At 39.8% G+C, this 288,358-nt stretch overlaps 2 protein-coding genes across 5 annotated transcripts; one reads left to right on the forward strand and one right to left on the reverse strand.

The window, feature by feature from the left end:
• Positions 1-4,712: 4,712 nt before the first annotated feature.
• Positions 4,713-193,472, reverse strand: TAOK3 (TAO kinase 3). 4 transcript variants are annotated; one of them, XM_065889939.1, is made up of 21 exons: positions 193,202-193,472; positions 100,330-100,433; positions 89,162-89,381; positions 80,206-80,277; positions 79,714-79,815; positions 75,889-75,934; positions 74,883-74,979; positions 72,363-72,476; positions 71,081-71,172; positions 59,929-60,022; positions 58,824-58,905; positions 51,920-52,087; positions 49,197-49,403; positions 38,264-38,398; positions 28,974-29,210; positions 27,143-27,271; positions 23,318-23,521; positions 15,192-15,431; positions 13,219-13,431; positions 6,859-7,041; positions 5,673-5,858 (listed from the first exon to the last, which is right to left on the reverse strand). In XM_065889939.1, exons 3-21 carry the CDS (start codon positions 89,279-89,281, stop codon positions 5,697-5,699), a joined length of 2,697 nt encoding a protein of 898 aa, XP_065746011.1. In that variant the 5' UTR covers positions 89,282-89,381; positions 100,330-100,433; positions 193,202-193,472; the 3' UTR covers positions 5,673-5,696. The 4 variants fall into 4 exon arrangements, with proteins under 4 accessions (XP_065746012.1, XP_065746011.1, XP_065746010.1 ...); XM_065889938.1 differs by lacking the exons at positions 100,330-100,433; positions 193,202-193,472 and having other exon boundaries at positions 38,264-38,400; positions 49,172-49,403; positions 89,162-89,281; XM_065889940.1 differs by lacking the exons at positions 74,883-74,979; positions 75,889-75,934; positions 79,714-79,815; ... (2 more) ...; positions 100,330-100,433; positions 193,202-193,472 and adding an exon at positions 4,713-4,758 and having other exon boundaries at positions 5,794-5,858; positions 72,363-72,403.
• A 4,069-nt stretch (positions 193,473-197,541) lies between these two features.
• SUDS3 (SDS3 homolog, SIN3A corepressor complex component) lies at positions 197,542-236,605 on the forward strand. The gene is made up of 12 exons (XM_065889868.1): positions 197,542-197,683; positions 200,156-200,225; positions 202,776-202,831; positions 204,656-204,727; positions 206,810-206,829; positions 208,071-208,227; positions 216,639-216,734; positions 217,676-217,737; positions 217,899-217,920; positions 219,098-219,203; positions 233,079-233,163; positions 236,413-236,605. Exons 1-12 carry the CDS (start codon positions 197,542-197,544, stop codon positions 236,509-236,511), a joined length of 987 nt encoding a protein of 328 aa, XP_065745940.1. The 3' UTR covers positions 236,512-236,605.
• The last annotated feature ends 51,753 nt before the right edge of the window (positions 236,606-288,358 follow it).

Genomic DNA, 288,358 nt, shown 5'->3' on the forward strand with positions numbered 1-288,358 from the left:
TATGCTCAACATTTTCTAGTTTCTTAAAGTGGAACTTTAGTTCGTTGATTTCTAATATAAGCATTTAAAGCTTAAGTTTCCAAGGACTGCTTTATCTGCATCTCACAATTTGATGTATTTGTCATTCAGTTCAAAATATTTTCTATTTTCATATGTGATTTCATTTTGGCCTATGGCTTATTTTGAAGTGTGTTAATTTCTAGATATTTTATTCTTAGATATTTTATTGTAATTAATTTTTTAAAAATTCTTTTCGGTCAGAGAGTATTTTATATGGCCCAGCATATGGTCTAACTTGGTGAACATAATGTATATTTGAAAAGAATGTGTATTCTGGCTTGTGGATGTTTTATAAATGCCAGTTAAATCAAGGTGGTTGATAGTGTTGTTCAGATCTGTGTCTTTTCTTATTTTTGTGTCTGTAGTATCAATTGCTGAGAGAGGGGAGTTAACATTCTCCTACTATAATTTTGTTGTCTATTTCTCTATTTAGTATTATGTTTTCTTGATAAATGATTCCTTTTCTCATTATTAGTGTCTTTTATCTTAGATAATACTCTTTGTCTTGAAGTCCATTTTAGTTGATATTCAAATAGCACTTCACTGACTTCCCTGGTGGTCCAGTGGTAAAGAATTCACCTTCCAATGCAGGGGACCTGGGTTCAATCCCTGGTTGGGGAACTAAGATCCCACATGCCGATGGGCAACAAAGCCTGCATGCCACAACTACTTGCGCGCCTCAGTGAGAGAGCCCATGTGCCACAAAACAGAGCCCATGTGCTCTGGAGCCTGCGCACCACAACTACAGAGCCCATGTGCCCTGGAGCCCATGCGCCACAACTAGAGAGAAGCCCGCACGCAATGAAGACCTGACATAGCCAAATAAATAAATAAAATAGCACTCCAGCGTTCTTATGCTTTACTATTTGCATGGTACTCTTTCCATCCATTTACAGTCAGCCCTCCATTTCTGTGGGTTCTGCATATGCAGATTCAACCAACTGCAGGTTGAAAATACTTTAAAGAAAATTCCATAAAGTTCCAAGAAGCAAAACTCGAATTTGCCATGTGCTGATAACTTGAATTTGCCATGTGCTGATATCAGCATTTACATTGTATTAGGTATTAGAAGTGATCTAGAAATGATTCAAAGTATATGGATAGGGACAAAGTGAGAGAGCAGCACTGACATGTATACACTACCAAATGTAAAACATAACTAGTGGGAAGCAGCCGCATAGCACAGGGAGATCAGCTCGGTGCTTTGTGACCACCTAGAGGGGTGGGATGGGAGGGTGGGAGGGAGATGCAAGAGGGAGGGGATATGGGGATATATGTATATGTGGCTGATTCACTTTGTTGTGCAGCGGAGACTGGCACGGCATTGTGGGGCAATTATACTCCAATAAAGATGTTAAAAAGTATATGGGTAGATGTGTGGTTGTATGCCAATACTACACTATTTTATGTAAGGGACTTGAGCATTCATGGGTTTCGGTATCTACAGGGGTCCTGGAACCAATGCCTTGTAGATACTGAGGGATGACTGTACTTTCAACTTATGTGTCTTTATATTTAGTCTGTCTCTCATAGGCAGTGTATGGTCCTTTTTTTATCCACTCTGTAAATATTTAATGTAATTATTGATATGGTGGGATTTAGGTCTACCATTTTGTTTTCTGCTTGTCCCTCTTTTTCTTTGTATCTCTGTTCTCCCTTCTTTTGGATTATTTGAATATTTTAATTCATGACCTAGATTTTTGGCTATTACTTCTTTGCATTTTCTTTTTGGCAAGTTGTTCTAGGAGTTAAAAATATACATAACTAATTTTTCATGGTCTGCTTAAAATAAGAATTATATCATTTCATGTAAAATGCAGAAGCATGGCAACCATATGGGTCCTTTAATCCCCAACCTTTAAGTTATAATTGTCATATGGATTGTATTTACATACAGTGAAACCTTCCCCAGACAATATTTATTGCTTTCAACAAAGTGTATATATATGTATATGTATATATTTCAATGTATTTTAAAGACTATAAGAGGGAAAACTTTTTTATATTTATCTAGATATTTACCATTTGTTGCTCTTCCTTCATTCCCAGAGATCCAAGTTTCCTTCATGTATCATTTCCCTTCAGTATGAGGAACTTCCTTTAGCATTTCTTGTACATTAGGTCTGGTGGCAATGAATTCTCTTAATTTTTCTTCATCTGAGAATGGTTTTATTTTGCCTTCATTCCTCTGTCTAGGTTGCTTCTCCACAATCCACCTGCTTTTATTTCTCAGTATCCTCAGATAGTTGCTTTTGCATTTTTGTCTACTTTTTAGTTGTAATCAGCAGGAAAAGCACACAGCTATGCCAAACTAGAACAACAAAACATTTTTTTTATGTTTTATCATTTCTATGGCAAAATTTATTGCTAAATTAAAATCAGAGAGGTATACCGAATTCTTACATGGGCACGTTTCCAGTTGCCCAGGAATACTTTTTTCAATATTTAATCAAATATTTACAGTCAGTGGTAAATTCAGTAAGTAAATTTTTGCTGTTAATTAGACATCACTGGTAAGTATTCTCTGATATTCCCTATGACTGTAATTGTTTCAGTTCCTTTAAACTCCTGGTGGCACCCAGCATTTGCATTGTAATGGCTTGTCTTTGCCCGCTGTTGATTAAATTAGTCCACTGCTTATTTACTTCTTTCAGTGGAGATTTGAACCATGAGTTTCAGCAGAGTAGTGACCCTATCCATCTTACTTACTACTACATCCCCAGACACAGTAGATGCTCAATAAATATTTCCTGAATGAATTAGCTGAATGTATGCCGCTCCTCGCACTTCTGACCCCCCTTACTCTTTCCTTTTTCCTTTATCTATAGCACTTATTACCATGTAAGATCATTTAAAATTATAATTATTATGTGTTACCATTTTCCTCCTACCTCTAATGTAAGCTCCATTAGGGTGAGGATCTTTACCTGTTTGAGATACACTGACAGAGCTTAAGCATCTGGCATTGTACCTGACATATAAAGTACGCAGTAAATATTCATTGAATGAATAGTTGCAAATCAAAGGTAAGCAGCCATTATGATATTTATGACAAACCTATAACAATTCTTTTAACTCAGGGGAGTTTTGTATATGCTGGAATAATACCAGACAATGGCTCTCTGCTCCCGTCCCAGTACTTCTTTTATACCTGTTCTCTTGCTACTATTCTGGTTCCTGTCTATTCTCACTGCCTCAGGTACTAGAAGGAGTTGGAAGACTTAGTCTGTACCAGGTGTCAGGAGCACAAACCCACATTCCTTCTGATAACTCTACCTTGGACACATCACTGACAAACTTGTGGAGAGGGAACTTTTATAAAGATCAGCACCTATAATCTCACAAACATAAGGCCTTTACACAAGCTAGCTAGACAGTTTTCACTACAGACAGAAGTGGATGAAATAAACTACAAGAAGTTTTTCTTACTGATTATTTAATGTCCTTTTGAGTGGCAGTGCGACTATTCTTAGGTGTGTGGGTTCAGAAATTGGACAGGTCTCGATTCAGACTCCACTCCATTTACCCTGGTCTGAGCTTATTTCCTCATCTACAAAATGCTTAGTGTAGAGTTCTATCACATCGTAAGCATAATGCAATAAAGGTTATCTATTTTTCATGGATAATTATGAGTCCTTTCCAATATTACTTTCTGATGTACCTAATATGGAAACTTTAACGACCTAAGCTGCTCAGAAAACTGGGTGTTAACTATTAAAGCCTTTACGGTTGGGGTTAGCCCATGTTAATAATCATTTTGTGAGTTCTGGAGTACACCTCTCTGGGTTAGTCTATCACAGTGAACATGACTCCTCACATTTGTCTGTGATGACTGAATATCCTGTAGAATTCAACTGTGATCTTCAAGTCATCATGCTAGAGATCAATTTTCAATGACTAGGACTCAGAACCCTAAGAGAATGAGATCTGAGATTGTCTCGACCCCAAAACCGTTTCCTAGAAGTTACAGATTTTACTACCTCATTGTCATGTACATAAAGCTATTCTAATAAAACCTGACTATGAGGGGTGGGGGAATCTACTATTACAGTAGGATCATTTCAAAAATTTGGTTATAATGTCTTCTTCATAGCCTGCTTTTCTTTAAGGTGCCTCACTTCTCTCAGCAATACATGCTCCTAGGATTGGTGCATTGTGGGTGCACGTGTGTGTGTGCACGCGCACACATGTGCCACCTTCTATTCTTAAGGGTAAAAAGGTGCAGTTGACCACTTCAGACAGTGCAACCCCATCTTCAGCCCTGCAGAAGAACTTGGAAGATGCGGCTTTACCTGAAAATCTTGAATGGTTCTTCTTGAGGGGCCATGGAGAACAGCTTCTGGAGGGCAGCTCTCCCTCTGCATTAGGAGTTGATGAACCTAGAAGGGAAACTTCCTGCTACAATAACACAGCAAGGCAATGTGATGAACACTTTTATTTACAAATATAATTAAAAGCTCTGACAGTTATCATGCTCTTCCTTGGAACCTGAAAAATGTTTTGTTTTTTAAAGTGCATGCAAAAGAAGTAAAGCCTTTTTTTTTTCATCATTTTTTATTGTAAGAAAATACACAGTTTGAAAGTGTGAATAATGCAATATTTATGACCAAGATATGGGACTTAGGGAGGGGCAGGGAAATAAAGAAAAAAGATCAAGATGATCTGATTGAGAGACAGTGTTGAACTCCAAATACTGAATTGGAAAAGGAGGGAGGTGGGGAGGACTGGGAGGAGGGAGTAAAAAAATTTGATCAGAGAAACAGTTAAAATACAATATGAAAATAAGTAATACCTCTCCTTAAATTCCTTCTATACACAAAATACACGATTTGCCAAAGCCCAATTTGTGCTACTGGGATTCTGTGAGCTCCTTAAGTGTATTCACATCCTCTGCAACAGCAGAAAATGATTATGATACAATCAGAATATGCTCAAGACAAGTTAAACTCTTGCCAGCAGGTTCTTAAAAATCACAAGATCTCTTCACCCCACCCACCCCCCATTCCCCAAAAAAGTATTAATATGTCACCACTGATATGTACATCACAATTAGTTTCTGTAAAATGTATCAAATTTTCAATCTTTAATAAAACTTTGTTTTTTTTTTAATTCCTGATGAATAAATACCAAAAAAATAAAATAAAATAAAATAATGCAGCAGCTAGTTAAGGTGTAAGGCTGCGGATATTGTGTCTCTCTCCCCCTTGGCATTTATTATTATTATTTTTTTTTTTTTTTTGCTTTACTTTCACAGATTGGTGGTAATGAGTGATTGCTTAAAGCAATATACATCCACTTTTTTGTTGTTGTTGGTTTATTGGTTTTGTTAAAACTGTCTCCAAAGTTTTCACTGAAACATTTTGAATCACATCGATACTGTGACGTGTACTATGAATAGAAGAGATGGCCAGGTTTCAGCCAGCACTGAAAATTGACACGGGAGGGGGGAGGAAGGGGGCCCCTGATGGAGTAAGAATAAACAGGCACTAGTCCGACACGATGTCAGTAAGAGTAAGAGAGAGAGAGAGAGTGAGAGCAACGCCCGTTAAAATGGGGAATGTGGTTTTGCAGGGTCTGAATTTTTTGTTTTCTTTCTTTCTTATTTTTTTTTCTGTAAATGGCAAAAAAATTTAATCTCATCTATAGTCCTCCTTAGGAAAATCTAATGTAACCAAATTCCCAAATCCCATTCTGAGGCTCTCCATGTCAAAAGTTTCAATCTCTCGCTCTTGCCTTTCCAATAGGTACTTTATTCTCTCGCTGCGTTCCTTCTGAAGGGCAGCCAGCTCTTCTTCAATCTGAAATAAGCACAATGAACAGTTCTTAATGGAAAGGAGTTCCCAACAGGCATATATATATACACATAACATGCACACAGATGACACACGCAGGAACTAAGAGTAAACTAGTCTGGGGCAGGCTGGGAGAGTCCTGTGATAAATGTTGTGTGTCTAATCCATCACATTTAAAACTTTCTCACAAGAATAAAAATGTTTGGGGCCACCTGGGGCCAGCACTGCCATTCTAGCAAGCCAAGCAGCTGGGCCGATCTAGGTCACTGTCCTGTCTCAGCAGGAGATGGCTCGGGAGAAGCTAAAAGACACTCAAGCACAATTAAGCTGTGCTGCTTTCCCAGAGAGAGCCCAAAGCCCCCTGGGTCATTAGCAATTTAGTTCTAGAGCAGGAAAATAGTCTCTCACGTTGATCTCTGGGAACTACCAGAAGAAAGCACGAATAACTGGTTAAGCAAATACATGCTTAACAGCTCTGAGATGCTTTATGACATCTTTTCTACTTCATATTCCTCAGCAATATCTAAGGCAATGAATATTTCAATTCTGATAACATTTATTATGTATGGCAATATCAGCCTCTCTTCATTTTAATTTTTTTTAAAGAGCCCTGCTGGTGATTTCTTTTGGTTTAGAAATAGCTGAGAATAAAAACCAAATCTGTATTTGGCCTCACGACATTTAGGGGCCACGCTATCAACTCACAGTACCTTTCATACGTCAGATCAACTACCCAGTAACCCGTGAAGGTGGAAGGTTCCCGAGCAGAGTAATATAATAGAGAGAACTTAGGCTGTGGGATCAGATTTATGCAAGTAACTTAATTAAGCCATTTGAGCCTCAGTGTCCTGTCTGTGGAATGGGGACTATGCCTACCTCTCAGGGCACTAGGAGTATCAAAGCAGGTATGAGTGGAACAGCGCCTTTGTTAAATCGCCCGGTACACAGGCAGAGCCACGCCCGTCCTCTACCCAGTGGTACAGGACCCTTGACAACACGCTCATACCTTCTGCTCAAGATGTGCTCTGCGCAGAGACACCCTCTGCTCTAGCTTCTGGAGCTCACGTTCATGCTGTGCCTCTGTCTGCATCTTGATTTTGCTCTGGTAGGCATTGAGCAGCTCCATTTCTTGCTGGAGCTGTAGCCTCAAGGCCTGGCATTCTGCTTCTTGAGCCTCATCTAGCCGTAACTGCGGGTACAGAAGACATACACTGTGATTCGCTCCTACCTTACAGAACTTGGTGACTACTGGAAGATGCTTCCTTGTTTGGGCTGAAACAGGTCTCTCAGAAAAACAGATGCCCGGTGGGGGGTACTTTCAGAGTTAGGAATCAAAAATAGTACATTCTGCCCAATGGGCTACAAAGTTCTAAAAACACTTCCTTTTCTTAAAACATTCTTAAGAAAACAAAAACATTCTTAAGGAAAACTGGTTTTCTTAAAACCACACTAGCAGGAGTCAGGAAGGCTCCACACTCCAGTAATTAAGCCTGTGGGCTTTGGAGGCAAACTCCTGAGCTGGAATTCCAGCCCCACCATTCACTTAGGTGTGTTACCTCGGCAAGTTAATTAACATCTCCAAGTCTCATTTTCTTCATCTCAAGAAAATAACAATAATAGTTCCTATTGTCTAAGACTGGTATGAGAATTAAATGAAAGAATTCATATAAAATCCCAGGCATAGTTCTTGATGTATACCAAAGGGTCAGTAAATAGCCGGTGTTATCACTATTTTGACTAACCATTTCCATATTTACGTATCTTTAACCCCCAAACCATTAAACATTTAGATATCCTTAGCGCTAAAAAAAATGAGTCCAATCTCCATAACATTTGAGGAATACCACAGTACCATTACGCTCCTAGCAAGTAAAGTTGGTCCCTATAACATTGGCTTTACTTTATCCTTATGGCCAGCCATCTAAAACTCAAGTGGTTCAAAATTTCTTCCCCACAGAAGGTAGCCTTGATAATCTTACGGGGTGTATTCTGGTTTGAAACAGTGAAATCCAGATAAAGTTTTTCCCTTGCTCCCTGTAGCACCTGTACTTTGTATTACACACCAGGATACTGATCCTGTGTGGGGAATGGACCAAGCCAGCCAGCAGAAATGCCAGCCTTTCAATGAGCACAGCTGAAGATTTAGGGCCATTAGCAGGACTGTGTTCAGGGATGAAGACCCTCCTGTCCCACCAGACTTGGTTTGGTCTAGATTTAGCAGGCCCTCAGTTCAGCTGGGAACTATGAGATTAGAACCCTTGAATTAGTCTGTCTACCCTGAGTATATCCGCATGTTTCCATTGAGACCACTTTGCCAAGATACCTATTCTCCACCTTAGGCTGCCTTCCCTCTTCTGTACAATTTGTGACAATAACATTTCTTAATATCTCGATAGTTATGACTTTTTGAAATGTTATTAGAATAGTTTTAGAAAGTTATTTGCATAGTGTCTTCTTTAGTGCTTTGGAGAAATATACTATGTCAAATGAACACAAAATAAATAATGGAATCGTATTTCCAAGGTACTTTCTAATAATTAGCCCTAACCAGCTTTCACTAAAATCCACTAGAGAGGATGCTGCTCTTCTCATTTCCCAATGAGAGGTGAAGGGAGAAGAGACACTAGACACAACGAACAGCCAGTCTGCAGCTGCAACAGCTTCACAGATAAATGCCAAAGGGATTACTGGCTCCCAAGGAGATTGCTATCGATTCCCTCTTGATATGGGAGGTTTCTTACCAATAAAGGGAATGAAAGTCTATTCTTTTCTACTTGGCTTGGTTAATTGTTATGAGCCCTGGCCAAGTAGGTGAGAGGCTCATTCTACAGGCAATTTAGACCACTGAAAACACCCCCATCTTCTCTTATTTCTGGCATTCTATTATTAATGTCAGTAACTGTGTTATTCTGTACCAGCTCTGACTCTAAAGAAGTGCCAGTCTAGAAATCAGGGGATATTCCAGTATTTGGTATTCATCACCCCCCAAAGTTGCACATACCAAATCCATTAAAAAGTTTTATAAAAGTATAGGTAAATATCGTGTCTGTTCCCTCTATTGGATTAAACTCAAGAAAAGGATGTGACAGAAGCAGCATAATGTAGTAGTGGCCAGGCATATAGGCTTACAGGGTCTCCCCAAACAGGGTTCAAATTGTAGGTCCACCACTAGCTACGTACCACTAAGTGACCCTCTAAGTCAAGAGTTGGTACACCATGGACCAAGAGTCAAATCTGGCTTGCTGCCTATTTTTGTAAATGAAGTTTTCCTGGAACACAGACATGCTCATTCATTTATATATTATCTATGACTGCTTTTGTACTACAATAGCTGAGTTGAGTAGTTGTGACAGAGACTCTGTTGGTCCACAAAGCCTAAAATATTTACCACCTGCCCCTTTACAGAAAAAGTTTGCCAACCCTTGCCCTAAGCAAGTGACTTGACTTCAATAAACCTCAGTTTCCTCACAGGTAAATTAGGGTTAAAAAAGTAACTACTTCAGGGCTTCCCTGGTGGCGCAGTGGTTGAGAGTCCGCCTGCCGATGCAGGGGACACGGGTTCGTGCCCCGGTCCGGGAAGATCCCACATGCCGCGGAGTGGCTGGGCCTGTGAGCCATGGCCGCTGAGCCTGTGCGTCCGGAGCCTGTGCTCCGCAACGGGAGAGTCCACAACAGTGAGAGGCCCGCATACCGCAAAAAAAAAAAAAAAAAAAAAAAAAAGTAACTACTTCAAAGGTCAAAGGGATTTCACAAAAATGAAATAACACATAAAATTCAACAGTGCCTGGCACGTGGTAAGCGGGCAGTAAAGGACTGCCGTAATTATCATCTGTACTTTTATCTCCTCCCTGCCTCAGAAGGAAGGGTTATTTCTTTCCTTTCATTCAAGAGCAATCATGAACCTATACTCCTGATCCTGTTCTCTCGCATCTTATATAACATTCATTGAGCACCTGTTGTATGCCGGGCATTGTAGCAGATGCTGAGAATACAAACATGAACAAAACCAAAATCCCATCAACCTTTATGTCCCTACCAACTCTCTCCCCTTCTCCTTACCTTTAAGCCCTGTCTGCACTCCTCATTCTGTTCCTACACCTCCCCTTCTATTGCTCACAGGAGGGTCACTGATAACCACCCTGGAGGGGTCCTTATCTTGCCTGTCCTCCCAGCGACATCTGATATTGTGGACTGCCCCTTCCTTCCAGAACTCTCTAGTTTTCTGAGACACCACACCCTTTCGGTTTTTCCCTCCCTCTCCTCCTTTCCAGCTACTCCCTACCTTATTGGGCCATTACATGTGGGTGTTCCTCAGGACTTTGTCATGGGCGCTCTTCTCCCTCTAACTGCCCTTCCTAAGGAATCTCATCTATTCCAAAGGCTTCAATTACCATGTTTATGCAAATGACTCCCGCATCTACACCTCTATTTCAGCCTTCTCTTCTGAGGTCCAGGCTAGCTTATCCACTCTACACGAGGTATCTGCATCTGGATATTTCCCAGCCTCAAGCTCAACATGGTTAATATTAACTAACCATATTTCCCTTCCCACTTTCCCAATCTCCAATTCCTTTTTTACCATATAGATAAATGGCACCATCTACCATTTTGCTCAAACTAGAGACTGGGAGTCATCCTCACCATCTCATTCTCCCGTTCAGTCTGTTACTAAATGCTCCTAGTTCCACCTCCTGCCTAGCTCTCAAACTGAGTCACTTTCTGCTTCATCCTGACTGTCCCCTCTCGAGTCTGGCCACCACTCCCTCACACCCAGGTAAAGGCAGCAACCTTATAAATGATGGCCTTACACCCACGCTTGTCATCTCCCAGGCCATTCTCCACGTGTCTCCAGAGTGATCATTCATAAATGCAAATTTGATGTCAGTCTCCTCCTTAATACTCTTCAATGGCTTCTCACTGCCTTTAGGATAAAGATCAAAATTCTTAAGAAGGCTTACAAGCCCCTGTATGATCTTGTCCCCGTTTACCCCTCTCATCTTATTCTCATGTTAGTTTCCTCCTCATTCTCTATATTCCAAACACAATGGACTTGAGTTCTTTAAAAGTGCAATGGTCTTTCCCATCTTTACAAATGTAGTTCCTTTTGCCTAGAATGTGCTCCCTACACTGCAGCTTAAATAATCATTGTATCTGAGAGGCCTTTCCTGACTCTCCAGACCAGCCTAGCTCTCTTGGTTTACACTCAGTGGGCACACTGCCCTTGCTCTGCTGTTACACATAGACTTCTCCAACGTCTGTTTCCTCCACTCTTCTATAGATTCCATGAAGACATGATCGATGACTGTCTTATTCACCACAGTATTCCTGGGTGCCTGGGACACAGTAGAGGCACTCAATAAATACTTATTGGATAAATGAATGAATGAATGAAATACACTGGCTCCGATCCTCAGCTAAGGGCATGTTTAAGCCTTTCCCAATTAATCGAAGACCTCTTTTAACTGTCTCTTCCTCTAGCTATAGCTCTCTTTCTCCTTTTTTTCACTGACAAGAATCTGGGGAAAGCAGTCTCACTTACAGTTTCTATCTCACTTTATAATCACGTTTTCAATCTACTTAGAATGTCTTCCATTTCCACCACTCCACGGTCTGTGACAAACAATGGACAAAGCCACTGCTGGGCCCAAATGGTTTCTCTGCAACATGTGAAATCATCAACTAGAAACTTTTGTTCTGGCTTCTGTGACATACTCTCTTTTGAGGCTCTGACCCCTGGCTATTCATCTTCTTTGGTCCACCTTCTACTCAGCCCTCAAATGTTGATGCCCACAACTCTGTCCTGAGTCCTCTTCCTCTTTAATACTATCTCCTATCCGTAGGAGATCTCAGATATTCCGAATAGCTACAACTGCCCCCATGTAACAATGACTAACTTTTTGATGTTAATCCTGACACCTTGTTGAACTACAGATTTCCATCTCTGTACCTCTCTACCTAGATACCCACAGAGCTCAGATAATGAGTCAAGTATCTTCTAGACATCCATCCAAACTCACCCCTCCTTCCATTTTTCTGTCTTGGTAAAATCATGACCTGTTCCACTGTTATCAAACCTACCTCTCAAATTGGTCCCTAAGTTCTATCTATTCTACTCGTAAATATTTATCAAATCCTTCTCTCCCTTCTCACCACTTCCATTAGCATGTTCTCTCTTAGTTCATGCCTTCATTTTTTTTTTTTTCCTGGACTATTATAATAGCTTCCTAACAGGTCTCCTTACCTATATTTGCCACATTACTGCCAGTATCTTTCTATAGCACACATCTGATCCTGTCACTTTCCTTCTTAAAACAGGCTTTAGCAGCTCTCTATTGCTGATAGAATAATGTCCACACTCCCAGCTTTGAGGCTCTGACCCCTGACTATCCACCAGCTGCCTGTTATACTCCTGCCATATCAACTACTCATTGTTTCTCAAACGTGCCATCCTCTTTTAGGCCTTTGAGTCTTCATATATACTGTATCGTCTGCCAGGAATAACTTTTCCATTTCTGCTTGTCTGATCAACTATTACCCTTTAAGATTCATCTCCTTGTGAAATCTTCACTGAATTACCAGGCAAGCTCCCATCCCTGGCTGCCAAGACCTTTATGACGTCTCCATTTTGGGCTCCCACAATCCTCCTCCTTGAACTTTGGGCTCATATCAAAGTTCTTTCAGTCCCCAAATGTACACTATCCATCTTTTGGAAAAGTGTGTAGGCCCTTTTCCATGGAACCTGTTTGCTTCAATAAATTCCTTCATGCTTCTTGGCTCTTGCAGGGAAGCATTCCCTAGACCAGACTAGTTGTTCCTACTCCTCCTCCCATAGCCTCTGTCACCTACTACTTCAAAGCACTTTTATGTTTTATTTTTATTGCTTAATTATCTGACCTCCTTACTTGACTGACAGAAGTGTGAGGAAAGGGACCATTGCCATCTCTCTAGCTCATCACTCCATCTCTGAGCCCAGCAGAGGGCTGAGCACAGATGTTTAGTAAAAGTTTACCTAATGAATGTGTCTGTGTGTCTATTCATTTGCGCCTGACATTAGTTGTGCGATCTTTGATGAATGAGAGTATGATATTACATGCAATATCTATCACATCTTGCCCTCAAAGTCCCTATGTGCCACAGGTCTGATTTAGCATGTTATTCCTCAAGTTCCATCTTATAAGACACACTCCAGCAAGTATCCGCTCTGGCTTGGCTTTATTCAGCGTCGTCATTTCCTTCAGTTCTCTGGGCAGAAAAACACCAATATCCTAAATGTGCGCAAGAATCATCTTGGGACCAAAAGGCTGGATCTTGAATTTTCTTGATTCCCAAAGCTCTTGAAGCCGTGGCACCGAACCTAACCACTTACCGCTTGAGAGGCCATCATTTCATTTATACTCTGTTCATACTGCTCTGCCAAAATGGCAAGTTTTCTCGTCTGCTCATCTTTCAGTGTCTTTAAGATTGTTTTGTGCTCATTCTTTGGAGTAACTTCCAACTGGTGATTCTTGAGTGCTTTATACTGTTTGGTCTGTACTTTGCAAGTGTCCTGAAACTGTTTTTTAATTTGCATTTCCATGGCCTGTATAGAAAAAGTGACAAAAGGAAAATAAAGACACATTAGTAAATACAGAAAGCCTTCCATTCTCACGATACAATATAGGTGCTGAGACCAACTGTCTTTTGGTGCAGTGACCCATGTTACTAGTCAGTAATAACGAAAATAATACATGTGTCACAGACAGGTGTTAACTCTACCAATACTTTGGGTTTTGTTTGTTTGTTTATTTTAACATCTTTATTGGAGTATAATTGCTTTACAATGGTGTGTTACTTTCTGCTTTATAACAAAGTGAATCATTTATACGTATACATGTGTTCCCATATTTCTTCCCTCTTGCGTCTCCCTCCCTCCCACCCTCCCTAAAATACTTTGGTTTTATATCAAATGAACAGAAGTAGTTTTGAATTTACAAATAGATTTTTAAAAATGAATTGTTATAAGATCACAACTCTAAGAAGACTCTGGAATACTATGAAGATTAGTTTGTTAAAAGATTGCTCATTATTTCAGTGGTTTCCTGGTCAAAATCTTCAGTGTCTTCTACTGTTTGTTGCCCCTCCCCCTCCCCCTTTAACTGTTTTCCTCCACTTCCAAGTAAGAAAGGGGATGGCAATGTATGAGCCATCTCTCACTGCTCTGTGTTTCCTTGAAAAATCAATAAAGGGCAACACTGGATTATACTTTATATCATAACCCATTTCCACTACTTGCATGTAGCAATATCAAATATGCATTTTTTTTCTTTTTCTTTTTTTTGCGTCACACGGGCCTCTCACTGTTTTAGCCTCTCCCGTTGCGGAGCACAGGCTCCGGACGCGCAGGCTCAGCGGCCATGGCTCACGGGCCCAGCCGCTCCGCGGCACGTGGGATCTTCCCGGACCGGGACACAAACCCGTGTCCCCTGCATCGGCAGGCGGACTCTCAACCACTGCGCCACCAGGGAAGCCCTCAAATATGCATTTTGGCAAGGATGAGGTGGGGTTTACTATTATAAGCCCAGAAGGCATTCCATCAGGTTGCCTGATAGTCACATGTACATTTCATGAACACATGGAGGGGTTTTGATGACAAGGATCACTAATTAGGTTAGAATCTGGCTAGAGAGGAAGAAGGCCAGTGCGGTTGAAGTTGGCCTTATATCTTTGTCAACATTGACAGTGACTCCCTTGACAAATAGCAATGGCTTATTCCATATAGCTTGTTAACTAGCAGTCAGCTAAAATTCTCTGGAGGAGTGCAGGCCAAAGGAGTTCCGTATTTCTAGTGCAGGGATAATAAATGTCTGGCATATCACTCCCAATTCCCATGCCCAGGACAGATGTCACTAATAAATCATACTTTCCCTTACTAAGTGTGGATGTGGCTTTAGAGTCTTTCTCAATAGAATAGCACTCAAGGTAGCTACAGCCAATTCTGACTGGCATGACTGATACAATTTATCTGCTACATTCCTGTCAGGTAACTTCCTCATTTCCTGGGATTAGAACCATGGACTGCTATTAGTCCATGTCTTATAATTTTAGAGAGGGAAGGTCATGAAGGGGTCAGAGAAATTGCATAGATACAAAGAAGAAATGGAGAGATCATATTGCCCTGCAACATCTCTTTAGGAGTCTGTTATACCCAGACTCTGGAGATTCTGATTCAGTAGCTGTGGGGTCCTGAAATTTGTAATTTTACGAAGTTTCCCAGGTGACTCTTGACAGTCATCCAGGTGTAGGAACCACTGATCCAACCTGGCTGTGTCCTGGAGCATAAATTGGGAAATTTCCTCTCACCTTTAAGTTTTTTGGCTGTTGCCGAAGTTCCATGACATGCTTTCTGTGCAGTTCCCTTTCTCGCCTCTTATTGTACTCCAGCTGGTTTTCCAGTTCAGTCTGGTGCTGTAGCCGGATCAGATCCATGCGGAGTTTCTGTAATGTGTGCAGCTGCCTGTACTCGAGCTCTCGGGTGGACTCGTCGTGCCGGATCAGCATGGCATGCTCCATCTCCTTCTGTGTCCTCTTTTTATTTAGTTCCTGCATTCAGGAAGAAAAGATACACGGAGAGAGATGAATGGAGACAAACTGGAGGGAAGGCACCACTCGGTGAGGGAAGGCAAGGAATGGCACTATTAACTGTCTCTTAATTAAGCCCGTTAGTGTTTGGCAGCATGACTTAATGAGACTAGATGAACAATCCCTGGAGACAGAGGTTCTGTATGTGGATCCATCACTTTCAAGTGGGGAACTTCACAGCCACCACAACTACTTTACCCGTAAAATGGGATTACTGTTATTCTACCTGACCCCTTCTTACCTCACAGGGCTGTTGTGAATCTTAATTGGGTGATGTGTTATGCATGGGTCTAAATAAGAATTTCTTTAGTTAGGCCAGCGGTTCTCAATCCTGGCTGGTTGCCCATTAAAATCATGTGAGGAAGCTTTTAAAACGTAAGATGCCTAAGTCCTATAACCTGAAATTCTGATAACTGTCTGGAATGGGACCCTGATGTCAATAGTTTTAAGAGTTCTCTAGCTGGATCTAAATATGCAGTCAGAGTTGAGAATCGCTGGATTAAACTGATAATGTCTGCAGTGTTCCTAGTTTTCTGGGAAACACCCTGTTTTTGCATGTATCAGAAGTAGGCCAACTATCTATTTTTCAGAATCTCAGAGGTCAGGGCTCACTGGGAAAAAGCAGATGAGATCTCTCCCCTTTCATCTTTTCCATTACCATCTGTTTGGTCATTTCTAGATCTAATCATTCTGTTCCTCCCAGTTTTACTCATGTCTTTCTCTCTCTTTTGTCGAAGGGGGAAAGAAAGGAAACCAGAAAAAAAAAAAGAGGGAGGAAGTTGGGTGAAGTTTTTTCATTCCCCAGTTCAAGAATATTTCCTAAATGGCACTATATCAAAGATCTGAACCATGCGTGCTCTGGGTACATAAAAATATTTACTAAGCCATCACTCGGTGCTCAACTTGCTAACATTCTGTTTAACAGGGAACTGTAATAGACATTTATTGAAGTATATCCTCAGCTCACAGCAAACTGAATCAATCTATCTTCTCTCCTGGGAATTTGGATTCAGGGACAGTTAATCTCCATGTGGCTAGAATTGAGGGGCACAAAAAAACGACATATGTGGTAGCCACCCGTTGCTATGAGGGCTGAGGATTAGAGAAAGCTGGGCTTCAGAGCAAGAAGAACGAAAAAGAAAGAAGTGCAGGGAATATACTGATGCCCAAGTTCCTGACTGGTTCTAAGCTCTCCTTGTAGGTCCAGCTGTATGACTGCTACTGGGTTTTATGAAACATTCCTATATCTCTGTAGCAAACCCCCTGGTTTTGGTTTAAGCCAGCTCAAATAAATTTTAGTAACACGCAAACAAAAGAAGCTTGATTAATACAGGGAAATAAGTTTTATGTGTAAAATTTTTTTTAAAAAGTGCAAGGTTGGAAGTGATAAGTGATATTAAAAGAGGTGAAGATTTTATGCTGTAAGATTTCCGAAAAGGGTGTTATTACTACTAGTTAAGAAGGGCAAGGAAAGCAGAAAGCCCTTGAGCTGAACTTTAAATCAGAACAATAGGGTGCCTCTCTTTTCCAATGGCATCTGCTATGGGAGAAAATGCAAGATCATTTTCATAGAGATATCAATAACATTTGTGTACTGGCATGGTTGAGAATATCTTGCGTATTTGAGCCTTCCAGCCATTTGAAGAGAAGTCCTTTAAACAGCACAGCATCTGTTACTGGAGCAAAGTTGTTAATCATTCATTTATTTATTCATTCAACAAACATTTGTTGAATACTTCCTATGTGTCAGGCACTGTTTTAAGCACTAAGAATGGGGCAGTGAACAAGTACATCCCCACCAAGGGCTTATTTTCTTTTTTTTTTATAAATTTATTTATTTATTTTTGGCTGTGTTGGGTCTTCGTTTCTGTGCGAGGGCTTTCTCCAATTGCGGCGAGTGGGGGCCACTCTTCATCGCGGTGCGCGGGCCTCTCACTGTCGCGGCCTCTCTTGTTGAGGAGCACAGGCTCCAGATGCGCAGGCTCAGTAGTTGTGGCTCACGGGCCTAGTTGCTCCGCGGCATGTGGGATCTTCCCAGACCAGGGCTCGAACCCGTGTCCCCTGCATCAGCAGGCAGATTCTCAACCACTGCGCCACCAGGGAAGCCCCAAGGGCTTATTTTCTAGTGGGGAAATATCTGAAGTATAAATGCCATTTCATTTGTTATAAGGAGTAAAAGATAACCTCCAGAGGATCTCCCCCAATCCTCTCTCACGTTTTTCTTTTCCTTCCTTACCTGGACCATCAAATGTCTTCTTTTAAAAATCACTAACCGGCCCCTAGGTGGCACCAAAGGATGGTGAGCTCTTCTCAGAGACTAAAACCAAGGAAAGCCCTTTCAATGGCTGAAGATTCTGTTCCTAGATCACTCTATCATTTTCAATCTCTGAGGACCAGGAGTCCCAATATTGGGCATTTATACATTCCACACATTTTCCTAAATGGAGAATTTCACACTGAGTCTGAGCTGTCCAAAGCCCAGAAACTCACGGCGGGTTAAAAACATATAAAGCAAACAACACTTTCAGAAGAAAATGAATGCTTCTCTTTGTGTTTAATGGAATGCTTCAGGATGTTGACCAAAGAATACCTGCATCAGAATTACCTGGAAGAAACCAGAGTTCATAACATGCCATCCAGGTAATTATGATATATACTAAAGTTTGAGAATCAATGGAAAAATAATTCAGGGTGTGAGTCAGTTTCAGCTTTTCCGCTGACTCATTATGTATGGCATTGGGCAAGACTTTAAATCTACATTTTAGTTTCCTCAGGTGTAAAGTGAAGATAATATCAGTAGTACCCATTGTGAACTACCATTCTTGTGAAGATGAAAGAAAAGACCATAAGAAAATGCTTCGGGATATATAAATGTCATTATTATTTTTCTGTATTCAGAAGTGAATATCTGGCATATAATAACAAATCTAGATTTTATAAACTATTTAAAAAGTGACAGAAACATGATACTGAAATGGTTTTTCTATTACAACTGCAATAGAAATTACCTTTAATTAATTACCTTTAATTCATACATCTGAGCTGCTGAGATGTAAGTTGGTAAGCTGCCTATAATATTTTACACCATGGGATAAAAACATTATTCAGCTTATTAAGAGCCCATTGCTGGGGCTTCCCTGGTGGCGCAGTGGTTGAGAATCTGCCTGCCAATGCAGGGGACACGGGTTCGAGCCCTGGTCTGGGAAGATCCCACATGCCGCAGAGCAACTAGGCCCGTGAGCCACGACTACTGAGCCTGCGCGTCTGGAGCCTGTGCTCCGCAACAAGAGAGGCTGCGATAGTGAGAGGCCCGCCGCACCAAGAGGAAGAGTGGCCCCCACTTGCCGCAACTAGAGTAAGCCCTCGCATAGAAACGAAGACCCAACACAGCCAAAAATAAATAAATAATTAATTAAGACCACATATTAAAAAAATAAATAAATAAAATCTTTAAAAAAAAAAAAAGAGCCCATTGCTGTACCTACATAATAATGTGTAATGTGCTTTCAATTTTTAAGGTGATTTCATATATCTTGTTCAATCCTAGTTGCAACGCTATGCAGTGGTTAAGAATTGTTAGGATTTACCCCTTTTATATATGATAGTAAGGCATTTGAGAGGCTAACAAAAGATCATATAATTTCTATAAAGTAGAACTGAGGCTAAAACTCAGGTTTTTGGATTTTCAATGTTTTCCACTAAAAATGTTCAAATGAATGGCTTATGTTTTCCTGTTTTATGCTTTTTCAGTCTGGAATACTATATTCTGAAGAAAATTCTTCTGCTCTATCTGGACACCATGCAATGGTTGCTTCATCTGTCAAAATGACACAATATACAGTAGAGCCACATCATATGTACTTCTAGCTTATACACATTCAATAAAATGAGTTGAGCAAAAACACAAAAACAAATTTCATGGTACAGGTGATTCTGCCCACCAGTGCATTCCATGTACATACGCCTTGGAGGGAGCGTGAGATGAGAGGCACGTGGCTCACGTTCCCCTGCCCACATCACATACAGTGAGCATCTCGCCAGGCTGGGTGTGAGCTTAGGGTTGAAACATACATACAACATACGGCCATGGTCATACACCATGGCCAAGAAACACATTTCCATACACATCATTTGAACCTACCTCCTGCATAAGATGTGGAACCAGGGTGTATTCCCTAATAAACCCTTCCCAACCACGATCCAAGCATTCTATTTAAGTTTCAATGGAAGCACTATTGACTTCTTTAAAAGCAAGTGATCTGACTCAAATCAAAATGTTTGTGTTCATGCCCACCAACACTGAGTAAGAACTAGAATTCAAAATTTAAGTGGAGATGTTGTTAGCATATGACATTTAATACTTTCTTAGCTTCAGGTCTTAGTTGTGTAACTGGTTAGAAAATAGTGAGCATCTGTGTATAGTGATGATGGAAGAAGAGGCTCAACTCAGCCTATGGTGATCCTTTTAAATGTTTTCATTAACAAAAAGGACTGGTAATACTCAGTTTTGGCAAAGGCAGAGGAAAATAGGTAGTCTTTGCTGGTGGGAGTTATAAACCCTTAGAGGGCAATTTGGCAATATCTATTAAAAATTTAGGTATATACACTCTGACCCAGAAATTCTACTCCTGAGAATACTATATCCTACAAAGTACTTGCATACATGTAAAAAGATGTATACAAAGATGTTCTCTGTAGCATTGTTAGTAATACTGCATAACTTCAACAAAATATCCAACAAGAAGTACCTCATTAAATAAATTATTCTATAGCCATACCCCCCCCACCCAAATACTATTGATGGTTAAAAAGAATGAGGCAGAGTTATATGTCCTAGATAGTAAATGAAAAAAATACAAAAGAAGGGAGTTATGAAACAGTATAGTGGACATTTTTGTAGGTTCAGTATCCATTTCCCCTTCTGTTGTTAACACGCTCCTCTTTTTGCTTGAGAAGCTACTCCACCCTATCTGGAATCAGAGACACTATTGAGTAAGGGAATAAGCACATTACCTAATCACGTTCTATCTCTCCTAGGAATTTGAGTCTTAAGCAGAAATGATACAAAGATGAAACACGGCTGGAGGAGGTACATCCAAATGGCAAGGTCTTGAGGAATGTCCATTAGCTCTTGCCCTCTAGGTCACGGAAGTTGCTTTCCCAGCTTGATTCTTCATCTTTTCCAGCTATGGGTCTTCAGCCCATATCCTTCCAATAAATTCCTTTGCATGCTACGTCAGCCAGAGTTTGTTTCTATTGCTTGCAAATCAAATAAACCCACTGGTACTAATGTAATCTTATTTTTGTAAAGTTAAAGTTATATATAATATATAAGCTGTATGTGTGTATACATGCATACCTGAAAAAAATCTGGAAATATATCTGCCAAATTAATGGTGACTGTCTCAGGGTAGAAAGTGGGTGGGATGGGATTATCAAGCACTTTTCACTACTCAGTATTTTTCTATATTTGTCTTTTTTCAATGTTCTTTTATTACTTTTGTAAATAGAAGAAAAATACCTTTGAACATTTTCACTGAGGCAGCTCTGGAATAAGACTAAACAAAGAAAAAAATCCAGACTCTTAAGAAATAAACCTTGGTATAGTTAGTTATTCTTCACTCCATTGGTTAGAACCTGATACTTACGAAGTTATGAATGTGGTTTCTATCATTTTTGGGAATAATTATCTTCTATAGCTTTTATTGGCACTAATTGCCCCCTTAGCTTCGGACTTCTTCCAAATACATGACACTAGAATAAAAATAATAATTGCCAGACGAAAAAGAATCCCAAATACCTTGTTTCCAACTTGCTATTGGACTTTCTGATTTGGACTTTTTAGCCTTCTAACAAACTCAACTTGTGTCGTACTGAATTAATCAGTTTCTTATCAATACCTCTCTCTAAGCTTCTCTGTTTCTGCTCAAATCTACATTTCCCCAAGTCTTAAACCCTAGAAATAACTTTAATTCTACCCTCATCTTTTCTCTCATATCCTATTGTATGCCAAGTCCTGTTTATTTTATACTTCAAATGTTTAAAACCCATCTCTCTTTTGCCAGCTACCACCATTATCTTTGTCTATACCCTATTCCTACCACCTGATCTCTTTGTTTCTAGTTTCTTCCCTCTAACTGATGTTTCTCAACCTGTTTTTCCCCTATTACTGTCCCCATCAGGAGCCTTTTTAGACTTCCCCCTTTCCAGATCATCCTCACCTCTGAAATGTTAACACCACAGATACACTGTATAGCTTTTCATGTACTACGGCCCTTCAGAGGGGCACAAGACATTGTAATACCTAAGACTCCCTCCCCCACAAGAACCCATTTTTAACGGACCCCCTGGGGGGGCAATATTGCCCCCATTGACAATGCACGCTCTAAAAATCAATCTGTGCATCACCACCAAACTGCGCTAATCTCTGTAAAGTAGAATTTTAGCCATATCACTCGCTGCCTGGCTTGAAAATGTTTAGTTTCTTTCTCTTCCAATAAGATGAGATAACACAGATAGAGCCTGAGCCTGGCCCATGATTACATGTGTTCAATAAATTTTAGTTTGCTCCACCCTTTTTTCCTCCTATTTGAATACTGCTCTCCAAAAAGCTTACACCAATTCACATTCCCATTAAATGTGCCTGAAGGGCTTGTTTCCCTCATGCAGGCTAACACTTGATATTTATCCAACTTTGATGTTTCTACCAATGTGCTAGCTCATTTGAGGGCTTCTCGGATTACTCCAGGTCACAATGATTTCCTACTGAACTTTGCATCTGCAACCGATTCACATTCTGTATTCCTCATCTCAGTGAATAACATCATATTCGTCCAATTTCCCAAATTAGAAACTCTGAATTCATTTTTGACTCCTCCTTCTTCTGAAATTCTCACAGCATTTGGTTTGAATTACTGTCAGTTCTGCTTCAGAAATGTCAGTCAGATCTAATCTCTATCCTCACTGCTTCTTCCAGGTGGAACTAGAGAAAGGGCATCCCTAACTGACCTCAGTGTACTTTACTTCTCACCACTCTAGGCTACCCTCACACTGAGGCAACAATTCTTCAAAATAAAGAACTCTCATTGTCATTCCTCTGCTTAAAACCCTCTCACACCCATGCAACTGCCTTCAGGCAGAAATCTAAAAGTCTTGCCTTAAGAATCAAGGCTCTCTATCCTGCTTCCCACTACTCCTGTTCTGACACTCCACTCCACACTCCCAGAACACTCAACTCCCCATCAATCACGGAATCCTCCAAGCCCTTTCATGACTATATGCCTGTGAGAGTTTATTTATATCTATTACTAAACCTAATACATTACATTGTAATTAGTCTGTTACATGTCTGTTTCCCCTCTTAGACTTTGGGCTACTTGAAGGCAGGGAGGATGGCTTCTCAATAGCCCTGGCATCTCTAGCACAGTGCCTGGCACAAAGAAGGCACTCGTAAGTGCTGGATGACGGAATGAATTAACATAACTGTAGAGCACCATTATGTTATTTAAGTGTTTCATGGAGAGTCACAAAAACGCAAGTCTTTGACAAATAGGCTAAAAGCAAAAATTCTCTATTCTACTTCTTTTGATTCTCCACCGCATGTTCGAGAAAATTCTATTACATTTACTTGGAAAAGGTTGATTCCTTGTTCTATAAATGGGCTTTCTCTTATCAGTGGTAAATTCATTCCCTGGCACTTTTGTGTACCCACTTTGTGTCTGGCACAGACTGCACTGATGCCTGTACAGGTTAAGGATATAGGAACGGACAAGACAGACACGGTCATGGTCCTCACAAAGCTTACTGCTTTTTAAGTCAGTGACAGTGGTTACGAACAAAATAAATACCTCCCGAATGTTCTGCTGCTCCACCTCATGCCGCTTGATCATTATTTTCCTCTTGAAGAAACGACAGTTTTTATCGTAGTACAGTCTCTGCTGAGTGAGAAGGTGGGCTTCCTCTTCAGCCTGTGTGTGCTGCAAGTTCTCTTTATGCTTGGATATCCGCTCCTGCTTTTCTTTCTTGGGTGTGCTATGGTCCTCATTCATCTCCTTTACAAAAGCAGACAAAAACAAAACCCCCCAAAACATGCCAGTCTCATCAGGCAAAAAGAAATATAATAGCTCATTGCAATGCAGATTAAATTATTTTGAAAGCAATTGAGAATGTAAGGTCAGAAAGGCTTGGTGTTGCACACACACTCCCCCCCACCTCCCTTTTTTCTTATCAATTGAGAAGGAGACTTGTTAGTTTTCATGTCTTCGGCTTCTCATGCTCAGAAATTATGAGTTCACTCATTAAATCAACACACACTTATTGAGTTCCTATCGTGCAACAGGCACTGTGCAAGGCACAAGGATACAATGGTGAGCAAAAGAATATGGTATCTGCCACCATGGGGCTTTACAGTCTAGAATCAAAAATCAATCAAAGAAGCACAGAAATGAACTGAAGATTACCGTGATAACTACCGTGCAGCTGAAGTACTTGGTTCAAAGGATGCTGAATAAAAAATATTTGATCTTGGTAAAAGCTAAGCTGAAATTTGAAAAATCTGTAGGAATTAACCAGCGAGAAAGGAGAGGGAAGAATACCCCAGGCAGAGGAAACAGCCTGAGCAAAACCCTTCGGGTGGGTTAATGGAAACATGGTACGATCAAGGAACCGACAGGAGGCCAGGGTGGGTGGTGCAGCGTGACATGAGATGAGGCTGGACAGGCAGGCAGGACCGTTACCGGACCTTACAGGCCAGGTCAAGGGCGCTGAGTTTTGGCACAGGGGAAACGCATTTTATATACGTGTGGGGGTGTCATAACGAGGCGTATTCGAAAAAGACGATTCTGGCTGCCACATGGAGAACAGGATGAAGGAGGCAAGAGCACGTCCACGGAGACAGCTAGGAAGCTATTGCAAAGGTCCAGGCGAGAGACGATCGGGGCTTAGACAGAGGAGGTGGTGACAAGATGGAGAGAAGTAGGCAGATGTCACAGACAGGAGGTAATGCTGCAAATGTCACTAGTTTGAATTTCAGGAATGAGCATTCTTTATTTGATATTAGAGGGTAAATACACCACCTGTATTTTCAAAAGGAGAAAGTTCATAATTGTTTCAGACCATATGGGTAAAGGGAAGAACGCAATAAATCAGAACAGTTAAGAAGATGTTAGTCTATGGGGAAAGTAAGAAGACCACTTTTAGAGAAAGTACAGGGCACCCTTCTTTGTTCATACTGTTCACACTCACAAGCTAGACCTATAATACTTGGTTAACTACTCAGTTGAAATCTCCTTTAATTACTAATAGCTATTTTACTTGATGTTTTGTGATATGGCCATCACACACTACTTAGATTGTTTTTGCACTTAGCCAAGAAGTCTTTGTAAATCAGCATTCAACTTTCCTGTTCCAGTGAAATCTCAAGTGAAATATTAGAATCAATGAGAGCAAGAGCTGTCTGCAGCACGGAGTAAGCTGGGATCAGCACAGGAAGGCTGGCGGACTCATCTCTCGATGCTGTGACTTCAATCCTAGGTCTGGCATTAACCACTGTGTTGCACACCCAAATTCAAATACGATCATAAAAATTCACTCCAAAATCAAGGATAAATTATTTCTGGACCATTCATCATTCTGTATTGCCCAAGCCCCTGTCATCTATCAACAGTAGGGGTAACGGATATTGTTTTGCATCCCAAGGACGATATCTTTTATATCAATATCTAAACATACATGCCATTTTCAATAGCCTGAACTAAGCTTTACTTCATAAGGAGTAATACTAGCTTTGCATAGAAAGGCTTATAAAGGCGATCTTAAATTGGCTGTAGGCTTGTTTTTCTCCATGAGCATGTTGAAGGTCTTATACATTTAGGCCTGTGGTCTCTAAAACTCATAAAACTGAGTATGGTGAACCAAAAATAGCCCTATTCCTGAGGACAGAGTGGGGACTTTTGAATGCTGTTCTGTGGGAAAACCTTCTAAAGATGGAGTTCATGCAAATCTCCAAATACCTTAGTGGTACAAATGCTCAAAATAGTGGCTGCAGCCATAAAGTATGGCCTCCAGAGCATGAGTGAACACATGGAGTTAGAAATTAGAAAATCTTCAGTTGAGAAAATTCCAAAATTTCTTATTGAAAAATCAAGGTTATCTCTGTGATCCAGCAACATCTTTCTATTATGATATAATAATCAAGGTCAAACAATAACTAAAAGAAAATGGAGAGCATGTGAACCTTCTTGGTTTGGCTATTTTTCTCTACAACCTGGTTTTCTAGACCTTACAGTGTCAGAGATTCTTTCCATTCTGGCAGTGTGGAGCAGATACAAATTTCTGTTGGTTCCAACAATTACCAGTGATTCATCTGGGCAGGGCAAAAGATCCTGAGGCTCACCCCAACCCGCTTGCTTTCACTTCCTAATTAAAAAAGAATTGGAGAGGAATCTTGCTAAGTCCCATATTGTTAACTTAGAATATGAGCTCAAATGAATGATTTCATACATTAAATCAATGTCCCATCTGAATGCTATTAAACCTTAAAACACTACTAGTCCACAAATAAGAAGTCCTAAGTTTCATGAGGAGGAAAGTCTATGGAACTGCAGGCAATTCACCTGTAAGTACTGGTAAAAGGAGAAGTAAAGAAATTTGAGCTTTAAGATCAAACTGCAATTCTTCAAGGGGACTCTCTAAGTCCACTAGAGGTCGTCAACCAAACATTCAAGAATTAGTCACTCATTTATCAAATATTCACATGTACCAGACACAGGGATACAGTCATGAGCCAAGAAAAAAAAAAAAGACATGGTCTTTTCTCTGACTGCTTACTGTCTAGTAGGGTAAAATAGCTCAAATAATCACTAAAAAAAAAATATATATATATATATTTTCCAATCATATATATATGATTGAAAATTAGTGTTGTAAAACCAGAAGCACCTGTCTTGGTCAAGGCAGTCAAGCAAAGGCTTCCCTGGGGAAGTGAAATTTAAGTTATGGTACTAATAAGCAATCCTTAGTCTTACAAGGAGGTTGAGAAGGGACTGGAAGTGGGGGTGGGGAGAGCACCCTGGTGGAGGGAAGAGTGAGAGCAAAGACGGTGGAGAAGGTCAGAGCTTGATGAGTTTGAGGAGCCAAAAGCGACCACAGTGGCAGAAGCAGCACTAAGTCAGGGGCGGGGTAAGCAGGTGGGGGGAACGTTGGCGTGAGACGAGAGTGGAGGGGAGGCAGGTAACTGACCACATATGGACTTCTAGTATTTTGATCTATCCTAAGAGCAATGGGAAGCCAATGAATATTAAAATCATGAAGTGATATGATGAGACTCATGGTTTGAAAAGACCACTGGCTGAAGTGTGGAGAACAAACCAGAAGTAGGCAAGAATACATTAGAGTTAGGCCAATGGTTTCTGAAGTGTGGTGCGTGGACCAGCGCCATCAGCATCACGTGGGAACTTGTTAGAAATGCACATTTCAAACTTCACCCCAGATCCACTGAATCAGAAAATTTAGTGGTAGGTTAGCAATCTGTTTTAATAACCACTTCAGGTGATTCTACTGGAAAGTTTGAGAATCAATGGGTTACACTATTGATCACAATGTAAGACGAAGCAATTTCAAGTTCCAGCCGTTCTAATGGCAACTTGATGACTACAAACTATCGGTATTCTTACCTCTTTTATTTTTTCCTTACAAATCTTATATTGCTTCTTCTGACTTTCTAAGAAAGTTGTCAAGTCTTTCTTCTGCTGGGCCAAGATCTGTTGCTGGAACTTCTTCTCATCTGCTGCAGCTACCTTTGCCTGATAAAATAACAAATGTAATATAGGATGAATTGTTCTTCATACAGAATTCAGCTGTCTATATTCTCGAATGCATTAAAAGAGTGCAAAAGTATTTTTGAACAAACAATGAAAACACAGATAAGTAAATGCCTGTTTTGAATCTCCTGTATCTTAAACAGACAAGAAAAAAAAATTGAAATTTTTACCAGTGAAAAATATATTCCCAATTATGGGAAAAACATGAAGGTAAACCATAAACATGTTTTATTGAACACATACAAAATACACGGTATGAAAGGTGAACTAAGGATTATAATAAAAGATTTTTATAATATTGTTGGTGGCCTAAGGGTTAAATTATAAAAATGGATAAATAACGATGACTGGCCAGTTTTTTTCCAAGGACTTAACTCTCTAATTGGTTATTTCAACTATCAGATTTTTGAATGGGGTCATCTTTAGTATAATAGGCAAAGTTAATGACATTTTGCTTCCTGAGGCATCTGCTATAATCCACAATAGTCGGATATCAGGACATTTTGGGGGCTCCTAAATGGATAGAAAACAGACCAAACAAAAGATGACCCAATCAAAAGAAAGCAACCAAATCTAAGTTTCAGGGAACCATCTAGACGAAGCACATATGTACGATGAGATACTTAGGGAACAGAGAGAGAAGTATGCTTTATGGTTCTTTCTATGGATCTTTTCACCTTTAGCTTCTATTATCAACAACTTTTCCATTATGAACAATTCTTTCCACATATTTACCAAATCAAATTCCCAGGAAAGACTCTGACTGGTTTATTTAATCAACATCGCCCCTGTTTGGGCAGAGGTTTACATGCCAGACTGCCTCATAGGTTGATGGCTGTTTGGGGGAATGCTTCTACAATTCTGATGTTTCCTTCCACGTAGAGAGAGAGAGAGAGTAATTACTGAAACACTCCTGGCACCCTGTCCCCAGCCACTCCATCCCCAGGGAGCACAAATTCACCCCTGCTTTTCCATACTATGTAAGTCTCATCGGGGGTGGGGATGGGGAAGGCGACTGGTTTAGCACTGCCAGTGCCTAGGTGGGCAAGTCTGTTTAATTTTGTTCGGTATTATTAGGCCTGTTTCCATTCAGATATAAATCACTTCTCCTATCTAATATTTATCAGTAATAAAGTGATATTTTGACTCAATCTCCATTACCTTCTTGTCTGTTTTTAAAATTAGTAGAACCTGGATGGGAAAGAGAGATGGTCCCTAGAAGACCCAAGCAGTAGCCAGATCAATTACTTGCTGCCATTGGTCAGGTGCCCATCCCTAGCCCAATCAGCTGTAGGCAGGGATTATCGCCACTAAAATGGACTATTTGTAGAGCAGTTTTCTTTTGAAGAGGACTGTGGGTGAGGCAGGCACAGTAACAGACCTGAGGGGTGCAAGTTTCCATAGGATAGAAGCATGTTGGTTCTTTTTATGTGTATCACACCCCCATCAGGGGACTGATGCTCAGAATATATCTGAATGGACAAGAATGCAATATATACTTTCAGTTACTTTCTTAACTTTTAATGACAATTTTAAGTAGCCCCATAAAACCTGGACCCCCTTCCCCAAAGCAGTACTGTCTCTCCATCCCCAAAAAGCACACCACTCCCGCCTCCAGCTCGCAGGATGCTGCGGACTGGAACAGGCTTGGCTGTGGCAGGAGGGCATGTGTGCGCATACTGACCTCCTTTTCTATGATAGCCACTTGCTTCTTGGCCAGCTTCTCCAGCTCGATGGACGAGTTGTTGGCATGTGTCTCCACCTCCTTCTGTAGCTTGAGGCGGTGCTCGTCCATCTCAGCCTTCAGCTTATTCTCCAGGGCGATCAGCTGCTTCTGGTGCTGGCGCCGCATCCGCTTATAACCTGACATCTGTTCCCGCAACTCGTTCTCCTGCTCATGCTCATGGATCTGTCGTGTAACCTGATTTGGGTTGGGGAACAGAACTCAGGTAACCAGATTCGTGGAAGAGAAACTTTCAGGCAAAGCAGAAGGACCCTCTGGCATAATTTTATTTCTCACTGTCACCATCAATTTAATTACCATTTCCTGAACACTCACATGTACCAGGCACTGAGTTGGGTACTCTTTATATTATCTCTAATCTTACAAACCATCTCATTCACTTATTCAGTCTATTCACTCATAAGGTAGGTGTTAATGCCACCGTTTTATAGATGAAGAAATTGAGACTTAAGGGGATTAATATATTCATTCAGCCAAAATATATTTACACTTTTTTTTTTTTTGGTGGTACGCAGGCCTCTCACTGTTGCGGCCTCTCCCGTTGTGGAGCACAGGCTCCAGACGCGCAGGCTCAGCGGCCATGGCTCACGGGCCCAGTCGCTCCGCGGCATGTGGGATCTTCCCGGACCGGGGCACGAACCCGTGTCCCCTGCATCGGCAGGCAGACTCTCAACCACTGTGCCACCAGGAAAGCCCCTTTACACATTTTTGATATATCATAATGTATATCCTGAAGGTCACATAGCTAATAAGGATTAGAGCTAGATGCAGACCCATGCTATTTCTACTACACCAGGATTTGTCAACCCTGGCACTACTGACAATAGCCAGGTAATTCTTGGTTTTGAGAGGCTATCTTGTGCATTGTACGATGTTTAGCAGCATCCCTGGCCTACCCACCAGATGCCAGTAGCACGTCCCAAGTCAAGACAATATTTAAAATGTTGGGCTTCCCTGGTGGTGCAGTGGTTGAGAATCTGCCTGCCAATGCAGGGGACACGGGTTCGAGCCCTGGTCTGGGAAGATCCCACATGCCGCGGAGCAACTAGGCCCGTGAGCCACGACTACTGAGCCTGTGCGTCTGGAGCTTGTGCTCCGCAACAAGAGGTCGCGACAGTGAGAGGCCTGCGCACCGCGATGAAGAGTGGCCCCCACTCACTGCAACTAGAGAAAGCCCTCGCATAGAAACGAAGACCCAACACAGCCAAAAATAAATAAATAAATAAATAAAAATTCTAAAAAAAAAAAATGTCTGTAGACATTGCCAAATGTCCCCTGACGGGCAAAATCCCTCTGGTTGGGAAGTGCTGCACTATAGCATATTGCTTATTTGTTTCTTTTTAAAGATCATGTCTCTAACAGTCATAGGAATCTTGAATATCCTTTAAAATAGTTTGAACAAGATTTATTTCCGATTCTTAACACGAACGGAGCGAGAGTGAGAGCGAGCTCTCTCCTTTTAAATCATCTGTCTCCTTCCTCCCCTTCCCCACAAAAGTGATATTAACAAATTATATACACTCCCATGGTCTCCTAAAGAGGAGAAAAGATTTCTATCAATTTTGGATGGTTACTTTTTTTTTGCGGTACGCGGGCCTCTCACTGTTGTGGCCTCTCCCGTTGCAGAGCACAGGCTCCGGACACGCAGGCTCAGCGGCCATGGCTCACAGGCCCAGGTGCTCTGCGGCATGTGGGATCTTCCCGGACCGGGGCACGAACCCGTACCCGTGTCCCCTGCATCGGCAGGCGGACTCTCAACCACTTCGCCACCAGGGAAGCCCCAGATGGTTACTTTTCCTAGTAATTTTTCCTTAATCCATTCTCAAGTGAATATCCAACAAACTGAAGATTGCAAATGTAAATTTCGGCATCTCCTGTTTCTTTCTATTAAACCTTTTCCCATTTTCCAGTCCTTCCTTTAATTTACAACCCCTCATTATTGTCCTGTTCACTTCCTTCTAATCATCCCTATTTTAGTAGAAAACCTTAATTACACAATTATCACTTTAGTTTTATTTTACACTAAGTAATTCAGTCACTCTGATCTACTACTATAAGACACTTCTCCCCAACCTAACCCTCAAACAAGTTTTACTGGAAATTTTCATGCTGCTATTAATTCTTTCTACTATTTTCAGTTTGTGGGTCAAAGTGCATTTTGTACAAAGAACAGTTTGTTTCTTTGCTCTTTTTAGAAGGTATCCCTGCATACTAGACTGAGTCCTTACTATCAAGAGAGTACTATTCCGTAACTGGATAGTATTATCAAAGTATACCATTAAACATAAGCCGAACTTTGAAACCTTTCCAGCTGAACCTAACACTAGGTTTCTTATATTCATTTCTCTTTTCTAAAGGACAATCTTCTTTAAGGATGAGAAGTAAGAACAGAAGATACTTCAAGACAAAGAAAAAAAAAAAAAGGGATAGTATCACCAAAGAGGCACCTAAAACTCTACAGAAAATAATAATGTTTTGTCATCATTATAACGTTTTTTTTAAAGTACTTATTTCATGATTTAAGGAGGAAGTAGTTTGAAACAATGCATGTGTTTCACTTTCTTATACTTGTGCCTTTCTGAAGTTTAATTACAGGGAAAAAACATTCCAATCACAGAAAGGATACCGTTTAGTCCTTTTTGCATTCACTTCTTTTTCAGACAAATATGGCAGTAAAGTGTCTGTTCTTGGGTAATGGGTTTGAGACGTGTTTTACCCATAAATTTATTTTTTCTTATTTGAGCATCCCTTCTTTAATCAGATTCCCAAAGCTGAGGCATGGCACACTCTACAGCCATCATGACACATTTAAAACTTGCCGGCAGAATGTTTGACTGGCTTGTGGTCCATAAAATATCCTCAGGATGGCCATTTCCTTAAACCAGGCAGCCCCAAGATAAAATGGAAATGACTTGTGTCAAGAACATTTTCTATCCTAATTGGTGGGTGAGTCCCTGTGAAGAGGGTGGTCCTACCGCATACCAGATCATACAAGCATGTGGCAGAGACAAAATACAAGCTCACCATGCTATCATTGTACAGCACTGAATGCCAGGAGAGACATTTTGCTTGTAAATGAGAATGCTTCCCATAATTTGGATAATCACTTTCTTAAACTTGTAATATATCACCTCTCATTTGTTACAACTATAATTTCTAAGTTTCAAAGTAATTGTCTTTTTAGGTACATTTAGAGATACTGAGTTTTAGAATTCCACGCTCAAGCTAGATAGATGAATTTAAATAAAAGTATAACAACAGTTTGTTCATGAAGTCTAACATGAAATATATAAAAATATATTATTATACAGTTATGTATACCATGTGTGTTGTTTTTTTTCCATGTGTGTTTTAAGTTTATACTTCATGGCTTATGAATATGCTATTTGGTCAACAGAATTAAAAATAGCTCATGATTTTAATCATGCTTTATGGTTTATACAATGTGCTTTCACATGTAATTTACCTTTTTAATTTTTATAAAGCCTGAGATTTGAACTAAGGTCCTAGGCTCTTGAATTGCCTGAGGAAATTCACATCACCAAGGCAGAAAAGAAATGAAGCTTTCTGTTAAAAAGTAATAGAGGAAATCAAACACCCAAAAAAGTGAGTGCTGGAGAGAGTTAAGTCTAAATTACAAACTGAATAACTCTAAAAATTTGAGGAACTTATAGAAATGTAGTGACTGGCTTTTACAATGGTAGTCTCAAAAATGTGATCAATGAAAAATGGGCAGCATCATCTTGCCACACTTAGTAGGTTGCTAGGAGACAAATCTCATTCCATCCCTCACTATATAACTGATCTTGGGCAAATTACATATAACTTCTTGAAGTCTCTCAAAATCTTGAAGAGGAGCTATTGCTATGATGAGATAACACTTGTGCCTAGCAAGGTGTCTGACACACAGGAGATGTTCTATTTGGGTTGGTTTCCTTCTTCTGCCAAGCTAAGAGTAATAGGTTCCTGTTCCCCCTCAACTAAGCATTTCTGGTGATGGGGACATAGACCAGAAGTGGATCCAAGAGAAAGGCCAGTTTAACAATAAAACTGTACTTATATCCAGGTTGTGGATTACAAGTATATATAATTTCAAACTCTGAATTAACTATTTCATATACCTGGAATAATATATAAAAATAAAGAACCATAAAGGAAGGCTGAACTTTTTTCAGGAAGTTTCTACATCCATTGCATTCTACACCCTACTTAAATTCCAGCAAAATTTGGCCCTAAAACAAACCACTTCATCCAAAGTGTACTGTATGCCTACCAAGTACAGAATACTGCACTAGAAGGCTAATAAGCAACTTACTGAAGATAAAAGAGGAGGAGGGTGGCTGATAATGTTACCCTCTTAAGAGATCAAAGTCAACTTATAAGATTAGTTATGTGTAAGAAACAAAATAATGCATATGATAAAACTGGCTACCTCAGCACTTAGAACAAATAAAATTTATAGCAAGTTCTTAAAAAGAATACAATGAGTCACATTTTGGCATCAGAAATCTGACATTCCACTCTTTAGAACACCTAGGGAAAAAAATGTTTTAAATTCATAATGAAAGTAATGACTGATCCAGGCAATTCTGCCTTACACAGAAAAACTGACATGAGCAACTTTGAAATGCACACTTATAAATCCAAATTCTCCTGTGATAACAGGACTGGAAGAGACTTCATTTACTCATTCATTCATTTATTCATTCAACACGTTTATTGAGAGACTTTGGTCATGTGGGTTGGGCAGTAGCACAAGTGAAAAACAATATCAGCAATGATCTTAGTGAGATGAAAAAGCCAAGAATAAGGAAAGAGGAGATATGCAATATTCTGATAAGCAGCCTCTGGTACACTATTCAGGGAGAGAACACATTTTCAAGCATTTAGAAACAGAACAGCAGGGCACATGAGAGGTGAAACAGTAGCATTTACTGCTGAGGCTCTAATATTTTTATGCTCGTCTATCAGACTCATTTAGGTATACAATTTCACAATTAGCTCAATGATTATGTTACATTTTTACAAAGCAAGTGAAGATTCCATTTTTACATGAGCTTTTCTATTGAATCTGGTAAAGCCAAAGATCCTATATTTGAATGGATAGAACAATAATAATTTTCTCTTACATGCTTTATCGGTATTAGAAATTAAGAGTTTCATGCTCCTCTCCCAATGTGCATTCTAACATAAATTCACATGTGTAGTAAGACCACTGCATTCTAGTGATAATTCCTTTAAAAGAAGGCCAGAAGCTGAACTGTATTATAGATATGGCCTTGGTGCTCTCTATAGTAACATCTACTATGGGAAGTGCTGGTGACCCAGGACACAATGAAATTTTAGGAAATGACATCAGATATAACAATAGCTGAAAACACTCCCATGGGTCACTAATCTAATTAAAATGTTAGGATCTCCATTCACCAACAACAAAAACTCAAGGAAGGCACATCTCAAAAGCCGAAGAAGTCAGATGAGTAGTAATTCCAAAGAACTATATAAACAACTCCTTTCCTCATATAACATATCAGCGCAATGTGAACTTTCAAACAGAAGAAGAAAAAGGATAAAGTAAGAGATTCCATGAAATGCCCTTCCTTTCCCTAATTTTTCAAAATAAGGTCAATAATCTTTACACTTAAATTATCATAATATACATGAATATATATACACACACACACTCTATATATATATATATATATATATATATATATATATATATATATATATATATAATTCTAAAGTTTCCTCAGGGTTTCCTCTGGTATGAAGGTCCTTTGTTACAAATGTAATTGTGCAACAGTGCATAATAACATAAAAAATCTCAGTTTTAAGGTGCCAAACTAATAAAAACACCAGCAGTAAACGCCTGTAGCCCATTGGCTTAATATATTTGTCAACAGCTCCATTCAAAAAGCACAATGTAGGGCTTCTCTGGTGGCGCAGTGGTTGAGAGTCTGCCTGCAGATGCAGGGGACACGGGTTCGTGGCCTGGTCCGGGAAGATCCCACATGCCGTGGAGTGGCTAGGCCTGTGAGCCATGGCCGCTGAGCCTGTGCTCCGCAACGGGAGACGTCATGACAGTGAGAGGCCCGCGTACCGCAAAAAAAAAAGCACAATGTAGAAAGAAATGATAAGTGGAAAAACCACAGAGCTAGGCTTCTTTTAGGTTTATGTAGAAGAGGTAGGCTGATATAAAAAATTTGAGGAATTGCAATTTTTTTGTCAGTATGCAAGTCTCTTTAAAATACACACGTATCACTTATTATCTAGTAATTGAAAAACTAATTTCTAAATTCTTTTTCTTTTTGCTGTTCACTTTTGTTTTTTTTTTTTTTTTTTTTTTTTTTCTCTGCGTTATGCGGGCCTCTCACTGCTGTGGCCTCTCCCGTTGCGGAGCACAGGCTCCAGATGCGCAGGCTCAGCGACCATGGCTCACGGGCACAGCTGCTCCGCGGCATGTGGGATCCTCCCAGACCGGGGCACGAACCCGCGTCCCCTGCATTGGCAGGTGGACTCTCAACCACTGCGCCACCAGGGAAGCCCTGCTGTTCACTTTTGGATCACTCTATGGTTTGTTAGCACTTCTGCTAGTAGGTTATAAAGAAAGAGTAAAACCAAAATAAATAAATCAATATTGTATTGCTACTAACTGTAAGAAGTGAGGTTTCAACAATGACTTGATTATTCAGTGCCCTGGACTTTCATTTTTCCATGATCTTGTTCTTACTTTTATGTCATTTTAAGTAATTTTAGACTTTATCATTTGAGCAGGGGTCCACGAAAAACAATAAGGGTTGAGATAAGTTTTTAAAAATTAGATACTTCTTTTTGATGTTCCAGTGTCCTGATTTATATATTCCTATTGGAATAAGCCTTTAAAACAAATAATATGATGGTAGTAGAACTCTAGTACTCAGTAATATATATTAAAATATCCACAACTGTTAATCTTAACCAACAGTTAGACTGTCCAAAATGGGACATGGAACCACTCAAAACCATACCACTTTTCCCTTTCATTAATTTTTTTCTCCCTAAAAACTGTTAAATACAAATACCAATGAATGCTGATAAACTTGCATCAATCCCACTGTGACTCCCAAAGCATCACATTTGGAGAAGATTTTACATATAAAACACCTTATTTTGTGGCTACAGCAACAGCCTATCAGCCACTCTGTTTTTAACTCAATATAGGTGCAGGGGCCTTTTAGCAAATCAGAAGTCCCTCAGAGAGACTGATCCCAGCTGTTCTGTGGGTGGGCATTACGAAGCCTGTAGGATTCAGAGGGGTACCTGAGGACTTTGCCCGTGGCCCTGAGATAGCCTAGTAGGGAAGCAGCTTTCATCATTCACAGAGAGGGAGACTGTGATGGCTGATATACACACAGAGGAGCCTGGGTGAGTTCACAAATGTGAGAGTGAGACCATTCTGGCGTGGCAGTAGTGATCTTCCTGGGCGGCAGGAGAGGTCATGAATATATGATGTGGGAATGAGGGTGTGGCAAGTGAGAAAGGAAGAGAACCTGTCCCACAGGGGGAAACCCACATACAATGTCTGCTTCACATTCAAAACCTGCTTATGGTGCTCTGAATCTCAGTGGCTGTTCATTTCTCCTCTCATTTCAACATGCACAGGTCTGGATAAAGGTACAAGTTTCACAAGAGTCAGTGGTAAGTAGTCATATTCTAAACACACCATATGTCTTATTTTGTCAGATATCATGGTATGAAGGTATTTATTATTCAATAATTTCATGATGTTTTATTTAGACTCAAAAGCATGCTTTGTAGGTGCTTAACAATCATTAGCAAATACATAGTGGACATTTTAAGATCTCCATTACACAGTATGGCATGCATTTAAAATGAAAAATTGTCCATTGAAGAGAATACAGGAAACTTCTGTACAAAGGAACTTAAAGCCAGGCTTATTTGTAAGCAGTCTAAATTAAATTGCTTGCTTTTAGACAGCAGCAGGCAGAGCAATATGTAGGTGCTTTAACTTCCATTTTCCTTATATTTGGGTTTTTTAAAATTATAAACCATTATCAATCCCAAAGATAAATGAAGCCTTTAAAACACTTGAGAAATAAAAGTGGAAATCAGATTTTAAAAATAGGACAAGAAAAATAATCATTTCTGGGTCGGCCTTGGATGATGTCATCATAGGTTCTAAATGTAATAGCCAGGCAGTGTACACTAACTCTTCCTGCCCATGTGACCTCTAACATCAATTTGAGCAAAACAACTAATATTTCAATAATTTTTTGGCTGAGAAGTGATATTCAGAAGCAAATGATTAAAGAGAGTTTAGAGTGCCAAGGATGAAACAATGTGTGTGTGTGTGTGTGTGTGTGTGTGTGTGTGTGTGTGTGAGTGCGCACGCGCACGCGTGGGGGGCCAAGGGGCGGAGGCATGAAAACTAACTCTTCCAGCACACACCCCTTTTGCTACTACAAGGGCATCCAGCAATCACATTTGCAATAGTAAAAATGCTGAAGGATCCTACAGTATCTTTTCTTCCACAACCATCCCTACCATCTCCTACAAAGCCCTTCTTGCTTTATCGGTGCCAGGAAATTCTTCAGGGGTTAAACGGGGAAGTGCAGCCACTACCATTGTTGCAATAAATAAATGAATGAACCAGACGAAACAGCAATCCATCCCTGGGAAGCAAGTACCTTATTTCCTACAATTATATACATTAGCCAGCAACCATATATTTTTAAAAAATTGTGTTTTATCTTTTGATGTGTGTGTACACATTACACACAGGTATCTATACAAAAAAAATCATAGTGCTCTGCACACACACACACACACACACACACACACACACCAAATACCTTTAAAATATTTTTTAGCATTATTATTTCAATGAAAAGACAAATAGCTTCTACAAAATTGGACAGATTAGCAACTTCATCTCAAAGGCCTTTTATTTTGCACATACAGCATATATAAACACACACACACACACACACACACACACACACAAAGGGTTTTTTTTCCCATGCCGTAGACAATGCTAAAATATCTGAGATCAGGTTGCTATGCCAACAGATTTTTTTCTAAAATGAATAAAATTATTAGGAGGGAGAAAACATTCTTGACTCCTTTCCTCCCATCCATGAAGCCCAGAGAGGCTCAGGGAGGGCGAGAGGCTGCCAGATGGGGAGGAGGGGAAGGAAGGGAAGGTGGGTAGAGGGGTGTTTGCTTACCAAAGATGCTGATTTGATCGTGGCAAAGCGCTCTCTGTTCCGGTAGTGGAGGGCCTGGCTCTGAACTGACTGGGTAGGCCGCGGCTCAGGCCTGGGATCGCCGTGGCCCGCCTCATCCCTTATGAATACATGATCCTGCAGAAATGGATAAAAACAAGGAGAAAGTCCAGCTGTGCTCTTTCCTCGCCGGCTGCCTCTCTCTCACCCCTCTTTCTGCACAAGCACTGCTGTTTGAAATGCATAGTTTAGCTCTCTGCTAGTCCCCGCAGCTCCCACGGTACAAAATGAATAAGCAACACATTGCAGCCTTCAGTTAGGAATGTCAGCTGATCGCTAGTGGGATGCCTTCTGAATCCCTGGCAGGCTTTTTCTTTACCTCCAGAATTACATATATGCAAAAGAAAAAAAGAATAGAAAAAACAAGGCAATGTACAGACTCCTTAGAACAGTTTGCTTAAAACGCTGTAACCAAATAATTCCTTTAAAAATGTCATGTCCATGTCTAGCAAGGAGGATGCTGGTGGCTTTTAACATAAAAGCGAGCCTCCGCCTCATTCCCTTGAAAGATCTGCTTTCTCAATTTAATTTTATTTGAAATCTGTTCGGTAGGATCATCGTTCTGCCTAGAACCAGTGTAGGCTTGTGCTGGACTGCCTCTCTATCTTGTGCTGGGAAGATTCGGCAGTCACTGAGGGATCCTGCTTTCCAGTCATGATCGTACACAGTTCTAGCACCTTCTCTCTACAGCTTCTGAAAGGATTTTTTTTTTTAGATTTAAAGAGACAGGCATACAATTTTAACAAAATGATACTTTCACAAATTCTTCCTCAACTCAGTGTCGGTATGGTCACCAGAGTGAGTAAAGCTGGAATTTAATGTCCTTGACTGATTTAATCAGGTCTGGGCTTCTTGACAGGCAAAGATGATTAATCGTATTGTAACGCCCAGTGAAAAATAACATTCCTTGGAAAGATAATAATGGATGTTTCTTAAATACAATTGAAATGACTTTTAAAGGGGTAAATGCTTTCAAAGCGCAATGCTTTGCTCGATAAAAGATGGAGAGGCCAGTCAGTAAGTAGTACTAACCTTTCAGAAAAAAAGATACTGTAGTAATTAATAGCTCAGAAACATGTACAACCATGGGGGATTTTCAAATAGTACATGTTCAGCATGGGGAAGGAGAAATTAATTCTCTTACTGCCCTAGGTTTTTAGGAGAAACCATGGTGAGAAGTCAATTTTGCGTTTTGTCCATGACTATTTGAAATTTTTTATAATTGCTCTTTTCTTCATCAGTAAACAAAATTAAAGAGTTTTAAAAAATACAAAATTTTATTATACAGTGTAAAATGCTAAAAAGTCAAAACACATAAACTCCTTGAGGAAAATTAAATTTTACATCCAGGTTTCTATGTAAAAGAGAAGACCCATGACTAAATTCATCATTGGGTTGATTGTCTTTTCCCTTTTATAAAATTAGAATGCTTCAGAATGCTGGGAAGGTATTTACCATTACGTCTGTATTTAGAGATTTTTTTTTTTTAATTTACTGTATTGTGGTCTATTTTGCTTTCAAATAATGAAGGGACCTTTAACACCACTGAAGGCATATATATCAAATTCAAGGGATATTCTACCGCTGTGCTGTCCAATAAGATACCCTTTAGCCACATGGATATTTTATTTAGTAAAATGTAAAATTCAGTTTCTAAGTCACACCAGCTGTGCTTCAAGCTAGCCAATAACTATGGGTACCACAGTGAAACAGTGCAGATACAGATAATTTCTATCACTGCAGAAAGTTCTATTAGATAGTGCTATAGATTAAAAATGCATCTCAACCCATATTTTTGAAATTTATAAAAAAATACTTGATAGGTCAATTAAAAATTTTCTATGTTATTTCCTGGGAAATCTAAATTCTTATTTCAGCAGGCAAAGAGAGATTAGGTGTGGGATTTATGCATCTAGGTTTAAGGTTCTAGAGAGGAAGGCACTGGGATCTACTATCATTCCTATTGCTGGATATTTATTAATAAATTACATTAACTCCAAAATTGCTCTTACTTAATATTATAATCCCAGAAAAGCAAGATGCTTCTAAATGCTAGCAATCAGAAAAGATAGGCTAGGTAGAGGCCTGTGGTTTTACAGGTCAGAGTTTTGGTGAGTATTAGTTAGCTAACGTTAAGTGCACTTACTGAGAGGGAGCTCTTCAATGCTGTGGCAGCAGCTAAATTTCAAATTTGGTAACTTGATTTACAAAGCTAACCTGTGGAATCCACACTATTCACATAACAGAAAAACAAAACACATTCATATGCAAATATGTATAACTTTAATATTAGTTGTTTTCTCTCAGATTAAAATTAACACTTGTAGGTTAGGACCCTGCTTATCAAATTAAAAGTCACATCATATTTGCTAAGTTTTTAAACTCAAGGGTATTGGAATACACTGGAAAAATTAAAACTTGAGACCATAGTGGTTTTAGTTGACATGTAGCTTAATTAAATAACCCACTAAGGTATATTTAAAAAATAATGCTATTTTAGAAGTTAGTCTGAGAGAAGAGGTCAAAAAATTTTAATCTACTTTAAATATAATAAATAATGCTAAAAGTATAATCCCTTGCATCTCCTTAAAATTAAAAAAATTTTTATAAAAAATTTCTTAGTTTTTGTACTAGCTTCATAACAGAGATCACCAACACTAAGTCTCCAAATATTATACAAGAGACCACAGGATGAGGCAATATTTTAGTCTAACAGTGGATATCCAAGTGCATAGGGAAATAAATTTGAAAATATTCAACACCATTGCTTAAAACAAGTTCAAAACTCTGCAGACGACTTAAAAAATGAAGCAATTTTAAAATGAGGGCAATGTGACTTGAAAAGCAAGTAAGAACAAATTAAACTCAGCTTTACTGGGTATGTGGTCTGTTGGTTACATCGCCCCTTCGAGTAGCAGCCCCTTTGAAAATGACTATACTTGCCTCCCAGAGTTTCCGACCTGAACACATTTTAAGATCAATACTGGAAAGGGTGAATTTGCTATTTTACGCAGTTAAGCACCGCTGCATATGATTTACAAATGTTGATGAGAAGACCAACATCTTCTTTGATGTTGAAGAATGATTTCAGAAGTTTAAGAACAAATATCATGTTCTACCTTACCAAGACAAAATATATGACTTGTTTACAATTCATCCTTAAAACATTCTCATCCAGGAACGAACAAAATAGCTCTTTGAAATACCAATATGAAATGGGGACCAGTTTTAAGTAAGTCTGTGTTAACCTGGTAAATTTATAATGTCCTTTCTTTGTAAAAAGTAAAACTTCTTCAGATTAAAAACTTTACTATTATTCCCTGGACAAAGGGCTTTACTTTTATTTAGAAGTTTTTCCCTAAATGTCTGACTATTTATGCTTCCGAAATGAGGATTCATATTGTGGTCACTTGTTCAGAGTTTCTAGGTTAACTTGAAATTAACCTTGGAAACCACTCTACTGGACTCTGTTATGCTTTTCGTATACCTTTATCACACTCCTCATCATAGTTATACTTGCCTTTGTATGAGACTATGAGCTTTTTTTTTTTTTTTTTCGGTACGCGGGTGGCCTCTCCGGTTGTGGAGCACAGCCTCCGGACGCGCAGGCTCAGCGGCCATGGCTCACGGGCCCAGTCGCTCCGCGGCATGTGGGATCTTCCTGGACCAGGGCACAAACCCGTGTCCCCTGCATCGGCAGGCGGGCTCTCAACCACTGCGCCACTGGGGAAGCCCCTGAGACTGTGAGCCTTTTGAAGGCAGAGTGAATGTGGTTTGAAAAATCTGTCTTCCCAGCACCTAGCATAGTGCTTGATACTTTGTGGGCATTCAAAAAAAATGTTTGCTGAATAAATAAGGTCAAGAATATAGGTCTGAGGAGATTCTGGAAAAATGACATTTTCTTTGTTATTAACAGAATTCAAATTTGTATTTCATAAAAACCTGCCACTCTGTACTCTAAGGAAGTTGCAAAACAGTGACACACACACACAAGCACACCTTTACATGGCGGGGCAGGGCCGGTGGGGGGGAAGCGGGTCTAAAAATGGCTTTTTTTCTGGTGATGAGACGTCTTTTTATAGATCCCATACTTTTCACGCTGTGGAGAAGGGATCAGCAAACCATCTCTTTCATTTTGTTCAAAATGATTAAATGATTGCCTAAGCAGGTACAGCTATCAAAAGCTGGGGCCAGAGGAAGGCGAGAAGATGGAAAAGGATATCTTCACCTGGAAGGACAGCTATTGGGGAGAGAAAATGACTAGCAGAACGCTGAGGATAAAGATGTTACTATAGAGAGGTGTTTTGTATGACTGCTCTGTTTAAGAAACATTGCCTTCATATGTTAATTTACTTTTACTCTGCCAAATGTGAGTTGAGTCAAAGAACCCGCCCCTCTCTTCAGCAAAAATAACAGGAAAGGCCACTGAAGCAAGTGAAAATTAAACTAGAACATCCTATCCCCTCAAGGACATTTCTCTTTTTTTCCTCCCACGAAAATGGTGAAAGCTGTTCTATTTTTAAAGAAGGGGGAAAAGAAAACCCCACTAACATTGACTAATAGGAAGGGTCAAGTAAAGCTTTAGGAGTTAGAAGAGAATGATTTTTTAAAAATAATCTCTAAAAGAGGGCCATGATGACTAGAGTTCATTAGGCATACTAGAAACAACAAATTGATTAATAAACAAAAAGTTTTAATATATTAAAGTCTTGTGATCTATAGTAATAGAAGGCAGCAGCAAGTAACAGTAATTGATTTTAGACTTAAACAAAATAAAAGTATAACTTTTAATTGACAAATTAAAAAAATAGACTTTGTTGCTTAGGACAATATTAAAATCTGTTTGCTACTGCTGTACACCCAATGGTTTTCAGGTGTATGGTGGAGGCTCAGAGGCAGCCTAGGCTACAGCAAAAAAAACTAATCTGGATTAAGAGTTTGCCCTGGACTCATTTGTGAATAATCAAGAACTGAGGTGTAGAGTTGTGTCTTATAAAAGTTCATCTTCATTTTAGTTCACAAAACATCTTATTGAGTGCTTACTATGTGACAGACACCCATCTAGGTGGTACGTGAAGAGAGATGTCCTCGAGGAGCTAACAGTCTAGAGATGAGGTGATATTCTTGCTATTGGAAAAAGCAGTGTGGCAACACTAGCAAGAGGAAAAGAAATAAGTGCTTAAAGTTTATTTTGTCAGAATATACCTTTAGACTTATCAAATCATTCTTGCTCAAAGGGAAGATTAGATTAGGATCCCTTCAGGGCCTGGGAAAGACCAGAGTAGAGGCAAAGATTGTAGAGAAGCAGCCTGAAATCCTGATGTTAAAGGAAAAATTTCAGTGTCCCACTTTATATTTTTTGGACTTGATCTGTGATAGAACTGTCCTCTTAAAATCAGGGCATCTTTATTCTGGATGCAGAACAGTTAATTGCAAACCATGCCCTTACCAGTTACACATGGCCTTTAAAAGTAAGTTTACTTCCTACATAAAATGGTCATCTGGTCATATATATGATTTAACTAATTTAGGGTATGTCTGCAGTCTTTATTGTAACAGTCAAGGGTGGGGAAAAAAATTCTCCACTCTTATTCTTATATTTTGATATTTATTAAGCATGTTCTTATTGTCTAGAGTACTATTATTGGAGAAAATCTATTTAATCTTTCAAACCATAAAGATATTTAATATTATTTAACCATTTTAATCCATTATGTTCAGTGAACCAAAACAGGATGGTGTTTAGTATCTGGTATTTAGTTCATTCACTGTGTACTTTTTGTCTGTTCCTCATTCATTCCATAGTTATTTACTTATTCATTTTATAGCCTATACTGTGCCAGGCAGGCACTGTTCTAGGTGTTGAGATACAGTGCAGGACAAGGTAAGTATAGTTTTAGCCATGATGAAATTTACACTCTACTCATGAAATAATAGATAAATTAGTACATAATATAATTTTAGATAGTGACCAGTAAAAGAAAATAAAATAGGATAATGAGATAATGCGTAGAACATTGTTTATAAAATGATAATTTAGTGATGTATAGGCTTTTCTAAGATTCTAGAAACACAAAACTGGAAAATGTTTCATAAAACAGTACTGATTGCTTTTTTTTTTTTCTTTGTGGTCACAAATTACAACAGACCCAGAAATGCACCGCCCAGATCCCCCTTTAAAGGAAGGAGTTGTTGTCGGCAATCGTCTTTGGCTGTCAGTTCTCCTACAGGCTGCAGAGAGAGCAGCCTTGTCCAAGTCTGCACCCTTCCCAGGTTCCGCATATGCAATGACTGATCTAGCCCTGGCCACTCTGGCCCAGTTTAGCTCCAGAGTTCCCTGGAGGGGTTGGCTGAGGCTGCCATTGGAACGCATCTTGGTTCAACTCTGCTCTCTGCCCAGTGCTGCTTCTTTCTCTTCCCTCCCACAGGTGTTGACCCCAAAGGGACTTCCTAATTAAAACAAAACAAAACAAAACAAGATCCTGCTGTGCTAAACCATCTCCGCTCTGCTTCCTGGAGAATCCCACAGGCAACACGTTACCCATACCTACACATAATACAGTGTAGCTACCATCGCATCTACATGGAGAAGGGACTGATCCGGGCACTGGCTTTTAGGGAAAAAAAGCCTTTTCAAGTGAAATCTTAAGTGGAATCCAAATACATAATGTAGGAGATAAAAGTACACCTTGTCCTGAGTGAGGCATGGATGAAGCCTGCTCCTGAGCACAAAATTTCAGAGCTGGAAGCGACCTTGGAAATCATACAGAACAACTCCTCATTACACAGATGGAGAAAATTAGGCCCAGAGAGGTTTGTGACTTGTCCAAAGTAAAATAAAACTAACAGTGGCAGACAGAACTTTAAACTAGTTTCCTCATTCCTATAGTCTACTATATAAAACTTTCTATCGAGAGTTTAAGATCCTACTTTATTTATGTTCCCAAGTGGAAAACTTTTAGGAATTCAAGTAAACCAACAAATAATGAAACTTCTGAATAACTGACTTCTGTTGTGTTTAAAGATAATATTTTTTTCATTAAAAATTTCTTTGTGTGTGTGTGTGTTAGTTTCTGCTTTATAACAAAGTGAATGAGTTATACATATACATATATCCCTATGTCTCTTCCCTCTTGTGTCTCCCTCCTTCCCACCCTCCCTATCCTACCCCTCTAGGTGGTCACAAAGCACCGAGCTGATCTCCCTGTGCTATGCGGCTGCTTCCCACTAGCTATCTATTTTACGTTTGCTAGTGTATATAGGTCCATGCCTCTCTCTCGCTTTGTCACAGCTTACCCTTCCCCCTCTCCATATCCTCAAGTCCATTCTCTAGTAGGTCTGTGTCTTTATTCCTGTCTTACCCCTAGGTTCTTCATGACATTTTTTCCCCTTAAATTCCATATATATGTGTTAGCATATGGTATTTGTCTTTCTCTTTCTGACTTACTTCACTCTGTATGACAGACTCCAGGTCTATCCACCTCATTACAAATAGCTCAATTTCGTTTCTTTTTATGGCTGAGTAATATTCCATTGTATATATGTGCCACATCTTCTTTATCCATTCATCCAATGATGGACACTTAGGTTGTTTCCATCTCTGGGCTATTGTAAATAGAGCTGCAGTGAACATTGTGGTACATGACTCTTTTTGAATTATGGTTTTCTCAGGGTATATGCCCAGTAGTGGGATTCCTGGGTCATATGGTAGTTCTATTTATAGTTTTTTAAGGAACCTCCATACTGTTCTCCATAGTGGCTGTACCAATTCACATTCCCACCAGCTGTGCAAGAGTGTTCCCTTTTCTCCACACCCTCTCCAGCATTTATTGTTTCTAGATTTTCTGATGATGGCCATTCTGACTGGTGTGAGAAATAAAGATAATATAATTTTAAGCTCAGGTATAGGACTAAAATGGGTTTCATGAAGAGATACCATTATTTAATATTGTTTTTATATATAATATATTCTATTCTTCTAGCCTGCTTATAGTTTTTTCCTTTTTTCATTGTGGTAAAATACACATAGTTACCATCTTAATTATTTTTAAGTGTACAGTTCAGTGCTAATACACTTATAATGGTGTATAACTGCCCCCATCATCCATTCCCATAACTCTTTTCTCCTTGTAAAACTGAAGCTCTGTACCCATTAAATAACAATTCCCCATTTATCCCCTCCCCCAATCCCTAGCAACCATCATTATACTTTCTGTCTATGATTCTGACCACCAATGGTAGTCATATACTTTCTGTCTATGATTCTGTACCCTAAGAGCCATAGAGTATTTGTCTCTTTGTGACTGGCACATTTATTTCACTTAGCATAATGTCTTCTCAGTTCATCCATATTGTAGCATATGGCAGAATTTCCTGCCTTTTAAAGGTTGAATAATACTCCATTGTACATATATACCACATCTTGTTTATTCATTCATCTGTCAATGGACATTTACGTTGCTTCCACCTCTTTGCTGTTGTGAATAATGTTGCTGTGAACATGAGTGTACAAAAATCTCTTTGAGACCCTGCTTTCAATGCTTTAGGATATATACTGAGAAATGGAATTGCTGGATCATATGGTAATTCTATTTTTAATTTTTTGAGGAACCACCATACCATTTTCCACAGTGGCTGCACCCTTTTCCATTCTCACCAATAGTGCACCAGGGTTCCAATCTCTCCACATCCTCACCAACGCTTGTTATATGATGTTTTTTTTCAATAGTAGCCATCCCCTAATGTGTGTGAGGTGGTATCTCACTGTAGTTTTGATTACAATTCCTTAATAATTAATGATGTTGAGCATCTTTTCATGTGCTTACTGTCCATTTTTATATCTTTTTTGGAGAAATGTTGATTCAAGTCCTTTGCTCATTTTTTTTTTTTTTTTTTTTGCGGTAAGCGGGCCTCTCACTGTCGTGGCCTCTCCCGTTGAGGAGCACAGGCTCTGGACGCGCAGGCTCAGCGGCCATGGCTCACAGGCCAGCCGCTCCGTGGCATGTGGGATCTTCCCGGACCGGGGCACGAACCTGTGTCCCCTGCATCTGCAGGCAGACTCTTAACCACTGCGCCACCAGGGAAGCCCCTTTGCTCATTTTTGATTCAGGTTGTTTTTTCGCTGTTGTTGAGTTTTAGGAGTTCTCTATATATGCTGGACATTAATCCTTTATAAGATAGATGATTTGCAAATATTTTCTCCCCTTCTGTGGGTTGCCCTTTTACTCAGCTGATATTTCAGACTATAAATTAACATCTGGTTTTCTTAGCTGATTACACCAAGGAGAAAAAAGTATTGAAAGGCCCATATTATTACAAGAAAGCTCTATACTGGCATGTAAAAATTAAAATTAAAACCCCCAATGAGTTCAAGACCAGCGTCTTTTTTCTTGTTGATTATGCCAGTAGAGTCTCTCTTCTAATTTTGGGTGCTCATTTGAGAGGTCCTGGAGTAAAAAGATCCCACAGAATTCCTCTTCTTTTGCTCTCTATCCCCACGGAGCCCCAGAGGTAACGGAAAGGAAAAAGTCGATCTCTATCAGCATCCATGATAGCTCCTTCCAAAAAGAGAGCCCAGCAAAACCTTCTTTTCAACCTTTCAAATACATGACCACTTGCCCAAGTTCAAAGGACAGCTGACAATGCTGAACTCTTAGCAGATTTCCGCATCTGCATGCTATCATTCCTTTCCTCAAAATGCTTTTATGGTTTTCTAATAATCTGGGTCCTTGCTGTCTCTCTGGTCTCAATTCACTTTCTACGTAGTTCACCAAACTCTAATCTCTCAGATCCTTCCCTTCTTCCTTGAACATACAAAGTTCCTTTTGTCACAGGGCCTTTGTACATGCTGCTTCCTGACTCACCCCAATCTTTCACCCCAAGATAGCTAACTTCTATTTGTTTCTGAAGTTTCAGCTTAAAAGTCACTTTACTGGGGAGACGTTCCCCTACTCCCTGCTAGATTAAGTCCTCCTTTTACCCAGAACAAGTTTTATAATTACATGATAAAGTTACTTGTGTTATTATTTGCTTACTCTCCCCCACAGATAATAAGCTCCATGAAGGCATCATGTCTGTTCTGTCTGTATCCACAGGGCCTACCATAGTTCCTAGCAGATAATTAAGGTCCCCACCAATGTTTGTTGAATAAATGAATAAGTTAATCAGTTCAGAAAATAAATGTAATCCCTCCACTATTCATGACTAGGCACCAATATGTTTTCTCATGCCTTTCATCTTTACCTGTTCAATTTCCTTTTTCTCCCAAGAAAAATGCACACTTAAGAGTGAAAAAAATGCTTAAACTTGCTCACCTACTGGAATTAGACTGTGATCACTGATACTTATTAAAATAAGTACATAGGGACTTCCCTTGTGGCGCAGTGGTTAAAACTCCACCTGCCAGTGCAGGGGACAAGGGTTCGAGCCCTGGTTGGGGAAGATCCCACATGCCATGGAGCAACTAAGCCCATGTGCCACAACTACTGAGCCTGTGCTCTAGAGCTCGTTGGCCACAACTACTGAGCCCGTGTGAGTAGAGCCCATGCTGTGCAACAAAGAGAAGCTACCACAATGAGGAGCCCTTGCACTGCAACAAAGAGTAGCCCCACTCACCACAACTAGAGAAAGCCCATGCACAGCAATGAAGACCCAACGCAGCCAATAAATAAATAAATAATAATAAAAGAAATAGGTACAGATACAACTTGCCTAGTCCTACATTATCTTTTTACCATAAAAGAACTATCGTGTGCTAGGTTGAGTCCCACATTTCAGTTGTGAAAGGGGAACTAAAATATCTGGATGCTAAGTGACCTGAGCTGGCTTCATTATGATTGGCAAAGCCTAGTGCTGTGAAGGGGACCATGAAACTTACCTTCCTGTGCACAACAGAGGAACTGGAATTTACTGGGCTTTCATCATCATGCATCATGACAAGCTCCGAGCTGCTATCATCCATGACCTCCTGCATGCTGTTCACACTGCTGCTCTGGCTGCCTGTGCTCACAGACATGCTTGGGATGGAATGGTTGCTGCCCAGGCTGTCCAATTCCCTGCTCAGGCTGGTTCCATGTTCGCTGTCCTATAAAAATGGGGCACTTGGGTTAAAAAAAAATGACTGGAGATAAAGTATCAATCCATTGACTAAGCTATTAAGTACACTCAATTTTGCAGTGCCAAGTTGCTTTTCTGCCAAATCTGCAAGGATAAACTTTTAATGTAGTGGCTCCACTACTCCCCTACCATTTTCTGACACCTTCAATTCACTTCTATGCCTTCCACAGGGGCTATTCTGGGCACGGGTCATAAGGCTCCAAATGCTGCTATGCCAGGGCTTTCCTCTGTCATATGCGACTTTTCCTCTGATATGCGACTATCATATTATTGTATTGCTATTCGGTAATCAGAACCAGGCCAGGTTTCTGAGAGACCTTCAGGAACATCAGGGTGCTAGGGAAAGACCACAGGCTACTGAACAGGGGACCTCTAGGATATCTACAAACACGGCAGTCATCACTTGAAACTCAAAGCGAGTGAAGAGAGCTTTCAGAGATTTGACAAACAATATGGTCCTTTGCAAGTCATTACTGAGTAACTTCATATCTAAGCAGGGATATTAATTCTACTGTCCTGGACAGGTAATTAAATTCTGCCTCCCTCAGGCAATTCTATCATGCTTACCTCTGTAATCTTATTAAATATATCTGTCAAGTAATACTGGTATTCATCACTACTCGTCCAAAGACTACTATGTGAGAAGTGATAAAATAATCAGAACATATAATTTATCCATCACAGTGGGATATCTTTCGATACAAGATTAAATAATATAATTAAAGAAACTCAGCTCCAAAAATCCCCTATTTTCAAAGAACCATGCTGTACATACATAACTTTAATGAACTGTTACTTAGCCATGGTAATATAAGGAATCACTGACAAAGGTAATTTGGGTAATTTAAAATGATAGATAATACATTATATTTTTAATAGATTTATTTTCCCAATTAAAAGGGTTCATTTGTATATATGCAATCAAGAGAATTTATATTCCAATTCAGCTTTCTTAATTTCATTTTTATAATTATTGATAAAATAATTTTATTTTCTTTTATATTAAAAAGCTAAACTAAAATTCATTCTTCATTCTTTTCCTATTTTTTCATCTATTTTTAGAGGAAGAAGAGTTCTTTCTTTTGTTCAAGGCTAATCCCTGCACTAATGCTCTTACTGTTATGCACTTCCTGAGATCCTACTTCTTTAACTGCATCTCTTTCCTCTATCTCCAATGCCTCTGTCCTGGCTCCTTTCCTTCTGCATATAAATATGAAGAGGGCTGCCCTATATGTATATACCTTTCTACCTACTGCCCTTTGTCACTTTTCCTTCTTGGCCAAATTTACGAATCTTAAAATAACCAACTTTCGTTATCTCTGCCTTCTCACTTCCCATTTATTCTACAACCCATGGTAATCTACTATTTATCCTAACTATTCCTGTAAAACTACTTTTACTAAGGTCATCAAGAAGGCCCTACTTGTAAAACCCAGTTAACACTGTTTTTGGTCCTTATGTAACTTGACTGCTCTGTGGCATCTGATGGTATTGGCTGCTCCCTCCTTGAAGCTGTGTACGCTCAGTAACATCTGTGATGCCTTTATCAACCAGGTCTCCCTCTTCTTATGTGGCATGGACCCTCGTCTCATTGTACATTCAGCTCCTTGATTCATCATCATTTTAATGTCCTTGACCCCCATCCAACTATCCTTTACCCAGACCTCTTCCTTATGTTCTGGATCTGTATTTCCCAACCAAATGCTAGATATCTCCGTTCAGGTGTCCCAATTGTCATTACCCTTCCCTTCGACCAATCCTTCTTAAGTTATTTGAATGAGAAACCAGAAAGTCATCTTTCTTTAAAACCATCTGTACACTGTGTCAGTAGCATATGATGCCAGGAACTTAAGACTCAGTAGGCATCAAACTGAAATCATGCTTAACCTCCTCCTTCTCCTCGGTTCTTTTTCTCTGGTCTTGGTATTGACATACTCTAGTCACCTAGGCTCAAATGCTCGGAGTCACCGTAAATCCTCCTCATCTGTCACTGTCAATGAGAAGCGCTGTACTATCAAGTCTACCTCTACAGTGTTTCTTAAGTGTTCCTTTTCCCCCGATTCCCAGAGACACTACCTTTACTGCCTCTTGCACGGATTATTATCCAGAATGTTACCTATTCAAATCCATCTTACACTCTGATGCCAGGATAATCTTCCTAAAGCGCCGCACTTCCCTGAGTCTAAAATGCCCTAGGCCTGCCTGTCAGAAACGGCCCACCTCTTCACTAATCCCCACCAGCTGATGACTTTTTCTCTCCCCACTATGGCCCCTGCCGTGTGCTCTCCCTCTACAGCATTTTTCATATTTCGCCTTATATAAGAGTTATTTTATGAATGTCTCTTCTGCAACTCTGCATGTCTCTTAAGGCAGAGAACATCAATTACATTGTTATTCCCCAAAGTGTTTTTCATAGCGCGCTGGTCCATAACATTTTCACATAGTAGGCATTCTATAATGCCTGCTAAAATAAACTCAACCTACTTCTTCATCTTCCTGTGACTCATTCAAGGGTCCATTTCGTGTCTCTTGGAAAAGGATTTTTTTCATTTTCCTGTACTGTAGGTTATCTAGCTCACGAACAGCATCTTTTGTCCTCTGTATGAGGTCAATTAGGACACGTAGTGGCCGGTCTCGTCGAACAAAGTCATGCTAATTGAGGGACGAGAAAAAACAGAAACTGATAATGAGGAGACATATTTTTAGGTGCTAGATTTAGATACAAAAGTAAATAGACATAAAACAGCTCTGTGGATTTTGAAGAAATAACAAGATATGATTTTAATTTCATGTAGCCTGTCATCTTTATAAATCTCATAGAGCAATAACTATGCTTTTCTCTTCTTCCTCAAGCCCCATTTTGTGGACTTGTCCTAGAATTTACTCGAGAATTCTTGAGGTTTACTTTACCATACAAGTAGTAACAATGACTAGAACTTTAAATAGCAGCTGAGAGCTTGTGACTTTCAAATCTGAAACTACATAATAAGCAAAAGAATGCAGAGTATAGAATATTCTTCTTATAATCTGCCTCAATCCTCTTCCCCACCCTATGCTACCCTTTTAAAAACAGACTTGTGGGGCTTCCCTGGTGGCGCAGTGGTTGAGAGTTCGCCTTTCGATGCAGGGGACACGGGTTCGTGCCCCGGTCTGGGAAGATCCCACATGCCACGGAGCGGCTGGGCCCGTGAGCCATGGCCGCTGAGCCTGCACGTCCAGAGCCTGTGCTCTGCAACGGGAGAAGCCACAACAGTGAGAGGCCCGCGTACCGCAAAAAAAAAAAAAAAAAAAAAAAAAAACAGACTTGTGTATATTTTGTTTTCTATTTCTGTGGTCATATATAGTGTATGCTTGAAAATATGGCAGCTATTCCATATATCCAGAAGTCAGAATTCTGGCAACTTTATCTTCTCTTTACAGAGATGTATAACCCGAAATAAGGGAAAAGGGTCTCCGAGAAGTAAAAATATCTGTCCCAAAGTCCTTCAGTTTTTCTTGGTATAAACGGGCTTCACTTTCAATATTATCAACGAACTCTAAGATATATTCTGGTTTCCTGGTTTCTCAGTCTACAGCATTCAGAAAGAGGGAACAAAAGTGGGAGAATAAAGGACTGAGAACTGTTAGAGGGTTACTTGTTGCCGAAAGAAGAGTCCTTTGAAAGTTCTCTGACTGCCTGACAGTAGAGAGAGGGAAAGTCCATGATTAACACACCAACCAACCAACCAAATAAGAATGAACCAAGGTTTGTGGGCTAGTTTGCAAAGGGGCAAATGCTCTTCATACAGTCCTTTTATACTACAAGACGTTGTGAAATGCTATTGTTTCTGAGCCATCAAGAAGAGAAATTATACTCATTATGCTTTCTTCAAGAAGGCAGACAAGCACATCATATATTTTGACAAGATTACCACAGAAAATGATCAAAAGTAGGAGGGAATTTTGTTTTTTAAAGGAAAAGTTTCAGTTATGTGGAAAATTCACTTATGTGAAATTATAATTTGAAGATATTGGGAAAATGAGATGTAATGTGGTAGCCTTAGATGATGGAATAGATTTAATATCTTTATAAGTTAAACAGATATAAAAGAGGAGCAGGACCACTGTGAGAAAAAAATCTGTATGTCTTGTGGTTCTTCACCCTGACTTTGCTGTCCGGGGAATTGTGGCTTTTGCTCCCGTTTTTATAAAATATCTCTTCCTATACAGAGTACTTTCTGAAAATGAAACACCATTCCCAGAAGGAAGCATAGCCTGCATATTTCAAGAGGAGAACGAAAGGGAGAAAGTAAATTATTTTGCTACTCCAGTGCCTGCAATTAGATAAGAGTAAATCAGTTTTTAGTAAACTTCAAGCTATAACCTAGGATACTGAATTTTAGAGCAGGAATAACTCTTAGAAATTCTTTTATTTCCAAGGCGAGGAAATTTAGGCCCAGAGAGGTTAAGTGATTTACACAGCTAAACAGTGGAAGAGCTAGAGCTGCAACCCAGGTTTCTTTATCTGGAGGTTTGTTTTCTGGTGTTCTACCACTTATTTGACCATATCATTTGTTGTGACAGACACTGTGGCCCATTTATCCTCCATTCCAACCTCTTTTCCTCACCTTCCTTTCTTGTAAGCAGTAAAAAGTAAAAGAGTTGGACTCTACCCTTCTTTGCAGTTAATAGCGTGACCAATAGTTCTGGCCAATGAGATATAGGCAGAAGCCCCAGAGGAAGGCTTTGTTTTCCAGAATAAAAAGCAAGACACAAGAAAAGAAGGTGCTTGTTTTGCTCTGTGCCCTGCCTTTCTCTTGCCAGGAATAAAACTGAGTCCTGGAGATGGGGAGCCATTTTGTGACCAAGAAGACAAAAGCCACATACTATGGATGGTAAAGTAGGGAGATAGGAGGAGCTGTTGAGCTGCTTACATCACTGGACTGTTTTCCCAATGTCCTGGACTTCTTATTGCGTGAGGTAATTAAACCCTTACTTGTTTAAGTATTTTAAAACTGATATACTCAACATCTTAAAAACATCTCACTGCCTCCATCGTAAAGTCTGACCCTTTACAGGGGGTTCCTGCTTGAATGTCTAGGTTCCAACCTAGTCACTCATTCTCCTCCTTCCCACGCAATGCATCCTACGTCTAAATCATTCTTGCCTCGTGCCGTGCATTTCACACCTGCATGTCTTCGTTCTCGTTCTCTCTGCCTGCAATCCCATCCCCTCACTGTTCTCTAAACCCATACAGTTAAAAGGTTCTCAGATCATTTTCAAAGAATGCTTTCTTTGTTCTTGGAAATATGTTTACTTTGAACATTTAAGTAATAGAGAAATGCATAAAAGAAAGCCAATCACTCAAAATTCCACCATCCAAAAATAAATATTAAGTCATGAAATAACATTTTAGACACTCTCCCTCCCTGTCTCTCTCTCACTCTCTCAGAATGATGGATACCCAGAAATAATTTTACATGAGAAACTTATTACACATGGTAATTTAAAGAATAATCTATTAAATCAAGGTGTATTTGAGTTTAATAGAATTAAAAGCGTCTGAAGTAAAATAATTGCTGAACATTAGTTATAATTTCTTCACCAAGAGTTACCAGCTCCTAAAGGTCCTCTAAAGTCAAGGGAAGAAAAAAAAAATTATGAAAAGCTTTAAGACAGAAGAGTTACTTAAAAAGGGCTTTCAATTTAAGAATTTATTGACCATCTACCCTGAAAAGCAGGAAAATTAGTACATTTACATTTCTTTCTTACCCCTACTTTTTTCTAGTTACGTTATTATTTTTATATTTTCAATTTTTACACTGTCAATGTTTATAAGTTTTACATTCTGCTTTTTGACCACAGCAATGATTTTACTGTAGGTCTCTATTTAAATTAATCCTATGTGAAGGTGACATTTTAAAATCACGAAGAAAATGTGACGAAAAGATGGGTTATTTAAAAGTATTTGGGAACAGCAAGATAGCCAAATGGAGAAAAAAAAAAAAAGTTGAATTCCTTATAACAAATTTCTGCATGACCTCTCCAAAAAAGCCCAGAATAAAGAATATCAGAAGAGAAATAAGAAGAAAATATTTGCAAGATCTACTACAAATTAATAAGGGAGAAAACCCAACAACCCAACAGACAAATGGGCAAAGATTGCAGAGCGTTCATAGAAAAGGAAATAGAAATGTCTTGTCAACATATGAAAGATAGTCTAATTCACAATGAGAAACACAAACTAAAATGACAGTGAGAAAAGGTTTTCACTGATCTGACTAGAAGCTCAAAAAGTTTTGGTACTCATACTTTGTTAATGGACCATAAATTGGGGCATCCTCTTTGGTGGAAAATCGGCAATATTTATTTAAATTTAAAATCCACATTCCCTTTGATTAGCAATTCCACTTCTAAGAACTTATTCTTTGGGTATCTGTATATACAGGTACAAAATGACACCTGCGTAAGGATATTCATTCCAGCACAGTTTGTCATAGCAAAAGACTGCAAACACCATAAATGAGTTGGTTATAAAAACTACAGTCCATTTGAGTATATAATGGAGCCATTAGAGAGGATGAGATAGTTCTTCATGTAGTAATATGGAACAATACTCAAAACACACTATAAAGTTAAAAAAAAACCCAGCGTTTACAGTTTGCTACCACTGGTGCAAAAATAAAAAAGAATATTTACTTCCATATACGTAGAATATCTCTAGAAGGACATGTACAAAATTAGTGACACCGGTTGCTAACTCTAGAGAAAGGCCTGGAAGGGGAAGATTTACTTTTCATTCTCTCCTTTCCACTATTTTTTTTATCTTCTAAAATGTGTACTGTCTATCCAAAATGAAGAATGTAGTCTCTTTACGATGCTAAATAAATAAATAGTAAATAAATAATAAATATCAGAGAGCAAACTTAAATTTAATGTTCACCACCAATCCTTTTACAAGTTTCCCCAGTTCCTAATTCACTCTTTCTTCCTTCTTCCCTCCGTCCCTTTCTCTTTCGCTCTTGCTCTTTGTTTCATCAATAGATTGGCTGGATTTTGCTACTGAGTAATTAAGAAGAAGCTTTTAAGAGAAGAAAAGGCTTGAAAACGTCAGCTGCCTTTATAAATTGAAGAGCACCTTAGCTGGGTCACAAATCCTTGGTTTACATTTTCTTTTCCTTAGAACTTTGTAAAGTTCTACTCTTTATCCCAGTCCTTGCTTTATTTTTCTGACATTATATCAAATCATTTGTTTGTTTTCTTACTCCTTCATTAGAATATAAGTTCCAGGAGGGCAGGAACTATCTTTTTCTTTGTATCACTGTATGATTTTCAGTGCTTAGAACAGTGCTTGGCACACAGTAGACAATCAGTAAACACTGTTGACTAAATGGTAGGCTCACTTGATTTGGCCCACCAAATAAAGAGTAAATCAAATCAAATAATGATCCAAACATTTATTTCCAAAAAAGTTTTCTTCAGGTATATCTTTAAATATCTTCTGTTCCATGTGTTTTGCTTTCTTCTTTAGGAATAATAGGTTGGAATATATATCTCCTCTGTCTTCCACATGTGTCATGTTCTCTATAATCATCTTTTGAAAATTTTCTTTTGCATTTAATTTTATTTCCCTAAGACTATCTACCATTGGAAACACCGTAAATGGGTTGGTTTATTATATTAGTTTGTTGCTTATGGTATGATTTTAATCTATATTTATTTATTTAAAAATATACTTATTTGGCAGCACTGGGTCTTTGTGGTGGCATGCGAGATCTCACGTGGGATCTTCCTTGCCGTGTGCGGGATCTTTTAGTGTGGCATGCAGGCTCTTAGTTGCGGCATGCAAGATCTAGTTCCCTGACCAGGGATCAAACCTGGACACCCTGCATTGGGAATGCAAAGTCTTAACCACTGGACCACCAGGGAAGTCCCTTAATCTGTATTTAAATTTTTCTGTTTCGTTTCTTTCTTTACCTCTGCCCATTTGTTTTTTATATCCTTTTGTTGTCTGTTGCCCTACAATATCATCTTTGAATGCTTGTAGTATCTCTTCTTTGAGGATTTTTTTTTCTCCTTAATTTATAGCCCAAATTTATAATTTTTTTCTCTTTATGGCAGTGCTGTTTGTGTCCTGCTTTTTAATCTTTGTCTACTTCAAAATAATAAACATATTATCTGTGTTTCTGGTGTTCTGCTGTCTGTAGTCCATGTCTAGAACATGTGATAGCTCTACACCAAAAGAGAATAAGGTAGAGTCCATTGCCTTGTTGCTTCTGTCACCATATTGTTGTGGCCTGTTACTCACAAGAAGAAAAAACTTACTTCTGGGTAGAAAAACTAGTCAGCTTCAGACCTTCTTCTTCAGGAACACTCAAAGCCAGAAAATAACAGAATAAGAGTTCTGAGAAAAAGAAAATGTAAACCAAGAATCTGTGACTTAGCCAAGATGCAATTATAAAGGCAGCTGACATTTTTAACCTTCACAAATTTAGGCAATACAATCCTGAGTTTTTCTTAAAACAAACAAACAAACAAACAAAAAAGTGCTGAAAAACACATACGCAGAAAAGATTAAAGTAACCTGGACTATTCTGTGGCCAATAAAAGATACTTAGATTGTAAAAGGCTCCCACATACTTCACTGATATTAATGGAACACATTGCCTATGTATATAAAGCCTATAATAAAATGTTACATGAAAAGAGATGCTCAAAAATGCTATGTGTTTTTTTTCTTTTTGTGGTACGCGGGCCTCTCACTGTTGTGGCCTCTTTCGTTGCGGAGCACAGGCTCCGGACACGCAGACTCAGCGGCCATGGCTCACGGGCCCAGCAGCTCCGTGGCATGTGGGATCTTCCCGGACCGGGACACGAACCCGTGTCCCCTGCATCGGCAGGCGGACTCTCAACCACCGTGCCACTAGGGAAGCCCAAAAATGCTATGTTTAAGTCAGATGAATGCAGTTAACATGTGTGATGCAATGCTATGAAAATGTCTGTTTTATATGTTTATCACATATCTTCATTGCCTGATGACTGAAATCCCAGAGTTGGTATTCGAACCACTGGCAGTCTCTGTCCTGAAAACACTGCATTAAAGTTCATGCAGGTATCAGTCACAGGAACATCACAATGATGACCAAAGCAAGGAGAAATATTCTTTGTCACAAGGCAAAAAGAAGGGGGAGAAAAAAGAAAAGGGGAAAAGATGGGGGAAAAACTTTCTGTGGGGAACATATAGCACATACCTTGCTACTTCTATGCCTAGCTACTATCTCTGGATAAATGACAAGGCAGTATATTCTAATCCAGTTTGTCATGATGAGCTGCCATGCGAATGATTTACTATATTCTACTACAACATGACTTTAAATCCCCCTCCTCAAATATAAACTTGAAAAATTACCCGTAATAGTTCCACTGATGTTGGCCTTTCCTGAGGCATTTTCTGCAAGCAGTAATCAACAAATCTCCTAAAGGAGTCTGTCCTGTGTGTGCAAATACATTGAAAGAAAATAAAATCAGGGTCTGTAGAACATACTGATCACTTTAAATAATTTTCATCCAAGGGAAATTTTTATATTTTAGGAGATTTTTATTAAAATACTTTGGAATGTCAGGAGAACTGAACCATTTTCAAGTTTAAGGTATCTAAAATTAATTCTTTTGGATAATGAATGTGGACAGTTTCAAGTTAGTCAACATATAAGCAAGGTCAAATCGTTACATCATAGAATGAAAAATACTGTATTTATATACAACGGTTTTATATACATTTTTCTCTTCAAAGATAACAACTCTCATAAGTCTTAAGCCTATATTCTTCATGACCAATTGGTAACTCTTCCATTACCCACAACCTATAACCAGGTAGTAAAACTTGAAGCATAAGGAACCTAGGAATATGCTTTCTGGATGAAAACACTTTCTCTCTTGAAAATTCCATTTTGTCTACTCTTCTTTGACATCGCCCTTTTTCTATAACTCTGTGGCCCCAATAGTTAGCAAAATGTCATAATTTTCAGCAAGGAACAATATATCTTCTGAATAGATAGTATATGTTCTGTCTCAACACATTTAAATACACATATAGTAAAGAAAAAAAATGACAACTAGAAAAATAATGACATCAGAGTGGATACTTTATCCTTGCTAGGAAGTGATAAGACTGAGGTGATCAATACAAAACCATCATGACTTAAGAGACTAGACTGGTTAGGAAGGTAGCAGGGCATGTATCTAGTAGAATTTCAATTCCTACACCCATTAAGAACACAGTAGAAGCCATAGTGAGGGTAGAAATATAGTGTGTGTGTGTGTGTGTGTGTGTGTGTGTGTGTGTGTGTGTGTGTAGAAAGTTCAGGCTTATAAAGCATCAGTGTCAGTTATCACAACATACAATGAAGGAATGAAATGCTTTCTAGGTCAGATATTTAAAGTGTAACTTAATGAAAGTGCCAAATACATATGGTGATTTCTCTTAGAAATTTAAAGCAACAGCTCAGTCTTACCATTCCTTAGACTGTAATGTGGGGGAGTCGTTCTGGGCAATGTGATATAAGGCACTCATTGCATTCATGTTGAAAAGAGGGGGCTTCCGTTCCGCTGAAAGAAAAGAAACACGATAAAGCAGTTCTTGCAAGGCATCAGGCAGATGGAGAAATAAGGAACTATGAGCAAAGCTGTGCCACTAAATCAATAGCTCGTTATTATCCTCACGCCACATAATCCACTTATTTTAATCTCTAAGGTCGCTCAGGATAGCCATTCAGAAGAAGCTGCTGGTCATCTTAAAGTACACTGGAAAAGCTCCTAACAGAACCCACTTCAAGAGATTAAAAAAAATTTTTCTTATTTTTCACATGTATCTTCAAAAGGCTGGACTTTGTTTTCCCACAATAGGTATGAACATCTTCGTGTGTGTGTGTTTTAGTTAAAATAAAAAATATGTATTTATTGAAAAAATTCAGAAAGCAGAGAAGTAGAATGAAAAAAAGGGATAATGATGGAATGGAACATCTTAAACATCACTAACACAGTATGGGAGGTAAAGTAATTCAATTCAATAAACACCATTTGAAGGCACACCCAGGCCAATGAACTGGTACAGGTCAGGGTAGAGGGTAAAAAGGAGGTAGGAAAAGGAGGATAAATGTAAGCAAGGTCTTGTCCACCCCCTTCTAAGAAGAAACTCAGTGAATCAGATACTTCTTAGTAGATTTACTCCATCCCAGCCCACCATGATCTCATGTTTGGAATTTCTATTGCTGTCTTTTAGTAGACTGCTCACTTGGCATGTGCTCTCCTATTGCATTTATATAAACATACAAATCTTTTCTCTCAAAAGAAATCATAAGCTCTAAGAGCAAGATCTTATAACCCTAATACTCTTATTCTTTTATTTATTCTCTGGCATATGTAATAAGGTATTATTCAAATATTAGGTGCTCCATTTGTTGACCAAAGAAACAAGGTTCTAGTTCTGAGTACAGTTAATTTTATGCTATTTATTAGTTATTATGTCACAGAAGATAAATCACTATCTCATTCTACCGTGTTTATCCTAATGGACTCTTTATATAGTACCACTTTAAAATTCATAATGTGATCTCAGGTTTCATCAGAGCACCTTGGTTTTTAAGTAAAGATTCTCCTCTTAACCACTTTTAAAAAGGTGAATTCAGGGCTTCCCTGGTGGCACAGTGGTTGGGAGTCCGCTTGCCAACGCAGGGGACACGGGTTCGTGCCCCCGTCTGGGAGGATCCCCTGGGCCTTCGCGTCCGGAGCCTGCGCTCTGCGATGGGAGGGGCCACAGCGGTGGGGGGGCCCGCATACCGCAAAAAAAAAAGAGGTGAATTCAGCTTATTCTATGCAATTCTAAGAAACATAACAAGAACTAAGGGCAGGGAACAAAAAGTAACAGGGAAAACATTTTTACTCATAGAAGGAAGAACTTGTGAAAAGCCAGAGTGCTAAAGCAAAGAAAAACCAACCCCCCCCCCGCCAAAACCCACAATGAATAATGTTGATAGCAGTGAACTTTAAGCTATTAGCAGAGTTCCAGCAGAAGGCAACTATACTTATTTAACAGTGATACTCTGGAGGGGCCCCTCATAGTCTTGACTAAATGATCTCTGATACTTTTGAAATGTGACAGTCTCTGATTCCACAAATATTGTTTATTAACTTCTCAACAGGATACTTCACACTCACCAAATGGATACCACTATTATAGGGACATGAACTGTTAACAAGTGGAAATTTGAAAGCTGCAGTGTGGACAAAGGGATTTTATACCTGTTTCGAATGTATAAGATGAAAAAAAAAAGGCTCAGGTTTATTTTATTTATCAGGAGGCAGATTCTAGAAAATTTCTAGAGCATGGCCTTCTGACAACTTCAAATATTGGAACCATGTGGAAGTAGGAACTCATCATGTTACCATCAATGGATTCCCATGATTTTTAGGACAAAGTCTAGAGCTTTAAACATAGTCTCCTGGTCTTTCCTAACATGACCCTGGCTACCTCCAGCACTTCATTCTGAGAATCAATGTTTCCCCCCTCTTCTCATGCATCTGTTGCTTCACTGAAAGAACCAAGCTCAGAGCCTTTCACACATGTTGCTTTCTCTGTCTGGACTCCCCTCTCACTTTTTTTTTTTTTTTGCGTACATGGGCCTCTCACTGTTGTGGAGCACAGGCTCCGGACGCACAGGCTCAGCAGCCATGGCTCACGGGCCCAGCCGCTCCGCGGCATGTGGGATCTTCCCGGACCAAGGTCCGAACCCGTGTCCCCTGCATCGACAGGCGGACTCTCAACCACTGCACCACCAGGGAAGCCCCCCTCTCACTTTTGTTGCCTAAACTTTACCTGGTTAATTCTTCCCAATCCTTCAGGTTTCACCTTAAATATAGTTGCATTTCTGCATTAATTTAATAAATATTTATTCAAGGCTTATTATATGCTTACAATCATTTCCTCAGGGAAGCCTTCTCTGATCTCTCAAGACTAGGTGTCCCATTAGATTCTGTCATTGCAAATTATATTTTAACTTTCTACCACCTATCACAACCATAACTAATTATTTACGTAATTCTTTACTTAATATATGTTCTGTTTACTAAACTTCATGAGGAACAATGTCTATTATGCTCATCTTTGCATTCCCACTGCTGAGCACAGCACCTGGTATATATTTTGGGTGGCCCCAAAATACCTATTAGATAAGTAAATGAAGGTAAGGCAAATTAAGGCAATGAAGAAAATCTGTCAACAAACAAAGAATCTTTGTGCAGCAAGAAGTCACAAAAATGACTGAGGAGTGACTAAGTCTTGGGGCTTACATCAAGATACTATGTGATGGCTTCACTATTAGAAGGATAGGCCCTCCCACTCATTGGCCAATTCGAGCTGCTTAGAAGAACACGAAATTGCACAGGAGAAAGCGCAGGGAAGGGGAGCTAAAGAAAGAAGAAAACAGAAATTTAGAAAGGGGAGGATGAAGGAACAAAAACAACAAAACCCAATTCAACAGTAATAAGAAAGGCAGTAGAGGATTTGGAGCAGGAATGTGAGGTCTGTGAGTGGCAGATACTCTGTTGTGAACAAGACAGGAAGACAGCCAGCCACACTATGGGTGGAACAGCTCTAGTAGAGAATCACATGAAAAAAGGCATTCCAAATATAGTACACAGCTCTACGGTCTGAGAAGCATTCGCTAAATATCAGTTTCAGGTGGCCTCACCTATGTTCAAGTCCTTTGCTAGATGTACTACATAAATCTTCTGAGCCATAGTGACAGGGTTCATTGCTAAGTCAGCATACTATGGAGCAAGGGTTGGGAAACTATGGCCTGTGGGCCAGATTCACCTAGAAGCCTGTTTTTGTAAAGTTTTATTGGAACACAGCCATGTCCATTCATTAATGTGTTGTCTATGGCTGCTTTCATGCTACAACAGCAGGGTTGAGTAGTCATGACAGATTACATGACTTAAAAGGACTAAAGCACTTATTATCTGGTCCTTAGCTGAAAGCTTGTCAGCCTTTACTATAGAATATAATAGTCTGCATAGAAGCTTCTAGATAAGCAACAGAACAGGAAACAGAAGTGCTTTGAAGCTACCTTGTGATATCTAAGCCATTTTACCTCCAAAGAAAGGAAAAAGGTGAAAGCATAAAAAAGCTGAATTAAATTAAAAGAAAAAAAACAGTGATTTATTTAATTTAAAGATAATGATCAAGTTTTTTCTGAATGCTCCATGTATGTTTTATGAGATCAAGGTTCAGAGAAGCCTTTGGACACTGCTCTGCTTGGCAAAGCTCATGCTAAATTAGAGCACCTAGACTGAGCTTTATTTTAATAAAGAAGATCAGAGAGTACCCCATCTTTGGATAAACACTTCATGAAAAGGCAGATTTCTTATGAACAAATATGGTTGACAACCGTAATAATTAATGATAATAATAATTGCTACCACTTATTGAGTTCCTATTACATGTCAGGCATTCACTTTAGGTATGTTACATATGGTATGTTATTCGTAATTCTCAAAACAGCTTGTCAAGATAAGCACTATTACTTCAATTTCCCAACAGAAGGAACTGGGGTAAGCTAGTCTAAATAATGAAACCAAGCCACACAGTAAGTGGCTAAATTGGGATTTCAACCCAGTCCTGTAAGACTCCAAGACTTGTCTTTTCACTAGACCTCAGTGCCTCTTCAATTATTCTGTGCATTTTATAATAGATAGTACTGGTATTTCAATATGAAAAAAAAAAAGGAAGAAGAAGCTTTATAAGACTAAATATACCCCTGTCCCCTCAACAGCCATCACTACATTCATTTATTAACACAAACAGTGAGTGGCAATAATAATGTGGAAGAAGAAAATTCCAGGCAGAGGAACTATGAAACAACATTTATGTTTTTTTCTTTTTTTCCCTTGGAGAATGCATTTCTGAACACAGTCAATTCCCTGTTGATGCTGATGAACCATTTGCCAGCATCTACCATGGTCTGTGCTGGTGAACTAAGGGTCTATAGCTCAAACAGAAGAGTGTCAGATTAACTTCTCTTGAAATAATCTCAAAAAATAAAATATCTGGTGACTGGACAATTTCAATGTCCAAGAAGCTTCCAAGGATGCATGAATTTACCTAGGTTTTTCAGCGGAAATCAATTTATCAAAAGATAATTTGTAAAGCAGGTTTAACTGCTTAGGGACCTTGGAGTTTGATCCAGGAAAGAGAGAGAGTGCCAGCAGCACTATCATCTTCCTGCTTTCTAATGACACCTCAGTGATTCAATGTACAGATTAGGGGCTTTTAAAAAACATACACTGTTATAACATATATATGGAATCTAAAAAAAAAAAGTTCTGAAGAACCTAGGGGCAGGACTGGAATAGAGATGCAGACGTAGAGAATGGACTTGAGGACACGGGGAGGGGGAAGGGTAAGCTGGGATGAAATGAGAGAGTGGCATGGACATATATACACTACCAAATGTAAAATAGATAGCTAGTGGGAAGCAGCCGCAGAGCACAGGGAGATCAGCTCGGTGCTTTGTGACACCTAGAGGGGTGGGATAGGGAGGGTGGGAGGGAGGGAGACGCAAGAGGGAAGAGATATGGGAACATATGTATATGTATAACTGAGTCACTTTGTTATAAAGCAGAAACTAACACACCATTGTAAAGCAATTATACTCCAATAAAGATGTTTAAAATATATATATATACACTGTTATAGAAGAGATATCATAAGGAAAGGGGACAACACATTATTCAGGCACTATCCACAACTTTCACTGTAATTTAAACATTAAAAGTAAAATTTAAAGTATACTGTCTGTACCTGGAATTTCATTAAACCTGAAACATACAGAAAATTTAGAAAAATCATTGCTTAGGTTTATATATGCAGCAGTTTAATCATCTTTCATGTAAAAAAAATACCCTTCTTTTATGTGTCCATTAACAAGATTAATGCCAAGGAAATAGAGATGTATAGTAAAGCTGTCAAAGAGGTACTTGTATGGTTTATTACATTACCAGTATAATAAAGTTTGAATAATTGCCGAGAATTTAAATGTCCTTGGTAACAATTTTATTTTATGAATATTAACTGAGCATGTACTACCATCTTTCTCTGAATCTAAGATGTCATTGACAATAAGATGCATCGCAATTTAAGATGTACCACTATTTTATGTATAACTTAGAACAAAATGCTGCCAATTATAATCATAAAATGCTGTTGCCTGTAAAATACCTCGCAGTTTAAAGAGATGTTAAAATGTAAATTAAAAATTTCATAAGATATGATATATACTAGGACTGTGCTGATGATGCCTAACATTTACTGAACACATACTGTACATCAGATGTAATAATAAGCACTTTATGTCCACATTTTCATTTAATCCAGACAATCCCCATAAGGTAGGGGATCTTATTATGCAAATTTCACAGATAGCTAAAATAACTTGACCAAAGTCATACAACTAAAAAATTGCAGAGCTGGAATTAGTACTCAAGGTTATCTGACTATACAGTCTGTGCTCTTAGGCATAATTTAATACTATCATCTATCAATTTGAAGGACTAGCTGTTGTGGAGGATAAGACAATTTGGGAGAAGGCTACTCTGTTCTTTGATTCAGTAAATCATTTTATAAAAGGCAATCAAAGTTAGGCTGATATAGAGAGCATGTTGTTATATATATTTCAATTCCTTTTTATAAAATGATAAGATCAGAAATTAAGCACATTTCCTCTCCTGTCTCAAGAGAGGAAATACTAAGGTACCTCCTGGGATCTGCACCTATTTTGCCAATGTCGACTGCTGTTTGAAACTCCAGTCATTACTACATCTACATAGTACAAAAACTGATGTGATGACAATCCTGAATCATCATAAAAGGGCGTGTGTTGTTTGCTCTATTTAATTAGGTTGGGAAGGGCAGAATCATGTTATATTTTAGAAAAATTTCGGTAAGAAATAATCTTGCTGAGACAATGGGTGGGCACTAATTAGTTGTAAGGTTCAACTCCAGGGACATCCCTTTAAAGTGTTGTAACTGAGGAGTTGCTATTACAGTTGCAGTGTTACAAGTAAAATTTTGGTTCACTTTAGAATATAAATGACAAAAATAGGAATAATCCTACATATGAATGCAGTCAGCTGTTTTGAGCATTGATATATGCCAAACACTATGTTAAACACTTTACATATGTTATCTCATTGAAGTCTGACAATACCTATGCTATATGTATTGTTATTTTCATTTAGATGAGAAAACTGAGGCTTAGGGAAGTTTAGAAAATTGTCCAAGGTCTCATCGTCAGAATCAACACGTTACACAACCCCAGAAGGTGTCATTCACATCCTAGACTATGAGAATGCCTGCTGGTGTTATATGCAGCCACACATAACTGTCCTGCCAGCTAAGTGCTGGTAAAGCCAAGATTCAAATCCAGGGTGTCTAATTGCTAACTCCATGCTACACAGAGAATAGTTTTTTTTTTTTTTTAAACCAAAGAAATGTACATTTATCTCTAATTTAAAAAAAGTTAATTTGATATTTGAAATACATAAAAATTTGCATAGTATTATAACAGACACCTACTGCTTAGATTTAACATTATTTTGTCATATTTGTTTCAGATATTTTCTTCTAAAAAAAAGTGAGATATAACTATTCCTCTTCTGCCCTCCAGAGTTTACTATTCTGAGATGGTATCTCTTACATCTATGTTATGTTTTATTAGTATATATATGCTCATAAATAATACATAAAATTGTTGATAAAGCTTTCATAATTGGCATTGTACTGTACCTAAACTTCAGTGACTTTGTTCATTAACTATTCAATGTTATGATTTGAGATTTACCCATGATGATACATGTAGATCCAGCTCATCATAAGAATTTGGTTGTTTCCACCATTTCTTGCTTCTATAAACAAGGTTGCAGCCTCACGCATGTTCCAGTGTACGTGCATAAAATTTCTAAAGTGTATACTTAGAAGTGAAATGTTGAGTCACGGACACTCCTCATCATCATCCTTACCAGATGCTGCCAACTTGCCCTTCAAAGTGGTTATACCAATTGACATCCCTATTACCAGATGCTGCCAACTTGCCCTCCAAAATGTTTATACCAATTTACATTCTTATCAATAGTGTATGAGAGTTCCTGTTTCTTTAGCAGCTTCTCCAAATTTATTAACCTTCGACTTAAAGAAAAATTTACCAGTCTGATGTGAAATAGTTTTAACTTGCATTTCCCTGATTACTAATGATGCAGAGTATCTTCTGATGCTTGTTGTCCATTTAGGTCTTCTTTTCAATGTTAATCGCTTGATCATATTCATGCCCATTTTTCTACTGGTTATTTATCTTTTTCTTTTTGGTAAAGAAATTGTGAGAGTTCTTTATAAATTCTGGGCCAATACTCTGTTGGGTAGATATGTTTCAACTACTTTCTACCAGTCTATGCTTACCTTTTAATTTTTGTGTTTTATATAGCTTTATATTTTAAAGTACTAATAGTTATCATATTTGTCATTATTTTTAAAATATTGTTTAGAAAAATTCTTCCCTATACCCATAAAGGTATACTCCTAGAATAATATAATATTAATTATACTTACATAGTGCTTATTACATGCCAGGCCAGGTTTTAAGTACTTTATATTCATTAATTCTTTAATCTTCATTATAATAGCACCTACTTCATGGGATTGTTATCTCTATATTATAGGTAAGGAAACTGAGGCATAAAGGATCTTTTCCTAAAAGTTTAAAATTTTTACTTTTGAGTATTTAACTAAAATCTGGAATTTATTTTTGTGTATGGCATTTGCTAGAAATTTAATTTTGGCTTTTATCATATAATTAACAAATTGTCTCATATTATTAATCAAAGAGGCCATCCTTTCACCACTGATCTTTAATGTCTTTTTTGTCTTATACCAAAATCTGACTTATAGATGAGTCTGTTTCTAGGCATTCTAGTCTGTTCTATTGACTATATTGATTTAATTATTATGGTTTGGACTGTGGTATAGTGACTCTTCTGTCCAAATTCTGTTTCTTCAGAATTGTCTTGACAGGTTTTGGCTCTATGAATTTTAGGGCTACCTTGTCAAATTCTACAAAATATTTCTGGAAGTTTGTCATGAATCCTTTTAAAAGTATGCGAATATTTCTGCGGAGTGCCCCCCGAAATCAGTGTTAATAAGATGAATTTGTTCCGTATGAAACAGAGAATAACACAATATCAGAAACTAAAAAAGAAATCTACCACCTCAATATCCATTAATAGAGGACCAGTCAAATAAACCATTGTATACCCATATAATGGAATAACATAATGCCAGTAAAAAATGAAAAAGTGTCTAAGTTACTAATATAAAACAGTGCTCCAAGATGGTATTAAGTGAAAAATCAAAGTATAGAACCAATTGTATATGTTAATTTAGGAGTAACAGGGAATATACTAAGCATATATACATATTTCTAGAGTCGTCCCTCAGTAACTGTTGGGGACTGGTTCCAGGACTGCCCCAGCCTGCCCCAGAATACAATATTTGTGGATGCTTAAGTCCCTTATATAAAATGCCATAGTTTTTGCATATAACCTAATCATATCCTCCCATATAATCACCTCTAGATTACTTATAATACCTGATACAATGTAAATGTCATGTAAATAGTTGTAAATACAATGTAAATAGCTGCCCAAAGAATGGCAAATGCAAGTTTTGCTTTGCGGAACTTTCCATAATTTTTTTTTCCCAAATATTTTTGATGTGCAGTTGGTTGAATCCATGGATATGGAAGGCACGGATATGGAAGGTTATATATTATAAATACATAAACACACACACACACACAATAAATAAATACATATATACATACATACACATATATAATATATATAAAAATATACATATTTGTAAAGAAACTCTGGAAGGATATACAAGAAATTAATAACAGAGGTTCCCTGTGTGTGTTCACAGGGGTGGGGAAGGAATTGTACGAATAGGGCCAGGGGTAGAAGAAGTCCTTTCACTGCCTATCTTTTTATATTTTTTGATTTACAAAACACATGAATGTTACTTATTTTAAAAAATTAAGTAAATATTCTGTTTCCTCCTTGAATTGTTTTTTTCCTTCACTAACATCTCTTTAGTATTAAAAATAAAAGACAAATTGTGTATCTTTATCATATGTTTCTTTGTTGGAAGAGGTCAATGAAGCAACTGGAAATGCAATACAAACATATCCCAAGTCATCTCTGTAGGCCAAACATTTTAGGGAAAACTATACTCTGAGAATCAAACTGAACTTAGAAATCCTTAGGACAAATTTGGATAACAATATAGAAGAAATTAAACAAAAAAACCCTATATTAAACAATACAGAAGAAATTAAACAAATTTTAAAGCTCGACAAAGAAATTTTTAAAACGGATTTTTAAAAAACGACATATTTATATAAATTTTAAATTAAAAATCTAAATAAAGGCACTGTTGTGCTGGAGCCAGCTCACACTGGCTTTGGAAGGTTAGCTGTGCATACCTTTCTCCAACTCCACACTTAGTGATTCAAACTGATAACGTGAAATTGGCTATGGTGGGGATACTTACACCACAGAATTTGGCAAATGCTACAAAATGCTTCCCCTCGCCCCCCAGGGGGGTCATTGGTTAAAATTACCAGTATACCAATGGATAATGGTAACTTTAAGTTATACTAAAGTTCAAAATATGCAACCAGAGGATTGAGATTCTGTGGTATGTTAGACAATTTTAGATAACTGCAACAATATTTGGAGAACGACTTTAAAGCTGGGGGTATCCCCTAATATGATGTTTTCTCTGGGGTTGCTCTCTATATAGGTCAGTTTTTATTCATTTTATTTTTGGCTCCGTTGGGTCTTCGTTGCTGCACGAGCTTAGAGCCGCGAGCAGGGCTACTCTTCGTTGCAGTGCTGCGTGGGCTTCTCACTGCGGTGGCGTGTCTTTGTTGCGGAGCACGGGCTTCAGTAGTTGTGGCTCGTGGGCTCTAACACCGCAGGCTCAGTAGTTGTGGTGCATGGGCTTAGTTGCTCCGTGGCATGTGGGATCTTCCCAGACCAGGGCTCGAACCCGTGTCCCCTGAATTGACAGGTGGATTCTTAACCACTGAGCCACCAGGGAAGTCCCATGTCAGTTTTTAGAGTCCAATCTTTAATAAGCCTACTATTACTTTTGCTATTACTTTTTAGAGTCCAATCTTTGATAAGCCTGCTATTACTTTTCCAGATTTCCCTTATACAAATAGGAATGTAAATTAAGTAATGAATATTACTATGAAGGACATATATCATCACTCATGGTATGGAGAATGGATATTTTTCAAATATTAATTTAACTATTGTATATTCTTACATTTGTTAGCTGCCATATCTGCTCAAAACTCTTTTTCTTAACTTAATATAGCAGAGAAAAGCAATCTTATGATGTTATACCAAAGCATAGAAAAAAATATAGTAAATTCACATTGCCTAGCACATATATAGCAGTAACTCATTAAATAATCACTGGATAAATGAATTAACAATTATAATACGGAGTGATTCTCAAAAGTACAATGAAAACAACTCTTTACTCACCCATTTCAATACAAGTGATCCCAAGTGACCAAATATCAACTTTCCCATCATACTGTCCTTCATCCATAGCTAAGATCACCTCTGGAGCCATCCTGCCAAACATAATGTACAAAACTCAAGTTGCAAATTAAAAACAAAATTCACCTGATAAAGTGATTCAATAAAATAGCTGTTTGGGGCATATTCTAAGTTTTATCTGATAAAGTTATAATTTTCTTACACAAATAATTTGAAAAAACACTATTCAAAATATAAACAATACACTCAGTGATTTACATGAAACAATATATTTCACCAGATCATGGTTCCACCATTTACTATCCTTTGGTCTTGGCTAAGTTACTTAACCTTTCTGTATATCAGTTTCCTCATCCATAATATGGAGAGAATTTTATTAGCTACCTCAGAGAGATTGGTAAAGGATTAATATGTATGAAACATTTAAATAAACTACTTTAAACAACATGAAGAATACTTTATGCAATTACATAAAGCAATACAATCAGATATTTCAAAGATGTTACAAGTTAAAAAACAAATAAACTGGCTATAATAATGGATATTATTTTGTTTGTCCGTAATGGATTTTCATTAGGAGGGTAAGGGCCATATAGTTTAATATGCTTTGTTCTCTATTAGTGTATGTAAGTAGTTGCTTAATAGATACTATTTGATGATAGTGGAAAAATATTCAAATAGTAGCTGATTTTTTTTAGTAGGCAAGTAATTTTCCAGAGGTATAATTCATTCTCCAAGGTACAGTGAAATTCCAATGTATCTATGAAAGGAAGGAAAGGAGTCTTGAATAGAATGGGGTGAAACTTTAAGTCAGAATGACAAGTGAGGTAAAGTATCAGAGAATTCAACAAAACAAGAATCTGGATTTCTTTCACTGAAAGGTAAAATTTATGCTCATTGGCTACAGAAGGTTAAAGAAACTACCTTGTTCTCGCCTAGAAACTCTGCCTGAAGAGAAAAGTTCAAAAGAAACTTCAAATGAAGTCTAAAACCTGAGCTTGGTCAGTGAGTTGATAATCCTACTCAGTTTACACACAGTGACATCAACCTTATTTGAACAATTTAAAGTCACTGGAAATTTTATACTAAGTCTGAGGGTTTCTTTTTTGCTAGTGAGTTTTCTATCCTTCCTAATGAAATCCCATTTGAGACACACGGTGAGACACTGTCAAAAACAAACAAACAAACAAAACCAGTGCTATGAGTCCATCTTGTTTATATACACATATTTTTAAACTATCTCATGTTTTCTAATTCCACATACCAGTAAGGTGTGCCCACGAAGGAGTTGGCAGGAGAAGCCATTGAGGCAGATCCAAAATCAGCTAGTTTCACTTGACCTGGCTCTGTTAGAAGAATATTTCCTGCTTTAATATCCCTATAGGAAAAAATAAGAGGGTTAGAAAATTACTTTTCAATTTTGATTATGGAATAGGTCAGAGCATGCAATTAGTAAGACAAAAAGTTTATTTAAAAAAAACCTTGCTCAGATAGCCAGAAGGGGATTTAGTGATTACTGCATGTTGTAAGGGGGCCCAGATTCCTTGGTGTACTTACTGGTAGGTCATAGTAATTACTAAAAGGTAGAGCTTTCGTTAGAGGGAGGGAATGCAATGAGAAAAAAGGCAGACATGGCCGACAAGGAAACCTACTCAGTTGCTACACTTACAAAATCATACTAGTTACTGAATCCAGTCACCAACAGTATTGCTTGTGCTGGGGAAAATTGGCACCATCTGTAACTGCCTTTTTTTTTTCTCTTCCAAATTTCATGATATTTTTGGAGTCTAAACAAATCTTCAGTGACTCTGTATCAACTACCTACCAATAAACCTCAACTACACACATACCTTTTCTTTCTTGCCTGTGACCCTTTCTCTCTGCCTTTAATTGTAACTGCAACTCTAAGGCATTTGAGAGTACATGTTATAGAGAAGGTGTTATTTTAAAAATAACACTGTACAGTAAAAAGAAGACCCTGAAAGATCAAAACAAACAAGGATTAGGGGTTAGGAAATTGCATTTCTATTGTATTATTACAAAGAATCTCAAGTGGTTACTACTAAAACTACTAGATATTTTATGCAGCAAAAAGTTTAAAAAACATGATTAAAAAAATTTTAATCTTCAGTATGAAAATTTGGAATGAGAAGATGTGGACGTACTCCTTATTCTCTTTAAAAAAGTCATGAGGTGTCATGAGTACTAGGAACTAAGAATTGTACGTTGATGGGCAATGGAAAGATAAAGCAGAGAGAATGAGGAAAACATGTTAAGTTGAAAATGAAAGGTTCAAATGCTCCCAAAATAACTTTTCCAAAAATCTTCCCTTGAAAATTCAGTTTCTTTCCTCATGAAGACATTAGGCATTGGAAGAGAGAACTAAAAAAAGCATTATTTATTTCTCGTACAACAGAAAATATCTTTTCTCTAACCCTGGCTTGCCTTTTAAATCAAAACAATAAGAATCTGAATTTATTTTTAAATAAAGAGCATTCTTTAAAAGCTTTTTGGCTTTTCAACTCTTTTTACCTATTAAAAAAGATAAAGTGTAGTATAGAATAAAACATTAAATTAATGTGAAAATTGAGGTGATAAAGGCACAGAAACCTGAACTGACCTTTAAAACAGGAGCAGGCAAAACTGTCACAAACAAGTTGGCATTCAGTAATGACATCTTAATACCAAAGATAGATAGATATACACTTTAAAGTTTATACATATATATACTTTAAAATTGTCAAATCTGTAAATTACAGTTAAATTAATTTTATCAATATTTATTAGACATGGTTACGTTCATTCTTCATCCTTATGAATAAGCCAAATTCATGGCAGGAATTTTGGTCTGCCTATCTTGAGGGAGTTCTGCTTTGTGGTATGTACCAGTAACTGTGATGGCTACTCTAGGACGATTAAAACAGAAGCAAAAGGGGAACCTATGACTTAATAGTTTCATTTCTTCCTAGTAAATGTAAAAAATTTTTTCTTCTGTTTTTGAGCCATCTCAGGTCCTTTATGCCTACCTCATATTCCACTACTTGGCCGCCATTCATTAAAGTAACAGTACTAGAAGTTCTTTACTGAGAGAAGGAAAAATTGGTAACAACATCTTTGTTAAAAAGTTAGTGGTGGGAAGTAGGTTGGAAAGAGGAGAATGGGGCTGTGATAAAGAAAATGTAATTTAGAGGGAAGCCTTGGATTAGGAGTTAGAAAATCTGAGTTTCAATCTTTATTACATAAATGCTAGGAAACTATGGGCAAGTTATTTAAATCTTTTTAAGTCTCAGTTTCTTCATCTACCAAAATGAAGACAATAATACCTTCCTAAATATCTATATGGACTAAAGAAATGCAAAAAATGTAAAATTGATAAAACAGCATATATTTACATGAGACTGATTTGTTATTTGCAACAGGAAAGGGAGAAGAACTCAGCTAGGAAATAAATATATGCAAGGAAGGCTAATTTTCTTTCCTTTTTTTCTTGACAGTATCAAAAGGTTGCTGGGCTCTTCTTCAAATTTCCCTGCAACACTATGCCTGGAGAATAGTTACCTACAGAACAGAGATGATATAAGTCTTTGTGGTTACATGCGAGAGACCAAGAGATAGGAACTAAATTCGGGCAACTTTACTCTTTACATCCAGAAGCAGCGGCAATCTATTTGCTTCCCATAAATTCTTAGGCACCCTAAAAATTGGAGCATGCACTAATTTTCAAGGTTCCTTGAACAGACTGTCCTGTAACTGAAATGAAAATGTAACTGGCCTCTAATCTTACCTATGAATCAATGCATGAGAATGTAGGTAGGCTAGCCCCTGCAAGGCACCGTGAGTAATGGCAGCGATCTCCACTTCCTGAAGTGGTTTTTTATGAACTGAGGGAAAAAAAAAAAAAAGCCAGGAATAGATGATCAGTTTCATTCCTATTTTTATTATATTATACAGCTATAGCAGGCTGAATTATATACTTTTTCTTAAATGACAATTTGGGAACACATTCACCTAAATACATAGGATACATATTTTCTATAGAATAACAATAAACAACCAGATAACAGGAAACTGAAGCATAAAAACAAACAAACCCCTTCAAAATAAAATAAAACAAAGCCTGATAATCACTGCAACAATTGTTAATTTACTTGTCAGTTGCAAGTCAAAGCCACACTGATTCCAGCTGGTCAGGCCCAAATTTACAAGTCCCTCTGACATTTTAAGTGTCTAGAGTGTTTTAGGTTGCATTATTCTCCTCTGCCGCAAGCCAGGTATAAGTACCCCTTCTAACTACAGGTTTTCATTATTTGTGAAAGCAGCTAATAAGCAATTTCTATTCAGAGATCATGGATAATATAAGAAAGTTTTTTTTTTTAATGTAAATTTTAACTCAGTCTCTGATTATAACAGCGTCTGCAGAGGAGAACTGGGTCAGTCAAGAGATGTGAAAGGGTTAAATATCAATATAATTTGGATACCGATACCATCTACCTCTGTTTCATACATACACATGAATTTGAAGTTTTGGGCTACACATACTACATCACACAACCCAAACATTTTAATAGTACCTGCCCTGGATGGGCCATGAATTAAAACAGCGGGAGGGCTGCTAATCATTACTCAGATATTTTCAGCGACATGGCAGAGACAGAGTCTGCATGGCTTATCCACATAACCCTTAAGTCTAAGTCATTAACTATTTAGTTTGCCCAAGGTGTGCTTTAATACAGGAGTAGACAACATTCTGGTCAAGGTAAAAAAGAAGGGGATAGTGCTTTTATCCTTACCTTCTAACAAATCAGAGGCTGAGCCTAAGCAATATTCCATCACCAACTGTAACAGATTGAAATAATAACCAGAATAATGTAGGTTAATAAGAAACTGCTAAAACCAACCAACTAACCAAGGAACTAAGAATACTAGGAGAATAAATATTCTGATTCATCTGAACCTGTTATTGTTATTTCCTATTTGAAATCGGAATTTCTGTTTTTGTTATTTCCTATTTGAAACTGGAATTGGTCTAAGACAATATGGGGATTATATTTAAGGATTTAAGGTGGCTAGGTTGGAGTATAAATTAAATTTTGTAACTTGGAAAGTGGCAACCAAATAAATGAGCCAGTAAAATCTATACTGGGAATTATTAGTTAAATAATACAAACAAGTAAGCAGTAGATTCCCTACTTTCACATTTTAAAAAGTTCTGGGACTTCCCTGGTGGTCCAGTGGTGAAGAATCCACCTACCAATGCAGGGAACATGGGTTTGATCCCTGGTCGGGGAACTAAGATCCCACATGCTGCAGGGCAACTAAGCTCTTGCACACCTCAACTAGAGCCCTTGAGCCCTGGAGCCCACGTGCCACAACTACAGAGAGAAAACCCGCACGCCACAACTAGAGAGAAGCCCACGCGCTGCAATGAAAGATCCTGCATGCCTCAGTGAAGATCCCGTGTGCCACAACTAAGACCCAATGCAGCCAAAATATAAAATAAAAATAAAATAAAATTGAAAAGTTCTAAACAAGAAAACATTGGTTAGAACTCAATCTAAAGATGTATCCTGGGGCTTCCCTGGTGGTGCAGTGGTTGAGAGTCCGCCTGCCCATGCAGGGGACACGGGTTTGTGCCCCGGTCCGGGAAGATCCCACATGCCGCAGAGCGGCTGGGCCCGTGAGTCATGGCCACTGAGCCTGCGCGTCCAGAGCCTGTGCTCCGCAGTGGGAGAGGCCGCAACGGTGAGAGGCCTGCGTACCGCGCAAAAAAAAAAAAAAAATATCCTGCTATGTATTATTACATTAGCTTGAATTCCTGAGAGATGGAATATTTCAATTCATATCTTAAAATATTTCTAGAACAATACTATTACATTAATATTGATATTTATTGGCTTTGCAATGTTGGGAGGCTTGTGAAAAGCAAAAATGAGAAAACTCTTTCTTTACTCTCATCTTAGATATTTTAGGCATTCCAGATTACTACTGATTTATAGCCAAGGTCAGAACTGGAGTGCTCAGTGACCAATCTCCACACGTATACACACAAGCACACACACACCTACAAATTATTATTTTGTTATTCTAAAAAAACACAACATGCTTATTATGAAACACAAATTTCCTATAATCACATAGACACAACTACTATTAACATATTTGTTCCTTCATTAAAAAAAATTAATGTGAAAACATTTATGTATTATGTACCCTGCATTACTGGAATATTTTAGAAGGATATGAGATATAATATTATATATTATTATATGTCATATATTATTATAATATATAATTGTATATAACATAACATACACATCTTATATTCTTCTGAATTTATTCCAGTAGCAAGGTACACAATACATAATATATCATATATCATACATATATATTATTATATATAATAAAGACATACACCTACTTTATTAAATTTATTATATATTTATAGATGTAATATACATAATATATAAAAATTATTCCATTTCTGGAATAATCTAAAACAATATGAGAAACTTTAAAGTTTAGAAACTTTATTATAGTTTTCTGCTTTACATTAAAAGTAAGCAGATTCAGGGATTCCCTGGTGGCGCAGTGGTTAAGATTCCGCCTGCCAATGCAGGAGACCTGGTCTGGGAAGATCCCACATGCCACACAGCAACTAAGCCTGTGCGCCACAACTACTGAGCCTGCTCTCTAGAGCCCGCATGCCACAACTACTGAAGCCCGCGCGCCTGGAGTCCGTGCTCTGCAACAAGAGAAGCCACGGCAATGAGAAGCCCGTGCACCGCAACAAAGAGTAGCCCCTGCTCGCCGCAACTAGAGAACAGCCCATGCACAGCAACGAAGACCCAATGCAGCCAAAAATAAATAAATAAATAAATTTATTATTAAAAAAAAAAGTAAGCAGATTCAGAAACATTAATTTTACTTCTTATTGTGAAATGAAAGCATCCACATAAGTGAATATTATAATGAACATTAGCCTTTTAGGTGCACTATTTTTCTTTTTTCTTAAGCTTTATTAAGGTATAATTGACAAACAATATTTTTAATCAGTTTTGATGGAAACATTTCTCAACTGTATTACTCAGTTTTCTAATTTCTTTTATTTTAATTTTTATAATTAAATTTTCTTTAATTTGTTTATTTATTCTTTCGACCGCGCTGTACGGCTTGCAAGATCTTAGTTCCCTGACCAGGGATGGAACCTGGGCCCTCAGCAGTGAAAGCACGGAGTACTAACCACTGGACCAGCAGGGAATTCCCTCTAATTTCTTAAATTATGTCAATTAATACAAACATATAATTTCCTTAAACTGAGTATAAGGAAAATGAACATAGAACTTTAGAACCGACTAGAGTATGTTTATAGTTATGGGTCTATTTTAAAAATTACATGTTAACTCTGTATTTCTGTCCCAAACATTCTTTTCCCAATTATTCCATAACACAAGGGCACCTGAGCTGTGGCTGGCCGTTTGCCCTTGACAATTATCAGCTCTAGTTGCTCTGCTTTTAAATTGTTAGGTCTGCTTTCTAACTTCCCCAACTTCTTCCTTCAGGTCAAATTAGTTATGGCTATTTGTATGCATGTCTCCAGCAGCTTTAGTTCTATAAGTTCCTTCTAATTAGCCTATCAAATCGTTATAGACAAACACTAGGTAACCAAACTTATTAGCATTCTATTTAATCTAAGAGTAAACAGGCTTCAAATAAGAGCTCGGAGGATTTTCTGAAGTTTTGAAACACATGATATCTAGCACTTGATTTTGTAACATTTATTCTGCCTGCTCAAAATCCCTTTCTTGACTCCTTCAAGACAGCTGAGATTGCCAGAGAACTGATTTCCATAGAATGAGATACTCCTCTTATTAATTTCTTCTGCTCAGTACAGAAGCAATGGCTCTAGATATCTTAAGAATTCCTTGAGCAGAAAGGTTTATGTTTAACCTTTGATATTCTATCTGGGAACAAAAATTCCATTCCCTAATTGGAGATCATGTACAGGAAAGGACTTGTACATTGGTAAGTATTCAATAAATGATAGTGATATTGAATACTTTAAATTGGAATGTGCAATCCCATAAAGTACAAGGTATAGCATTTACTTGTTCTAGACAATGTCTAATGTGCTAACCTAAAATCAGAAACAAAATCATGTAAAATAAAAATATAGTAAGAAGATAGATTAATCATAATCCAGGCTCTGTTTGGTAAAAAAACTTAGACAGTGATGGTAATATCAAGCATAATTCCAAATTTGGGGGGAATTGGAGTAGGGGATGAGAAATGACAAAGATAAAAATTCTAGGATGAGAATAAAAGGCACTGTTTTTACTTTTGCAAATAAATCATTATAAAATGATGTTAACTTTTCACTCTCTCTTTGTTCAGTGTTTAAGAATAAAATTTCCTATAGACTAGATGTCATGTTTAAACTTACAGAATGTATACCATAATGGCACACTCTGAAGTAACAAATGTTAAATACTGACAAACAAAAATCACATGGGACAGAAATGGGCTGATAATTTTACAGACCAAAGAGATAATAGAAAAAAAGGAAAAGAAAAAAATTTTAATAGGAAAAAATAAAAAGACAATAGAGGTCCTCTTACCCAAGCGGTGTGCTCTTTCAAGTAACAACCTTTGTATTCAATAGTATTAGGATGCTTCAATTGTCGTAAAAATTTGACCTCCTTAAGAATATCTTGCCATTTCTATTTAAGTCAGAAAGAAAATATCATAATTTTTGAACAGAAAACATTATTTTATTTTCAAGTATACATATAAAATAGTCTTTTCATTATTTTAAATGGACAAAGAGAATGTTTAATACATAAAGAAGCAATTTAAACGCGTTATTTCTTGTTTTAGTACCTATAAATTAAATCAATCACCAAATATATTATAATAAATCCATTACACTAATCCATGTTCTATTCCACAAAATAGCTGACTGAGGTAGAATATTAGGAACGTTTATTATATGCTCCACAAGAAGGGAAAAAAAGAACTGTGATAAAGAAATGCTTAAAGAACTTTGTTTCTACTGTGAATTTCATATTAACCTGCTATGTCAGTTTAGGTACACAATGTCTTTAACATACCTCATGTGCCTGCTTTCCACTGTAGGACATTTTCTTAACTGCCACAACCTCATTGGTGTGAGCATTTGTGGCCTGTGTTAAGAGAGTAGGGAAAAAAGGTTAAAAAGAATGAACAATGTTTCAGCCAGTTTAACTTAAATATTTGACTTGACTTTTATAACATTTCACCCTTCATTCTCACAGTCTAAAGATGCTGCAACTTTTGATAGGCTAGACAGACATTTCCACCCCACTTCAAGGTACAACTTGTCTTTATCCCTTTCCATATACATTCAAAGGCTATAATGTAAAAATGGATTAAGGTTTAACAAAACATATCCAATCAAAGAAGTCATATTTCCAAAATATCCATACTGGCTTCACCATGTAGAATGTCTACCAATGGAGAACCAGTTAAATAAATATGACACAGTCATGCAATGAAATAAACATTAAGAGAATGAGGTAATCAATATGTATATATGGTAATAGTAAAAAATATCATGACAAAAAAAACCTGTACAATATGATCTTCTTTTTGCAAAATAGTAATAATGATTATATGTGTAGAAAAAATTATGAAAGAATTTATACCAGAAAATATATCAGTGGTAATCCCTGGATTATCAGATATATTATTATGTCTGAAAGAACTTTCCATGATGATGGAAATGTTCTATATCTACATCGTATATAGTAGCACGTCAAATGTGGCTAGTGTGACGAAGGAAGTGGATTTTAAATTTAATTTTAATTAACTTAAAATTTAAATAGTGGCTACTGTATTAAACAGTGCAGCAAAGGATAACATTAATCTTAAGAGGGACTTCCACTTTCAAAGGTACTTATATTTTACGGTAGGAATGTATCACATAAATACATACACACATTTATGTGTATGTATTCATCTATAAAGGTTGCCTTGTCTCATAATTATCTCTATATATCTTCTCCATACTCAAAATATAACAGTTCATTGAAAGCATGCCTGAAAATCATAAATACCTCAGATGTAATAATCTTTTCCTCCAAATTTACTTAAGAAATTTAAAAATATTTCTAAAAATTTTCAGAAAAATAAATATAAGACATTAAACATTATCTAATCTTAGCCTTCTTTAATAACAGGGCTCTGCACCAGTGTCATACTCCTGATGTAAGTAAGCTACTTCAGTTCTATGATATTACTATTGTGGAATAATAAAGCAATAGCAGTGTTTCTGAAGTAAAACTGGAATTCACTCTCTGGTAAAATAAGGTCACCAATTTTAATAGAAAAATGTCTAATCAGTTTCTAAAATCAATTAAAGAAGCTCCTCAGATAGAGCAATGTCTTCTTTCTAATTAAAAAAAAATTTAATTCCAACAATAAACAATAATGTTGATGTAAAAAGAATTCAACCCCAGAGTCTTAATTAATGCCAAAATGCAGAGAAAATGGACACATACTAAAAACATTTTTTGTACAAGCACTAAGGTAAAACTACATACTACAAAAGCAAGGTATCCACTAAGTTACAGTTTTCAAGTCGGCAGGACTCTGTAAAGGCATTTTTTAGGTATTTTATTCATTTAGAAGGTACAGACTGACTTTTTTTAAAAACAAAGATCTCTCACATTTTGCTGGCTTTTAAAATGTAACACTAAGGGACTTCCCTGGTGGTGCAGTGGTTAAGAATCCGCCTGCCAATGTAGGGGACAAAGGTTCGGTCCCTGGTCCAGGAAGATCTCACATGCCTCAGAGCAACTAAGCCCGTGAGCCACAACTACTGAGCTCACATGGCACAACTATGGAAGACCGCGTGCCCAGAGCCCATGCTCCGCAACTAGAGAAGCCACTGCAATGAGGAGTGTGCATACTGCCACGAAGAGTAGCCCCTGCTCGCCACAACTAGAGAAAGCCTGAGCACAACAAACAAAGACCCAATGAGCCAAAAAATAAATAAATAAAATAAAAATGTAACACTAAGACTGTGCTTAGATGACAACAAGAAAGAAAAGTCGATGTAAATTCAGTAATACAATGAAGGTTAGAGTGACTGTGTCTGTAAAGAGGATATTTTGGGTATGAATCTATGTACTGTATAGCTTAAGGAGCCTGGGAAAGGTTTAGAAAATGCTCAAACAATGATGAATTTTAACTTTTAATGGGGTTTTTAAAAAACAAATCTGTACCCTTTATAGAAAGAAAAAAAAAAGGCCCACACAAATGGAATCTGATAGTATTATCTAATTGCTTATTAAGGTTATTTATAATCAAGGCTTATTTGGAACAAGAGACATGAAAAAAGAATCACCCTAAAATAAAAATGTATTTCTTTACATTTATAGAGTTATCACTTAGAACTTGATAAGTATACTTGCTAATAGAACCTATATACTGGGCAGAGACTTGAAATTTGAAAACATTTCCATTTATATATAGATGTGAAATTTTTAATCCATTTTATACTAGTTAAAATTCAGAACTGCAACAGAAACTTAAAAACAAATCAATATTTTAGTATAAAGGAAACTATCAATGGGGTTTCAGCTTTCCAATGCATCATACTGTATTATGAATGATTACAACTTCTAAAACATTTCAAGTTTTATTCTTGAAACTTACATTCATACTTAACACTTCCAATAGTCTCAGAGGTCTCAGTAACCTTAAGCAAGATCACTGATTCACCATGTTCTTGGATTGGAAGAATCAACATTGTGAAAATGACTATACTACCCAAAGCATTCTGTGGATTCAATGCAATCCCTATCAAACTACCAATGGCATTTTTCACAGAACTAGAACAAAAAATTTCATAATTTGTATGGAAACACAAAAGAGCCCCAATAGCCAAAGCAATCTTGAGAAAGAAAAACGGAACTGGAGGAATCAGGCTCCCTGACTTCAGACTATACTACAAAGCTACAGTCATCAAGACAGTATGGTACTGGCACAAAAACAGAAATATAGATCAATGGAACAGGATAGAAAGCCCAGAGATAAACCCACACACATATGGTCACCTTATTTTTTATTTTTTTTGTGGTACACAGGCCTCTCATTGTTGTGGCCTCTCTCATTGCGGAGCACAGGCTCCGGATGCGCAGGCTCAGCAGCCATGGCTCACGGGCCTAGCCGCTCTGCGGCATGTGGGATCTTCCCAGTCCGGGGCACGAACCCGTGTCCCCTGCATCGGCAGGCAGACTCAACCACTGCGCCAAGGGAAGCCCTGGTCACCTTGTTATTGATAAAGGAGGCAAGAATATACAATGGAGAGAAGACAGCCTCTTCAATAAGTGGTGCTGGGAAAACTGGACAGCTACATGTAAAAGAATGAAATTAGAACACTCTCTAACACCATACACAAAAATAAACTCAAAATGGATTAAAGACCTTAATGTGGCCAGACACTATCAAACTCTTAGAGGAAAACATAGGCAGAAAACTCCATGACATAAATCACAGCAGGATACTTTTTGACCCACCTCCTAGAGAAATGGAAATAAAAACAAAAATAAACAAATGGGACCTAATGAAACTCAAAAGCTTTTGCACAGCAAAGGAAACCATAAACAAGATGAAAAGATGGGAGAAAATATTTGCAAATGAAGCAACTGACAAAGGATTAATCTCCAAAATTTACAAGCAGCTCATGCAGCTCAATATCAAAAAAGCAAACAACCCAATCCAAAAATGGGCAGAAGACCTAAATAGACATTTCTCCAAAGAAGATATACAGATTGCCAACAAACACATGAAAGAATGCTCAACATCTTTGATCATTAGAGAAATGCAAATCAAAAGTACAATGAGATATCATTTCACACTGGTCAGAATGGCCATCATCAAAAAATCTACAAACAATAAATGCTGGAGAGGGTGTGGAGAAAAGGGAACACTCTTGCACTGTTGGTGGGAATGTAAATTGATACAGCCACTATGGAGAACAGTATGCAGGCTCCTTAAAAAACTAAAAATAGAACTACCATATGACCCAGCAATCCCACTACTGGGCATATACCTTGAGAAAACCATAATTCGAAAAGAGTCATGTACCACAATGTTCATTGCAGCTCTATTTATAGTAGCCAGGACGTGGAAGCAACCTAAGTGTCCACCGAAAGGTCAAACGATAAAGAAGATGTGGCACATATACACAATGGAATATCACTCAGCCATAAAAAGAAACGAAATTGAGTTATTTGTAGTGAGGTGGATGGACCTAGAGTCTGTCATACAGAATGAAGTAAGTCAGAAAGAGAAAAACAAATACCGTATGTTAACACATATATATGGAATAAAAAAAAAAAAGGTCATGAAGAACCTAGGGGCAGGACAGCAATAAAGACGCAGACCTACTAGAGAATGGACTTGAGGACATGGGGAGGGGGAAGGGTAAGCTGGGACGAAGTGAGAGAGTGGCATGGACATATATACACTACCAAATGTAAAAAAACTAATACCTAGTGGGAAGCAGCCGCATAGCACAGGGAGATCAGCTCGGTGCTTTGTGACCACCTAGAGGGGTGGGATAGAGAGGGTGGGAGGGAGGGAGATGCAAGAGGGAAGAGATATGGGGATATATGTATATGTATAGCTGATTCACTTTGTTATAAAGCAGAAACTAACACACCATTGTAAAGCAATTACACTCCAATAAAGACGTTAAAAAATACATAAATAAATGGGAAAAAAAAGTAAAATAAAGCACAGGGAGCCCAGCTCTGTGCTCTGTGACGACCTAGATGGGTGGGATGGGGGGGGGTGGAGGTGGGAGGGAGGTCCAAGAGGGAGGGCATATAGGTATACATACAGCTGATTCACTTCATTGTATAGCAGAAACTAACACAACATTGTGAAGCAATTATACTCCAATAAAAAAAAAATCACTGATTCAAAATATATTTATTGAGAACTTACTACATATGTGTTTCTGATATTTTTATAACCATTTCCAGCTACATTTAGATTATTGTCAACTCTTTACTAGTTTATGGAGAAATACAAAAATTAAACATAAGCTTTTCCTTTTGCCCTATTTATTAAGCCTCAACTAAAACTAAAAGGTATTTATACCCAGAAGAACAAAACTAAATTATTTGCTTTAGGCGGATTATGGATGACATGCTGAGTTCAACAAGGCAACACTAGAACCCTAGAAACTTTATAGTTGTCTTTTAAGTGAATACAAAAATGAACACGCTCAGTCCTTTTTATCTTCCTTTAATAGAGTTTCTTACTATTTCAGTTTTACTCATGTTATTTATTTATTTATTTATTTATTTTTGCGGTACGCGGGCCTCTCACTGTCGTGGCCTCTCCCATTGCGGAGCACAGGCTCCGGACGCGCAGGCTCAGCGGCCATGGCTCACGGGCCCAGCCGCTCCGTGGCATGTGGGATCTTCCCGGACCGGGACACGAACCCGTGTCCCCTGCATCGGCAGGCGGACTCTCAACCACTGCACCACCAGGGAAGCCCATACTCATGCTAATTTCTGAATTACTTATGTAAATCCATATACACAAAGATATTTCATCAATAGTTTCAATTTTCTCTGAATATAATATATATTCTCAACTGATTGATTCTACAAGAGTCGTGCCAGCGTACAATTCACTTTTAATATATTTCCTGGCATCGTTCTGTGTAAAAGCTGTAAACTACAAAAAGTCTAACCGAATTATAGTGTTGAGGTATAAAAATGTTGGTTGCTAGACTCTGGTCTTTACAGCTTGCTAATATGATTCTGACTCATGAAAAGTACTGATTAGCAGTTCCAAATTCTCGGAGTTCTTCATAATTCAAATACTTACCAGGTGCTCAAAATCTGTCAGGTACTGGGCTAAATGCTAGGGATAGAATTGTAAGTATGTCTAGCGCCTATCTCTCTTCTAGTAGTATAGACAGCAAAAATGAAATCATAATTAATATAAAATTGCAACTGTGATATGTGTTACAAAGAAGGGTATGTGTTACTTTGGGAACCAAAATATGGGGGATGTGATTAGGCAGGTCAGGCAAGGCTCCACTGAATAAATGAGCCCTCAGCTGAGAGATAAAGGATAAAGTGGAGTTAAGAAGATGAAGATGGCAGGGGAAAACATTCCAAAGAGAACAGTTTATGCAAAGATCCTATGATGGATGATTAAAAGACAACTTTTATAGAATAACTAGAGCAATGAGAATAAGGGGGAATACAGTTCAGGTATAGAGGGATCACCTCATGAAGGACCTTATAGGCTGCCTACAGTAGGGAAGTTGAACTTAGCCTAAGAACAGAGGAGAAGACCCCCTGAAGGCTTTACAGAGAAAAGGTGATGTGATCATATTTACGTGTTTCCGCTCTCCACCAACCCTCAAGCTCACTGTGGTGTGGACAAAAGACTGGAGACAGACCAGAATGGATGCACAGAGATCAGTTTGGAGGTTATTGCAGTTGTCCAAGTAAGAGATGGTAGTCTTCTTGGTTATAATGGTATGAGTGAGAAGAGGAAGAATCTGTCAACAGGGAGGAGCAACATGGGTCATATTACTGTGGCCCGTGAGAAAATCCATTTTTAAGGTGCTACCTATGTGACCACTGTAGATAAAAGGTTAAGGCTTTTTAAAGTTTTATAGTAAAGTATCAGTTAATTCCCCTTTAAGCTGCTTTTAAAGTGCCTTACGGGTTTATAAGGGCCTGTACTCTACACTTTTGTATACAGGCAATATATAGTTAATGATTACATTTCAGTATCAAAGCCACCCAGGTATCTTTGTGATTTCCCTAGTCTATCATTATCAACAAATAACACATATTCACATGATGCTAGTCAGAATAGCTCGCAATTTAAAACTTAAGAGTTGTTTATTTCTGGATTTTTCCATTTAATATTTTTGGACTGAGGTTGACCGCAGATAACTAAAACCATGGAAAGCGAAACTGTGGATAAGGGAGAACTACCATACTCTAGCTAACCAGACAGGACTTAGTCCCAAAAGCACTGGGTCTTCTACAGCAATGTAGGTCTCACTTTATCCCTAGCACAAAAGGCATGTTAGTAAGTTTCGAAGCATATTTGGTTTATTGTATTTATTCTAAAAGAGAACTGTGAGAGTGGTCTGGCTGATTTTTAAAATAGAAGAGTCAAACAGAGATTGCAACTACTCTCTGACTCTGGCCAAGAGAGATTCTGAGATGATGAATTAGTTACACAGTAATAGAATGAAAGTAATAAAAGATGATTGACTGAAGAAAATATCTCTAAGCAAAACAAACAGGTCACAACCAAATATATACAGAATATTTCTATTGTTAAAAAGTTCAAAACCGGCAAAACCAAATTATATTATTAGGGGTAGAGAAGTAAGTGGGTACATATAAAGAAATATAAGAAAGTCATCATCATAAAATTCAGCATAGTGGATTCTTCTAACAAAAAAGGGGCTTCTGGGGTGCTGGCAATATTCTATTTCTTGGCCTGGCTGGTGGTTATAAAGGGATTTATGTTTTAATTGTTCTTTAAATTATATATTAAAATATATGTGTGAATGTATTATACACACTTCTGTATATATGATATATTTGTAATTTAAAAAATCCTTTTAAAAAAATGTGTCTCAGTGAATGAGAAAGATAGGACTTTGGGCCGTAAATGCTACTCTAAGCCCAAAGACTAATATGAGGATATTAACTAGAAAATTAGCATCCACTTCAGCAATGGAAGGTCACTTAATGATAAAATGTACTTGAGTGGGAGCCAAGTATTAGATGGGGGTGAGGGAGGAGAAGTGGTGGTAGTGCTGAGTATAGACATGAAGGGACGAAAGAGCATTCTGAGAAAACTCAGGCTGAAGATTTGGCTAGAAACAAAAGGATGAGTTCAAGATGCAATTAATAAAATCACATTTGGAAGGACAACTAAAGATAAGCCCTATCCAGATGGAAGGACATAAAGGACCACTTAAAAAGAAAAGTCAAATACTGTTTGATTAAGAAAGAAATTATTTACTAACAGGTTTGGAGGAGAAATAGGTAATATTACTTAAATATTACTTGCTTTAATGAACTAGTACTCTTAAGGAAGTATGTGTTAATTTGAGGTTGCAAACTTCTAAGTTATTGAAATAAAGAACTATATTTTATGCAATGAATTTCAGGTGAATGATTTATGTTAACATTTCAGTCATTTCTCACTTTTGTCATCAGAAGATAATCACAGTCTTGGAATTCAAACTGACTCAATGGGGTTAAGCCTTATATCCCTTAACCTGAGATACTGACTTAACACGATTGTTACTAAAAATCTGTCAGTCTATCTGTCTGCGTAGATGTCCACTTGTCCATCCACCCATCCATCCATCATTTACTGAGTTCCTACTATTCAGACATTATACTAGCTATTGGGGATATAGCAATGAACAAGTAGATATAATTCCTGTCCTTATGGAGCTTATTATTTAGTGAGAGAGACATACATGAATCAAAAAATCTCACACATAATTATTCAATTATAACTGTGACAAATGCAACAAAGTACAAGCATAGGGTGTTATGAGACCATAAAGAAAGTCTTAATTTAGTGCTGGAGGGTTGAACTGGAATGGCTATCACATGGATTTAACACTTAAACTGATACCTGTAGGGTAAACAAGAGTTAGACAGGAATGGGGAAAACATGTACAGTTTTCTAGGCAGGAGGAATAGCATATATAAAGGCCCTGAGGCAGAAAAGAGTTTGGCATGTAAGGGAAATGAACAGGGTTCAAACTCAAGCTTATAACTTTTTTGCACTACTTTGACAGCAGAGTCATTTGATATGGATACCATTGACTTGAATGATGCCTAGAATTCTAAGACTGGCTCTTCAGCAATGACTATTTGCCTCTACTGTAGACATCATTTAATTTGTAGAATAAACATTAAAACCAAGTACATTTTACAAGTAATAGTTAGAATGTACAGAATTTAAACTTTCATAATTTGATCTAAACAATTTTTAATTACTTACAAAATAAACTGCTCCAAAACTTCCATGTCCAATTTCATGTAAACCAATAAAAAGTTCTTCAGGATCATCTTTGTAGAACAGATCAGCAATCTCTGGGTCCCTTGGCACCCCTTTCCGCATGATGACCAGTATGTGCAAGCACTTTGCTTTTGATATCCCAGTCAGCTTTCTCTCTCATTGACAAATATTTGGGGTGTGTGTGTGTGTAAAATTTCAGTACCTGTAGAAAAATAAGGTTTAACATTAACTTATTATACATTTTGTTTGGTAGCAATTACAGATTCATATTATCCATAAAAAGCATCTTGGTCTTAGAAATTCAAAATAAAAAGACAAGTAATCCAAAAGAAAAATGGGCAAAGGATCTGAATAGATATTACTCCAAAGATATAGAAATGTCCACTAACACATGAAAAGATGCTCCACACCATTAGTCTTTAGACAAATAAAATTAAAAACACATGAGATACCATTTTCATACCCACTAGGATGGCTATTATCAAAAAGTCAAATAATAAGTATGGGTAAGGATGTGGGGAAATTCAGACCCTCCAACACTGCTGGTGGAAATGTAAAATGGTACAGCCATTTTGGGAAACAGATTGGGAGTTCATCAAAAACTTAAACAGAGTTACAAGTTGACCCAGAAATTCCCACTCGTCGGTATATACCCAAGAGAAATAAAAGCACACGTCCACACAAAAACTTGGATGTTGGTAGCTGCATTATTCAGCAACAACCCAAATGTCCATTTGGTGAATGAATAAACAAAATATGGTATATCCATACCATGGAATATTATTCAGGGTTTAAAAGGAATGAACTACTGATACACACCACAACACAGGTGAAATATTAAGCTAAGTGAAGGAAGCCAGTCACAAAAGACTACATACTGTATGATTCCATTTATATAATACATCCAGCATAAGTAAATTTATAGAGACTAGCGGGTGAAGGAGAGTTGGGGGTGATAGCTAAAGGGTATGGGCTTTCGTTTTAGTGTGGTGAAATGTCCTAGAATTCACTGTGGTGATGGTTGTACAATTGTTCATCTACTAAAAACTCCTTAGTTGTACTCTTTAAATGGGTGAATTGTATGGTACGAAAATTATATCTGAAACACAAATCAAAACTACAATGAGATATCACCTCAAGCCAGTCAAAATGGCTATCATCAAAAAATCCACAAACAATAAATGCTGGAGAAGGTGTGGAGAGAAGGGAACCCTCCTACACCATTGGTGGGAATGTAAATTGGTACAGCCACTACAGAGAACAGTATGGAGGTTCCTTAAAAAACTAAAAATAGAACCATATGATCCTGTAATCCCACTCCTGGGCATATATCCAGAGAAAAACATGGTCCAAAAGGATACATGCACCCCAATGTTCACTGTAGCACTGTTTACAACAGCCAAGGCATGGAAGCAACTTAAATGTCCATTGACAGAGGAATGGATAAAGAAGATGTGGCACATATATACAATGGAATATTACTCAGCCATTAAAAAGAATGAAATAATGCCATTTGCAGCAACATGGACAGACCTAGAGATTGTCATACTGAGTGAAGTAAGTCAGAGAAAGAGCAAGTAGAATCTAAAAATAAATGATACAAATAAACTTACATACAAAACACAAACAGACTCACGAGAGACTTAGAGAATGAACTTATGGTTACCAGGGGGGAATGGTTGGGGGAAGGGACAGTTAGGGAGTTTAGGATTGACATGTACACACTGCTATACTTAAAACGGATAACCAGTAAGGATCTACTGTACAGCACAGGGAACTCTGCTCAATATTATGTAACAACCTAAAAGGGAAAAGAATTTGAAAAAGAATAGAAACAAGTATATGTATAACTGAATCACTCTGCTGTACATCTGAAACTATCACAGCATCGTTAATCAACTATACTCCAATATAAAATTAAAAGTTAAAAAAAAATAAAACGGAGAGGGGTAATAACCATGACTTTTGTCCTAGCTAATTGAAAACAAATGGGAATTAAAGATAAGAAAATTAAAATATCAACAACAGATTTCTGAGGAGAAGAAAAGAAAAAGAACAGGTAAATTATCAGTTACACAGGGGGAAAAAGCCTCAAAAGACGAAATTTCCAAAAGGGGACTAAAGAAACATAAAGGTGATTATTCTGACTTGATCCACCCATTAATGGGTTAATCAAATAGTCTACAAGACTGCAAGATGAAGTATATATTCTTCCTGACCAATAGTTACATAGACACTTTCTCTAGTTAATGACAACTGCAACAGGCAACTGGAAAATGTCACTTAGCCAGCATGCTGGATCTTCCTTTACTTTCACGGTGAAAGCTTTGTCTATATAGAAGACTACATATTTTATCCCAGATACCTGACTGACAATAGAGGTAAGACATGCAATGTGCTTTGGAGTATATAGCTTCCTAACTAATTTTTCTTTTTCTTTTTTTTTTTTTTTTTGGTTGGTACTATGTAGATTTGGAGAGGACAGTTTGGTGAGAAAAACATTGGTGTTAAAATATATTACGATTCAGCTGCTACCTTTTTTATGAAAAAATAATTCTGCTTTTGAAGTATTTTCCTTTAGGTGTGATCTGTTGTACCTATAGCATCATTAGTGGTATTTAAAAGTTTCTATACCTGACAGTTTACTTAGACAAATGCAAAGAACAATGAACAATGATTTCTAAGGAGCTAATAAATAGTCATTTAAATCACAAATTAGCTTAATTTTAGTTTACAGTAATCTAAATTTTGGAAAAATTTATTTATTTGTATATTACAATGACATTTCTTAGCATAAATATACTTATTTTCAGAAGCTTATAAGGATGCAATAGACATAATTCTGTTTAATATACATAACTGTGGATAGACTTAACATTGATTAAGTGCTACCTTTTAAAATTTGGATTTTTGTTTTCACTCTCCCTCTCAAGATAACTTTGAGATAGATATGTGTGAGAAATACACAGTAGATGGCAAAACAGAATGCTAGGATGTGAAGGGAAAGTTGACAAAAGTATAATTGATTCAGATATTTTTGTTGAACAAGTAAAACCAAAGATTTTTCCCCCCAACATCACAAATTAATTGTATTTCTTTTTGATTTCCTTGGAGACACATGTAGAATAAAATGTAATTTAAAATAAACAAGAAAATTATATCTCAATAAATCTGTTTCAAAAGCAGTTTGGTCTGATTAATACTGAAATAGTAACAGCTAACATTTATTAAGCACTACTATGTGTCAGGCAAGACTAAATTCCTTTATAAGCCAAGGAAAATCACAATAATTCTTTTATACCATACTAAGAAATTTGGAGTTTATCTTGAGGGTAATGGGTAGCCATTGAAGGTTTTAAACAGGAAAAAGGATTCCCCCACAACACTGCATCTGTAATCATGAGTAGTCATCCTGCCAAGCCATGAATGCCAATAATCAAGCATAAAGTCAGTATACCAATACTATTGAAAAAATAACTTAAATTTAGTTACTTGTTAGGCAACTAAGTACATAAAGCTCAAAAGTACTATTGCCTTCACTGCTTAGAGAATAGAAAAGAGAAAACGGATTAAATCAAAGACATGCCTTTTCAGACCATGCCAAAAAAAAAAAAAAAAAAAGCAAATTACAAAATTTCCGTTAGGAAAAACAAAAAGATCTATGAACCAAATTTATGAGAACTAAAATCTTTTCAATCACCAAGATGTATTTTAAACTTGAATATTTTGGCTTCAATGTGATTAAAGCTAAGTACTATGGATAACCATTTGGGAACACACACAGACTACTAAGTCATACTATAGACTAAAGTGATTTTTCGAAAGAAATAAATATTAAAATTATATTTAAAATAAAATAATATTAAAATAATTTTAAAAATGAGATCATAAAAACTTCTAAAATAATTTGCAGATAAGTATTTAGTTATTGAGCAAGATATCTGAGGCAAAAACCATAAACTAAAATCAGTAAGCTTGATAATACACAACATATTTATCTTAAAAAATATAATGAATGGATTTCTGCTTCCAGCCAAGATGGAGTAACAGGACTGGATTTGTTATCCACCAGAAACAAATAAAACACTGGAAAAACATGAAATTATGGTATTTTAACACAATGGATATCAGGCAGAGAAGGACAGTGATCCCAGAGGAACAGCAAACAAGGAGGGCTAAAACTGTCCCAATTTAATGGCCTGGAAAGCACAGAAAGTAGGGGGTGGGGAAACCCAATTAGAGCCTGGGGCACTCCAGAGATGAGGGTCCAGGGTGACCAAAATGGCTAGAGTTCTCAGGGCACAGTACTAAATAGAAGAGAACAGCACAGAAAGAAGATATGGAGATAAGCGGAGAGTTCCCATCAAGTCTTCAGCTGACTACTGATCTATGCATGCAAGTGAGAAAACTACGCCAGACCAGGCAGGGTGGAAGAAAACCCTATATGAAAGAATTAAAGAAAACAGTACCTAGGGCTCATGAAGAGCTGTAAATAGTGCCTGTTACCATTAGCCTGAATAGGAAATCTCATAATTCATGGGGAATTGTTTAGAGTACTTACAAGAGTCTAATCTTAGTAGCAGGAAATTACCATAGACTAAGTGCTGTTCTGGATGCCTAACAAAATTTAAAAGCAGGATCTTTATGGATTAAATTATTCCATGTAACTTAACTGTGTCCCAGAACAAAGCTCACAAATATTTAAAGGAATTAAAAAAAAATCTAATATCCAAAAAGGTAAAATTCACAATGTCTAAAAAAAAAAAAAATCACCAAGCATCCCAAGAAACAGGAAAATATGACACATAATGATGAGAAAAATCAATTGAAACCAATTCAGGACTGATATAGATGATAGTTGCTAGATTAGCAGACAAGAGTATTAAAACATTTATTACAACTGTATTCCATATATTTAAAAAGTTAGGAAATATCAAACACATAGAGATAGTCAAGATATAAAGAGACACAAACTGAACCTCTAGAGGTGAAAGCTACAATGTCCGAGATGAAAAATACACTGCATGGGATGAATAGCAGATGAGATTTCTGAAAAAAAGGTTTATGAACTTGAAGATATGACAGTAGAAACTATCCAAAATGAAACATACAGAGAAAAAAAATAACAAAATAATAAACAACCAAAAAAAAGAGCATCAGTGAGTTGTGGAACAATTTCAAATGGACTAGTATATATCTAATTGGAGTCCCTGAAGAGAAGAGAGAGATGTTGAGGCAGAGAAAATATTTGGAGAAATAATAGTGGAAAAAACTTACAATTCTGATTAAAATTGTAAACCACAGATCCAAGAAGGTCAATGGGGCTCAAGAACAAGAATGAGGATAAGAAAAATGGGGAAAATTACACCAAACATATCATAATAAATTGTTCAAAACGTGATAAAGCAAAAATCATGAAAGCAGCCAGAGACAGAAAACACATTATGTATAGACATTATGTAAGGACAACAATGACAGCAGATTCTTCACTGGAGATAACACCAGTGAGAAGACAATCAAGCAACATTTTTAAAGTGCTAAGTTCAAACTAAAATTCTGTGTCCTGTAAAAAGGTCTTTGAAAAATGAAGGCAGAATAGAGGGTTTTAGACATAAAAAGCTGAAAGAATTCATGACCTGACCACCAGCACTGTAGGAAATGCTAAAGGAAATCCTTTAGACATAAGCAAAAATCATACCAGATGGAAACAGAGCTTTACAAAACATTGAAAAAGCACTGAAAATGGTTAACTATTTGGTTAAATATTTAAGATTTCCCCCCATTATTTAAACTTCTTTAAAGTATAATTCACTGTTTAAACAAAAATAACAATATAGTGTGAGTTTATAACATGTAGAAGTAAAACGCATGAGAACACGAAGTTGGGAATGATAGAAATTGAAGCACAGTGCTGTAAAGTTATCATACTATACACAAAAAGGTATACTATCACTTGAGTATGGACAGCGGATTAATACATAAATGTGTATCCAAATATAAATACATATATGCATGCATGTGTACACATGTGTCTATATACACACTTTAAATAAAAAGACACAAGTAGGCTAAAAGCATGGAAAAAGACACAATACTAATCAAAAGAAAGCTGGGCTAGCTATATTAATATCAGATAACGTGGATTTCAATGCAAAGATATTACAAAGATTATTTCATAATGATAAAAAGATTGGATCAATTTATCAAGATAATATAACAATCCTAAATGTTTATACACCTAATAAAAAACGTTTCAAAATACATGATTAAAAACTGATTTACCTGCAAGGAGAAATAGACAAATCCACAATTGTAGTTGGAGATTTCAATATCCTTTCCTCAATAACTGATAGAAAAAATAGACAGAAAATCAGTAAGGATATAGAAGACCTGAACAACACTATCAACCAATTTGATTACTGACATTGAAATATGATTATTAACATTGATGTTTCAACCCAGAAACATCATAATACATATTCTTTTCAAGTGCACACAGAACATTTACCAAGACAGGCCATATTCTGGGCCATACAACAAGACTCAATAAATTAAAAGGACTTAAGTTATCCTAGGTATATTCTCTGAACACAATGGAGTTAAATTAGAAAATCAACAGCAGACAGATAATATGAAAAAAATCCCCAAATACTGGAAACTAAATAACACAATAAAAAGTAATCCATGGGTCAAAAAATAAACCAAAAGAGAAACTAGAAAATACTTTTATCTTAATTAAAATGAAAGCAGAAGGCGTCAAAATTCGTGGGATACCACTAAAGCAGTACTCATGTGGAAATCTATAGCAATAAACTCCTGTTTTGGAAAAGAAGGTCTCAAATCAATGACCTCAGCTTCCACTATTTTTTTAAAAACCAGGAAAAAAAAGAGCAAATTAAACCCAAAGTAAGGAGAGAAAGGAAATAATAAAGATTAAAGCAGAAATCAATGAAATAGAAAAACAAAAACAAAAATCAATGAAAGCAAAGCTGGTTCTTTGATAAAAGTAATCAAATTTGGGCTTCCCTGGTGGCGCAGTGGTTGAGAGTCCGCCTGCCGATGCAGGGGACACGGGTTCGTGCCCCGGTCTGGGAAGATCCCACATGCCGCGGAGCGGCTGGGCCCGTGAGCCATGGCCGCTGAGCCTGCGCGTCTGGAGCCTGTCCTCCGCAACGGGAGAGGCCACAACAGTGAGAGGCCCGCGTAACGCATAAAAAAAAAAAAAAAAAAAAAACAAACAAACAAAAAAAGTAATCAAATTTATAAACCTTGCCAGACTGATCAGGAAAAAAAATCAGAAGACATAATTACCAGTATCACAAATGAGAGGGATAACATCACTACAGATTCTATAGATATCAGAAGGATAATCAGGGAGTATTATATTATGCAAATTGTACAACATTGTGTAATTATTATTCAACAACTTAGATGAAGTGGATAAATTCTCTGCAAGACACAAATCAACAAAGTTTACACCAGAAGAAACAGATAACCTCAATACCTCTGCATCTATTAAAGTAATTGAATTTGTAATTTAAAATCTTCCCACAAAGAAAACTCCAGAATCAAATGGTTTAATTGGTGAATTCAACCAAACATCTAAGAAAGATACAATATTAATTTTACACATCTCTTTCAGAAAATGGAAAAGGAGACATACTTTCTAGGATTAATTCTATGAGGCTTGTATTACCCTGACACCAAAGCCAGACAAAAACATTACAAGAAAGAAAGCAACAGAGTAAAATTCTTGAAGACTATAGATATAAATATTCACAACAAAATTATAGCAAATATAGTTCAGTAATATATAAAATAGATAATACATCACGACTAGGTGGAATTTATTACAGGAATGCAAGGTTGGTTTAACACTCAAAAATCAGTTAAAAAAAAAAAGAATCAATGTAATTCACCATATCAACAAACTGATAAAAAGTCAAATGATCATCTCTAAAGATGCAGAAAAAGCATATGACAAAATCCGAAATTCATTCCTGATAAAAACTCTTGAGCCAACTAGGAATATCAGGTAACATCCCCAACCTAATACAGGAAATCTATGAAACATTTACAGCCAATGTCAAATATAATGGTGAAAGACCAACTGCTTTCCTCCTATGATCAGGAACAAGGCAAGGATGTCTGGTCTCAACACTTCTATTCAGCATTGTGCTGGATGTTCTATAAGTGCAACAAGGGAAGAAAAAAGAAGTAAAAAGTAGCAAGACTGGAAAGAAAGAAGTTGGACTTTTACTGACAACCAACATAATCACCTGTGTAGAAAATTCAATGGAACTAATACGTGAGTTTATCAAAGTTGCAGAATACAAGATCAATATATAAAGCTCAATTATATTTCTATATATGAACAAATGGATATCTAAAGTTTTAAATATCACTTATAATAGCATCAAAAAATGAAATACTTAGGGATAAATCTGACAAAGGATCTGTAAGACTTGTACACTGAAAACTACAAAATAATAATGAAAGGAAGTAAAGACATAATGAAAAGTTATAGTGTGGTTATAGGTCAGAAGACTCAATATTGAGTATTTTTTAGAAAGAGAAATTGAGAAGCTGATTCTCAAATTCATATGAAAATGCAATGGACCTAAAACAACTAAAACGACTTTGAAAAAGGAAGACAAAATTGGAGGGCTAACATAACCTGATTGCAAGATTTATCATTAAGATTACAGTTATCAAGACACTGTGATACTGGTGTGTATGTGTGTGTATGTGTATATATATATTTGTGTGTATATATATACACACAAATAAATCTATGCAACAAAACAGGAAGTACAGAAACAGACCCACACATTTATGGACAACTGAATTTCGTCCATAGAAGGTAGACCCACACATTTATGGACAACTGAATTTCGTCCATAGAAGATGGAGAATATCTTCCACTAATGGTGCCATAACAATTGCATATGTCTATCTTTGATTCATATTGACACCATATACAAAAATTAACTCCAAATGGATTATAGAACTAAATGTAAAACATACAACTAAAAAAATTGTGAAGAAAACACAAGAGAAAATCTTTGTGACCTTGGGTTAGGCAAGAATTTCTTAGATATAAAAACAAAAGCACACTCCACAAAGGAAAAAAAGGTTAAATTAGAATAAAAACATACTCTTTTTGAAAGACCCTGTTAAGAAAATGAAAAGATAAGCCACAGTAGAAGATCTCTGCAAAACATATATCTCATAATGGATTTGCATTCATAAAATATAAAGAATCCTCAAAACTCAATTAAAAGAACATGAACAACCAAATTTTAAAAATGAGAAAAACATTAGAACACACACTTCACCAAGAAAGATAAATGGATGGCAACTAAGCCAAAAAAAAAAGATGCTTAACATCACTATTCATTAGGGAGATACAAATTAAAATCCCAGTGAGATACTACGACAAACTTATTAGAATGGCTGACATTAAAAAGACAGACCATACCAGGTGTTGGCAAGGATTTGAAATAACTGGATCTCTCAGACACTGCTGGCTGGATGTAAAAATGGTACAAACACTTTGGAAAACTATTTGTCAGTTTCCTAAAAAGTGAAACATACATCTACCATATGACATAGCCATTCCACTCCTAGGTATTCACCCAAGAAAAATGAAAGCAAATGTCCATACAAAGCACTGTACAAGAAAGTTAATGGCAGCTTTATTTTTAATAGTCAAAACTGGAAATAATCCAAACATCCATCAACAGATGAATGGATAAACAGTCTGTAGTACTTGCAGACAATGGAATGCAACTCAGAAATAAAATGAACTATTGATACATGCTACAACATGGATGAATCTCAAAATAATTATGCTGAGTGAAATAAGCCAGAACAAAAATAGAGAACACATCAATACTTTATGATTTCATTTATATAAAGTTCTGGAAAATGCAAAGTAACCTAGAGTTATGGCATATCAGTGGTTGCCTAGGGAAAGGGCTGGGGTGAGAAGAGGTTAGGGAGGTATTGAAAAAGGATACAAAGAAGCTTTTGGGAGTGACGGATATGTTTACTAACTTCATCATGTGACGGATACACACACACACACACACACACACACACACACATCTTAAAATGTTATGTTACTTAATATGTTCAGATTACTGTATGTCAATTAATAATTATTACTTTAAAAAGTTGCAATAAACAAAACTGAAAGGCAAGTAAGTTGGGGATGGTTCTTGCAAAATATGTGCCAGTGAAGTTATTCTTAATATCAGATAGGTGAACATACACATATACATACACCAACACACACACTCAAAGGACACAAATAGGAAATTAAAAAAGAAAAAAGCAGTGTCTATTAATGATATGAAACATATATAATTTCACTAATAATCAGAGAAATAAAAAGTAAAATAGCAAGACACCTCATTTCACCCACCAAATTGATAAAGTAATAGAGAAAAGATACATTTTTTTGGTGAGGGCATAAGGAAACAGTCATCTTTATACACTCCTGGAAGAATAGAATGGGAACATTCTCTGACCAAGTATTATCCTTCTACAGGGAGTTTCTACATGGCAGTTTCTACTTGTTTTGTTTTATTTTAGTAAAAGAGGCAGGGTGTAAGGTAGAGCATAGGAGGGATGCAACAGTGAAGATGGGAAACAACGTTTCTTTCACCTACAAATTTGGATTTCTTTGCAGACTTGTGTTTTATCTGAAGTAGGTGTTGGGATTTCAGGTTATCTTTTATTTCCTTCTTTTTGTTTATTTCTATTTTCTAAATGTGCTGCAAAGCCTATTACTTCTGTGATTAGAGAAAAAGTGATCTGAAAAAATTTTATCTCAAAGTCTAATTATAAATCACTACAACAGAAAATGGTAATATATATTTCCAGAAAATAATTTGATAATAGGGATAAAATAACTTTAGCCAGGTAATTCTCCGTATTTTAAGCTATAACTGAAAATGAAGAAAATCTATAAGGAAATAATTTGAAACTAAAAAATTTTTATAAAAGAATATGTTATCTTAATTTTATTAATTCCTTTTAATTTTTCTCACAAATATAATAAAAATTCCTCATAGAAAAACCAGAAAACACAATTTGTTCCCATTTTACGGGAGAAAGCTAAGTCATGGATTTATGGACAATACCTTTTCGTGTATGGCACAAAATATACTGTATTGCTCAGACTCATTTTAGCAGCAATCTTTTTTTTTCTCTTTTATAACTTCAGTCTTTTGTATTTATGGTGAACCTATGAAAAAAGAAGAATAAAATATGTAATTATAGGGGCAAAATTCAAGAAGCAATAATCGATAACATGATAGTTTTAAATATTTACAAATGTAACATTACAAAGTTAAAATGTTATCTTCATCAGTTTGTGGATGACAAATGTAAAAGGTAGGATTTTCACAACAAAGACACAAGCTACTGTCTCACAAACAATATCAGGTAAACCAATGTGTCGTTAGATTTCAGAATCTATACTGAGGCTTCCACCGGTCTGTTTGAGTCCAAGGAAACTCAATAGAGGCTACGAGTAGACAGGACTAATCTGACAGCATGTGGTGATGCTACTGATTCTCTGTCAGTACAGCTTTTATTTTAAATTGCTTTTCCAATAGGCATGATGATTTATATTGACTCATCTATCTTCCCTTTCCTGGTCTCTCTATAACCAAAATCTTTCAGATTTGGGGGTAGTGATAATTCTTTATTATCTATCAAAGAAGTACATGCTCAATGTAGAAAATATAAGAAATATACACCATTATGAAAAAAAATCCTTAATCCTACCTAGGACAAACTTCATTAGCAATTGGGATAATTTTCTCCATGAACATATTTACTTCTTCAAGCACATATTTATTTTGTTATACAGCTGAAATCACATTGTACATATAATTCCACAGTCAACCTGTTTATCTAACTCTAGATTATACATATTTTGCCATGTTATCAAACATTATTCACAAAGATAATTTAAGGGCTGCTCAATGTGTATCGTATGGAAGAGCCACAACTCACTCACAACAGTTTCTCCACAGTTTGAAACCAAGGCTGTTATTCAACCCTCTGTTTGTTGAACTACTAAAAATTATTGTTTTGAAGACCTTGTGCTTATTATCTATGCACTTAACATTTAGGGCTTTTTTGGAATGGATTTCTAGAAGTAGAACTACTGGGTCAAAGAATATAACAATTTAAAACACGTATATTGAAATAATCTTTGGATGCTTGACTAGCTTTGGAGATGAAATCCTTACAGGAGGAAAAAACTATACATAAAAAAAAGGCACTGACCTCCATTTTCACATTTTTCCTGTAGAGGATATCCCAATCTCTTCTCACGTCTATACTTACAAACTAATCTTTTTCATTATTTTGTTATTCCCTCTGATTCTATGGCTGTGGAATGCTTTAGATTAACTGGTAGCTAAAACTTGCCTGAATTCAGCATCACACTTTACCTAACCATCAACCAATCAATAACTACAATGTCTGCATGTATGTCCTGCTAATCTAGTCTGACTATAGCTTCAAGGAACTAAAACATTCCTTATTATATGAACACTAGTTGCGAAATTTCTGAGAAAGTAGTTTTAAATAAGGCATTTACTAACATCCTCATGTCCTGAATAGCTCGAAATGCAGGAGGTGCTCACTCCTAGAAAATATTTTTCTAATGCTATGGACACACATGCCTAGTATTTTTCTTCTCTCTAAATACTTATTCATTTTTACATAATTTTTCTTAAAATGGGTACTCTCTCCATCTGCAGTTGCATGGCTCTATAAATGTTTTAAAATAAACTCTCTAAGACACCTAGGAATTAAACTTTCTTGATTTTATCATTTTTCCCCCCTGCTAGAATACTGCACATGGTATTGAAGCTGAAAACCATATTCCTAAAGTTTATCTATTACATCTAAAAGATGCTCACAGTTTTGTCCCATTTAACCACCTTCCTTCTTTCTTTATAAATGTCTCTTGGATTCCATGAAACTGTCTTCCCCTGTTTTTCCACATTATTCCTCCTATAGCTCCTCTCCTCTCTGAGCTCTAAATCAGTGTGTTCCTCCAGGTATTTCCCAAAGCCCTCTGTGTGATGCAAGCTGCTATCCTAATTTCTGTTCACTTGAATGGTTTCAAGTAACACTTTGTCACTAGACAGTTCTGGCCTCCAGGCTAAAACCCAGTCCCATTCTTTCAACTATCTGTTTGGCTTCTCCCCTAAATGTCTCACGTGTACCTCACAATAACTTTCACTCTCCCCTTCTCCTTGTCCTTAACATTCAACTAAATCACAAGTGTGCTTTAAATATTTCTTTTTATCTGTTCTTCACTTTTCCGTTCTGTTAGCATTTGTTATCTCTTTCCTCTGTTTCTGCTCTTTCAGCCTCTCGTCTAAATTTTCTGGAATTCATCTTTAAAACACTATTATCACAATCACCTTCCTGAAGCACAGTTGAGATAATATCACAGCTCTGCTCAAAATCCTTCCATGTTCCCACACTACCTACAGGATTAAGGATAACTTTACCTAACTAACATTCAAAGCTGGCCTCAAACCACTACCCCAACCTAAATTCTTAGACTCTATAATCAGGAAAAAATGAATTACTACAGTTGCATTTTCATACCTTTGTCTTTGCTTATGCTACTGCCTCTACCCAGAATATCCATATCCCAATTACTCTCACAGTCCAGCTAAATGTCACCTCCCTTATAAGACCAACCATTTTCTCCCTTTGCATCAGTTTTAAATACTCATATATATTAGTACTCTAACTGGATGACAAGTGCTTCTTCAAAGGAGGATACATGTCAGATCTAAGTTTTGATTAATCATTATATTTCCATGGCATCTTTAAAAAATTATTTTTGAGATACAATTCACGTACGATTCACCCATTTAAAGTGTACAATGGTTTTTAGTATATTCACAAGTATGTGCAAGCATCACCACAGTCAATTTTAGAACATTTTCGTCACCACAAAAAGAAGTCCCATTTCCTTTAGCTATCAAGTCCTCCCACCCCAATCACTCCATTCCTTAGCAACCACTAGTCTGTCTCTATAGATTTCCCTGTTCTGAACATTTCATTTGAATGGAATCATATGATATGAGGTTTTCTGTGACTGGCTTCTTTCCCTAGCATAATGTTTTTAAGGTTCACCCATGTTGTAGCATGAATCAATATTTCTTTCTATTGACAAATAGAAATCCACTGTATAGATATACCACACTTTGCTTATCCACTTATAAGCTGATGTATATTTGGGTTGTTTCCACTTTTTGGCTATTATGAATAATGCTGTTATAATCACTTGTGTACACATACATTTAGTTTCTCTTTTTTTTTTTCTTTTTTTGTGCGGTACGCGGGCCTCTCACTGTTGTGGCCCCTCCCATTTTAGAGCACAGGCTCCGGACGCGCAGGCTCAACGGCCATGGCTCACGGGCCCAGCCGCTCCGTGGCACGTGGGATCCTCCCGGACCGGGGCACAAACCCGCATCCCCTGCATCGGCAGGCGGACTCTCAACCACTGCGCCACCAGGGAAGCCCCTGTGGCATCTTTATATAACAGATAGTCCATAAAAATCTGCTGAAATCTCCTTCCCTTTTCCACCCAAATCTTAACACTAAAAATGTTCTTTAAATTCATCCTTCCCTCAAAAGCTGAACAAGGACGTTTTTCCTTCCAAGAGGACAGCATTTTAAGAATTAACTGAAGATAGTGATATGCATGAAATTATTTTTTTCCTCTTCCTTGACCTCCTGCAACCTCAGGTATTACCATTTATAGTGAGAACTCAGAACTGTGCCAAGAATGTAGAATTTCAGGTCTTAGGCTCTTGGGCCAACTGAACAATCCAGCTAGCTTAGAGGCAAAGATTGCATCAGAGATGTGAAACTGAAATAATTTTCTTCATGCTTTATTCTAAGGAATGGAAATCCTCCAAGAATGATAGTCAAGTAAATTATTTTTCACAGACATTCTAACTTAATATACACTTGATAGAGAGTAGAAATATAAATATTTTTTCATATTTTTCCTTTTCTCAGAAACTTTCAAGAAAGATGATTCAGTGAAGATCTTAGTTGCCTTTCAATGTTGTAGTCACACTTCTGCAACAATAAACTTGGAGCCAACTAGATTGAAAATCCACAATATTTTAGCATTAAGAAAGGGAGTAAGATTAAGAATGTTTCATATAGGTTATCACTTATATGTGGAATCTAAAATATGACACAAATGAACTTATCTACGAAACAGAAACAGATTCACAAACATAGAGAACAGACTTGTCATTGCCAAGTGGGATGGGGAGTGGGGAAGGGATGGATTGGGAGTTTGGGATTAGCAGATGCAGCCTATTATATTTAGAATGGATAAACAACAACATCCTACTGTATAGCACAGGGAACTACATTCAATAACCTGTGATAAGCCATAATGGAAAAGAATATGAAAAAGAATGTATATATATATGTATAACTGAATCACTTTTCTGTACAGCAGAAATTAACACAACATTGTAAATTAACTATACTTCAATTAAAAAAAATAAAAAAATAAAAAAAATAAAAAAATTAAAAAAAATAAAAAAAGAATTATAAAGATCAGACATATCAATTGTTTTTTTTTAAATTCAATCTCAGAAAAGTTAAGTGTCAAATCATACTTATGCAGTACTGTTATCCCAAATTAAAATTCCTTCTAATTTCTCACTTCAGAAAACTTTTCTGAATCAAGCTGCTTAAGTCAGGCTTCAGAACACCAAACAGTTTCCTATTTTGCTATATTTTGGAGGTTAATAAGAAAAGTGTAATTTAATAAGATTGAACTTCTCTGTCTTTATTTCTCCAAATAATACTTGAATACATAGTGGTGGGTTCAGTTCTTATGGAGACTGAAGCATCGACAAATTTGGGGATCTCTTTAAGAAAAAAAATTTATAAAATTTCCACACAAGAATAGGTATAGGGCCTTAGAAGGGGCTGGTGTAAATAAGGGGCTCTGAAATGTAAGATTCACAGTAAATTTGCCTGTGTAAATTCCTATTATTGCATTCATTATCTTGCCCCAAGAATGTATACAGAGGCAGGCAAAATCTTCATTTTACAGCAGTGAAAAATAGAGTAGAAATAGGTGATTGGACTTTTTCAAAGTCAGGACCAGTCTGGTGTTTTCCCTCCTCTGTTCATATAATACAACCTCCCAATACAGACTTAAAGAAAACTATCTTTAAAGAAATAAACAGAAAACTTATTTTGGACAGTTGTTACCACTGTCTGCCACTAATACCTAACTATTATTCTGAGGTAAGAAACCATTTTTATGGTACTTTCACTGTGAAAGTAAAACTAGATGACAGGTGTTTTTTATGCCAAATGATCACATAGCCCATCATGACAGAATCTGAGAACTGGAAAGGGACCTTTGTGATCATCTAATTTCTACTTAAGCAAATAATGCATAAGTATCTGGGGCATTGATTATCATAATAATGATAACTTGTAGACGACTTTGGGGTCACCATTTAAGACTATGTGTGCTTAAAAAGTAAAAATATCAATTCTTTTGGTTTCTTAAAGAGTATTAGTTTCTCCCTCCCTTAAAAAAAGATGTTTAGGTTAGAGAGATAAATGGGAAAGGAAGAGATCCTTTGGATTTCTTAAATTTAACACTGAAAGTTTTTGTTCTCTCTGATAGTTTTGTATGTGTGGTTAGCAACTTGAAATCAATTATGCATTCATTTTGGGGAAAACGGTACTTTATATGGGTCTTAAAATCAAGACCAGTACAAAAATGGTGTCTATGTCTACATAAATTCTGAACTACTCTAATAGATTTAACCGGTCTTTTGAAGTTTTCATTTTGCACAACTTAATCATATGTGTGGTATGAAAATTGTAATATTTGTAATATACAATAATAATTCACTCTTTAATACAGGGTTCCTCAAACTTGATTAATATTCAGATCCCTTAGAGAAAAATTCTCACAGATCCCTAACATTTTCTGAAATTAGTTTTAGTCATTCATTTATTCATGTGTTCATTCATTCAGCAAATACTTATTAAGTGCTTAATGTGTCCAGTACTGAACAAGGCTTTTAGTTCTTTCCTACTCTCATAGAACTTACATTCTAGTGGAGAGAGACACATAAATATTGATATATCAGGTACTAATAAATATCATAAAGAAAAATAAGATAAAGTAGAGTCAGTGGTCGGGATAAGCCACAGAACTCTTTGGTCATAAGGCAGTCATCCAGATGATCCACTATAGCTTATTATTTAGGAGACAATCATCAAAATGAAAATATAACATTTAAAAATCTCATGGAGAATTTCTGACCTATTTTCATGTCTTCAAATTCCTAGGAGTCTGTGAATTTACTTGAAAACACTCTAGAATGGAATCATATCTTACCTAAGGTGGTTGGGCACAAAGGTGGACACTTAAGGCCAAAACTGCATACAGTTCAAATTATCCTTGAAAATCCCAGTATGCACGGTTTTGTTTATGTAAGCCTTTAAAGTAATTCTCACGCACCACTGCGTTAGTCTAAAGGAAGAAAGTCTACCTACAAAAGGAATTCTTAACCTTTTTTGTGACATTGATCACAGGCAGTCCACAGCCTATGACACCTTCTCAGAATAATGTTTTATTTATTTGTTTATTTTTGGCTGCACCACGTGGCATGCGGGATCTTAGTTCCCTGACCACGGATCGAACCCCTGCCCTCTGCAGTGGAAGTGTGGAGTCTTAACTACTGGACCACCAGGGAAGTCCCTCAGAATAATGATTTAAATGAAAAATATAAACCACTTAGAATTACAAAGGAAAGGAAACCAATCATACTGAAATAGTTACCAAAATATTAAAAAACAGATTTGTGATATATATGTGCCTTTTTTTCTTTGCCGTGCTGCGTGTCTTGCAGGATCCTAGTTCCCTGACGAGGGATCCAACCCGGACACTGGGCAGTGAAAGCGCTAAGCCCTAACCACTGGGCATCCAGGGAATTCCCTATGGCTTCTTTATTAATTCATTTAGTAATGAGAGTTAGTAGGAAGTATAATAACCACAATAATTTCAAAGAATGGTGAACTTAATATTTTGAGATTTCTGTTAACTGTAATGTGTTATAAACTATCTGGGATTTCTTTTGGTGATTGGTGACAAAAATCTCAGATATTGCTAATACTTGTGTGGTTTGTTGCCAACATTTGTAAATTACAAGAAATGCTAAATTTCAGTTAGAGGTTAGTAAAAACAAAAACTTCATGTTTTCTGATAGATTCCTTGATCTGCAGAAATCTGGATGTTCAAATCATTCTCTCTTCAAGATACCAATATAAATGAGGAATTCTGAAGAATTCTAAAGAAAGCCTTCTTATCTGCAGAGTTTACTCCATTCTGTTTTCTATCAAGTCTCTATAATTTCTCTTAATAGAAAGTAATAGAATGCTGTGAGCATTAAATGAGATAACATATACCAGGTATGTAGTAGGTACGGAAAAAAGGTTTGCTAGATATGAATGTAATTCTTACTTGAAAAAAAATCCATATAACATGCAGTTATTTGAAAAGTTGCAGAGATTAACTTGGCATTTCCCACAGTGATTCCACTGAACAGCTCTCACTTCTTTGCCTTTTGGGAGTTAGTTGAAATGCATGTATGCTGCTGTTCTACTGTAAGTACTAAAGATAACAGCCTCTGTCAGGGTTTTTTTTGTTTTGTTTTTTGCTTTTTTTTTTTGCGGTATGCGGGCCTCTCACTGTTGTGGCCTCTCCTGCCGCGGAGCACAGGCTCCGGACGCTCAGGCTCAGCAGCCATGGCCCACGGGCCCAGCTGCTCCGCGGCATATGGGATCCCCCTGGACCGGGGCACGAACCCACGTCCCCTGCATCGGCAGGCGGACTCTCAACCACTGCGCCACCAGGGAAGCCCTCTGTCGGGGTTTTTGGTTGCAAATAACAGAAACCAACTCTGGCTAACTTAGAAATTTAATTATAGGTGTGATACTGTGACTTATATATTATATATTTGGTCTTCATCTGGTACAGACTCCTAAACCCCTTAGAATTTTCTAAGAGCAATAAAGGTGAAAGGAGTGTCTTTTGTTATTCATGACAACTCCCTACCAACCACACCTGAGTTTATGCTAATATGGTGACTTTTAGAAAGCCCCTGAGGATAGATAGGTGTTGGTAACCAGAGGAACCAAACCTGATTAAAGAGTTGGAATTTTCAGCCCCAACCCCTGACCTCAGGATGTAGAGTTCAATCACCAGGGACCAAAGATTTAATCAGTCATGCCTACATAATGAAGCTTCCATAAAACCCTAAAAGGATGGTGTCTGGAGAGCTTGTGGGTTGGTGAGCCATCCACATGCCCTGAGGGTGGCACACCCTAGTTCTGTCTTCATGGGGACAGAAGCTCCTGTGCTTGGGACCCTTCCAGACCTCACCCTATGTACCTCTTCATCTGGTTGTTTATCTGTATCCTTTATAATATCCTTTATAATAAACAGGTAAATGTAAGTAAATGTGTCTCTGAGCTCTGTGAGCCACTCTAGCAAAACCCCCTCCACAAATTCGAGGAAGGCTTGTAGGAACCTCTGATCTACAGCTGGTTGGTCAGAAGCACAGGTAACAACTCGGACTTGCAACAAGCATCTGAAGTTTGGGGTGGGGGAGTGGCTGCGGGCAGCCTTGTGAGACTGTGCCCTTGCCCTGTGGGATCTGATGCTATCTCCAGGCAGACAGGGTCAGAATTGAGTTAAAACCTTGATGCTGTTAGAAAACACCAATCAGAATAGGCTGTCTCACAGAACAAACCAGAAAGCTCAGAAAATAGACAGGATCCTAGAAGGGCAAAGCCATAATCAAAATCATGCCACAGTAATTGTCTGCTGATGCCACTGCCACTTGTTTCTGTTCTCCTAGACTGCCACAAATTGCCTCTGTTGTGCCCTAAGCTCTCAAGATTCAAAGTCCTGGGTGGGAGCAACTGATTGACCAAAATCACATGTCCATAGACCAGCTGCCAGGCAACCAAGAAATGAATATCTACTTGTGCTTCTTCCATATCCATAGAAGGAGGACCATTGCCTCCCTCCTGTATCCAAAACAGGATAATGTTCAAGTGATGGGCAACCCATACTATATAGTATATATATTTACTCATTAATGATTAAGAGCCATATCATAGCTCAGAGGATAAGAGACAAACTGCAGCATTCCAGTTTCTAATTCTGTCTCCTTACTCAATTCCCTCTAACCTGAGTAAGTTCTATTTGTTTAAGCTTTTTCTACATCTACAAAATCTTACTCTTCTCATGTGTTTAATAAAAGGTATAATGACCCTGAAGCAGTGTTCAACTATTCATTCACTCATTTATTCATTCAACACTTACTGGATACCCGCTGTGCTTAAGACATCATGCTAGGTGTTGAAAAATATATAATACTGATATGTGTTCACCAGAAACTAATTATCTAGAACCGGTGCATGTTTCAAGTACTACAGAAGTTCAAAAGAGGGAGAGAGAACTTCTAACTCTCTAAGGAGCTGGGGGGTGGGAATGGGCAGGTGACTGATGACTTCATGGTAGAAACAGCATTTGGATTGCTCTGTAAAGAACAGGGAGAGATTTTATAGGAAACAGTGTGAGCAAATGATTGGAGTTCGCAGCATGTAATGGCAAGTAACTTAAGTGGTTGTTCTGCAGATCTGGGATGGGATCCTTTGGAAACAAAGCTGGAAGAGTCTAATGGGTCTAGATTATCCAGGAGTTTGAATACCATGCAAAGGATTTTAAGCTTTTAAACTGTAAATGATGAAATCATTTAATATTAGAATCAGGCTTCAAATAATACTCTAGTTGTTTGGCAGTAATATACAGGTTAGAATGGAAACATTTTATTTAAAAACATTATGCACACATCATAGAAAAAAAGAATTGGAAGAATATAGACCAAAATGTTAATAGTGATTATCTTTGGGTACTGGGAATATAGGCATTTTGTTCTCTTTTTACCTTTCTGTATTTTATATATTTTCTCCATTGAATACATATTACTTTGTAACAGAAAAAGAAAGCTAAAAACATTTTTAAAAGAATGAATTGGAATGGGAGACTAGAGCAGGAAGGTCAAGTTAGGGCTACCAAACAAGAAAGCATGATAATCTTATTCTAGAATGTTGGCAATAAAATTGAAAGCAGAAGGCAGGTACCATGCCTCTGGATGCAAGAATAACACAGTAATAACATGGCGCAGAACCAGCAATTGATGGGCTATATAGCCTGAAAAAGACATGGGAGTCAAAGTTAGCTCTGAGGCTCTAAGATCAAGTGACAGAGACGATAACTGTTCTATAAACAAAAATAGGGAATTCAGCAGAAGGAACAAGTTTAATAGTAAAAAGATGGTGACTGTATTCCAGCCAAAATGACTTTTAAGTGCTAGATGGGCATCTAGGTACGAATACACGGCATGTAGAAAGAAATAGAGGTTGAAGCTCAGGGGCAACAACGGAGCCAAAGATTCAGATCTGGAATTATTTGTATAAGGTAGATAAGAACTCAAGAAGGAATTATGGTAACTTAGGCAAAATATGCACAGGGAAAAGGCTGAGAATAAAATTTTGGGGAAATATTTTAAAGTTGAATTCTTAGTAAATGCTAGATAAGTACTAAGTACAGTATTATATTTCTATAATTAGGATGTTCACTCCATTTTATATATAATCAAAAGGTTAAAATGACTTCCCAGAGTCTAACAAATTGAGATGAATAGTGAAAAGAATACTATCAGAGATAAAATTCAGGGAATTCCCTGGCGGTCCAGTGGGCAGGACTCTGTGCTTTCACTGCTGAGGGCCTGGGTTCAATCCTTGGTCAGGGAACTAAGATACCACAAGACGTGCAGTGTAGTAAAAACAAAAAAAAAAACCAAATTTTTATATAAACTGGCTTTTACTTCATGTCAATTATATATATATATATATATATTCCCTTGTCTTTCTGTCCTTGGAAATGTATTTTGAGAAAAGAAAATATGTGTACTACAACAATAAAATGAACCAACTGACTTTTAATTGCTAAGTTAATCTATATATTTTATATATTTTTTACGTTCTCTTTATAATCAGAATTTTAGATTTGGAATGGATCTAAGATGGGCTCAAATAGTTTCTAAGTAGTTTAGTAGTAATGACTTGGTATCATTACAGTCTAGATTGAATTCCTGATCAAAGAAACTTGCCAGTTGGGTAGCAAGCATCATGATACATACAGTGGAAAGAACTCTAAATGGAAGGCAGAAGTCTTAGGTCCTAATTCCATATTGGTCCCTAAATAGCTTTTCAGCTTTAATCAAGATATATATATATATATATATATATATATATATATATATATATATATATATACATACACACACACACATATGTATATTCCGGCTGTGCCACAGGGCACGGGTTCGATCCTGACCAGGGAAGGAACTCGTGCCCCCTGCAGTGGAAGCACAGAATCTTAACCACTGGACTGCCAGGGAAGTCCCTAATCAAGTTATTTAATTTCCCAAAGCCTCAGTTTCCTGGTCTTTGGGCTAGTTGAGACAATCTCTAAGTTCCATTCAACTCTGAAAGTCTATGATTATGTATGATATCACTTATATGTGGAATCTAAAATATGACACAAATGAACTCATCTACGAAACAGAAACAGAACACACACACACACACTGCTCTGAGTTCAATATAACCGAAATTCCCAGTAATCTTCACTTTAATTGTTCCAAATTCAAATAAAATAAAAACCCAAGATATAAACACCTCTAGTCTCTGCAAATTTTACCTGCCACTTATGAAGGCATTGTGAGAGCCCTGTATTTATAACTTTTGACTCCCTACTACAGGATTACAATGCCAGGCACTGGAGATAAAAGAACATGCAGAAACAAGAGCTTTGAAAATAAACCTTCTTACAGCTAATGAAGGATTATCTGGCATGCAATTTTTCTAAAATGCCAGAGCTATAAGCAAGTCCTTTGTTTGGGACTATTTCTCTCCTGTCTCCACTTTGTTGCCCTGAAAATAAAAGTTTTCCTTAAGCTTTAGGGACCCTAAAACCCCAGATTTAGGGACCCTAAAACGTCAAAATTAAATTGTGTATTCTTTTTTTTTTTTTTGCGGTACGCGGGCCTCTCACTATTGTGGCCTCTCCCATTGCGGAGCACAGGCTCCGGAGGCGCAAGCGGCCATGGCTCACGGGCCCAGCCACTCCACGGCATGTGGGGTCTTCCCAGACCGGGGCACGAACCCGTGTCTCCTGCATCGGCAGGTGGGCTCTCAACCACTGTGCCACCAGGGGAGCCCTTAAATTGTGTATTCATAAATTTATATTTACTTCTTCGGAAAAAGGCCTACTTGGCCTCTTCTATAAACTGAATTGTGTCCCCCCCAAAATTCATATTTTGAAACTCTAATGTCTCCTGTGACTATATTTGAAGATAGGGCCTTTGGGAGGTAATTAAGGCTAAATGAAGTCATAAGGATGGGGAACATTATCTAGGACTGATGGTCTTATAAGAAGAGGAGGAGAAAAAGATCTCTCTCCCCAACATACACCTCACACCACGTAAGGAGGAAAGGCCACGTGAGCACAACTCCAGAAGGTGAACAGGAAGAGAGACCTCACCAGAAAACTTAAGTGGTTGGCACCTTGATCTTGGACTTCTCAGACTCTAGAACTGTGAGAAAATAAATTTCTATTGTTTAGGCACCCAGTCTGCAGTACTTTGTTATAGCAGCCTGAGCAGACTAAGATAACCCCCTTACTTAATTTTTGGACTAAGATTTGGACAATTTTCAAATGGTTTTCAGGTAGCTAGAGAAACTAATCCTTTGATAATCCTTTTCCTTTCAAAAATATATCTTGATAAGTCAAAGAATTGGGTAGAAATATTATTTTCTGAACTACAATAAAAAGTTTACAATTACTTCATTAGTTTCTACCCAATAACTTAAAAAACATAAATAAATATGGTAGAGTACATATACTCAAGTGTAAAATCTTGACTTAAAATCTGTTTCCAAAAGCTCTCTGCATTTATTTGATCTTTCAACAATACTGCTCTGAATATGAACCTCAAATGTATAAATTCCACAAGATATAAGTGATTACAAGTACTTTCTTGTTCAGGTATTTAAAGCAATTTCTTCATACTTGAGTGATGTACTTGAAATTTAGAAACTGAATGAACCCTATCAGTTCTCTATATACCACCAGATTTAAAAAATTCTTTAAAGCTGTTTATGAATGGAATCCATTCCCGACCCTACTGCCTGCATCATCAACCTGAAAGTAAAATCTGACCATGCCACTCTCCAGCTTAAAACCCTTTAATCCCATCACGTATAGGATATAAAATCCAAGCTCCTTGTAGATAAAGGGCAAATAAAATCCTCTGTGATCTGTTCCCTGTCTGCTCTTTTTTTTTTTTTAAATTAATTAATTAATTTTTGGCTGCGTTGGGTCTTCACTGCTGTGCACGGGCTTTCTCTAGTTATGGCGAGCAGGGGCTACTCTTCTGTGCAGTGCATGGGCTTCTCATTGTGGTGGCTTCTCTTGTTGCGGATCACGGGCTCTAGGCGCGTGGGCTTCAGTAGTTGTGGCACACAGGTTCAGTAGTTGTGGTGCACGGGCTTAGTTGCTCTGCAGCATGTAGGATCTTCCTGGACCAGGGCTTGAGCCCGTGTCCCCTGAGTTCGCAGGCGGATTCTTAACCACTGTGCCACCAGGAAGTCCTCCTTGTCTGCTCTTGAACCCTGTCCTTAGTAAATCCAGGACCTCACAGCATCTGTTGGCAACCTCTTTCTTCTCCTTCTTCCTAGATAACTAAAATTTGTTCAAGAATCTGCTTAGACAGTACCTCTTCAGGGAAACTTTCCTGACTCTCCCCCAAGCTGGGGTGGGTTTTTTCCTTTATGTTCCCACAGAAGGGCGCTGTAAACATTTTTCATATACTGGGTATAAACACGGATTTAGGTTGTCTTAGGTAAATGTTTCTCCATTAGGACCATACAATGCTAGGGGAACAGGATCATATTTCTACCACCAGGGCCTAACAAACTGGTTGGTACACTGCATATGGCTGGTATATGCTGCTGAATTATACTAATTCACATACCAAATACACTAAGGCATTTATGATTTTAAGGAATATTATGGCAAATATTTTTGTTAAACAAATGGTAACCATCACTCCTTCATGTTTTTTGAATTACTATTTCTACAGGTTGCTTTACTTAAAAATGAACTTGACCTTTATTTTGAAACTTTACTATGTATTTTTTAAAAGTGATATCATTTTTTTTAAAGTCTTTACTGAATTTGTTACAATATTGCTTCTGTTTTATGTCTTGGTTTTTTGGCTGCAAGGCATGTGGGATCTTAGCTCCCTGACCAGGGATCAAACTGGTACCCTGGCATTGGAAGGTGAAGTCTTCAACCCTCGACAGCCAGGGAAGTCCCTGAAAATTAGTATGTATTTTATTGAACTACCTGGTACCCAAATGTCAATAATTTCAGAATTATCAGCACTCTCAACTTATTTGTCCAAGAACCTATTTTTAATGGGTGTCTTAAAGAACTGGCATTTGATATCATACTATTTAAACATCAAGAAACCCCCTGGGAGCTGGTCTACATGTATTATTTTTTTTTAAGTGAAATAAAATCTGTATTACATATCACACAACAATTTAATCCTGTTATACAATATTTCTTCCACATGGACAATCATAATACATGGCATCTTTGCATTAAGTAGTTTAGAACCAGTTACTTAGGCCTGCCTTCAGTCAACAGACTAAAATTTCACTTATATTGGTTTATAGGACTTCATTCAGTCTTTGAGTTTTTTTAGAATATTCATTCATTATTGCTTTTCATAAATGAACTAATCTTAGCACAAATATAATAGAAAAGAGAAAATCAACAAGAATTTATTTTATATTATTATAAGACAGAAAGAAGTAAGAGTTACTTTCATTAGCAGGGCCTAGTTTAATGTAATCAACATTGTCCTGACCATACAACATTTATTCAATGCTCACTATGTGCCGGGCACTGTACATCACCTCATTTAAACCTTAACACACTACTATGACAGACTTACTACAATAAATCTCATTTTACAGATTAAAAATCTGAGACCCAACTTCACAGAGCTAGTGCATGGTAGAGCTGGGATTCAAATCTAGACTGTCCAACCTCAAGCCCATTCTCTTAACCACTATGGTACACTTTTCAGTTAAATCACTGTATGAAAAGATTTCAGAAATTAATGACCTGATAAATTATAAAGGATTCCATCTAGCCTACAATATTCCTGAATACTAACTGCTTAATCATTTTGATTTGCTCCACCCAAGGCCAAACCAGAAGATTAAGTCCTTCTGTCTAAAACTCTTTTTACTTTGTGCCTTAAAAAAAAAAAAAGGCGGGTTTCCTTGGTGGCGCAGTGGTCGAGAGTCCGCCTGCCGATGCAGGGGACACGGGTTTGTGCCCCGGTCCGGGAAGATCCCATATGCCGCGGAGCGGCTGGGCCCGTGAGCCATGGCCGCTGAGCCTGCGCGTCCGGAGCCTATGCTCCGCAATGCGAGAGACCACAGCAGTGACAGGCCCGCGTACCGCAAAAAAACAAAAACAAACAAACAAAAATGTCATTATTGAAAGTTTCTGTTCACTGAAAAGGAGCGTGCCAATTCCACACAAGGGAAGCCTAAGTATTCCAAAATCTTCTGTGCAGGAGGTAATCCTGTCCTGGGACTTTCAGAGATGCCTTAATAACCTAGAAAATTAGTATTTAAACCTTGAAACTTTTGCCTAATTTCTAATGTTGAAAGAATAACTCAGCATTCTTAGTCACTTTTAATTTTGCTTTGCCACTGGCAGAAGGGCAAGCATGCATAAATGCTGACAGAATACATGTTAGAGCAGTTTACTCCTGCGGAAAGTTGCCTTACACTGTTTCAGGAATTCTCTCTCACAGGAACTGCTGTTTTCAAAAGTATATGAATCTACATCTATTCTAGATAATATGTAAGTAAACACAGAATATCAATATTAAAATGCTTTTAAAAAGTAAACAGTCTTAATAACAACTGACCTGGGATATCTCCAAGTTCTTAAATTAACTTTGAGGGGTAGAAAAAGAATAAAAGGAACTGAACTTAATATCCATAAGAAAGTCAGCAATACATAGCAAAGTTTTATCCTTTAGGTGTTCAAAATGTAGAGGGAGAGAAGAGCCACGTAGGCAAATAATTATACCTATAGTAAATTCAATCACCTCCTAAATAAATCTTCTTGCTTCTAACCTCTCCCATACATGGCCCGAAATGTCATTTTCCTAACATAGAGAGCTATAATAGAATCACTTTACTATTCAAATATCTTTGATAGAGTCATCCAAACTCCACAGAAAGGTACTCAAGGCTGCTAAGATATGGGCCCAATCCAGGTTTACTAGATTCCTAGTTATTCTTTAAATGTTCAGGATACTTTCACAGTCTCAACACTGCTTGAGTCTTTTACTTAGCTGGGAAAATCTTTTCACTTCTTTAGAAGTCAAAATCCTACTGCTCCTTTAAGACCCAGTTGAATTTCACCTCTTTTCTTTACTCTGACAATTAAAGTTCAAAGTACTATGGCACTTTACTTGTAGTCTTAGTATAACATATATCATCTATATCTGATATTATATTAACAGTTTATTGTGAGCATATTTGTTTCTTTGAGTGGAAAGTAAGTTGTTCCTTGATCTTTTCATCCACACAGAAGTGATCTTTCTCTTCTTCTGCTCTTTAGCAGCATGGTGTGATTTTTAAATATGTGAATTTAGACAGGGTGACTTGAGTTGCAGTTTCAACTTAATTCCTAATTCATTTAACAAATATTCATTTAGTGCCTACTATGTGTCGGTCTAAGCACCTGGGGAAATACAACAAAGCTTCCTATTCCGTGGAGCTTAAATTTTAGTGGCGAGAAACAGACATTTAACAATAAACATGATTAAGTAAATTAGTAAATTAAAAGAATGATGAGAACTTTGGAACAAGAAAATAGAGCAGGATGGGGATCAAGAATGCCAGGGGTATGGGGTCAAAGCCACAGTTTTAAACAGGGTGATGAGGATATACCTCATTGAGAAGGTGAAGATAGCTGACCCTTCTCAAATTTGGAAGGAGGTAAGGGAGGTGCCAATACCTGGGGAAAGAGTTTTCTAGTCAGAGGGAACAGCTAGTGCAAAGGCCCTAAGGGAGAAGTGTGAGGGAGGACTATGTGGCTGGAACAGAGTGAGCAAAGGGTGAGTTATAATCCAGGTAAGATATGCTGGTGGCTTGAACCAGAGAGACAACAATGGAGGTGGCGAGAATTGATTTTATGTGTGTGTGTGCGCGCGTGCACGTTTCGTTGAGGTATAATTTACATAATAAACTGCAGCCACAGAAAATGTACAATCTGATAAGTTTTGTCAGATGTATATGCTTGTGAAACTATCACCGCAATCAAGGAAACATTTCCAATCTTCAAGAATTTCCTTTTGCTCCTCTGCAGTAAGGTCTCTCCCTCCAACTCTAGCCACCCAAGCAAACAATGGATCTGCTCTCCGGCACTATAGATTAGTTTACATTTTCTAGAATTTCATATAAATTTAATTATACAGTGTATACTGTATATATTCTCTTGTATCTGGCTTTTTGTCACTCAGTCGTATTATGACTTGGAGATCCATGTTGTTGTATGACAGATAAAGGATTTGCTGATGGATTGGATTGAGAGTGTAAGAAAAAAAGAGAAATTTAGGATAAATCCAAGGTTTTTGGTCAGAGCAAACTGGAAAAATGGAGCTGCTATCAACTGAGAAGAATGGTCAGGAGAAAAAGGCTAGGGGAAGATGATCAGGAATTAGACTTTTGATATCTTGATCATGCAAATGGAGATACTGAGTCATATGCTTAGGCTGGATATAAATCTGGAGCTCAGAAGTGAGGTATGGACTAGAGATTTAAATTTGGGAATTGTCAGCATATTGTAAGTGGTATTAAACCCATGGTACTGGATGAGATCCCCAAAGACATAAGATGGATACAGAAAAGAAACTGACCAAGGTCCAAGTTCTGGGACACTCCAACTTTAGGAGACTGGGGAGAAGAGGACACCAACAAAGGAGACTGAGAAGGAACATCCAGTGAGATAAAAGGAAGAGTGTGGTATCCTGAAAGTCAAGTGTAAAGTTTCAAAAAGGCAGGAGTCAAAACTGTGTCAAGGGACTTCCTGGTGGCGCAGTGGTTAAGAATTTGCCTGCCAATGCAGGAGACACAGGTTCGAGCACTGGTCCAGGAAGATCCTACATGCCACGGAGGAACTAAGCCCGTGCACCACAACTACTGAGCCTGCATTCTAGAGCCTGTGAGTCACAACTACTGAGCCCTCGTGCCACAACCAATGAAGCCCACGTGCCTAGAGCCCGTGCTCCGCAACGAGAAGCCACAGCAATGAGAAGTCCGCGCACCACAACAAAGAGTAGCCCCTGCTCGCTGCAACTAGAGAAAGCCCACGTGCAGCAATGAAGACCCAATGCAGCGAAAAATAAATACAATGGACCTTTACCTATAGCAAAATGGAGCTCACTGGTGACCCTGACAAGAGCAAATGTGGTGGACTGGTAGGGACACAAGATTTACCGTATAGGTTTAGGAGCAACTGGGAGGAAAGGAATTGTATGCAGGAAGTACAGACAACTCTTGACAAATGTACACAAGAAGGAGAGTAAAGAAATGAAGAGGTAGCTGGGAAGGAGAGTGGGGTTAAAAGAAGTTTTTTTTGTTTTGTTTTTTTTTAAAGATGGAAGAGATAAGAATAGATACACAGGCTCATGGGAATGATCCAGGAGGAGGAATAATTGGTGTTGTAGGAGAGAAGGGAGAGTTGCTGAAGTGATGTCCCTGGGTAGACCAGAGAAGAAGGGATCTAGTGAACCAGTAAAGAAAGTAGCTTTAGATTAGGAGCAAGGAGAGTAATCTATTGTAATATGCTTGCTTTGTAACTTTCAACAAGTTGCTTAATCCTTTTAAACCTGTTTCCTTATCTGACAATAAAGATTAAAAAATCTGCTTTAGAGAGCTGTCCTGAAGATTAAACCAGAAAACCCATGTGTCTGACCATTGGTAGATACACTCATTATATGTTAGTCTTCCTTTTTCCTCTCATTTACAACTTTAAAAATAAAACTAACCACATTTTCTCTGTGTAAATTTTAAAAATACGTGTTTTCTTCCTTTCTCAATTATAAACTTCTTGAAGGCAGGAATGGTCTTTTGGCTTTCTTCCCCCTAGCACAAGGGTCTTGACTGAAATAGGTTCTCAATAAATATTCTTTGAATTTATTTCAACAATGTAGGAAGAAAACTCTTTCTAGGATATAAACGAATTGCCGACAATGTGGATAGATCTGTCCAGTCTTCTAGTTTTTAGTCTGGTTTGTCAATTGTTGAGAAAATCTTTGCCAACTTTTGACAAACATAAAAATTTCATGTCCTCTTTTTTTTTTTTTTTTTTGCGTTATGTGGCCTCTCACTGTTGTGGCCGCTCCCGTTGTGGAGCACAGACTCAGCGGCCATGGCTCACAGGCCCAGCCACTCCGCGGTATGTGGGATCTTCCCGGACCAGGGCACGAACCCATGTCCCCTGCATCGGCAGGTGGACTCTCAACAACTGCGCCATCAGGGAAGCCCACCTGCACCCATTCTGAGTAACACATTGCACCTCCAGCATTAGGAATCACTGTTCTAGTATTAAAAAATGGGAGGAATGGACATTATATGCTTAAAGTAGGCAGCAGCTAATACATAATCTTCATGTCCCAATTGATTCACATCTCCTAGAATGTCCTGGTATGACATACTGGCAAATAACCAGATCATATACGTGTGCTTGAGAGAATATGTGTGTGTTAGATGCTGCAGGGGAACAGGGAAGAGAAAACAATAAAAAGAAAACATGGCAAAAGCTTAAAATCTGGTGAATCTAGGTGAAAGGTATATGGGCCTTTTCTGAATTATAACTTCTGTGCATTTGAAAAAGAAAAAAAGGAATGGGATTGGGAGACTGGCAATCACCTCTCTTTAATTAAATAGCATTTTAATTTTGACTTTGACAATATAACATCTTAGGCCAGCCATGTAACCTCTGTACCTCAGTTTATTTTTCCATAGAATGGGTGACATTTTTACTGCCTTCATGTTTAAGGTATGTGACATTTAATTATTATATATACATTCTAAAACTTTAAAAAATGCCCAAGTATTTACACCTAAAATTTTTAAAAATAATGAATATTTCAAACCACATTTAGTTTACTACATCTAGCTATTGAGCACCTATAATGAATTTAATATAGATAGGCAAAATTGTGTCATTATATATGAATATGGATTTTTAAACAACTGTGATATCGGAAGCAAAACTGAGTAATGAATAAAGCCATTGATCTGTTTAGCTAGTACTACACTGTTTTAGAAAACAGACAACTACCTATTTAATAGACTGCCTTTGGGTAGGATAGGCACTGTTTCCTATGCCACAGTTTCTATTACTTCTATGGTCTTACACTCCAAAGATGTACACATTTCCTTATCTCTCCAGTCCTGAGTTTGCTACCCCTGAAAAGATTTCTTCTTTCCCATGATTAATAAGAATTATTTAAATGATCGATATTGGCCTCAGTCACAGCAGAACTGAACTGGGTAAAAAGTTGCCCTAAGAACTAGAATGGAAGGTGAAGGGCTTAAAGCATAAGTTTTAAAAACCTCAGATACCAGTCACTGGTTAAATAAAGAGATGTCACACTACGACAACTATTAGTCAAATGTCATAATGTTAAACTTTATGTGATCTGCCCTTCCTTAATTTCCCTACTGCATTCCACATCATTCTCTGCTCCTTTTTGCCGCATTTCAGCCCCATTGGCTTTTATTCATACCTCACAGCTTGACCGAGCTGGTTCCTTCTTGACTTGAAGATCTCTGCTCAAATGTTACCACTTCAGAGAGGCCCTGAAGTACATTGAATATACCTGAAATTATTTTATATATATGTTTATATTTTTATTGTTACTCTCCTGTCTGTCCTATTCACTGCTGTTATTCTCTTATGTGACAGGCATTTGACAAGTATTTGTTAAAAGAATAAAGGAGGTACCCAAATTATATTCTTATACTGGGATCAATTACATGGTAAAAAGTTATCTGCAAAATCCTACTAAGAACCCAAAAGAACTACTGTCTATTCAAATAAAGCATACTGTTTAAAGTATAATAAAAAATGTAATAATATTCAGGAACATGGATAACACAGTTGGTAATGCCAGGTTATATGCCCCAATATAAAGTGCTTTTAATTTTAATCCAAACTACTGTATTTCTCACAAACAGGGAGTCATTCCATATTTCAACCCTTCCTTACAAAGTCTCTCAAATTCTAAGGCATTCTCACAATTTCTTTTAAACAATAAATTACAATTTTTTTCCTTCAATTTTTAAAAAATTGAAGTGTAGTTGATTTACAATGCTATGCCAATCTCTGCTGTACAGCAAACTGACTCACTTATACACATAGAGATATTCTTTTTTTCATATTCTTTCCCATTATGGCTTATCACAGGATATTGAATGTATCAGGATCACAGGATATTGAATGTATTTTTTTAAATATCTTTATTGGAGTATAATTGCTTTACAGTGGTGTGTTAGTTTCTGCTTTATAACAAAGTGAATCAGTTATACATATACATATGTTCCCATATCTCTTCCCTCTTGTGTCTCCCTCCCACCCTCCCTAACCCACCCCTCTAGGTGGTCACAAAGCACAGAGCTGATCTCCCTGTGCTATGTGGCTGCTTCCCACTAGCTATCTATTTTATGTTTGGTAGTGTATATATGTCCATGCCACTCTCTCACTTTGTCACAGGTTACCCTTCCCTCTCCCCATATCCTCAAGTCCATTCTCTAGTAGGTCTGTGTCTTTATTCCCGTCTTACGCCTAGGTTCTTCATGACATTTTTTTTTTTCTAAATAGTTGTTTGTTTGTTTGTTTGCGGTACGCGGGCCTCTCACTGCTGTGGCCTCTCCCGTTGCAGAGCACAGGCTCCAGACGCGCAGGCCCAGTGGCCATGGCTCACAGGCCCAGCCGCTCCGCAGCATGCGGGATCCTCCCAGACCGGGGCATGAACCCGCGTCCCCTGCATCGGCAGGCGGACTCTCAACCACTGCGCCACCAGGGAAGCCCTAAATAGGTATTTTAAAATTAAAAGTGAATATGAAAGTTTTATTTTTATTTATTTATTTTATTCAAACGGAAAGTCACAAAAATTATAATCATCCTCATCAGTTCACTCAGTCCCATGTAATTATTTTTCATCTTGATCTTTTGTTAGCACTTCTATGAATTCATCAGTTTTCCATTAGAGTTCTGAAAATGCTTATTTATTCAGTTCAGCAGTATAGCCAGTTACCAGAAACCTGTGCTTGTCAGAGTCTTTTCCATGAATTCCTTGAAGATGAAACCCTTTTATAGGAACATTTTTGCAAAAGCATCAGAGTACACCCAGAACTGTCTGTAAATGACAAAAGACTTAAAAATGACCATGGTTAAAGATTTGATGCAAGTTCATAATAATGCAATTGACAAAGAAATTTAGTTATTTCTGAGATATACATTTTAAAATAATAACTAGAATTATGACTTATAACATTATACCAGAACATATAAGATTTTTAGGAATTTCATGTAATGTCTGAAACATTTATATTAACATATTGCCATACAAGTAACCCAAAGAAAGTTTAGTATTAGTCGTTTTTATTTATTTATTTATTGTGGTACGCGGGCCTCTCACTGTTGTGGCCTCTCCCCGTTGCGGAGCACAGGCTCTGGACGCGCAGGCTCAGCGGCCATGGCTCACGGGCCTAGCCGCTCCGCAGCATGTGGGATCTTCCCGGACTGGGGCACGAACCCGCGTCCCCTGCATAAGCAGGCAGACTCCCAACCACTGCGCCACCAGGGAAGCCCTTTTTAAAATTTTTTAATTTAATTTTTATTTATTTTTTTATACAGCAGGTTATTAGTATTTTGTTCTTTTTTATGAACAATAAATTACTAATTGGGGAGGACATATTAGTTTGAAACAACCCGATTAATGCTACTTTTGGATGTTTACAGAGGTCACTGAAAATAAAAGGGAAGTTTAGCAACTATTCTTGAGGGTGTCACCTTCTAATTGTAAGCACTAGATCAGTAATTCTCTAACTCTGATGTGTACCCATTACCTTGGTATCTTGTTAAAATGCAGATTCTGAATGTCAGTAGGTCTGGGGCCAGGGATTCTGTATTTATAACAAACTCCCAGGCACTGCTGCTGGTTTATGGACTACACTTTGAATTGCAAAGCACAAGATGAAACTGTAAACAAGGCTCTTCTTTCACTATATTTTTATAATTAAAAAATGTGTATTGAGGGAATTCCCTGGCAGTCCAGTGGTTAGGACTCAGTGCTTTCACTGCTGGGGGCCGGGGTTCAATCCCTGGTTGGGGAACTAAGATCTAGCAAGCTGCATGGCAGGGAAAAAAAAAAAAAAAGCGTATTGACGTTCATTGGAAAGGAAAAGAACAGGCTAGACAGGTGAAAGGGGATGGGAGCTTTTCATAAAGTTTTTACTACTAATTTACCCTTGTCCCCCATAAATTCAAGTTCATGTTTATAAACCAGATTTTTTTTTAAGGCAATGCCTTTAACCAGAATTAACTATTTAAACTTAATTAAATAAAAAAGGAAAACCACATTTATTTAAAACTCTATTGTTCTCTACTTTCCAATGCACCAAACAATTTCATTTTAATTGGTATACGTGGAAGTGTTAAAGTTAGAAAGGGAGCCCTAATTTGGTAGTAAAATCTGGACGATTTTACTAGTCAAAAAAAATTTCCCCCCTTCTAAATTCTTGCCATCTCTCAGGAGGTCATTAACCAATACTATAATTTTTAAATACATAACTTATGTCCTAGAGTTTTTAAAAGACCAAGTAGCTAAAGACTATATAAGATTCAACTGAAAGGATAACTATACCAAAAAAGTTAAACCAAAAATAGAATCCTTCAAATATATAAACATGAAAATGAAACTGAGCAGGACCCTGTGGGACCTTCCTGGATACAAAAGCCCCTCCAAGTCCCCTGTTTCTTTTTTATTAAAAAAAGTCTTTAGTCTTGGAGACCTTCCCTGAGTTCCAAATAACAGACTCAAGCAGTTAATGATTCGAACATTAGAGTCACAGCACTCCTAGTTCCTCCTGAAGGGATACAGATAACAATCTGCTGTGTATCTTTGAGTTGTTCTGCAGAAACTAAGACCCCCACCCAGTGAAGGATGGTGACTACAGACTGACCTCAGACTGGTTTGAACTAGAAGGTTGATGATTGAGATTCCTGAAACATTACCCTGTTACTTCACCACCAACCAATATGACTGGTTGAGCACGAGCTGCTCAGGCACCCTGCAACCCTCACCTCTAAGGCTGTCTTAAAAAACCCTTCCCTGAAATCCAACAGGGACTTTGGGTCTTTTGAGTGTGAGCTGCTCCTTCTCCTTGCTTGACACCCTGCAATAAACGCTGTACTTTCCTTCACCACAACCCGCTGTGAGTAGATTGGCTTTGCTGTATGATGGGCAAGTGAACCCAAGTTTGGCAACAATGATCTTCCAAAACCTTTGAAGAATATTCACTTGTCTCAGCACTGTTTTTCCTCCCTTCATATAGGTAAACTTCTTTTAATTTAACACGCTTAACACTTAACAGACTCATATAACCCTTGATAGCTATCTTGGGTTCAGAACACAGTACCCATTTAAAAAAAAAAAAAGATAACAGCTCATAATGGCAAATCATAAAAGGCACAAAATGTGTTTTAAGTTGCTTTTTATAGGTCTATGGTACCTAAGGTTTCCCACAATTTTGTGAACTATTATTAACAGAGTTCTATTTGAGTTCAGTTTAAATTACTAACGGTTGTTTCTTGTTTTTTAAATTGTTTTATTCTTTGTGGCTGACAACTAGGGGCGAAAACAGTTGCAATATAAATGTATTCCTGCCAGTCTCTGTTGAGGGAGTCAAGCTGATTTGATAGAGCTCAATTTGGGGGCAGTGGGTATTTTTTGCTTTCTTCTCCATCCATCCCCTTAACCCTGTAATTAAAGCCTAATATGTACAAATCAAGCAGGATTACTGGGCAAGAGCTATTTCACGAAGGTATGAATTGCTTCTGTGCTAGTTCTAGAATATCAGCTGGGAAGCATCATCAAAAGGAAATCAAGGCGATTCCTTTGCTGATAAGGAAATTGTAATGAATCTCTTTAGGACTAGAAACAGTCAGCTCAGTAATGCGAATACCCTTGTGTTCATCTGAACAATAACAATCTCCCCATTTACTATTTAGCAAGGATTTGAAAGAGCAGGACTAAAAGCTCAAAAGATGGAAGGTGTAAAAGAAGTCTCTTTTCTGTTCAGCACTTTGGCAGGCATAATACCGCATTTGCATCTGTCTGAGTGGTAACTTCCAAAAGTCTGAGAAAGTAAATGTGAGCTGAATATCAAGCGATAAAAGAGATAATTCTGAGCAACTGAGTGTGTGTGTGTGGACGGTGGGGGCTGAGTACCAAAGAGGTGAGCAATTAAGCATAGTGAAGAAAGATCACAAAGCTAAAACTCACCCTGAGTAAAGATGAACTCAGAGCAAGTTTTCTAAATCATCTTACCACATTAAATACACACACACTGAAAAAGCTTCAGCACGTTTAAGGATATTTTGCACAGTGCTCTTTTCTTCCTGAATTCTGCTATTGTTTCTGTTCATAAACAATTATATGTGTCCATGGTCTAATTATTTCCTCATTCTCTGCTCATCTCTCTCCTTTCTTAGGAACCTCTTTTTTACCTCCCTCATACAGCCAGAAATGACCAAATCCAGTTCTCCTTCAGTATTTGTGTTTTAGTCAGTTTTATATTTTTGTGCCCCCTCCACTACTACTCACTCATATCTGCCTGGGTTTCCTTGGTGCTTGATAAATGTTAGACAATATGATGCCACAAGTAGCTGCAAATGTCACCATCAGGAAGCCTTGATTACAGTGACTAAGAGGTGAAAACATCAAAGCAAAATAGCTAATGGAAGCTTAAAAAAAAAAAATCCTAGCACTTAGCTGAATGCCTAAGAGGTACACAGAAGGAACTCAATAATAAAAGAACTTTGCTTCAGTGTTTCTGTGGAAATTTTAAGGACCTTTCTCACCACAGGCAACTTTGTACTTTGAAGCTAGACTCTTCCCCAAAGCTAGAAGAATTCATGAATGGTGATTCAGCAAAAATTTTTTTTTCAGTTAAATTTGCAGTTATTAAAGCCTGAAGTTGTGGTAAGGGTAAGTCAGAGTTCAAAGCATGACAAGAAAGAGTGCATTAAAAATAAGAAAGGTTGGAGATGATCATATTATGATATATATTTTTTCTTCTCAGACTATCCCCCTTTAACTTTCACAGAATTACATTACTTATGAACAAAATTTAAATTCAAAATTTCTCTTTTAGGATATTTGTATGCTTTCAGATATTTTTCTAGTAGATGTCTTTTGTCATTCTCTGTCCCTATTCACTCATCTTTAAGGGGGGAAAACAAAACAAAACAAAGCATGACTTTCTGCACAGATCAAGGAAGGAAATTAGAGTGACCGGTGCTATCCTGTCAGGAGGCAGAGCAAAAAGGTTAGTAAGAGGAAAAACTAGGTCAAGCCCTAGGTTTCAGAATGAGTGATAGGGCAGGTTTTGGCTCAGTCTCATCACTACTGCCAGTTACTGAAGGCAGTTTAAATGCTAGTTGAGAATATTAACTCAGATGCCAGATTACTTGTGTTTGAATCGTGCTTCCGCCTCTGACTTACAGTATGGTCAAGTAACTGAACTTCTCTAAGCCTCATTTCTCGTGGGTTAATAGGGGTAATAAAAATATCCGAAACTTAATTATAAGGATTACATGAGATATTTCAGGTAGAAGGCTGTCACACATCAAATCCCATGTAATAAATTTATTAGCTATTATTGCTAATAAAAATAAATGGCAGGGGCTTCCCTGGTGGCCCAGTGGTTAAGAATCTGCCTGCCAATGCAGGGGACACACGTTCGAGCCCTGGTCCGGGAAGATCTCACATGCCGCGGAGAAACTAAGCCCGTGCACCACAACTACTGAGCCTGTGCTCTAGAGCTTGCGGCAAGCCATAACTACTGAAGCCCACGTGCCACAACTACTGAAGCCCACGCGCTTAGAGCCCGTGCTCCGCAACAAGGGAAGCCATCAATAAGAAGCCCATGCACTGCAACAGAGTAGCAGCCGCTTGCCGCAACTAGAGAAAGCCCCTGCACAGCAACGAAGACCCAAAGTAGCCAAAAATAAATAAATAAATTTATTAATAAATAAATGGCACTTCTCTATGTATACATAGTCCTATAAACAGTATGTTCTTAAAGAAACAGGGGAGGGCTTCCCTGGTGGCTCAGTGGTTGAGAGTCTGCCTGCCGATGCAGGGGACACGGGTTCGTGCCCTGGTCTGGGAAGATCCCACATGCTGCGGAGCGGTTGGGCCCGTGAGCCATAGCCGCTGGGCCTGCACATCCAGAGCCTGTGCTCCACAACGGGAGAGGCCACAACAGTGAGAGGCCCGCATACCAAAAAAAAAAAAAAAAAAGAAACAGGGGACACCTTTCTAACTCCTCAAAGTACCTCTTACATTAAATATTCTGCGTTGTAGTCCATTCTTTTTTTTTTTTTTTTTGCGGTACGCGGGCCTCTCACTGTTGTGGCCTCTCCCGTTGTGGAGCACAGGCTCCAGATGCGCAGGCTCAGCGGCCACGGCTCACGGGCCCAGCAGCTCCGCGGCATGTGGGATCCTCCCGGACCGGGGCACGAACCCGTGTCCCCTGCATCGGCAGGCGGACTCTCAACCACTGCGCCACCAGGGAAGCCCCAGTAGTCCATTCTTAAAGAAGATAATCACATTATTTATTTCCAGAGACATGGTGTGCTTAAGATGCGGGTGCTTTGTACTGGATAAATCCAAAATGAAGAAAGAGTGCTGTTGGTTACCTGCCTAACAGCTATTTCTTCCCATTATTCTGCTGACAGAACAATTTTCTGCCCTGTGATGATACAGGATAAGCCTTAATAGGTGTAAGCTAGTTGTAGTAATTTTTTAATTGTCATTGCCAGTGACTGATCTAGGGGTAAACATGTGCTCCAGTTTCGCTCAGTGCAACCTGAGGGGATGTCTGCTGGAGGCTCTGAATACTAGTACCTAATAAAAACGAAATCTCCCCCATCTGCAGGAAGAATTAGTAAGTTAGCAGTATTTTTCATGTAGCCAGTATGTATAATTCTGGAAAAATAGTTTCAAATAAATATAAAATTTCCAACAGCTCTCATTAATTTTTTCACAGTATGTTTCTAAAATGACAGGGGACAATAAGTAAGTTATTAACTAAAGGGAAGTAATAAAGACACACCTCCGATTGACTTTTCTACCTGTGGTAGACTTGTGTGGGATTAGGCATGTATTTGTGTATCCCTTGGGGATAATACTGTATCAGCTGATCTGAGTTAAGACAAGGAAATGGAAAAGAAAAAAGTTAAAGATGGTTTCAAGTCTGAGTGATTAGGATGATGAAACTGTCACAACTAAATCACTAATAGGGAGTACATCCTGAGGTAATACTGATGAGGTTTGTTTAAAATAGGTTGAGTTCAACATGAGAGCAAGATAGCTCAGAGGAGGCAGTTGGAGAAATGGGATACAATGTCAATTTTTTTTTAAATTGAAGTATAGTTGATTTACAATGTTTCAGGTATACAACAAAGTGATTGTTTTATATATATAAAACACACACACACACACATATATGCTTTTCCAGATTCTTTTCCATTATAGGTTATTACAAGACATTGAACATAATTCCCTGTGCTGTACAGTAGGTCCTTGTTGTTTATTTTATATACAGTACTGTGCATCTGTTAATCCCAGACTCCTAATTTATCCCTCCCCACAATGTCAATTCTTAAAGTGTTGATTTTGGTGTCACTAGCATAGAACTGCCAACTGAAATCATGGATGGACTCTACAAGGGAGAGAAGAGTGTAAATGCGCACAGAACCAATATTTGAGTCCTCTAGAACAAGCTCAATTACTTTAACTGGTGGTTCTACCGTGTACTAGCTAAATATGTGAACCTGCTAAGTCACTGAAGAGTTCTAAGTCTCATTTTCCTCACCTGTAAAAGAAAAATAACTACCATATCAAGTGTTTGTGAGAAATAAATAGCATAATGAATTAGCACGATGACTAATATATACGTTCTTAAGCATATGTTTGAGGTCAGAAAGAGGTAGGACCATGAAAGGAGGCAGAGAAGAAGTGACAGGTTCATGCATTCATTCGTACATAAAACAAACCAAAGTGTATCAAGTATCTACAATATTTAAGGCATTGAGCTGGAATAGAACCCAGAGAGGATAAAGTCATATTCAGTTCAAATTCAACCAACATTTGTTGAGTACTTTCTTGTGTTGGACATTATGATATGCTTTCATTTATCTCACTTAAGGGATATAATACAATGTGGGAGATTTTCCAAAGAGATCAGGTGGACAAGTTAAATAAAGACTTACAAAAGATGATTAACATTGGCAAAATGGAAATTATTGGTGATCTTTGAGAAAATCGTTTCGGTTTGCCAGAATGGGGTTGGGATGGGAAGAGAAAAAGGGAAGGAAATGTAGGCTGGGGTGGGGCATGGGGGGCAGGGGTGGGGTTAGGTGGTTTACAGGCACACTAGGGTAAAACAGGAGAGTAGTACTGGTTTTTGTGGATGAATAGAGACTTGTGCTTGCTTGAAAAAAAGAGAGAAGAGGTCAGTGGAAAGGAAGAGACAAAGACAGCTAATACTTAGACTTTTTTTTTTTTTAACATCTTTATTGGAGTATAATTGCTTTACAATGGTGTGTTAGTTTCTGCTTTATAACAAAGTGAATCAGTTATACATATACATATGTTCCCGTATCTCTTAGGCATTTTTTTAATTGTGACAAGGAAATACTCAGATACACTTGAAAAAGAAAACATTTTCTGCACAAATTAGTCACTCAATGAATGAACAACTATTCAATACTTTGGTAGACTTGGTTTGATAAAGAGACATGGAAGAGACAGAGATTTTTCTTAACTATGATGACTTCTTGAGATTTTAAGATAGAGAAAAAAATTTTTCTACAAGTGAAAATCTCATTATTCCAAATACTATTCAGTAAAAGTATTCTTCGTAACCACATACAACGTGTGCCGAGATCTCAGGGGAAGGCGAGTGGAACTGTGCTCTACTATCAGTGAGAATATCTTCAGCACCGCACACCTCACCCCATTTTATCTCAAGGGCCAGTGGACCCTACCAAAACACCAAATGTACTTCTAAACACTTACCCAAACAGAAGGACAGATCCAGGACCAGAAAAGGGATAAGTGAAGTACCTGATGCCATTTCCATTCTTTCATTTACTTCCTTCCACTTATTCCTTCACTAGAGAGAAGAGCTTGGCCCTGTTTCAACTTTGGCTCCTACAGACTAATATGATTTTAATAAAAGATATATTATAAACCCTAACCACTTTTAAAATTGTAACCTCCCCCATTGTCCATCTTCTCTGCTTTTATACTCCATAGCATTCATCACCTTCTAATACACTATGTGCTTAATTTTTATGTGTTCTGTCTCCCCCTTCTAGAATGTAAACTTCTTAGGGCTGGTTTTCTTAGTCTGTTTTGTTCACTATTGCATCTTCAATGGCTGAAACAATGTTGGACAGACAGTATGCAAAATATAGTTGATGAAAAACTGAATAAATCAATCAATTCCATCATAACAAAAACAATGTTGTAAAAAGTTTCTTTTGCATGGACTATGTTCCATTTTTCCTGTGTTAATGTTACTTTGCAAATCTCATATTATTCCATATGAATTGGTTTTTCTCAATTAGACTGTAACTTTCTGGAAGATGGCTCCACATATTATTTTTAATTATTTCCTTATTGCTCTCATATTTTAAATGCTAGCTAGTAAATAAAGTCTAGTTAACTCTTCTTTACATTCCTGGTCCTTCCCTTTCCTTTTGCTGCCTCACGCCAATGCCACTTTGCTGGAAAGAGTTTGGCACCGTTTCAGCGAAGTCATTCTCCACACTACTTTGTTATCAAGTGATTGAATAGACTATGGTTTTAAGTTGTTGAAATGGCAAGCAGTGTTTTTCAAACAGAATTATTTTATGAGTTCCAATGCAATAAAATAGTTCAGTGATTCAACGGGCTGAATCACATTTCATTCACTTAGAGGGAAATTCCACTATAGACAACTGAAGAGAACTTCTCTCTTATTTTTATTCTCCAGATACTTCACATTTGGTGAGATTTCTCAGATTGAGTACTTGAACCCTCAAAGGTCTCAGAATAGACAGGGACTGTTTGGACTAGGCTAACTACAGAGTATTTTAACCAAAAAGAGGCTTTCACCACTTGGTGTTCAATTACTGATTGCCTGTTCCTAGACTTCTTGGGATGATATTTGATTATTTCTTCATAACCTGGTTTAGAAAAATTACCATAATTTATGATTACAAATAAGGAACTCCCTAAGTATTCTTTAACAAGTTTGTAAGGTTGCAATGTTCTCTAAAAACAATGAATGTAACTGGAAATTAAGACAATGTGAAAATTAGCCTCTGATAAATATCATTTCTATTGCTTTAAGGCTTTTGATCTTTTAAAGTCACATGAGTACAACCTGTATTTCAGTTTGTTTTAATCTGTGGCATTTTTAGTAATTTGTTCAGACAGCATTCTCAAATCTTGATGTGTAACAAATTTAGGAAAACTGATTGGGCCTAAGGACTTCAAGAATTTCCATTCAATATAAAATTATGGCCATTTCTTCCTCATTTACAGTTGATATAAGAGGCATATGGCAAACTAGAAAGAACATGACACCTAGAGTTAGAAAGGGATATATTTAAATCCTACTCTGCTATTTAGTAATATGGTCTTCAGCCTGCTACTTGGAAAGGCAACCACAATTAAGGGCATGGGGTTTTGATTAAAACAGAACTGCAGGGCTTCCCTGGTGGCGCAGTGGTTGAGAATCTGCCTGCCAATACAGGGGACATGGGTTTGAGCCCTGGCCTGGGAAGATCCCACATGCCGCGGAGCAACTAGGCCCGTGAACCACAATTACTGAGCCTGCGTGTCTGCAGCCTGTGCTCCGCAACAAGAGAAGCCGCGATAGTGAGAGGCCCACGCACCGCGATGATAAGTGGCCCCCACTTGCCACAACTAGAGAAAGCCCTCGCACAGAAATGAAGACCCAACACAGCCATAAATAAATAAATAAATAAATAAATAAATAAATAAATAAAAACACAAAACCAGAACTGCATTCAAGTCCCAGATCTATCCCTAACTAGCCATATGATCATGGGCAAGTTTCAAAACTCTCCAAAGTTCAGTTTCCTCATCTGTAAAATGGACATAATAAACATATCTAACCCATAGGACTGTATATTGTGAAGATTAAATAAGACAGTGCATATAAAGTGTTCAACAAGGTGGCTGGCACAGAATAAGCATTCAATAAATTCCATCCATTACTACTAATAAATGAAATAATTCAATGTGATAGTCTGTGTGGAGCATATATATAAAGTATGACGTACTTAAGTGTTAAATTTTTACTATCCTATATGTCAAAAAATGGGCTCAATTGCCCATAATTCAATTATTCTCCCCTCCTGCTCTGGATATATTAATAACATTCAATACTATATTAGAACTAAGGATTTGATCAGTCTTCTTTGATATTTAAATTTTGACATAGAAATCACTTTTAAGTAATTTTATGTTCTCTATAAAGAGAACATCATATTTTCATAAAATACAAAAGAATGTGTAAAGGATCCTATGTCATTGTTTGAATCAGATTTTTCATGTTCTATCCTTTATTTACCAATAACTTTCATTATATCAATACTGTGCCTAAAATTTTCATCTTGACTTATTTTATCTTTAAGTATTGTGAATGGAATGAAATTTTTATTCTTCTTCTCCTTTTTTAAATCCACACGTTTCACTAAAGTCCTTGAGTCTAAAATTAACATGGATTTGTCCTTTTATTTAGTGGACACTAATGTTCATTTTAGAAATATTATTTATGCCTAGAATAATTAAGCCACAATGGTAGGTTCCATCTTTAAAAGGCAATTATTTTACATACTATATTTTGGGCCTCAATCATTTGATTGTAAACTATATATATTTAACATTAAACTTTTGCTCTGAGAGTTTGTTCTAGATCAGCACTTTCAATTAGAATGTTTCATGATGATGGAAACAGTCTACATTTGCACTGTCCAATATAGCAGCCACTAACCACATGTGGCTATTGAGCACTTGAAATGCAGCTAGTGTGACTGGGGAACTGAATCTGCAATTCTGTTAAATTTTAATTACATTGTAATTTAAATAGCTACCTGCCTAGCAGCAACCAGTTGGACAGCACAGTTCTAGAGAGTTCAAAAAACACTGGTAATTATGTTGAAAATGAATAATACTGATTCTCATAACTAAACTATAAAGCTTGTATCACTGCTGCCTCAGGCACTGTTGACACATCTCTTGACTAATTGTGCAAGAAGTACTGAGGTTTCAGCACTGTTCTACCACTTTATAAATCAACCTTCCACTAGCCCCTCCCTCCCCACCATCATTGGTGGCCTCATACTCTCTCTTTGAAATCACTTGAGAAACAAAAAGTTAAGATCTAAAAATCTAACCAGTAGTCTAACTCTGACCCTAGGCTCCTATGGTAATTCAACTGTTTTTATTGGCTTAACCTCTGAGGGATGGAGGTATTGCCACCAATGCCATCTCTGTCATATACCTTCTCCTCAGACTAGTCACATTTAGTTAGCTCTTGGCCATGCTGTCTTTGCTCTAAACAGGAATGAAACAGAACCACAATAGGAAACAGGAACTGTTACATTTAGTTATCATGTAGCAGTGAGAGTGTATATGTATATGTGTGTTTTCACAGGGTCTAGGAGAGCAATTCTACCTACCCCTTCCTTCCTCCTCCTGTTAGACAAATTTCCAAGCACTTGATAGAAGAGTCCCACAACTAGCTAGAAGTAATGGTTTCCTCCCTGAATTCTTAGTGAAGTTCAGAGAGTCTTTCCTAAAAGATTTCTAAATGCTTAACTCCACTCAAGGAAATGGTATCTTATTACTCAGACACTATAAATGTTAGGCTGCATACTGCTCCAATGAGTAGTTTTAAGACTTGTTACCATCTTCACTGGTCAGAGTAAAAAAGGGTTTGGCACTACAAGGTAGATGCTGGTACTTGTCCTCAATAGCTGCTTGAAAAAGGCTGCTAGAATTAAGTTTGGTCTCTTTTTACATTTAATAAGAACATTAAAGCTTACATATGGATAAAGTGCTTTCTTTCACATACCTAATCACATTCAATTATTTTAACATCCTGGTAAGATGGGAAGATGTAATGATTATTCTGACTTTTTTATGAGTGGCATTTGATTCCCAGTTTCTCACATTTTCTGGTACACCAATATTTCTACATGGCAAGAGGGCTACCCAACAATGGCTCTGGGAAAAAGTGGACACTGTAGAAAAAGTCTATGATCCACTTCTTTACGATATTTGGGTGTAATTAATTGAGCTCACAAATTTAGTCCCTGAAACTTTTTCATTCCCTTCTTTGTATATTACATGGTTTTAAAATGTTTTAAAAGGAAAATTATCCATATTTTGCTTGGGAAGATTTCTATTATTTGTCTATTTAATATATAATATCTATTTGATATAATCTGTTAAATGTTTATAATCATCCTTCTATTATATTGTTACTAGTCATATAAATAGGTTTACCACATATGCTTGGTGATGTTGGTAGCTCTTTTCTCCTAGTTTAGGAGAGAGCATGGAGGAAGGATTTAAAGTATAGGACAGAAAGAAGTCAAAAATATGTAAGTCATTTAGTGAAGATAACCTTAATATGTTCTGAATTTTAGAGTTTTAGGGCAGTTGGAAAACTAATCACATTCATAAGACATTTTACAACTACATTATTTCCTCAGTAAATCTGTAAATAATAGCTACTGGCTATATCTACAGAATTTGTGTAGATATTCACAGATTGCCTATAGTGCTACTTTTTCTTATAAATGTTTCGTGGATATTCATGCAGGTTTTTAAAATTTTTTAATTTTTTTTATTTCATGGCCACACCACACAGCTTGTGGGATCTTAGTTCCCCAACCAGGTATCGAACCCGGGCCCTCGGCAGTAAAAGTGCAGAGACCTAACCACTGGACTGCCAGGGAATTCCCCAGGTTTTTTTTTTTTCCAATGTACAATTAATGAACTCTGTCCAGAAAAGGTCTGTATTGGCCTTTCCTTCAAAATTAAAGCAATAAAATTGCAAATCAGTTGTCTCAGTAAAAGTAGGAGCTAAAAGAACTCACAAATAAGTTTGTTATAATGATATTTGTCTCAGTAAAAGTGAAGGCTAAAATAATTCATAAATAAGTTTGTTAAAAGGATCTTCATCATTAAGTAGCGAAAACTCTTACTAGCGCTAGATTAAAAACATGGTCTTGCGCCATCCCCTGTAGGAATGTCACAAGACTAAGGAGAATTCATCTCATTTAGAGATGAATAATAAGAAGGAAACAGCATCAAATCTCTGTAAAAATATTATAAAAACAAAACATAAAGAAATAGGGAAAAGAAGTGTCAGGTGAAGAACTCTCTTCAAAAAGTGTCATAGATAAGATGGAAGCTGTATCAGAACATACTGCCAATGAATTAAAAAAAAAAAGGAACTCAATGAAATAACTGCTGTATAAAACAGGAGCTCATAGCAGGGATATAAGAGTTAAGCCAAAAAGGGAATGAAAGATGAACTGGCAGAAGTCAAGAGAGATGTGGGAATAAAATAAAACCACTACCGAAATGCAGCCTGCACTGGAAGCAGGACTAAGAACTTGTAATGCTGAAGAAAGCATGATATAGAACTGAGAAAATTAACCAAAGGGCCCTGAACAAAGTTTTAAAAATGAGAGAAAATTAGAGATTTTAAAGATGAACATATTCATAATCAGTATCCTGGAAGAGAATGGAAATATAATAAAAATTTTAAATTGAGATAATTAAAAAGAAACTTTCTAGGAATAAGACTTAAAGCTACATACAGATTGAAAGCGTCCACAGTATCCCAGAGGAAATGATCATAGAATAAACACTGAAACGTGTCTTAATTAAGCTACTAAATTCCAAAGATTAAAAGAAAAAAATTCTTCAGGCATTCAGGCAAAAAGGCCCAAGAATAAGTCTAAGAATATTTGCAACCTAAAGACTACCATAAATCCAATATTCTTCCACTTGAATTACTGGTTTAAGAATTAACATTCATCATCAAAATAGTTTTTCACGTGTGTATTACTTATTTCATAAAAGAAACCTTAGACAAACATTATAGCTATAGAAAATTAAGTTAAATAAGTAATACTTATTTACTTAAGAGTTGAATAAAACTGTAAAACCTAAGTGATTCCTTAGCATTAAGGATTAAAATTTTTAAGAAAATCTACTACCTTAATTTATAATTTTTTTTTTTTTTTTTGCGGTACGCGGGCCTCTCACTGCTGTGGCCTCTCCTGTTGCGGAGCACAGGCTGCGGACGCGGAGGCTCTGCGGCCATGGCTTACGGGCCCAGCCGCCCTGTGGCATGTGGGATCTTCCCGGACCGGGGCACGAACCTGTGTCCCCTGAATCGGCAGCAGGACTCTCAACCACTGCGCCACCAGGGAAGCCCCTTAATTTATAATTTAACATTTATTAAGACTAGTTAAAAGTTCATAGAAGAAATACGGTTAAATTATATAAGCAATTGTGATTTTTAAAATAAGCAACAATGCCACAATTTTCAATTATATTAGTTACCCATGTTTCTACAATCTATAACCAGTCATGTATATTTTTTTCTTTTTCTTTTTAAAATTTATACTAGGAGGGCTTCCCTGGTGGCGCAGTGGTTGAGAGTCCGCCTGCCGATGCAGGGGACACGGGTTCGTGCCCCAGTCTGGGAGGATCCCACATGCCGCGGAGCAGCTGGGCCCGTGAGCCATGGCCGCTGAGCCTGCGTGTCTGGAGCCTGTGCTCCGCAACAGGAGAGGCCACAACAGTGAGAGGCCTGAGTACCGCAAAAAAAAAAAAAAAAAAAAAAAAAGGCTTAGAGGCCCTAATAAAAATTTATACTAGGGAAGCAGCCGCATAGCACAGAGAGATCCGCTCAGTGCTTTGTGACCACCTAGAGGGGTGGGATAGGGAAGGTGGGAGGGAGACGCAAGAGGGAAGAGATATGGGGATATATGTATACGTATAGCTGATTCACTTTGTTATAAAGCAGAATCTAACACACCACTGTAAAGCAATTATACTCCAATAAAGATGTTAAAAAATAATAATAATGAAATAAATACATTTATACTGGAGTATAGTTGATTTACAATGTTGTGTTAAGTTTCTGCTGTTAACCAGTCATGTCTTGAACAATTGCAATAAAGTGAGATCTTTTTCTTGGGGTAGGGAAGTGGATAGTTGTCAGAGAATAGTTTCTTAAAATTATTTATTTATTATAGGTTTATTACTAACATCCAATTCAACAGACATCACAACTTACAAATGTTTTATAATTGAATTATTTACAATATCCGTAAGACAGCTTCTGTTAGCTTCATTTTACAAATGAAGGAATGAAAACAAAGCTAAAGGAAACTAATTGCCCAAAGTTGCATATTCAATCAACAGAAACAGAAGAGTATCACTTCTACTATGAATTTTTTGTTTGTCTCTTTAGTCACAGCCTTGCACTCTTACATTATTTTTGGCTACTGAATAACACCGATCTGAAACAGAGGCCTGTAGTATCATGATCTAGCACAACAAAATCACGATAAGAGTGCTGAAAGATTGGGGGGAAAATACATTTGGGAAACACAGCAGATGTGAATTCCATCAATCAAAAGCACTTATCTGCTGAGGCTCTATTCTGCTGAGTCTTGTATTAAAAATCAGAGTGAAAATGAAACTGACCAAAAAAAAAAAAAATCCTTATCATTAAAGAGGGGGAAAATGAAGAAAGGGTACTAAACAGCTATTAATTAAAGAGTTAAAAGCAAACAAAATGACATCTTTTAAAAGTGACAGTTTAAAACTCATATATAATAGATAGCCAACCACCTACGGGAAATGCTGGATCCCAGAAGAAAGGTCAGGCAGTATGTTCTGACACAGCTTCCATCTTATCTATGACACTTTCTGAAGTAGAAGGTGTTTTCAGCTGTATTACAAAGAAAGTAAGGCCATTTCATAACTGGGACATCTAAGATCATTGTCAATAGCAACCCCTTTACAAGGTTGTATTAGATACTTTTTTTTTTTTTTTTTTTTTTTTGCTGTATGCGGGCCTTTCACTGTTGTGGCCTCTCTCGTTGCACAGCACAGGCTCCGGACAAGCAGGCTCCGCGGTATGTGGGATCTTCCCGGACCGGGGCACGAACTCGTGTCCCCTGCATCGGCAGGCGAACTCTCAACCACTGCACCACCAGGGAAGCCCATATTAGATACTTTAATGGTAATTTTTTACACAAGATAAATGACTAAACTGTCATTTGTCAGTAATCTGAGGCCAAATATTTAGAGAAATGAAAACCCACCATTTTACATTAATGGAAAACAAAGACCACTTCTTATGAAGAATTCAAACTGGAATAGATAATTACGGCTCATCTAATTTGGTGACTCAGTCCAAGAAGTTATTTACCATCATTGCCCTTGAAGTTCTCTTTGCCCTTTCGCAAAGTTATTTTTTAAAGTTTTCTCCACTCCATGACTTTAATCTTGTCTGCCTTTCTCCAGAAGTAGTAAAATGAATGGTACTGCTAGTGGAGAAAACGAAGCCTAAGACAGAAGTTCTAGGCTCTTCCAAGACCACAAAATGCAAATCTTTTAGCAGTGACATTTTAATTTCCATAACAGAACACACCATCCATATATCTTCTAGAGTTATAACTGTATATTTGCCTAGGATTTCCTGAAATTAACATTACAGGAAGTCTCCAGCTTGCAAAAGTGTTGGGTTCCAAATGTTCACTTCCAAGTTAAGTATCTGTTTTTATCCACAAATCAATGTTTCATAAGAAATTTAGGTTAGTTCACAGAGTTTATTAACCACAATGCAAATCTAATACCTTATTTTGCATTTCAAAATATCTTTAAAAGTACTGTTGAAATACAAGTAATTATGCAAATCAGAAAACATTCAATTGAGTAATACTTTTAAAACTATATCTTGAACTAAGATAGAGTGCATAAAAATGATATAGTAAATGGAGACGAGACTATTTTAAACTGAACTTTTGGATTACTTAAAGACTTTAGGGACTACTGACATTAGTCCTGTATTTCATTAAAAAGTGTATAGCTCTTTTATCTCTCAACACACAATTTATCATTAGCACTAAAATCACAGAACACCAAGGTTAGAAAAGACTTCAGAGATCACATTCAGTTTGACCTTACTTTGGAGGTGGAGAAACAGACCCAGATGGAATAACTTAATATAAGTTACCCAACCAATTAGTTCTGGAGCTGAAATTCCATCCTAATTTTCATCCAGTATCTTTTCCATTATAACAATGCTTAGCAGTCAATGCCATATTTTTGCTCAGAAATAAAGTAAAAAGGAAATATTACTATAACCATTTTATCAGCATAATTTAGCATTATCTAGTGACATTGGGGATGTGCATACCGCATGACTCCCACATGGCCACATGAATATTCATTAAGGCATTGTTTGTTACGGTAAAAAATGAGAAACAACTTAAATATCCATCAACAGGGAAAAAAATAACTATGGTATAATCATCTGATGCAAATGTCATATCATAGTTTATTTTTTTATTTCATTATTTTATTTTATTTTTTATATTTTGACTGTGCTGCACGGCACATAGGATCTTAGTTCCCCGACCAGGGATCGAAACTGTGCCCCCTGCACTAGAAGCACAGTCTGAAACACTGGACCATCAGGGAAGTCCCTGCCACACGATAGTCTAAATCAAATGCCATACCATTTGATTTAAATTTTTCATGTAGAAGTCTCAAAAACATAATGAAAGAAAAACCAAGTTGAAGAACTGTATGTATGGTATATTGAAATTTATGCAAATGTCAACACAAGATCTATATATATTAGTTGTAGAAGAACACATATAATAAGAGTACAAATTGGAAGGGAAGGGATACACACCAACTTCAGAAGAGTAGATGGATCTTAGAAAGGAATGGGACTGGGAAGGGGTATAAAGAAGACTTCAATTATATAATGTTGTATTTCTTTAAAAAATTAATTCTGAGAGATAGGTTCATAGATGTTAGTTATAGTCTACATGTTTGAAATACTTCTAACATTAAAAAAAAAATCCTCCTCCCCAAAAAGAGGAGGATCTAAAAATGGACGAGACTAGATTGAACAGTTACTTGAGGTGTTTATGAGAGTCTTGGGAAAGAGTGAATTATGTACACATACATAAAAGAGAAAAGTTTTGGGGGGTAAAATTAACTAAATTGTGAGTGTAAATGACAAACAAAATTAATGGAAAAATAGTAAATAAAGGAGACTGTGAATTTTGGATTGGATAATTCTCCAAGTTCACCATGAGCTGGTTGGTATTGATGTAGGACAGTTTGGCTGCTCCTGGGATTTTAGGATGGCAAGAAAAGGAAGGTTATTATGAGGTATTAATGCCAATAAGGGCACTGGCAAAGATCACAAGGTGGATGGGATGGGACATCACATATATGTGACCTAAAGGCTGTTTCTAATTATTTAATTTCTTAGATCTCCCCTCAATTTATTCCTAATGCTAATGTCTAAAATATAGAAAGAACTCCTACAACTCAACAACATAAAAAACAACCCAATTTAAAAATAGGCAAAGGATTTGAATAGATATTTGCCCAGAGAAGACATACAAATGGCCAAAAAGCACTTGAAAAAATGCTCAACACTATTAGTCATTAGGTAAATGTAAACCAAAACCAGAATGGCTATAATTTTTTAAAAATGGAAAATAAGTGTTGGCAAAGATGTGAAGACATTTGAACCCCCTTACATTGGCGGTAGAAATACAAAATAGTGCAGCTGCTATGGAGGACACTTTGCTGGGTCCTCAAAAAGTTAAACATAGGGACTTCCCTGGAGGTCCAGTGGTTAAGACTCCACACTTCCACTGCAGGGGGCACGGGTTCAATCTTCAGTCCAGGAATTAAGATCCCACATGCCACACGGTGTGGCCAAAAAAAAAAAAAAAATAAAAAAGTTAAACATATTATTACCATATGCATACATCCAAAAGAACTGAAAACAAGGACTCAGATACTTGTGCACCAATGTTCACAGCAGTATTATTCATAGCCAAAACGTGGAAACAGCCTGTGTCCATCAACAGATGAACAAAATATGGTTTATACATAAAAAGGAATATTATTCAGCCATAAAAAGAAACGAAGTTTTGGTACATGACATCCCATGGATGAGCCTTGAAAATATTATGCTAACTGAAATAAGACAGACACAAAAGGATGGATATTATATGATTCTACTTGCATGAAATATCTTGAACAGCAAATTCATGGACACAGAAGTAGATGAGAGGTTACCAGGGGCTGGGCAAAGGGTGGGGAATGGAGAGTTAGTGCTTAATGGGTACAGAGTTTCTGTCTGGGATGAAAAAGTTCAAGAAACAGTGGTGATGTACCCAAAATTATTTGATTGGGATAAATTTCTACAAGTGGAATTGATGTGTCAAAAGGTATTTGTAATAACTACAATACTTAGCCTTACTATAATTTACATTTTTAGATTATTAATAAAGCTTAACATTTTCCCACTTAATGATGAACTATATGTAATCTCTTTTAATCACATGTCTAGTCAAATATAGGAGAACAGGTCTAGCGAAATTTAGTGATCTTGTAAAGGTTTATCACCTCTTCATGTTTTGAAAGTTAGGCTTACAGAAGTTTTTTAAATCATCACTTCCTTGAAGCTGATGCTGCCAGCACACGAATAATGAAACAAGACAGCATACTGAGAATGCCAGGATACCCAATAGGATACAACATCCTTTTTTTTTCTTTCTGTTCCCCTTGTTAAAATATGTATTTTTGCCTAGGGAATGAGATATTTGTTTTGGCACAAGCCCACCAATAAATAGCTTCTTGCTACCATTTTATATACACTTTGTTTCACATTCTTGATTATCAACCCATCTCCCTGCAATCTGTTGGAAGCCCAGAGCAAATAAGTTTATCAGCTCATAGTAATGACTAGCATTTTACAAATAACGTAATTTGTAATAATTATGATTGATTAGTTACATGCTGGCCAACCACAACAGACTGTAAGCTCATTGATACAAGGGCTGTTTTACTGTGAAGGAAACAAAAAAGAAAAAGCAAAACAGACTTTCCATTAGCACACTGCTTTGAAGTAAAGGGGCGCTTTCGCTGATGGGAGTTGACAAAAAAATAGGGTCCCCAAGCTGTAATATTTCGAAGTCAGAGTAGATGAATTTAAAATGAATCACACTGCTATTTATAATGATAATTACAGCATGGTTTACAGCAGAAAACATTTGGAAACAACCCAAATGTCCATCAAAAAGAAATTGGTACAATTATACTTGACTACTGTGTAGCTAATAGAACCAGAGACAGATCTATAGCAAAGATGTCCTACAATGTATTGTTAAGTAAATAGTAATAGGCATGATATGATTACATTTTAAAATAACATTAATTGGGACTTCCCTGGTGGCGCAGTGGTTGGGAATCTGCCTGCCAATGCAGGAGACACGCGTTCGAGCCCTGGTCCGGGAAGATCCCACATGCCGCGGAGCAACTAAGCCCGTGAGCCACAGCTACTAAGCCCACGTGCCACTACTGAAGCCCACGTGCCTAGAGCCCGTGCTCTGCAACAAGAGAAGCCACCACAATAAGAAACCCGTGCACCGCAACAAAGAGTAGCCCCTGCTCGCCACAACCAGAGAAAGCCCGCACGCAGCAACGAAGACCCAATGCAGCCAACAATAAATAAAATAACATTAATAATATGAACAATGTTAAAGATAAAATCAAATTTAGAAGAATATGCTTCAAATTGTTTAGTGACTATACCTGGTGGAGGAAAGGTTGGTATAACTGGTAACTTTTATTTGATTGGGAACATCTACTTTCTATACTGTGTATTGCTGTATCATTTCAAATACAAGCAAGTATCTTTAATTAAAAGTAATTTTAAACAACAAAATTAGTAATTCTGCCTTTGGCTCATAATTAAAATGTGTGCTACAGCAATAAGTTAGATTACAAAATATTTCAAGAAAAGAAATCATAATGTAAAATTCCAGGAAAATAATTTCCTACCATCACTTATATTTTTACTAAGTAAATAATTTCTTTCTTTCTTTCTTTAGCTAGTTTATTTATTTTTTGGCTGCGTTGGGTCTCTGTTACTGCACGCGGACTTTCTGTAGTTGTGGCGAGCAGGGGGGCTACTCTTCGTTGCGGTGCCCGGGCTTCTCATTTTGGTGGCTTCTCTTTGTTTCAGAGCATGGGCTCTAGGTGTGCAGGCTCAGTAGCTGTGGCACACGGGCTTTAGAGCGCAGGCTCAGTAGTTGTGGCACATGGGTTTAGCTGCTCTGCGGCATGTGGGATCTTCCCGGACCAGGGCTTGAACTCTTGTCACTTGCACTGGCAGGCGGATTCTTAACCACTGCGCCACCAGGGAAGCCCTAAGTAAATAATTTCTACATTCTCTGTTGCTTCACTTATCTGCTTGAGACAGAAATCTTGTTTTTAATCAGTGAGGTCCTTATGATATGTCCTCACTATTTTTACAATGAGTATATATATTTTTAATTTTTTTTAGAAAGAAAGTGTATACACACACAGACACAGATAAGGAAAAAAGAAAACAGGGTGTATGAAAAGATCCCATTAACAACTGTATTTACAGCAACCACCCCCCAAAATCCAGGGATAAATGTAATAGAAGTAGTGTACAGGAACTAGATGGAAAAATATTATAAAATGCTCCCAAGAGATATACTAGAAAATCTAAATAAATGACAGTTCTTTTGTCGTTTGATAAGGTTCAATATTGAAAAGATATTATTTCTCCTTAGTCTATATATTACATGAAATTCCAATAGATTTCCCTTTTTTACTATTAAAAATTTGATCTAGAACAGGGGTCAATGAACTTTTTCTGTAAAGTATCTGTAATATTTTTGGTTTTGTGGGTCCTATGGTCTACAATGTAACAAATCAATTCTATCTTGTGGTATGAAAGCAGCCATAGATAATACTTAATAAATGAGTGTGTATTCTAACAAAAATTTATGGACACTGAGATTTGAATTTCATATAATTTATACGTGTCAAGAAATATTATTCTTCTTTTGATTTTTTTCCCCCCAAAATTAAAAAATTTAAAAACTATTCTTAGTTTGCAGGTTATACAAAAACTGGCCACAGGACAGATTCGGTTTGTGGGCTATAGTTTGCCAACTTCTAATCTAGAAGAATATTTAAACACCTAATAAATAGCCAGGGAAATTCAGGGGGAAATAAAAGTAACAAAGAAGGACTTGTTCCATCAGATACTAAAACAAATTGAAAAACTATAGCATATCAAATGTTGGGATCTAGAGCTAGAATATGACAAAAGGATCAATGAAGCAGAATGGTGGTCTCAAAAACAGAACCAAACGTATGGATATTTAATATATGATATAGGTGGCACTTCCAATCAGTGTGAGAAGATGAATTATTTATTCAATAAAATTATATAAGGATAAGTGCCTAGTCATTCAAAGTAAAAAAAAAAAAAGTAAATTTCTACCTCATTATTTACAGCAAAATAGATATTTACATAGAAAAATTAACATTAAACCACTACGAACATGGATAAATATTTTTATAATCTCAGATTTTAAGTATGATACAAAAATAGAAACTTAAAGACATTAATTTTGCTAAATAAAAATATAAGCCTCCAGGATGATGGTGAAGGGAAATCTCAGGATGGTAACTGTGCAGTAGTGTTATAGAGAAAACCAGTCCAGATTGGAGCAGAAGGACATAGGGATCCGATAGGGAAGTCTTCAAGAAGAAGATGAAATTGATAGATTATCTGATATATCTGAATATACTGAATGGCTATATCAAGAGAATATTTATAATTCTGGTGTAGGATATGGCAATTAACACACATTAATAAAAGAAAAATGAAGCAATGCTTTACTCTAAAGAAAATGAACTGTTACACAGAGAAAGCAAATTTAATCATTGTACACTAAAAATCACAGCTGTGAATAATACACAGAATCAGGATAATAGAAGCATTTCTACTGAGCTAACCAAAAATTATGGTATAACTGTGTATGGAAGATGGAGGTCAAACGTGTGTGTGTGTTAAAAAGCTAAATTCTCATCTTTTATCTAAAACTGAAGTACTGAGATGGCAGTATAAATATGTTCTTTAGAAAGAGAGGAAAAAAATCAGAGAAAACCTCTATAAAACTTTAAAGTAGTTGCTTCTGGGAAGCAGGATTTGGGAGTGGGAATAGAAATGTGAGGCAGGAGACAACTGTTGATTATTATAAGCTTTGAAGAAAATTTTGACTTTTTAAACTACATAAATGCACAATCTTGATAAAAATTACATTAAAAAATCAATGCTTCTTTGGCATAAAACACTATTAAAAGACAGAAAGACAACAGATGGGGAAAATATTTGTCTCATATCCTATAAAGATAGTCATTATCCTAAATATATAAAGAGCACTAACAACTGAAGATGAGAAAGTGAAAAAAGGTATCAGAATGGGCAAAAGGAGGTGAATAGCCAACTTATGGAACTATAAATGGCTAACGAACATGTGAAAAGATTTTCAATCATAGTAATAATCAAAGAAATGTAAATTAAATGATATTGATTTCTTTATACCAGAGCACCAAAAAATAACTTATTTTTAGATTTTTACAGCACATTAGGCAGTTTATTCTACTTACAATCTTCACCCTACCAGTTGCTGCCAAAACATTCAAGTGTTGGAACGAGTAATATCAGCACTGTGGGTGGGTGGGTGGGTGTGCAAGTCATATAATAATAGAATGTCATTGGTGGGCAATCTGGCACTGTCTATCAAATTTTAAAATAGAGATACCTTGTCATCCGGCAATTCTACTTCTGGGCATTTGTTCTATTGAAATGCACAATGGGATAGGAGTGTTCAACATAGCAAGGCAATGCAAACAGCTATAACTTTCACCAATAACACTGATTAGATAAATTATGCTACAACAGGCTAGAGGTTAAAAAGAAAGAGATAGGGCTTCCCTGGTGGCGCAGTGGTTGAGAGTCCGCCTGCCGATTCAGGGGACACGGGTTCGTGCCCCGGTCCAGGAAGATCCCACATGCTGTGGAGTGGCTGGGCCCGTGAGCCATGGCTGTTGAGCCTGCGCGTCCAGAGCCTGTGCTCCACAAAGGGAGAGGCCACAACAGTGAGAGGCCCACATAAGGCAAAAAAAAAAAAAAGAAAGAAAGAAAGAAGTGTATATGTACTGATCTTATATAAATACATTAAGTGAAAAAAGCATGTTGTAGAAAAATACATATAATAAAATCTCATTTTTATTAAGAAATATATGTATATAATTGTATGTGGGTTTATGTATGCCCATAGGAAAAATTCCAGAAAAACATACATCAAATACCTAATACTAAATGAACTTCAGTGATAGTGTTACTGTAGAGGAATTTCACTTTCAACTTTACTCTGAATTAAAAACTATCACAGGGAATTCCCTGGCAGTCCAGTGGTTAGGACACTGTGCTTTCACCACCGAGGGTCTGGGTTCAATCCCTGGTTGGGGAACTAGGATCCCACAAACCGTGAGGCGCGGCAGCTTTAAGGTGCCCCGCATCATGTCAAGTATTTGGGATTAATTCACTGTAATTTTAACAGCAACGTCTCTGTATCATGCATTTCTATATTTTCATTTTTATAATCATGGGTTTAATTCTACTGACATTATTGGTTATGATAAAAGATAACTTACTTTTAGATTTCACCAGCACATTCGGCAGTTTATTCTCATTTACAATCTACACTCTACCAGTTGCTGGTAAAACATTCTTTTTTTTTTTTTTTTTAAATAAAAGTAATACATGTTCAACAACATTCTAACTGTATAAAAGGGTGCAGAGAAAAGGTTTCCCTCTCCCCTTGGTATCTCCATTCTCACTCCTTGAAGGTAATTCCTAAGAAACTATTGTGTATTCTTCAAAAACTTTCTATGAATATGTATAATGATTAACCCCTTTTTATTACACTAATGAAGTCATACTATAATACTAATCTGCCACTTGCTGACAAACATCTTCACATGCCAGCCTAAAGAGATCACTACATGATTACTGCAAAGTATTCCTTAATAGTATTTCTTATTTAAAAGACACATTTGGGCTAATATGGGACCACATGATCAAAAACAAACAAGCAAGCAAAATACCTAACTCAATTCCTGCATATGGTTTTAATAATAAAAATGACTATTGACTCCACTCTATCACTATCTATGAAACGTTTATTTTGTGCTGGAGATTTAATGTACGTCAATTAATTCCCACAAAAATCCTAAGAGGTAGGCACTACTATACCAATTGTACAGAGGAAGAAGCTGAGGTTCTGAAAAGGTTAAGAACCAGGACTAGTGAAAGTTCATTTTGTTAACTTTCTAATCATATAGCGTGAAAGCTAAAGTCTAAGCAAGTTTGAATCACTTGTTTGTATAATGTAAACATATATCACTTTGAAAGAAACGTACTTACATATGTTGAAAAATAAAAATAGTCAAGGAAAATTCTCAAAACATTCATATAAATGCCATGTCTAAGCTATTTTGATCTTGGGTCAAAATTAATGAAACCAACCAATGTTAGACAAAGAGTTAAGTTCATTCAATATCAAGTCCTTGGAGGCTGGTTCTCAAACTCAAGTTTCCTTTCTGGCAGAAGACAAACTTTTATAAAAATCCTAAAATATTATGTTCAGGATTATTGGCATTTAGAGTTTCCATTTTATGTCTTCCTGAATAAAGATCTACTTAGAGGCCACAAACACTATCCTTCTCAACTTTTATTGGTAGATAAAATTTGAAAAGTCCATTTGCTCTTTATGGACTTAATTTTAGACCCACTTGGCCTGAAAGAGTGACGATATTATATAAAACCAATCCCAAAGTTATGTTTTTCCTAATCCCAATAGGACCTTTTTTCTTATTTTCAGAAAGCATATTATACTTAGTAAATTCTACCTTTGAAACTGGCCATATATGCATTCTACCACACAGAGTTCACATGAAGAACTAAGATTTCCACTGTAATGTTCCCTTTCTTTCATTAATTTATTCACCAAATTCTAATTGAATTCCTAAAATGACCAGTTTGTGCTAGGTACTAGACAGAAATGTGGTAGCCCCAAACCATACTTCCAGGAAGCTTTTAGTCTATAGAAGAAACAATTAATTTAATGCTCTACCCCCGACTTACATGGGGATGGAGAACCAGACTCTACTCTCCACTCAAGCTCAAAACTCTATACCAGGGTACAGCAGACTCTGTAGCTTACTATTAAAAAATACCAAACAACCCAGCTATTTCAGAAATTCACATTAATGGGTAACATGTTACACTAATTACTTCCTCTGGGTAGATGAGCTACAAATTTTTTTCTTCAAGGGAAACTGGAGGTCTCTTACTAAAGAATCCATTTTGCCAGTCCCAGATTTAAAATGCAACTGAATTACTGAAACTTTCCAGTTGTATGAAGAAGTGTAGTGTTAATCAAGATAATAAATTTCTTGGTATAAAGGACTTATAATGGCATTTAAATTTGAAAGAAATATGAAATTAAGCAAAATTATTTTTCCTGTAAATTGTATTCATATATTCAGCAAATCCTAATTTAATAACTATTGTGTGCCAGGCTTCATGCCAAATAAAGGCACAGTTGTGAATATGTTAAGATTTCTGTCCTCAAGGAGTTTATATTTAGTGAGAAAGCAAGCCGGAAGTACAGGCACTAACAGGAAAGTATAGCACACATAAAGGTTATCTAACCTAGTCTCTTGAGGAAGGTAAGGCAGTCCCAGAGAAACCAAAAAGTATTCAAGGCAGGGGGTAGTTAACACAAAGGCCTGGAGGCAAGAGAGCATGACAGAGTTCACTACTAATAAACACAGTCAACAGACTGGATAACAGAATATAGATGTTTGGACCTTGGACCTTACTTAAAAACACTATGTTTGTGATGTTTCCTGAAGGAAATGGTGTGCTAGCCCTTTCTACTGGGAATGGTGATTTAGTTCTTGAAATTAGGATCATTTTCTCCAGAATTAACATGGGAACACACTAGGATTGTGTCCTGAAAGACTTAATTCCAAAGCAATTCAAACTGATTCTTAACCTTTTAAAACAAAGTATCATAAATATTATATCATTTATTTCAGAGTACATTTAGGGAAAGTAAAATGGGGAAAAGGAAGATAACGTACTAAGATTAATGTTAAATATTTGCCAGAACCACAAATAGCAAAGGCTATATTCTATAACACGAGTCATTTTCTATATGTCTCATAGCTTTGGAAGAGCAAGATTTTTCTATCAAGATACAAAGCTAAGCTGTATTCTATGACTTTGGCTTATACTAGGAAGGTCATTTTCTCTGCCCTTTTTATTTATTTTTTAAAATTTAATTTAATGTAATTTTTGACTGCACCGCACGTCATATGGGCTCTTAGTTCCCCAACCAGGGATCAAACCTGTGCCCCCTGCAGTGGAAGCTTGGAGTCTTAAGCACTGGACTGCCAGGGAAGTCCCCTGCGTTTTTAAAATGGGAGTAGCAGAGCTAAATAAAAACCAAAGGACATGGAAAACAAATATCCCCTCTATTCTGATATTTTGTATATGGATACCAGCTGACTTCTCTGACATAATACTGGTAAAAACTTAATCAGCATTTGCATTAAATGGTTATGTAAAGCCACTTCTGCCATGACTTAAACATGGAACTCTGGTATGTGACTGACCAGAAACATAAAGCAAAGCATAGGTTATTTGCCTTTTAATTCTCATAAAATAATGACTGAAGAATGACAATACACTAATAACCTTTGCCATTAAATTAGAACTCTGTTAACAATACACTGAAAAATCTTTGGCTATCTTCAATATTTAGGGGGAAAATATACTAGGGGTTCAATGATGTGTACTTTCTATAAAATGACAAAAGTCTTAAAATCTGAAGTCTCATTTCCTGTCTCTTTGTTCCACAGAAAAATTATTTATATCTAGAGAAGTTAGAATGAGAAACAAGACAAAACAAAAACCCTCACTATAAAAAGTCAAAATGACAGTTGAGAAAATAAATGTAAAGATATATTCAAGCCTAAAAATGAAATTGTTTCAAGTTATTTTAGCATAGTGAAGTCTGATAAGTCTTTATCCACTTCTCTTGTCTGCAAAGAATAGCTAGATGTAGATTTATACATGCCAGTATAAATCTATCTATTGGTGGCCAAAAAAGCAATCCCACTTCTAAATGAATTTTTAAAAAATGGCAAAGCAGCTTTGTGCATTTTTAGGTAGTGTCCAAATTCTTGACCGAAACTCCATTATCATAACTCAGGCCCTAGGCATTCTCCAGATAGTTAAGATACCATGTCTGTGTATATCTGGCTCCAGCTGATAGTAGGGCAAAGAGGAAACTCTCACAAAGAGGAAGTATACTGCACAGAAGCCCCTTTGGATTACAGAAGAAGGCAGTTGCCAATTAAACTTGAAGTGTGTTGGCTGATGATAAAAAGACATGAAAAAGAAACCAAGAGAGAAAAGAGGCCAAAAAGGAAAAGAGGGAAAGAGGGAAAAAAAGAAGAAAAAGGAAAAGAAGAGAAAAAGGGAGGAAGAAAGCCAGAAATGAGCAAAAAGGTGCAGAGGGCAATCTCGGTGAACAACGATCCTTCAGTTTGGCAGTTCTCATTTATCTTTAGGAGGTTCATAAGTCTGAAACTACCCTAGACCTTGTGAAAATGTTGGACATCTGTTTCCTTTGGTGTGAAGAACAATACTACGGAGTTTCTCACATCTACGCCTAACTGCCACCTACTAAAAACAATCAACAGACAAAGAAGCAATACAAAACTCTAGATATGGCACACACAAGTCTATGGTCTCATTTTATGTTGGGGGGAATTTCTTCAAACATATGTATATATGATTAGAATTTTTTAAGAGGGAGTAATTACTAGAGAATAGAAATGTTAACTTGGAATTCAAGTCCATTTCTTTTAGAAGTAAGTCTACACTGTTTAACCTTTGATTATTGAATTGATGTAGAGAGGGGATTGATGTAAGAGGTAGAGAGGATGGGGTCCCAGAAAATGATTCTACCATCCTAAATTAGGAACCTGAAAGATAGGTTCTGTCCCTGGTGTACCATTTGCTAGCCCTGTGATTTTGGGCCAGTTGTCTAACTAAAATGAGGGTAATAATATGTGACCTTATGATGGTTTCATGGATCAAATAAAATAATGTATGTAAAGGCACCTTAGAAACTGCTATAAAACATAATCTACGATTAGTAAGTAAAAGCATTTCGAAACCTATAAAGTATGATTATTATCACATTACAAATAAATTTATTTTTAACACCTATGATACCTATGAATAGGATAGAAATGAGGAGGAATTTCTAGTGTTTATACTAGTTGTTTATTTTTTTAAAACTAAAGATAATCTTTCCTTATGGATTTTGTTACCTAGCTGTTCCCCCACTCCCCTACTATCCAGCCTTCAGTTTCTATTATATGACTTTATTTTCTCATACTTTGGTTATAAACAAAGCTATCTTTCTAAGATACTCTTCTCTGGTCCACTTTTTTTTCTTTTATCATTAATATACCTGTCTTTTAGAATTCTCTCTTTTCCTTCCTTTTTTTTTTTTAATAAATTAATCACCTCTTAAAAGTACCAATACAGAAAATTTTCTCCTCTTTTTGTAGGCCAACTGACATCTCAGTAGCACCTATATATTTTATACTTCCCTTTTAGTATAACGATACAGTTAGATAAGAATAACTGTGTAATAATAATAATCAACTGTCTTGATTAAATAATTTTTTTGCTGCATTTCTTCCTTAGGATACACAGAATGAAACCATGCTCTTGTCCTGTCATTAAGTCAGTTAGTCATTCCCCACTGCTTGATGATATAATTTTCCATAAAGAGAACTGCATGCATAGTCTATTACACAATGGTGTGGGTAGGTGGTAGAATTAGATCATGTAATCAGTTTCTTTGTTTAAATTGAACTTTTGAAATCTTTTCAAAGTAATCTAAATTCTCATTTGTCCTAATCCACGACTAGAAAACCCAAAACCAAATTAAAAAAAAATTAATTCTACTTTTATAGAATGGAGGCAAATACTAAGTAACCATATTATAGACTTACAGATTTATGTCACTTAACCATCACAAATTCAACCAAAGCTCCTACTCTATACTATGTATTAAAAGTGATGTTCAGGGGGTCCATGCCTGTGAAGGACCTGGGAGCTTCTCAGATTTCCTTCACATTCACAATGCTGGTCAGCCTGCTCCAGTTCAGCTTAAAGAGAAAGAATTTAGAGGCTTGAAGAACCTCAGGTTTGTTATAACAAAAACTGGGAAATCATGGTTATCTTAGGATAAGAAAAAATGGGTTTGCTAAACATACCATTTTCTACACTCTTTGGAAAAAATAAAAATAAAAATCTATGCTTTAAATTTTCCATTGGATTGGTTTATTTTAATAAAGTCCTTTTGGTTAACAGATTTTCATAATGGTGACCCAGAAGCACACAAAATCCTGAAGTAACAGATACATTATCAGAAATTCAGCATGGGGACTTCCCTGGTGGTCCAGTGGCTAACACTGTGCGCTCCCAATGCAGGGGGTCTGGGTTTGACCCGTGGTCAGGCAACTAAATCCCACATGCTACAACGAAGAGTTCACACACCACAACTAAAGATACCACATGCCATAACGAAGATCTTGCGTGCCGCACTCAGACCAGGCACAGCCAAATAAATAAATAAATGTTTTTAAAAAAGAAAAAGAAATTCAGTATGTTCAGTATTGCTTTAGTGTTAGTTGTATAACATTTCTCTTTAAAAATCCACGTAGGGGGACTTCCCTGGTGGCGCAGTGGTTAAGAACTCTCCTGCCAATGCAGGGGACACGGGTTCGAGCCCTGGTCTGGGAAGATCCCACATGCCGCGGAGCAACTAAGCCTGGGCGCCACAACAACTGAACCTGCAATCTAGAGCCCGTGAGCCACAAATACTGAAGCCCGCGCACCTAGAGCCCGTGCTCTGCAAAAAGAAGCCACTGCAATGAGAAGCCCATGCACCGCAACAGAGTAGCCTCCACTCGTCATAACTAGAGAAAGCCCGTGTGCGGCAACAAAGATCCAACACAGACATAAAAAAAAAAAAACAAAAAAAAAACACAAAAAATACCCCTCAGAATTTCAAAAAAAAAAAAAATCCATGTAGGTTCCTGGTTTGGGACGAGATGGCTCAGTTCTCCCTGTTCCTCCCCACTCAGTACAACTACACAACCTGTCAATAATTCAATAGATAACCCTAAAGGGCTGAGAAGGGTAGAAAGAAGGAGGCAGTGACCTCAGAATCTGAAGAACATGCTGGTGAGTTCCCTGGGGTTTTGTTTTACTCTCTTTTTTTTTTTTTGCGGTACGCAGGCCTCTCACTGTTGTGGCCTCTCCAGTTGCGGAGCACAGGCTCCGGACGCGCAGGCTCAACGGCCATGGCTCACGGGCCCAGCCGCTCCGCGGCATGTGGGATCTTCCCGGACCAGGGCACGAACAGGCAGATGCTCAACCACTGTGCCATCAGGGAAGCCCTGTTTTACTCTCTTATATCCCAGACTGTGCATGGGAGAGGTCTACATCCCTCCAGCAACAGCAGAACCCAAGCATTCTTGTCCCACAACAGGAACCAGGCCCAAGTCTCCTGCTTTCCACCCAGTGGCAGAGGCCACCCAGAACCCTTGGCTCTTGGCCCTCCAGCAGCAGCAGAAAGTGACCCCGTTAGGTACTCTATTCTCCCAGGAGCACCATCAGAGACAGAGTGGAAATACTAGGGGAAATGCTCTCCATCCTGGAATTCAGCATCTCACACCCCTACCTAATAACAATGATAAGCCAGGGAGGGAGGCCCAGGGAAGTGCCATTCATGCTCATAGGTGGCGCCAGCAGGGATCCAGTGGGGAGCTCAAGCTAGGCCAGAAGAAGGAAGTAGACCAAAGTTGCATTGAAAAGAAGACTCAACAATTGTCACTGAAACTACCAACCACAAAAGTAGGGCAGAACCTACATGCTAAACCTAAACAGGGCAAATGCCTGGTAAAACAGAAGATTTATTAAATAGGATCAGTAGTAATAAAAATTAAAATAAATAAATAAATTGGATCAGTAGTTGAAAAAATAATATCTGTGGTAAAGAGTCAAGAACTTTTGTGTTGTTTTGTCATACCAAGAACCAGGAAAATTACAACTTGAATGAGAAAAGACAATCAACTGATGTCAGTACTAAGATGAATCAGAAATTGGAACTAACAAGATTTTAAAGCAGACATCATAAAAGACAGAGACTAACAGAATGGATAAAAATACATAAACAAACAATATGATGATTGTAAGAAACTGAGTTCAAACATAATATCATAGGTAGGATGAAAGCAGAAGCATGGAAAAAGATATATTGTGCTAACTTGCATCAAAAAGTGGGGAGTAGCTATATTACTATCAGATAAAGTAGACTTCAGAGAAAAGAAAATTATTAAGGACAAAGAGGAACATTACATAGTGATAAAAGGATCAACCTACCAAGAAGACACAGCAATCCTAACTGTGCATACACCTAACAACAGCTTTAAATATATATATATATATATATATATTAAAACAACAAAAAAAAAAACCCCGATAGAGGGACTTCCCTGGTGGCGCAGTGGTTAAGAATTCGAGCTCCCAATGCACGGGGCCCGGGTTCGATCTCTGGTCAGGGAACTAGATCCCACATGCATGCTGCAACTAAGAGTTCTTATGCCACAACTAAGGAGCCAGCGAGCTGCAACTAAGGAGGTTGCCTGCTGCAATTAAGGAGCCCATGTGCCGCAACTAAGATGTGGTGTGACCAAATAAAAAAATAAAAATTAAAAACAAACAATCAAAAAAAACCCTGATAGAGCTAAAAGGAGATATAGACAGGCCTACAGTTATAGTTCGTGGTTTTTTTTGTTTTTTTTTTTCCTGTACGTGGGCCTCTCACTGTTGTGGCCTCTCCCGTTGCGGAGCACAGGCTCCGGATGCACAGGCTCAGCAGCCATGGCTCACAGGCCCAGCCGCTCCACAGCATGTGGGATCTTCCCAGACCGGGGCACGAACCCGCGCCCCCTGCATCGGCAGGCGGACTCTCAACCACTGCGCCACCAGGGAAGCCCTAGTTTGTGGTTTTAACACACCACTCTCAGTAACTGACAGAACTACTAAACAGAAAATTAGTAAAGATATAAAAGAGTTGAAGAATACCATCAACCAATATGATCTAATTGATAATTTATAGAATACTCAACCTAACAATAGCAGAATACACATTCTCCTCAAGGGCCCATGGAACATTCGCCATATCCTGGGACAAAAAACAAACTTCAACAAATCTAAAAAGACTAAAAACCATGCAGACTATGTTTTCTGACCACCATGGAATCAAACTAGAAATAAATAATAGAACAAGGAAATCCTTAAATTGGAAATTAAACAATACATTTCTGAACACTGTGTGGGTTAAAAACCTAGTCTCAAAGGAAATAAAAAATACACAGACCTGAATGAAAATGAAAATACAGCATATCAAATTGTGGGATGCAACTAAAGCAGTGCTGAGAGGGAAATTTATGGTACTAAGTGCTTATATTAGGAAAAAGGAAAGGTCTCGAATTAATAATCCAAGTTTCTGAAGAATTTAAGAACCTAGAAAAAGATCAGCAACATAAACCCAAAGTAAGTAGAAGGGAGGAAATAATACAGTAAGAGCAGCAATCTAAGAAATTGAAAAGAAGGAAAAAAATAAGCAAAATCAATGAAATTTAAAGCTGATTCTTTGAAAAATAATCAGTAAAATTAAACAGAAAAATCCTCAACAAAATATTAGCAAATTGAGTCTAACAATGTATAAAAAATAATTATACACCATAACCAAGAAAGATTTATTTAAGGTATGAAAGGTTGGTTCAACATTTGAATGTAATCTACCTCATCAACAGGCTAAAGAAAAAAAATCAAATAATCATATCAATTGATGCAGAAAAAGCTGATATAATCCAACACTCATTTATGATAAAAATTCTTAGCAAGTTAGGAACATAGAACTACTTCAACTTGATAAAGAGCATCCACCAAAAAACAAACAAAAAGAAAATATCATACTTAATGGTGAAAGATGATGGCTTCTCTATAAGATCAGAAACAAGACAAGGATGTCCTTTCTTGCCACTTCTATTCAACACTGTATGGAAATTCTAGCCAGGACAATTAGGCAAAAAAAAGAAAAAGACATACAGATTGGAAAGAAATAAAATGGTCACTACTTGCATAAATCTGATTGTCTACATAGAAAATACCAAGGAATCTACAAAAACACTAGAACTAATAAGTGAGTTGAGCAAGGTCACAAAGATTTGAGAGCAGTCCAAAAAAAAAAAAAATCAATGTCATTTCTATATACTAACAATAAACATGCATGCAGATACTGACATTAAAAACAGTATCAGACGGGGAGGGGGGGTGGGGGGAGGCCAAAAAAAAAAAAAAAACAGTATCAGAGCTTCCCTGGTGGCGCAGTGGTTGAGAGTCCGCCTGCCAATGCAGGGGACACAGGTTCGTGCCCAGGTCCGGGAAGATCCCACATGTCGCGGAGCAGCTAGGCCCGTGAGCCATGGCCGCTGAGCCTGCGCATCCGGAGCCTGTGCTCCACAACGGGAGAAGGCCACAACAGTGAGAGGCCCACGTACCGCAAAACAAAAAAACCAGTATCATTTACAATCACTCCACAGAAAATTAAATACTTATGTATAAACTTAAAAAACATGTACATAATCCACATGCTGATAATTACAAACTGCTGATGAAAAAAAATCAAAGATTTAAGTAAATGAAGAGACATACATACCATGTTCAAGGGTCAGAAGACTCAATATAGAAAAGATGTCAATTCTCTCCATACTGATTAATAGTTTTAATGCAAAATCCCAGCAAGGCTTTTTATAGACATAGCAAAACTTCTAAATTGATATGGAAAGCCAAAAGAGCTAGAATAGCTAAACAATCTTGAAAAAGAACAAATCACTTTACCTGATACTGAGGCTCAGAAAACAGCTACAATAATCAAGACAGTTTGGTGCTGATGGAGAGAGAGACACACACAAAGATCAACTGAGCAGACTAGAACACCCAGAAACAGGCACACACAAATAGGCCCAAATGATTTTTTGTTTTGTTTTTTATTTATTTATTTATTTTTGGCTGCATTGGGTCTTCGTTGCTGTGCACAGGCGTTCTCCAGTTGCAGAGAGCATGGTCTACTCTTCATTTTGGTGCACGGGCTTCTCACTGCGGTGGCTTCTCTTGTTGCAGAGCACCAGCTCCACGGGCACGGGCTTCCGCAGTTCTGGTGTGCAGGCTTCAGTAATTGCAGCTTGCCAGCTCTAGAGAGCAGGCCCAGTAGCTGTGGTGCAGGGGCTTAGTTGCTCCGTGGCATGTGCGATCCTCCCGGACCAGGGATTGAACCCGTGTCCCCTGCACTGGCAGGCAGACTCTCAACCACTGCGCCACCAGGGAAGCCCCCCAACTGATTTTTGACAAAATGCAAGAGTAATTCAATGGAGGAAGGATACCCTTTCAACAAATGCTGCTGGAGTGATTAGAGATCCACAGGCTAAAAACAAATCTTGACCTAAACTTCATACCTTATACAAAAATTAACTCAAAATGGATTACAGACTTAAATGTAAACATAAAACCATAAAACGTTTAGGAAAAAAGCACAGGAGAAAATCTTTGGGATCTAGTCATAAGCAAAGCGTTCTTAGACTTGACAACAAAAGCATGATCCATAAAAGGAAAAATTGATAAACTGTACTTAAACAAGATTTAAATCCTCTGCTCTGCAAAAGACTCAATTAAAAGGATGAAAAGACAAGATACAGACAGAGAAAATATTTGCAAACCACATATCTGACTAGTAGGTAGAATATAACAAGAACTCTCAAACCTCAACAGTAAAAAAAAAAAAAAAAAAGGAAAAAGCGCAAAACAGTCTCATTAGAAAATGGGCAAAGACAAACAGTAATTTCACTAAAGAAGATATACAAATGGCAAATAAGTACATGAAAAGATGTTCAACTTCATTAGCCATTAGGGAAGTGCAAATTAAAATCACAATGAGATAAACTACATATCTATCAGGATGGCTATAATAAAAAATAGTGATTAAAGATATGGAGAAACTGGATCTCTCCTACATTGTTTTCCTCTATATAAAATGGTACAGCTCTCTGGAAAACAGTGTAGCATTTTCTTATAACACTAAACATGCAATTATCACATGACCCAGCAATTGCATTTCTGGGCATTTATCCCAGAGAAATGGAAAAATATGTTCACATAAAAACCTATACACAAATGTTTACAGTAGCCATTATTTGTAATAGCCAAAAACTGGAAACTCAGATGTCGTTCAATGGATAAATGATTAAACAAGCTGTAGTACATCCACACCATGGAATACTACTTAGCAATAAAGAGGAATGACTACTGATACATGCAACAACTTGAAAGAATCCCTAGAGAACTATATTGAGGTTTTTTTTTTTTAAAAAGCCAATCCCCAAAGGTTACACACTGTATGATTCCATTTGTATAACTTTCTTGAAGTGACAAAATTATAGAAATGCAGAACAGATTAGTGGTTGCCAGGGATTAAGGATAGAGGGTGGGGAGAAGGGGTTGGGAGCAGGTGTGGTGATGGAACTGTTTTTTATTTCAATTGTGGTGGTAGATACACAGACCTACACATGTAATTGCATAGATCTAAATACACACACACACACACACACACACACACGCACACACACAGAGGAGTTGCAATAAAACTGGGGGAAATCTGAACAATATCAATGTCCTAGTTGTGATATTATACTATAGTTTTTTAAGACATTATCATTGGGGAAAACTAAGTACAGGGTATGTGAGATATCTATACTATTTCTTACAACTGTGTATGAATCTACAGAATCTCAAAATAAAGTTCAATTTAAAAGTTCCATGTAGTTCATGTACAGTTGTATATTCATCACTCATTCTTTAAAGCATTTATTGAGTTGCTCACATGTGTGAGGCATTAGCTTAAGTGCCGATGGAGTGGAAGTGGGGAGAAAGAGGGTGGGCAATCTATGAAGAGGTACTGAGATCCCACCTTCATTGACGTCACAATTGTAATTATATAAATGTTTTTGTGATTATTTTTACGTATGTGTCCTCCACTAGCAGAGGGCAGAGACTGACTGTTAATTACCACTCCATCTCCAGTGCCAAAACAGTGTCTGGAATATAATAACTATTCAACTGATACCTGATAAATGAACGAATGATTGAACAAATGAAAGAATCAACAGAAAAGGTGGTAAACACCACCAAATAGTTAAAATACAGTACAAAAAATAGTGACGTGATGAAAAGTGCTTATGAAAGCAGAGGAGGGAATAACTAGCATTGTCTAGGGGGCCTGGGGGAAGGCTTCAAAGATGTGATCTTTCAGGCCAATCTTACAAGATGAGATGGAGGAAGAGGAGAAAAACCATTCCAAGCAGAGGGAACGGAGCATTCAAAAGCACCGTGGTGTAAGAAAAGCATGCGATTCCCTGGGACCAGCAAAGAGTTTGTTGTGCTTGAGTTTATAGTTCTCTACTGAGGGAGGAAGAGGGTGAAGCTAGAAGTCTGACTGTGGATTCGACACTAAGGCAAGTTGGGCTTTTGTACGAGCAGTGTGGTGACACTAGAGTTTTTGAAGCCAGCAAATGATGATCAGATTTGCCTTTTAGAAAGTTAACTCTGATGGCAATGAGGAGGATTCACAGCAGGGAGGACAGAGAGAAGGTGAGAAACCAAGATAAGGGCTTAAAGTGAATGAAAATTCTCAATTCTTCATAACCAATTTTCCAGAAAACTCCATCCTCCAAAGTTCTGCATTCGTGGAAGGTGAGTGTTCATAACTACTGGCCTGAATGGTTTATAACATTGTTATCTTTAAATCTGTGTAATGAATCATATCACGGGGCTGCAAAGTAGAGATATTTAAGTTGCTCTTTTCTGCAGATTCTTCCAATAGAAGCATGCTGTTTTACTTTTTAATTTGAAATTTCCCTTTTAACAATTTTTAAAAATTTGAAATAATAAACTATTTTTTATACTTCACAAAATTTCACATGTTGGTGGTCCATTTATTAATATTTTGACCTCAAAAATGACCATTTCCACATGCTGTATTCATGCTATTAAGGAACTACACTTCTCTTAAACACAATTTTAGCAACAAGTTACAGCTTCAGTAAATAAAATATTGATCTTTAGAGAGAATTAATTACAAATGGAGAATAACTATAAGTACTTTCCACACATTTCTGTGCACATATACATGTATTTGTTCATGATAAAATGTAAATACAATTGAATGACATCTCTCTAATGTGATAATAACGTGGCTGAACCACCCCTGTCCCCCCCTCAAAACCTCTGCCAGGTTGGAGAGGGAAGAGCAAAGGGGTTAAATATACTTCCTTCAGGGCACAATAACGTGACTTTATCCCCCTTGCTTTCTTTTTCTATCAAGTGACAATTTTAACAGCTCTTTTCTAACAGCAAAGAGAGGAACATGGATTATAAGAGAATGGCAAGCTGTGGAATTTACAGGCAGGTAACGCTTTTCTTTCTTCTACAAGGAATAAAGACATTTAAATAGTTTTGTATGTAAAACCTCACAGATGGGTATTAAATGCTATTTTTTGATTTTTTTTTTATTCTAGAAAAAGTAACACATAAAGAAAAGTTGACAAAACAGTATAATGAACCACCTCAGGCCCAGTTTTAAATTATCAACCCACTGTCCACCCTCCATTATTTTGAAACATGTCCTAGATAGACCATTTCACCCATGAACAGTTCAGACTATATCTCTAAAAGAACTATTTTCAAAAACATAGCAACTATACCATTAGTATACCTAAAATTTAACAATCAATTTTAATGTCGTCAAGGATAAGTTCAAATTTTCAAAGTTCCCAGATTGCCTCATAATTTTTTTGTTGCTCTATTGTCTTATATACGAGTCAAAGTTTAGGTCCAAATATTGTGGTTAACTGATCTGTCAAAATTTTATTTTAATGGCAATAATTCAATATGTTTTAAAAATTAAACTTAAAAAATTAAACTTAGAAGTTTTAATGAATTTAAATAACTAAATCTATTATAAAATGAGTGAATAACCAGATTAAGTCACCCAGGCAGGACAATGTTGATATGTGTGCTACAAATACATGGGCACATGGTCAAACTAAGCAAACTTGAAAAAAAAAAGCTGGGGTTGGGGGAGGGTTGATTTCATTTTTGCCTGTTTTAAAAACGCTTCATTTTTCGGTCACTTTTAAGTACAAAACTGCCCATAATAATGATTTTAATAAGGAAGTCCATTAAACCATGCTAACAAAACTCCTTTGTAATCTTTCACTTGTGTGTTTTAATATTTGCCCTGTTTTACTTTGGCCAAATACTTCCTCCTTCATTTGAAATTAGCTTGAAATCACAGGACTTCAGAGTTTGGAGGGATCATGTGGCTTCCTCATCTCAGAGAGTAGGCAGCTTTGATATTATTATAATACTGTTTCCCAGTGAGAAAGCTAGGATGAGAAATCAATCTGCTGACAATTACAGACTATGTTCTAATTTGTTAACAGACAGTGCTATGTAAATATAATCAGTAAAAGTTTTATTAGCACAACATGAAATGACTTTGGAGTTTATCCTTTTATAAAGCTTGGTAAAGTTAATATTTTCTCCATATTGAAGAGATCTTGTTATACGAGTAAGAAAGAAACACATTTAGTTCAAGATTTGAAATAATAAAGGTTAGCAGCTTATCATGAGCAGAAGTCTACGGAAGTCAACATGGTGAATGCCAGACTCTTTACTCAGATACTAATATAACAAAGAGTCATAAACTTGTATATGTCAATCAATAATTGACATATACAAGTTTATGTCAATCAATAAAAAATGTAATATAAAATATTTGATGGTTGTGAGATACTGTAATTAGAAATTACTAGGTCTTCTGAAGTTTGCATATCAAGTTCTAATGGTAATTCTTAGGTTCAAAAAACAGTATACGGTGGTCCCTTCCATATTCATTGGTAAATTCTAGACAGCAGTTCACTATGGAGTAAATTTATTAATCAAAAGCAAAATTTGTTACTGAAATTTAGAAGTCTCAGTGCACTCCATGTATGTGACACTTTGCATTAAGCCTAGGGCTTAGAATGCCCAGTAAAATAATTAACAATACTTAGTGAGTGCTTGATATGTGCAGGAAACTGCATTAGGAGCATTAGCAAACTGTAAAATAAAGTGTCAGAATGATACCAAATTCAACCATTAATACATCTGGTTTAAAAGAAGTGCTTAAAGAGAGCAATTTAGAGATGGGAACATTTGAGATTTAATGTTTTAAACTCAGAGCATCTTGTAAAAATTCCCAAGAACTTAACTGTTCCAAGTTCTACAACATAAAAAAACCTTGTATGGACTTTGAAAATTCAGAACGTTGACAATGAACTGACTTCTAATCCTGTTTATTTATATTGTTTACACTGACGTCACTCATTTTCCCCCAGAGTCCCTCATGTACTAATTGCACTTTATCCTCTGTACGTTCCAAAAATTTTTTCTGACTCAACAAAATGCAAAATTCAAGCTCTTGATTCTTTTAAAACAAAGTAAATGCAGGTGTCATAGCAAATATAATCCACTACATTCAGGTAAGGCAATTATAGAGTTGATTTGTTCAGTTATTATATAAAAGTGCAGGTGTAAATCTCTGTTAATGTACAGGAGAGATGAATATCACATTCTAACCCAACCATCCATCTTACCTGCCTCACAAGGGAGAAGCAGTGTTCACATCAACAACACCTATTCACAGGGCTTCCCTGGTGGCGCAGTGGTTAAGGATCCGCCTGCCAATGCAGGGGACACGGGTTCGAGCCCTGGTCCGGGAAGATCCCACATGCCACGGAGCAACTAAGCCCGTGCGCCACGACTACTGAGGCTGTGCTCTAGAGCCTGCGAGCCACAGCTACTGAGCCCGTGTGTCACAACTAATGAAGCCTGAACACCTAGAGCCCATGCTCCACAACAAGAGAAGCCACCGTAATGAGAAGCCCACACACTGCAACGAAGAGTAGCCCTGGCTCACCTCAACTAGAGAAAGCCTGTGTGCAGCAATGAAGACCCAACACAGCCAAAAGTAAATAAATAAAATAAATTTAAGTAAATAAATAAAAAATTTTTTTAAATTCCTCTTCACATTTTGACAGTGATGGAAATCTCATCTAAGAAATGTGCTATCAGCACTATCACTTTACAATATGTTCAATAACATGAAAGATATATGGCAATTACAACTTTCTGATCCCACAGTCCTGGTTTTTTTTTTGTTTTTTTTGTTTTTTGCGGTACGCGGGCCTCTCACTGTTGTGGCCTCTCCGGTTGCGGAGCACAGGCTCCGGACGCGCAGGCTCAGCGGCCATGGCTCACGGGCCCAGTCGCTCTGCGGCATGTGGGATCTTCCCGGACCAGGGCACAAACCTGCGCCCCCTGCATCGGCAGGCGGACTCTCAACCACTGTGCCACCAGGGAAGCCCAGTCCTGTTTTTTTAACACTTGAGTGCATCTCTCCCTCCCACCCCCTTCTCTACCCGCCCTCTCCCCCTCTCTCCGTCTCATTTCTCTTTTCCTGCTCTGTTAATGCATATTAGAAGCTACAAAAAAAAAAAAAAAAGGAAACTACAGAAAGTTTAGTCAAAAATAAATTAATTAATAAGGCTCTTTCTTAACTGAAAAATGATCAGTTAGTAATACTATTAATAACATTATTAATAGTATTATGGTTCTTAAAATGATAATAACAGTTTACTTTCCCATACTTAACACTTTTTAGTTCTCTTTCTGTCATGATTTTTCAGAGTCTGGAGCCCCATGCTGTATTTATACTTCATTTTTTTATTACTTCAATGAATCATTCAGTATATGTCCTCTACTTAACGTCCTCTTGTTAATACCCATGCACCCCCTTCACCTTGTCAGGGATAACTAGAATTCAATTTGTTTTTCTAAGATGCTAGCCAGTTAAGGATCACTTAAATTTTGTAAGCTTAGTCTACTCAATCATCTAGTCATTAAATACAATGTTAAAAAGCAAGCCTACTGGATCATACCTACTTTTTGAAAGCAGCTCCTAAACTGGTATTCAGGTTTACTATAGTGATATAAATTTGAAGTAAAATTTTTAGTAAGATGAGAATAAAGACATCTATTTTTTAGGGTCAGATCAGGAAAAAATTTTAAAATAATACAAAATAGAATGGATTAAATTAAGGAGGCTGAAATATAGCCTTTACAATAATGGACAAGAAATATTCATTAATCAAATGATTGCAGTAATTGGTTACTTTGGACAAATCCAAATTCTCTCCCCTCTTAATGGTGATCTTAAAGGACTCATAACCAAGAGGTTTAAATGTAAAACTTGAAAAAAAATCCATAATCGGCAGGAATATAAGAGGAAGGAAGGCTGGTGATAGTCTAAGGGAAAAAGGGGAGCTAGAGTTCCTCTGGAACAGATGAAGGCCAAGGAAAGAGCCATGTGTTTAGGGAGATAAGTATGCATCCCTTTAAGCCCTTGTTGGTTGATAGAACTGTCAGAACTACTAGCTAATATTTCTGGTGGATGGAGAAAATGGGAACATATGCTTAAACAATGGGAGGCTTGGTTGAGGCATACAATATAATAATGCTATTCACTCTTATCTGAAAAAAAAAATTAAACCATGTTTTGGAAAGCAAGTTCTTATCATCTATCAGCCGTAGAATCTCCTATGATTGGAAAGAAACCTAAAGTTTTACTGAAGATAGAATAACTAAGGAACTATTCAGAACAATTTGTAAGAATAAAAACCCAAAAAAAAAAAAAAAAACCTTAAAAAAAGTCAATATCCACGTGATAAGGCTGGCTTGAAAATGATGTGGAAGAAGTATATTCAGACATAGAAAGATGAATATTTGTTGATATGGTATAGTGATATACTGTTAAAGTTTTTAAAAAGCAGCTTATATAATAATACATACAATATAACCTTCCTAATTACTTTTTTTTTTTTTTTTTTTTTTTTTGCGGTACACGGACCTCTCACTGCTCTAGCCTCTCCCGTTGCGGAGCACAAGCTCTGGACGCACAGGCTCAGTGGCCATGGTTCACGGGCCCAGCCACTCCATGGCATGTGGGATCTTCCCGGACCGGGAAATGAACCCGTGTCCCCTGCATCGGCAAGCGGACTCTCAACCACTGCGCCACCAGGGAAGCCCCCTAATTACTATTTTTAAATAACTGAAAAAAAGTCTGGGAGGTTATATGTCAAAAAATATTTGGGTAAAGGAGGTAAGTTTTATTTTCTTCTAAATTACTCATCTGTATTTTCTATTTATTAACATAAAAAGCATGTATAACTTATATAGTTGTTAAAATTTATAAAAGAGTTATATTGGGTCAAGGACTTCCCACCATTTTCTGTGGAAAAGGAGAAAAAGTTAAAGGGAATAAAGGAGATCTTAGCTTCCATATCTATTCATTTAACAAGTCTTCTTGCTGGGAACTCTGAACTTCAGGATTAATAAGGAACTGATTCTACAACATCTTGTAACAGGGAACTTATAATTTTAGAGTGATATAAATTCATCATTATTACTTTTAACTAAATAAATAAACATGCAGATTAAAATGTCTCCACAGTGCCTGCTACACTATAGAATGTAACTAACAAATTTCTAGCCTATGGAACACACAATAATATTAGTTTTAGGCATCTTTCAGAGAGAATAAAACATTTATATAAAAAGAATCCAAACTGAGGATTGTGAACTTTTTTTTTTTTTGCGGTACGCGGGCCTCTCACTGTTGTGGCCTCTCCCGTTCCAGAGCACAGGCTCCGGACGCGCAGGCTCAGCGGCCATGGCTCACGGGCCCAGCTGCTCCGTGGCATGTGGGATCCTCCCAGACCTGGGCACGAACCCGTGTCCCCTGCATTGGCAGGCGGACTCTCAACCACTGCGCCACCAGGGAAGCCCTATGAACTAACTTTTAAACAAAACACCTTACTTGAGTTCCAACTATTATTAGCACTTAAAATATACAGCTTGAATAACTATCGAGATAATGGGCTCAGCAGGCTTAACTGATAGTCTATATATTCTATTACATCACGTAGCTATGCTTTGGGGAGAAAAATCTATTTAAAAGCATAAACAAAGCTATGTTCAATACACAGTTGAAAGAATAAAACATTTATACAGGAATGAAAGAATTCAATCTTTCCACATATGCCTGAGGTAATTCAAGGTATTTTCTAATTCTAACTAGTCAGTCTAGTACTACTAATAAGCATTAATACTATAAATACTACATTGAGGCCATTCAATGTAAGCTTCTTCAATTTTCCTCCATCCCACTTTAAAATTTCTCTTCACCCCTTCAGTCTTCCTTTTTCAGGTTAACCACCTTTCCCCAACACCACCCAAAAAGGCCTCTTAATTTTGTATCCTACTACCTTCTCATTTCATTAAGTCACTTTTCTTCTTTTCCTTAAATCTTTCATTGCTCTTCATAGACTTTTTGGCCTACCATACGCTCAAGGTATCATTTGCCGAGGGGAGGAGAGGGAACTTGCCCTGACAGGAAGACACCCTGGGGAAACAAACTCACTAGCTCTCAATCTCTTCATCTCCAAACCCAATAGGATTCTTCTCAGGTCGTATCCTTCCATGACCTTCATGTAGCGTCTCCCTACAAGGCTCTTGTTTCTTGGTTTGTGTGGCTCTTTGCTCTAGGAGTTCCTTTCCAACCATCTTTGCTGGTTTGTCCTTCTCTTACCTCTTAACAAAGCATCTGTGCTGGGCCCCTTCTCTCCTCTCTACACTTTCTCTTATTTATCTGATATGCTTTCAGCTCTCTCTCCCAAGCTTTGGATGCCCTCAATGAATCTCTTACAGGCTGATTTTCTTTTTTCCATTGAGGCTGTCCTAGTTCTAGAACCTCATTACCAGTCCAAGTTCTCATTCCCAATCTCTTTCTTCCATTAAGGCATTCTACAAACTACCGGTAGCAGTAATCTTTGAATGGCTCTTATTGTATCAGTCTCTAATCAAACACCTTAAATGGCTTCCCAACACCTACTATTTAAAGTTCAAACCGCTTGTTATGCGATTCGCAGGCCTTTGATTTGCCACTATCCCTAAGTATTCTATACTTTATTCACAATGTCTGAACTGGGCTAAAAAATACATTGATTAGTCCTACCACACCTGCTGAAGAAGCTACTGAATATTTAAGACTCAGCTCAAATTCTATCTCCAAGTTACACCATCTCCCTTCACTCTTAATGTGTAGAAAGCACTTAACTTCTTTGTGGCATTAATGTCATTCTGTCTCACTTTTAAAGAACATGGACATTTCTTAATTTCATTAATATGAAATATTAATGAAATTCAGTAATATGCATATGAGTAGGAATCTTTTTTTTTTTTTTGCAGTACGCGGCCCTCTCACTGTTGTGGCCTCTCCTGTTGCAGAGCACAGGCTCCGGACGCGCAGGCTCAGCAGCCATAGCTCACAGGCCCAGCTGTTCTGCGGCATGCGGGATCTTCCCAGACTGGGGCACGAACCCACATCCCCTGCATTGGCAGGCGGACTCTCAACCACTGTGCCACCAGGGAAACCCGCAGTAGGAATCTTATTTACTTATTTGTCCTCTATGGCGTAGAGCCTTTTTTTTTTTAATGAAAATTTGGAGATCTTTTATTTCGAACATCTTTCCTTGCCCAAAGATACATAAAGTTCATGAGAAGCATCAGCAATCACATTTTAATTTATATACTCTTATCACCATCACTCAAGAAATGAAAAAAAAAAAGCCCCAAATCAGTTCCAGAACACATTAGTAAAATGGATTCCAAAAAAAATACTCCATAGCATCTTGAATATAGGAGACAATGCAGATTATATTCATTTGAAATTAGAGATTAAAATAGAGATTACTTCTCCAGGATCTGAGATAAAGTTTGCCTCTGCCTTATTTCTGAAGAAAAGATCTGGGAAACAAATAAGCTAAATAAACAGTACTCTGTGTGTGTGTGTTGGGGGGGTGTTTAATAAATGACTTAGAAGAAATCATTTCAAAACACTTTCATTTGAATTATTTTACAAAAATAAGCAATTCTACTCCTAGGCCTATACCCAAGAGAATTGAAAACATATGTTCACACAAAAATTTGTACATGAATGTTCACAGCAGCATTATTCATAGTAGTGGAAACAACTCAAATGTCCATGAACTGAAGAATGGATAAACAAAATGTGGAATACCCACACAATGGAGTAGAATTAAGCCATAAAAAGGAATAAGTACTGATATACGCTACAACATGGATGACCCTTGAAAACATTACGCTAAGTGGAGAAGCCAGACACAAATGGCCGTATATTGTATGATTCCATTTATATGAAATATCCAGAATTGGCAAACCCACAGAGACAGAAAGTAAGTTAGTGGTTGCCAAGGGATGGAGGTAATTGAAAGTAACTGCTAATAGGTACAGGGTTTCTTTTTTGGGGGTGATGAAAATGTTCTGGAATTAGACAGTAGTGATGGTTGCACAACATTGTGAATACACTAAAAACCTGAATTGTACACTTTAAAATGATGGATTTTATGTTATGTGAATTTTAGCTTAACTAGAAAAAAGAAAACAAATAGTTGTGAGTTTGGTCTCCTGAATAACTTGATTTGGATTTGTGGTATAATGGAAAAGAAGTCTCACCTTTGAATCAGGAAATCTAGGTTTAAGTTATTTCTGCGCTAACCAGCTGTGTGATCTTAAGGGCATTACTTAACTTTTCTGAGCCTCAACAGTCTCATCTATAAAGTGAGAACAGTTAATGCCTCACAAAGTTGTGAGACTCATGAAATAAGGTGAAGTCATTAATAAACTCTAAAGTCCTTCACAAATGAAAAACCTTATTGTTATTTTGTATACTTAAAATAATTTTTAAAAATCCTAAACTGTATTGACTAGTCCATGATTTCAACTTTTGATCACTGGCACATTATCAAACCAGCTTTTATTGTCGCAGATGAAAAGCATCCTGAATTTGTAGCAATTATCCTGTGGGCACCAGTAGTACAGTATGTCACAGATGTATTTAATTCTAATCTTCACAGTGAAAAGTAGCATGAAATGACAGTTACAAACAAAGGCACAGAACTGAGTTTCACTCTAGGTTCTTCCACTGACCTTGAGCAAAAACACAACTTCTCTGACTGTCAATGTACTGTAAAGTTTGCGTGTGCATGTGCATGTGCGTGCATGTGTGAGAGAGAGAGACCTACCCAATAACAGGATTTATAAGATTCATTGAGATACTTGTTATATAAGGCACATATGCAATATCTGGTACCTAGCAAGCATTCAATAATCAGCAGTTGTTATTATTTCCATTTTGTGGAGTAACAGGTTTAAGTGATGGGTCTAAGTTTATGAGACAAATCTGAAGCATAACCAGGAATAAAGAATAGATATTTTGGACACTAGATCAGGTAATCAGGATAGGGGATGATTCAGTGCCTTTCCTATTGTTTTTCTAGCATCACATGGATTTTTACGGCATTGCGTTAGCCAAATAGTTTAATTTTTGCTTATTAGTTAAAGAAAAGACATAGTCCTATTCAGCACTAGTATAAGGTCTGACACAAATAGATACTCAGTAAATATTTATTGAATAAACAAATGAATAAAGAGTATGTTATTACTGGCTGCATCTACAACCAAGCATCAACGCAAAATCCAAAGCATTAACTAGACATTTCCAAATATCCATACTTTTGCATATATAAAACATTTTGTATTTTAAAAGTTCTCATTTGGGTATCCTATCTGCTCTTTGGCATCAATACAAAGAAAGGCACATATTTTTTTTAAAAGTAGGGGGACTTCCCTGGTGGTGCAGTGGTTAAGAATCCGCCTGCCAATGTAAGGGACACAGTTCGATCCCTGGTCTGGGAAGATCCCACATGCCACGGAGCAACTAAGCCCGTGGGCTACCTCGCGACTAAGAGTAGCCCCCGCTCGCCGCAACTAGAGAAAGCCCGTGCACAGCAACGAAGACCTAACGCAGCCAAAAAAATCAATCAATCAATCAATTAGTTAATTAATTTAAAAAAAAGTAGGAATGTAAATTGATGCAGCCACTATGGAAAATGGTATGGAAGTTCCTCAAAAATTTAAAGACAGAACTACCAAATGATCCATCAATTCTACTTCTGGGTATATATCCAAAGGAAATGAAATCACGATCTCAAAAAGATATTTGCATCCCGTGTTCACTGCAGCATTATTTACTATAGCCAAGACATGGCAACAGTCTAAGTGTCTATCAAAAGATGAATGGATAAAGAAAATGTGGTTATGTGTTTGTGTGTGTGTGTATAAAATACAGTTTTATTCAGCTGTGAAAAAGAAGGAAATCTTGCCATTTGCAACATGGATGGAGCTTGAGGGCATTACTAAGGGAAATAAATCAGACAGAGAAAATAAATACAGTATGATCTCACTTATACGTGGAGTCTAAAAAAAAAAATTCACAGATACAGGGAAGAGATTGGTGGTTGCCAGAGGCAGGGGGGTGGCAGGTGGAGAAAATGGGTGAAGGTGGTCAAAAGGTAAAAACTTACAGTTATAAGGCAGGTAAGCTCTGGAGAGGTAATGTACAGCATGGTGATTATAGTTAACAATTCTGTATTGTATATTTGAAAGTTGCTACAAGAATAAATCTTAAAATCTTAAAATCTCTCTCACAAGGAAAAAAAAGTATAACTATGTAAAGGGATAGATTGTGTGCGTGTGATGAGAACTCTTAGGATTTACTCTCTTAGCAACTTTCATATATAACACACAGCAGTGTTAATTTTATTTATCATATTGTACATTATATCCCTTAATTGATGTAAACTAAATTTACTGTGGTAGTCATTTCACAATATATACATATATCAAATCATTACATTGTATACCTTGGAATAATACACTGTTATATGTCAATTATACCTCAATAAAACTAGAAAAAAATAAAGGGGAAAACACAACAAAAAGTTTTCATTTGGGCATCCTATATGCTCTTTGGCATCAATACAAAGGAAGGCACGTACTATTTCAAAAGACAGGAGAGTGACTGAGAATTAAAACAACAGACATTTAATTGAAGAAACAAGTATTCTTATATTTAAGCTTCTAGGTATATGGTTTGTCTTCCCTAATAGACTTGCCTAATAGTTTCGCGAGGGCAGGAATCAATAAGTAATTAATGTCAGTATCCCTTCGCAGAGCCTAAGTTATACACAGTAGGCACTTAATTATACTTAGTTTACTTAAAGAACTGGGTAAGAATACTTCTTGTCTATACAAAATGTATTGCTCACATTTAATCTATTGTTATTGTGCAAAGGATGGAAGGTTGTTAATATCAGAACTAAATCTCTTCATGTGAGGCTGGCTGTATCATTTTAAGAAAGAAAACAAAATCATATAGATAGATACACACACACACACAAATACATATATACATAGTTTCTCATAAAGAAATGCAAACATGTCAAACTATAACCAGTTACAAAACTATCTTCATTTGCCTTGCATATTTCTATAAATGAGGTGACAGACCTGACCCAAACTGGAAAAATATTCAGGTCTCTTCAATATCACTAGGAATGCTGACTTTACTTTTAGGCAAGTATGATTAAATAGATTTACTATTTTGTTTTCTTCTCCTTCAAATCATAGTCAGGTATCTCAGCATTATGCTAGGAACAGTGAAAGATTTAACTGTAAAATACAGTCCTTGTACTCAAAATGTTTACATCATTAGTGAAGAAAAGACAATGGATGATATAAAATGCTATGCACATTTTCATTCACTAGATTGCTAATTTAAAAATCACCTGGGAGGGCTTCTCTGGTGGCACAATGGTTAAGAATCCGCCTGCCAATGCAGGCGACATGGGTTCGAGCCCTGGTCTGGGAAGATCCCACATGCCGCGGAGCAACTAAGCCCGTGCACTGCAACTACTGAGCCTGTGCTCTAGAGCCTGTGAGCCACAACTACTGAGCCCAAATGCCACAACTACTGAAGCCGGTGCGCCTAAAGCCCGTGCTCCGCAACAAGAGAAGCCACCACAATGAGAAGTGCTCGCACCTCAAAGAAGGGCAGCCCCCGCTCACCGCAACCAGAAGAAAGCCCACGTGCAGCAACGAAGACCCAACGCAGCCAAAAAAAAAAAAAAAAATCACCTGGGAAAGACAAATATCATATGATATCACTTATATGTGGAACCTAAAAAAAAAAAAGATACAAATGAACTTATATACAAAGCTGAAGTAGACCCACAGAGGTAGAAAACAAATTTATTGTTACCAAAGGGGAAAGGGGGCAGAGAGGGATAAATTAGGAGTTTGGGATTAACATATACAAACTACTATATATAAAATAGATAACCAACAAGGACCTACTATATAGCACAGGGAACTATACTCAATATTGTGTAATAACCTATGAGGGAAAAAAATCTAAAAAAAAATTAGATATATATGTATGTATAACTGAATCACTTTGCTGTACACCTGAAACTAACACAACATTGTAAATCACTTATACTTCAATTAAAAATAAAATCACCTGGGAGTTTGCAGCAAAACAGTAAGAGCTGAAATAGGAAAAGCAAATAGGAAGTAAACTTTACACAGAGTTTTGAAGAAAAGGTAAAATCTAAATAGACAGAGAGAAGGGAGGAGGGCTTTTTGAGTGAAGTAAATAGTACCAGAGGCACAGACTTGAATCAGTACAGTGTTTGAGAGAGAGACTGACTTCAACAGAGCAGAAAGAATGGGCCAAGGAACATAGGAAATCAAGTTGGATAAGCAGTGTGGGACAGATTAGAAAGGGCGTCAAAAGTCCGGCAGAAGAGGTTAGATTTAATGTGGTGGAAAACAGAGGACCAATGAATCTTTCGGATAAGGGGAGAGACGTGCTGAAAGTAGTAGCATTTAAAGAAGGTTAATCAGAAAGAGTTGGAAAAAACAGACGAAGTGATGGAAGACAATCCAGGGATGAGGGGATAGGGGTCTGAGTGGGATAGGTGCACACAGATAGATCTTAATGTATCTTAATGGCAATGTGATGGGCCTTGAGACTGTAAAATTAGGGGGTACCAGAAACAAGGAAGAGGCATAGACTAATCCAGGGACTGGCTACCAGGTAGAAGGGTCTTACCACAGATTAAGACCTGGACATTTCAAACGCTAGAAATACATTCACAAGGCCTAAATGTTTTTCAAGTACCCTATTAAGTAGTTTCATTGTTTTGTTTAGTAAATTTACTGCAGGTGCCCCCCAAATTTCACAACTGCTTTGCTAACACAGCCCCATGAAAATCCGCTTAGGTAAAAATTAGTTGTTTTTTCAATACTTTTTTCAATACAAAGTTAATTAACCCATTACAGGATATGAGCCCCCAGAGACTAACATGGTGAAAAGAGAAAAACATTCTTCTTTATACTCAAGTGTGTATTCTTACGGTCTGGTCCTAGTCCCCCTCTGCCAAAAAACAAAAACAAAAACAAAAAAAAACCCAACCCACCCCCAAAAAACCCAACTTGTTTTTTTTAGCTGATCTAAAATCTTGAAACACAATCCTGACTTCATCTGGTAGTGATCCAGTCAGAAGAAAACCAACTCTTGAGAAAATGAATTAAGAAATCAACACTTTGCCATGCTGCTTTCCTGAGTTGTGCTATCAAATTGGGAAGAAACCCTCTGAAGTGAAAAACAAGGAGAAAAACGTTACTAATGCTAAGTTTAGCAGACTCATTTTTTTGACTAAATATTTAAGTCTACAGTCATCTCCTCCCCGCTTCCACTCTCCCCTTAGAATGAGTAGTAAGCACAGAAATGGCATAAAGAAGATTTATAGATTTCACTCACATGCTCCCACGGTCCTTGCAAATTCTATTATTGCAACGCTGACCCTACTGTCTGTACATGATTGCATACATTGTTTTACATCTCTTCTCATGATCATTTGCTAGTAGAACTGTGAACAAGACTTGAAATGTCCCCAAATAGCAAAAATAACCCTATTTGCAATCACTCACTGAGCTCTTCCTTTACCATGTGTGGCCAATTGGACTTGTGCTTTTAGCACACAATCTCATTTAACCCTCACAGCAATCTTGTGAGGTAGGTACTATGATTATGCCCATTTTACAGTTGAAGAAACTGAGGCTTTGGGAGTTAAGGGATTTGTACAAGGTCACAAAGCTAGTGAGCTAGTAAGTGGCAGATGTGTGCATATGACACGCTCTTGTGAATCGTTAGATTATACTGCCAAGACTAAATATATGTGAGCGAAACCAAAAGTGAGAGATAAGGAACCAGGGCATGCTGTTCACTGTGTAAAAGGGTTTGGGAGGAAGCATCAGTGACACAAATGGACAGATTCCCTGACTTGTTTCTCACCTTTCCTTATACTGAAGACACTGCACTCTATTTCTGAAGGAGAGTGGGACACTGCTATGAAATGGGAGGGAACTGTCTCCTCTTGTAGTAGGACACATATTACATGACTGTTTCATGGTATTGACAGGACCTCAATATCTTAATTTGATTCACATTAAAAAAAAAGTTACTTAGATCAGCCAGGCCAAGACAAATTAGGCTGATTAGTGACATCAGAATGCTTTAAAAAAGTGTTTTCTGGTTATTCCCTGGTGGTCCAGTGGTTAGGACTCCACACTTTCCCTGCCAAGGCCGTGGGTTCAATCCCTAGTCAGTGAACTAAGATCCCCCAAGCTGTGTGGTGTGGCCAAAAAAAAAAAAGTATTTTCTTGATAGAATTCCAGTGACCTGAGCAACCTACATAACTCCTACCAATGACCCTGAGATAGAAACTAGCTTTTTAAAATACTTCTCTTCTCTTATGAATAACATATATTCATAAGAAAACACTCTTAAAAATAACTTTCCTCCTTATGCATCTGGGCAGAGATGTTATATTTCCTCCACAAAGCTTCCTTTTATGTTGCAACAGTAAGAATCTCAATTTCAAGCTGAACTAGAACAATTGCGAACTCCTTCACAAGAGATGATTACTTTTTATAGTTTTTATAGAAATTGTCTAAATATGACTGGACACTTTACATTTTAACTCCGTAACACTCTTCACTAGAGAGTAAAGCAGTTATAGTTTCAAGTTCTGTTTCCCCTCACCCCCGCTTTTTTTCTGCTAACACATGGTCTTTCACAAAAGAGTCAGTGGGATCTCTGCAGACTGCAGATAACGGATATGACCATGGTAAACTTAAGATTTAGCACATGTCAAGTAATTCAGAAGCTTAAAACTTGTCATCTGTGTATGAAACCAGCAAACAGTTATAACTGGTTAAATAAACATGTACAAATTAATAGGATGCAATTAGTAACTACCACTTTTCCCTCCAACTAGTGGTGTTTTGGCAGGCAGCCATACAATCTGCAATAACCTGTCACTACTGTGAAGCCGCAGCAACTTCCTCTGCCCCACCCCCATGCAAACTCTGACTGGGATACTTCTGGAGTGCTAATATAATGCTCAGACAACCATAAAAGTCCTCCTTATCTATGAGTACTGAAATTTACCTAATTCGTAGTTTTAGGTCTTTAACATTCATAAACCTTAAGGAAAAAAATCATGCTATATGATCATATTTCAAAGATTCTTTGAAGGTTTTAATTTCCTTTTCTATATGTAAGATAGAATTGTGTCCCCAAATCAGTAATATCCACTGCAATCTTCTTGAATGAAAATGTATCCTATGTACAACTGTAAGACTTTAATTTACACATCTAAGATATAAAATACTAGGAGTTTAGAAGTCAGGGTTATACACATTTCATTTATACCTTGTTCCAAGAGCCTAGTAAATTTGGGAAAAAAACTATTAAGGTAGCTTTCCTGGTTTATAAAATATTTTGTGTGAATTTTCTGACATACAAACTATGATATTAAAAATTTTATCTACTTGCCTACTTCATCTGATTTCACTTCACGGACTAGAGTCCCACAAATTATTACCTCATGCCTAAGATATTTTAAGATATTTTATTTTTGTACTTTAATAAGTAACTATCCTTACATACTAAACAAAGAAAAAAATTACAAAACAAAGTAAATGTGATCAAATCTTCTGACTTTTCTGCATCTAAATGTGGTATTACATTAAAAACAAACAAAAAACCAAAAAAAAAAAAAAAAAACTGTTCTGCTTTCCTTTTATCCCTTTCTGTAAAAGAAGAAAAATAGGAAGTGGCCTTGTTATTTTTTAAGATCTCCAGGATGAATAGTGTGCCATTTTGAGTAGCTTAATTTTGAAATACTGTTTTATAGTAATAATATAATTCATTACCATAAACTGCATCCATTTAATAAAGATGTCCTTAAATATATTTAAAATTTTTGTTTAAAAGACTCTTCTGGCAAGATTTTGATGTTTTATTTGTGGCTCAGTATTTACCTTACTTACCTAGGAGTAAGGAAAAATCAAACACTTTGAAAAAAATTCCCACTAATATTTATTTGTAGAATATCAAACTACAAATTAAAATAAATAGAGCATATGAATCCAGTGACTTTTGAGGTTGATTACTCTCAGCTGGACTTTGAACTAAGGCCATAAATATTCACATGAAACTCAACAGAGTTTATTAGCTATGTTTAGACAGAAACCATATTTATAATAAAACATTAAATGTAAAACAAAACACCAAGCTTACTCTCAGTAGATCTTCTCAAATGCCTGTCCTACATTCCCAATCCAACATACTAAAGACTTTAAAAATTCTTTATTTAGCTACAGCAATCAGTTAAAATTGCCCCGGAGATGGCTTTCTTTAAAAGGCTGCCTCTTATTCACTTAGGAAAGATAAAACTGAACTACACTTAAGTCATAAGAACAAGACCATGCTATCAGCACCTTCATCCTGAGAAAGGAAGTTATTATAGACACAGTTTTATAAATGAGGACAGAGAATACTTCCTCGTCAGACAGTTAACGCCAACAGCATTTTACACAGCTTTACATTTCGACATTTTGTAAAGAACTTTTCCTGATTCTTTTCCTCCAGTCCCTACAACAGAGGAAAACTGGCTCAAGCTAAACAAATCTTACAGTTAAATTTATGAAATTCTATCAGTGCCTACCGTTATGGTATCATGTAAATATCAGAACTGGCTGTTATTATGGATAGTATCAGCTTAAGTTTTAGTTATTGCACATTTACGTACCCTGCATCTTCCCCTTTCCTGTGTGCCAGAGAGAGGTTTCAGGGGACACAACAATAGAAGGTAAAGAAAGAACTTACTTAAAGGAGGACACCTTACCAATTCCTTGATAATGAAGAAAATGCCAGTAACCTTTCACATTTTAATTTTCACATTTAAAGTTAATTCTCTTCTAAACTTATATTAAAAAAAAAAAACTCCAAGAAAACCTTGTACAATCCTAAAAAAAAGGAACTGCAGATAAAAACAGAGGGACCTGGGTGCTGTTCACTACTATCGGTATTGCAAGTTGAAGTATTTCCTGTTATGACGCCCATCGGTTCCCACAGGTGCAACTGCCTATGGGTGTTGCCGATTCACCCTTCCTTTGGTAACTAAACCACTGAAGGAGATTTCAGGTTGGCACAATCAATGCTGAGAACTATTAGGGCAGAACTACCTTGGGCTAACACCAAGAGCCTCCCAAACTAGGTTGATTGTGAATTGGTAATTACCTAATTCAAAAGGGCTGGAGAAAATTTATGTCAATACTTTCATGATTTTTCTAAGATGCACTGTTATTAGGAAGGTATGCGACTTCACTCAACAAATACGTATTAATTGCTTTCTCTGTGCAGAGCTCTGTTCTAAGCTCTAGGAACACAGTAATGAACAAAACAAAGTCCCTGTGGTCATTCATACACCATGTAGTAGACTTTTGACTATTTCATATGTAATGAGAAAACTTCCATAAAGGCAGAGACTAAAGAAATTTGTATGGAAATTTGGAAGGTCGCTTGTAGTGTTTATTACTAAAAAGCACTGTAATTAAGGCCATGCTACCTTAAAGTTAAAAGAATTTTTCCAGAACCTAGTACATAAAATCAGAATTCTTTATGTTTTCAATGTTTGCAAAATGCCAGGTTGGAGGCAGCGGCATATGTTCCAGCAGGGAAAAGGAAAAACTTCTCACCATGAGTCACCAATGACTAAGTTCTTTTAATTCAAGCTTAAAACACATTTCAAACCCAATTACTTGTACATGCAGAAAACTGATAACCTCAAATTAACATCAGGAGCTTGATTTGACCAATTTTCAGGGTTAATATCAGCATATAAGAAAAACAAGTGAAGTGCTTTTAATGGGATAATGCCCCTGTACTGAATTTTGTTATAATTTTGGTCTTACAAGCCTTTACTGCCTAAGGGCCATTTTAGCAGCTTCCATTAGATTTTATTACAATGAACATAGCTTTCTTTGACTGTAGCCAGACTGGGACACAGTCATATTGGATGTATGATGTCGTGGTAGGAATGGCTTTTATTTGTATTCAATAAAACAAAAATACACTAAATTCAAGGCTGCTCCAAAAAAAAAAAAAGTAAAGCCCAGAGAATAAAATACACAGATAAACTCTACTCTTCCCAGACATACTTTATTTCCTTAGGATTTTACTTCCTACGTTTCAAATAACGAAACCTTCTTTTTAGCCAACATATTGGAGGAATTCCCAGAGCCAAATTCATCTATTTAGTCAGTCAATAAATCTCTATTGAGCAACTACTACATGCTAGGTAGGCACTGTTTTATGAGTTGGGGAGACAGCAATGAATTAAAAAAATCTCTGCTTTCATGGAGTCCAAATTCTATTGTAGGGATATAAGACAAACGAAGACATAAATAAAATATCTGGTGTGTCAGAATGGTGTCCTCTCCCCAATATGGAGAAGAATACAATATGAAAGATAAGGATAACAATAAGCTTATTTGTTCACAGTTGCAAGTTGCTTGTATCACAAAGTAAGGAACTGCCCTTTGGAAGACCAGGGTAATAGAGCTCTCCCAGCCTCCATCTCTGACTCAACTGAACACCACGTTCTGTTGCAAATGACCAAAAATCTTATTTCATTTGTTCCTAATACCTAGAGGAAGGTAAACAGACGTCCAAAGACCTGAAGTTGGAACCCATTCCTTACAGATAAAAACATCACTTAAGGAAACAAAACAACAAATCCCCAACACTCAAAGGCCACTTCAGGGAATATTATCACGCTGAATGTGGACATACAAGTTTCCAAATACTTGCTACCAGTGGCATCAATTTACCAACTGTCAGGGTCAAAAGTAAGTTCTTCACTTAAGAACTATCCGTTATCTTCACTGGTAGCAATAATTATGTTTAAACATTATTTTTGAACCTAAAACAAGTGTTTAAATTTAACGCGATTCGACAAATATTTATTGAACAGATACTAGTTACAAGACGCTTGGTTAGATGTGTAAGACACTGTCCTTTTAAAATCAAGAAGATGGACATTTAGGAAGACTCAGACAAATACAAACCCTATATGTATGATCACAGAGAATATTAGGGTAATAAGAAAATACACAAAGCAAGTACTTAGGGAATTTAAAGGAGAGAGTAGCAAAAAAGATGATCAGAGAAGGGCCCAAGAAAGATGGCATTAAAAGTAGGTCTGGGGAATTCCCTGGCAGTCCAGTGGTTAGGACTTGGCACTCTCACTGCCAGGGCCTGGGTTCCACCCATGGTTAGGGAACTAAGATCATGCGGGCCACGCAGCACAGCCAAAAAAGAAGAAGGTCTGAAGTATGAGGAACAGGAAAGGCATTCTAGGGAAAAAAAATGGCAGGAACAAACGCCTAAAGGTGGCAAATCAGTAAGTGGTTAACTGTAAGCAGGCTGTTCTGGCCGGGGCACAGGAGACAGACATAGATATATAGATACAGGTATAGACAGATTATGGGGCTCTAGGAATCCCAAAGCCCCCAAACAGTTGATAAATCTGTACTGAATTTAGTAGGCCAAGGGGTATTAAAGGTTTTGAACACAGGAGTGACAAAATCACAGCTGTACCTTAGGGGGAAATAAGAGAGCAACAGTGTATATAGGAAGGACGAAAAAGAAGGAGGCTGGAAAATTGTCACAGTCCTTCCCTAGCCCATTATTAGGGCTCTCATTAGCTCTTTCTTGGACCTTTAAGAGGTATAAAGTAAAAAGTGTCTTCAGTTGAAAAAACAGATCTAGGCCACAGTGGTCAAGTTTGTCTCTGTCTGTACGGCCTTGGGAAGTCACTCACCCTAACTGAGTCTCAGTTTCCCTATGTATGAATCTCTTAATTATTCTTTTTGGAGCCAGGAGCTGTAGGATTCAGCAAGTGATTAGATACTGAGGGTAGAGCAAAAAACAGCACTAAAAAATTATTTCAAGTGATTAAAATAATAAGCTACCACTTATTAAACACTTCCTATGCATTTATCACTGCATTTGGTGCTTTACATAAATTGCTTCATTTATTCCTTATAAGAATCTTGTGAGTTCTGTATTCTTATTTTATAGATGAGAGAAGTGACAGCTTTACAGACTTAAGTAACTTAACAAGGATAAGCCAGCTGGCATACTGACAAAGCGAAAATAGGTGCCTAGGTCTCTCTGAGTCTGAGGCCCTTTCTCTTTCCAATTCACACTATCATGCTGTTTCTTACATGGCAGATAAATAATGCTAACATTTGTTCTTGTGTTCCAACAGAATCACTCCTTTAACACCCTTCTGATGTACTAAAAGCCCTCAGTGAAGATAAGAAACTAAGCGTGGGGAGCCTGAACCAAGATGGCCGAGTAGAAGGACATGCTCTCACTCCCTCTTGCAAGAACACCAGAATCACAACTAACTGCTGAACAATCATCAACATGAAGACACTTGAACTCACCAAAAAAGATACCCCACATCCAAAGACAAAGGAGAAGCCACAAAGAGACGGCAGGAGGGGCACAATCACAATAAAATCAAATCCCATAACCGCTGGGGGGGTGACTCACAGATTGGAGAACATTTATACCACAGAAGCCGACCCACTGGAGTGAAGGTTCTGAGCCCCACGTCAGGCTTCCCAACCTGGGGGTCTGGCAACAGGAGGAGGAATTCCTAGAGAATCAGACTTTGAAGGCTAGAGGGATTTGATTGCAGTACTCTGACAGGACTGGGGTAAACAGAGACTCCGCTCTTGGAGGGCACATACAAAGTAGTGTGCACATCGGGACCCAGGGGAAGGAGCAGTGACTCCAGGGGAGACTGAACCAGACCTACCTGCTAGGGTTGGAGGGTCTCCTGCAGAGGCGGTGGGTGGCTGTGGCTCACCCTGAGGACAAGGACACTGGCAGCAGCAGTTCTCGGAAGTACTCCTTGGCGTGAGCCCTCCAAGAATCCGCCATTAGCACCACCAAAGACCGCAGGTAGGCAGCAGTGTTGGGTTGCCTCAGGCCAAACAACCAACAGGGAGGGAACCCAGCCCACCCCATCATCAGTCAAGTGGATTAAAGTTTTACTGAGCTCTGCCCACCAGAGCAACACCCAGCCCTACCCAACACCAGTGCCTCCCATCAGGAAACTTGCACAAACCTCTTAGATAGCCTCATCCACCAGAGGGCAGACAGCAGAAGCAAGAAGAACTACAATCCTGCAGCCTGTGGAACAAAAACCACATTCACAGAAAGATACACAAGATGAAAAGGCAGAAGGCTATGTACCAGATGAAGGAACAAGATAAAACCCCAGAAAAACAACTAAATGAAGTAGAGATAGGCAACCTTCCAGAAAAAGAATTCAGAATAATGATAGTGAAGATGATCCAGGACCTCAGAAAAAGAATGGAGGCAAAGATTCAGAAGATACAAGAGATGTTTAACAAAGACCTAGAAGAATTAAAGAACAAAGAAACAGAGATGAACAATACAATAACTGGAATGAAAAATACACTAGAAGGAATCAACAGCAGAATAACTGAGGCAGAAGAATGGATAAGTGACCTGAAAGACACAATGGTGGAATTCACTGCTGAAGAACAGAATAAAGAAAAAAGAATGAAAAGAAATGAAGGCAGCCTAAGAGACCTCTGGGACAACACTAAATGCAACAACATTCGCATTATAGGGGTCCCAGAAGGAGAAGAGAGTGAGAAAGGACCTGAGAAAATATTTGAAGAGATTAGAGTCAAAAACTTCCCTAACATGGGAAAGGAAATAGCCACCCAAGTCCAGGAAGCTCAGAGAGTCCCATAAAGGATAAACCCAAGGAGAAACACGTCAAGACACATAATAATAAAATTGGCAAAAGTTAAAGACAAAGAAAAATTATTGAAAGCAGCAAGGGAAAACGACAAATAACATGCAAGGGAATTCCCATAAGGTTAACAGCTGATTTCTCAGCAGAAACTCTACAAGCCAGAAGGGAGTGGCATGATATACTCAAAGTGATGAAAGGGAAGAACCCACAACCAAGATTACTCTGCTGGGCAAGGATCTCATTCAGATTCGATGGAGAAATCAAAAGCTTTACAGAGAAGCAAAAGCTAAGAGAATTCAGTACCACCAAACCAGCTCTACAACAAATGCTAAAGGAACTTCTCTAAGTAGGAAACATAAGAGAAGAAAAGGACCTACAAAAACAAACCCAAAACAATTAAGAAAATGGTAATAGGAACATACATATCAATAATTACCTTAAACGTGAATGGATTAAATACTCCAACCAAAAGACACAGGCTTGCTGAATGGATACAAAAACAAGACCCATATATATGCTGTCTACAAGAGACCCACTTCAGACCTAGGGACACATACAGACTGAAAGTGAGGGGATGGAAAAAGATATTCCATGCAAATGGAAATCAAAAGAAAGCTGGAGTAGCAATACTCATATCAGATAAAATAGACTTTAAAATAAAGAATATTATAAGAGTCAAGGGAGGACACTACATAATGATCAAGGGATCAATCCAAGAGGAAGATATAACAATTATAAATATATAAGCACCCAACATAGGAGCACCTCAATACAGAAGGCAACTACTAACAGCTATAAAAGAGGAAATTCAGAATAAAACAATAATAGTGCGGGACTTTAACACCTCACTTACACCAGTGGACAGATCATCCAACATGAAAATAAATAAGGAAACAGAATCTTTAAATGACACAATAGACCAGATAGATTTAATTGATATTTATAGGACATTCTATCCAAAAACAGCAGATTACACTTTCTTCTCAAGTGCGCATGGAACATTCTCCAGGATAGATAACATCTTGGGTCACAAATCAAGCCTCAGTAAATTTAAGAAAATTAAAATCATATCAGGCATTTATTCTGACCACAATGATATGAGATTGGAAATCAATTACAGGGAAAAAAATGTGAAAAACACAAACACATGGAGACTAAACAATACGTTCCTAAATAACCAAGAGATTATTGAAGAAATCAAAAAATACCTAGAGACAAATGACAGTGAAAACATGACAATCCAAAACCTATGGGATGCAGCAAAAGCAGTTCTAAGAAGGAAGTTTATAGCTATACAAGCCTACCTCAAGAAACAAGAAAAATCTCAAATAAACAATCTAACCTTACACCTAAAGGAACTAGAGAAAGAAGAACAAACAAAACCCAAAGTTAGCAGAAGGAAAGAAATAACAAAGATTAGAGCAGAAATAAATGAAATACAAACAAAGAAAACAATAGCAAAGATCAATAAAACTAAAAGCTGGTTCTTTGAGAAGATAAACAAAATTGAAAAACCATTAGCCAGACTCATCAAGAAAAAGAGGGAGAGGACTCAAATCAATAAAATTAGAAGTGAAAAAGGAGAAGTTACAACAGACACTTCAGAAATACAAAGCACCCTAAGAGACTACTACAAGCAACAGAATGCCAATAAAATGGACAACCTGGAAGAAATGGACAAATTCTTAGAAAAGTATAACCTTCCAAGACGGAACCAGGAAGAAATAGAAAATATGAACAGACCAATCACAAGTAATGAAATTGAAACTGTGATGAAAAATCTTCCAACAAACAAAAGTCCAGGACCAGATGGCTTCACAGGTGAATTCTATCAAACATTTAGAGAAGAGCTAACACCCATCCTTCTCAAATTCTTCCAAAAAACTGCAGAGGAAGGAACACTCCCAAACTCATTCTATGAGGCCACCAGCACCCTGATACCAAAACCAGACAAAGATACTACAAAAAATGAAAATTACAGACCAATATCACTGATGAATATAGATGCAAAAATCCTCAACAAAATACTAGCAAAAAGAATCCAACAACACATTAAAAGGATCATACACCATGACCAAGTGGGATTTATCCCAGGGATGCAAGGATTCTTCAATATACGCAAATCAAACAATGTGATACACCATACTAACAAATTGAAGAATAAAAACCATATGATCGGGCTTCCCTGGTGGCGCAGTGGTTGGGGGTCCGCCTGCTGATGCGGGGGACGCGGGTTCGTGCCCCGGTCCGGGAGGATCCCGCGTGCCGCCGAGTGGCTGGGCCCGTGGGCCGTGGCCGCTGGGCCTGCGCGTCCTGAGCCTGTGCTCCGCAGCGGGAGAGGCCGCAGCGGTGAGAGGCCCGTGTACCGCAAAAAAAAAAAAAAAAAAAAAAAAAAAAACCATATGATCATCTCAATAGATGCAGAAAAAGCTTTTGACAAAATTCAACACCCATTTATGATGAAAGCTCTCCAGAAAGTGGGCATAGAGGGAACCTACATCAACATAATAAAGGCCATATACGACAAACCCACAGCCAACATCATTCCCAATGGTGAAAAACTGAAAGCATCTCCTCTAAGATCAGGAACAAGACAAGAATGTCCACTCTCACCACTATTATTCAACATAGCTTTGGAACTCCTAGCCATGGCAATCAGAGGAGAAAAAGAAATAAAAGGAATACAAATTGGAAAAGAAGAAGTAAAACTGTCACTGTTTGCAGATGACATGATACTATACATAGAGAATCCTAAAGATGCCACCAGAAAACTACTAGAGTTAATCAATGAACTTGGTAAAGTTGTAGGATACAAAATTAATGCACAGAAATCTCTTGCATTCCTATATACTAATGATGAAAAATCTGAAAGAGGAATTAAGGAAACACCCCCATTTACCACTGCAACAAAAAGAATAAAATACCTACGAATAAGCCTACCTAGGGAGACAAAAAACCCGTATGCAGAAAACTATAAGACACTGATGAAAGAAATTAAAGATGATATCAACAGATGGAGAGATATACCATGTTCTTGGACTGGAAGAATCAACATTGTGAAAACAATTATACTATTCAAAGCAATCTACAGATTCAATGCAATCCCTATCAAATTACCAATGGCATTTTTTTTTTTTTTTTTTGTGGTACACGGGCCTTTCACTGTTGTGGCCTCTCCTGTTGTGGAGCACAGGCTCCAGACACGTAGGCTCAGTGGCCATGGTTCACGGGCCCAGACGCTCCATGGCATGTGGGATCTTCCCAGACTGGGGCACGAACCTGTGTCCCCTGCATTGGCAGGTGGACTCTCAACCACTGCGCCACCAGGGAAGCCCACCAATGGCATTTTTTTACAGAACTAGAACAAAAAAACCCCAAAAAACTTAAAATTTGTATGGAGATACAAAAGACCCCGAAGAGCCAAAGCAGTCTTGAGGGAAAAAAGCAGAGCTGGAGGAATCAGATCCCCTGACTTCAGACTATACTACAAAGCTACAGTAATGAAGACAATACAGTACTGGCACAAAAACCAGAAATATAGATCAATGGAACAAGATAGAAAGTCCAGAGATAAACCCACACACCTATGGTCAGCTAATCTACGACAAAGCGGGCAAGGATACATAATGGAGAAAAGACAGTCTCTTCAATAAGTGGTGCTGGGAAAACAGGACAGCTACATGTAAAAGAACGAAATTAGAACACTCCCTAACACCATACACAAAAATAAACCTAAAATGGATTAGAGACCTAAATGTAAGACTGGACAGTATAAAACTCTCAGAGGAAAATATAGGCAGAACACTCTTTGACATAAATTACAGTAAGATCCTTTTTGATCTACCTCCTAGAGTAATGGAAATAAAAACAAAAATAAACAAATGGGACCTAATGAAACTTAAAAGCTTTTGCACAGCAAAGGAAACCATAAACAAGACAAAAAGACAACCCTCAGAATGGGAGAAAATATTTGCAAACAAATCAATGGACAAAGGATTAATCTCCAAAATATATAAACAGCTCATGCAGCTCAATATTAAAAAAACAAACAACCCAATCCAAAAATGGGCAGAAGACCTAAATAGACATTTCTGCAAAGAAGACATATAGATGGCCAAGAAGCACATGAAAAGCTGCTCAATATCACTAATTATTAGAGAAATGCAAATCAAAACAACAGTGAGGTATCACCTCACACCAGTCCAAATGGGCATCATCAGAAAATCTACAAACAACAAATACTGGAGAGGGTGTGGAGAAATGGGAACCCTCTTACACTGTTGGTGGGAATGTAAATTGATACAGCCACTATGGAGAACAGTATGGAGGTTCCTTAAAAAACTAAAAATAGAATTACCGTACGATCCAGCAAGCCCATTATTGGGCGTATACCCAGAGAAAACCATAATTCAAAAAGACACATGCACCGCAATGTTCATTGCAGCACTATTTACAATAGCCAGGTCATGGAAGCAACCTAAGTGCCCATTGACAGACGAATGGATAAAGAAGTTGTGGTACATATATACAATGGAATATTACTCACCCATAAAAGGGAACGAAATTGGGTTATTTGTTGAGACGTGGATGGATCTAGAGACTGTCATACAGAGTGAAGTCAGAAAGAGAAAAACCAATATCGTATGTTAACGCATATATTTGGAACCTAGAAAAATGGTACAGATGAACCGGTTTGCAGGGCAGAAATTGAGACACAGATGTAGAGAACAAACATATGGACACCAAGGGGGGAAAGCTGTGTGGGGGTGGGTGTGGTGGTGTGATGAACTGGGCAATTGGAATTGACATGTATACACTGATGTGTATAAAACTGATGACTAATAAGAACCTGCTGTATAAAAAATAAATAAATAAAATTCTAAAAAAAAAGAAACTAAATGTGAACATAAATATAATCTACTAATTTGGTGATTATTAATTCATTTACTCATTCAGTTGACATCTAGTGAGCATCCCTCATACTCTGTGCCTGGTACTATACTTGGCGTGGGGATGCAAAGATGATCAAGACCATCTCTAACCTCAACGTGCTCACAAATTTGTGAAAGAAAAACACATGTAAACAAGGAACTGGTATACAGTGACAGAAGAGAAATTTTCACAAGAGACACGGGACGCATAAAGGTACGTGAAGCATAATGGAATTTTGTATCTCTGCTATTAAGTCTTGACCCAGATCAGCTAAAAACTATATTTATGTGGTTTGGGGAAATATTTGTGTATTTACACACAAAGCCTTCAAAAAGTAAAAGCTAATGTTCAGAATAGAATGGAAAATTGGCCATGAACTCCAATTCTGTTTTGTATGCCTACTCCCAAGACTAATGAGGTTATTACTTTATTTAAGAGCATTCTTCCTTGATTAGTGCCATCTATTGTAATGGGTAAATAAAATGTATTTGAATTGTCATAAGCCTTGATTGCTATGGACCAAAGCCAGTGTTATTAGACAGAAAGTGACACATATAAAAATAAATACTGCACAGAGTCCTAGTTTGATTTGGAAATAAAAGGTTAACCCGTTGTCCATCAAAAATAGTGGAAAGAAGTAAAATTGAAGTCTTCCAATGAGTACTTTGATAATTGACTAAAATAATAAGCATAACAAATATGGGGTTGATTTTGGTATCCATCATTTTCACTGAGGCCAGGGGTGAGGTGAAAGGGCCCCAAACATTAGACACCAGCATGTCAATTCCTAGGGTTAGGAGCTAAAGCCACATGGGCCACATGGGAGTAGGTTTTGCTAGGTGTAAAATGTTTATTCCAAGGCATCTTCCTTTTCTCACTCACTCTGGGGGTGATAAACGTGTATTTGTGAGATAGACCATGGTTAGGAGCAGATCTGTGTTAAATCAAAAAACTGACTCCTATGTTATTCTGTTGTAAAATAGAAATAATTTACAAAGACTTTAAATATACTCCAATGTCTCTAACAAATCTCAGGTCAGGCAGAAAAAAATGCATTAGGTTGATTTATAAAGTATTTAGGTAGGGCTTCCCAGGTGGCGCAGTGGTTGGGGGTCCGTCTGCCGATGCAGGGGACAGGGGTTCTTGCCCCGGTCTGGGAGGATCCCACATGCCGTGGAGCAGCTGGGCCCGTGAGCCATGGCCACTGAGCCTGCGAGTCCAGAGCCTGTGCTCTGCAACGGGAGAGGCCACAACAGTGAGAGGCCCGCGTACCGTAAAAAAAAAGAAAGTATTTAGGTAACTTTAATAACATGTACCTGGAATGATAAAATGTATGAATTTAATTCCTACTATCATAAGAATTCTGAATACTTGTTTTTAACTTGGTTGCCCATAGCTTGTAAATGAGTTACATCACGTTTTGGCCCATATATTCAACACATCTAATCCATAATTAGTTAGACATTAATTTTTTTTTACTAAGGTCACTCTGAATTTAAGAATAGTAACAAACTTTTAATGTATCCTTACAAATGACAAAGTAACCAATTAAATGGATGTTATAATTAAATAATCACAAAACTAAACTGTACATTATCCCATAACTCAAAATTACTAATTCAAAACTATCCTCTCTGATTGAGGGGAATCTCTCACTGAAGATTGAAAAGAAGTTTTCTCTTAGGACAGTCACAAAGCACTTTTCGATGGAAGCTTTCCCTCTGTCCGTCTGTCAGTGTGCTTTCTTTTTAGGGGGAGAGAAGAAACAAAGACTGGAAGAAAAGACTATAAAGGAAAGATGCTTTTAATGGCTCTAAAATAAACTCTAAATAAACAGACTCTAAAGTACCAATAGTTAGTTTTCATTCATTCTCTCATACCACTGAAGCCAACAAGTATGAACACTGACAGGCAATGAGAACTTTTATTCAGGTTGGCTTAAACATTAAACCAAATTAGATATCAGGGTAGACTCTGAGATTACAATGGTTTGACTGTATATGACTCAAGTGGTAAAGAAAGTATAAAGTGGGTTATTGTATTAACTGGGCACTACTTGCATCCTGCTAAACTAAGACTAAGGATAGTTTAAGAACTCTACACCAAAAAGAACCTGCATTCTCCGGTGGCTATAACCGCTCATATGGAAGTGTAAGGCTCCTTCTTAACTCTTCTTTTGATTATATCTTTCAATTGAAAAGAAAAGAGTTAAAATGAGCATAGGTGTAACTAACTTACATATTAATAGCTTCTCAAAGTGTAGTTTTATTTTGTGAAACAAATGAAAATAAATTCCCACAGAATTCCTACCCTCCTAACCTACCCGCCACCCCCACCCCCTGTCCCTGGGAATAGTTACTATAGACCCTTCCTATCACTAAAAACTCTATTACAATGACACTTTTCATTTGCACCAGACAGAAGTGAGCTAACAAGCACGATGCAAGAGCTTATCTGCTCAAACATTTAAACATTTCTATTACTTTGCAGAATTACTGTTACTGAGATTCCCAGTCCTTCCAAAGACCATCTCCTAGGTTACATGCCCTACATAAGGAATACATGCCCCTTGTAAATAACCCTCTTGAGTTAGCTGACCTTACTTTTACTTGAATTCTACCTAAGGTTCTGGAAAAATAAATTTAATGTAAAAGAAGTTACACTTAATACATCTTAAATATAGTGTCTCATATTTTAAATTTGTATTTGTGTATTTACTGTTGTTCCCCTCACCTCCATAACTTGTTTCTTAGGGGAGGACGTCTAGTTGGTGGAATTTTCATAACCACACCAAGCTCCATGCTCTCTGAAACCATATAAAAACTGTTCTGCATCAGGTAATATCAAATAAGAATCCTCAAATGACACATTCCCTCTACTTATTATCACCCTGATGTAAGATGTCTTCAGTAATTTTTGTCTTGGATTTAAATAGGCGGTTCTCTGTAAGCCTTCTACATTATGTGTTTGGAAAACAGTACAGCATTCCTTTCTTCCTCTTAGTTGCCCATTACTGAACATGGGCAAAGGCTTCCAATAAGACATTATTCTAAACCTGAAACAAAGAAGATATCTAAATAACTGCAAAATGATAGAATAATTACATTCCCTAATATTTCCCCCAAACCATCATTTTCTAAGTCTGCTTCTATGAAAAAGAAGCTCGTCGCAACAATACGGGGTGAGGAGAAGCAACACACAGAGAAAAAGAGGTTAAAACATTCAAATGCAAAACTGCTGGGTGCAACCGTAACAAAGCGTGTGCATTCAAGAGAACATTCGAGAAGTAGTCGGAGCAGTATTAACATATCCTAAGTATTCCAAACCACTAGCCTGGTCATTAGTTTAATGTTCATATCCGTCAAAGTAGGAGGCTGCCCCCCAATTCCCACCCCCTATCGCTTTCCACTATTCGTTTCAGCATTTTAATAGACACACACTTGCCTCCCACCAGCGTGTACGGTGTCCGGTTTAAATAGGCTTATCTCTATCCTTAGCCTGTCCTGGAATTATGTCTAAAACTCAGTCCTGGTAGCTTTTAGAATTAGAAATCCAACTGGAAAGTGCTGTTAGTTTGGCGACTCCAAAACCTCTTTTCAAAATTTACTTTGATCTTCCAACTATCTTTCCAACACATCAAAGATAAACAGTCCAACTTAGTATATAGTTCCTTTGAGTCTTCATTGTAAACACTGATACGGACGCGCTGCCGAACCTGAAAAACTTTCTGAGCTCTCTGCTGAGCCGAAGTGAAAAAGACAGGGTCTATCAAAATCAACAGCCTAATTAACCCAAAACCTGCATCTCCAAAAGGGTCCCTTTCCCTTTCCACTCGGTTTGCGGTGAGTTAAAGAAGTCCTCTCCAACTTTTTCATCCTGATGAAGCTATCGAGGTCAGGAAGCCCCTCACTTTCAAGGCATCCAAGCCCAACTCGGAGAAACAAACGGGAAGCCAGGGGGCCAGTGAGAAGAGGTCCCCAGCCCCTCGCTCCTGCCCTTTCCAAGATCCCCGCGCTTCGGCCAGACCCTCCAGCCTGCGCGTTCTCCTAGAAGATGTCTCATTACATAATCCCCTTTCCTTAGAGTCACCCACAGAGTCACTGGGCTCAGGCGATCCCCCGTCTCCCACTCCGCCCTTAGGAAGCTCGGCTGAGTGCACCCGGGGAGCGGCGGCCGGCTGTCCCGACTCACCCGGCGCCGCGACCCGAACCCAGGCCCCCTCTCCTCACCCAGGCGGGGCGGGGCCGCGCCTCCACCGCACGCCCCCCGGGTCCCCGCTCAGACCCGGGTCCCCAGCCCCCGCGGGGTCCCCCGTCACAGTCGCTGTTCCAGCTCCTCTCGGGGTCCCCCAACACACCTGCTGTCCCAAGCCCTCTCGGGGTCCCCTTGCCGCTGAGAGCCGCTGTCCTTGCCCATTTCAGGGTACCCTCCCTTGAGAACCACTGTCCTGGCTCCTCTGGGGGTGCCCCTTCAGACCCACTTTTCCAGTCCTTCTGGGGGTCCCCTCCCTTCACACCCGCTCTGTCCCAAGTCCTCTCGGGGTCCCCCTCTCAGACCCGCGGGGCCGGCCCCTCTGGGGATCTCCTCTCCACAGTCCAGACTGTCAAACCCACTCCCGGAACTCCCCTCACTCGGGTCCTCGCCGACCCCACTCCGCCCTGGGTCCCCTCGCCCCGACTCATTCTGTCACCTCTCCGCGCCCCGGTGCTCTCACCTCAGACCTGCTGTCACCACCCCGGGCCCGGCGTCGCCGCCGCCGCTTCCTCTCCCACACTTGTTACCGAGTCGCTCTTCTGCCGCTTGTTCCCCGGTGGATCCCCGGGTCCAGTCGTTGAGTGTCGGGTCCGGCCGCGCGGAACCTCCGCCCGCGGTCTCCGCGTCGGGTCCCACTCTCTCACGCAGGTCCCCACAGCCGCCGCCGCCACCACCGGGAGCCACACGGACCCTCCCGCGGCCGCCGCTGCTGCTGTCCGAGGTGCGGCTCCTGCCAGGGGTGGCCAATCGCACCCGATTGCGCCGAGCGCGCTCCGCCCCGCCGTCCCAGCCCGCCCGCCCCCTGCCCCCGACCACGCCCCCAGCCAGGCTCCGATAGGCTCTCTACTGACCTTCCCTGATCGTGGGGCGCAGACCTGGGGCCGGATATAGGTACTTGATTGGAGGCGCCTGGGACGCCGAGCTGTCGATGGCGCCCGAGGATTGGCGAAGTTGAAGGTGGGCGGTGCGGGATGGGGCGGGGTTTCCTCAGATGCGGAAGAGCTTGCAACTTCAGTTACCCACTGGCCCGCCTCGGGTGCGGTCCGCCTTGTTTGTGCTGAGTTGGGGTCAAAGTTCATGGCATTCCTCACTGAGCCTTTACTTTTCTTGGGAGACTCCCAGAGGCCGAGGCCCTCTGGGACTCCCTGGGACCACCATGTTAGAGCCTTTGAGGCCCCCATTCCCCCGTTAGACCTGGCACAGCTTTCTAAGTAATTCTGCCATAAATTAATAATGGCATTTATTTACTCAGGACTTGTAAACTTCCTGGATTTAAAGTCTTTTATATCTTTGGCAAGGGAGTTGCCCTTACTTGCACTGCGTTCAAGAGACGTTAGTTTGATGCTGTTGGGGGAAAAAAAATCTATGTACTAGATGCATACTCAGCACACTTAGGCATTCAACACTGACGGGGCACATTTTGATAGGTACAAGGACAAAACTTAAGAAATACTCACTTTGTGGGTTATGATAATCATTTTGACAAGTAGGAACAGGAACTGTGTGGTAGGGGAACCCTTGTTAGCTTTAGCAAGGCTTCAGTAAGCCTGTTCAACATATTCTTTTTCAGGACCACAGGAAATGATTTTAATGATCTTGTGGGAACTAGTGGCCAAAGTATAATGAACTTTGACCCAAGTGCAACTCGTGATAACCAGAGACCCATCTTGATCCAAGCTGCAAGATGGAGCTTGCCAGGGGTGAAAGTGCATGGTGTTAACTCAGCCATTCTTTATATATTTTTTGTGAAACTGGATATGTTGATTAAATCAATACTGGAAACTGAAAACTGCTACCTTCACCCCTAAATCCTAAAGTTTATGAACTTTGTGAAGACATTGTTTCAGTTCAGGAACACAGTTTGTTCCTAAGCATTGTCATGTATGCAGGACTTAGCTCTTAGAAAACTTTCCATCATTAACTCTTTTTTAACTCCTGCTAACAAAATTTGTGTTCTAAACACTATTCATGTTTTTCCTAGTGTTTTAAAAGCATACCCATTCCAATTAACATGCTCCCCTTTAAGATTTGAGTGTTAGGGTATGTAGAGAGGGCCTGTAGAAGAGTGCTGGCAGTACTTCCTCTAAAATGAATTTGGATATAGATGTCTCCTGAGCGATGTGACTGAGTGCCATTTTGGGAAGGGATGTAGAGTGATTTTAAGGTGGTAAAAAGGGTACTTGGTTTTAAGGGAACTTGATTTTTACAGACTGTCCAAAATCATATTAGACAGCTATAAAAGTTGGGTAAGACTAAAGTCATGAGAGAATTTTTTTGACTAGGTCCTCATCCTTTACTGAGTGTTGATGCTACCAGTTGCAATATGCACAGAAGAAATGGGGTAGATTTTCACAACGCAAGTATTCAGTTCTGTCTAGTCATATAAAAAAAATCCATGATCATTAACAGATGTCATTTGCAGCCAAGAAGACAAGATGTGGGACTTCCCTGGTGGTGCAGTGGATAAGACTCCATGCTCACAAGGAGGGGGCCCGGGTTTGATCCCTGGTCAGGGAACTAGATCTGACGTGCATGCTGCAACTAAGAGTTCGCATGCCACAACTAAGGAGCCCATGTGCCGCAACTAAGACCCTGTGCAACCAAATAAATAAATAAATATTTTTTAAAAAGAAGACAAAATGTAAGCAAGATAAAAATGCCAGTGTCTTGAAAGGAAACCAATTAGCAATGATATCAACTCTTTTTTTAAAAAATCAATATATCATTGTATTGATGAACTCTCATTTTTAAAATGTTAGTGCTTGGTTTGGTTTATGATTATTGCTATTGATGGAAACGCAAGTTGGTCAAGATAGTCAATTACAAATAATTTAGACGTGACCTAACAGCATAAAGAAAATGACTTCATCCTTTGGACAAGAGACAGCTTTGAAATTCTAGTTTAAATGTTGACGGTGGACCCACAGGGAGCCATGAGAATGCCTCTTATTTAGCATTGCAGCATTCCATTCTGAAAATTCTTGAGTTTTGTTGGGAGGAAGAATCCCTCACAAGTACAGGCAAGATTTTAATTACAACAAGGTAGAAAATAAGAAATGTTAAAATAAACGGGATGAGAATATATTTTTTCACTTTGAGGAGACTCTGTGGGGGCCAATTCAGAGATAAATTTGGTCACAAAGGATCTGAGAATGAGAATACTGGGTTCCAGTCTGGCTTTTACATCTGTGTTCAAGTTTACTGCTTGTATGTTACTTTTTTTTTTTTCTATGGAGACTTGGGTGCAACGTAAAGAGTAGGGTTACTTTGGACAAACCATTAACCATCTCTGGGCCCTTTTATCCCTTTTCTTGCTACACACACCAAGACAAAGGACATCCTCAATTTGTTCATTAAGCAAAGCTTATAACGCCGTGTCCCCTTCTACTCAGAGATAATCACACAAATTAATTCATGCAGATATTCAACTCTCTTGTTTTCCAAGTTACCAGCTAGCACCTTCCTTTCCTGAGCCTAATTAACTTTCTGCAGGCAAATGTTCCACTTGCTCAGTTGAGAGTTGGTTAGCAAGTTATTGGATTGGGGAAAACCACCTTTTAAAAAATTTATATTCTGAGAAATATGAGGCAGCTGTACTGTAGAGGACCTGGGTCTGAGAGTCTAAACAAGGCAGACTGGACGCTTTTTTTTTTTTTTAAAGGCAATTGACAACTCTTTTCTTTTTTTTTTTTTTTTTTTTTTTTTTTTTTTTTAAAATTCATTTATTTATTTATTTTTGGCTGTGCTGGGTCTTCTTTTCTGTGCGTGGGCTTTCTCTAGTTGCGGCGAGCGGGGGCCACTCTTCATCGCGGTGCGCGGGCCTCTCACTGTCGTGGCCTCTCTTGTTGCGGAGCACAAGCTCCAGACGTGCAGGCTCAGTAGTTGTGGCTCACGGGCCCAGCCGCTCCACAGCATGTGGGATCTTCCGGGACCGGGGCACGAACCCGTGTCCCCTGCATTGGCAGGCAGACTCTCAACCACTGCGCCACCAGGGAAGCCCGACAACTCTTTTCTTATCTGTAAAGTCGGGATAATACCGTATTGAACAAACCTACACAAAAAGAAAGGACTCCCACAGACTGGGAAAATACAGTTATGCTGACCCCAGGATGGAATATTAGCATCCTCGTTTTTATTTTAGTTCTTAACAAAGCTCTCATCAGTCAGGGGAGGAGCCAGGCTCCTTTTCTTCGGGATGATTACACGAACTTTAAATGTCTAGGTTTCCCGACCTATAAATGGGATGGTTCATGTCGTTCACCTGTTGAAATTAAAGAGACCACCTCCACCTGCCAAGAGCCCTTCAAATCTTCTGCCTCCCAAGTCCCTTAAAAAAAAAAACACCTCTTTAGTTTTGGCTCCAGGCGGCGCCTAGCGGCTGTTTTCGGAAGTGGCCTCTGAGCTTCGGGGTCCTTGCCGCGGTTGGGCCTACCCAAGGATTTGCCTAACTCCAGAGAGCCTGTCTCCGCCTTTCTCCGCTACCCGTTGAGGATTTTAAAGACGGCGATGAAGGAGATGGGGTTAAGGCGAAGGGGGCGTCAGGCGGCCTCTCTACTCCCTCTAGGATAGCAGAGTCAGGCGGTCCTCGGGCAGCTCCCGACCCGGAAGTCGCCGCCGGCGCGAGGTCCCCGTTGCCGAGAGCGAGCGCGGGGCGGAGCTTGGCGAAGACAGGGAAGGGGTAGCTGTGGCTCCGGCTCTTCGAGTTGGCGGCTCCTTCGGGCGCTGCTACGCGGACGTGGAGTCCGCAGGGCGCGCGGCCGCGGATCCCGGGTGGCACGCTCAGCTGCGGGCAGAGGCGACATGAGTGCTGCGGGGCTGTTAGCTCCAGCTCCGGCCCCGGCTGGAGCGCCGCCGGCTCCGGAGTACTACCCCGAGGAGGACGAAGAGCTGGAGAGCGCCGAGGATGACGAGCGCAGCTGCCGGGGCCGCGAGTCGGATGAAGGTACGTTTTCCCGCGGGCCGGACAACCCCGGGCGGGGATGGGACAGCAATGAGAGGGGGTGGTGCTGCCTGGGAGAGGGGCGGGGCGACCTCTGGGGTTTGGGGGCGGCTAGAGGGGCCGCCGGGAGGAGCGCGGCTCCCAGAAGTTATCCCGACAGGTGCTGTGGAAGGCGAAGCCCTGAGGACGTTTTATTCCTACAGTTATGCGGAGAAGGGCCTTAAGAAGCTGTTATCTGAGCTGTAGGTCCCTTTAAGATTCTGCCCCTCTTCCCCCAGCTGTCTCTGAACCTCAGGTCTTCACTGGTTGGAATGAGAAAGCCATTCATTGGGTCCACGGAGTACTCCTCTCTATTTAGTTCCTGAGAGGCTCAGAGCAAAGCCCGGTTTAGCTTTCTAGTTACCAAGGTGCCTCTCTCCCCCTACCCCGGGGAAATGCTTAAGTCAGCCCTACTTTGGGCAGTGCGGGACAGGTTGGTTAAAAGTACGAGAGCTGGAACCAGGCAAATCGAATTAGGTGTAAATTTGGCTCACTGAACCCAGCTTAATATTAGACAATTTATAATACTTAGCTTTCCGAGCCCCAGTTTCGCCAACTGCAGTGAGGCTGTCAGTAGTACCTACTTACTAGCGTAGGTGCGAGAATAAAATGAGATACAGGCGTAAAGCATGTGGCTTGGTCCTTGGTCTAATACTCAGTTTTCACCATTGGGGAAACAGGCACGGGGTTGGGGGGCGGGAGATAGGGATTTGCTTAATGGTCCTCAGGTGTTGTGTTTTCAGTTCCACACTCTTTACATTATGATTACTGCCTCTGAGAGCCTGGCTTTTCAAACTGGGCTTTATAAGCTTGGTAAGTTTGAGGAACACTGGAATGGAGGAAGGAGCTGGCTGCAGGAGGAGAAAGATGAGGAAACACGAAAGGGCAAGAGAGAAGAAAAGAGGAGATAAAAAGAGACGAACATATGGGTGGACAAAATAGGGCCGTGGAATAAAACCTAGGCTAGCTGTTTGGAATCAGGAGTATGTTTTATTCATCTCAGTTCCCCAAGTGCCAAGTACTGTGGCTGGCTGGCACGTGACTGCTCTGGGTCGGCTTCTTCACTGAAGGAGGGGGAAAGGTAGGTGGAGGATTGAGTCTGCAACAACCTTTAAAAAGTCAGCTGTGGGCTTCCCTGGTGGCGCAGTGGTTGGGAGTCCGCCTGCCTATGCAGGGGACACGGGTTCGTGCCCCAGTCCGGGAAGATCCCACGTGCCGCGGAGCGGCTGGGCCCGTGAGCCATGGCCGCTGAGCCTGCGAGTCCGGAGCCTGTGCTCCACAATGGGAGAGGCCACAACAGTGAGAGGCCCGCGTACTGCAAAAAAAAAAAAAAAAAAAAAGTCATATGTATGTGAAGATACAAAATTGAAGAAATGAATTACAATCTGGTTAAACTACATTTGAAGACAAGGCTTAACCAGAGAATTTGAATGTGAATCACTTGTACTGTTTTTTAATGCCCACAAGGGGGAGTAGTGAAGCAAAAATTGATTTTTGTTCCCCCCCCTCAAGTAGGGCTGTTGAAGTTAGGTAGACACTCCAGCCATTTGCTTATTCTAAAAACAATGTTTACATAGAGAATGGACTTGAGGACACGGGGAGGGGGAAGGGTAAGCTGGGACGAAGTGAGAGAGTGGCATGGACATATATACACTACCAAATGTAAAATAGATAGCTAGTGGGAAGCAGCCGCATAGCACAGGGAGATCAGCTTGGTGATTTGTGACCACCTAGAGGGGTGGGATAGGGAGGGTGGGAGGGAGACACAAGAGGGAGGGGATATGGGGATATATGTATATGTGTAGCTGATTCACTTTGTTATACAGCAGAAAGTAACACAACATTTTAAAGCATTTATACTCCAATAAAGATGTTAAAAAAATTAAAAACAATGTTTAAAGTGTTCTGAAACAGTTTCTGTTTGATCTTCTTGTCTTGTTCCCTCTCCCTTTGAAAATATTTCGGTTATTAGAGTTCCTTTAACTGTTTTGGATTCTCCTTCGTATATATGATGTAAAATCCTTTAGGGGTTCAAACTGGCATTTACCAGAAGAGAATGTACATATTAGGTTGTTTAGGAGTAGTGAGCAGGGCTTGCTGCCTGTAGTTTTCCAGTCTTAACACCCACATATCCTTTAACTGAACTGCCAGCGTTGTTCCTTCTGAAGTCACAGCCTTGACTGTGACCACCTGTGTCTGATGCACTCTGTTCTCTGGCTGCACTTCAGATAAAGGCAGGCTCTTTGGATAAATCTGGCTGTGTACAAGTTGGAAATGGCGTTTTCTTTTCTGAAGTAATTAGATGTAATATTTTTCATTGATGGCCTGCATTGAGTCTAAATTCATTTTATAGAAGTTTGTGAAGTGTCACCGTGTCAGGTGATACCAACTCTACGAATTACGATTTTAACAAATCTTCCCTAATTTTTTACACAGACACTGAGGATGCTAGCGAAACTGACCTGGCAAAGCATGATGAAGAAGACTATGTAGAAATGAAGGAACAGTGAGTATGGTTTTTACATTTCTTCTTTGGAATACAGAATTGACAAGGGAATCTTTAATAGTGATTTCATATGTATGGTTTTCATGTAGTGCTTCCAAAGACCATGCATATGTGTGCAATTTCCCCCCTTTAAATTTGTCACATTTAATCACTCTTCCTGTGATAAGAATCTTTTGAGGGAAGGCTAGAAAGAATCTGGAGGGAAATGTTCCTGGGAAATAAGGCCATGTAACAGGAGAGAACCCTTGCCTTTTTTTTTTTTTTTTAATGTGAAGACCACTGCCCAGAGGGGGGAAATGGTGTTTCACAGCTCCTTGGTTCTTAGATGGGCGTGACCCCCCCTGAGCACTGACTACTAGCTGGACAGCGACGCCCGGAGAGCTCAGGGAGACCAGGATTGGAGAGCAGGGCTCCTGACTCCTCCAGTGCCCTTTCCCCTTACCCGCATCTGCACCCAGGCCTCCAGCAGAGCCACACCTCAGAGAAACTAAAACCACTCCCTCTAATCGGAAACTTATGGGCAAGACAGTGTAACAGAGATCTGATAAGTATGTGTGGAATGTATTTTGAGGATCTTGATTCTGTTTTTTAAATTCTTTACCATCAAACTGGATGATCCACATTCCTTTCCTTATAGAATGTTTTCCGTATACACGAATGTTTTGTGACCATCATCTGGATTCTGTCATCCTTTTCACGCTTTGGAGTCCAAAGGGGAAGCTCAGCTAGATCTGCCCAGTGCCAAATAAAGGATTGCTTTAATAATTGATGTGATTTTTCTCACAGCTTCAGCCCTGAAACTGTGCTAGCTTTTTATTTTACTTGTACTCTCTCCAGGCTTCTTACTGACTTACCTGGACCCATTTGAGATGTATTTTTACATACCTATTCTTTTTCCAAATCTGAATTTTGTTGTTGTTGTTTACTTCTTGAATCTGTTAATACTCTCTTTCAAAGACCGAGTGAGAATTCAAAGACGTAGTCTGGCACACTCACTGTGGTGGAAAATTAAATACGGAAAATTAAACACCATTTCCCCCCTCTGGCCAGTGGTCTTCACATTAAAAAAAAAAATTAAATATTGGGTTCCAAATACTGACCTCCTGTGTACAGCTTACTCATCCTTTCCCTCTCCTATACTTGGTGTGTTTAAGTGAGCGTACCCCTTAATATTTGATGGTGTAGAAAATAATTCTGATTAAAATTGAATGCTCTCTGTGATTCAAGATGAGCATTGAAAGCATCAGCATTCTCCCTAAAAGAATCAGGCCTTGAGACTTCCCTGGTGGTCCAGTGGTTAAGACTCTACTCTTCCAGTGCCGGGGACGCGGGTTCCATCCCTTATCAGGGAAATAAGATCCCACATGCTGGGCAACGCAGCCAAAACAAAAAACAAAAAAGGCCTTCCGTGTAATTCTCAGATTCTGCCTACTCTTCCTCAGCCTGTAGACAGACAGGTTGTGTTTGCAGCCCTTACTGGAATAATTGAGAGGCTGTTGTGCCAGTTACCTGTTGGACTGGTTGCAAGTCCTGTTTCTGTCACTGTGAAATTGGGGTTTTTTTTTTTTTGCGGTACGCGGGCCTCTCACTGTTGTGGCCTCTCCCGTTGCGGAGCACAGGCTCCGGACGCGCAGGCTCAGCGGCCATGGCTCATGGGCCCAGCTGCTCCGCGGCATGTGGGATCTTCCCAGACCAGGGCACGAACCCGTGTCCCCTGCATCGGCAGGCGGACTCTCAACCACTGTGCCACCAGGGAATCCCAGGGGGTGTTTTTCTGGTAGAAGCAAAAATATTGCTGAAACGTGACTGACGTGTGAAATCCACCATTCAAACAGACTTACTACGGTATATAATTGCCTATAATCCATTCAGCATGAGGGGGGTGAAAACATGCCAGGTTCTTTTGCTTTGTGTGTACTGTGTGTTCTTATCCTGCTGGGGCTGCAAATAAATCCTGCATTTTAACTTTTGTAACTGAATTGCTGTCATTTCTCTGATCATAGAAGTGTTTTTAAAAATGACGTGAAGGTTTATTAACGTAGTGCTTACACAGCAGTGCTATCCATATAGAAAAACGTGCTGGAGGCATAGTCTTACTTCTTTGGAACTTATGATCTGATTGTAGAGTTGATATGAGACCTGCATTTAACACTTTTTACGTTTTCGTTTTCGTGTGTATGTCACGCCTCTGAATCCCCAAGAAAATGGCTTCACACTTCCAGTCTTTCTGTGTGTGTTCTTGCCTAACTGTGTTTATCATTGTCATTTATTTATTTAAACTTGCATGTCTGATTCTCTAAAGGTGAGAGAACACCGGAGAATCTGCAAAGCTGGGATACCATTCAAACCACAGAATCCTTGTCCCTTTCTGATCCCTTTAGCTGTGGGCACATTTTAAACCACCAGCAGACTTTAGTTTTCTCTCTCCCTAAGGGACATTAATGACATTTCCATAAAAGCCCAGGTAATTTCTGCATGTAGATTATTATTGAATTGGGTATTGGATGTTTTTGTCTCTGAGTGTGGCTTTCCTTTTTTTTTTTTTTACAGGATGTATCAGGATAAATTGGCTTCTCTCAAGAGACAGTTGCAACAACTGCAAGAAGGTTGGTGTGTGATTTAATCCTTCTTTTCTAAACATACTTCCTAATATCACACACCTTTGAAATCTGGGTATTTCACTTCTCAGTGAAGTCGGAGTGATTTAAAATTTGGTCTGGCCGATTTTAGCAGTCAGTAAAGTGGCAGTTTTCAGACTTTTTTGAAATCTCGGTTAAGGCCTTCTGCAGAGCAAGAACTGGAAACCGCCATGGCCTAAAGCTGGCTGTTTTTAGGAGAGATGCTGTTACTAAGGATGAATATAATTGTACTGTTCTTTCTAAACGGAATGCTAACGAGCTGTGGGTCGTTCTCACCGTGTTTTCTCTTTTTACTTTGTAAACTACAAGTGGGTTGTGTCTTGTCCAAGGCTGTTTGCTGTCAGAGGCAGTTCAGCACTGGGTGAAGAGCACAGACTCTCCATTCCTGTCGCGGGCTTGAATCCCTCCTGCACTCCTTTCTAGAAATTTGACCTTGGGCATTTCACTGTCTCTTGCTTAATTTGTCTTCTAATCTGTGAAATGAAGAAACTAGAGGCAGGTGAGATTGTGTGTGAGGGGCGACCAGCACCGCTGGGCACCCGGTGACAGCCCAGCGTCGGTGGCTGCTGTCAGTAGCTCTTCGGCTTGCTTCTGTGGGGTCCCCGGCACTGAAACTGCTTCTCCATGAGGTACTTCCATTGCTTGGAGCAGCCCATCTTATATTGATTTCTCCTTCATAGTGAAACATGTTCCTGTGACTTGCAATCACACACCTTTGTTTTAGTTTTTCTTCCGATGGTAATGGAAGTATTGCCAGAGAAAGAAATACGTCCCACTCTAGCAGGTCTGTAAGGTGTGCCTGGCAGGGTTGAGTGGGGGATTTTGAAAAAGATACCATTAATATAGCCCACTGGGGACTTCCTTGGTGGCGCAGTGGTTAAGAATCCGCCTGCCAATGCAGGGGACACAGGTTCGAGCCCTGGTCCGGAAAGATCCCACATGCTGCGGAGCAGCTAAGCCGGTGCACCACAACTACTGAGCCTGCGCTCTAGATCCTACGAGCCACAACTACTGAGCCTGTGCTCCACAACAAGAGAAGCCACCACAATGCGAAACCTGTGCACCGCAACAAAGAGTAGTCCCTGCTCGCCGCAACTAGAGAAAGCCCGCGCACGGCAACGAAGACCCAACGCAGCCAAAAATAAATTAATTAATTAATAATAAAAAAATGTATATATAGCCCACTGAAGCATTGTCATCCAAAGACACTTCGCACGCTAACTGGGACCCTCATTATTAGTTGCTCAGGGAAGAGCCATTTGGTCAGATGCTGTACTGAGCTGTCCAGTAATGTCACTAGCCACACGCGGCTATTTAAATTTAATTAAATAAAATTAACAATTCAGTTCCTGGCTTGCACTAGCCCCATTTCACGTGCTCATAGCCACATGTGACTCGGGGCTGTCATACTGGACAGGGCAAAGTAGACCATTTCCACCGTTGCACAGCAAGTTCTACTGGATGGCATTGATCTAGACCTTACTGAGGGAGAGTGAGCTTTTTCCAGGAAAGGGAGGCCCACAGACCGAAACTGTAGCAGCGAGTGATGAGAGTCACTGGTGGATGGGTGCAGCTTTCTTCTACTCCTCACTTGCTAGAGAGTCTTAAAGCCACTGGTTGGGGTTTCTGCTCTGCATCTTGCTTGGGAACCAAGTTACCTCTACTCACGGGTGCCTTTCCATGGTGTGTGTTTTACTCTAATGTTATTTAAAACGTTCTGTGTCGGTGCTAGAAAACCAAAATGTAGAGCAGTTTGATCTTCATAGTAACTATTTTGTAAATCTCAATCAGGTACGTTACAGGAATATCAGAAGAGGATGAAAAAACTAGATCAGCAGTATAAAGAGAGGATACGAAATGCAGGTGAGGCCCTCTCTTAACTGGAAATAAATCCTCGTCAAATTTTCCTCCTTTGGCTGATCATCGATTGGGACGTAATGTGGCCAGAAGAGCCATTCTCCAAAACGTGTTTCAGCTATCCTGTTGTGGGGCGAGTTTGGGGGAAGAGAGACTCCAAAGCTGCACTTATGTAGGACTGCTCATCTTCTTCCCCAATGAGTGGCCTTAGGCTGCTGTCCTTTCACTTTCTGATCCATTGACTTTCCAGCTTTCTGTGGATGGAACCCTTCTTTGTTTCCTCCAGTGAGTAGATGCCCATGTCCATCAAGGCACAGAAAAGGAGCTGCAGGGAAGGTGGGCGATAGAGCTGCTGTGGCGACCCAGCACCCCTCTCCCTGCCCCTCTCTAAGTTCCTGAGGCATCTCCTCAGGCATCTTTAAAATCCTCAGCCTTCTTCCTGGAGCCCCTTTTCAGCAGGGAAAGGGGGTGGTGCTGTCGAGGCTGAGGCCCCAGGTTGAGGGCTTCCTCCCATCCCTTAAGGGCTTAAGCCTTTTAGCACGCTTCTGCTCTTGGAGCCTCAGTTTCCCCATTTGGAGAGAGCGCTGCTAATATCTCGTGGAACTGGTTTGAGATGTAAGGAGGGAAAGAAAATTGATGTGAGCCATTTCTTTTAAGCGAGAACTGCAGGGTGAGTGTTGATTTGTCTTTCTGAATTCTACTCTCAATCCTGTGCTCGGTGTCTTTCATAAACATCCCCACCACCCCTGCCCCCAGGTGAAAATGCAGAGGGGCTCCTGAATCAGTCACACCTTGAGCTTCAAAAAGCACATTCCGTGTGGAGCTGATCCACCTGCTCTTGTTGTGTCTGGCGTCTGGCTGCTTTGAAACAACCACCACCAGCTCCGAGAGTGCTACGTGTCGCTTGACTTGCTGGTGCAGAGGTGAAGTCTCCAAATGGCGCAGACTTCAGATATCTGGCCCGTTCACACGGGTACGGGTCTGCGGCAGTCAGGAGTGAGTGTGTTGGGCTGGGTGCACTTGGGCTCGTGTGCCTCACGCTTCCCGGTGCCAAGGTGATGAGGATTGTTGGGGGTTAGAAAATAGTGAGTGGCTGGTCCGTTTTCCTCAATTTTCTCATTCAACAGTTGATGGATGTCTAGATTCTTCATCTCGAGTTCTTGAAACTCAAGGTTTTATGTGTGACTGCATATGTGCGCTTTTATGGGGGGATGGATCCATAGGATCCTTCGGGTCTGCAAAGGAGACCACGGTTAGATGGGAACAGTACCCCCTGGAGTTACCGCTCCACCAACAGTCTTTGTGGACCGTTTGCAGCAGCTCAGATGTCACTCAGAAAAGAAGCCGTGGACCTGTTTGGTTCCACGTGCTCAGTGTGCACAGGACCTTAGAGTCGAGAGGTCGGGGAGCTGCTGAGTAAACAGGCGCTGATCTGCCGCACGGTGGGTGCTCAGTAAGCTGCTGATACCGGGCAGTGGATACTCTGAGGTGTCTGAGAGGGGCTTGGTGAGCGAAGGGGCCTCAGAAAAGGCCTCAAGGAGGAGGCTGCAGTAGTCTGAAACTCTGAGTTGCGGTCAGAGACCAGAGGACATCGCAGGTGGAGGCCTGGGTGTGAGCAGAGCCTCAGGAGGGCTCGGGACCTCTGCACTCTGAAAGCTTGGGGAATGCCCTTCCTCACCACGCAGAGCCCTGTGCGAGGGGCTTTAAAAATATCCATGTTGCCTCTGCTTCTGGAGTAACTGCATTACTCCTCCCTGCCCTGCAGGACTGCTGAGGGTGTGTACTGAGTGGAAGAAGGGCTAGCTTCTAGCTCTTACTGATTTCGCCAGGGCAGTTTGGTTCCTGCTCGCTTTCACCCTTGGGCAGAGCTGCCAGAGCGCATTCTGTTCAGGGTCAGATTTTTAACTAGACACGCATGCTTCTCGCATCCTACCCCTTCACATATATCAGCAGCTTACTGACAGAAACATTTTCTCCTTGCAGCCGTGTTTTCAGAAAGCAATTACTGCTTCTAAATGAATCCTAACGTCACTGTCTAGAAAGGTGGCATAGCCTGGTGAATCTAATTGCATGTTTTATCTCTTTCAGAACTCTTCCTGCAGCTGGAAGTAAGTACCACGGGTCTTCTGGGCTTGCAGGTTCATTCTGAGACTGGAATCTTGCTCTCCCAACCGATCCAATGGCCTTTCCTTCCATTACCACATAGACAGCTGGGAAGCCCCCCGGAAGCCTCCATCAGCGTTCTGTTTGACTAAAGGACATTTGGTCTCAGTTCAGAAATTCCATCTATTCGTTTGTTGGTTGGGCAGCTTCTGCTTATCACAGAGGGGCTAGGGGATACTCACACTTGACCGCTTTCTTGTCGACGCTTATCTCACGTTAAAGCCATTTGGGAGTATGTCTGAATTACAATGGCCTAATAGTTTGTTGTATTGGTCCTCAAAGCAGCCTGGTCTCTGAATTGGCTCCGTTTTACAGCTGAAACCCTGGTTGGGTCGGAAAGATGGATTAAGGTCTTTCACTCAGCAGACGTCTGAGTGCTGGTTGCATGTGAGGTGCGGTGCTACAGGCAGAGATGAGGGCTGGAATCTTGGGTAATGTGCTTGCTCCCGGGAGGCTGGTGTGTGTGTGTGGGGTGCGGTGGGGTCATAGTTTATCAAAGCTGCATTATGAGAGACGGTGTTAGGACTGAAGTCAGTGCAACACACACGGCCACAGCCCAGGGGGTCACAGGGTCCACAGCCGTAGCCCACCAGGAGCCCCCTTGTTCTTCACTTAATGCAACAGTGAGATTTGGAAAATGGATGCGTATGCATTTATTTTTCTCAGTATAATTTCAGGGTTTGGGTACCTCGGGGTTCAGACACCTAAGAAGTGATCCTGTCCTCTCATTGGCCTTCATCTTACTGTAAGCATCAAAAAAAAATAGAGTAACTCAGGCCGTCTTGACTTGGTATCCTGTAACTATTTTAAATATAGATATTTCATCTGGAATGTACTATTTTCTTCGAAATTGTGTCTTCAAGAGGGTTTATTTACTGTTTCTGAGAAACTTACATTCTGTTTTCACATACAATCCATAAAATATAAGATGTGGAAGAGAGGAAATAGATCTGAGTCACGAGTGAGGTGTGCACATAAAAACCAGAAGTGTGGTTCACTGTCACGCATTCGTTGGAAAACTTGCTCCCAGGCACCCTGTTTCTGAAAGTTGGTGTGTTGACCGCAGCTGTTTCTCTTCTTTCTAGTAAACGTATTTCCTCTGTGCTTGTGCACAGAGCCAGGCTTTGTGTTGGAGCCCTGGCTGCCAGGGTCATGTAGCCCCAGCCTGTGTTTCTCTTTTGCTCAGACTGAACAAGTGGAAAGAAATTACATCAAAGAAAAGAAGGCGGCAGTGAAGGAATTTGAAGACAAGAAGGTTGAGCTGAAAGAGAACCTGATTGCCGAGCTAGAAGAAAAGAAGAAAATGATTGAAAATGAAAAGCTAACGATGGAACTGACTGGAGGTATGAAAGCACCACAGAGCAGGGTCCTGGGAGACCCGAGGGGGACCCTGGGGGGAGGGCGGTGCTCCGGTGCTGACTCCTGTTGGTTCCTCAGCAGAACAGAGTGAGCTGAAAGGAGGGTGGGCTTTCATACGGTGGGTCAGAGTTCTAGCTCTGGCTTGTGTTGGCTGTGTGACTTCAGTCAAGCCACTTAACCCCTCTGAGCCAATTTCCCCTCTATAAAATGGGGCTGATCATATCTTATCTCACAAGACTGTGGTTAGAAATACGAGTGCCTAGTACAGGGCCCTGTACATAACAGACGCTGGGTAAATTAAAGGGTAGATCTTTAATAGTGACTGCAACTTCAGGCTTATGCTTTATTTAATGTAATTCCTGGGTCGACTGCCATTCCTATCTTGGTTATATTCACAAATTACCCTGGTCTCTCTGTGGTGGTAGGAATCCCTCTGCTTGTTTTTTTCGTTCTACCTTCATTATGGAAAAAGTATTGTCTCTCTTTGACCTGGGTGTGAGAACAGAGGCTTTGGCTGTGTCATCTGTGCTGTTAGATCCCTTCGCCCCAGGTGTTACTGTGAACATTTCAGAAAGAGTTGTTACCATTTCAGCTGGGAGAGCTAAACTGAACTGTTCTCTTGTAAAGGCAGGAAAGTTACGTTAGACTCGGAGCCAGTCCCTCCCTGGCCTTCTAGGATTCAGTCATCCGCATATGGGAACTCAGCAGGTTGTAGGCAAGTTTAAGGGAGAGGCAATATGGGCTGCCTCTTCTGTTGCCATATGTAGACCAACAATGCTGAGAAGGGTACAGGATGGGAATTGGCTTGAACTAGCTATTTTGGAACTTGGCAAAATTTCTTTCCATGAGCAGATATCACAAAGCACGTCAGTGGTGAATTTGTCACTTGGGTATGTAAGTGACATGCCTTCGGCACACCCCAAAAATTCACTCTTATAATCATGTTCAGAAGGTCCTGGGGTTCTAGCATGTCTGATTTTTGTCGGGGTCCTTAAGAAATACATCGTTGTTATGTAAGTCCTTGGGGCTGACTTTGAAACTAAAAGTAACAGTTAAGAGCTGTGTTTCCTCTTTGGTATTTCTGGTGCTGTTAGCTAACATGGACCTCCCATTGACACAAACTTCTAGCTCCAGTCCCCACGATGCACCGATGATCACGTGGCTGCGTCTAAAGTAGGGGTCTGACTCTTGAAAAATCTCTCTTCTGATACACGGTCCTCATTGAAAGACTTGGCAAAAGGAATGAATTCCTTGCAGACCACTGACAGTGGCTCAGAAATGTGTTTTGGTGAGAATGGATGCTGAAACAGCATCTTCAGAACAGCATCGTCTTATTCTTGTTGAAATTTTTTAAAATTAAACTGCAAGCACATTGGTACCTTGTCCGGTCCCAGTCGGTGTGCCTGTTTTCTGACCTGCACACCATCTTCTCCGACGGTGGCTCCGGCTGGCATTGACGCCTCATCGCTTTCCGTTAGAGCCACCAGATGCTCAGAGCCTTCATTAGGCTGGTGGGAAATATTGTCAGTTTATAGCTGCTCCCTTTCCATCTGCGGGGAAGGCTGTCATCACCTCACCTGTGATTTGGCAGCCTAATTATTGACAAGCGATAGACGTTGTTTGGCCAGGCAGTTTTACAGCTGGAATCTTAACAGGGACAGTAGGCATCCTCAGTGACTCGAGCGGCCAAACCTGCCAGGGTAGAAAAGACAAATAAATGCAGGGAAGTCATTTGTGATGCAGTAAAATAGATTACAGAAGTGCTTAAAGCTATAGCCATGGGCATTAAAGGTACCGATGTCCTTCCTCAAGCCGTTTGGTACCCTTGGTATGGAAAGCACTGCCAAGGTAATGATGGAGCGTCTAAAGAGAAGGCACTGGAGCTAGAAGGATAATGAGCGCTTCCCCAGATGGTGCTGTTACGGTGTCAACTTAAAGGTCTGGTTTCCTTCCTCTCACCGAGTGACTGATTTCACTTCTGTGGATTGATGCCCAGTATCAGTGTTGCCTAGCTCTGCCCAGAAAACATACTTCCTAAAATCTCCTTTTCCTATTCAACATGAAGATCTCTTGAAAAACAAAGTGGAGTATGAGGCCGATGAGAAGCTTAAACCAGATAACACATTGGAAACAGGCGTACCCAGTGACCTGCTCTGTCCAAACAGGATTTCCGCCTTTCCAGCCATCTGTGGGAATTGGTGGGACGTTCTCTTCACCGCCTGAACCACTGGTGGAGAACCTGGGACAGCTGGGTTGTGCAGGCAGAAAGGTGTACTGTCGGCAGAGGAACTGGGATGGATTATAGGTTGGTGATTCCCCCACCTTGAATGTGTGTGTGAGTCTGCCGGGGGTCTTGATAAAATGCAGATTCTGGTTCAGGGGGTCTGGGGTGGAGCCAGTGATCCTGCTTTTCTAACCACCTCTCCGGGGCTGGTGATGCTGTTGGTCAGACCACACTTGGAGTAGTGAGGTTATAGGTAGAATTACCTGAGGGTGACTTTTCTCTGCAGTTGAGGCCACGGTTCTCAGTAACCCCAGTAATCAACGAGAGCTTCATGAGTTTGAAAACGTGGGGCACTCTATCATTTTTAGTTCATGTGTCCTCTTACCTTATGCCAGCCACCTTTTCTCCTTTCTGCCAACCGCCTGACTAACTGCCACTTCATCTTTAAGTTCTTGCCTCACCAGGGGCATCTTTCAACCTTTAGGCCCCTGTGGAAGTTATTCATGACCTCAGTAAAGCCTGTGAGGTTCCTTTAGAAGATACTGGATTCAGGGGACTTCCCTGGTGGCGCGGTGGTTAAGAATCTGCCTGCCAGTGCGGGGACACGGGTTCGAGCCCTGGTGCAGGAAGATCTCACATGCCGCGGAGCAACGAATCCCATGAGCCCCGTGGGAGCGCTACTGAGCCTGCACTCTAAAGCCCACAAGCTGCAACTACTGAAGCCCGCGTGCCTGGAGCCTGTGCTCTGCAACAAGAGAAGCCACCGCAATGCGAAACCTGCACACCGCAACGAAGGGTAGCCCCTGCTCACTGCAACTAGAGAAAGCCCGCGCACAGCAACGAAGACCCAGTGCAGCCATAAATAAGTAAATAAATAGTTAAAAAAAAAAAGATGTTACTGGATTCATAGCGGGAGGCATGAGTAATGATAATATCAAATAGAAGCTCTGAGTGTTTACATCGAGCCAGGTATAATATAAAAATACTACAGCTGCTGCTGAAGGCTGACAGATGTGGTTGAATCCCAGCCCAGACGTGAACTTGGTTCTGTGGTGGAGTTTTGTCATTTGGCAAGGACACGATAGATCCCACTGTGGAGGTTTGGTGTAGAGGTGAGAGGAGATGGTGCCCCGAGTGGCTGGCACGCAGAGTGTGCACTAAGGGCTGGGGAAGCTGTGACCTCATTGAGGTCCTGAGACTCCTGTGATGACTTGGCGGGGCAGGAGTGCAGGAACGGAGCCATTTGCTCCAGTGCCCCAGTGAGGTGGTGCTTAAGCCAGACTTGGGCCCCAAGCGTGTTCTCTTAACCACCGCATTATACTGACTCTAAATCCTGTGGACTCATGTGGTCCAAGTGCTTCACAGAATGAGGTTGATAGGGAAGTCTCTGTCCTCGAGGAGCTCACGTCCTCATAGTTACAAGACTGAGACGGTTTCCATGCTTTCCCCAGTGTGAGGTAGTTTTGAGAGAGGGGGATCCTAAATAAATGAAGGTAAAGATGTGTCAAGCTGGTTTTCACTGATTGTAAAACATCAAGAGGCACCTGTGGTTATACAGGAGCAGATTCACCGGAACAGGTGCCCGTGAGCAGGAAGTCAAGGCGAGGAGAAGAGGCCCCGCACAAATGTCAGGGGAGGGAGGATGGAAGAGGGGACCTGGATTTGGGGTGGGATGGGCTTGTCCCCAAGACGTTCCATCTTGATGATGCTGTTGTGGAATCCAGGCCATTGAACGGGGTTGAGGATGCAGAGCGGTGGGCCTTGATCAGTTCACTCTTGAAATGCACCCCTGTGTTACGGGCAGCTGTGGCCTAATGGAAATTGGTCCCTTCGTTCCTACCCTGGTTTGGCCCCCGATGACCTAACCCTGATTTTTATCCACCGCCCCCACCCCACCCCCCACTTCAGGCCCCTGTTTGTGGTCACCATGCAGCCTGGATTTGTGATGTTGCCATTAGAGTAGGGTGTACTGGGGTTTGGCCTTCAGTCCAGCCCCGTGGCTCGCTGCCCCTGGTTTGGGGGTAATTGCCCATCGGCTGCAGTGTCGGCTCTGCTGAGGCTTTTCTGTCACATTCTTACTTAAAAGGATGTTCCTTTGAATCCCTGCAACTAATTTTTTTTTTTTCAGTAGCTAAACAAGTGTGAGTTTGTTTTCATGGTGCAAGTATGTTAAAGTGAAGCTTTTACTGCATCTGTGCCCTGTAGGCGGGTGGGCTATTGGAGTGAATGACTCTGCCTTGAGAAGTGCAGAGCCAAAAGCCAGCCAGTACCCCATAGTTGTGTGTTAAAAGGTAATTAGCGTTATCAGCCCTATGTCTCCATAGGGCTGTGGCTTAGTACTGCCTCATCCTGCGCTCCCATTTCTTAGCCAGCGGGCCCATCTGGAGAGCAGACCAGTAGGATTTACACGGTTCAAGGCCACATATACACAGTGGTGTGGAGGGGAGTTGTGCACCTGGTCTCATCGCTTGCTTGGTGTTTTCTGTCACGAATGCTCCCCTGCCTCTGGTTTAATTGTTGGACGTTCAGTTAGATTCTGCACATTTTATCCCCACTTATTCACAGGAAGCAAACCTAAAAATAGTCCTCTGGATTAGGGAGGCTTTCTGGTTGAAGCCAGTTGGAGATGCTTTGTGCTTGGTGCATGATGTCCGAGAGGAAGCTATTTCCTGCTGGAGTGCCTTCTCCAGGGTGGCCACACTCCAAGGTCTGAGTTTCAGTTCCAGAAGTTTGGTTTTTGTCAGTGCACCTAGATTGAGCCCTTGGGGCTCCTGGCCAAACTTCCAGGAAACAGATGTTAATAAACCCAGCCTGACATATATACAATGGAATATTACTTAGCCATAAAAAAATGAAATTGAGTTATTTGTAGTGAGGTGGATGGACCTAGAGTCTGTCATACAGAACGAAGTAAGTCAGAAAAACAAATACCGTATGCTAAGACATATATATGGATTCTAAACAAAGAAAAAGGTTCTAAAGAACCTAGGGGGCAGGACAGGAATAAAGACACATGTAGAGAATGGACTTGAGGACACGGGGAGGGGGAAGGGTAAGCTGGGACGAAGTGAGAGAGTGGCATAGACATATATACACTACCAAATGTAAAATAGATAGCTAGTGGGAAGCAGCCGCATAGCATAGGGAGATCGGCTCGGTGCTTTGTGACTGCCTAGAGGGGTGGGATAGGGAGGGTGGGAGGGAGACACAAGAGGGAGGAGATATGGGGATATATGTATATGTATAGCTGATTCACTTTGTTATAAAGCAGAAACTACCACACCATTATAAAGCAATTATACTCCAATAAAGATGTTAAAAATAAATAAAAAATAAACCCAGCCTGCCAGCCTGTTTCTTCTGGTGAGAAATAGGATTTCCAGGCCCACTCAAACCCAGGTGGTCAGCACATCCCATCTTTCTATGAAAAAATCGTCCGTAGAAGCCGACCATGCATACCTGGCTGGGATTGGAACAAAGTGAGTTAAGTAGGTAATCTTACTGTGTAGTTCCGGGCTGTGATACTTACATGTTGCTCTTCCCCTCGAATCACATCCTCCACCTGGACCCCTGGCCAGGACTGCTCCCTCCTCACTCACTCTCCTGGCTGGTGATGGGGGCGTGCTAATTAATTTTAGCGGCTTCTTCAGAGCACCTTCCTTGTGCTGAAGTAGTCTTTTGGGTAAACTGATTAGGTTATTACCGTGACTAGACCAATAATGTGGATGGATTTTCACCATCTCATGCGGAGAATTCGATTATGCTTTCTGCTTTGTGAGTGATGGAGTTATTTTTTTCTGAGTTTTTTGGCCATGGTCAGACCGGCTTTTTCCCAAATCCTTTCATCTCTACCTTTGCTTGCTTCCATCATGCATCTCCCACCCCCGGAGGGTAGGGCACACTTGGTGCCTTTTCTCTGGTGCTCTTTGGTCTTCCAAATTAGGTCTGAATGTTGCAAGCCTCACTGTTGACATTACTTTCCTTCAGGTGTATCACTTCTGTTCCAGCTGTTTGTGCCTTGACTTTTCAAAAAGATCTTTGTATGATTTTTTTCCTGGCTAACAACATGATAATAAAAACTAGCATTGATTGAACTCTTATTATGCCAGGCACTATGTTGGGGGCTTCACATGTACCATCTCATGTAATCTTCACAGCACCCTGCGAGGGAAGTGTTACTGATATTTCCAGTTTATGGATGAGGAAACTTGAGACGTAAGAGTATTTACACAGCCTACCTTATGTCACACAGCGGCCGCAGGGATACCCACCCACCCGGCCAGTAAGAAACTGGAGAAGGGTGGCATCTCAGCATAGGGTAAGAGGTGTCTTTTAGGGAGAAGGCCCCCCTTTCCCAGGGGTGGGTGCGTGTTTGTCCTCCTTCCGTCCCCACTTCTGAATACCTTTATGAATGTTCATTAGGTCACTGGTTCTGGTCACTTTACCTCCATTCCTAGGGGAGAAAAGTCAGTATTGCCCATTTCTCTTCTTAAGAGCAACATGCAGAAATGCCTTTTGACTTTGTTTGCACAAACCAAGGCCTCTCGGGTCTCGGGAGTTGCCGTGGTGGATGGGCTATGTTGAATTCCCTAAGGCTGTCCTGTCTGCTCTGCACATAGGATGCGTAGTCATGAATTAACTGCATCTCATCATCAGACTTGACCTCATCTAGTTGTTCTGCAGGAAAACCCGTGCAGCCAGCCCCTCCCGTGCGCCAGAACGATCGCTCGGCGTTGGGGTGGAATCCATGCATCTGCTGGGGGAATGTCCCAGATGCTGGCGGTTGGTGGTAGGGGTTTGTACAGATGCTCTGCTTACTGGGAAGGCGGCGTGACTCTGGGGAAGCCATCACAGCAGGGGCAGTGTTGAGCTGCTCTCCGAGGATGTTGTGTAGGAGTTTCTGTGCAGAAAAGAGGAGGGTAGGCGGAGGGCAGCACACACAGGCTTGAAGGCATAGAAAGTAAGGTGCCCTTGGGTAACAGAATAGCTGAAAGCTTGCTCCCGGGCTCTGTGTGAAGGAAGGAGAAGGGAGGGAGACCGGAAGGGAGACACGGCCTTTATTCTGTAGCCAATGGCGAGCCATTGAAACATTTCATAGAAAGAGTGATGTGCTAAATGATCCGGTTCATGTCTTCCGAAGATCCCTTTGAGGGAGACAGGGTGTGATGAGGGGATGGAGTTGAGAGGCGGTTCACAGGCAGAAGTGTCATTATCTGGTGGGTCTGATGTGTGGGTGAAGAAAGACAAGTCACAGATGACAGTTGGCTCTGGCCGGGAAGGGTGGGTCGTTGGGGAGATGACCTTGGGGCTTGAGACATGGGGAAGAAGTGGGTTCATGTGGAACCTGGAGGAGAGTGTGTGACGTCGTGGGGTGTGGGATGCCATGCAGCGGGGTGGGTGGGGCTGGAACTGGTGATGGGAAATTCACCGGGATCCAGGCTGAGAACTGACTGGACCCCGCAGAGCACCAGTGTCTAAGGAGCAGGCCAGCAAGAAGAACTCCAAGGAGGCAGAGCAGGAGAGAAGGAGAGATCTGTGTGGCCGCTGCAGGTGGCAGGCGGGGGGAAAAGTGTGTGGTGAGGGGTGAGTCGAGAAGGAAGAAAGGAGGCCTTTTTCAGGAGCCATCAGGGTATCAGTCTGGATAGTCAAGCAGTCACAAAAGGTTATAAAGTAAAATGAAAAGAGCCCAGGTTTGTAAATCTCATGTAAAAATGTTGGGCCTGAGGCCAGAGGCCTCTCAAAGGGCCTTTCATGCTGGTGGGCTCTGGTTTACCCACTCTCTGTGGGAACAGCGGGAATTAGAGACGACCCAAAGGTTCCTTCCGATCCCAAGAGCCTACTGCTCTGTGGCCTCTTGATTTGAGGGAGGGAGAGGAAAATTTCTAGGTTTCCAGGGAGCCGGAGAGATGCCAGCCGTGGCTGCAGTGGGAGGCTGCAGGGTGGGGCTGTGTCTCAGAGAGGGGTGTGCTGTTAGGTCAGCAGGTCTGAGTCTTCTGAGCACAGACCCCTCGAAAGTCTGATACGGTGTCTGACTCGGGCCATGTGTGGACCAGACGTCCCCGATAAAACACTTCTGATTGGGTGGCTCTGGGGCCGATATTCTTACACTGCGAATTCTTGCTGACTTCAGGTTGGAGTTGGATAGATTCACCCATTCCATTCTTGCCACAGATTCTATGGAAGTGAAACCCATCATGACCAGAAAGTTGCGGAGGCGACCAAATGATCCTGTCCCCATCCCAGACAAGAGACGAAAACCTGCTCCTGATATCCGTTGCATCAAGCCTTAATCACTTTTCTTCCTTTAGACTGTTGAATCCTTTGCTTTTCCATTCGATAGAATACACATGGCCGTGGTCCTTCAGAAATTGTCATGTTTGGCTGGAAAGCACATGTATTTATCCAGGAGGTAGGGGATGGCCATTTTATGATTGGAGTCCTCAATTGTTACTGCTTTGAGTGGGAGGAATTTATAGACAGCAGTTATTTGGAAAGGGACTCTGTGCTGGTTTTGACACTCACTGGGAGATTCATGTGCCTTAGATTTTCCCATCTGTGAAATGAGGACCATAATACTTGCCTCTCGTACTTCAGTCAGCTATGTCCCCCAAACAGTGGATTGCAAACTGTTGTTTAATTAAAGCAAAAGATCTCATTCGGACATCAAGAAGCCCCTTTAATCATAACAGTGGGAATGGGAAGGGGACACATGGGGGCGTGTTGTTTCCATCGTCTCGAGGAGATAATAAATAGCCATTTGTACAAAATGGTTTTGTTATTTGTCTGCCACGAGGAAGGGGCATAACTTCACGTTCCCTTCATCTTATCAACTGAGAATTGAAGCTGTTAGGCAAGATTAATCCTGTACCTGTGTGGAAGTCTCAGATCTTTGGAACAAAAGCACTTCACAGATTGAGGATGAAGTTCTTTACTGTGGCCTGGGCTCTCACTGTTGTTGTAGTTACCTATGGAGTCTCATTTCACCTTCTTACCATAGAAGTTTGTAAGATGGCGAGGGATGTGAATTCTTTTAGATACCTGGCTCCATGACATTTAGTAGGAAGATCAAAAAGTTCCAAGAGGCAACCTGTAGAAACATGGCGGAACAGACTCTCATTTTGTAGATTCTCAAACCCTGGCACCATTTTGTTTCTTTCTATTTGCTTGGCAGCCATCCTTTTCAGACACGTTCCTTTAACTCTGAACACCCCAGCTAAACTATTTGTTAACAGATGAACAGATCATGGAGGATCTGAGAACGTTAAATAAGGTACAGTTCGATTTTTTTGATTCATTTGAAAGCGTAGGCTTGATGTGGGTTTTCTGCTTTATTTTGTTCTCATTGCTACTTGTTAAATCACTTTTATACCTTTGACACCTTACGTTGTATCTGAAATGATTTTCTCTAAGATTTTTTTGTTCTTCTTACAGCTGAAGTCACCCAAGAGACCAGGTAAGTGCACGATGTTGCTGGCATTCGTGCAATCTTTTTATCATATTGTTGGAAAAGCATGCGAATACCTGACAGGGAGTTGTTGCAGTTTTCCAAAGCAAAATGTTCATCATTTGCCTAAGAGCAGTCATCATGAAAACTGGAGTGGACCTCGTGTGTACCCTCCCCTGATTTATTTATTTTTTAATCCTGCTATGTTAAAGTTACTTTGTCTTTTCCTTAGGATTTATTTTAAGAGAGACATTTCCTTCTTTGTAGGCATCAGGCATACGATTTAAGTGCACATGCATTTCTGAAAATGAAACCAGAAGGGTTTTGCAGTGTAAGTTGCTTTGTGGAGTTCAGTACGAGGCACGCTTACCCAGTGGCTTTTCGCAGCTGCTTCTGGTAACGGCCTCTTGGGCTGCTCCCAGTCCCAGCTTACAGAGGAGACCCGCCCAGTGTTCGGGGTGCTTCTGTTTAGAGCAGCACTTAAAGGTTGTTGCTAGGCTGCAAAATAGAATTCTGAACTGACAAGGCTTTTTTTTTTTTTTTTTTTTGGTTTTAAGCGCTGCGATTACTTACACATCCCTCTACCAGCCAAGTCTTGTGAAAGAAAACAAGATTCTTCTCGCTCTAGATAATTACCTTCTGAGCTGCCATGGTCCACAGAGATGTCCTGAGTTTCTGAAGGCCTGGTGGGGAGGGGGTTTTGTGAGTGTGTGAATTTAGATGATTTGAACTCACTGCAGTTATCAGCAGTGTGTTAGCTTGACTCCATACATGCCCAGTAACCTGCCCTGCTTTGTAATAAATATTTCTAGAAATGATTCCATTTTTATAAATTTAAAGAGATTTTTCTAGTTCTTGCCATTGGAGCTTCTGATGGTCAGTGTTGCTACAGTCCTACTCTGAGTCACCTTGGGCAAACCCCTTAGCCTGTCCGAGCCTGAGGTTTCAGTTTCCCTTCTGTGTGGTGAGGTTTCTCTTTGCCTTACCTTCCTCACAGAGTTGCTTGAAGGATTCAGTTAGATGTGATGTACAAGAATTTTGTTGAATTCCCATTTATTACAGCTGTAAGGACTTGATCATGATTGTTTCCCCCGTTTTAATAGCATTTCAGTGAAAGCATGTTAGCTGGTGGACTCTCATGCTCATGCCACACTTAGTCATTGAAATATCTCTTTGGTTCCTCCAGCATCCCCATCCTCTCCTGAACACTTGCCCGCCACACCTGCAGAGTCTCCAGCCCAGAGGTTTGAAGCTCGGATAGAAGATGGCAAACTGTACTATGATAAAAGATGGTATGTATGTTCTTGGTAAACACAGATTACTCGTTAGAATCTCAAAAGAACCATTTGGAAATAGGGCTGGGGCTGTCTATAGTTGTTATTTCAGAGCGTGGCTGCTGCTTAACTAAAGGTAGAGGAGCGTTTAGAAGTTGTCAGGAGTCTTGGATCCATACGGCTTTTTAGCTCTCTGAAAGCAGTGCTTCCCCAAAACGTGCTCTTCTAGTAGTGGCCCCCCTTCTCTCTCCATGCTGCTCTCACCACACTAGAACTTGTGGTGCCCCTGTAGACTGGCATCAGGGCTTATGTCCCGCTCTGCCCCCTCTTAACTGCACCCCTGTGTGCTAAAATTAATAGGAGTTCTGTGGAAGAAAAGATTTTGTGGTCAGATGAGTTTGGGGGAATGGCCGTGTTAGCTAAGACCAACGGGTTTCATCATTGTAGCACTCTGGGTCCTCTGATATGCTAATGTACACTGTGAATTTCTGAGATGTTATTAGGTGTTGTTTATTTGACTGAGGTACCCTTTTGCATGCAACATCCTGCAGCACGAGTGTTCCAGGAAAAATAATCGGGGGAGGTGTATCCTAAACCGTTACTAGTTTAGATTGAAGACGGTTTGAAACCTTCAGACCACCAGCGTTTTCATTGGGAAGAAAATGGCAAAACAATGTGAAAAACAAATACTCATGCATTTACTCTTTCAACAAATATTTACTGTTTGCTCTGTGACTAGGCATTCTCCTAGGTGTTAAGTTACCGGGACCCTGCCACCTTTTCTTTAAATTCGAATTTCTTCCTTTTATTCATTGCCCACATGCAGGCAGGTTAAGTCATGGCAGACACATAATTGCGTACTGCCTTGCCACTTGTTTATATGTTTTTCTGGGTTATTGTATGATCTCTGTAATTGTCATTTATAATGGTTATATGATTTTTTTGAGTTTCAATATATTTATTTAACCCAAAATTCCAAAATTAGAGTTGTGGTTATTTTGAATGTTTTGAGCTTTCTTAAAAAACCCCAACACTGTGTTAGTTGATAACCTTATAATATTGTATTTCTGAAGTTGGGAAAAATGCTTAGAGACCTCGTGATGCCTAAAATAAATCAGTTCCACCTCTGAGGCTGCAGTGAGTTAATAACACATTGGAAGATGAAGGCTGGCTCTGTCTCTTTTTTTTTCTTTAACATTTTTATTGGAGTATAATTGCTTTACAATGTTGTGTCAGTTTCTGCTGTATAACAAAGTGAATCAGCTATATGCATACATATATCCCGATATCCCCTCCCTGTTGTGTCTCCCTCCCACCCTCCTTATCCCACTCCTCTAGGTGGTTGCAAAGCACTGAGCTATGCATCTGCTTCCCACTAGCTATTTATTTTACATTTGGTAGTGTATATATGTCAGTGCTACTTTCTCACTTCATCCCAGCTTACCCTTCCCCCTCCCCATGTCCTCAAGTCCATTCTCTATGTCTGTGCCTTTATTCCTGTCCTGCTCCTAGGTTCATCCGAACCTTTTTTTTTTTTTTTAGATTCCATATATATGTGTTAGCACACGGTATTTGCTTTTCTCTTTCTGACTTACTTCATTCTGTATGACAGACTCTAGGTCCATCCACCTCACTACCAATAACTCAATTTCGTTTCTTTTTATGGCTGAGTGATATTCCATTGTATATATGTGCCAAATCTTCTTTATTGTTTGATCTTTCAGTGGACACTTAGGTTGCTTCCATGTCCTGGCTACTGTAAACAGAGCTGCAATGAGCATTGTGGTACATGACTTTTTTTGAATTATGGTTTTCTCAAGGTATATGCCCAGTAGTGGGATTGCTGGGTCGTATGGTAGTTCTGTTTTTAGTTTTTTAAGGAGCCTCCATACTGTTCTCCATAATGGCTGTCAATTTACATTCCCACCAACAGTGCAAGAGGGTTCCCTTTTCTCCACACCCTCTCCAGCATTTATTGTTTGTAGATTTTTTGATGATGGCCATTCTGACTAGTGTGAGGTGATACCTCATTGTAGTTTGGATTTGCATTTCTCTAATGGTTAGTGATGTTGAGCATTTTTTCATGTGTTTGTTGGCAATCTGTATATCTTCTTTGGAGAAATGTCTGTTTAGGTCTTCTGCCCATTTTTGGATTGGGTTGTTTGTTTTTTTGGTGTTGAGCTTCAAGAGCTGCTTGTGTATTTTGGAGATTAATCCTTTGTCAGTTGCTTTGTTTGTAAATATTTTCTCCCATTCTGAGGGTTGTCTTTTCATCTTGTTTATGGTTTCCTTTGCTGTGCAAAAGCTTTTGAGTTTTATTAGGTCCCATTTATCTGTCTTTATTTCCATTTCTCTAGGAGGTGGATTAAAAATGATTTTGCTGTGATTTATGTCATAGAGTGTTCTGCCTATGTTTTCCTCTACGAGTTTGATAGTGTCTGGCCTTACATTTAGGTCTTGAATCCATTTTGAGTTTATTTTTGTGTATGGTGTTAGGGAGTGTTCTAATTTCATTCTTTTACATGTAGCTGTCCAGTTTTCCTGGCACCACTTATTGAAGAGACTGTCTTTCCTCCATTGTATACTCTTGCCCCCTTTATCAAAGATGAGGTGATCATATGTGCATGGGTTTATCTCTGGGCTTTCTATCCTGTTCCATTGATCTATATTTCTGTTTTTGTGCCAGTACCATACTGTCTTGATGACTGTAGCTTTGTAGTATAGTCTGAAGTCAGGGAGTCTGATTCCTCCAGCTCTGTTTTTCGTTCTCAAGATTGCTTTGGCTATTCAGGGTCTTTTGTGTTTCCATACAAATGGTGAAATGTTTTGTTCTAGTTCTGTGAAAAATGCCATTGGTAGTTTGATAGGGATTGCACTGAAACTGTAGATTGCTTTGGGTAGTAGAGTCATTTTCACAATGTTGATTTTTCCAATCCAAGAACATGGTATATCTCTCCAGCTGTTTGTATCATCTTTAATTTCTTTCATCAGTGTCTTATAGTTTCCTGCATACACGTCTTTTGTCTCCTTAGGTGGGTTTATTCCTAGGTATTTTATTCTTTTTGTTGCAGTAGTAAATGGGAGTGTTTCCTTAATTTCTCTTTCAGATTTTTCATCATTAGTGTTTAGGAATGCAAGAAATTTCTGTGTATCTTTAGGATTCTCTATGTGTAGTATCATGTCATCTGCAAACAGTGACAGTTTTACTTCTACTTTTCCAATTTGGATTCCTTTTATTTCTTTCTCGTCTCTGCTGTGGCTAAAACTTCCAAAACTATGTTGAATGGTAGTGGTGAAAGTGGACAACCTTGTCTTGTTCCTGATCTTAGAGGAAATGGTTTCAGTTTTTCACCATTGAGAATGATGTTGGCTGTGGGTTTGTCATATATGGGCTTTATTATGTTGAGATAGGTTCCCTCTTTGCCTACTTTCTGGAGAGTTTTTATCATAAATGGGTGTTGAATTTTGTCAACAGATTTTTCTGCATCTATTGAGATGATTATGTGGTTTTTGTCCTTCAGTTTGTTAATATGGTGTATCACATTGATTGATTTGCGTATATTTAGGAATCCTTGCATTCCTGGGATAAACCCCACTTGATCATGGCGTATGATCCTTTTAATGTGCTGTTGGATTCTGTTTGCTAGTACTTCGTTGAGGGTTTTTTTTTTTTTTTTTTTTTTGCGTTACATGGACCTCTCACTGTCGTGGCCTCTCCCGTTGCGGAGCACAGGCTCCAGACTCGCAGGCTCAGTGGCCATGGCTCATGTGCCTAGCTGCTCCGCAGCATGTGGGATCTTCCTGGACCGGGGCATGAACCCCTGTGCCTTGCATCGGCAGGTGGACTCTCAACCACTGCGCCACCAGGGAAGCCCTTGTTGAGGATTTTTGCATCAATGTTCATCAGTGATATTGGCCTGTAGGTTTCTTTCTTTGTGACATCTTTGTCTCGTTTTGGTTTCAGGGTGATGATGGTCTCGTAGAATGAGTTTGGGAGTGTTCCTCTCTCTGCTGTATTTTGGAAGAGTTTGAGAAGGATAGGTGTTAGCACTTCTCTAAATGTTTAATAGAATTCTCCTGTGAAGCCATCTGGTCCTGAGCTTTTGTTTGTTGGAAGGTTTTTAATCATAGTTTCAATTTCAGTGCTTGTGATTGGTCTGTTCATATTTTCTGTTTCTTCCTGGTTCAGTCTCAGAAGCTTATGCTTTTCTAAGAATTTGTCCTATTTTTTTCTAGCAGGTTGTCCATTTTATTGGCATAGAGTTGCTTGTAGTAATCTCTCATGATCCTTTGTATTTCTGCAGTGTCACTTGTTCCTTCTCCTTTTTCATTTCTAATTCTGTTGATTTGAGTCTTCTTGTTTTTCTTGATGAGTCTGGCTAATGGTTTATCAATTTTATTGGTCTTCTCAAAGAACCAGCTTTTAGTTTTATTGATCTTTGCTATTGTCCTTCATTTCTTTTTCACTTATTTATGATCTGATCTTTATGATTTCTTTCCTTCTGCTAACTTTGGGTTTTTTGTTCTTCTTTCTGTAATTGCTTTAAGTGTAAGGTTAAGTTGTTTATTTGAGATTTTGCATGTTTCTTGACGTAGGATTGTATTGCTATAAACTCACCTCTTAGAACTGCTTTTGCTGCATCCCATAGGTTTTGGGTTGTGTTCTTTTCATTGTCATTTGTTTCTAGGTAATTTTTGATTTCCTCTTTGATTTCTTCAGTGATTTCTTGGTTATTTAGTAGCATATGGTTTAGCCTCCATGTGTTTGTATTTTTTACAGCTTTTTCCTATAATTGATATCTAGTCTCATAGCATAGTGGTCAGAAAAGATACTTGACATGATTTCAATTTTCTTAAATTTACCAAGGCTTGATTTGTGACCCAAGATATGGCCTATCCTGGAGAATGTTCCATGAGTGCTGGAGAAGAAAGTGTATTCTGTTTATTTGGATGGAATGTCCTATAAATATCAATTCAATTCATCTTGTTTAATGTATCATTTAAAGGTTGTAGTTCCTTATTTATTTTCATTTTGGATGATCTGTCTGTTCGTGAAAGTGAGGTGTTAAAGTCCCCTACTATGATTGTATTACTGTCGATTTCCCCTTTTATGGCTGTTAGCATTTGCCTTACGTATTGAGGTGCTCCTATTTTGGGTGCATAAATATTTACAATTGTTATATCTTCTTGGATTAATCCCTTGATCATTATGGAGTGTCCTTCTTTGTCTCTTGTAATAGTCTTTATTTTAAAGTCTATTTTATCTGATATGAGAATTGCTACTCCAGCTTTCTTTTGATTTCCTTTTGCATGGAATATCTTTTTCCATCCCCTCACTTTCAGTCGGTATGTGCCCCTAGGTCTGAAGTGGGTCTCTTGTAGATAGCATATTTAGGGGTCTTGTTTCTGTATCCATTCAGCAAGCCTGTGTCTTTTGGTTGGAGCATTTAATCCATTTACATTTAAGGTAATTATCGATATGTATGTTCCTATTCCCATTTACTTAATTGTTTTGGGTTTGTTATTGTAGGTCTTTTCCTTCTCTTGTGTTTCTTGCCTAGAGAGTTCCTTTAGCATTTGTTGTAAAGCTGGTTTGGTGGTGCTGAATTCTCTTAGCTTTTCTTGTCTATAAAGGTTTTAATTTCTCCATCAAATTTGAATGAGATCCTTGCTGGGTAGCGTAATCTTGGTTGTAGGTTTTTCTCCTTCATCACTTTAAATATGTCCTGCCACTCCCTTCTGGCTTGCAGAGTTTCTGCTGAAAGATCATCTGTTAACCTTATGGGGATTCCTTTGTATGTTATTTGTTGCTTTTCCCTTGCTGCTTTTTTTTTGGGGGGGGGGCGGTTTGCGGGCCTCTCACTGTTGTGGCCTCTCCCGTGTTGTGGAGCACAGGCTCCGGACGTGCAGGCTCAGTGGCCATGGCTCATGGGCCCAGCCACTCTGCGGCATGTGGGATTTTTCCGGATCAGGTCACAAACCCGTGTCCCCTGCATCGGCAGGCAGACTCTCAACCACTGCGCCACCAGGGTAGCCCTCCCTTGCTGCTTTTAATATTTTTTTATTTGTATTTAACTTTTGATAGTTTCATTAATATGTGTCTTGGCATGTTTCTCTTTGGTTTTATCCTGTATGGTACTCTCTGTGCTTCCTGGACTTGACTGACTGTATCCCTTACCATGTTAGGGAAGTTTTCAACTATAATCTCTTCAATTATTTTCTCAGTCCATTGCTTTTTCTCTTCTTCTGGGACTCCTATAATTCGATTGTTGGTGCGTTTAATGTTGTCCAGAGGTCTCTGAGACCGTCCTCAATTCCTTTCATTCTTTTTTCTTTATTCTGCTCCCTGGCAGTTATTTCCACCATTTTATCTTCCAGGTCACTTATCCGTTCTTCTGCCTCAGTTATTCTGCTATTGAGTCCTTCTAGAGTATTTTTAGTTTCAGTAAATGCATTGTTCATCACTGTTTGTTTGCTGTTTAGTTCTTCTAGATCCTTGTTAAATGTTTCTTGTATTTTCTCCATTCTGTTTCCGAGATTTTGGATCATCTTTACTATCATTACTCTGAATTCTTTTTCAGGCAGGCTGCCTATTTTGTCTTCATTTATTTAGTATTGTAGGTTTTTACCTTGCTCCTTCATCTGTAACATATTTTTCTGACGTTTTTTTTTTTTTCCTCTTTTTGATGGTGGTTCTGTATTCCTATCTTACTGGTTGTTTGGCCTGAGACGTCCAGCACTAGAGTTTACAGGCAGTTGGATAGAGCTGGCTCTTGGCGCTGAGATGAGCTCCTCTGGGAGGCCTCACTCCAGTTAATATTCCCAGGGGTCTGAGGTTGTCTTTTAGTCTAGCAGTTTGGACTCGGAGCCCCCACCACAGGAGCCTGGGCCTGACCTCCAACCTGGGAACCAAGATCTCACAAACTTTGTGGCGTTGTTTAAAAAAGAAAGAAAGAAAAAAAAGGAGCAGTACAATATCAAAGAATAAGAAACAGGGCTTCCATGGTGGCTCAGTGGTTGAGAGTCTGCCTGCTGATGCAGGGGACAGGGGTTCATGCCCCGGTCTGGGAAGATCCCACATGCCGCGGAGCAACTAGGCCCTTGAGCCATGGCCGCTGAGCTTGCGCGTCTGGAGCCTGTGCTCCGCAACGGGAGAGGCCACAACAGTGAGAGGCCCGCGTACTGCAAAAAATAAAAATAAAAAAGAATTAGAAACAAAATAAAATTAGATAAAAAAATATTGTAGGAAAAATAAAACTTTAATTGAAGCAACTGCAACAAGGTAAAATAAAACCACAGCAGGGAAAAGAAACAAAAAGGGTGGGGGGGGGGGACAAGCCAAAAGGAGAGAACAATAACAAAGTATAAAAAATAAAATAAAATTCGAAAAATAAAAACTTTATTAAGAAAAATAAAAATATAAAAGAATCAGCAACAGTGAATCAACAAGGTAAAAGAGAACCCCAATCTAAAAGAGGAAAACAGAAAAAAAAAAGTCTTGCCTAGGGGGGTGGAGTTTGGGCAGGGGTGGAACTTGGGCAGGAGTGGGCTTTAGGGTGGGGCAGGACCTAGGCTGGTGGGCGGGTGACTGTGGGTGTAGGGCGGGGCCTAGGTGGGGCAATGGTCAAGCGAGGGGGGACTCTGCTTAGGACCTGCGCGAGGGGAGAGGCTGCACATGGAAAGGAGGGCCTCTGGAGAGTGGAGTTCTGAGTTTGGAGGTAGTGCCCTGCGGGAGGCTGTGTGGGTGGGGTTTAGGCCCAGGGCATTGGAGGGGGTCCCCCAGTGTCGGGGTGGGGCCCTGGGTGGGGAGGGGCTTGGGCTCTGTGAGGCAAGAGGGAGGCCCCGAGGGCAGGGGATTATTAGGACCCTGCCTGCTGGGCTCCCTTGTACCTAAGCAGACAGGGAAAGCGCTGGCCTCCCCCACCGTCTTCCCCAGGGTCTCCCTGGTCACTGGGCCCCTAACCGTGGATGGGTCCCGCTGGGTGTAGGAACTCCTCCCCTCCCCCAGCCGCCCCTCAGGGGTGCTGGTCCCAGAGGTCTGGCCTTTACTTTTGCTCCCCCTTCCCTCCCTCCCACTCCTTCGGGACCCGCGTGGCTGGAGGCCGCCTCAGTGGGCAGAGGATCAGGCCCGGGATCTCAGCAGGTTCCTGGGGGCCCAAGTGGGCAGGGGGAACCTGGCCACACTCCCTTTTTGTGTGTGTGTGTGTGTGTTATGCGGGCCTCTCACTGTTGTCGCCTCTCCCATTGCGGAGCACAGGCTCCCGACGTGCAGGCTCAGCGGCCATGGCTCACAGGCCCAGCCGCTCCGCGGCATGTGGGATCTTCCCCGTATCCCCTGCATCGGCAGGTAGACTCTCAATCACTGCGCCACCAGGGAAGCCCCCACACTCCCTTTTGATCCTCTGCCCTCCCAGTGTTCCCCCAATTTCCCCCTTGGGGCGAGGGATCCCTTCCCCTGCCCCAGCCACCCTTCAGGGGCACCAGTCCTGTCCTGCCTCCACTTCTCCTCCCCCATGCCCCATGTCCTCCCCCCATGCCCCACGTCCTACCCGGCCCCTGGGGGTTCTTCCTGTCTGCTTAGGTGTCTGTGGTTCCCCACCGGCGCCTGGTAGGTGCCCTAGTTGTGAGGAGACGCGAATTCTGCATCCTCCTAGTCCGCCATCTTGACTCCGCCCCCTGTAACCCTGATCTTAGTGACTTCTGCCCCCGTCATTTGACGACTGTTTTTCTAAGAGGCCAGTTATGTTGTGTCCTAACATAGCTTATCAGAACACAGCACCACTAGGTGGCAGGCCCTGACAGCTCAACACCTTGAGGGGCAAAATAAAATGAAAAATGTTTCTAATAATGAAAACCAAATAACCTTTAAAGATCAAGCCCACACATAAGAACCATCTTCAAAAATGATAAGATTTATCACTAGCATTTTTACGGATCTGTGAGTCTTAAAGCCATGTGATATTTCAAATGATGTTCGTTTTGTCATTGCATTGCTTCTGATCTTCCTCCTTCAAAGGCTTAATCCTTAGACTTTGTGAGACATGTCTTGAGGATGAAAATGCAGTAAAATAAAATTCTTGTTTTTCTAAAGAAAGGACCCACGGTGACTGGTGTTTCATAATGTAGACAGTGGTCAGGTGGGGTGTGGTAGATCACCTAAGCATTTTGAAGGAATGTCATAATCACTGTCTTTCTCCCAGTGGCGGCAGAAATCTGTCAAGTGTCTCGGAGCATTTTACTATTTTAGTGACTTTCAAGTTGCTTACTCTCTTGTTAAATATTGAGACTGTTGTTTTCTGTGTTCTGTGTGTTTCCCATCTTTGGCCTTGGAGGTCAGGTTCATGACTCATCTGCTGAAAGGCAGGTCCCCCCCGCATCTGGAAGGTGTTTGCCAGGAGTCCTCTACAGGACCGGCCTCTCGGGGCTCACGAGGCTCCTGATGTTTGGCTTTTGTGTCCTTGTCAGTTTGGAGGCTTTCATTCTTCCTTCTTTTCCAGCATTTGTGGCCTGTGGCTGAGAGGTCGGCTGAATCACTTTCTGCTCTTTCCAGTGATGTGGAGTATTTTGGTGAAACAGTATTTCTGGCAAAACATGTTTCATTCAGTTTTAATTTCAGCAAAATGAGCATGGTTCGGGCTTCTCATCTTGGCCTGAACGCTTATCAAGCTACATTTCATTTGGAAAGATAAGCATCTTCCCTTTTCCTGGGTCTTATACTGCTTTTAAGACATTGTATATCCTGTAAGTTTTCCTCACATTTTGATTTGAACTAATGACCCTTCTTAGAAAGTACTGCGAAAGTAGCTGAGATTTTAAAGTAACTCACTGATGGTGCCAGTGGACTGCTTTTTCTTTCCTCACTTTAAATCCAGTACTGCTGAAGTGAATTCAGTGAAGTCACCCACTTGCATGGGTGGATTTAACCCTCCGGCCTTTGCCTGACACGAGAGATTATTAACTCAAAACAGTGACTCTTTACAGCTAGAATCAGGATTCCTTTAAGTCTTGTAGTTGTAACATGGTATTCATGGATTTTTTTTTGGGAAATGACACAATAATATCAGTATTCCCAGTAGAATACAAAATTAAATTAATTCTACCCCTTCCCTACCCCACTTTTTGACCCACCTTCTAAAGAAATTGCTTATTTCCATAATAGTAGCAGTGGTTCTATTTTGTCAGGTTTAACAGTAGAGACAGAGCTTTAAGAACTTAACTGTAGGGCTTCCCTGGTGGCGCAGTGGTTGAGAGTCCGCCTGCCGATGCAGGGGACACGGGTTTGTGCCCCGGTCCGGGAAGATCCCACATGCCGCGGAGCGGCTGGGCCCGTGAGCCATGGCCGCTGAGCCTGCGCGTCCGGAGCCTGTGCTCCGGAACGGGAGAGGCCACAGCAGTGAGAGGCCCGCATACTGGAAAAAAGAAAAAAAAAAAAAAGAACTTAACTGTAGGGATTCCCAGGTCAGGATTTCCATTAGTAATAAAGTCAATTTGACATTTGGGGCTTGTTCTCTGAGGCTATTTAAAGTATTTTTTTCAGCAGAGATGAGCTGTAGCTTGTAAAACAGGTTAATTGGCAAAAAAAAAAAAAAAGTGATAATGTACACTTTTACTAATTTAACTTTATTTTTGTATTTTTAACATTTTTTTGTGTCTAAACATATTCTGAATCTCCCCCTCCTTTTAATTAGTATTTAGAAATCAGCACATAAATTTGTATGTTACGGTTGTCATATACTTTTTGGTTTCATCTTGAAACCACTGCCCCAGCATGAGCACCTTAATTTCTGAGGACTTACTTTTTTTTTCCCAGGGAATTTGGGTAATTTACTAGATTTGATATCCAGGGATAATGGTTCCCCAAGACCATTGTGTGGTGCCTGACAACCGCTGGAGGTCCCAGGGCCTCTGCTTCACGAGGACCTGGGAATCAGCTGGTTTGGGAAACACGCTGGTGAGCTCTCCTGTGGAGCCCAGGAAGCACATGGAGCACTGCTGGGCATTCAGGCCACCACCATCCAGCGGTCCCAGAGCAGGCGGATTTGGGAGGTGGCCAGCTATGCAGGTCCCAGACCGCTTCCCAGGGGTAGTAGGTTACATTGCGTGGTTTACTCCTGAGGTTTACTTTAAAGCCAGTCGGATGGGTTGGGGTTTGGGTGCTGAGCGCATCTGAGGGAAAATGCAGCATGTCTCAGGAGAGTTGCCCGGCTTGTCTCCCAGAGTTGTCTTTAACAGACACTAAGACATTAATTTGTGACATTAAGTTTTCTTCCTGCCCTTTGGCTACTTCGGTGTTTTTCAGTACCGTGACTTATAAGAAAGCACTGTTTACTTTTTGATTACAAGTAATACCTGTTTATTCTGGAAAGAAGGCTATGCAATAAAAAGAATATCATTATTTTATATTTTTATAAAACTTTATATTTTTATGAAATTTTAAGATACACTTAATAGAGATTTTAATATAAATTTACCAATTTTTATGTATGTGTGTATATGATGTATAGTGATGTATACATCACATACGTGATGTAACACGTATTATGTTGTATTACACACACAGGGACATGATGGACGTAGTTTTTTTCTTGACTGAGCAGTATATTGACCACATTTCCACACTAGTAATATACTCCTACACCACACCCATGACCTTTCTTTATTTAGAAAGTAGTATCAGGATAACTTGAGGCTAGTTGCATGTTTTGTGTTTTTATCTCTCTAATAACTCACAACCCCCATAGAATAACTGTGAATGTTCTCCCCTTCTGTTTTTTTTTTTTTAAATGTTGAGCCTTCTTTTAATGTATTTATTTTAATTTTTGGCTGTGTTGGGTCTTCGTTTCTGTGCAAGGGCGCTCTCTAGTTGTGGTAAGCGGGGGCCACTCTTCATCGTGGTGCGCGGGCCTCTTACTGTCGTGGCCTCTCTTGTTGCGGAGCACAGGCTCCAGACACGCAGGTTCAGTAGTTGCGGCTCACGGGCCTAGTTGCTCCGCGGCATGTGGGATCTTCCCAGACCAGGGCTCAAACCCATGTCCCCTGCATTGGCAGGCAGATTCTCAACCACTGCGCCACCAGGGAAGCCCTCCCCTTCTGTTTTTGTTCTAACCATTACTCAAGATGTTACCATTTACATAGGATGGTTGGCTTAGTTGTGGGAGGGAAACTCAAGTTTGAGTTTTCTGTGAACTAATTGAACCTTTCCTCATGCACTTTGTTAATTCAGACCTTGTAATATTACATACTTAGCATAATGGATGTCCTCTGACCCAGTTTACCAACTAATCCCTGGCCAAAAGCAGCTTTCAAGCTGGGTCTAAACCAGTCTCGCTGTTCTAATTGAATTTATGATTTGATTTCTTTTAACGGTGTTCTCAGGAAGTAAATTGACTTGGAAACTTGAGTTTTCTGCTCCTAAGTAGCAGGTTAAAGAATGCTTAGAACCTTGACAGGAAAAAGCCCATTGTGGGAGTGAAGTACATCCTTTACTGTGATATCTTAGCAGTGGATTATTTCACTGTACCAGCAAAACAGAGTCTGTCTTCTTCCCCCACAGAAATAATGGTTAGATGCAGTGCTTTGCTGGGAGATGTGTTTTGGTGGAAGTTATATGAGTTAGTGGGTCTGTTAAGCCAACTCTTTGCAGCCAGAATGAACCAAAGGTTATCTTGACTGAACTGGGCTGGCCTAGGCCAGGGCTGCCAGCAGCAGCTCAGCTGATGTTTCCAACTCCTGTCACCCAGTAGCTGCTCCTTCCTCCTGTGGCACCTGTTACTGACTCATTTGGGCTTTGGCCCTGGCTTCCTCATTTTTCATCCTCTGCGTTGTCCCTGAACTTGTAGAAGAAGGTGAGGGTGGTCCTACACTACAGAATAGATGCAGGGACTGAAAGGGGGGAGTCTGTCTTATCTACTCCATTCAGAGCTGCTCTCCCGACTGACCAGGCCAAATTAGATACCCTTTGGTGCAAGTCTAACAGTCAGAACTTCACCTAGTTAGTACTTGCCAGGTGTGATTATTTCATATTTGTTACTGCCACTGTATTTGAAGCTCCTGACGGCAGGGACCTTGTGGCCTTCTTCACCGTCCACTCCACCCTCCAGGGTGGTCAGTGGTATACAACAAGTGGTGAATGAGTATTTGCTGAATAAGTGATCAAAGTAAGGACTGAATTTGGCTTGCCTTCTTGTTGATAACTTACTTGGACAAATAGAAAATATATAACGGGACAGTCTGTTCAAGCCCACCTGTTCATTTTGTCCACCCAACCCTCCTCAGTGTTTTGGGGTGGAGGCAGAAAGTGGGGACAGAGGTTTTACGTAAAAAAGTATAATTTACTTTTTGAACTGGGTCATATAGTTCAAATAAAAAACTAAAATACAGAGTTTTCCAGCCTTTTCCTTGGCCCCCTTTTCTACTCTGCAGTGGAACCAAGAATGTAATTTCTAGACTTAGAAGGAGATTAGGGTGGCAGCCTGTAAATTAAACCTGAAATCCAGGCTGTTCCTCAACTATAAATTAAGATTCCTTTAATTATATTTTTTGTTGTGTTTTTTTTTTCTTCCCTCCTTTGTGGCCTTTTCTTTATTTCTATTCTAAATTTGGGCCCTTAACAATACTGTACACTTAAAATTTGTTAAGAGGGTAAACCTTATGGTAAATATTCTTACCACAAAAGGAAAGAAAAGCCACAAAACAGTAGTTATAATAGAGGGTGGGAGAAAACTTTGGGAGGAGGTGGGTTATGTTTATGGCCTTGATGGTGATGGTTTCACAGGTATGTACTTATCCTGAAACTCATTGAGTTGTATACATTAAATACGTACTACTTCTCACATGTCAGTCATACCTCAATAAAGTGGTTAAAAAAATAAATGTGTGTCTTTTTTCCCGCAGGTACCACAAGAGCCAGGCCATCTATCTGGAGTCAAAGGACAACCAGAAATTGAGTTGTGTGATCAGCTCTGTCGGAGCCAATGAGGTAAGACTGAACCTCTGTCACCCTTCAGGAAAGCAAAATGGGACAAACCTGCAATGTGAGTGCCACCAAGAAAGTACGGTGGAATCACAGTGTTGTATGTGGGTTAGATTCTAAAGTCAGCGCTTTCAGGCTGAAATTGCACATAGGCAAAATCACCCTTAAAAATCCCTTACTTTGCATGACTGCAGTTTATGCGGGTTTATGTAAGCCTTTGTGGTTTTGTGAACTCCCTGCAGAGTAATTGAGTTGGGCACCACTGAGATAGACTGCAGGAAAGAACACAAGGCAAGTTGGTGTTATGTCTTCGCATTCAAATCCTGCTGCTTTTTGAGGCAGCCCTCTACTGAGGATGGGACTTGCCGTTGGAGCATACTCTGTCTTTGCTGTTATTTCTCTCGAGCTTTCATGTGCACTCAGATTTGTTTCATGCTCTGAGGATCTAACAAGGCACCTGACACAGGGTCTGGCACACAGTAAGTGTTCAGTAAATGGGTGCTGGCCTGATTTGACCCACACACTACTCTTCACCTGCTGTCTCTCTAATCCGACGTGTCCTGTTGTGCTTCTGGGCAATGAGCTACCAGGCTCATACCCTTAGGGACTGGTCTCCTCCAGTCTCTCTTATAGGATGGGGTCTGGTTGAAAGTCAGCTCTGAGGGTCATGCTGAAGGATGATGTGACTAGCCTGTGAGTTCTCCGGCTGACCCTTCTTTAGGAGGGTGTCAGCAGTGTGTAACTGGTATTGTTAGTAGTCAAAAAACAGTTCAAAACGTTAATAGCCTATTTGGCTTGATCTTTTATCAGTCCACAAATGTCTGCAAAGAAATTGATTTTTATGTGTCTTCCCTCTGTAACTTATTTGTGCCAGAGCATAGTAAGTCTAATGAAGCTGGATTATGAAATAACTTAAGCCTGTTCTATTCTCCCAGCTTCCTGAATTGAAAATGCCCTCAAATGTGACAACTAGTTAGCAAAATGATTGTTAACTTAGAAGTTAGGGAGAGCCTTCCAGATAAATGAATGTCATTTTCCTCTGGGCTCGCAATTTGTGTGTCACCCTAAGCCAGGTCGGAACAGGGCATCTCAGAGAGCTGCTGCCCTGGCAGGAGGCTTTTCAGTTTCACAGCGGAGCACGTGTGCCTGGCCATGTGGGCTGCTGCACAGAGGGTGTGTGGCCTCCTTGTCCCTGAACCTAATTTCAGAACCCATGCATTATTCTCTGTGACACCTCAGGACTTTTCAGGAAAACAAATGCAAGTTAGATTTTTTTCTCTCTCTCTGTTGAAGATTGTCACCCTTTGACATAATAGTTAGCGAAGTCTGACAAGGAAACGGTGACACTGAGACATGTCTCCTGGAGGGGAGAAGCCTCAGTGCGTCGGAGGCTTGCAACGGGGAAAACATTTCTCACTTCTTGGAAGTATTCCAGCTCATTTTTTCAGGTGAAATCCTAAGTAACACTGAAGCTACTTGGCTTCTGCATAACTTGACTCTGAGCATATTTGGTGCGTGGGTCTGAGCATGTTGGTGACTAGCTATTCAGCCCTCCTTGGGGTCAGTTTTCAGTTTAAAATGGTTCTGCAAGGTCCTTTAGAGGCTCAGCTTCAGGTGAGGTCTTTATTTTTAAACAAGTGTATTTGACTTTAAAGTCTCTTTGTTGTTAAATAATCACAGTAAGGAAATAGAAACTGAGAATAGCTTTCTCTTTTTCTGAATAAGCTTTTTTTTTTTTTTTTTAATAAATTTATTTATTTTTGGCTGCGTTGGGTCTTCGTTGTTGCGCGTGGGCTTTCTCTAGTTGTGGTGAGCGGGGCTGCTCTTCATTGTGGTGCACAGGCTTCGCATTGCAGTGGCTTCTCGTTGCGGAGCGTGGGCTCTAGGCGCGCAGGCTTCAGTAGTTGTGGCGTAAGGGCTTCGTTGCTCCGAGGCATGTGGGATCTTCCCGGACCGGGGCACGAACCCGTTTCTCCTGCATCGGCAGGTGGACTCTCAACCACTGCGCCACCAGGAAAGCCCTGAATAAGCTTTTTATAAACCTGATAACTGAATGGGCAAAGGTGGAGCTGTATCTGTAAACTTGTACTTGCATATATAGGTGAGATGCAGATCTTTAAAAAATTTATGCTTTTGTCTCCATCTGATCACGTGTTAATAACACGGATGAGAGAAGGGGTGAGAAAGTGGGGAACCAGGTAAGAACAGCAAGGGGCTTTGATGTCAGGCGCCAGGATTCCCATTGGACAAGTGGACTCAGCCTTGCTCTTCTGTAAAATGGAGGTGATAACAGTACTTACTCCATAGGATTGCTCTGAGGATGAAGGAGCTTGGTCAGTTTGGTCAGCACAGTGTCTGGCCTCCAGTAATCTCCCGCGCAAGTGGGTCAGGTGACCGAGGTGGCAGCTCTCCTTGCCCTCCCTGGCTGCAGGGATGCCACATACTGGGTGCACTTGGCAGTTCTGGCAGGCCCCATGCTGGAAGAGCTCATTTTCAGTTCTAGGGAAGAATACATCTGCCCTGTACAGTGCCAGACATCTGATCCCATCTGTGGGAGAATGATGCGGTCAGGAGGGAAGGACTGTCTTAAGCTAATTTGGCCTTCTCAGCATCCTCATTGGGCCTTCGCTGTCCTGTGGGCATTTCTTTTGTTGTTAATTTTTCTATCTTTTGCTGTTATGACCATTAGCCTTAATTGCCAGGAAACCAGAGAATTGAAAGGCTATACTATGGCAGTCCCTAGGGGCAAGGAAAGTATTTTCTAATTTGATTGTAAGTTTATGAATGTATGTGTCTTGAATGTTGATAATGCTGTAGTCAAACCATATCAAAAAGAGTCCTTAAGGGGACTTCCCTGGTGGTCCAGTGGTTAAGACTCCACACTCCCAGTGCAGGGGACATGGGTTTGATACCTGGTCGGGGAACTAAGAGAAGAGCCCACCTGCTACACGGTGCAGTCTAAAAAAAAAAGTCTTTAAGATGAAGGCAAAAATGGAACTCAAGAACACCGTGCTTTCCATTTTCTTACTCAAAGGTGTAAGAGAGATGGCTGGGAGAAATGAATTCAGGGGTGATGCCTGCTCTCTGCAGTGGAGATGTGCCTTTAGGAGGCCAGAGGTCAAGGCCTGTGAATGCCTCACGGGTTGACAGGAAGAGGTTGCCAGCTATCTGGCTACACCTAATTCATGCAAACATTCTGATTTGCCCCTCAGGATTAGCCTCTCTCATCCTGTTCCTTTTCCATCTCCCCTGCAGATCTGGGTGAGGAAGACAAGCGACAGCACCAAGATGAGGATTTACTTGGGTCAGCTTCAGCGCGGGCTCTTCGTGATCCGCCGGAGGTCAGCGGCCTGACTTTCTCCAGTGTTGTTCTTCCCTTGTCCCCTTTTCTGGAATGGTTTTTGGTTTTGTTTTGCTCTTAATAGAAAGTTTTTAACTTGGGACTTGCTACTTGCTTGGCCTTGGAAAATGGAGAACACTGTGGTGGATTCTGCAAGGCGCCCTTGTGGCCAGGTACTTCCCGCCTTTGTGTCATTCTTTCCCTGCCTCGACTTCTTCCAGTCATCCGTCACCATGAGACTATTTTACTTTCAGGAGAATTGGGAGTTTGCTTTACTGATTTCTTTGTTTTTTGCTTATACTTTGTCTTTTTTTTTTTTTTTAAAACCTCCTTTGAGTTTGAAGGGACGTCTCTCTTAATTATCTGTAGGTCTTGCTGTCATGAGGAGCGGGAAGGGGTACCCTCCTCAGTGCATTTTCATGTTTTGAATCTGATTAGTGGATCATGTAGCTACCTTCCTTGTCAAGCCCAATTCACCGTTTCCCCAGAAGCTTGGGGCAGAGGTCCTAGCAGAAGGAGATTAATTCTCCTGGCTCTAAGCCTTCTCAGAGAAATGAATGCCTTGTGTAACATCTGACGTATGCCATCCATTCCACCGGCTGAAAGACAGAAAAATTCGCCCGGGAGACGACGTGCACTGCAGTAAATGGGGTTGAGGGAAGGGGGAGTTTCATATCATAAAGTGCTGAAGGTTCCATATTTTAAATGTTGTTTAAAGCAAGTGGTTCATTCAAACGCATTTGTTCTAGCTCAGGCTGGAACAAGAAGCGGTCATTTTCAGAAGCTTTCGTTTGTAATTCCCTCCTCTCTCCTGCTCCCAAGTAGATGAGGTGGCACCTGCCGCCGGCTGGTGATCCGGGTTGTCTGTGGTCGGTGGGGAGGTGAGATGGTTGGTGGAGTCATCAGTGATCTGTAGACTCTCACTGGTAACTCACATCGCACTCTTCTCGCTGCTGATGCCAGTGTTGTGCCTGGCCATTCCGAACCCATGGAACCTTGTCGGCACTTCCGGGCTCCCAGGAGATCTGGCCCAGGTTGCAGACGAGGAAGGCTGTTGGCTGCCACTAAACCTGCACTCCCCCTAATGAATCCTGGTGAAACAGCCTGCCCTGCACCCTTTCCCTCATTCCCATAATGGGAGAAATAACTCACTGGGTGATGATTTTCTTGTTTTGTTTCTAGTATTCTAGTTGCCACCTTAAGATGTTTAAAGTATTTGGGGTTAGAGCAAGTATTAGCATCTCTATGGGCAATCAGTAGACCTTATACATCCTTGGAAATCTTTGTAAGTAATTCCCTTGGTCTCGAGTGATTGTCTTCGTGTTGTCTCTTGATGTACACACACAGCTAGTTGTAGAGCTGTGATGACAAGTAAATCACCTTCTCCAGAGTCCTGGCTTCAACAGAGGCTAAACTCTACTGACTCAGAGTAAAGACTTGTACAGATACATTTTAGTTTTCATTTATAATCCAATTTTCCTCTCATTTTTTTCTGGTGTTGGAGTCTCATTTAGAGAACAGGACAAATGATGCTGTTTATCAAAATTGCCTGGGCGTTCTGAGTTTCTTCTCTGCCTCCCAGCCCCCCATGATTATAATATTTGCAATAGTGAACCGGATCGACAGTAAACAGGGGCTTCACCTTTTGTTTCTTCTTGGTGGCCTTTGCTGTAAGGGAGGCTCTCTCGTGATCGAATTGTCACTGTGGTGTGTGTTACCTCCCATAATATCAGGGAGCTCTTTGTTATCCCCTTGTGCCCTGTGATGGAAATTTATTTAGATATATTTAGTGTGTGTTGCCATCGAAGGTGGTTTATTTTAATTTTTAATTTTTTTTTTTTTTTAATGATTATCTTGTCTTCCTAACACTGCACCAAAGTTTGTTTTTTGGGGGAAGGATTGTATCGATAACTGCTTTTCTGCATGGATGCAGCAGCAAGTTGCCTTGTTTTCTTGCCTTGTCTGGTGGGTCCTTTGTGCTTTCATGAAGTAACTGGTGATTTGAAGACCGGGCACTTTACCCTTTTCAGTAAATTTGAGGGTGTTTGAGGCCACACTTCGGCATGGTCGCAGCCCCACCGCTGCCTTCTCAGTATCCTCACAACCTTTAACAATCATGATCTAGTGAAAATGACGGAAACGGTAAAGTACACTTGAGACACAGCACCGTCAATTATATTCCTGATCCCGGAAGACTTGCTTTTTATTGAATCACTCCAGGGATGAAAAATCAGCAGTTCTTCCCCTCAGACAGGGCCCTGTGGTGACCTGGGGTGGAAGAGCCCCCTTGTTGGGAGATGGAGGTGCTTTTGTGATGGGCAAAATCGAACGAGAGAAGGAAAAAACAGACTTTGAGCTTCCTAGAATAAGAGGGGCCTGGCTTTTAGCCCGGGTGGCTGTTCTTCTTCCAAAACGTCTTTGTCTCTTCTTGGACTCCAGGGTACTGGATAAATTACCAAATTCAAACTGTTTCTTGCAAGTGGTAACTTGGATAAAGTTTGGTCCAGACAGTTCCAATCAAGAACCTATACATGTGTTAATCTGATCAAGAACCTGTATGTGTGTTACTCTGTTCAAGAAGCTGTATGTGTGTGATTCTGATCAAGAACCTTTACATGTGTTTCGTTCAAGGCATCAGCCTCAGGTATTACACACAGTGTTTGCTTTGGGTGTGGCCTAATGTTTATTTTACCTCCACTTGGGGGTTGTTGTGTGCTTCCCTCAACTCCCTCTCTAAGCCAGTGTCCTCTTGAACAGTTTCCAGATTTCTGTAGCCATACCAAAGTCAGAATGTTTTCATTCATTCGGATACCAGTATTTATGGAAGTCTAACTACCTAACTTACCTTAAGTTTTGAAAAAAACCCTTCAGACTGGTGCCAGTGTAAGATCCCAGAGGCTGGTCTGCAAATCAGGCTACTTGTATTGGTGTGTGAGACCCTGCGTTTAGGACTGGGTGACTTTTCTAAGAGAAATATGGGGGTGGGGGTGGGATTGGTTCCTTTTTTTTTTTTTTAACCTAACTTGGGGCTGGGTGGGGGGAATCCTATTTTTTACAGTATTTTTGTTTTTCTATTAACATTTCCTTTTATCGTTGGATTTTTTACTAAAATTCCTCCTGATATAAAAATTGTTTCTAATCTGGGAATTTGAAATCTTGCTATTTAATGTTGCACCATTTTTTTCCAAAGAGTTTAAACCACTATAATACCAGAACATGGCAAAAAATAATAATGATAACTTAGAGCCATTGCAAGCAGTTGGTGGGCTTTTTTTACAATAACATCATTAACTGGTACATTAAATGTTCTGAGAGGTGAATGTAACAAGTAGAGGGTTTATTTTTTTTTTAATGACAATAAACTTTGAAAGAGAAAACCAGCACGTAGTCTGTATATTTTTACTGAAATTATATCCATTGACTTGACAAATGATTGAAATTTATTTTAGGTTTTCCCTCCAGCAATTGGGAAGGAAGGAAGTTGGGGAAGAGGGAGGGACCTACTAGACATTTGCTCGTTATGAAGGGTGAGATATGGAGTGATGTCCAAGACTGACTCTCAGGTTTGTAAAGATCGGTCTAGGGGTGTCGACCCTTAAATGTAGCCAGCTGTCTCCTGGTTGGAGAGGATAAAAGAATCTGATTAAAAATGGAGTAAATAGGGACTTCCCTGGTGGCACAGTGGTTAAGAATCTGCCTGCCAATGCAGGAGACACGGGTTGGAGCCCTGGTCCAGGAAGATCCCACATGCCGCGGAGCAGCTAAGCCCACGAGCCACAACTACTGAAGCCCGTGCACCTTGAGCCCGTGCTCCACAACAAGAGCAGCCACCGCAGTGAGAAGCCCGCGCATAGCAATGAAGACCCAACGCAGCCAAAAAATTAAAAAAATAAAGTGAATAAACTTGACCTTAGATAGGAAAAACCTTAGGGTAAACTGGTCTGATGAGGAGGATGCTATTCATTGGGTACTCGAGAGCAGGACTTGCCAGTCTCACCAAACATCATGGTATTTCCACAGCTCCCAGCGGTAAAGTGATAAGGCCGCTTGCTGCCCCTGGGGACTGACGTCTTGTGCTTGCAACCCAGTTGTACTTGTAATACCCATTGGGAAGGGCTGCTTCATGCTTTGCATAATGGAGAGGGACAGTCACGGTCTGAGTAATTTTTTATTGTAACGTAACATTCATACAGAAAAGTACACAAGTCTTAATTGTAGAAGTTGTTTTCTCAGTGTGAACACATGCACGTAACCAGCATCTAGACCAAGAGACAGTGTCACCAGCGTCCAAGTAACCAGCATCTAAACCAAGAGACAGCGTCACCAGCCTCCATGTAACCAGCATCTAGACCAAGAGACAGCGTCAACAGCATCCATGTAACCAGCATCTAGGCCGAGAGACAGCGTTACCAGCGTCCATGAACTCCGTAGGCTTTCTTCCTCGCTAGAGTAACTACTAGCCCGACAACTTTTCTCTGTTTTAATCATCTTAGCCTTCAAGCTCTTCAGGTCTATGGGTCCTTCCATATTTGTTCTAGAAGAGCCAAGTCCTTGATGTAGGCTAGGGCCTGCTGACCAGGGATGCAAGAGCTGGCAGCAAAGGGTGTGGCTAAGTGGGAGAGGCCAAAAAGCAGACTCAGGTCAACCATTTTGCCTTCCTGTTTGTTAACCGGGGCTTGCCTTCGACGTTAGTATCTGCCTTTAACTGAGTACTCTTTATACATCAAATATAATCAAGCCAAGACTTAATTCTCCTTTGAAACCCAGAGATCAGCACTGTGCCTGGTCATAGTAAGTGCTCCGTGAATGTTAGCTGTCAGACAGTGTTAGTGTCAAATGATGGGCCAAGAGAGGCAGACTGGTTAGTAAGAATGGCTCCAGTTCTTGGCACTCTGCCCTTCACCACCTGCATCATCTCATTGAAGCCTCATGACAACCCTGGAGAGAATACACTGTTGTTATCACCAGTTTTCGGAGGAGGAAAGAGATTCTGTTAGTCACAGAAGATGGTTCAGTAACTTCCAAGGTCACACACTGAGTGGCCAAGTCCACATCTTTTGGAATCTGAGCCAGCTTTCCTGCCTACTACCCTTTGCTCTCCTTTCCCAACCTCATCTGTTAAAATCACATTCAGCATTCTCACCTTTCTCTTCCAGTGCTTCCCTGAGAGTTTGCTTTTATCTGTTCTCACCTCTTGGACACACATCCAGAGCAAATTTTAGAGGTAAAAACACTCTTATTTTGTGGGACCCTTCCCCTTGCCGGATAACTCTGGGGTTCTCCCTTGGCATTAGAGTTGAGAGAGTCAAGTCCCTGGCCAAGAGATTGTTTCCTTTGAAAAGGCACAAGTATGACAGTTTCACAAAGGAAGGAACCGTTCAGAACGTGGAGAGTAATGGGTCTGGATGGAGCTGACTTTATCTCATAAGCAACAAGAGAGACTTTGGAGGGAAGCGCATATCTGTATTTTTCCAACTCACTTCCTTCCTGCCTTTACTATCGTCTGTAAAGTGAGGAGGAGAGGTAGGAGCCACTGAGAGCTGGATGTCGTGCACCATTACTGCGCTCTGGAGGTCAGTGGACCTTCCCATGTCACATCCTGTGGAGTCACCGGCTGGAAGAGCACACAGTTCTATGTCACCTGCAAGCTGCCTGCTCAGCTCCTGCCAGCAACCTGGGCAGAAGCAGGAATGGAACCAATTTCTGGTCTCTCTCACAAGTGTTAGAGACTCTCCAAGCCCCATCTTTGAGTAAGCACTTTCCTAGCTTTTAAAAAGGAGGCATATTGGGACTTCCTTGGCGGTCCGGTGGTTTAGACACCGCACTTCCATTGCAGGGGGCACAGGTTCGATCCCTGGTCCGGGAACTAAGGTTGTGCATGCCACGTGGTGCTGCCAAAAAAAAAAAAGGCACTAGATGGAATGAACTAGAAACGTGGGCACCAGCTCACTCTTTCTGGACATAATGGCATGGCAAGAAATATATTAGCTGTAGCAACTTTAGTGTTAACCAGAATATTTTTGTGAATAGCTATGATTTTTAAGACAAAGAGATACATGTGTTTAGGAGGACCCCTAGGGGAGTGAGGTAGATAAGATACAGCATAGGTACCTAAGGTACTTAATCCCTGTACACATTTTCTCTAATTTGCGTTTGCTCAATTCCCTGAAAGATAGAAATCTCTATAAAATAGCAGAATTCGCTTTATAGATAGGGGAAGACCAATAATCAGAATTGTAAAGGTTCTCTCCCCTGTTTCCCAGGAGCTGGAGACTCAGCAGTCTGTGTTCTGGTTTTCTGTAGGTATCTGCTCTCTCTGTGCCGAAGGTGTGGATGGTCCAGGAGTTGAAGCAGGCAGTATTCAAGAGCCAGCTAGGAGAGCAGTGTCAGGAGGGGTCAAGCAGGTGCTGAGGGTGGAAGTACAGCAGCCCCAGGAGTACAGGCAAGGCCCTGCAGCTAATCAAGAATCCCTTATTTCACCATTGAGTGTTTACGGAAATGCAGTGTGGTGCGCAAAGGCTTAGAAATTAGTGTTTGAATCTGGCTTCGCTGTTTAACTAGTTGTGTGATCTTGGGCAGCGTAATCCCTCTGAATCTCAGTTCCCTCATCTGTTAAATAATATCCACCTCACAGGGTGATTTTGAGAATTCTGGTATTAACACATCTACTACGTACTACGTGCCAGGCATTTTACACGTATTAACTAATTGAATCCTTATAATCCTGTGAGGTAGGTAGTACTATCATCCTCCTTGTGTAGTTGAGGAAATCGAGAAACATGAGGTAATTTGCCGAAGGTCACACAGCTGGTAAATGGTGAGTCAGGATACTGAGCCCAGTGGTCTCTCTTGAGTCCCTGCTCTCGTTCACTGTGCTGTACTGTGAGGTATACATGGCATAGGACTGGACACGGAGTGCCCAGTCTACGGAGACTGGCCCTTCCATTGTCATTCTGCTGCCATCCAACTGCTCCCTATCCTTGGGTGTTAGTCTGAGTGCCAAATCTTAAGAGACCAGAGCAATTCCTGGGAAGCTAGTTGAGTGCCAACAGACTGTGAAGATAAAGCTGGTGGCTTTAGAGATCATGCTAAGCATCAGCTGTAAATGGGTTGTGAATACCCAGTGTGTTGGGTTGAGAAGGATTCTGAGGCCCAAGTCTGGGTGGAGTGGGAAGTAGTAGCCTAATCATTTACTTTTGCCTGCCATGGGCAAGGGAGCTGATTTATTTGCCATCCTGATTTAGTGTGACCCCTTCATTTTGAAGAGGAAAACATCTGAGGCCCAGAGATGATAATGATTTGCCTAAGGTCATATGGGTAGCTCTGGGCGGTGCATGGTTAGAACACGGTTGGGACAATTATTTGAGTACTTACTTGCGTCAGACTCTGTGCTCGGAAGCCTGGTGGACAGCCCACTTGATGACCTGGCTAATTTGTCTCAGTGGGTTCATTTTGCCTTTGTCTGTGCCTGCAGTAGAAGCGATGGGGCTTCTGGGTTTGTCATCCTGATTTGGCCACTCATTGACCTTGGGACATTTACTTAATATCTGTATGCTTCAGTGTTAGGGCACACTCGTCCCAGCGTGCTTGGGACTTTCTGGGTTTAGCTCTGAAAGTCTGAGGAACCCCTTCAGATACTGGCAAACTGGGGCAGCTGGTCACTCAGTTTCCTCTGTAAAGTAGGGGGGAGAATTGCCCCTGGAGTTCCTTTGAGGATTAACTGATTTATTTTGGGTAAACCTTAGAGGTAGTGTTTGGGACATAGTAAGTCCTCAATACATGTTAGTTGTTAATTGTTCTTGTTTTCATTATTATGGGAGCCCAAGGGTCCCTGCCACAGAATGGTTTCCTGGAGAGGTTCATTCTTATCCCAGACAAGATTGGGAACCCTGCCATGATCATTTGGTCACCGGTAGCCAATTGCTTGGGATATTTTTTCTTTTACTCGAAACAGTCAATAATCACGAGCTTGAGAATGTGATAGTCATTGCATTCAATTCAGGTATTTATTATGCAGCATCTGTTGCATGTTACCTAGTGTACTAGGCTTTTTTGGGGGATTCAGAGACAGAAGCACGGTTCCATGGTTGTCAGTAATTCTAGTTCAATGTAATAGGTGTGGGGAATGGACGGGAGTGTGGGTGATGGAGAAAATAACAGCAGCTGACATTTATTGAGCATATGGTTAAGGCTTCACGTGCACCATCATTTATTATTCATTGTAATCCTGTGAGGTTGTTACCGTGTATCTACATTTTACAGATGGGGAAGCTGAGGTTTTGAGAGGTGAAGAAACTCGCCTCAAGTTCAACCAACTCAATTCCAAAGCAGGTCTCACTGACCCAGAGTCTATATTCTTATTAACCATGAATGCTTTGTAATTTCTTCTGAAAGAAAAGAAAATTTGAGCTTGGCCTGAAAGCTAGGCTGGCCTTGAGCAGTGTCCGTGGCTGGGAATAGGAAATAATATAGAGGAAATGGTCTGAGGGAAAGCACAGAGGTGGGACAGTGGGGACATGTTTAAAAACTCAAAGAAGTGTGTGTTCAACAGTCAATCTGGATGAATGTGCTTTGAACTTTAAAGCCAGTTTGCTCCCCAGCCCCGTATCTTTTTTGTCCTTCCACACCTGGGGCTCACCTTCCTATCCTTTCTGTCTCTCTCGTTTTCTCCCTCTCCCTGGCCCAGCGTATTCCCCTCACCTCCCCTTTTATATCGCCAGTGCAGTGGCTTGTGGCAGTCCTGCGGTGACGCTTTCCAATTTCACACTTACATGCTCCTGAAAGTACTGGTAAACTAACTCGTATGCAAAACCAATCAAGGGCAGCAGCACACGTTCCTGTCAGACAGTAATTTTGTTTGACTCCCTTTTCCTGTGATTTGATCCCCCTTCTTCCCACAAACATGGTACTTTGACCTTACCAGAAGTGGAAACTTTCAGGAATCCAAGTGTGGTGGAGCCCTGTAAGCATATGAGTAGTAGGAATGAATAAGGGCTCGTGTTGGTTGAGCACTTACTCTGTGCCCAGGCAAGTGCTAAGTACTTTCCATACGCTGTCTTATTTAATACACTCAACAACCATGAGAGGTGTGTCTTAATGATTCTCTAATTTTACAGATGAGGCAGTTGAGGCTCAGAGGAGAAAAGTGTGTTCACCTCTGCACCCCATTCATGCGTTTCCTTTTCCCATTGGCTTTCCCTATTGCTAACACAGACTGCCAAAGTATAGAGGATGCTTAGATGTCATCTGAGTCAACCCCCTCGTTTTTCACACCTGGAAACAGACATTGAGAAGGGAAGGGACTTGCCTAAGATCACACAGCCGATTATTGGTAGAGCAGGAGCTAGAATTCAGGTCTTGCAGCTCTTAATCCAATGACTGAGAAAAATCCCAGTCTTAAGGCTGAAGGGCATAGACTCAAGACTTGAGTTTGAGGTTTAGCTCTGCTGCTTATGAGCTGTGTGACCTTAGGCAGGTCACATAACCTCTCTGGGCTCCAATTTCCTTATATAGAAGGTAGAGATATTAATAGTAGCCACCTCAGAAGTTTAGTGTGAGGATTAAATTAGGTCATGCAAACAAAGCAGCCAGCCAATGACCCTCATGCTTGAAACAAACCTTCGGTTGCCCTAATGCTTTAGAAAATGTATCCCGCATTGCCGACTGCCCATGTTAGGGCTCATTATTACTTCAGTTGTCATCTGCCCCACCTGCTTGGGTCCCATCATGACTTGAGGCTAAGCCCACAGCAACCTTGCCCAAGGCAAGCCAACAGAAACCGCTAGCCACAGACCCTGAAATTCAAAACAAGCAGGTGTCCATGCCTCTTTCCTTCACCATATTAACGCCTCACTACAGGAGAGTTTGAATTGTTGCCCCTCTGGCTGTGCTGAGAAACCCAATGGACTGTGAGCCAGGGAGGAAAGGACCTGGATCATTTTTTGTTTTTCCTCCAAATTCCCAGGGACTGGTATACTGTAGGCACACATTAAATGCTTATTGAATGAATGAATGGTTGCCTATTGCCTGATTTCTCATTGCAGCATATTAATCTCATTCAGAGATCAAAGTAATGCACATGCAGTTTAGAAAGTCAAAGGATTCTACAAAGTTGGCCACAAAACACAGTAGTCCCCTGTTTTCTCCTTCATTTCCCCTCCCAGAATCAACCAGCTGATTATTTTCGTATTTAACTTCTATCTGTGTCTCCTTGTTACCAATGCTAGATATTTCTGTTCTAGGCATTCTCCATTAAATTCCCACTGTGGAAGCCATCCTCTACTCCCCCAGAATATAGTTCTGTCATAATCTTGATTAGGTCAGTATTCAGTGTTTACAATAATATGACTATATAAATGCTAGTCAGAGCTGAGTCATGTTGTAAACTCTGACTGCTTTTTCTTTCCTGGACAGTGTTCTCCCCAGGAGTCAATAATTATCTTGCTCTTTAAAACAGTTTTGTGTTTGCTTGATTTTCTGTGCACTATTGTAAATTCGACCTCAAAGCCTTGACTGAGTGTCTCAGTTCCTCCCAATACATTGAGATGCACCAGGTATTCCGTCCATTTCATCACTCTCAAAAAGCATCCTCCCTGGGGACCTCTGACCTCCACTCTGGACTGGTTGCCCTGCAGCCTGGCACACAGTGGTCCCTCGGGTCCCGCTTCACCACCATCCTGGAGCTCCCCATTACCTCTCTTTGGGTTTGGATCTCCCATTTCTTGTTTCTCTTGTCTTCCTATTTCTCTGCTTCCTCCCCGATTTGGGTAAAACGCATCTTGCAGTAACTTACCAAGCGTGATTCAGAACACTTTTATTCTGTTCTCTTCATTGATGCTTTGGCTGGTATAACTACGTTTTTCATGCCCAGAATTTAGGCCTATATATTTCCAGAACTGAAAAGGCCTGATAAGTACTTAGCACTTAACCATATTTCAAACAGCCCCTCCCTCCCTTAACCTCCATTTCTAGAGGTTCCCTGTGCTGCTAATTCATTATTTTCAAGTTCTTCATTGTCAAGTTTTAAATTTCAGGATTTTTTTTTTTTAAATTTACTTTTCAGCTTCTGAAATTTGGTTGTTTCTTTTCCAATGTTTTCCATTCTGGAGGGTTTAATTCTGGCTTGGAAATCATTTTCCTTCAAGAATTTGAAGGCACTGTTGATTGCTTTCTAGCTTCCAATGTTGCCCTTGAGAAGTCTGAAGCCATTGTGATTACTGATTAGTTGACTTTTTTCCCCAGCTTTATCGTGATATAATTGATATATGACATTGTGTACAAGTTTAAGGTGTCCAACATGATTTGATGTATTTGTGTACTGTGATGTGATTGCCAATAAGGCTAGTTAACATATCCATCATCTTATTAGTTACCATTCTGTGTGTGTGTGTGTGTGTGTGTGTGTGTGTGTGTGCGTGCGTAGTGAGAACTTTTCAGATTTACGGTCTTAGCACCTTCTAAGCGTACAGTGCAGTGTTGTTAACTATAGTTACCCTGCTGTCCATTACATCCCCAGGCTTTACAAAATAAACTGGAGGTTTGTACCTCTGACCACCTTCGCCTGTTTCCCCCACCTCCTAGGCCCTGCCTCTGGCAACCACCCGTCTACTCTATGAGTTCATCTTTTTTAGATTCCACATGTAAGTGATATCATACAGCATTTTTCTTTGTCTGACTTATTTCACTTACATAATGCCCTCAAGTTTCATTCATATTGTTGCAAATGGTAGGATTTTCTTTTTTATGGCTGAATAATATTCCATTTTGTATATATACCACATTTTCTTTCTTGTTTTACTTTACTTTTTTTTTTATGGCTGTGCTATGTGGCTTACGGGATATTGGTTCCCTGACTAGGGATCAAGCCCAGGCCCATGGCAGTGAAAGCGTGGAGTCCTAACCACTGGACTGCCAGGGACTTGCCTGTACCACATTTTCTTTATCCATTCATCTGTCAATGAACACAGGTTTTTCTCATGTCTTGGCTCTTGTGAATAATTCTTCAGTGAACAAGGTGGGGTGCAGATATCTCTTTGAGATAATGATTTCATCTTCTTTGGATTTATACCCAGGAGTGAGATCGCTGGATCATATGGTAGTTCTATTTTTAATTTTTTGAGGAACCTCCATACTGTTTTCCATAGTGGCTGCACAAATTTACATTCCCATCAACACTGCACAAGGGTTCCCTTTCCTCCATATCCTGGCCAGCATTTGTTAACTCTTGTCTTTGTGCTAACAACCATTTTATAGGTGTGAGGTGATATCTCGTGGTTTTGATTTTCATTTCCTGATGATAAGTGTTGTTGAGCAGATTTTCATGTGCCTGTTGGCCATTTGTGTATCTTCTTCATTTATTTATTTATTTATTTATTTTTGGCTGTGTTGGGTCTTTGTTGCTGTGTGCGGGCTTTCTCTAGTTGCAGCGAGCGGGGGCTACTCTTTGTTGCGGTGCTCTGGCTTCTCATTGTGATGGCTTTTTGTTGCGGAGCACAGGCTCTAGGGCACATGGGCTTCAGTAGTTGTGGCGTGTGGGCTCATTAGTTGTGGCTCACCAGCTCTAGAGCGCAGGCTCAGTAGTTGTGGCACACGGGCTTAGTTGCTCCACGGTGTATGGGATCTTCCTGGACCAGGGCTTGAGCCTGTGTCCCCTGCATTGGCAGGCAGATTCTTAATAACTGCACCACTAGGGAAGTCCCTCCTTGGTGCTTTGAAAGTTCATGACAGTAGGCTCTGGTGTGGGCCCATTGTGCTAAGTGGTTAGTTGCCTTTTTCAATTCTGGAAACTTAGGTCCTCAAATTCTGAGAATTGAAATACACATATACATAAATACACACATACTACATACGTATTTCATGGATGTGATAGGCAGCCTCCAAGATGGCCCCAATGGTCCTCGCCTCCTGATAGTCATACCTTGTACAGTTCACTCTCATTATTGGACCAGGATTGGTCTCTGTGACCAATAGCACACAGTGGAAATGATAATAATTCACTTCTGAGATTGGGCTATAAAAGGCACCGTGACTTCCATTTGGCCATGCTCTCTCTTTCTCTTGGATCACTTGCTTTGGGGGAAGCCAGCTACCATGTGAAGAAGCCTTATGGGGAGTTCCATGTGGTAAAGAACTGAGGCCTCCTGCCAATGACCCGCTAGCAACTGAGGCTTCTGCCAGCAGCCATGTGAGTGAGTCACTTTGGAAAGAATCCTCTAGCCCCAGTCCAGCCATCAGATGAGACAGCAGCCCTCGCTGACAGCTTGACTGCAACCTCTGAGGAGACCCTGAGCCAGAACTACCGCACTAAGCTGCTCCTAGATTCCTGACCTTCAGAAACTAGCTAAGAGAATAAATGTTTGTTATAAGTTTCTGTGTGGTTGGGGTAATTTTTTTTATGCAGCAATAGGTAAATAATATAATGCATGATTTCCTCCCCTCCATTTTTTCTGTTCTTGCATTCAGTGATTCCTGTTACTTGGATAGTAGACTTCCTATAACAGTCTTTAAATTTTCATTTCTTTCCTATTTTTCTTTATCTTTTTACCTTCTATTCTGGGCGATTTCCTTAACTTTATTTTCTAACCTTTCTATTGAGTTTAATTTCTGCTCTTTCATTAAAACAAAAAATATTTTTACTAAGAGCTATTTTTGTTTTCTAATTTTTTATTCCCTCTTTTTTTTAAAAAAAAAAAAAATGTAGGACGTGGTTCTGGAGTCCTTTCGTCCAGAGACCTTTAGTTTTATCTTCTCTAGAGGAGAAATCTCTGGTCTCTTGCCAGGTTGGGATCTTGGCAATCTTGCTGTATGAAGTAGGGAGACAGATCTCTGGAACTCAGATCTTCTTAAACTGAATTTCAACCATTCCCACTGCCTTCATCTTCATTTCTAGGGGTATCTTCCTTTCTGATTAGGTGCTGCTAATCCATGTTCCTCTGCTTTATCAACTGCTGGCTTAAGATTTTGTTCTGTTTTTTTCATCTGCATTCAGCTTCTGCAATTTGTTTTCTTCCTTGCCTGTTCTCTCAATTCTGGTGGGTGTAAACCCTAAAACAACAACAAAAAAACACCTCTGTAGTTGTCTTCATGGGATTTCATGGAAAAGAGAAAAAAAGATATGTGTATTTAACCAACCCTCTTTACCTCAGCCCTTCAGGCCTTACCTGCTCCCACCTCTCTCTGGGACCTTCTGTGACTCATTGAGCCTCTTACTCATCAAGACAATGAAAAGGACATTGGCTTTCTCACTGTCACTGTGGTTCTGAAGTCACAGTCAATGAATAACTGCAATGGGAACATTAGCAGGTCATTTCCAAGTAATCAGTCTGTCCATACTTAACTGCATACCTGCTGGTTTGTGCCTGAGGACAGTCAGTGGCCTTTAACTGCAGACTTTAACTTCAGAGCTGAGTGTCAAGATTTAAGAGGAGGGGCCTTCCCTGGTGGCGCAGTGGTTAAGAATCCATCTGCCAATGCAGGGGACATGGGTTCGATCCCTGGTCTGGGAAGAGCCCACATGCCGTGGAGGAGCTAAGACCGTGCACCACAACTACTGAGTCTGCGCTCTAGAGCCCGCGAGCCGCAACTACTGAAACCTACACGCCTAGAGCCCATACACTGCAATGAAGAGTAGTCCCCGCTCTCCACAACTAGAGAAAGCCTGCGCGCAGCAACGAAGACCCAACGCAGCCAAAAATAAATAAATGTATTAAAAAAAAAAGGTATAAGAGGAGGAATTTACATACATGTACCTTGGAGGTCCGAGTATGTGTATATAACACAATGCCAGTGGGTTTATATGCATATATGTGCACATACACATATCTCAAAAATGAGCCGCCTTGCCAAACCAAACCCAGCTTTGGACTGTGGATGAAATTAGAAGCGTGAAAAATGTTTAGCCTGAAGTTTGTTTAAATATTCATGACGTCTTCAAAGCAAAGCTTTTGGGAAGACTAAGCCACCTGGAATACAGCTGGGATAGTACAATGAGGCATCTTGAAAAAAATCAGAGTCCTATGCAGGGCTGAGAAGAATATTCAGAGGTGATCTAGCCCGGCCTCCTACTGCCTGCTGTAATAAACTATTTTGGGTAAGTCATGCTCATCATTAGCAAGATCAGATTAATATTTAGAAAGTGTAGTACTGTTTTTTCCGTTTGAAGATAATTATATTTTGGGTTATACAGCTTACTTGGGGTAACAAATTCCATTTATCGACTCCCTGTCCTTCCTCATGAGATACGGTTTTACAGACGGCAGTTATGTGGCACACACATCATTGTTCTCCCCTTTTGTACCCATGGCAGACATTACTAATCAGTATGGCCTCATTCTCTCTAGGTCCACATGGCAGACATTACTAATCAGTATGGCCTCATTCTCTCTAGGTCGACATGTGCAGTCTCATGGTCCTTTTCCATGCAGTGGCCACCAGCCATGGATTGGGGGTGGGGTGAGGTGCGGTGGCAGGCACACACACCAGATGAAACACAAAAGCCGTTTCTGGTTGGGTCTTTTATCACCAGTCTCAGTTGAACGTGCTCCTGTTCACATTACTTTATCCAGAACTGATCTAGGCATGATCCATAAAGAATACACTAGAGTAGAATTTTGGCTTTGTGGCCTAAAATCACTTTAGCAATTTTACTCGTCCTTTTGGTATCTCACCTCCCCTGTTTGTCCTGGGTTTTGATTTAAATTCCAGGAGTTTGTGTTTATGCAGTCAGTTTCTTGAACTGAATAGATTGCTTTTTCCTGTTACACATCATCATCTTTTTATTCTAAACCACGGGTCAGCAAACCATGAGCCACGGACCAAATCCAGCCTGCCACCTGTTTTGTGAATAAAGTTTTATTGGAACATAGCCACACCCATAAATTTACACATCTCCAAGACTGCTTTTGCATTAAAAGGGCAGAGCTGAGTAGTTGTGACAGGGAATGTCTGGCCCACAGAGCCAAAAATATTTGGCAGAAAGACTCGGTGGGCTTCCCCAGTGGTGCAGTGGATGAGAATCCGCCTGTCAACGCAGGGGAATCCGCCTGCCAATGCAGGGGACACAGGTTCGAGCTCTGGTCCGGGAAGATCCCGCATGCCACGGACCAACTAAGCCTGTGCTCCACAACTACTGAGCCTGCACTCTAGAGCCCGCAAGCCACAACTCCTGAGCCTGTGTGCCACAACTGCTGAAGCCTGTGCACCTAGAACCTGTGTTCCGCAACAAGAGAAGCCATTGCAGTGAGAAACCCGCGTACCGCAACGAAGAGTAGCCCCTGCTCACCGCAACTAGAGAAAAGCCCGCGGGCAGCAACGAAGACCCAATGCAGCCAAAAATAAATAAATTTTAAAAAATAATAAAGTGCTTAGGTGGAGAAGAGTATTAAAAAAAAAAAAGACTCATTGGTACCCTCTGCGGTTGCAAACTAAAATTAGCAGTGGGCATGGAGCTGACTCCCTCAGGGTAATTGGTGGGCCGTGGAGGTGCTGGCTCCTGTCTATTACTCTAAGATGTTTTTTACCTCAATCTCCATCTTTGGAATAGGGAAGAAAAATACCTGTTTTTACATCTTCCAATTTTCTGAGTATATGAGATTTCAAGCAAGAGAACTTGCCTTGAATGGAGATTGCAAAGCAGAAGTCTGTGGGTAAGCTCCAACCCACAGGTGCTCTCTTTGGCTTACACAGTGAATTGTAAGAAATTGAATTAAACATTCTTTTTTTTAATTGAGAGATTTTTATTTTATTTTATTTTATTTTGCGATACGTGGGCCTCTTACTGCCGTGGCCTCTCCCGTTGCGGAGCAGAGGATCCAGACGCGCAGGCCCAGCGGCCTTGGCTCACGGGCCCGGCAGCTCCGTGGCATGTGGGATCTTCCCGGACCGGGGCACGAACCCATGTCCCCTGCATCGGCAGGCAGACTCCCAACCACTGTGCCGCCAGGGAAGCCCTAATTGAGAGATTTTTGAGCGCCTCCTGAGTAGTTAGCTAACTTTGTGACTGAGTTTGTTGTCCTACGTGGACACAATGGCTGGAGTTGAATAGAAGCTTCTCCCATTAGACAGCACACACTCTCTTGGTAACCAGTCCCCACCATGCCTATTATCTCCCCAACACTGAAGCTGTGTCAGTTACTATTTAAAACGTTCCATTTCAGTCATTTACTCTGCCCTCTGATCCTTGTAGACAGTTGAATTTGTAACTTCCACATCTAAGCAGGAGAGATTTTCAGCTGGGTGTAAGGAAGAACATCATCTATGAGATGAAGCACACTTTACAACCATTTGAACTGAATTGATAGAAAACCTTAACTCCCTAATTTTATGCATTTTAAAGGAACTTATCTTTAAATCAAGACATTTAAAATAAGAATATGTGAAAGAAAAGCTGTCTTTAGTACACACGTACATATATAATTGTGGACTGTGATGCCCACTTACTGAGGGCAAAATGTTGCCTCCGTAGAGTTATGGAGGAATTCATAATTATGTTCAAATTCTAGCTAGGCTCGCTGAGAGGTCAGCTGGTACCTTGGACAGCACCCTCCCAAGTCTTTGGGGTGAGTTTGTTCTGCAGGGGAAATACTGTATCTAGCACCCACGCTTAAAATTTCCAGCTAACTCTGGACTCTTATTTTTTAAATACTTGTAACTCCTATAAAGGGGAACAGCAAATAAGAGAATGGGTAACTATCAAAACTAGAGTGTTCAGGACATTTTAATTATTTATGTACCTTTTTAAGGTTTATTTACTGCTTATTTTAAAGGCCTGAATGGTGGCAGGGGGTTATTTCTTCTTCCTGAAAGCTACATAGCATTTGCTCTTTGCTTTCTGCACTTTTCTTTCAACAATGTCTGGCACATAGTGAATGGTCAGTAATGAAAGCTTGCCCCTCCTATGGTGACATTTACAATTGCTCATCTCAGTCACAAAAAAACAAGGTGCTAATGGGAAAGGGGTGGAGCATTTGATCCTTTTGTGGAAAGTGTGTTTTGTTTGGGCTTTCTGAAATATGCTGCATTACTTCCCCTTGCCAACTTTGTTCACAAGCGGAATGAGTGAAATAAGAGAATCAGATCTAGCATCCTCCCCGACTCCCACTGTACACATGCACACACACTCACGCATACACAATGCATTTCAAAGTGAACTCCCCACAAAATACACAGCACATTGCCCTCAACACCAGAGTCATTCCTTGAGTCTAGGTCCTTGCTCATACTTCATATTTCACGACCCATTCTTGGCAGCAAACTTCACAGCACTTAGATCTTGTGTGGCCAAGAACTCTCCTTCCCCACCACGCTACATATTAATATCATTTCTCCTTCAGGCTCTTAGCACTTACTCTCTGTACTCCTCACTTGGCAGGTAATCATGCACATCTCTTGTTCTGTTATTTAAATCTGGTATTTAACCTTTCCTGTGTTGGTTTCTGTATCTCTCTGCCTGGTTATATGCAAACTGCATATAAGGAAAGGTAGATATTAGCATGGTACCCTGTGCATAGTAAGTTTTTTATTAGTCTACCCCAGAAGCATGCCTTGAGACAAGATTCAGGTCTAGTTAGTTTATTTGGGAGGTGATCCAGTGTAAATGAGGGAGTAGGAAAGTGAGATAAGCAAAGGAAGGAAAGAGGAGGGTGTGATAGGTATTGGTTCACCACTGTGGGCAACTGTGCACAGTCCTGCTGAGGACCTTCTAAGATAGGTTGGTCCAATAGAAATATATATAACGCAAGCCGCAAATACAAGCCACACGTGTGATTGAAAGTTTTCTAGTAGCCACATAAAGAGAAACAGATGAAATTAACGTTAGTAACATATCTCATTTAACTCAATATATCTTTTTGGGTTTTTTTGGCCATGCCGCAGGGCATGCAGGAACTTAGTTCTCCGACAAGGGATCAAACCCTTGCCCCCTGCAGTGGAAACGTGAAGTCCTAACCACTGGACAGCCAGAGAATTCCCAAACCCAATGTATCATACATATCACTTCAGTATATAGTCAATATAAAAATTATGTGTTGGTTGATTGAAAATCTCTGGATTCCTGCCATGGCAGCCTTTTCTCCTTAGTTTTGGTGTCAGCGTTAAGGACTGACTTGTGTGGTTACACAGGTTGAGCACTGCATCACTCTTGGGGGCAACACTCACCTAGGCTTCCATAGACTGCAGTGTACCTGGCGCCCCTAACGTGCAGTGCCCAACCTGCACAACTCCTCATGCGAGGGCTGTCAGCCTCTTACCTCTTATTACCATGCTCATCACTTTGGAGAAAGAAAAAAGGATTGTTAGAGCAGACGTAATTCACTTGGGCTCAGCTACAGTATTCTTTTAAGCGTCACTAAACATTTCAAGCACCTGACACCATTTCCTTGCAAGCCAGCACCTCCAGGGCCCTGTAATCGCTCGGAAGGAGTCAGCTTTAACCCCACTGGGAATTGTAGCTTGCAGTCTGCAGAGGGTACCAATGAGTCTTTTTGCCAGGCACCCTTAACAGACATGGCTTGGAAGTGGCTCACCCAGGTTGGGGCTGGAAGCTGGGAGCTCAGAGCTTCCTCTCCAGGGCTAGGCTTCCTCACTCCCTCTTTCTCTACTGGGCTTCCTCACCTCAGTCACCCGCAAGGTGTCTGGCTGCAAGAGTCAGTGAACTCTGGATGCCCAAGGTCAACCTTTCAGTCACAGGGGGCCTCTGAGTTGATTTCACTCTTTCATTTGTTCCTCTGTGGTGGCAACAAACCATGCACGTGAAATCAAATTGGCCTTATTGGTAGCATCTAGAAAAAAATATTCAAAGGCGTTTGCAGGGAGGTAATGGTGGAATTAATAGAACACAGAATTGGAAGTCAACTCAGAAATCAAGCACTCCAGCCATTTCTTGTTACATATGTTGTGTAGGAGAATGGGAGAGGTTTCGGACTCATTCAGGGTTACACAGTGGGTTAGTGGCAGAGGGTTAGATTCCTTGTGGAAGAGACTCTGTCTTATTTACCTCCCCAGTGCATTGTGTCTGGTACACAGTATTCAGTAGATGCTTGTGGAATGAACTGATGCATTTTTATAATATCTGGATTACCTAGAGGTAAAAAATACATACATTTCCTCCCTATATATCTATGGAATGCATGTGTATTGATTTTGCAAACCCAGCATTCATTACCCTTCTTACTTATGGTACATCCCTCCCCAACACTGCGGGGACCCATATGATCCGAGTATGGCCAATCTGAGCATTCCGTTTCCCTAGCCACAGTGATTTGTTCAACGATCAACATGTGGTCCAAGCCTGACTAGTCACAGCGTATGCAAATTCAATTCTGGGGATTTGTTTTGGTCCTGCTCTCACCAGCAGGGGAGAGGCAGCCTGAGAATGAAGCCAATACAGAAGAAGGCAGAACTGAGAGCTGGAGAAAGCATTGCCAACTTTTGGTGGTGGCATTTGACCACCGATATCTATGTGTACCCAAAGTCTGTCCCTGGATTTTTCAGTTATATGAGCTGGATATTCCCTTCTTTTTAAACAAAACAAAACAAAAAAACCCAGGTTTTTGTTATTTGCATCTGAAACCAAATGACAACTAAACTAGCTTAAAGCACCAATGAAACAACCTACAGATTAGTTCGTACCTCCAACATCTCCTGTTGTTTGGATTTTCACCCTCCCATGAGCTGAGGGAAGGTGGTCCCTCCCCAGCCTTAGGGGGTAAACTTTGATGAGCCTAGACTTGAGATAGTGATTTTATTCTCCTGGTGGATGATTGCTTTAGGCATGAGTAGGTGATGCAAACCTGGTGAAGGGAGGGAAGTTTCCTGCCTGAATTCTGGGATAGATTTTCCTCTTGGGTACAAAGAAGTAAACTGTCCTTTCCTGCCTTTGTACATGGCTCTGCAAGGATGTGATGACTGGATCTGAAGCTGTCAGCTTGAGGCCATGAAGAGACAAGTCTGAGGATAGGAACCAGAGTATTAAGGGTGATAACGCAAGGAGATGGAAGAAGCCTGTGTCCTTGGTGGTATCATTGAACTACTAAACCTCATTATTACCAGACTTAAAAATTTGAGATGTCATTATTTTTTCATTTGGCATTCTCTTACTAGCAGCCAAAAGCAAGTTGATTGGAATAACTGTGTTTTTAAAATTTGTTTTTAATTTTTAAATTTTTATTTATTTTTGGCCGAGCCATGTGGCTTGCAGGATCTTAGTTCCCTGACCAGGGATTGAACCCTGGGCCATGGCAGTGAGAGCACCAAGTCCTAACCACCGGCCCACCAGGGAAGTCCCTGAATAACTGTTTTGTAAGTAGAAAAGAGAAGTGAGAACTTTGGAATCTTACAGGGAAGACCCGTATGTAAAATAATTGTATGAGGAGTTGCCCTTGAAGTGGGGGTGGAGTGCTGAAACCTTGCCCACTTGGACTCCAGTATTTTCCCTTATGACAGGACCCAAGTTTCCTCTGGAATCCTGTGCCTCTGCAGAACCTAGTTTGAAGACTGGCTTGAAGGCTAACTTTTAAACTAGAACAAGATGTCTCAGCCTCGGCACTGTAGATATTTTGGGCCATAATTCTTTGTTGTGGGGGCTGCCGTGTGCATCTAGGACGCTTAGCAGCACCCCAGGGCTCTACCCACGAGATGCCAGCAGCACTCTGTGCCCGGTTGTGACAACTGAAAATGTTTCCAGACATTGTCCAATGTTCCTTGGGTGGAAAAAATGTCCCTAGATGAGAACTTCTAAACCAGAATTACTCCTCAATTATTTTAGAACAGTAAGTTTGCTGTATTGTGAGACAGTCTTGAGGTATGATTAAAAACAAATGAGGGGCCTCCCTGGTGGCGCAGTGGTTAAGAATCCGCCTGCCAATGCAGGGGACACGGGTTAGAGCCCCGGTCCGGGAAGATCCCACATGCCACGGAGCAACTAAGCCCGTGTGCCACAACTACTAAGCCTGCGCGCTAGAGCCCGCGAGCCACAACTGCTGAGCCCGCGAGCCACAACTACTGAAGCCCGCGCACCTAGAGCCCGTGCTCCACAACAAGAGAAGCCACCGCAATGAGAAGCCCGCGCACCGCAACCAAGAGCAGATCCCGCTTGCTGCAACTAGAGAAAACCCACGTGCAGCAACAGACCCAACACAGCCAAAAATAAATAAATAAAAAAATAAAGAAATTTATAAGAAAAGACAAAAACAAATGAATTACAGAAAATGACAGGAGATGAGGAGGATGTGGAGAAACTGGACCCCTTGTGCATTGCTGCTAGGAACGTAAAATGGTGCAGCCTCTGTGGAAAACAGTTCTGTGTCTCTTTAAAAAGTTAAGTATAGAATTACCGTATGATCCAGCCATCCTAAACTCAATTCCTAAATGTATACCCCAAAGAATTGAAAGCAGGAACTCAAACAGATATTTGTACACTAATGTTCATAGCAGCATTTTTCACAATAACTAAAAAATGGAAGCAAGCCAAGTGTCCACTGGCAGACGAATGGATAAGTAAAATGTGGTCTCTGCATACAACGGGAATGTCATTCAGCTGTAAAAAGAATGAAATTCTGCTACATGCTACAATATGGGTGAACCTTTACAACATTATGCTAGGTGAAGTAAGCCAGACACAGAAGGACAAATGTGATTCCACTTACATGAAATATCTAGAATAGGAAAATTCACAGAGACAGAAAACAGTAGAGGTGACCAGGGACTGGGGAGAAGGTGGGCCTAGGGAGTTACTGCTTAATGTGTACAGAGTTTCAATTTGGGGTGATGAAAAAGTTTGGAACTAGATAGTGGTGATGGTTGTACAACATTGAGAATGTAATTAATGCCATTGAATTGTACGCTTAAACCTGGTCACTAACCTGGTCATAAAATAGCAAACTTTACGTTACAAATACATTTTTTTTTTTACCGCAGTAAGAAAGTAAACCAAAAAACTTCAAATAAGTTGAAGTCATAAGTTTTTGCCAATTTCTGTACTGTTTGGTACAATGCATGACCAAGATGCTGTGGCCTGTGATGGAACATTTGAGGGGAAGGAGTAGGTAGGATGTGGGGACTCTGACCATTAGGGTTAGCGTCTGTGGAGTTCTAAGACATCCGTTCTAGAAGTGTAGGTTCTGTTGAGTACTCGTCGTGTACTAAGCTAAGGTCTTCACACAGATCACCTCATTTAACTCTCAAAACAGCCCCGCAAAACAGTCCAGGTGCTCCTGTTGCTCCCCTGTATTTGTGATTAAACCGAGGCTCAGAGAAAGGGATAGAGACCGTATTCAATCAAACTGAGGTAGTCGGGTTCCATATGGTCCCATGCTTTTAACCATTGCACCCTCTTTTGCTGAGATTTGGAGCCAAAATCCTTACCATTGGATTAAAAAAAACCTATTTTGAGTATTTACTTAGTCAAACAGTGATAAAGGAGAAGTGAAATCATTAGTGGCTCTCAAGCGGCCCTGCTCATTCTGACTATACAGTTTTTTGTGTTCTTTTTTTTTAATCTCATTACACGGAAAATGTGTTTTCCTGTGAACAATGTCAGTTAGATCAGAGAAGCATTTTTCCCAGGAGGGAGGCTGAAGTGTACAGGCATTTCCATGGGTCAGGGCGCACCTGAGATGTGAATTTCCAGGTTCCTGCTGGGGCTTAGATGGCTATATCCACATTTTCTTGTCAGTCTTTCTGCCTTATTGGGGAGTGGATTATGGCACTTAATGATTTAATCTGTGTGACCTCTAGACAAAACATGTCTCCACTTTGCTGTCAGGAAAATGTTAATTTATTCTGCTTTTGGATCTAAAGAGGTGAATGAAGTGATTGATGAAGCAGTGTGTGTGTGCGCGCGCACGCATGCTTGCACGTGTGTGTGTGCTGATACACAAGGATCTGCGTGAAGAGAAGCAATTGTGGCTTAAATCTAGGGGTTTTAAGTGGAAAGTTCTTGAGTCTCCTTTCAAGGACTACAGCCTCCCCTTCCCCAAAACTGTATGCAGAACTTTGTGTCTAGGGCATGATTATTTTTTTGGAGGTCGCACAACACAGTGTTCATCAGAATCTCAAAGGGGTTTTAGAGAATGTCCGTCTGTAATTTTATGTTGCCTGTTAGCTGGCACGTCTTTCACTTTGAAGAGCCACAATCACCTTAGGTACAAGAGGTCCTTGATATTTGAGAAGCATCTTTATCTAGGTAAGGCACTGAGCTATGGGAATTGTTATTATTTCGAGCTTGTTAAGTGTGAAGCTTGAAAAAGCCCAGCCAGATTGATATAAACTTCGGCAGGATGAATCTGAGCATGGCCATCTGCGCCTCCAGCCGGCTGTCTACTTCTCCTTCTGTTCCGCTGCTCGAGCCCCTGCCCACTTTGTGTGCTCCAGGCCTGGAACCACCATGGGGAATGGAAAGACCAGACAGTTTCACTTTATTTAACTCGTGTCTCGCACATAATAGGAATTTTTAAAAAAATGGTAGTTAAAAAAAGCACACCCATCCAGATCTCTGGGAAAATTGTTATTTGTTCCGGATGTAGAACAAGGAGATTCCCGTTCTTCTCTTAGGCAGAACCCAGAGACAAGCTCAGGTTTTACACATTTATGGCAAATGGGAAGCCGTCAGAATGTGAGTTTCTTTACTTAAAAAACAAACAAGGGGCTTCCCTGGTGGCGCAGTGGTTGAGAGTCCGCCTGCCGATGCAGGGGACACGGGTTCGTACCCGGTCCGGGAAGATCCCACATGCCACGGAGCGGCTGGGCCCGTGAGCCATGGCCACTGAGTCTGCGCGTCCGGAGCCTGTGCTCCGCAGCGGGAGAGGCCACAGCAGTGAGAGGCCCCGTGTACCGCAAAAAACAAACAAAAAAGTACGATTAGCTGAGTATTCAGCACATGCCATGCTCTGTCTGTGATCTTGTGCAATATCTCCATCAGTCATCACAGCAGTCAGGGAGTTCGGTCCTCTCAAAACCATGTTAGAGACCAGGAAATTGAGGTTTACAGAGGTGAAGCAATTTGCCCACGGTCAGATCGACAGCAGGCACCAAGAGGCAGGCTCTGAAAGCCCACCGTTTCCACGATGCTGAGCCAGTTCACCTCACATTTTCTCATTTGATCAGGAAAAATTTCCTGTGTGAGAAGGACCACAACCTGGAGGTTAACAAATGGTGTATATTCCATGGACGCGTCTGTCTGTAATTCGCTTGGGATTAAGAATTCCTTCTCAAATTTTACTGTGTATACAAATCATCTGGGAATCTTATTAATATGCAAATTCTGAATCAGCAGGTGGGTGAAGCCTGGGGTGGAGCCCAAGATGCTTATTTCTAACCAGCTTCCAAGTGCTGCTGCTGCTGCTGATTCATGAACATTTTGAATAGCCAGGAGATACGGTGTTTACAAAGGACTCGCTCATATATGACCTTATTTGATCCTCACCCAAGCCCTGTGAGGCATCCATTATTATTTCTGCCTTTGAGACAAGGACACTGAGAGTCTGATGAGAGATAGCTACCATTTTCAAGTGTCAGGCATTTCTAGAGACCCAGTTGCAAACAGGACAGATACGGCTCTTATTTAAAGACACTGACAGTCCAGCAAGGAAGACTCTGAATCATCAAATTGGAAAAGTTCTGAGTGCCTTTTTGAATGTTGGGTTCTGGGTGTTTCCATTCATCATAGGAGGGAGCGAAGCAGGCTCGGAGCAGGGGAAGATGATGTATTCGGTCTTGAACGTTGTGCTGACATCCTGGTGTAGCTGTCTAGTAGGCAGGTCTGGGTCTGGAGTTTAAGACAGAGACCAGGGTAAGGGGAGTTGAGAGTTTGAGAGCCATCAATGCAGAGGTGTTAGTTGAAGTTACGAAGATTCGATTCAGGATACAGAAGAACGGGAAGCTGCCTAGAAGAGTTTAAATCGTTAAGAGCTTAGAATAGGCTCCTACAATAGGAACCTGCCTAGCCAGTGATTATGGATTGGCAGAGGAAGAGGAACCCACGAAAAAGACCAAGAAGCATCCACCAGGGAGGCAGGAGGAAAGCCACAGAAGCTAAGGGAAGAGAGAACTTCAAGGAAGGGGTGGTTCATCACTGATGATGGGATAAACCAGTATCACATGTCTCGTGATACCATGCCCCAAGAAGGGTACCACGTCTCTTCTGTAATAATATCCCTGCATATCCAGAATCTAATCATGAGAAAGCATCAGACAAACCCAAATTGAGGGACGTTCTGCAAAACAGCTGGGCTGTACTCTTCAAAAATATTTATATCTTGAAAGACTAAGGAACTGTTCTAGATAAAAGGAGACTAAGGAGACATGACAACCAAATGCAATGTATGATTCTTGATTTGATCTTAGATCAGAATAAAATCACTATAAAAGACATCATAGGGGCTTCCCTGGTGGCGCAGTGGTTGAGAGTCCGCCTGCCAATGCAGGGGACACCGGTTCGAGCCCTGGTCCAGGAAGATCCCACATGCTGAGGAGCAACTGAGCCCACGTGCCACAACTACTGAGCCTGCACTCTAGAGCCTGTGAGCCACAACTACGGAGCCCGCGTGCCTAGAGCCTGTGCTCCACAAGGAGAAGCCTCTGCAATGAGAAGCCCGAGCAACGCAGTGAAGAGTGGCCCCCGCTCGCTGCTACTAGAGAAAGCCTGCGTGCAGCAACGAAGACCCAACGCAGCCAAACATAAAAATAAATAAATAAATAAAAAGGACATTATAGGAACACCTTACAAAATTTTAAAATAAGCTGTTAGATAAGAGTTGGCTATAAACCATGTTTGTACCCCCCCAAAATTCACATGTTAGATCCTAACCCCTGGTGTGATGATATTTGGAGGTGGGACCTTCGTGAATGGGATTAGTGTCATTATAAAAGAGACCCCAGAGAGCTCCCTTGCCCCTTCTATCATGTGAGGACACAGAGAGAAGATGACTGTCTATGAACCAGGAAGTGGGTCCTCACCAGACACTGAATCTGCCGGCACCTTGACCTTGGACTTCCAAGCTCCACAGCTCCTAGAAATAAATACTGTTGTTTATAAGCCACTGAGTCTGTTGTATTCTGTTATATATATATATATATATATATATATATATATATACATATATATAAGGCCAGATGGGCTAAGGCAGAAAATGTTTGTTCTTAGGAAACGTGCTGAGGTATTTGAGAGTGAAGGGTTGTAATGCCTGCAACTTACTCTTCCATATTCCAGAAAAACAAAGGATAAACATATAAGGTGAAAAAATATTAATTGGTGAATCTGGATGAAGGAGATTTGGGTATTTACTGTACGATTCTTACAACTTCTGTATAGTTTTTTTTTTTTTTTTTTGCGGTACGCTGGCCTCTCACTGTTGTGGCCTCTCCCGTCGTGGAGCACAGGCTCCGGATGCGCAGGCTCAGCGGCCATGGCTCACGGGCCCAGCCGCTCCGCGGCATGTGGGATCTTCCCGGACCGGGGCACGAACCTGTGTCCCCTGCATCGGCAGGCAGACTCTCAACCACTGTACCACCAGGGAAGCGCTCTGTACAGTTTTGTATAGAAAAATTTCAAAGTAAAATGGTAAAAAAGAAAGGAGTGGTATACACAGTATCAAATTCTGTGGAGAAGTCAGGTCAAGATAAAGGTCAAAAGTGTCCATTGGATTTAGCAACATGGATTTAGCTTTGAATTCATGGGACTTCAATTCTAGAAGCAAAACCATGAATGAATATATAATTTCAAATGGAAATAGGGGTTGGAAGAAGAAGAACAGAGTGTTATATGAGAGGATGATATGGATGTAATTAGTGCTTTGGTCAAACCAGTTCTAGTGGAGTGGAGGATGGAGAAGCTAGCCTGCAATGGCGTGATCAGGGAGGAAGGGTTGAGGAAACAATGACGATAGACGCCTTCTTCAAGAAGCTTGGGTGAGAGCAGGGACCTACAAAGAACAGCCGCCAGAGGGAGAGGTGGGGTCAAGGTGGAAACACAGGAGAGTCAAGGAAGGTTTGGGAGAAGTGGTTACATTTTCACAGGGTATGGAATGGTGGGCAGGGGTTTTCAGGGAGGAGTATGTGTCAGCTTCTCTACACGGGGAGCGAGGATGGGCACTGAGAAATTGATGTGTCTAGAGCACGGAATGTGTCAGGGGTGGGCGGTGGGTGGAAGGGAGACAGCAGGTAGGGGTTACATTTAGAAGAACCTTGTTTTCCAGGCTGAGCACCTTAGCCTTTGCCTGAAGAGGTTAAACCTCTTGTCTGGTGTCTCGGCCAGAAGGTGGAGGGATTGGAAGGCCTACCCTCTTCCCAGGCTCCTCTATACAGAAGAAAATGTGTTTTATTAAGTGCTGACACGTGCTCAAGCCAGAAGCCAAGGTACCATACTTGCCACTCCCTCTGCTCCAGCTCCCACCCAGGGAAGCCTGTCTGTTCTACCTTCTAAGGGGACATCTGTTTACAGTTCTCCACCTGCACCGCTCCCACCTTGCTTCAAACACCATCATCTCTCTGCTGGTTGATCCCCCTGCTGTGGCCCTTTCTCCACTCACCAGACAACAAGCTGTTTAACAGTGTAAATCGAACCTTGTCACCCACATCTTTCCCCTCCTCAAAAACTATCCAGTGACTTTTATTTATAATTCCGGGGAAAATGTCAAGCTCTTCAGGATAACCTGTCAGGTCCTAGCTTCTGCCTCCCTCTCCAGTCTTATTTTGTCCCTCCTGTCTTTTTTTGTGTGTGTGTGGCCGCGGGTCTTGCGGTATCTTAGTTCCCCGACCAGGGATTGAACCCATGCCCCCTGCAGTGGAAGCGTGGAGTCTTAACCACTGGACTGCCAGGGAAGTCCCCCTCCCCTCCTGACTCTTCTTTACTTAGCTCCAACCACATAAGTTTAATGGGTTTTCAATTCTTTGATGGGACAAAGCTCTTTTCTGACTCTGGGTCATTGTCTTTCCTGCTCTTCCCTCTGTCTCCCTTTTCCCCACCCTGATCTTTTGCCTGATTAACCCTTGTATTATTTTGCTAGGGCTGCTGTAACAAAGTACCAGGGACTGAATGGCTTAAACAACAGAAATATATTTTCTCATAGCTCTAGAGGCTAGAAGTCTGAGATGGAGCTGTCAGCATCTTGGTTTCTACCGAGGCCTCTCTCCTCAGCTTGTAGATGGCCGTTTTCTCCCTGTGTCTTCACATGGTCTTCCCTCTGTGTGTGTTTCTGTCTAAATTTCCTCTTCTTGTAAGGACATCAGTCATATTGGATTAAGACCCATCCTAATGACCTCATTTTAATCTAATTGTCTCTTTAAATACCCTATCTCCAAATACAGTCACATTCTGAGGTCCTGGGAGTTAGGGCTTCAACCTGTAAGTTTTGAGTGGACACAACTCGGCCCATAACAAGTCTTCTCAGTATTTAGATTGTGGCCTACATGTCACTTCCTCAGGAAGGCATTCCCTTATTCCACTCCATCCAATCCAAATTAGATTTCCTATTATTCTTCCATTCTTGTATATAGCACTTTCCCACCTCCAATACCTGTTACATCTTGTAATTACATATTCATCTATGGGTCTCCAACTGGAATTTAAGTGACATGAATTCAAGGACCATATCTTCTCCAGTCACTGTCATATCCCCAGCATCTAGCATAGTTCTTGACCCATAGTAAGCAGTCAGTGCAAATTGTTGAGTGAGTGGATTAATGAAAAGTTCAGATGCTGCACAGAATCTAGCAACTTTGCATTTTGTTAAACTGAGACAAAACCATTGAAAGGAGAGATGATTCTTAACTGTGTTTAAAGATCTGCAGAACAAGTGGTTTCACACTAACCATCAGTAGCCCCACTGCAGCCTTTTGGCATGAAATGTGCAAACTGTGACTGGAAATTGATTCAAGCTCAGAGGTAGGCAGCTGGGGAGAACACATTTATAAAATTATTGCTGATATGTGCTGTGACTTAGCCCGGTGTGGCACCACAGGCCAGTGTATGACCAGAACTAATGACATTGGGCTTTTTGCTTAAAAGATAAGAAAATTCAGCCTTAAGTAGGGACTCAGAGCAAATTTCATTCTCAGTCATTTTAGATGTTTGGACTTTGACTTGATTTGAACTGGTTTTCTAGGTGGATCCATTTACAAAACTTAATATTTGGCTTTTGTTAAGGTTTAGTGCATCAGTGCAGTTGTAGTCTAGCTTCTTGTTCATAGACAGTCTCCAGAAGAAAACTGTGAGTCTCAGGCAAGATCATCAAGTCCAAGAATCCTCTTGCTAGAAGTTCCTGGAGTATTATTTTGTCCAGTCCCCTGCCTGCAAAGGGTCGTTTGATTTGTCTGGGGCAGATAGTTCATTTGTTTTTGTTTACTTAGCAAACATTTACTGAGTGTTTACTCTCTGTCAAACACTACAGTTAACAAAGAAGAATAAGGGACTTCCCTGGTGGTGCAGTAGTTAAGAATCCGCCTGCCAATGCAGGGGACACGGGTTCGAGCCCTGGTCCAAGAAGATCCCACATGCTGCGGAGCAGCTAAGCCCATGCGCCACAACTACTGAGCCTGCGCTCTAGAGCCTGTGAGCCACAACTACTGAGCCCGCGTGCCGCAACTACTGAAGGCTGTGCACTTTAGGGCCCGTGCTCTGCAACAAGAGAAGCCACTGCGATGAGAAGCCTGCACATTGCAACGAAGAGTAGCCCCCGCTCACCGCAACTAAAGCCAGCCCACGTGCAGCAACAAAGACCCAACGCAGCCAATAAATAAATAAATACATAAAACTGGTATTATTGGATCAACATTTTCCTTGTGAATTCTGGCATTCAGCAGTTATGAATTTTACTATAAAATTTTATTTTAGAAGTTTATTATTGGAAAATGAAAACCTATGAGAATTGAAACACTAGCACAGTGAACACCCATATGCCCCCCTTTCTATGCTAGTTCTTAATATTTTTCTGGATTTGCTTTCTCTCTCTCCCCCATATGTACTTGTGTATTTTCCCCACTGAATTATTTGAAAATAAGTTGCAGGAGTTATGGTATTTTACCTCTTAACAGTTCAGCCTGATTTTCCTAAGTAAAAGGACTTTCTCCTACATAATTGCAATACCATTACCACAGTTAAGGAAATTCACAGTAATTTCATAATATCATCTAAAATCCAGTCCATATTCAGAATTCCCCAATTGTTCCAAGAACATCTCTTATAGCTGGGTTCTGAGATCCTGACTCTTTCAAGTTCCAGGAGGCTTAAATAACATCGGTGTCGGGGTCGTGGGGAGAGGGTGAGGTGTGGAGTCCTCTGTGGGAGGAAGTCTGGAAGACTGTTTCACGTGCCTGGATCCTATTTCCCCTCTTGGGTTCTTGCCGGATCCTTGCTGACTTCTTGTGTGAACTGCTCAGAGCACAGGTTTCCAGCATTCGGATTCCAGACTGGGGTTTCTGTTGACAGCACCCCTTGGTGGGGTGGGGGACAGGTACTCTCTCCAGTGCCCAAGCTCTCTCCAGTTCCTTTCCTCTTATCTCATTTTGAAGGCGGTGGGGGGAAAGAGCATCAGTTAATCTTCCTGAATATCATCCTGGCTTATTTGTTCTGTGTAGACATTAGCACATGTATTTAGCTGTTATGCCTCAGGATGGCCATGCTGGCTGTTTAAAAATTAAAATACTTAAGAACTAGACCACTAATCCTGTTATCCTAAAAGGTAACTTTTGCTGGTGTATATTTTCTTCATCTTCCTCATATGTGTATTTTTAGATATTTATGAGGATAATTAATGAAGTGGTAAATTAACACTATACAGTGGTAAAAAGCCACTGTCCTGGGTCCCCTGTCCTCCAGGCAGCCCAGCCTCTCCCCCGGGACACTTCAGACCTTTAGCGGCCAATGGGTAGATGCCTATAAGAGCAGGGTGCCTACAGGACCCTGTCTGAATCCATTCTGATGGGCCAGTGCCAAGACTTCCAGCCCGTTGTGAAAATCCGTGTGGAGCAAATGTAAATTGGATCACACATCACACCTTGAAAGCCTTCATTGCCTTGGCTCCCTGTTTCACTCAGAATTAAATTCCATCTGCTTCACGGAGCACCGAAGGCCTTATAAGGTCTGGCGCTTGCATCCCTCGTTAGCTTCTTCTGTGTTTCCCCACCTGCTTCCATCGTGCCTCCTGCCACCCATGTCCCGGCCGCGCTGAACTCATTTGTTTCTTACAGATCCAGTGCTCTCTTTGGATTCTGGGTCTTCTCACAGTTGTTCCCTCTTCCTGGAGTTGCCTCACTAATTACTACCGACTTTTAGGTGTTAGATTGAATGTCATTTCTTCTGGGAAGTGGTCCATGAACCTTCTGGGTCTGGGCTCAGGCTTCCTGTAGCTCTTTGAACTTCTTTTATGGTAGAACTTATCATAACCATTTCCTGTGATTGCTGCTGTCTTTCCTTTAGGACTCTTGAGATCCGGAAGGCTAGTGTCTGTGCTTATCTTGCTCGTTGTTTCACCCCAGGTATCTAACATTGTATTAAATGTTCATTGGAAGAAGTAATGAAATTTACACAGGCGTTCATAAATGCATGTGTGTGTATGTTTACTCACACGCACACACACGTGAGAGAGTCGTCAACAGATGGGAATCAGAAAAGGGGGACGATCTGGAACCTGGCTAAAAATGGAATGATGTCCCCTCAAGTGTCCACATGGGAGCACTGGTGTTTGTGTGTAGGAAGAGATAACCTGAAATCTAGTAGCCTGGCGAAAGGAAATTAGCAGAAGCGTTGCAGATTGGACAAGAGATTGTTTTGCAGATAATTACAGGTGCCTCATCACAGCATCTTAGGACCTCTTAGAGATAATAGAGAAAAACTTGGGTTGCTTATACCTTTACAGTGTGAAGAAAGCAAGCGCGAAAGAAGTAGGAAATCCATATCCTCCGTATCCCTGAGTCCCTCAGCAGAGCAGAGAGTCTCTTGTCACCGTGGGAGGCAAGGCCCTCCCTGCAGCGGGATTATGTATCTCCATGCTGTTGACTGGCTTTGGCCAATGAAATGTGGGTGAAAGAGGTGTGTGTCACTTCTGGGTGAGAGCGATAAGCATGGTTTGCTAGGTCTGCTTTTCCTTCAGCCACAATGACTGTCAATGTTCCAGATGGAACTCACATGTCAGACTTGTGGTGTGAGTGACAATCCAGTCCTCTGGGGTTGTTACTGTTGCATTGCTTGCCTATCCTGACTCATATATGCAGTACTGCTGGGTCTTTGGATTTTTTTTTTTTTCCCCAAGAGAAGTCATAAATTCAGAATTTTTGGTGAAATACATATTTTTAAAATTTTGTAATGAATTCATATCACATATCTATAACATTTGGAGGGTAGGCCAAAATCATGTGTGGGCCAGTGGTTTCCTGTCTCTGGGCTAGACACTGGTACATTTTGATAAACAAAACAGACATGCTCCTTACTTCATGGGGTGTTTCAGGAAATAAACACTAGATAAAAGAAACATAAACATAATTATTGAGTTATCCTTGCAATAAGCACTACAAAGCCAAAGTACAGGGTACAATGAGATCTCTCTGAGGGGAATTGGCCAGGTGGAGGGGGTAGCAGTGGGGTTGGGTGCAGGTGAGAATGTCCAGGTGAAGGACCCTGAGAGGGGAAGTAGAAGCTCTGGCCCTCAACCTAAGTCCGAATCTGAGGAGCTGAAAGAAGTTTGAAGAGCTTGTGGCTGGAGCTCCAAGAGATAATGAATGGCTCAAGTGGTGAGGGAGTCCTTGCGGGCCATGAAGAATAGCTTGGGCCTTAGCCTAAGGGTAATTGGGAGTCACTGAACGATTCTTAGCAAGGGAATGTCATATTCTGAAGTTGTGGGACTATGATATTCATTTAATCATTTATTTTTTAAATTTGTTTGACATATCTCTGAGTGTCCACTCTGTGGCAGGTATTATGCTAACAAGCACAGGAAATGCAAAACTAAATCCTGCCCTCAAGGAACTCATAATAAGGTTGTTAGCACATGGACACAACTATAAGTTAAGGTAGAAAGTGGTGTGTGCCACCATTTATTCATTCACTTATTTATTCAAGCATTTACATGTATGTATCAGGCACTTGTTGTATACATTGGGTATGTGGTGAACAAGACATCATGGATCTTACAATTTAGGTCACCTCATAAGGCAAACTTCCCTCATTTATGAAGTGGGAGAAGTATTCACAACACAACAAAATTATTGTGATGTTTACATGAGAGAAAATGTGTAATATAGTGTCTGAAGATAAGTACTCTATAAAAGACAGCTTATTATTATTACTATTACTAACCTGAAGGAAGGGAAGAATTCTTAGATTAATATGATGTAGAGGTATTGGATGTAGAAGAAGTCAAGCTCGGGGAAAACAAGTGGCTCCATAGAGGCTAGAACTAATCAGGAGTGACAGGGAGTGGCAGGTGTGTGTGTGTGTGTGTGTGTGTGTGTGTGTGTGTGTGTGTGTGTTGCGAGGGTCATTCTAGCACACCTTTGACAAGTAGAAAGATCAAGATTATGATTGACAGATAACAAGATCGTGAGCTAGGAGAGGGAAGGAGAATATGAGGAATGGTAAAGCTGATGCATGGAGAGATTTACAGAGAACACAGGAAGTAGATAAGCAGTCATTTCCTGCCTGATCCAGGATGTGTGGTCATTTGGAGTGCATACCCATTGGCAGGATGGTTATAATCCTTTCTGAACTAATAAGGTTAAGAGGAAAAAAAAAAAACATTCTCAAGAGGTTTGTCATCTCTGCCAAGGTGCTGCAGCGTGAGACTGAGGTCAGTCAGGCAGATGAGTCCGACTGAGTCAACAGGTGCTCTCTGCTGTGGAAGAGGATGCTTCAGATGGTGGGGGCAGCCCTTTCAGCTGACACTGAAAGGCTGGCACTCATTTTGACACTGAACAGTTCTAAGTGTTTGGTAATAAGATGGTGACAGATGCTGTGGAAAGATGATATAAGCCAGATTATAGATATATCTTGTGCACACACATGTATATACATATAATACTTGGCCAAAACATATAGAGCAGTGCTGTCCAACAGGCATACAATGACAACCACATATATAATTAAACTTTTTCTAGTAGCCACATTATAACAGTAAAAAAAATGTGAAATTAATTTTGTCACCTGTAAACTGGGTTTGCCTCTTGGTGGGTGTCCAGCCAAAAGACACAAACAAGCCAAAGATGGGGGGGAAAAATAAAACTGATGGCAAACTTAGCTGCTGATCAAAAAAAAAAAAGAAAAGGAAACAAACAAAGATGGGGGGAAGGAAGGATTTATTTTTTAATTTTATTTCATTTTTGGGGCTGCACCACACAGCATGTAGGATCTTAGTTCCCCGACCAGGGATTGGACCTGTGCCCTCTGCAGTGGAAGCGTGGAGTCCTAACCACGGGACCACCAGGGAAACCCAGGAAGGATTTATTATCCTTGCAGCAAGTAAGGAGGACAGCAGGGATCTTTCCCCAAACACTGTCTCCCTGAACAGCAATATTGGGCAAGTTTTAAGCTAAGCGTACCTGCATATTCACGAAGGGACCTGGGTGGTCCACAGAGTACAAGCTTTAGTTGATTGAAGTCACTAAAAGGGTCAGAAGAGGTCAACATCATCATCCCTTAGATTCCAGTTATCTGGTGGTTGAGCGCTTCACGCTAGTCTTTACCATTGAAACAGAACTGGGAGTCTTTACAACTGATATGTTATCTTTGCTGTTGTTACTTCTCTTGCCTGATAAGTTGCCTGTTTCTGCATTCTTCTGTTCCCTTAAGGTCATTAATTACTGAGACCTGTTCAAGGGCAAGGATTGAGGCCAGCCGTAGATCACAACTTGCTTAGGCCAAAAATGGCTTCTCTTATATCAAGAAAGACATGCCTGGTTTTCTTTCTCCAGGGACCCCCTACCATATCTGCTTACAATTTTAATATTTTGTTCAACATCATACATCCAAAGTGAAATGTTATATTTTAACATGTAATCACTATAAAATTATTAGTTTTATCGTGATTCTTTTTTTTGGATTTAGTCTTTGAAATTCCATATGTATTTTACACTTACAGCACATGTCTATTCTGGCCAACCTCATTCCAAGTGCTTAATAGCCACGTGTACCTACTGGCTACCAATATTGGATAGCACAGACTATAGAACAGTGACTTTCAAACATTTTTGAACAGAGTAAGAAACACATACACACACACTATAAAAATTAAGCAAACTTTAATGAAATAATTATCATATTGTGAATCTTGCCCTCTGATATTTTCTATTTAATTTAAAAAAAAATAGTGGTCATGACCCATTAAATTGCTTTTATGACCACCTATGGGTACGGCTGACATGGAAACCATTGATATGGAAAACCTGTACAGTAAGTCCCCTACATACGAACGAGTTCCATTCTGAGAGCACGTTCGTAAGTCCAATTTGTTCACAGGTCCAACAAAGTTAGCCTAGGTACCCAACTAACAATCGGCTATATAGTACTGTACTGTAATAGGTTTATATTACTTTTCACACAAATAATACATAAAAAACAAACAAAAAATAAAAGATTTTTAATCTTACAGCACAGTACCTTGAAAAGTACAGTAGTGCAGTACAACAGCTGGCATACGGGGGCACATTCGCGTCTTTGAAATCTTGCAACTTGAAGGTTTGTATGTAGGGGAGTTACTGTAGAGTTATGTCTTGAATGAGAGGGTAAAGGGATAGGCTTTAGTATTAATGCTTAGGGCAAAAATTACCTTAAATTGCCCTGGGTCTTTACAAGGGCAAAAGGCAAGAGATAAGTTATCTTGTTTCTGTTTCTCTTTGCATTTTGCTTGTGACCTTCCTTTTTATGAGGCACTGAAGACAAATTCTAGTGTGATTGGTTTTAAGAGCTGCAGGATAAATTTTTCTCTCTTTCTCATAATTGAATTCATATAAGGTAAATGTGTGTGCATTCAAATACACTGGATACAATATATGTTCAACTGATTTATATATATATTATATTTCTATACATATATAAAATCTTACAGGATTCAACAAGTGGCTTGAGGGCCATCAACCACTCTGAAGTTGTATGTAACTTAAAAATGTTGTTTATTATCTTCCAAAAGATCTTTGTTTCAACAAAGCTAAGAAATCACATTGGTCTAGTGTGTTTATAATACTGTAGGGAAGGAAAAAAAATCCTTTCCTCTACTTCTTAGGTTCTGTTCATGGGGCCTGCAAATTAGACTGACAAAAAACAGATTAACAGGAGAAGAGGTGAACAGATTTTACTTGATGTTAGTATTTTAATTCTTTTTAAAACATGCACAGAGGCCTTCTTAGAAAAGAAATGAAGACTGAAGAAGGTGGTTACATCTGGGCAGTTTATATACCATTTTAACAAAAGGCAATACATTTGTGGAGAAGTAACAAGGCAAAGGAAAAGGGGTTTGGGCTTTTAGGGGTAGTAAATTGTGGGAAGGTAAATATGTGGGGGAACTAATGGAAGATAAGTGTTATTTTAGTAAAGTTTTTTTGTAGTAAAAACCCATTTTCATGCTGAAGTTCTATCTCCAGTGATAATGGTTGTTTCACCTTCTTCTGGTATAGAAGACGGGAGGGGAAGACTTTCACAAAGGGACATTTATGTTCTACTTTTATGTAAATGGGGGGGAGACCTAGGATCTCTTTCTGTGTTTGCTGCTTCTTAATTGCTTTCAACTCCAAACGATCCTTATGTCAAAGTGGCATATTTTGTGTGCCATGTTCTGATTCTCTTTAAGACACACAGGGATATCTCACTAGTCTTGAAATCTTAATTACTTGAATCAGTTCTGAAAAGCCAAAAAGAGTTAAGAAAGGTCTCTTAGGAAGCCAAATAAATGTCTTGACTACTGTCTGGGACCCGTATTTGAAGCCTGTTCATTCTTTGAAAACAGTGCTAAAAAGCCCGTGACTGACCAGAAGCAAAAACTTGATAGAAGTTTTTGGGTGGTGGCAGGCTCCTTGGCAGTGGGGGTCATATTTGAAAACCATCTGAGGAAAAGGGAGAAGACAGATGCTATGGGAACAGGTTTGGGGACTCCTGACCTGGCCACAACCCCTTCCTTGGAAGCACCCCAGGATCCCTGCTGAAAATGTGGAACCCAGGGCTCCCATGCTGATTCCAGGTGCCTTTTTTCTCCTGGTCACAGCTGATTGGACTAGAGGTTGACACCTGACTATAGTTTAGCCAAATAGAGTCTTTGTTTCTTGAGACTCTGCATAAAGGGAAATGGAAGGCAGCCATGTTGGAGCTGTTAACGGCATGGGAATGCATGGGCCAACGTTGGTATCACGGTGAAACTGCACAACGCAGATTGGGACTTAAACCCACAGTCCTTTAATCGAGATCACATACCTTGTCTCAGGACTTACAGAAGCTCGAGTTCTTTATGTCTCATTGCAGAAAGAATTCAGTGAAAGACAAAGTGATAGGTAAGAAGTGGATTTATTTAGAGAGAGAACACCTTTTGTGGACAGAATGTGGTCTGTCTCAAAAGCTGAAAATGACCTTGGGAGAAACACACTCCACCAAGAGTGTGGGCTATCTCAGAAGGCAAGGGGCCCTGAAATATGGGGTGGTTAGTTTTTATGGGCTGGGTAACAAGTGGGAGGATTATTCCAACTATTTTGGGGAAGGGGCGGAGATTTCCAGGAATTGGGCCACCGGCACTTTTTTTTTGCCTGCATCGGGTCTTTAGTTGCGGCACGTGGGATCTTCATTGTGGCATGTGGGATCTTTTGTTGCGGCATGCAGGCTCTCCGCTGCGGCACGCGGGCTTCTCTCTAGTTGTAGCATGTGGGTTTTCTCTCTCGTAGCGCATGGGTTCCAGAGCAGGTGAGCTCTGTAGTTGTGGTGCTCAGGCTTAGTTTCCCCGCGGCATGTGGGATCTTAGTTCCCCGACCAGGGATTGAACCCATATCCCCTGCATTTCAGGATGGATTCTTTACCACTGGACCACCAGGGAAGTCCCTCCACCGCCCACTTTTTGATCTTTGATGGTCAGCCTCAGAACTGTCATGGCGCTGGTGTCATTTAGCATGCTAACGTATTACAATAAGTGGATAATGAGGCTCGAGGTCCACTGGAAGTCCAGTCTTCCGCCATCTTGGACCTAACGGTTCTAACCAGTCTTTGTCATATCCTCAACGACTCTGTCAACCTTTTAAAGGATGTGCCCTGGGCTTCCCTGGTGGTACAGTGGTTAAGAATCCACCTGCCAGGGCAGGGGACATGGGTTCGAGCCCTGGTCCGGGAAGATCCCACATGCTGCAGAGCAACTAAGCCCGTGCGCCACAACTACTGAGCCTGCGCTCTAGAGCCCGTGCTCCGCAACAAGAGAAGCCACCACAATGAGACTCCCACGCTCTGCAACACCCGCACACCACAACAGAGTTGCGTCTGCTCACCACAAGTAGAGAAAGCCCGCGCACAGCAACGAAGACCCAACACAGCCAAAAAAAAAAGGTTGTGCCCTGCCCCTTCCCTCCTGTTTCAATGGCAAACTAAAGCCCAGATGGGCTTAAGTTATGGGGGAGCAGAAGAGCAAAACTTGCAGAGGAAGCTAATTTGCAGAGCAATTTAAATTTATTTATTTATTTATTTATTTATGGCTGCGTTGGGTCTTCGTTGCTGCACGTGATCTTTCTTTAGTTGCGTCGAGCAGGGTCTACTCTTTGTTGCGGTGCTCAGGCTTCTTATTGCGGTGGCTTCTTTTGTTGCGGAGCACGGGCTCTAGAGCCCAGGCTCAGTAGTTGTGGTGCACGGGCATATTTGCTCTGCGGCCTGTGGGGATCTTACCAGACCAGGGCTCGAATCTGTGTCCCCTGTATTGGCAGGTGGATTCTTAACCTCTTTGCCACCACGAAAGTCCCTACCTTCATTCTTTACCCCTTGTATTAGTTTGCTAGGACTGCCTCAACAAAGTACCACAGGCTGGGTGGTTTAAACAACAGAAATTTATAGTCTTACAGTTCTAGAGGCCAGAAATCTGAGATCAAGGTGTTGGCAGAGTTGGTTCCTTCTGAGGGCTGTGAGGAAGAATCTGTTCCAGGCCTCTCTCCTTGGCTTATAGGTGGCATTTTCCACATTTCCTTCCCTGTGTCCTAGTCTGTGTTTAAATTGCTGCCTCTTATAGGGATACTAGTCACATTGGAGTAGGGCCTACCATAAAGACGTCATTTTAACTTGATTATCTCTGTAAAGACTCTATTTGCAAATAGTGTCACATTCTGAGATAGGACTGAATGTCACATTCTGAAGTTAGGACTTCAACATATGAATTTTAAGGAGACACAGTTCAACCAATAACAGCCTTTGCAATTCCTCCTATAAAAGAGGTGGAGTGTATTTCCCATCTTTTGTTTATTTATTTAGTTTTGTTTATTTTTAAATTTATTTTGGCTGCACCGGCTCTTAGTTGCGGCACGCAAGATCTTCCTTGTGGCACGCGGGATCTTTTAGTTGCGGCATGTGGACCTCTTAGTTGTGGCATGTGACCTCTTAGTTGTGGCATGCATGCAGGGTCTAGTTCCCCGACCAGGGATCAAACCCGGGCCTCCTGCATTGGGAGTGCTGAGTCTTATCCACTGGACCACCGAGGAAGTCCTTTCCATCTTTTAAATAATCTGTGTGGGTCTTGTGACTTGCTCTAGACAAAGCAATGTTAGAGGCTATGCAAGCAGAGGTCTGCAAAAGTGTTTGTGCAATTGCCATGTGAAAATTTCCAGGCAAGCCTGCTAGAGGAGGAGAGGCCCATGTTGTGGAGCCTGAGTCGTCCCAGGCATCCCAGCAGAGGCCATCCTAAATCAGCCAACATCAAGCCAACCCCCAGATGTGTCAGTGAGTCCAGCCAAAATCAGCAAAGCTGTGTAGATAACTTGCAGTTACCCACAGGCTCACGAGCAAGGCAGCAAAATCAGATGAGCCTCACCTTGGTTGGCTGAACCCCACATAAATGTTTATTGCTAAATGTTCTGGGGTTTTTGTGCTTGCTTGTTACTTAGCGTCACTGTGGGGAATATATGACGGATACAGGATTGGAAGTACCTACTCACTGAGTTGTGAGGACCTGTGAGAGAGCACATAAGCATTAAATAAGTGGTAGCTATGACATCACAGTGTTTTATAAACGCTTGAGTACTGTGTAGAAGTAAAGAGTCATCAATATACAATAACAGGCTGCATAATAATAATGATAGAGTGTTGGCATGAACAAAACTAATGAACTGGGCCCTGGTTATAATGTATAAATATGAGCCTACACTCATGCACATAAACCATTCATGATATTATATGATGTCTGCACTGTGTGGATTCTTAGAGACCACTCATGAGAAAAATGATGCTCAGAGAATCATATCGACTCACTGCAGGTCACATAACTAGTAAGTGGCAGAGCTTCACTACAATTTGAGATATTTATGATTTGTCCAACACTGGAAAACATGGTATTTTCATCATCTCTTCCTAAGGAAGCTGTTGGCTTTAAAAAACAAAGATGATCATTCATCTCTGGAAATCTTTTGTCTTTGTTTGAAGGTTGAAATGGGGGCAGAAAGGGAGATTAGGCATCCATCCATCCATCCTTCCCTCCATCCCTCCATCCAATTATCCACTCATTCAACAAGTAATGATCGAGACCCTACTATGCATCAGGACTGTACTAGGCACCCTGCTTCTCTCTGCTTTCCTTCCTCCTGTTGTCCCATTCTTTTTCTCACCAGTGCGTCCTCCTTCATTCTCCTTTGTGAATGTTGACAAGTAGAGGTTAAAAAAAACCTCCTTACTTGTTAGGACAAGTCTGTATAAATTGACGCTGATGGCTTTAGTTCATTTAGAATGTTAACTGCTTGTGAGCACAACTTGACACACCTCAGTTATGTTCTGCATTTTTGAAAGACCATCCAGTCTAGTGGCTGAGAGCATAGCAATAAGCGTAAATACTCACTGTAGCTTTCCAGATGCCCAAATCAGACACTGAACATTACATGTTTCCAAAGTTCACAGTTATTTCCGACCCTTCTCCATCCACTCGTCTCTTTTCACCACTTTTTATCACCCACCATGGGTCAGGCTCTGTATGACTGCACCGAACCTGTGGGTGGACACCAGTTGTGCAATGATGCACAATTATATAGAGATTATCATATGCCAACACTATTCTACATGCTCTGCGTGTATTAACTCATTTAATCTTCACAACAACCCCGTGAGGTATGTACTAGTGTTTTACAGATGAAGAAATTGAGGCACAGGGGAGTTTTTACCCAAGGTCGAATGGATGCATGAATGGTAAGTGGTAGAGCTGGGATTTGCACCCTGGCATCTGGTTCCAGAGCCTGTCTTGGATTCTGCCTCTCTAACCTCTCCTGACGTTACCACTGAAGACCATGTCCTCCTCTGGACCACTGTTGGACGATTCTGTGCTGCCAACAATCTTAAGTGTGCCAAGTGGTAACACTGATGCAGATGTGAAAGGAAGTGCTTTTTTTTATTCCATATATATGTATTTAAAAAAATTTTTTTTTTCTTTTGGCCACACTGGACAGCTTGCAGGATCTCAGTTCCCCGACCAGGGATTGAACCCAGGCCCACGGCAGTGAAAGCACAGAGTCCTAACCACTGGACAGCCAGGGAACTCCTGGGAAATGCTTTTTTTCAGAGTAAAACCACTACATATCCTAGCCTAGAATTTGAATCCAGGTCCCCTCCACTCATGGACTCACCCGTCAATCCCACAACCTTTCCAGTCTCACCTTTCTTCTGAAAGTGATCCTCAGGAGAACATCAGCAATTACCCACCTTTAGACTAGAAGACATCAGGGAGAGGAGGAGGAACGATGTCCAAAGACATCTCATTTGAGCCCCAGCTTCCTCATCTGTGAAATGGGAATAAGTTAACTGAATGATAACATTAGGCTCTGACATTTGTTGAGTGCTTTGTGCCAAATGCTTTGCCATTTGCATGCTCCCATTTAATCCTTAAAGCAACATTATGAGTAAGGCAGACTGAGAGTAATTCAGTAATCTGTCCAGAGTTACACAGCTAGTAAGTACGAGGCAGAGCTTGGATTCAGAATCAGGCTGTAGAACTTCAAAGATTTCACTCTAATTCAACACCAGTGGTTCTCTCTGGGTCAATACTGCCCCCTAGGGCTCTTTTCAGAAATTTGTGGGGACGATTTTGGTAGTTATGGTGATGGGGAGTTACAAAATCATGACTTTGGTATGATTTGCTTTAGAGGACCAGGTGAGCTAGACATTTAGCGATGTGTGGGGAAGATCTGTCCTGTGTCCTGCTTGACCTGCCAGTACCCTGCGAGACCTTCGTGTAGGTGAAAAACTCATTTATTGTCATCTGAGCTTGTTTTACATATAGAGTATATTTTGCATAGTTTTAGCATGTTCTGATTTTTCTACAGTATGCATCAAGGGATGGTTGCAGTTTATTTTGCTCAAAATGTTATCCATAGTTTTATACCATTTCCCAAAAAAATCACATCACCAATGGAAACGTCGTTCAAGGTATTTGAGGAGCCAGCATCACACCCCTGAATCAGCATGTATTCTATCTGTTATGCCCACAGCGGCTCTTTATGTATATGCCATCATCAGACTACCTCACTATGTCTTCTAGCATTTACATATGTAATTGATTTTTGAAAATTATACATGTGTGTAGGTTATACTATCTCTGAATTTCATTCTGTGATAGTATAAAGGGCACATTACAATATATTTGTTATAAAAGGGTGGGTAGAATGGATCATTGCTCCCAATTGTTCCTTCTCTCCCATAATGGAATTACACATCAACGCATTTTGCCATGTGACTTTGTAGTAGTTCTCAGTAGAGTGAGTGGAGAGTATTTATGTGCTTCATTGATTTGGGTCTTAGCCATGAAATTTGCTTTGGCCAATGATACCTCGACAGAAATGGAAGTATGCCAGTCTTGAGGCCCGTGCTCAAAAGGTATCATGTGTTTTCACTCATCCTCTTGTTCTTTTGACATTTGCTGTGAGAAAATGTGTGTCCACTGCTCTGTGGAGAATGGAGAGACCCTTGGAACAGATCTGAGCCTAACCTGGAGCCAAGCTCATGGGGTCCCAGATGAGCTCAGCAGAACCACAGCCAACCACAGACTCATGAGTAAAAAACATACAGTAAGTCCCCTACCTATGAACCTTCAAGTTGTGAACTTTCAAAGATGTGAACGTGTGCTCACATGTCCAGTCACATAAGTTAGTTCACGTGTCTGGCGTACATTGTCACATGAGTGCATCCTCTACTAGTGGTTGTGCTTTTGTGTACTTTACAGTACTGTATAGAGTACAGTAGTACAGTATCTTTATTTCAAGCCCAGGATGTGTGAGTGAAATTGCAGCTTGCCTTCCATCTCCTATTGCTGACGATCCTTCAGCTCTACCATCTCCTACCGCCTCTCCCTCCTCCAGTCAGTAACTTCTTCTTGCCTGTTCACTTGATGCCTGCCCCCGTATGCCAGCTGTTGTACTGCACTACTGTACTTTTCAAGGTACTGTACTGTAAGATTTAAAATGTCCTATTTTTTGTGTTTGTTTTTTATGTATTATTTGTGTGAAAAGTATTATAACCCATTACAGTACAGTACTATATAGCTGACTGTGTTAGTTGGGTAGCTAGGCTAACTTTGTTGGACTTGTGAACAAATTGGACTTATGAATGCGCTCTCAGAACGGGACTCGTTTGTGTGCAGGGGACTTACTGTAAGCTTTTTTTCCTTGTAAGTCATTGAGATTTTGAGATTGTTATGCACCAGAAACTGACTGATACAAAGAGATGTTGGGTCTGATAAGATTGATAAACATTTTATTCTACTATTCCTTCTGTACACAAAGTGGTTAGCTCAGGTCTTGGAATACACAGAGTGAATGCTTTCCAATAGGAGTTCTATTAACGTTGACAAATGGCCAGATGATATTCTGATACCATGTTAAAGGGGATTATGCACACACAGCTTTTTAAATCCTTAGGTTTAGGGACTCTGTAATTACTTTTTTTTTTTTTTTTTGGTACGTGGGCCTCTCACTGTTGTGGCTTCTCCTGTTGCGGAGCACAGGTTCCGGATGCGCAGGCTCAGTGGCCATGGCTCACGGGCCCAGCCGCTCCGCGGCATGTGGGATCTTCCCAGACCGGGGCACGAACCCGTGTCCCCTGCATCAGCAGGCGGACTCTCAACCACTGCGCCACCAGGGAAGCCCTGCAATTACTATTGAACTCTCCAACCACCATGGTAAGTGCTGGTGCTCTGGGAGGGTGTAAATTCACCCAGTGAGCAGGTCGGAGATAATTGATGAGTTCTCTTCTTTAAAGGGTGATCTGGCACCATGGAAGCAACAAGCATATTCAGCTTTGTGACTGTGGATTATAATTACCAAGTTATTAACCGGAGCATTATGTGAAAAATTGATGGTTCTTGCTCAGTGTAATGTGTCCTTTAAATGCTACATAATAAGTTAAATGCAAGGAATAAATAAGTTCTATGGCTTATTTATGGGGTAATTATGGGATATTTTCAGCTCATAAACTAGGGCATCTGTAGAAACCCAATGCTGTGGAGGAGAAAGAGCCCTGAGTTAGAAATAAGGAGACCTGGATTCTCTGTCACCTGCCAGCTAGTGACCTTGAACAGGTTATGTCTTTGCTGTGAGCCCCAGTTTCTTCCGTTTGGAAAATTGAGGGGTGTGTGTGCATAAAAATACCCATCTCATAGAGAGGTTGTGAGGAATCATTGTCAATGACATGATTATATAAGGTGCTGACCTCCATGCCTGACATGTATTAAGTGGTTACAAATGTTAACTATCATTATACCATCATATTTGAAATATCAGATTTGGCTCTTCTAGTAAGAGTTTTCCTATTTTATGTTTTTAGTCGATAAGAAATTGGTACAGTTTACAATAGATCATCAATGAATTCATATTAAAAAAATCCTTTAATTATCCTTCTCTGCTTAAAAAATTATCAGAGACTTGAGTAAATTCTGACACGAATAAAGGAGAAAATGTATATCATCCATCTAACCCACCATCTAAATATAACTGTTAACATTTTAATGTGGGCTCCTAGTCTTTTTTTTTAAACCCATGTATAGAATTTCTTTTTAAAATCTGAAATTGGAATCATGCTGTACATGCTGATTTGCCACCTGCTTTTGAGATGTTTCCAATGTCGTTAAATATTCTCCTAAAACACACTTTTTAATGACTGCAGAGTAGGGTGTTCTTGAGGAACATTGTCTAAGTGGAAGAGTTATTCGCAGAAGCCTACTTAGCCCATTCACTTAAATTATACTTTCAGACGTTCTGAAATCTTCATTTCAAATTGATCTTAAACGGGCCAGGGCTCGGCTTTAAGATTTCTCTCTACCCCCTCCTTCTTCCCCAGCTGCCTCCAGGTTTTCTGTCAAGTAGTTAATGATTGTACTAGGCACTAATTCAGTTGGGGAGCTCTCAGTCTAAAGTGTCACTGGAAGGAATTGTCGTTCAAATAATCGTCCTTCCATTTCTCTGCTCAGCTGAGTTTTTTTTTTTTTTAATTGGGTTCACACTTAAAGTAAGGTCCATCTACAGGTAAGACTTCTCTACTAGCCTTTTTAAATTACCTTACTTGCTGCTAACTAGCACTTTTTCTCTGAATAACCAGAAGAAATAGTTCTTTTTGTCCCCTGTACCTCCCACAATCTTTTTGGGTGGTTTATTGTCTCCTAATGGTAGTATTTGAGTTGATTTTCGGTGATGTGTACATAAACATTAAAAAAAATTAATAGTTATATACTTATCTTAATGTAGATTAGAAATATTACGACATGTAATATGTATATAATATATATGGTATGTAGTTTCTCATATATATGACATGTAATTTATCATATACATGTTGCAGGAAGGGGAACCCCTTCCAGGTTCCGAGAGTGGGCTCTTTCTAACACTCGGAAATGAATTATCCGAGGAGACACACGTGCTGACAAAGCAGGAGATTTTATTGGGAAGGGGCGCCCGGCTGGAGAGCAGCAGGGTAAGGGAACCCAGGAGAACTGCTCTGCCATGTGGCTTGCAGTCTCGGGTTTTATGGTAATGGGGTTAGTTTCCGGGTTGTCTCTGGCCAATCATTCTGACTCAGGGTCCTTCCTGGTGGCGCGCGCATCACTCAGCCAAGATGGATTCTAGCGAGAAGGATTCTGGGAGGTTGACAGGACATGTGGGCTGGCGTCTCCTCTCTCCTTTTGACCTTTCGCGAATTCTTCCGTTTGGTGGTAGCTTGTTGGTTCCGCATTCCTTACCAGGAGCTCCTGTTGTAAGATAACTCATGCCAGTGGTTACTATTGGGTCTGGCCAGGGCAGGCAGTTTTGATCAGTGTTTCCCCAACGTATATGTTATGTAATATAGTGTGTCTATATCTTGTAAATCAACCTCGAGATGTCATATTATTGCTTAAGGTGTGGCAGAATTTACTGAAGCACAAAATTCACTTATGTGAAAATAACATGGCAAAAGGTCAGAGATGGTATGGGAATTTTGGTAAACTTGGTGATTGCCATTTGGACAACTGTCATTTGGTATTATAGTTGACAGTGGGTAAATATTGTCCTGGTTCAAACCACCATCATCTGCCTGGACTTCTAAAGCCCCTTCCTAACAGATCTCTCTGCTTTCACTCTTGCCCTCCTCCCATCTGTTCTCTATACAACAAAGTGATTTTTTTCAAGACAGATTGAAGAACTCTCCTTATTAATGTCTGTGAAAGACTTCCCATTGTTCTTAAAAATCAAAATCCTTAACATTTGATTCTCACAACAAGGCTGTGAATTAGGTGTTACTATTCTTTTACAGATAAGGAAGGAGAAAGAGTAAGTGACCGGCTCAAGGTCACATAGCTAATAAGTAGTAGAGGAAGGATTCAAACCCAAGTCTGGGTTTCTGTTTAAGACATCTTCCAGTGCAGGTGACTGCAAGACGCCCTTTGCCCAGTCAGTCAGAGGAAGGCAGGTATGTCAGCTGGCGGTGTTTGGTTGGGAGTCATTGAAGCAACGCGACTCTGACTGGCTTAAGCAAAGGAGGGACTTTATTGGCTGAAGTAACTAAAAGGTCAGCGCGTGGCTGGATCCAGGTGCATCGTTCTCTCTCTCTCCATCTCTGTGTTCTGCTTTCTTTGAGTCGATCCGGTTCACAGACTAGTATTCCCTTTATGGTCTTACAGTGACTGCCAGCAGTTCCCAGGAGTATGTACTTTTGTTTCATGTCTACACACAACAGGAAAAGTAGGACAGTCTTCATCCCAGCATACCCAGCAAAAGCCTCACTGAATCTCATGGGCTCACATGATTATCCCTGAGCCAGTCATTTTGACCAGAGGGATTTAATGTTTAATGTGCTCATTGAATTGGACCTGGGTGGTATGTTCTGACCCTGGGCTAGGGGTGGAGCCCCACCTGTAACACATTGGATGAGAACACAAAGATGGTATTCCTCAGAGATAATTCAGGATCCTTTGCTAGGAGAAGAGTGAATGGATGCAGGTTGGCAAAAACTACAGATGTCCAACCTAGGGACATGACTGTGAGTATTAGTGTGGGCAATTCAAAGATGTGTAGAAAAGAGGAGCACTAGGTAGGAAAGGAGAGAAGTGAGTGGGTTTTGTACCTTTGGAAGGTGGCCACATGGGATGATGGTGAGTGGTTGCATGGTGATGGTTTTGTCCCTGAGCAGAAGCAAAGCTTAGTTCCCCACTTGGTCCCCATTCCTTTAAGGCTCCTGTAGTGGTCAGGTTTCACATGCTCAGGTTAAGTGCAAACAACAGTTCAGATTTAGGGGAGTGAGAGGAAGGTGGTAGTCTGTTTTGTTTCCAGAGATGTTTTTTATCCCTTTAAAATGAACATTTATTGTTCTTTTCTAGTTACAGAAATAAAACATTCATAAAAAGGGAAATACAGGAAACACTTGGTAGGTACACAATAATTATGAAGTGATTGAAGGAATAAGAATAAAAATTACCCATAATCTTGTAGCTCAGAGGTAACCTCTCTAACATTTTTTCTGACCTTTTTCTGTGCGTGTGGATATACTGGTTGCATATAATGCATATGCATGCACACAGGCATTTTAAACAAAATTTTGGACCTTACATACAGTACTCTCTAGAATTAGCCGTGTTCTTCTCCCCCCCCACTTCAGCAGTGCATCACAGACAGTTTCTGTGCATTAAATGGTTTTGAAAAATAGGAGTTTTAATGACTCCATAGTGTTCCTGTATATGTACATAGTGTAATTAATTTAACCAGTGCCCTGTTATTGGACATTGGTAGTTTGAAAATTTCCCATATTATAAATAATAAGGCAAGCATCCACATGCACAAACATCTCTATGAATTTGTCTCAAGCACAGTTTTAACATTTGTAATACCCGTCACCAATTTGCTGGAGGGCTTTTGTTTAAAAATGTACTTAAAATATTCTAAAGTTAGAAAAGGATATCAGGGTAAACAGTGAAGAAATCCTAGCTGCTTCCCCTTCCACTCCCTAAAGATACTTGCTGCTGGTAATCTCAACATATCCTTGAAGACCTTTTTCCATGTGCACCCACTTCAAGCATACACCCAGGTTTGTTTTAATGTCTTTTCCAACCTTCCTAATCCACTTTCTGTTTCTGTGGAGTTGCCTATTCTGGACATTTCATATAAATGGAATCATACACTATGTGGTCTTTTTTTTTTTTGCGGTACGCGAGCCTCTCACTGCTGTGGCCTCTGGCGCCGTGGAGCACAGGCCCCAGACGTGCAGTCTCAGTGGCCACAGCCCATGGGCCCAGCCGCTCCGCGGCATGCAGGATCCTCCCGGAATGGGGCACGAACCCGCATCCCCTGCATCGGCAGGCGGACTCTCAACCACTGCGCCACCAGGGAAGCCCCCTATGTGGTCTTTTGTCTGGTTTCTTTCCCTTGGGATAATGTTTTGAGGTTCATCAATGTTGTAGCCTGTATCAGTACCGTATTCATTTTTTTTTTTTTTTTTTTTTTTTTTTTGTGGTACGCGGGCCTCTCACTGTTGTGGCCTCTCCCGTTGCGGAGCACAGGCTCCGGACGCGCAGGCTCAGCGGCCATGGCTCGCGGGCCCAGCCGCTCCGCGGCATGTGGGATCCTCCCAGACCGGGGCACGAACCCACGTCCCCTGCATCGGCAGGCGGACTCTCAACCACTGCGCCACCAGGGAAGCCCCCGTATTCATTTTTAGGGCTGAATCATATTCCATTGCATGCTTCTACTACATTTGTTTATTCATTCATTAACGGACACTTGGGTTGTTCCCACATTTTGGCTTTTATACATAATGCTGCTATGAACATTCATGTACACGTGGATATACTTAAGAACTGTCCCATTGGAGATGAGACTTCTTTGATGTGGGTATTGGACAAGATGCTTTCCTGGACCACTCAGTGTTCCAGGGTGTTATGGGCTGAATTGTGTCTCCTCCCAAATCCATACGTTGAAGTCCTAACCCCAGTAACTCAGAATGTGACTGTACTTGAGATAGCATCTTTTGGAGGTAATTGAGGTTAAATGAGGTCATTAAGGTGGGCTCTCATCCAATGTGACTGTTGTTTCTCTATTTTTAAGAAGAGATTGGTACACAGACAGGTATAGAGAGAAGACCTTGAATTTGGACTTCCAGCCTCCAGAACTGTGAGAAAAATTTCTTTTGGTTAAGCCACCCAGTCTGTGGTATTTTGTAATAGCAGCCGTAGCAAACTAAATTGACAGGCTAGGTAGGGGAAGTTCCCACAGGGACCTATTGACTCCTGCTGGTCTAGCCTGTGGAATACTTGAGTGTCATTTAAAACGAGATCATCAGGTCACAAGAGGGTAATGCTGATTACAAAAGAATGTATTGCTCATGGGGGAATTTCAAGGAAAGACTGGGAAGATACTGTTTTGAGGTGGGGCTTTCCTTTAAATTGTCTTAATGTATTTCACATACTCTAGCCCTGAATTTGGCAGTGAGTGTGTGTGTGTGTATGTGTTTTCAAGACACAGGGAAAGGGTGGGAAGAAGGGGCTGAAGAAAAAGAACAGACCAGACTCCTTTCTACGTGTTGCCTTTAATAAGGGAGAATGACACAACTGGGGGTTTTTATGGCTGGATGTCTATTCGAACTTGACTGGACACGACTCACCTTTGAAAGCCATTCTGAGTTGGCTTCAACACTCTCCCTGGAATAGCAAGAGCATCAGCAGGAGCTTTTGCAGGTCAGGCCGACTCTGTCTCCCTGACAATAAGATCATCCTAGCTGGACCCAGGTACTGCTTAACCAAGTTATATACACAATAATTTGAAGCCTCAGCACTCTGGATTTGGGAATCAGCTGAAGGAATGACAGCTGAAGGGCTGATTTATGCCTTATTTGTCTTGGGGGAGTAATGGGAAGAGTAATTGAGCACATGAGTCTTGGACAGAATTGGTATGAAGACATATAGGAGAGGATTGTTATATTCCCTGAATATGAGGATGTTAAAGACTTGTCTTCATCATCTGGACAATATTTTAATATCCATTCTGGTTACTTCTGGTGAAAAATTTTATTCTATGTACAAAATGCTTCATGCAAGGGCATTTAGGGCCTTCTGAAGATCTATTTATCCACTCATCAGTAATCAACCCACCCATGTATCCATCTACCCATCCATCAGTTCACCCACCTATCCATTCACTCACCCATCTATTCACCCACATATCCCACATATTCACCCATCCACACATTTACTCATCCATCTACCCACCCATCCATCCATTCACCCA

This window comes from Phocoena phocoena, chromosome 13 (genome assembly GCF_963924675.1).
Source record: "Phocoena phocoena chromosome 13, mPhoPho1.1, whole genome shotgun sequence".
Classification (NCBI taxonomy): Eukaryota; Metazoa; Chordata; class Mammalia; order Artiodactyla; family Phocoenidae; genus Phocoena; species Phocoena phocoena.

Bases quoted from the DNA above. Each gene is read 5' to 3' on its own strand.
- TAOK3 (XM_065889938.1), bottom strand. From the start codon at position 89,281: ATGCGGAAAGGGGTGCCAAGGGACCCAGAGATTGCTGATCTGTTCTAC. The intron at 75,935-79,713 runs GTAAGAGGACCT...AATCTGTTACAG, and splicing joins TGAAAGAGCACACCGCTTGG to TTGGTGATGGAATATTGCTT. The intron at 58,906-59,928 runs GTAAGACTGAGC...TTGCACACACAG, and splicing joins ACATTACAGTCTAAGGAATG to GACAGACTCCTTTAGGAGAT.
- SUDS3 (XM_065889868.1), top strand. From the start codon at position 197,542: ATGAGTGCTGCGGGGCTGTTAGCTCCAGCTCCGGCCCCGGCTGGAGCG. The intron at 206,830-208,070 runs GTAAGTACCACG...TCTTTTGCTCAG, and splicing joins AACTCTTCCTGCAGCTGGAA to ACTGAACAAGTGGAAAGAAA. The intron at 208,228-216,638 runs GTATGAAAGCAC...TTCTTGCCACAG, and splicing joins AACGATGGAACTGACTGGAG to ATTCTATGGAAGTGAAACCC.